This window comes from Molossus molossus, unplaced genomic scaffold (assembly GCF_014108415.1).
Source record: "Molossus molossus isolate mMolMol1 unplaced genomic scaffold, mMolMol1.p scaffold_m16_p_15, whole genome shotgun sequence".
Taxonomy (NCBI): Eukaryota; Metazoa; Chordata; class Mammalia; order Chiroptera; family Molossidae; genus Molossus; species Molossus molossus.
Window position 1 is genome coordinate 39752258 of NW_023425350.1, and position 288358 is coordinate 40040615.

Here is a 288358-nt window from a genome sequence, read left to right on the forward strand (position 1 = left end):
GCTAGGGGGCAGAGGTTTGAGAGTCTAAGTAACCAGCTGTCGGTCACATTTGGTGAAGGGAAGAGCCAGGGAATGAAAGCAGTACTATGATCAGAGCCCTGTTTCTACCTTCTGTTCTGACCCTAAATAAAATTCAGCCTGCCAGATCTTAGGGAAAATGGCAAGAAAAGGGCATTTGCCTCTAGCTTTTACTTCTCCCTCCTTTATCCTTCTAGGCAGTCCCTACCCCCCCCCCCCCCCCCATGCGGGAGTCCCTTTAGAAAGAATGAAAGCTTATAAGTCATTAACACCTTAGCGTGAATTAGCTAGTGACCTTACAGGGAAACCACTGACCTTTGTAAGGTGAAAATATTTTGACCAGTGGCCTTCTCCTCCCCCTCAAATCCCAGAATCAGAGCTGCAACTCTTGGGTCCATGCTGGCTTAATGAGCATGTGTAGGCAGAGGAGCTCAATAAAGATTGACTGGTTTATTGATTGATGGAAGCGAGGCTGAGCTTAATCTTCTCTTGCAGCTGCTCCTTTTCTTCCACATCTCTGGAGAAGGGTGTTTGGCTTCACCCAACATCCCTGCACATTGCTCACCCCAGTCTTTTGCACCAGATTTTAATGGGAGTTTGGTGTGAATTTAATGGTGGCAGAGAAATACATAGTGATCCCAAAGAGGAGGGGCCAAACCTGCAGCCCCGGCGCTGGGATCCTGGCATGGCAGGAATCTCTGTCACACAAGGGAAACTGGCCATGGGCTTGTCCACTGCCCAAGGAGCAGGGGGAGCAACCTTAATCCCCCAGAGGAAGGATCCTTCAAGGCAGCTCTGGGCTCCCTGCCTCTATATGAAACTGTGAAGTTGTGGGAAAGGGCTTGGAGACCCTGCCATGTGGCAGGAGAGGTGGCTCTGGTTGTCCTTGCATAGAGGCTGGAAGGGAGAGAAGCCAGCCTCAGGGCGACACTCCAGCTGGTAGATGGAGAGTGTCTGGCATCCGGCATGGAGCTGGGAATGCCGGGCCTCATTTGGGCTGGGAAGCTGCCTGCCACCAGGTGCTGAGGGTGCAGTAAGGCTGTGGCAAAGATGGCAGTGCAGACAGGGTTGCCCATAATCAGGAACATTTGTCTTTAATGCCCAGACTGCACATTTTATGTTTAGTTCTGGGGGCTGTGCTTTGCAAAGGACACATAACTATATACACATAGCATGGAGAGGGGCTTTCACACGCTGTCATATCAGCAACCATGAAAATAACCGGGCCTGTTCATCCTCAACACAACCGGGGCCTAGAGAGGACCTGAGAGCCAACTTAAAATACTGGTAGAGGTGTCATACAGAGGACGACTTTGACTTTTCTCTCTCCAGTGGTGGTTATTAGCACAATGAGTAAAAGGTATAGAGAAGAGGGAGGAATTTCTAAAAGGGGTTTCTTATTCCCACAGCCATCTGAAGGTGAAAAGGGCATTCCCAGAGGTGTGGTGAGCTGCTCATTGCTGGGGGCATTCAAGAAGAGGCTGAGGGATTACCATGGGCTCTGTATAAGGTGCTATTGCATTAGGCTACACCATGGAGGGCCTCTGCAGACCTGAGGTGTAGGGTTCCAGGAAATCAGGACAGTAGCAACATCTGCCTGTTTGGCAAGATCAGAATAATAGAGCAGAGGATCTGCAAAACTTTCTACCTGCACAGAGGTGGCTGGGTACCATGTCCTTTCCTGTTCTGCAGGAAAAGATCAGCATTGAAATTCAAAGATAGCCTTTCAGCACTGGGCCTAAAGGCAATTTCAGAGTTTATTTCCAAATATCTCTAAACTCTAAGGCATGGAAAGACAGAGTCTAAGTGAAAAGAACCTGCCTTTACTGAATATTACCAAGACCCGTGCTGCCCCATATTATAGCCACGGTCCATAAACACTTGGCATGTGGCTAGTCCGCATTGAGATGCCTAAAATACGTGTAAGATTCCAAAAGATTTAGTACCACAAAAAGAATGTAAAGGTAGTTTCACTTCTATACTTTATATTGATGTTTTCTAATGACAGTATTTTGTAATATACAAGTAAAATTAAGTTCACCTATTTCTTTTCCTTTTTTTAAAAAAAATGAAGCTACTAGAAAATTTAGAAGTGCCTATGTGCTCACATTTTGTATCGTTGGGGTAGTGATGCTCTAGACCCAGGAGAAGTATTTCTGTTCATTAGCTTATTTATCCTCGCAGCTATTCCATGAGGTAGGTACTGGTATCACCCTTGTTTTATTCACGGAGACACCAGAATTTAGGGGGGCTGGATCGTTCGCCCAAGGCCTCACAGCTAATACGGTACTGACGTGGGATTTGAACCCAGGCCCCCGGACTGTGCCGGTGCTCTCCCTGTGCTTCAGGCTGCTGTACTGACATCCTCTTTGGGGAATTGCTGCTAGGTTGTAAGACGCGGAAGGAAGGAGCATGAGAAATGATCGTGGAAATGCTGACAGCAGCTAAACTACTTAATTAAAAATGCAACAAGGGGCAGGAGCCAACAGTGAATCCGGCTCGAGTCACTGGCCAACCGCGCTGTCAGGAAGGGGCGGCTGCGAACCGGAAGCCGGGCAGCGGGGAGCACTGGGGCGTCTTAGCCCAGAGGTGGAGGGCGGCGCAGGGGTAGAGCTGCCCCAGGGCGAGCCAGCTCTGTGGGCTGGATTTAGGCCGAGGCGGGAACATCTTGCCCCTAATGCAGAGCCGTAGTGTGAACACTTTCTGCCATGTTGTTTGGTGGGTTCACTCAGGGAGCCTGAGGGGAAAGGTGGTCAGGGGGCGTCCTGGGGAGAGTATACACAGCCTCCCTGACTCTTGGCTCAACAAAACTAGTTCTCATCAGTGCCCATCCTGTGTCTGGAACTGCTTTACTTGATTCGAGGAGGCATTTTCTTTCTCTCTTTTCCCTGTAGTCCGTGTTCGGAAGGGGTTCTTCACAGTGCTCAGTGCACACAAAACCCTTTCTCCCCTGTCCTGCACCCGGTGCCTCCCTTGAGGAGACGTGTTCTTCCTCTGGCCCTGTGTACTGTGGGTGTCTCCAGCCGGCTGTGGTGGGCTGAGGGCAGCCTGTTGGGGGCCTCTGGGCTGTAGCTCAGGGGGGCTTCTTCCTGGGTGTCGTCCGCCCTGCACTCACACGGGGAACAGAAGGCGCCCTGAGCTGTGGAGAGCAGGCCTCGGCCCCAGACAGGCCTTCTGCTGTTCTCAGTTAAATGAATGAATGCCCCCGCCGCTAACATTCAGTTGAGAAGATTCATGAGACATGCGGTAAATGACCTGTGCAAATGTCTGACTGAGGGAGAAAGGAACTGTGGTAATGACTTTACCTGCCCAAAGGGAAGAGGAACCAGAGTTGGAGGGGAAGTGATTGACTTATAATTACACTGACTGGGACCCTGGGTTGTGATCCCAGAAAATTACTCAAATTTCCCGTAGCTCTAGAGCAGCAACAAAGTGCCCAAAGCCCCAGGCTCCAAAGCAAGTTGACTCCAGTCACCTGTGGGTCTCCCAGGGGGAGGGGGGCAGGGGGAGGGGGCAGTGGATGCTGGCCAGCTTGATTGGTTCTTAGCGAAGTGGCATTTGGGATTGTTTGAGCCACCTAACTGTCCAGGACCATGGAAAGGAGTGTGGGGGTCAGGAGATGTGTCAGAGGGAATATTTTGCAAGCACAAACCATAAAGAAAATTTGAGAATCCCATCCTCCCAGCTTCCAACGACTCTGGGATGGTGTGGTGGGGCCCCGTGGTTAGAACAGACGCACGAATGACCCTTAGCTCAGAACCACAGTTCCTTCAGCTCTGCACTCTGGCCCTTGCAGAGTCATCTAGATTTGACTGGAGGGAACGTAGATGCGTTCTTTGATGACCTCAGAAGGTTAAGCTATACCTGCAGACACACCCTAACAGAAATGCCTGCTGGGAATTTCTCCAACCCTTTTGGAACCCACTTTCCTTTCTAGTGCGTCTCACTGGTAATATTGTTAGCAGTAATGACTGTGACCAATGAGGGGTCAGAGCAGGGTGAGGTGAGTCAGGGAAGGCCTCTTTTGACCAAAGGTTGCTACACGAAGTGTCGGCTGTAATCTGTGCCTCTTTTCCAGGGGAGGGGGGAGAACGAGGCTGGTGTACCTCTGAATCTTCAGATACCCCTGACTCCTGTTAGCCCTAGTAATTCCATCAAAAGTCTTGCCAGAATCCTAAAGAAGGTAAGTTAATAAACGAGTTTTCTGTCTATTTTCTCAGCCCACACAGTAAGTAGTTAATGCAAGTGAAATAAGTATATGAAAGCTGTAACTGATGACTTTGCAGTTAAGTTTCTCCAAGGACCATTCATTGCGTTTCCTCTGAAGCAAGCAGGCCGTGGTGAGAGAGACTTCCTGAGCCCCCTGCCTTACAGATGCTCCTGCTTCATTTGGAGCCGGCCCTCCATGTCCTCACCAGCGAAATGTGCATGAGTTAGGTCACTTCCGCCAGAAAAATATACAAGTCCCCTTTTTCTCATAAAGAGGACATTGTTTCGGGCCACTTAGGTGAGCCTTCCTGAATTCCAGACAAAGGCTGGGCAAAGCTTGTCATTTGACCACAGCTTCAGTAAAAGCACTGAAATAATAGAATGATTTCGGAGCCCAATGTGAGATGCCCTAGTGGCGTCTGGAACGAAAAAGGGCTGAAGTTAAAACTAGCTCAGCCTCTCCCCCTCCCCACCTCTTCCTCAGAACCGTGTGGAAGGGAAAACCCCCACAGATCCCACTTGGCCACACAATGTTAGCCAGCAGAGTGCAGAGCTGGTCGCAGTATTTCTAATTCAGATTAATGACCCCATTCAGCCCTGTCTCCTTAGCATGAAATTAGAAAGTGTAGGAAGGAGCAAATAGTGATTTATAACGCGTGACTCTGGGTATTGGCAGTTGTGCTCGTTAAAAGCTAAGATATTATTTTGATATAAAATAATTGAGTCTGACTTATTTATGGGATAAAGTGTCCTGCATAATGGGAGATCCCTTTTACAAAGCCAGCTGGCTGCACACCTATGCGCTTGAAGAGCAGGAGGACTGACCTTTGCCCATTCCGTATGTGCTGCAGCTCTGTCAGAAACGGGAATCTGGGGAACAGGCTGGTGGGCTGGCGCCCTTTTCTTGTACTCTGCTGTTGACCCTACTCCCCTCTTTCGCCCCTGGTCATCTCTCCCCACAAGGGCCCAGTTTCCCTTCTCCACATCCCACATTTACTTCTCCAGGGAACTTATTTAATTTGGGGCTTCATTTGTCACCTGTTTGTGTACAGCTATGACCTTTTATCCAAGTCTCATTATCTCACCTTCATCCCAACACACACACACACACACACATAATTTTATTTGACTCACATAGACGTGTGTGACCTCAGGCTCATTGCTGTCATGTGAATTCCATTCCTCCTCATCCTCATTCAGTCACGCACAGCCATTCCTCCCTCCTTAGCCCCTCATATCCTGCCACCAAGAGCTGCTCCCTCCTCTCTGCATTCAGCCCGTATCCTCCATTTCCACACTCAGTGTATAGGTTGGCTCAGGCTCTTGTTTAAGAGAGAGGAAAGATTTCTTTGAATGAAAATCATGCCAAATCCAGTCCCTGGGTAGGTCAATAAGCCTTACCCTATGGGCACACAGTCTTTGTTTCATCCTCCAGAGATGTGTCTACTCTCAGCTCACGTTCCAACATAGTGTTGATGAGAAGTGAGGAAAGTCGGATGAGCTTCAGAAATAAGTGCATCTGAGAAGTCACTTCCAGATCTGGATGTGTGTTAGACTGTCCTGGGAGCTTTGAAAAAATGCAGATTCCTATTAAATCGGAACCTCTTCTGTTACTGTTCTCCCTCTTGCACACTCCCCTACTGCCACTCGTCTCCTTTTCTTGAACACACTGAGGATATTTCTGCCTCAGGGCCTTTGTACTTCTTTGGACCTCTCTTCACCAAGATATCCACACTGCCTTGGCCCATCACCTTCGGGTTTCTGCTCTGATGGATATTATCTCCTCAGAGAAGCGAAAACATTGCTAATACAGAATCCCTCCATCTGCCTGCTTTAACTGTTTTGTCTTTCTTTGGGTTTCTTCTTCTATTATGAGTTTATTATTTCCAGTCAGTTTTCCTTGTAGATAGTGAGCTCTGTGAGGGCAGAGCTTTTGTCCGCTTGGGTTGCAGCCTTATCCTGAGCTAGAAAGAAACTACACACGTAGCAGGCGCTCCAGCAGTCTCCCGAATCAGTGAATAAAGATGGGTTGGAACCAAGGTTCTAAAGCAATGGTTCATAAAGTGTGGCCCTTGGACCAGCAGCTTCAGCACTGCGTGAGACACTCTGGGAAGTGCGGATTCCGGGCTCAGCACCTGCCCTGCTGAATCTGAACCTGGGAGGCAGCCACGCGTGTTTGAGCAGGCCCTCCGGGCTACTCTGGTGCTGGGCAGCGCTGGAAACCACTGCTCTAAGACATTGTTTGGGTGCGACATTAACTTTTGCGTTTACTACTGTTTGCCAATACAAAAAAGAAAAATCTTGTGGCACTTGTATTTGACATTCACACACATCTTACACTATTCCCTTACTGATTCCGGTGCTGTGGGTTGGGAAGCTGACTTGTCCTGTGGTCCTCCAGCATCGAGGAAGAAGTCAGTCCACATTTTTTGGCTGGTTGATTTCACAATATTCTTTTATTTTTTATTTTATTTTATTATTATTTTTTATCCTCACCTGAGGACATTTTTCCATTTTTGTTCAGATAGAGTGGGAGAGAGAGAGAGAGAGAGAAACATCAATGTGAAAGGGACACATCAAGTGGCTGCCTCCGAGGTATGTGCCCTTAGCGGGAACCAAACCCGGGTCTCCCTGGACCACGGGCCGACGCTCTAACCGTTGAGCCAAACCGGCCAGGGCATATTCTTTTATTAAAAAAATTTTTTTGTTAATCCTCACTTGAGGATATTTTTTCCATTGTTTTTAGGGAGAGTGGAAAGGAGGGAGGGAGGGAGAGAGAGAGAAAGAGAGAGAGAGATTGAGAGAGAGAGAGACATCGATGTGAGAGAGACACATTGACTGGTTGCCTCCTGCACAACGAGGGTGGGGATTGAACCTGCAACTCAGGTATGTGCCCTTGACTGGACTTGAACCCGAGACCCTTTGGTGCGTGGGCTGATGCTCTAACCGCTGAGCACACTGGCCAGGGCTGCAGTGTTCTTCAGATATTCCTTCTTTTGGCTCTAAGTGACATAAGGAAAAAGAAAGTTCATATTCTTCCATGTAGAGAGTTAGTATAAGTATATCTTCTATTAGAATATAGGAAAGACATTGATTAAAAATACTTATAGGTTGGTTAATTTCTATTTATGTTTTATTACTTAAAGAGTATTAAAGTAGTGAAGGGCATGACTTTAGGAGCGAGACTGGGCTGGATCAGGCCTTAATTGGTGAAATGGGCAATAATGCCTGCCCTGGAAGACCAGCACTGGCACACAGGTGCTACTCAAAGTAGCCAGGAATAATAATAATAATAGTAATAATAATAATTGATATTTTATAACGTAATCTGCAACATTTATTGGGCTGGTGTGTGATTATTAAGGCTGAAAGAAGACTGTGGAAAGTATATTTAGAACAGTGTTTCTCTCACGGTGGTCCTAAGTCCTCCACCAGCAGCACCACCTAGGAATTGTTAGAAATGCAAGTTTCTGGGTTCCACCAGATCTACTGAATCAAGCCCTCCAGGTGACTCTGACACGTGCGGTTTTGGAAACCCGTCCCTGCGCCCACCCTCTCTTCAGTCTACCTCTTCTGGGAAACAATCCATTAATGGATGAAAGGACCACAGTAGCCAATAGCTAGAGAATTCCTGCTAGGGACAAGTCCATAGGGGCCCAGTTCGAATTTGGGAAGCGAACCCCATTCTTGGTTTCTGCATCAAACCCGTCCAGAGGACTAGCTTTCTGACAGGTCTTTGAAAAATGAGGTCCCCAGTAACAGCCCTCCCTCCCTCAAATGTTCCTTGGCTTGCAGCAATGAAACTGCTGAGCAGGAACCTGGACCTGACGTCCTCTTAACCCTTTGTCAGCTAACGCACAGGCGATGTGTCTTGCTGGAGAGATCGTCCTCAACTTCTTTCCCTTCCACTGCCCCCCAAAGGAAAACCGTCTCCGAAAACATCTTGTCGGGCTTCTGAGCTTCCAGCCTCCATGTTCGTGGGATTGGAACAGCCGGTCCGAGATCAACAGGGGTGAAAGGTCACTGCAAACTCAATGCAGGCGGGGAATCTCCTTGAGCTTCTCCTTGGTGTCATGAAGACAAATAGCATTAAAAAAATTCTCCCAATGAGGCAGTTATCATTTTCTCTTTTCTCAACACCCTGCAAGCATTTCTTAATGAACTACAGCTCGATTGTCTGGGATCTGATGGTTTTAAACCCAAGTGTAGCCTAGCTAGACATGATCAGAACCGAGTCGATTAAGCCAGCTTTTTGAGTGCTTTTGTCTTTGTGTTATTAAGTTTGGGCTATTAGCGCAGGCCAGGTCCTCACTGTTATCCTTTATGACAACATCACGCAAACGTGCAGTAGTGACAAGCCAGTCCTTCAGGGCCGGACCGCGATCCTGGGCAAACACTTCCAGGTTATGGGTAATTGTGGGGTCTTTCTTTGTCTTACACATATATTCATTTTGTTGTCCACGTGTGCTTTATAGGTTTTCTTTGTGAATTTTGAATTGGAGACCAGTACTTCCCATACCCTACTCGAGGATTTCTCAGGGAACTCAAGCGAAGTTGAATGTGAGCTTAAGCAAAGGGCAGTGGGGACCATAAATGTATTTAAGCACATCTGCTGGAAGCGGTGACTTTTCATGAAGGCAGGACAATCCTTCCTGTTTCTCAGTTTCTAAACTTGATAAGCGTTTAGAATTTGACAAACAGAATAGGTACCAACCAAAAATACCCAAATGGTTACCTCTTTAATTATAAGAAGCCCCTGATTTCCACCCACACTAATTTTTTACTTTTCTTTTATCCTTACCCGAGGACATTTTTTTCATTTTTGTTCAGATAGAGTGGGAGGGAGAGAGAAGAAGAGAGGGAGAGAGAGAAACATCGATGTGAAAGGGACACACCTCAACCGAGGTACGTGCCCCCAGCGGGAACTGAACCCAGTTCTCTCTGGACCGCAGGCCGATGCTCCAGTCGCTGAGCCAAACCGGCCAGGGCCACCCACACTAATTTTTAATGCAGCCTTTATGGTCTTCAGCCTAGTGTTTTGCTCACAGTAGAGGACCAACACCCTTCTTGGTTTGATATTGTTTACAAAAGTGGGTTTTAGCCACAGGAAGCATAAACACTAGAATGGAGATCTAAGAGGTGGAGATACTTGATTTTATAGTACAATGAGAATTTATTAATCAAATTTGCGTTTTTCCTCTGTTGGTCAGAAGGCGGAAGAAGGAATTGGACTTCTGCTTTTAAATGAAAATATGGATGAAAAGCTGCTAATACGGATCCCTTTCTGTCACATAACTCCTTGATGAATGTGACTTTTCTTCCCCCTCCCACTCAGGTGAGTGATGGCCCATCTACAAGTGACAACAGAGCTAAAGAGTAAGCAGGAATCAGAACTGTAGCTGGTGGTTCCCACCTTGGCCTGTGGACCTCTGTGGGCAGTGGGCGGGCACGATTGTGGGAGGAGTGGATGGAAGGTTTGCAGGGTTATCTGCAAAAGATTTTCAATCTACATGTGCACTGAGCATTGCATATAGATGGATTAAACACAATTTCTTACCCAGAGTTCCTACTCATTTTCAAATATTTGTATGTAATTATTGTGGTAGATAAAACACATTTATCTATAATCATTACAAAATAAATTGCAGGGGCTTCAAGTTGAGAAATATTATCTGAGAAGTAATTTGAGTAGAAACAGTTTCCTCATATTGAAAAACTTGGGGAACTACTGTCCTATAGCATTGCTTGAAGGAGGGCTTCCCAGGTGTGGTCCTTAGACCTGTGGTACCTATTTAAAGTGAAGATTGCCATCTCCATCCTTGACAATCTGGATAAGGCAGGGAACTAGAAATCTGCTTTTTAAATTAACTTCCTAATGTTAACTTTCCCCTACATTGGAGTTTGAGAACCATGGGCTTAAGGAAAGTGGAAATATCTTCACACAATCAAGAGTCACCTTCGGAAAGATAAAGCTTTGTTTTTTTGAGCTTTACCTGAAAATGAAATGTCTCTTTCCTCTTTAAACCCTTGTATACTGTCCAGAAACTTGCTAGAACATCTATCAATCATGTCAGATAGTCTATTGACAATTTTAAAGCATCGTATCCCTGCTGGAACTCTAAAACCAAATAAAAATGGTTTGGGATCATCTACAGATGTGGCTTAGTCACACACCTATTTGCTTTCATTGGTGTGTACTAAAATAGCCTTCACATTAAATTACAGTGAGCAGGGGAGCTGGACTACAGATCTGAAATCATTAGCAACTCCTGGGAACATTCACCTGATTTGTGTGTATTTAAATATAATCTCCAATAAAATTAGGAAACCTTTACCCCCATCTGTGTTGCCATAGCAAAGTGCAGGGACAGCAAATATCTGGTCTATATTTTGACACTCCCCTCTCTACCTTGCGCGGCAGCTAGACATTTCTAATCAATTCCAGCGATCCTTCCCCTTATGTCAGGATATTTATGCCTCAGAATCCTGTGCCCTAGGCAGCTGTTAGCAGATGGGATGACTGGACGATGAAGCCATTTACTATGTCTGGGGTGCTGAAGGGTACAGGCTCTGCAGACAAATGGGCTTAGGCAGTTCAAATACCAATTTTGCCACTTAGGGCTTTGTTAAACTAGAGACTCTCAGGTCCCACTCTCCCCAAATTCTGATTAAATAGGTCTGAGGTGGGGCCCAGGAAAAGCATCCTAACAGGCAGCTGGGCCACCCTGATGCCTCACTTTGAGAATAGAAGTTTAGTGGTGGTATTGTGGTGTTAGACCATGTCACATCCTGCCTTTGGATGGTAGAGAAGTTATGGGGGGCACTAGACTGATGAGCCAGGGGAACAAGATGGCAATTTACATCCCCACAGGCTTCCCAATGTCTTCCACCCTCTTTCTACTGCCACAATCCACCGGCCGTGGTGAAGGGTTTGGAGATGATGCATGATTAAGCTAGGCTACTCAAAGCCCACCTGGGATTTTTATTGAAATTATTGGGACCCTTAGCCATAGGGTGGGTAAATCAAAAGCTTTGATGGTTCCTTCTGCCGTAGGGAGGCGGCATCTTAAAATGAAGCCGGGACCAATAGAGCAGAGCTTAGAAATAGCAACATGTTTCAAAAGACATTGTCTGAACTCCTGAATCCATCTATTCCTGGAGTTGGATTGCCCTCAAAATTCCCATCGATGTAAATTCCCCTCCTGGTTTGGTGGGAGTTGAGTTTCTGTTTCTTGTAGCTGAGAGTCCCCGTGCGATCTTGCAGAGAGAGGTCCGGAGCACAGTTGTTGGGGAAAGGAGAAAGAATGGGGCCTTTACACAGCGAACCCCTAGTGGGGAGAGGGGCTGCGGAGCTGTGGAGGCAGCTGGGAGCAGTGGGCACTGCTGGGGGCCAGGAGGGTCGAACATGAGGGAGGAGGAAGGTGAGGTGAAAGCTGTTTCCCTCTGTTGCCCTGAGATATGAAGACCTGTCTTTTGAATTCCTCACTCCTGGATATCTAAACGCTTGGGGGCACTTTGCTCCCATTTCCGGGCGTATCACCAAAGACCCAGCTAACACGTTATGGGAATCCTCCAGGAGTCAGGGTTTGGGGCTGTGAGCAACGCTGGGGTGCAGAGAGGCCGTCCTGGGGCCAGTCTGAGGAGCGGAGCTGACGGGAGGGAGGGCGCCCTGGCAGTGCTGCTGGGCGGACCGAGGGCAGGGGAACCTGGGCAATAGCCTGGGGGGGCGGGTTTGCAGGTGGGAAAACAGCGACACGGTTCCCGGCTCCCCGAGCCGGCTCCCAGGGCAGCAGAGGGCCCGGCCAAGCAATGGCCCAGAAAGGCAGGCCCTTAGCACCGTGACCCGACCAGGGCTCAGGTCTGTCAGCTGCTGAAATTATCCCCGTGATAAAACAAATATGTAGTCACCAGAATCCAGCGTTTTAATGTTATGGGTATTTCTGAAGCTTATAGGTCGACATGCTTTGGTTCTGACTTGAGCTCCCTGGGCATGTTAAAACAATTAAAAATCAGTTCCTCCGTCCCTTTCCACCACCCTCCCCCTGTCCCCCACGAGGGCAGCATTATAAAACCAGTTTACAGTCCCGAGTGAGAGAATGGCAATCAGATTACGGCAGGAAATGAGTTTCCTCCGTGGGTCACCGGAACATTTCTGAGGGGCCGGCTGGAGCATACATCATCTGCCCGCGGCGGGGTGGGCGGCTGGCTCTTCACTGCGGCGGTCGCTTCTCCACGGTTCCCCGCCGCAGCTCCAGTGAGATCTCAGGGAAGGATAGCCCGGGATGGGATACGTGTCGCCGCGGAAATAAATGCAAATAAAAATCTGCAGGATCACCTACCCAGAAGCAAGGGTGAAAGCAAAGATGGAAACTCGATGCATTCAGTTAATAGACCAGCTAGTTGTAGGAGGGCCCTTCCATTGTTAGACTCTGCCTATTGTCTCCATCCTGACCCAGTAAGGACTTCTTTTATTCCCCCCCAAGCCGGGCATATCTGAGACCAAAAATATCTTTACCATAAATCATTCCTTTTCCAGCATTTGACAGCCACTGTCTCAAACTCAATTAGTCATCGGGCACAAGGAAAGCTGAGATCACAGGTTCGCACGTGTGAAATGGTTAAAGCAACAGTGGGGAGAGATCTCTTCTGTTTAATCTCTGCTGGGCAGCGTTAGGAGACCACGTGGCTGTTAAAGCAAATAGGGTAGTGGAGGTTTCTTTGGGGCAGGGTTAAACAGATGTTTTATTTTAAAAAGATTGAATGAATTGTATCCCAGAGAGATATAAAGGAGGCAGAGCAAATGAAAGAGGCACCAGAGGCTACAAAGGGTGTTTAATCAGAAAACTTGTGTCACCAGTTGGATGAGGACGCTGCCTGGTGTTAGAGAAGCTGGGAATCTGACACGGAGTGCCACGCCGGGCCCCTAGGGTGCCGAAGGGCTGACTCAGACACTTCTGGAGAAAGTGCTGAGCAGAGACAGGGTTTCACTGACACTCAGAATCTGGAAATGCCTGCATCATTTGTATTAATCCTGTTTAGCAATTTTCTGGAGGCAGTGATGTTTCCACTGTGTGTCTTCTCTCTCGGAGTAATAATGATGATCATCATTTTATTATATCAAATGGGGGCTATTTATATCAAATGCTGTACTACCGATTGGTTCTAGGCTGGAGCCATGACTACAAATCAAGTCCAGGAATCAGTTTTCGACAGTACCTTTCTTTTTAACAGTTCAAAGTATTTACTTACATCCTTCTAATTGCTTTGCTTGTCTGGGTTAGCATTGGTTTTTTTTCTTTTTAATTGGAAATCATGGGGCCTATTTTTAAGCACACAGTCAAGGACAATGTTGTGTAGAAAGAGGCTCTTAGGATCATAACACTCTTCCTCATGGGTGTATGAAGTTGTTCTGAGGAGTCCAAATCCTTAGGAGGTGGGCAGGGTATTACCCCTATTTTACTCTGAAAATACTGAGACCCATGGAGTCGAACAGTTAGTAGCAGATTCTAAAACACCTGAGTCTCAGACTTGACCCCTGTAGGAGAGGCCGATGTTACCAGCTGAGTAACTGGGTGGTGGACTAGGATTTGAGGGGTCGAGGCTAAGGCTGTGATTCCTATCAGATCCCATGGAGGACCCCAGGAACCTCAGGGACAAGCCAGACAATGTGTGTAGCCAGACTCTGGATGATTGAAGAAGATGTTTAAACATTATGTGTACAGGGCTAATGGCAGAAACACGCAGAGTTCAGAGCCAAAAGTCCAGAGCTAGGAGAAGATGGATGTAAGCATGAGAAGCTGGAAATGCTCAGGATTCAGGGCGATTGTCCGAAACCATAGCAAGGTGGGGCTTGGGTGCAGGTTTACTAACAACCAGGGACGGCTCTCCCGGAGGCACGCCCTTGGCAGGCCCCTTCTCCCACATGAGTTTGTGGTTTTGTTTGCCTACCCACTCAGGAGAGCTTGTCTTATGAAGTCTAACAGGTTACGGTAGAAGAAGATTAAAAAAAAAATTAGGAAGAATTATCTTTCTTCTCGGTTCTTGTTGAGTATTTTAAATTTAGCAAAATGGATGAAAGAATAAATAAAATCACTTAGCTCTATCAAATTGGTTTTCTTTTTTAAAAATTCTTTTGGTAATACATTTATTTTAGTCGAGGTTATTTGTTCATTGTTTTCTCCCCCCAAATGCCCATAGCCATTGCTGTATATAAGAATTGCTACACTGCCAATCAATGTGTCTCTCTCACATTGATGTTTCTTTTTATGTATCTCCTTCCCTTTCTTCCACTGTATTTAGGAATCCATGGGAAAAATATCCTTGGGTGAGGATGACCAAAAAAAAAAAAAAGAAAGAAAAGAATTGCAACACTGACTCAGACCCATGGTTCCCTGGACTACCATTTTATTGTTTAACAGAGGACTGAGGGACATTCAAAGGGTGATATCACTTCCTTTCCTTATACCCATCTTTTTTTTTTTTTATCCTCACCTGAGCACATTTTTGCACTTATCTTCAGATAGAATGGGAGGGAGGGAGGAAGGAAGAGAGAGAGAGAAACATCGATGTGATAGAGACACATTGACTGCCCGCCACCCACACAACCCCAACCGGGGCCGGGGACAAACTGCAACTGAGATACATGCCCTTAGCGGGAACCGAATCCCAGGACTCTCTGGTCCATGGGCCGATGCTCTAACCGCTGAGCCAAACCGGCCAGGGCTCCTTACACCCATCCTAATGTTCCCAATCTTTTAGAGATCTGAATTTCATTAGTTCACTTATTGAGGAAGTAAAAATTTTCTCCACTCTTCTGGAGCTTGGACTGACATAGATTAACAGGAGAAAGCATATTAACTTTATTTACATGAACATGGGAGCTCTCTCTCTTTCTCCCTCTCTGCCCCCCCCCCCCACACACACACAAAGAAGAAGAAGACCCCAAGAAGTGACTAGGCCTAAATGCATATATGCTGGGTTGAACAAAGACTGGAAATAGTGGAATAGTAACTAAAATATATGGAGAAACTAAAGAACGATAAGAGTTATTTTAACAAGGTCTGTTTCTACAGATTTCTTTGAGCCTTGACTTCACATCTCTGGCAATGAGAATGTTTCTTTCTCCTGGCACAGGAGGAAGTGTGGGCTTCTGCCACGTGGGAATTTTATCTCCTACTTTCAAGGGAAAAAAGGAAGACCAGAGTTTCTTTCTTGCATCTACTGTCTTTCAAGTGCCTTTAACTCAAAATGGTCAATATGCCAAAGTGCCATATTTTGGAACTCCTTCACATCCAAACTTCAAAAAAGTTTTTTTGTTTCTTTTCTGTCAGTTCTATTTTTGGAGATAATAAGTTCCACAAGTTTATCACTGTTTGCATGAAGCAGGGCTTTCCTTTCCCTGTACGAAAAGCAACTGGGGAAGGCCCCAGGCCCATCCCGTCTGAGCGTCGGAGGAGATGGAAACCAGTGAAATAGGAGTCTGTAAACTCAGGTGAGACAGAAGGCCCCTGGAGTCTCTGGTAGTTCAAGGTAGAGCAGAGTCTCTTTGGAAGACAGAGTGACTCCTCCGGTTTTCCTGGAGACCTCCTGGTGTTTTCACTGTAAGTTTCACATGCTGGGAAACCCCTCGAAATGGACAGACTGAGACAGCTGGGCCCCCTGTTGGAAGACCACAATGCTGGCTCCCTCCGAGGCTAATGCATATCTAGATCCGTTCTCTTCTCTGTTCCTAAGTCTGTTTGGAAGCTGGCCCTTACCCGTGTGTTACTGATTAACCTCCTAGAAGTCCTGGTTTGACATTTCCGAGGGAAGCTGGTGATAGTGTCCCCCACAAGCCAAGTGCCTGCCCTTGGGCTCCGTAGCTCCTGCAGTAAGGCCTGCCTGGGCCACTGCCTTAAGGCAGATGCCTCTGTATGGACTCAGCGGCTCACTTAAACCACAACTTGTGTGGATGAATCTGACAGGTGAATATATGTTGTTCTTTCTGGCTTATGGCACATGAGACTATGTATGACAATCTTTTCTTCTAAAAAATGGAGATAATAATATACCAACCTAGAAGGGTTGATTTAAGGATTCAATAAGTTAATATTAAAAAAGTACTTAGAACAGGGATCGGCACATAGTCAATACTCAACAAATATTAGGAACAAGGACTACTTAAATAGTGCTGTAGAAATATTGGCTGTTGATAGAATTGCCGTTGTCATCCTTGTTTGCAAGTTTCCATGGCAGAAGATTTTCAGGCTGTGGAGAAACCAAATTGAAGGTTAAAATGAAAGTCATTCAGAGTCAGTGAGGGCTTGTCCAAGGAACCCTAACCTGGTAGCCAGATGGCATAGTTTCTCCACTGCTTAACTGAAACCTGTATCATCATACTCTTAGGATGCCCCTAAACTGTGACAATAAACCAGCAAAGCTTCAGTTACTAATTTGTGCCATGGCCTGTGGGTAAAACTTTGACCACCAGAGGGAGCGGAAGGAGCAAGTCACAGAAAACCCAACTCAGACTGTGGTTAGTTAACTCCAAGCCTAGAAGATCTTGCAACTGATCTCGAGGGTTAACTCAGCCCAGTGGTTTTAGAGTATAATCCAAAACTCAGGTCGTTCCTTCCAATAAGAGAACAAGAATGCTTCAGGTAGGGTTTGGGGATGGTTCTAGCTCCAAGGGTATCAGGTAGCCTGTCCTGTCCCAGGCCCTGCATCTGGGCTAAGGGCAGCAAGACCAGTCCTGGTAAAATCTATATGGGTGGGACCGAGGTTCCTAATCCATTTCCAGGCTTGAAGCAGGGGCTGGTTCTTCATGACCTGAGGCTGATGAAATCTTTGCTCACCTTAACCCTTCTCAGAAGTTAAATTGAAATTTGTAAAAGCTCATGTTTCCCAGTGCTAGAGGCCTTTCCCATCTCATTTATTCCTGGACCCTTTGCTTTCTGGTCTGCAACAATAAACCTCCCTGCAGTATGGGCCATGCTGTACTCACCACGGCAAAAGCCACCAGCTGGGAGACAGGACACGTGGGCTGAAAATACGGTAACGCGTCTCTGAGTTCTGTTTTTTCCCAAATAATTAAAAGTGGATGGTTAAATTTAGTCTTGTGGAATATTTGAAAATAGCCTTTCCAAGGGGTAAGAAAAACCAAACAACTCTCAAATGTGAGGATTATCTAGGAAGATGCTGCTGCTGCTGGGAGGGATTGTTTTTCTCATGTAGGTAAGACATTGATCCTGGGAGTATTTTCCAGAAAATTATCCTTAAGTGTGTTTTAAAATAGCAGTTTGGGAGCATCATTTGGATCACTCATAATCTCAAAGTTTCATCTGTGTTGAAGGGTAGCATTCAGTTCTATCATACATGTCTGACATGTCTATATCAAAACAGTCTAATTACTTTATGACACTTTGCAAGTAGAACATAATTGTTTAAAATTTAGAAAAATCAATGAATTTTAGGTGTATGATTAATAGGAAGTTTTCTTATTTATCTGTTTGCTAAACAAATGCTCCCCACATTCTTTATGTTTATTTTCTGGTCTGTGCACTTTGTAGGCAGAAGATAGGAGTTGAAAGTTGTAATGCAGTGCCACCTACTGGGGAAATAGAACAGTAGCTAAAAAAACAACAAAAACTTCATGGGAGTCTCACTGTAAAGGAATGAGTACTTAGAAAAAGAGCACTTGATGAATAGATAAAAGAAAAGGAGAACATAAAAAGAGATAAAGAGATAAAAAGTTTACATTTTGCTTAATATTTGAAAATTTTTTTTGAATTCTAATGTACTTCTTTGATATAATACTTTGTTTTGACATTAGGTCCAACCTTAGATATCAGGAGAAACCCTTAATCTACACTTAAAGTCCCAAAGCTTTCATATAGATGAGACCTTTGAGATCATTCAACACCCTCATGTTGCAGATGAGAATGGGCTCAGAGCAGATTCCCCCAGGCCCTCCCGCTGGGGAATGGCAGAGGACTGGTGTCCTCTCATCACCACCATGGCCCTGACTTAGGTAAACTGTGGATAAACATGATTGAAGGGATGCGGAGAAGGTATCCAGGGCCCAAATCGTCGTCTCTCTTGCTGGCTACGACCGTGAGGCAGTCCCATCACTCAAGTTGCTTCTTTCGGAGGAAACTGGCGCTTTCTCTTGCACGGAAGTCTCCCGTGATCACTTTTACACGAATGTTTTTTTTTTCTTTCTTTCTGATTATCTCTTATTTTCCTGCTTATTTAGAAAGTAACCAGCAGAATTGCTGCTTCAGGTCTAATTCTAACCTAGAGGGACCAGAACCCTGCGAGAAGGGCCCATGTCCCCCTGCGTCAGGGAAAGCCAGGGAGGAAAGCCGGCAGCAAGGCAAAGCTGCGTGCTTTAGAGTTCAGAGAAAGGCAGGTACTTGGAGGAGGGTCATGAATGACAGGCGCTGTCAAAACCACGGGGCTCGGACTATGCACATACAGATCCACCCAGCGAGGGTAATTAAAGAGGTGCTTAGGGAAACCAGGGTGGCTACAACAGAGCTCTCTGATGAGTTCTCATTTCAAAAGAACACTTAAGATGGAAATGAGTACTTGAGAGAAAGATAAATATCACATGATGTCACTTCTTTGTGAAATATGATGAACTAAACAAACTGCTGAACAAAATTAACCCAGAGACATGGAGGTGGGGTACGGGCTGACAAGCCTCAGAGGAGGGGGGAAGTTTATGAGATAAACCACAGAACTTACATGCATGTATGCACGACCAATGAACATAGACAACAAAACTGGGGATGGAGCTGGGGGAAAGGGGAGGAGGGTATCAGTGGGAGGAAAATGAGAAACATCTGTAACAAAAACAAATTAATAAAAAAAAAAAAAAAAGAAATGAGTGCTTGGAGTCAGACAGAAGAGGCAAGACCTGTGAGAGCAGTATCCTGCAGGCTCTAATCCCCATGAGTTTGTGAGAAATGCTCAGGACAACCAAACCCATACGATTATATTCAGTGAGAGCCCCTCAAGGAGTAGGGGCGGACTGGCCTGCCCCTTGGAAGGGTTCCTGTGTGCAGACCAATAACACCAAATATCAGAGCTCCTCCACCTCCTTCACCTTCATTTTTGGCAACAATCTTTGGATTGAAAAGCATAGAACAAACATGATGAAAGGGAAATGGAAGTCCAGCCTGGAGAAAACCCATGTCAGATAGTAACAGTAACACATTTGAAGGCTTTCTTGTGTTCAGTGACTTCCCTGCATCATAATTGAATTTGTACAGTGACTCTGTGGTTTTAGACACTACCTTATTGAGATGATAGGAGTCTTAGACTTAGAAAGATGACGATATTTGTTTAAGTTTCATGTAATTAGAGGAAGAGAAGGGGCACAGTTTATGCCTCTGATCTGCAGCCTGAGAGCTGAGCCACTCAAGCACTCACCCTCCAGAGCTCCTAAGGAGTCAGACCTGGCGCAGACAGTAACACCTCCGCTTCAGAGAGAGCGTGCAAATGGGCAATGTGGACCAAGGTGAGCAGCTGGAGATCCAGGCAGGGGAAGATAGGTTTTCTGTTTTGAAACTACTTCTTTTTTTTCCCCCCTCTTAGAAAAAGGGAGACTGTATTAGATTCTGCAAACTGCAAAGCAGTGATCTTGCTGTAATTCTGGGTAAAATCCTAAAACAGACTACTAAAGGATTGTTATAAATACCATGCAAAAGAAGTAACCAATCCAAGCTCTCAGCAAGGGTTAACACAGGCCGTGTCTTTTAGAGAAGCCTGGGGTCCTGCCCTGTGCAGGGCACCCTGATGAACAGAACCCTCCTCTCGAAACTGTCAGGCAGTGAGGGGCAGCCAGGGCCGGGGTGGCAAGGCTGCGGAAACACCAGCTGGGAACAAGTACGTTAGCACAGGTGCAGAGGGCCCCAGGGAGGCACACGGACCGGACTGGAGCGAGGGGAACGAAGTTGCCTAGGGACCGCACTTCTCCTTTCATTAACAGATTCTTAAAATTAAATTTCTGTTAAAAGTTTAGGTTGAACCATAGGAACACAAGGAGTTGCCGAGATTTTTTAGGCCACGAACGGTCAAATATTGACAATTTTATATGATTTAACGGAACCCAAAGTCTTAAAAGTCCAACAGCAGCCCAAACGAGCCTGAAAATGGAAAGGGCAGGAATTCTCTGCTGTGTGTCTCCCACCCGACTCCCCCTTGCCGGCCACTCTCAACTCTCCGAGTGTTCGCAGCCATTTCTTTGGAAACTTATTGCCACATAATATCTTTTACTGCCATTTCTTGACTTTCCATTTTAACACTATGTATTGAATTTCTGTTATGAGGTTGGGGATTCAGCTTTCTTCTGTCACTACTGTCATAAATGCCTGCATTTCTTGACCCTTCCTACATTACTACATAATAATTTCTGGATTGTGAAGTCAGGAGAGAAGCCTGCTCCCCTCCTAATGTTTTCTTCCACGAGGTGGGACTCCCCTTGCACATTTCTGTGTTCTCTCTGCCGCGTTGCTCCTCTATTCACTGGCTTCTCTTGAGGGGAGGAAGCGTGGCTTCAGCTGGGGGGTGAGTTTGGACCAGCCCTGTCTCCTTCTGCCAGGCTGGCTCTTTGTTACCAAGGCGCAAGCTGTCCCTGGCCGCTGCCCGGCTGGGTGGGCAAGTCTGTGTGATTCTGGGGTTCGAGGCCCATTTGGCTCTCACAACTAAACTACGTTAGCCAAACAAGCCTCTGATACAAAGAAAGAAAAGGTGATATTTTGTCATCTACATTTCTTAGTTTTATTTATCAAGTTGCTCAAACCTTGGGTGGGAAAGGGGAAGATGATAATTTTACATTTCTTTTCCTGCAGAAACTTCTATTTTTTTCTAAAGCTGTTAACTGGCTCTGTTTACCTGTATATTTGCATCGTGCATCCCTAAAGTCCTACAGGCTGAAAACTCTCCCTATGATAACTAATCGCTTGCACACCGCCCCCCCCCCCCCCGTCCTGCCCCACCTTGGAGGCACATGCTTCCTACCTTTCTGAACCTTCCCACCCCTGTTCCCTTCTGTTCCGGCTGCTCTCCAGGCCTGCAGCCCACCATCACCCAGAGGCCCCCTCACCACCATCTGTGAATTCCGCCTGCTTCTCTTTGGTGTTGAACCCCAATTTTTAGACTACACGACTGTCTCATTTTGGTCTATATCCTACCCCTCACACTTGACTAATGATTTTGCTAAGTACAGAATTATGTGTTGGACAGAATTTCCCTTAGAACTTTGAAGGAACTGGTTGTGTAAAACAGTATTAGGAAGTATCCTAAGTGCATTAAGAAGCTTTTTTACAAGTTTTAAACAGTGTGTGTGCGTGTGTGTAAGATCCACTGGTAATTTAGTATAGGGTTTTGATTACGGTATAGTTTAAAAAGTATGGAGAACTGAAAAAAAATTAAGGGATGGGTAGACTTGTTGCAATATTATAGGGCAGGAGTTGGCAAACATTTTCTGTAAAGAGCCTGATTGTAAATATTTTAGGCTTTGTGCTAGGAAGGAGACCCACTTACTTCTCTTGGTTCTGCTTCAAGTAGCCCCAGCCCACTGGTCCATCTTTATTGTCCACTACAGAGACAATATGACTGATAAACCTTCTCTGAACATGGCTTCTGCTTTCTTGGCTCTCTCAGAACTGAGTGCCCTTCCTCCCCATGCTTTTCCACCTACCAAAATCCTACATATACTTCAAGACTTATTGAAGATGCCACCTCCTCCATGAAGCTCACTGTATTGCACTCAGCTAAAATTAGTCTCTGCCTCTTTAGTTTACAAGGTCAATTTCCCTTAACATTTATATATTACTTCTCCCAGGATTCACAAGTACACTCCTCTGATTTTCATGCTAGCTTGTAAAACATTAGGTCAAGAGGTTTGCCTATATAATTTCTAAACTCTCTTACAGTTATTCTGTAATTCTATAACTTTGGTGATTTTATAACTAATACAAACTGTTTGCAAGCTTACGGTACAGATAAGGACACGTTTTTATTTTTTGAATATATTTTTAAATTGATATTTTAGAGAGAGGAAGGGAGAGGGGAGAGAGAGAGATAGAAACATCAATGAGAGAGAAACAACATCGATCAGCTGCCTCCTACCCACCCCTGCTGGGGATTTGGCCTACAACCTGGGCATGTGCCCTGACCAGGAATCAAACCCGTGACCTCTTGGTGCATGGGTCGATGTTCAACCACTGAGCCACACTGGCTGGGCCACATATTTTTTTTTTAAATAACTATCTTAATGTCTTTTATCCTTTATTTTTTCCAGCTTTTTGAGATATAATTGATGTACAATAATATCATGTAAGTTTAAGCTGTACAACATGTTGATATGATACACTTACGTATTGCAAAATGACAATCGCCCTTCTGTTATCTAACACCTTCACCACCTCACACAATAACTGCCTTTTTGTGGTGAGAACACTAAAGATTTACTTTCTTAGCAGCCTTCAAGCACATAACACCACAGGGTTAAGGATAATCACTATGCTCTGCATCAGGTCCTTTACTGTCGAGAGTTGTCAAGAGTTTAGTATGTCTTTCTTCCCTGAGACTCCCTCCTCCTGAACTATCCAATAACTTTAAGGAGGCATTGTCCAATAGAACTTTCTGACATGATCTATTCTGTGGTTACAGAGCACTTGACAGGAGCCTGGTACAAATGAGAAACTGAACTTTTAATTTTACTCACTTCTCATGAATTTAGATTAAAATTTAATAGCCATGTGTAGTTAGTGGCTACCATACGGATAGCATAGCACTAGCACCTCCCCTTCTTGGATTAGTGTCCCCAGAAGTTTCTCATAAGACAAGGACAATCTGCTACAACAGTAAAAGCTGTGACAGGGAGCATCGTCTCTGGTAAGCTACCTCATTGCAAGCTGGTTTGTCTGTTAGGTAGTACACTGACCATCCAATGAACTAAGAACATCAAACAAAACTTTTATGCAGTCTGAAAAGCACACCAATGAAACTGAAACCACCTTCACAAGTCCTAACAGCACCAACTTTGTATAAAAGAAAGGGGTTTATATTATAATGGGAAGATATCTCAAAACCGCAGATTTTAAATGTACACATTTTCATAGATTCTTGCCTTTCTCAGTTTCAGGAGGAATGAGCAGTATTACACTGGCAGAATGTGAATAGGATACAGGAGGTCCCATGTGCACAAAGGGAAAAAAACAGTGTTTGAAAGGTAACAATTGAACAATGGAACCCGTTCTTAAACACTGTCTAGCAAGGTGGAATTCCGTGCTGTGGGAGTTACTCTAGAGGTGAACTTGGTGTTCCTTCATGATAAAAGCACTGGGCTTGGTTTAAAATGCATTGTTTTAGAAAGCTCACTGGTAACAATATCTCTTCTCACTACCTCCTGAGGCCTGAAATACAAGGATTTTTTTTTTTTTTTTTTTTTTACTTTACGTTTAATTACAAACTTAATTTGGTCTAAATGCAAAGATTTACAATCTTTCCAGATATGCAGGATATCAATAATAGAGGAGCTACCGGGTAGTGTGCTGCTGCTCATTGAATATTCAGTGTATGATATGAAGATTTATCTTGTAAATATCACTGGCTATAGCCTCATAAATTCAGAGATACATCATCTACAGTTTGGCTTTGAATATAGAGCAAATGAAGGGAGAACGAAAATTTTTAAATGAAAAGATCAAAAAGCATAATTAATATTTCATAATCTTAATTAACTTTTTCACTGCACATTGATTTTTAATGTTATTTGGGGTGTAAGATGTCATTATTGCTTTCCTGGTCAAATCAGATAACCTGATCACAAACTTAAATGTTAAAAGGTTGTGTGAACACATCTTATTTGGCTTGAGAAATTAGTCATTAAGTTCCTCAATTAGTTCTGTGCTCATTCTGGAGAAATTACATTATATAAGTGAGTCAGACTGTAAACTTTTAGAATACGAAGCAAGTTATGAAGCATGTTGGGTTGGAGCCCACTGGTTAGAGATATACGAACTGCTGGATTTGTGGGGAAAGAGGAACCCTGCTCCCAGGGACATGGAATAAACAGTGGCCCAGTGCATTAACAAGCATTATAGGACCTAACAGATCACCTAGCACAGTAGGTTAGACGCTTGATCCTTGAAGCCAGCCAGAATGACCTCTTCAGACTCACATGCTGATCCAGTGGAAGTGACGTATGTACACCAAACAGGGTTAGAGGGAATAATTGCCCAGGACCATTCAACCTTTGATTTGACTCACTTTCCCTCTGGCCTCATCTTTCCATCCTGAACCACTTTACTCCAAGACTCTGAACAGTGGTTTAGCTAATCTCTAGCTGGCTCAGTCTTTGACCTCCTCAGGGTTGATTTGGGGGAGAAAAGAGAAGAAGGGATTCAGATAATTAACTCCGGGAAGAGACTAGAACTTCAGGTTCTACACATGTTGCAGAGTGTGCTAGCATCAAAAAGGCAAAATGAGGGCCAGTCTGGGCTTGGAGAGGTAGCCAAGAGCAAGAGACCCAGTATCAATTTACTGGTAGGGATTTTGTATAAATTAGGATATGCTAGATTGTGCTGTAATAACACACAGCTCGAAATCAGTGTTTCAACAAAATGAAAGTTTACTTCTTATACAAAGTATCCAGTGAGGTATAGTGTAATGATCTGCTCCACACAGTCACTCAGGGATTCAAACTATCCAAGGCACTGCTATTTTAGTATCTGCACCATCTGAGTCATGTAGATGTTATACTGCACAGCAGGAGAAATGAAACTGGAGAATCTGACATGGGCTTTTCACTGCCTCAGTACAAAGGTGATATATGTAATTTCTGGTCACATTTTATTGACTAGAACTAGTTGGTTCTGTAAGTTTAAGGGGGCCAAGAAATGTAGAAGAGCTAGTGCAATATTTGGTGAGAATTCTGTCTCTATCACAAGAACCATGGGCAAGAATTCCATCAGGAATGGGACAGGGGTGCTGCTGCTAATTTCAGGCCAGAAGTTTGGAGAAGTAAGTACAAGGGAACCCATTAAAAAGAGAGGTACTGTAGAAGAAGGTAAGAGGAGAACCTGATCTGGCAGGGAGGAGTTCCCTGGAGCCTTTGGCTAGCTGAATACTCATTCTGATCACTAGGATGGTCTGGGGCAGGGCTGATAAGCAGCATCTGAAAGTCACTTTCAAAGATAATTGTTCCACATTATTATGAAGGGAGTTTAATAAGTAACTCCTGAAGGCATAGAGAATGCATGTGTCTTTAAAAATCATATGCATTCTTTTTTTTTTTATCCTTACCCGAGAACACCCTTCCATTTTTTGTTCAGATAGAGGGGGAGGGAGAGAGAGGAAGAGACAGAGAGAGAAACATCAACGTGAAAGGGACACATCGAGTGGTTGCCATCCACAGGACCCAACCAGGGCCGGGGACAAACTGCAACCGAGGCACGCACCCTTAGCGGGAACCGAACCCAGGTCTCTCTGGACTGCAGGTCGATGCTCTAACCGCTGAGCCAAACTGGCCAGGGCCCATATACATTTTTATGTAATATTTTCAACTAGTCCAGTATCATCTCAGGAGGAGATGTGCCATCTTCTGGGTTTCATTTGGTTGGGAGAGTTACCTACCCATTGGAGTCACATACTTCAAGTATAAAATCTCTACACATTGTTGCTACCATTGATTACATTAAGTACTTTACAAGCATGACCTCACATAATCTTATTTATAACACTAAAGATTATTACTATTAGCTACCCCTCTTTACAGATGAAACTTTGAACTTTCAGAGATGTTAAAGTCATATAGCTAGTAAGTGACAGAGCTGGATTTGAAATGTAGGTCTAAATCCAGTGTCTTATGTCTGATTGCTAGAATTAAATAGAATATAACATGTCTGGCATTTCCTAGGAGCTCAATAATGTTGATTTTCTTGCTCTTCTTTTCTTTTTCTTCCTCCCTCTCATCCCCGGGACTCCAGCCAAATAATTCTTCATCTGTTGGGGATTCCTGTAGGGATTTCTCTTTTGAGAAGAGCCAGAAAACCACACAAAGATTTTTCAAACTGAGCAGGTGGTGGGAGAGAGAGCTGGTGGTATGGAGAACTGCACACACACTCTTTTTTTAAAAAATTCGGTAAGAACTTTATTATTTCATTTTATTTCTATTGAATTTATTGGGGTGACATTGGTTAGTAAAATTATATAGGTTCCAGGTGTACAATTCTATAAGACATCGTGCACACATACTCTTGCCAGTCCTGGTGCTGCCCCTCTGCCACTGTGGGGCGGGCGAGGCCTGTTACAGAGGAGACCGGAGCCCTGGCCGGTTGGAGCGTCGGCCTGTGGACCAGAGAGTCCTGGGTTCAGTTCCTGTGAGGGGCACATACCAATAAAAAAAAAAAAGGAGACCAGAAAGAGGCCTGTGCTTATTTATCTCCTCAGAAATAAGAATAAGAGGAGTAACCTTCACCCCTTTCTTCTTCCCTTTTGTAATATTTCTGGCTCCAGTACTGTTGCGGTGGTTTGTTCACACTTGGAGAAAGCGATTACCTTGGCAATATAAACATTTCTTCTATTCAAGCTGGGAAAGCTCTACCAATTCCCAGCCCTTCTAAAAAACAAAGTCATTTTAACCCCCATTCTTAAAAATATGTGGCTTCACCAACCGGATTCTGGTTTCCTCCTCTCCTGAGGGCCAGGTATCCTCGGGCAAGGGGTGGAAGGTGGGAGGATGTGGTTCTGTATTTTGAAAACAAGACTCTGTTATTATTATTATGTTTTCATTTAGAGGAAAATGGGCAATGCCTCTTTATGGCACCCGGCATGAAGCCTGGGCTATATTTCTTTTCGTTCATTCTATAAAAACTGGATGACTGCCAGGGAAAAGTACTGTGGGGCACATTCTTAGTATCTACTATATTGAATTACTCTGAAAACTCCAGGCTGCCACTTGGTGTGAGTTTTAGGTTCTTAAAGGGTATTTGGAGTCTTCATGCATGGGAAGCTTGATACATTGTCTTCTTCATCTAGTTTCCACTCTAAAAATTTCTGGCAGACTCCCAGAATGATTTAGAAACTCTGTAATTAAATGCTAATACATGTCTGCATCAGCTAAATGGGCTGCTAATATGCTTATTGCTCATCATGTGATGGGTGATAGGCTATTTTCTTAGTAATTTTAAGAATTGAGATTATTCATTGCTATTAGTCCAGGAAGGCTGAAGTCCTTTTAGTTAAAAGTTTAATTTCTGCTCCCCTGATGTTGCTCAGGTGATGGAGGCATAACCCTAAGCAGTGCCTGTCTGAGGGTAGGAGACCAACCAACTGGTTAGTTTTTATTTTTATTTTTTAAAAAATATCTGATGATTTTATTATTACTTTTAATTAATTAATTAATTTATTTTTGTTACAGATGTTTCTCCTTTATCCCCATTGACACCCTCCTCCCCCTCCCTCCCCACCCTGTCCCCAGCTTTGTTGTCCATGTCCATTGGTCATGCATTCATGCATATAAGTTCTGTGGTTTATCTCTCCCCAATACCCCTTCTGGGGATTGTCAGTCTTTACCCTACTGCCACGTCTCTGGGACTACCCTGTTCTTCAGATTGTTATGTTCATTATATTCCACAAATAAGTGAGATCATATGATACTTGTCTTTCTCTGTTTGGTTTGTTTCACTAAGGATAGTACTTTCCAGGTCCCTCCATGACCTCTCAAAGAATAAGAGATCTTTCTTTCTTATAGCTGCATAGTACTTCATTGTGTATATATGTACCACAGCATTTTGATCAATTCGTCTACTGATGGACACTTGGGCTGTTTCCAGATCTTAGCTATTGTAAATAGTGCTGCTATGAACATGGGAGTACATATATTTTTTCTGATTGGTGTTTCAGGCTTCTTAGGGTATATTCCTAGAAGTGGGATTACTGGGTCAAATGGAAGTTCAATTTTTAATTTTTTGAGGTAACACCATATTGTTTTCCATAGTGGCTGCACTAGTCTGTATTCCCACCAGCAGTGTAGAGTCCCCTTTTCTCCACACCCTCGCCAACACTTCTTGTTTGATGATGGCGACCATTCTGACAGGTGTGAGGTGATACCTCGTTGTTTTAATTTGCATCTCTCTGATGATTAGTGATGTTGAGCATTTCTTCATATGTTTCTTAGCCATTTGTATGTCCTGTTTGGAGAGGTGTCTGTTTAGTTCCTCTGCTCATTTTTCAATTGGGTTCTTTGTCTTTCTTTTGTTGAGCTGTATGAGCACTCTATATATTTTGGAAATTAACCCCTTATCTGATGTATCATTGGCAATGATGCTCTCCCATGCAGTGGGTTGCCTTTCCATTTTAGTGGTTGTTTCTTTCGCTGTGCAGAAGCTTTTGAGTTTAATGTAGTCCCATGTGTACATTTTTCTCCTTTTTTTTCTGCTGTCTTTGTTTTTGTTCCTCTATTTCTTTTTTCAATATCCTGTAGTTTTCTGTGAATAGGTCCTTTATTTCTATGGTTAAGTTTATTCCTAGGTATCTTAATTTTTTTTTGCTGTGATGGTAAATGGGATTTTTTTTTTTTTTTTTTTAGGTTCTCTTTCTGTGAGTTCATCATTGGTGTTTAAAAATGCCATTGAGCCCTGGCCAGTTTGGCTCAGCGGTTAGAGCGTCGGCCTGCGGTCCGGAGAGACCTGGGTTCGGTTCCCGCTAAGGGCACGTACTTCGGTTGCAGTTTGTCCCCGGCCCTGGTTGGTCGTGCGGGTGGCAGCCACTCGATGTGTCCCTTCACGTCGATGTTTCTCTCTCTCTCTCCCTTCCTCTCTCTCCCTCCCAGTCTATCTGTACAAAAAATGGAAAAATACCCTCGGGTGAGGATAAAAAAAAAAAAAAAAATGCCATTGATTTCTTGACATTAATTTTGTATCCCACTACTTTGCCAAATTCATTTATTAAGTCTAGTAGATTTTTGATGGAGTCTTTAGGGTTTTCTACGTATAATATCATGTCATCTGCAAATAATGACAGTTTCACTTCCTCCTTTCCAATTTGGATCTCTTTTATTTTTTCTTCCTGTCTGATTGCTGTGGCTAAGACTTCCAGTACTATGTTAAATAAGAGTGGCGAAAGTGGGCATCCTTGTCTTGTTCCTGTTCTTAAGGGAACTGCTTTTAGTTTTTGCCCATTGAGTATGATGTTGGCTGTAGATCTTTCATATATGGCCTTTATTATGTCGAGATATGATCCCTCTATTCCCAAATTGCTGAGCGTTTTTATCAGAAATGGGTGCTGGATTTTGTCGAATGCTTTTTCAGTGTCTGGTGATACAATCACATAATTTTTATCTTTCATTTTGTTTATGTGGTGTATCATATTTATTGATTTGTAAATATTGTACCAGCCTTGCATCCCTGGGATGAATCCCACTTGGTCACGGTGAATAATTTTTTTTGATGTATTGCTGGATTTGATTTGCTAGTATTTTGTTCAGGATTTTGGCATCTATGTTCATCAGGGATATTGGCATATAGTTTTCTTTCTTTGTAGTGTCTTTTTCTGGTTTTGGAATTAGAATTATGCTGGCCTCATAAAATGAGTTTGGAAGGCTTCCTTCTTCTTGAGGTTTTTGAAATAGTTTGAGGAGAATTGGTGTTAGTTCTTTGAATGTTTGGTAAAATTCCTCCCTGAAGCCGTCCGAGCCTGGGCTTTTGTTTGCTGGAAGAGTCTTGATTACATCTTCGATTACTTGGTCTGTTCAAGTTTTCTATCTCTTTCCAGTTCAGTTTTGGGAGACTATGTGTTTCTAGAAATGTGTCCATTTCACTTAGATTGTTGAATTGTTGCCGTATAATTGTTCATAATATTTGTTAACAATCCTTTGTATTTCTATGGTGTCAGTTATTATTTCTCCTCTTTCATTTCTGATTTTGTGTATTTGGGTTCTCTCTGTTTCTTGGTGAGTTGAGCTAAGGGTCCATCCATATTGCTTATCTTTTCAAAGAACCAGCTCTTTGTTTCATTGAGCCTTTGAATTGTTTTTTGGTCTCCATGTCATTTATTTCTGCTCTGATCTTTACCATTTCCTTCCTTCTATGTGCTCTGGGGTTTTCTTTTGTTTGCTTTCTAGTTCTTTAAGTTGTGAGGTTAGATAGTCTATTAGACCATTTTCTTGTTTCTTTTTTAATCCTCACCCGAGGACATTTTTCCATTTTTTGTTCAGACAGAGTGGGAGGGAGGGAGAGGAAGAGAGAGAGAGAGAGAAACATCGATGTGAAAGGGACACATCGAGTGGCTGCCACCACGACCAACCAGGGCTGGGGACAAACTGCAACCAAGGTACATGCCCTTAGCAGGAACCGAACCCAGGTCTCTCTGGACTGCAGGCCAATACTCTAATTGGTGAGCCAACCGGCCAGGGCCATTTTTTTGTTTCTTGAGGTAGGCCTGTAGTGCTATGAACTTCCCTCTCAGAACGGCTTTTGCTGCATCCCATAGATTTTGTGTTGTTGTGTGTTCATTTTTAATTTTTTCCTTGATCTCCGTGGTTACCATTCATTGTTAAATAACATGCTATTTAGCTTCCATATTTTCAAATGTCTTTGCATGTTCTTGTTGCAATTGATTACTAGTTGCATGCCTTTGTGATCTGAGAAGATGCTTGATATGATTTCAATCTTCTTGAACTTGTAGAGACTTAGTTTGTGCCCTAACATGTGGTCTATCTTTGAGAATGTCCCATGTGCACTTGAGAAGAATGTGAATTCTGCAGTTTTGGGGTATAATTTTCTGTAGATATCTATTAAATCCACTTGATCTAGTGCTTCAATTAGAGTCTGTGTTTCCTTGTTAATTTTATGTCTAGATGATCTATCCAGTGATGTCAGTGGGGTGTTGAAGTCCCCTGCTATGATTGTATTGCTGTTGATTTCTCCTTTGAAGTCCTCCAGAAGATTTTTAGGTGCTCCTATATTGGGTGCATAGATGTTTACCAAGGTTATATCTTCCTGTTGATAGATCCTTTCCATATTATGTAGTGGCCTTCTTTGTCTCTAGTTATGGTCTTCATTTTGAAATCTATTTTATCAGATGAGTATTGCTACCCCAGCTGTTTTTTCCTTTCTGTTTGCTTGAAAGATTTTTTTCCATCCCTTCACTTTCAACCTATGTGAGTCTTTTATTGTGAGATGGGTCTCTTGTAAATAACATATATGTGAATCATGCTTTTTTATCCAGTCAGCTATTCTGTGTCATTTTATTGGAGCACTCAAACCATTTATATTTAAGGTAATTATTGCTATGTACTTATTTGTTGCCATTTTTGTTTAGTGTGGTTATATTTTTCTTCCTATTTCTTGTACTAATTACAGCAGTCCTTTTAGCATATCTTACAGTGCTGGTTTGGTGCTAATATATTTCCTTAGCCCCCTTTTTTTTTTGTCTGGGAAGCTCTTTATTTGACCTTCTATTATGAATGATAGCCTTGCTGGGTAGAGTAGTCTTGGATTCAGATCCTTGTTTTTCATGACCTTGATTACTTCATGCCATTCCCTTCTGGCCTGTAGTGTTTCTGTTGAGAAGTCAGCTGACAGCCATATGGGGGTTCCTTTGTAGGTAACCTGTTGCTTATCTCGTGCTGCCTTTAAGATTCTCTGTCTTTAATATTTGGCATTTTAATTATTATTTGTCTTGGTGTGGGCCTGTTTGGGGTCTTCTTACTTGGGGCTCTCTTTGTTTTTTGAACTTGAATGCCTTCTTCCTTCACCAAGTTAGGAAAGTTTTCTTTCACTATTTCTTCAAATATATTCTCTAACCCTTGCCCATATTCTTCCTCTTTGGGGACTCCTATGATGCAAATGTTATTACATTTCCAGTTGTCCCACAGTTCTCTTAAGCTGTCTTCCTGCTTTTTAATTGTTTTTTCCTTTTGGTTTTCTGATTTGTTGATTTTATCTACCCTGTCTTCTAATTCACTGATCTGGTCCTCAGCTTTCTCTACTCTGCTGGTTAGTCCTTCCAATGTGTTGTTTATTTCTGCTATGTCATTCTTCATTTCCATTTGGTTGGTTTTCAATGTTTCTATATCTTTACTCATGGTGCTGATGTCCTTACATATGCTGTTGAACTTCCTCAAAATCATGGCTCTGAACTCTACCTCTGATAATGTGCTTAACTGCATTTCACTTATTTCATCTTTGATAGACTTCTCTTGTTCTTTAATTTGGGATTTTTTTCCCCCCCACCATTTTGGCTATCTCAGTGGGTTTTGGAGCCTGCCAAATTTCCTTGTGGGTGTTGGTGTTCTGCTGTTTCTGGCTCCCTCTACTGGGTTTGGATGAGCCTGGGTGCACTCACATTAAACACCACTGTCAAGTCTTACTTTCCTTGGTAAATTTGCAAGCCCAAGAAAGGTTCAGTTATCCTCTAGCTTTTTGCCTGGTGGTTAGTAGTCTCAGTTACCCAGGGCCTGGAATGTAGCCTTGGTGTTCTGAGTAAGAGGATTTCCAGAGGGTAGGATAGATGCTGGTTGTTAATGACCCTCAATTTGCATTTCTTTGCCTCACCTGGAAAAAGTTGAATCTCTGAGGGAGGGGCTGCTGCTTTTCCCCACAGCTCTGGGAAGGAGCACACTGGCCACTGTCCTCTGTGGCTGCAACTCAGCAAAAACTCTGAATGCCCTCCAAATCCCGGGTGTCCCCACACAGTTCCAGTCCAATCTGCCCTCCCTCTGCCGGAGCCCCAGGTGACTGGCTGTGGCTGTTTTAGCCTCTGTCCCCGCTCTGTGCTGTGGAGCTGCTTGGGAGTGTAACCCTGAGGGCACTGCTCACAGCTCAGACTGCTGCTGTTGTTGGGCTCCCAGCCCGCCACCCTCTTGCACTTCCGCAGATCCTACTGGTGTCCCTGGTTACATGGTCCTGTTCTGCTGCTTTTCTGTTGCTTTTTTCTGAGGATTTGTCTTTATTTTAGTTGTAATTCCCGTTTGGTCTTGGGAGATCGTCTGTGTAGCTTCCATTCACTCCGCAGCCATTTTACCATCCTCAACTGGTTAGTTTTTAGAGTTTTGGCCTCAAAGGCAGTTTTGGAGCCTCAAAGGCAGTTTCTGTTGCTGGGAATTTCTATTGGTGGTGAGAGCATCTTGAATCAGGACAGTAGGACTTGGACTATGGGATGCCGAGTCACTGAAGCTAGGACATGTTGCATCATCCAGGCTGTTCAAGGGCTTAGAAAATCATTCGCCTCCATTTGCTTTACATATGATGAAGCAGGGCAGTCTAGAGAGTATGCAACTCTTTGGGGCATATGCAACTATCCTGAATAACTAATCTGATAAATCAACCCCAAGACCACAAGGAAGCTTGTCATGAGAAAATAGAGGAAGAATAATTGAACTCTGTAGGAATTGGTTAGCCTATCACATCTCCTTTTCACTTTAAAGAAAAAAAAAATCTTCCCCCCCTTTCTCTGAACACTTCTGCTCCTATTGTCAAAACCATTTGCCTGGCAGGAACACTTGTCACATCATGTTTCTATCATGAGTGAAATTATCATGTGTAAAAGTCCAATACCTCCAATATATGGGGAGTTCCTCAAGGCAAAGGCATGAGCTTCTCCACTCCTTTGTGTCCTTGAGTCTTCCAGATGTGAACTTCCTGATGATGCATAATGAACCATTGATTGTGGTGAATTATGCATTATTGAATTGAATTGTTATTCTGATCATTATTCTGATTCATTATTCATACTTGATAAAAATTCAGTTGTTAAAAGTACACATGATGCTGTCTTCCCCGTGTATTTGTATAGAGTCAATACAAGGTTATCTTGACTCAAGACCCAAAGCCTTTGTGCATGGAACTTTCTTTATAGAAGGTTAATACTCAGAATAAAGTGTATTCAATTGTGAGTATTTACAGAGCTTCTGTCATGTGAAAAGTTATAGGCTTTTAAAAAGAAATAAAATAGTATCTAAGCACTCAATGAGTTTCTAGTGTCATATATGAACGGTGAATAGATTTCAACTTAAATGTCTACCTTTCTTTATTGATGGTGGCATCCTGGATTGCTGATGAACGTTATGAGGTTTGGCCTAGACGCAGTAGGAAAGAATGTTGTAATCAGTTGGAATGTCTACCATTCATTTAGGAATGGAGATGGTAGCAGGGATGCCATAGATTCACAACCCCCAATTTGCAGAAAAAAATTCCAAGTCTAGATAGTAAAAGAAGCTTCTAGTTAGTGAATCCAGTTAGCCAATGCCTTAATCCAATGTATAAATTGTATGAAATAACTGCGTGTCACTCTGTGTGTGCTGCTGCAACAAATACAGCAGTCTGGGCGGCTTACCCAGCAGAAATTCATCTCTTACACGGGAGGCTGGGAGCCCAGGATCAAGGTTCTGGTCAGCTCAGATCTTGTGAAATCTCTCTCTCTGGCTTGCAGACAACTGCTTTTTGTATGCATCTGACCTCTTTTTTTTTTTTTTTTTTTCCGTGTCCTTGAGGAGAGAGGAGAGTGATAAGGCCCAATGGAATTAGGGACCCAACCTTAAACCTCTTTTAACCCTAATTACTTTCTTGGAGGCCTCATCTCCATATTGGGTGTTGGGGCTTCAGAGTATAAATTTTGGGAGGATGCATTCAGTCTCTACATAGCAATATGTGGTGTAAAATATAGGTTTATGTCTTCTACTTGGAGAAGGGCATATCATAGGAGTTATAGATCTAGACAGGTTTATCATTTTAAAAAAAGCAAAATATCAAAATCAATTTTTTTTATTGTTGTTGTTAATCCTTACCTGAGGATATTTTTCCATTGATTTTTTTTTTTTTTTTTTTTTAGAGAGAGTAGAAGGGAGGGAGGGATGAAGAGAGAGGGAGAGGGAGAGAGAGAGGTCAATGTGAGAGAGGCACATCAATTGGTTGCTTCCTGTACAACCCCAACAGTAGTCAGGAATTGAGCCTGCAACCCAGGTACACGCCCTTGACCAGGAATTGAACCCACGACCCTTTGGTTGGAGGGCCGATGCTCTAACTGCTAGGCCAAACTGGCCAGGATTCAAAATCAATTTCTTAATTAATGGTTTTTACATTAGCTGCACTTACTAGTTTTAAATACATTTGATCTTATAGGTTGTTCATTGTAACTCAAGTAATCTACATAATTCAGTTTTAAAAACTATATCAAAGAAGTGAATATAGTTCAAAGTAATAGGTGGTAGATTGGTTTGCAAATGCACATTTAACAAAAAAAAATGTACTTTTCTATATCCTAGTGACACCTTAAAATAATAACTAATCATCAAAAAATACTATTTTCCAAATATGTTAACTGCAAACATTTTGCCTTGGAATATGCCTCTATTCCTCTACTGACCAACAGGCATTATTTTTGTATTAGTGCGTGCTTAATAGACTGAAAATATCACATTTGATTTTATGGCTATATCCATTACACTGAAATTTTTAAAAATGTAATTTCTTAAGGTAACAGAGCCTATCAATGAAATTTAAATCTGATCCAGGCTTGTTTTTGTTATGTGTGAGGTTTTTTATTTTCCCCTAAGAAGATTCAGTTACTGAGGTCATAAGATACCAAAACTAGCTATTACCCCTAGAAAAATAGAAAGTATATCAGGGTTTTGATTTAGACCCCATACAGCTCTTGCTCATCTCTCTACCCTTCCAGGGATTTATATTTCAAAATAAAAAAATTAAATAATATTTGTTCTTTATTATTAAAATAAAAGCTAACCTGGGTTTTACTCTAACTCTTAGCTTCAAATGGATCACTATGCCTTGTCATTTTCCATTTATCCTGACATGACTGAACTGTATAACACCCATGTTGATGATATAATGGATTCCCTTCATTTTCATCGCAAATAGAACCCTCATAAAATGTTCAATGAACTCTTGGTTAAGGTCTAGAAAATGATAGGGGAAATTTTGTTTATCCACATTCTTATCTTAAAATAACTTTCTCTTTAATTATGATTATGGGAATGATACAGTCACTCAAGGTGATACCGTGAAGTATAACTCAGTAATGGTTGAAATGTACATGTGAAAATATCAGAGTTTGGCAAATAGGGAAGCATATCACTTTAAGAATTTAGCATGGAAATAATCTTTTCATGCCTTTGAGACATAATATAGTATAAGAGCTGAAATTATAATCTAATATATTTACTGATGTTTGTTACTATAGTATTTTTCCAGTTAAAATACATATTCATTATAGAGCAGGAAAAAATATGAAAAATACATAATTCTACTACTCAATAAATATTAACTGAACTTATATATTAATACAGAGATAACTACTATTAACATTTTAATGTACACCCTTCCTGTTTTCAAAATTGAAATTACGAACATATTTTAGAATTCTATACTTGCTTGATAATGTATCATAAACATTTTCTTATATCATTACACATTAATTAAATATAATTCTATCATATAGATATATCATAATTGCTAAATTATTTGCAATATTTTGTTATTTCAAGTATTATTGCCTCAAAAATTGTATTATATAAATATGGTTATACATAAGTTATTTTTTGTTATGATAAATTTCTAAAAGTGAACGTCTTAGGTTAAAGGCTATGAATATTTTTATGGATCTCAATAAATATTGCTTTTCAGAAAGATACACCATTTTACATTCCTATCAGTAATTTCAAAGGGCCCCTTTCTCCATACCTGTGGCAATACTTAGTGCTACCATTTTTTTTATGCTTGTCATATTGTTATCCACTTATAGACTTAACTCTGGGCTTAGATCGCAACACAGAAGTATAGAAGGAAGCCTGTCAGTCTATCTTATTGTTCTAAAGACTAATTTCAGATAGAAACCTTTTTATTAACAAACGTTTTCTGAGTGCCTCTTTAAAAAAGGAAAAAATTTAAAATGTAAAATTCAATATTTGGCAAGTTAGTAATATTCCTCAGTTGATGGCACATTAACCCAGTTCACACCAGGATGCTCTATCGCTTTATGTATTTATTCCCTCTCCCTTCAGCCTGACTCTCACTCCCCTCTTCTCCATCAGCAGCCATTCCAGCATGTGTTTAACATATACTGGGTATGCGTGCTTCCTTGAAGAATATATAGTGTTTTGTGGTTTTGAGTTTGTGTTTTTAATTTACACAAATTTTATTCACAAATCTTGCATTATCTTATATTTTCTACTCCTCAACACTATTTACTCCATTAATTTTTAAAATTTATCTTTATTATTAAAAGATTACAGATTTCCTCCCTCCCCCCACTGAGACTCTCCTCCCCCCTCCTGCCCCCCTGCCTTCACCACACTTTGGTTTATGTATTTCCGACCCCTATTCCCCCTTCCTCTGAGGTTTGTTGGTCTGTTCTCTACTTCCATTTCTGCAGATCTATTTTGTTATGCAGTTTAATTTGTTCGTGAGATTCTACATATAAGTGAAATCATGTGGTACTTGTCTTTCTCTGGCTTATTTCACTCAGCATAATACTCTACAGGTTCCTCCATGTCGTTTCAAGGGTAAGAGATCTTTCTTTCTTACAGCTGCATAGTACTCCATTGAGTATATGTACCACTGCTTTTTTATCCATTCGTCTACTGATGGACACTTGGGCTGTTTCCAGATCTTAGTTATTGTAAGTAGCACTGCTATGAACATAGGAGTGCATATATTTTTTCTGATCGATATTTCAGGCTTCTTAGGGTATATTCCCAGCAGTGGGATCACTGGGTCAAATGGCAGTTCAATTTTTAACTTTTTGAGGTAACACCATAGTGTTTTCCATAGTGGCTGCACCAGTCTGCATTCTCACCAGCAGTGTACTAGAGTCCCCTTTCCTCCACACCCTCACCAGCGCTTGTTTGACGATGTGTTGATGGCAGCCATTCTGGCAGGTGTGAGGTGATACCTCAGAGTCCTTTAAATTTGCATCTCTCTGACGGTTAGTGATGATGAGCATTTTATTTAAAAATTAAATTCCATACTTGTTGTTGTGAGCATGTTTAAATTTTTGCTTCTAATTGCTGCAAAAAATTCCATGATGTACACCTGAGGTCCAAACAAGGAGGAAAATGTGCTCAATTCATGAGATGGTCAAATGAACATTCATGTATTGTTACTTTTTTTATTAAAGGAGATCTGATTAATTATGTGGTTACATATGTCTACAATGTATCTATAACGTTTTGAGAGGGTTGCAAGGACTTTTAGGAAAGCTTAAATTAGTAGCAACAGTTTAGAGCATCAGTAATCTGAGAGAAGTAAGACTGTCTTTCCACCTGCACATACGTCCAGGGGCATGTGGCCACGCCACTGACTCTGGGTTGGGTCACACTGTGGTGTGCCTCTCCCATCCTGCCATGGGGTCCTGCAGCCAGGAATACAACACTACCTCAGGACTTGGATCTTGAGTTTCATTTACAATATCTGACATCTAGGAGCCACTCAAAACATATATGTTGAATGGATAAATAAAAAGGGATCAAAGATTAATCTTAGAGCAATAAGATAGGGAGACAAGATCCCTGTTGCCCGAGCAGTGAGGGATGCCCAAGGAAACCCCTTGCAGTTCTGTGTACAGCATTCACACGTCTTGTCTTTTCCTTCCTGAGTATGTAGAATATACACTTGCAAGGCGGAGCATCCGAGGTCATGCCGCAGCCTCCGACCCTTTTCCGAGGCGCACCAGGAGGACGCGGTCCTCTTTCCGCCCGGGGACCACATTGCCCCTGCCTCTGGTCCCAGGAAGCATCGGATGCTTGTAGCAGTTCCAGACCTTTGGGTGCTGGATCAGGTGACCAGTGTGTTTGCTCCTCATCCATCTACCGATCCCCAAAGCTGAAAGAATGTCTCCCTCTTGTCATTTTCTGAAGGAACAGAGGTAAGTAGCTCTAACAGGAGATGAAGTAAAGACAGTCAGCATGCAGCGGTTTATTGAGATTGATGGCGCCTTGGCCAGGGTGGCTCAGTTGTTTAGAGCGTCCTCCCCATAGCAAAGGCTGTGGGTTCCATCCCCCTGCAGGGCACATGTAAGAAGCAACCAATGAATGCATAAATGAGTGGAACAACACATTGATTTGTCTTTTTCTCTCTTTCCTACTTCATCTCTATCCCTCCCTCTTCCCCTCTCTCTCTCTAAAATCAATAAATTGATGGCAAAGTCCCAGTGGATATAAACTACCCTGCTGGTTTTATGGATGCCATCAATATTGACAAGATGGGAGAGAATTTTGTTCTGATCTACAACACCAACAGTCACTTTGCTGTTCATCATGTCCCACCTGAGGAGGCCAAGTGCAAGTTGTGCACAGTGAGGAAGATCTTTGTGGGCACAAAAGGAATCCCTCATCTGGTAACATGATACTGGCACCATCCACTACCATGTCCCAACCCCCCCTTCCCCACGAAATCAAGGTGAACAACACCATTCAGGTTGGTCTGGAGACAGGCAAAATGACTGATTTCATAAAGTTTGACACTGGTAACCTGTGTGTGGTGACTGGAGGTGCTAACCTGGGAAGAATTGGTGTGATCACCAACAGAGACACCCTGACTCTTTTTTTTTTTTCCCCATTTTTTGTTCAGATAGAGCGGAAGGGAGAGAGAGGAAGAGAGAGAGAGAAACATCGACGTGAAAGGCATACATTGAGTGGTTGCCACCCATACACCAAACCAAGGCCGGGGACAAACGGCAACTGAGGTACGTGCCCTTAGCGGGAACCGAACCCGGGTCTCTCTGGACCACAGGCCGACACTCTAACCGCTGAGCCAAACTGGCCAGGGCCACCCTGACTCTTTTGATGCAGTCCATGTGAAAGATGCCAATGGCTACAGCTTTGCCACCTGACACGGGGGGCATTGGAGAGTTTTGCATATCGGAGTGACATGATATGAGTTAGATTTAACCTACACTGAGAACAGACCAAGAGTATCAAAGGCAAGAGGCAGGGTGTGCAGTCAGGAGGCCACAGGCGAGTCCAGGCAGGCATGGTGGTGGCTAGAATTAGGGTGATAGCAGAAGCGTAGGAGGTAGTTAAATTCTGGGTACATTTTGAAGGCAGAGCCAATAGAATTACAGATCATTAGATGAGAGGTCTGAGGAAAAGTCAAGGATGACTTGTGGTTTTTGACCTGTGTAACTCAGAGGATGGAGTTGCTCTTAGTTGAGATGGGAAGACTGCAAGCAGAGCAGGTTTGGGGGCCTAGCAGGAGATCAGGTTTGGACGGGTTAGGTTTGAGATGCCTACTGGACATGCAGATGTTGATAAAGGAAGATTTCACCAGCGTGTGCTGGCAAGGGTACTGGACTGGTGAGACTGACAGAGGACGACACTCTTTACCTGGGGGACAGAGGTCCAGGTTCTCTAAGTGGAGACGCAGATACTAAGGGCATTTGGGAGCCTGTTCTACGATTTCTGTTGGGCAGGCCGGCCTGGAATTCGGTTTCCCAATTACTACGATTAAGCTGAGTTTCTACAAGACTAGCTGTTGATCTAGCAGCAAATACATTTCCACATGGCAGCTATCCATCTATCCATTGGCAGTCAAAATGTCAGAATGTCAGGCCCTTTGTGTGAAAAATCATCACCTAAACTCACCATTCTCAAAACTGCTGCCTCCTTGAATTCGGGATTCACTTCTTGGTTTTCAGATCTCAGGGGTGAACCCTGAAAATATATTTTAAGGCAACGCAATTTATGCTATTCTTCCAGCATAAAAAAAAAAAAAATGCATTTCCAATCAGAGTCATTGGTTTCTAAATCTGGTACTAGAGCAAGAACTATATTCCCCAGCTTTCGCTGGTTGCATTGTTTATATTTCTTAGCCAACAGCATCTAAACTATTTATTTTATTTTTTTTACTCACTTGGAACCACTGTTTATTCCAACCCTTTGCTTCATGAAACATTTATATATTGTATGCATAAACCTTATATGGGGGAATTTTAGATACCACCCCTTTCCTTTTGGAAGTGACTGATGTCAACTCTACACCAGGTGCCACACATTCCGCTCCCGGTTGTCGCACGTGTTGAACTTGACAGGGCCCTGTCCATGGCTGGTCCACAGTGATCCGTTCCTGATGCGCCAGTTCTGCACATGTAGCGTTTCTGAGCCTCAGAACTCACCGAATGCCCTCTCGGTTGTTATTCCTGTTTATCTCCCTGTTTGTTTACACGATTCCTTCCTTCGTGGACTTTGTGACTTCTTCCTCCTTTTCTCCTTTTAAAAATATTCTCTGTTCTCTTATTCTGCACTGTGCTGCACAGACCTGTCAGCCCAGAGGAGAGCTGTGCTTGCCCCCCCGAAAGGAAGGGTTTAGCATTGTACCCTTGACCTGTGCAAGTCACGCAACTCAGATGTTTTCTGGGTGGTCCCAAGTAAGAGATTAAAAAGAGGTTTCATTTGAACAGACTGTGCAATCGTTTTTGCTGGGGTAGTGCATGGAGCCCATTATCAGTCCAGAAACTAGGGTGGGATTGAGGGAACCAAACGCAAGACTCCAAGGTCCCTGATTCTGGAGAAGAGAAGAAGCCACTTCTTAGACCAGCAGTTAACATGGTGGGCAGGACTACTGTGTGCTTGCATCAAGAGTTCTACACTGGGGTGCCCAGGTGAGGGGCAGACGGGGGCTGGGGTGCAGCCCGCTCCCACTTGTGTTGGTGAATTTTAAGTGTCAACTTGACTGAGCCCTGGGGCGCCCAGATATTTGGCCATGCATTATTCTAGGTGTGTCTGTGAGGGCATTTCTGGATGAGATTAACATCTGAATCAGCGGACTAATAAAGCAAATGACCCTCCTGAATGCGAATGTGGGTGAGCTTCATTCAATCCACTGAAGACCCGAACAAACAAAAACGTCAAGTAAGGGAGAATTCGCTCTCCCCTGACTGGCTTCCAGCTGCGACAGTGGTCTTCTCCTGCCTTTGGAGTTGGACTGGAATTTATACCCTCAGCTTTCCTGTGTCTCAGTGCTGGGACTCAGCCTGGAACCACTGGTTCTTCCGGGCCTCCAGCTTGTGGACTGCAGATCTTGGGGCTCCGCCTCTCTACCTGTGTGAGCGAGTCCCCTGTGAAGAGGTGCACTGGTACACTGCTGGAGACCCCCGTGGAAGAGGTGCCTCTGCTGCTTCACACAGAGCCTCTGGCCTAACCAGGGCGCTGGCAGTGGGTGTAGAATCGGGTGTGAATTGGTAGGAGTGGGGCTGATACATATAATTTGAAAAATGTCCCTTCCACTCCCGTGTAGCTTAGAGTTTGGTTGTGGCTTAAAACTCCTCGTCGAAGCTTGAGTCTCAACATATGGGTGATTTTACAACTCCAGAGGGATGGAAACAATTAAGGGCTTTAGTTCCTCTGCTAAATTCCTGGGGAACCCTGAGAACACCTTTGCTGGTTGGACAGAGATATAGTAAAATAGCGAAGAGTGACATCCGGAAAGAAATACTCAAACTTTGTGTTTTGGTGGGGCCACGTGTACTTCTAAAAACACGTTCCCTTCACTGTTTGAACTCCCAGAGGTATGACTGGTAGTCGTCACTACCAGTCTTATTTTAAGGCACGGAAACAGAGCTGCACGGGGACACCCGGGCATCCCTGTGGCTGGGTGGCGGCCAGAGGCCAGGTGTGTCCTCTAGTGAGCTTCTGTCTGGGCTCCGGGGCTCTTTGCAGCCTTCCTCACAGGCCTGACAGGACACGGAGAACATGAGTACATTCTTCCTAAGCATTCCATTTCTTAGAAAAAGTAGAATAGTATAATCAGGAGCAAAATTTCCTTAAAGTACAGACACTGGAGAACCTGGCTGGTGCAGGTTCTTTTTTTCCCCACTGAGAAAGTGACCATGTGTATTTGGGTGGTAATGATATAGTTAAATTCTATTCTCTACTCTTGCTGTCCAAAGTCTCTTCTCTTCTCAGCACTGTCGAGGCAAGAATCCACACAGGCACACGTGTGCTGTGCGCGCACACACATTTCAGGACCGTTTTGTTCATAAGTTTTCTGAAAAAGCGCTCAGACTGCACATACTCGGGACACTGGCATCACACAGATCCTGCGATGGAGGTTAAATGGGAGACAGTGTTTGCAGTACCTGACATACTGTCCTCAGAATGAGAACTGCTGTTGCTGCTCACACACAGTGGGGTGGTGCCGAGTAGCAGTGACTTTATGATGATGCCCTTGAGAGTTCTTTGTGCCCCGGGAGAAGATGAAAGGCAATGAACCAGAGACCGACGTTTTGTTTCTGTTTTGTTTTCAGCTGCCACCCAAATTGGTTTCATGAATTCTTGTACTTTTACATAACCTTTCCTCTGGGGCACTTAATGCCGATGAAAGCAACACGATCACCCACGGCTCCAGCTCTGGGAAGACCGCCTCTGAGGAATGTCACGGTATATTTATGATTATTAATAACAGCTTCCCAAACCACTTTCTCAAGGTCTGTGACCGTTATGTTCACACGTCCCCCCAGGAAGGTTAGCTGAAGTTCTAGGCCAAGAACGTTTAGGAGAAAATGGTAGAAGCACATCGCAGTCAGCCCTGCAGAATCATCTTTACCTGACGTCGTGGCTTCCCCCAAATCCAGTTCCAGGCCACAGGCCACACCCTGAGGAAGGAAGGAGGTCAGGGAAGGTGCGTGGGCACCACTTGGAATGAGGTTCCCAAAAAGTGGAATTCCACAGCTCCCTAGGGTATTTCCCCAAAGACGGTGGTAGACTTTGCTCCTGGCTGGGGAATGGGAACTCATGGTGTATAGGAGGGAACATTAGCCATAGAATCTAATTTATGGCTCCTCATGGATGGGCAAATAGGGTTCCTAGGATACTCCCAGGCTTCCTAAAGACCCAGAAATTAATGCATAAGTTAGGTTGGTGGCATGACGCTCACTGCAAAGAGAACAGATGAACATTGTGTGAGGGAGGCAGGCACAGGGGTCCTGCATGCTGTTCTACTGACCGACCACATCAGAATCAGCCAAGCAGCAGTCTTCAAATACACATTTCCGGGGGCTGCCCCCCAAACCAATCAGCATTCCTGGGGGGTAATGTGTTGTTATAAAGCACAGAGTGGTGAGGGGCTTGCTGAGCTGGTGAGCAAATATGAAACACCTCAATTTATCCAGTCACAGGACAGGGTGTTACTGAGTGCCTACTGCGGGTCAGGCATGGCACACACCCCTCCTTCCCAGCCTTCCCAGCCGAGAGTAGAAAGTAAACAAACTGGAAACAACTGCAAACGGTAAGTGTTATGAAGGAAGCCAGGTGAACTCCCACTGAAGGGGTGGGTCCTTTGGATGCAACCTGACTAGTGAAGGTGGGCCTGGGGCAGAGGCACTGAGGCTGTGGCCTGAAGGGGTAGGAATTCCCGCAGCATCGTGGTGCTTAGGCGGAGGCCATCCCCGGTGACACCCCTGTGGGAAGAACATGCCTTGGCAACTTCTGTAGGTGCCACCAGACACACCAAAGAAACAACGTACAGCTCCCTTCCTCGCAAAGTACTCTGAAGTCAGAGACTCTTCCCCAGGTGGCAAAGGCAAAAGATTCCCTTTCTGTCATTTTCAGAGCCTGCTTGCTCTCCGGCTAATGCCCAAAGCCTGGGTCTCCTTGAAAACGCCACTGAAGACCCCTAGGCTTCTCCTTGAAGGCTGCCTGCAAGGTTGGGGGCCTGAGAGCCACCCACAGAGTCCTCAGACCCCGCCTGTCGTCCTGGTGAAGGGCAGGGGCCTCAGGACGACACTCCATGTTCACTGTGTGGGTCTGGCCGCGGCTGGGGGAGCAGAGTGCCTGTCCCCTAGCTGCGTCAGTAAGATCGCCTGCCTCGCCCAGGACAGCTCCTGTCCGGTCCCAGTGACTGTGCTACTTTGGAAGGTTCCATTCGGAAAGACAACGAGGATGCCTCCATTTCTGGCCTGCCATTTATCGTTTTTAATTATATGGGGGCACATTGTGAACCCCAATCCCAGGTGATGTTGCTGCTGCTGGGAGATTGTCCAGAGCAATCTTCCTAATCAAACGTGCCCACCCTCAGGGCAGCCGATTTCTGTGCCAGGTGAGAAGCCATCATGACAAGCAAGTGTGCGAGGAAGCACTTTTACTTGTGAGGCTCAGAGCTATGTCTGTCGGGCAGCTTAGCACCAGGACTGAAAGCTTCCCCATCCCGTGGGGGTGGGTCTGCACAGGGCGGGGTGGGCCCCTACCCTTCACCAGGACAACAGGCGAGGTCTGAGGACTCTGTGGGTGGCTCTCAGGCCCCCAACCTTGCTCCACGGGAGTTTGCCCACGGCTCAGACCTGGTAGGCAGTTCCTGCTTTTAGCATTTCCTTAGCCCCTGGGGTTACGCTTCTCAAAGACACTCCAAGTGACCAAGGCAGGCAGGGGCTCAAGTGGCCTTCTGGGGGGTTTGTGATCTGCTACTTTCCCATAGAGCCATCTCCCCAGGGGGTGGCCTCTTCCTCAGGCTTTTCCTGTGTTCACACCAGACTCTGGGTACCCCAGAGGCTGACCTCAGATGCACCTCGACGGCTTCTGCTGTGCTCCTACAACAAACCCTTGTCAAGTGTGGAGAAGGGTCACTGATGAATAAGGCAGGTCCCTGCCCTCCGGAAAGAAAAAAAATCAATGGGTATCCAACCAGCTATAAAAGAAGAAAGACTGTGACAACGACAACAACACAGGTAAAAAGGAAGTGCTGTGTTATAAATGGTGCCATCTTAGCTTCCTATCGTGGCCACGAATTTAGTGACTTAAAACAACAGAAATTTATTTTCTCACAGGTGGCCAGAAATCTGAAACCAGTGACACGGGACTAAAGCCAAGGTGTTGGAAGGGCTGAGTTTCCTCCACAGGCTCTAAGGAGAATGGTTCCCTGGTGCTTCCCGTTCCCGGGTGGCTGCCAGCGTTCCTGGACTGTGGCCTCGTCCTTCCCTTCCTGCCCCCGTGGGCACATCCCTTCTCCTCTGTCTGGAAAGCTCCCCCTGCCTCCCCCTGTGAGAACAGACGTGACTGCACCTCAGGCCCACTGGGCTAAGGTAGGACGATGGTTCTATCCCATGATCCGTGGCCTCTGCAAAGTCCTTCACTGCCGTATAAGGTAACGTCCACCAGTTCCAGGGGTTCGCATGTGGATCACTTCTTCCTCGGTCTCCCACTCCCCTCCCCCAATCGCATACAGCTGCGATGTCCAGTATGGTCGCCACCGGTCACGTGTGGCCACTGAGCACTTAAAAGGTGACTTGTGTGAATTGAGATGTACTGTAAGTGTAACATGGTAGATTTTGAAAACTTACTACCAAAAATGCAAAGCACCTCATTAGCTATTGTTTATGCTGATTAGTGGTTGAAATAACATTTTTGATATATTAGGTAAAATAACATATACTATTAAAATTAGTACCACCTGTTTCTTTGTACTTTTTAAAATTCAACGCCTAGAAGAATTAAAATTGCTCCTGTGGCTTGCATTTGTGGTTTATATTATATTTCTATTGGACAGTGTTCCACACCATCTATAAGAGTAATTGTCAAACTACTGTACATCAGAATCACGTGGTGGATTTTTAAAAGCCTCAAAGTGCATAATGCACCCAAGAATTTAAAAATCAGAAATCTCTAGGGAGAGGCCCAGGCATCAACATGTTTTAATCCCCCTGGTGGTTCCAACATGCAGCTAAGGCTGAGAGTCCGTGGAGTAGAGGCTTGGAGGAGGGCTGATAGTGGAAACAGCATCACCCACAGAGTCATGGGTAATACTGTTTCCACAGCAGCTGTTTCCACGAGCCAGAAGACACCTGGATCTCAACACCGCGGGGCAGGCTGACTGGACCTCTCTCTCACCCTTGGGTGCTACTGGCAGTTAGATCAACTATCCCCGGGCAGTTTCTGCCACAGTACTTGGCAGAATGAAATACAACAAAGGCCAGCAAGCTTGGGGGCTGGATCAAGGCAACACACTTCCACAGTGGCTCAGAGTGGAAGTGTGTTTCAGGGGCATCCATCAGTAAGATCTGCCACCAGCAGAGGTGCCTGTTCCTGCTGGGGTCCCTGCTGTTCCCAGCTCCACACAACAGCCGTGTTCCTGGGTCTGGACTCAGAATTAGGTAACAAAGCTAATGTCCAGTGCACTTCTGTTGAGTTTTGAAGTATTGTGCAGAAAATTGGTTCTTGGTAGAGCAAGACAGGGTGTTTCCGTAGCTGCTTGTGTTACTTGCCACAGCACAGATACAATGAGATGAATCTCAGCCTTTTTCACGCAGTAGAATTACTGGCATCGTCAGTGAATAAACCCATCACTTGAGTGCATTTTGCAGCGATTCGAGGCAAACTCACTAAAATACCATATTATCTTTTTAAACAATTCTGAAAAAATTCTAAATTGCACAGCACTCCTCTGACTTCTAAAATAGCATATACTAAATGTTAATTAATATTTTCAAAGGAAAGAGGTATTGAACAGGGGTTGTGGGTGGCAAGGCATTCCAAACACGGAAGATATAAACATCTCAACAAGAGCCTCCAGCAAGCTTGTTCCCTCCCCTCCCTCCTTTCTTCTTCTTTCCTAAAAATATTTTTTCTTTTATTAAGTTTAGAGAGGAAGGAAGGGAGAGGGAGAGATAGAAACATCAATGAGAGAGAACATCGATTGAATGCCTCCTGCATGTCCCCCACTGGGGACTGGGCCCACAACCTGGGCATGTGCCCTGACTGGGAATCGAATCGGCGACCTCTTGGTGCATGGGTTGATGCTCAACCACTGAGCCACACCAGCCGGGCGCCTCCTCCTTTCTTTATTGAGCTCAAACTGTAGGTTAGGAAGTGGCCATTGTCTCCATGGAGTTTAGGGGCTAGTAGAGGGAGAAAACCTCAAAGTAAATGAGAGAGAACATTATAGCTATGATTGGAGGCAAGTCTCCCTTCCCCTTTTGCTGGTTCCTTTCTTCTCTTTTCTGCTGTGTGTGTGTGTGTGTGTGTGTGTTACGTATACACACAGTTGACCCCTGAACACCATAGGTTTGACTGCAAAGGCCCACTTAACATGGTTTTTTTCCCCCCCAAATAAGTATGCATAGTACCATAAATGTTATTTTATCTTCCTTATGATTTTCCTAATATTTTCTTTTTTCTAGCTTACTTTATGGTAAGAATATAGTATATAATACAGTGAGGCTTATGTTATCAGTGAGGCTTCTGGTCAACAGTAGGCTGTGAAGTTTTTGAGGAGTTGAACGTTGTATGTGGCCTGGCCAGTGTGGCTTAGTGGATTGAGAGTCGTCCCATGGAGTCAGAGGTCCCGGTTCAATTCCCGGTCAGGGCATGCGCCTGGGTTGCAGGCTCGATCCCCGGTAAGGGGCGTGCAGGAGGCAGCCGATCAATGTTTCTCTCTCACGTTGATGTTTCTATCTCTCTCCTTTCCTCTTTCTCTAAAAAAATCAATAAAAACATATTTTTAAAAAAGTTATATGTAGATTTTTGACTGTGTGGGATGGAGGAGGGTTTGTGCCCTTTACCCCCATGATGTTCAAGGGTCAGCTGTGTATATATGCACATCCATTCATACATGTATATATGTATATATATGTATGTATGAGGTAACTTACAAAGATGCATACAGAACAAGGTAAAGAAGAAATTGGGAGGGGGAAATTGAAAGTAAGAAAATTATGGAAGCTAGATCAGTCAATAAATTATATTTCTTAACTTGTCTAAGTAGTGGACTGTGAGCCACACATTTAGATCTGACTCCCCAGTAGCTAGTGCAAAGAGGAGCAATGGTATAATTCACAGTGTTCATAAGATTAAAACGAGTTGCTAAGAAACCACATGGATGAGGGCGCAGCGTCATAATAAGGCATTGTAGGGCGTACTCACAACATCCTCAATAGCACTTTTATAGCACCAAGATATTCTGTAGGGCATGACAGAAATCGATAGAGTTGGAGGAAATGAAAAAGAGAGAATATGAATTTCTAGCTGGAGCTAAACTTTCTGCTGGGATTGGGCTGAGTTAGTCTGAGCCTCCACCTATAACTTCCTTTAGTTCCATATTCTGGTTTTAGGGCCAAGCTAGAGGTGTGCACTGGAGGTTATGGGAGTGGAGAGGGACCCTCGCGAAGTGTAGATGGATGCCAGGAACCTGGAGATGATGCCCATGGAGAGACCCAGGGAAACGGCAGGGAAGGCATCCCAGGCGTGAGGTGGTAGAGCCAAGCACCGATGGGACACAGAGGTGTGGAGAGTGCCGATAGGGAGCCACCGGCAGTTCGGCGGTGGAAAACTATGAAATATGAAGCAAGGTCTGGTGGCCAGTGGAGCTGGAATCGTAGGCAGGGGCCAGACTGTGCTCGCCTTATGCGCTCTGCTAAGGAATGTGGGGAATGTGGCCTTTTTTTTTTTCTCTTTGGAAAGATACTGACATGTCACTTAAGGGATTTAGACAGGGGGGCTGCATTTGCTAACTACTGTGTTAATGCACAATAAATCTCCCAAAAATCAGTGGCTTTAACAAAAATCACATATTCTTGCACTCAGATCTGTGAGTCTGTGAGGGGAGAGTGGTTATATTTCAGGGTGCAGGTCTTCAGGTTGCCTGGGGTGACCTTGCGTGAGGCCAAGCTGAAGGAGCAGCAGCTACCCAGGGTTAGCCCTTCTCCCAGTGAGGTGTGGAAGCCCAGGAGGGTGAGTAGACAGACAGATGTCTCTGGAAACCTCATCAGAGAAAGGATACGCCCTCAGATACACCCACATTCCATTAGCAAGCAAGTCCTGCGGCCAAGCACAGTGTCATCAGGGAAGGGAGTTACACTCTGCCCCTCATGGGAGCTACCGCAAAGTCCAGTGCCAGAGTGGTATGAGTTATACAGGGAAGTTTGTGAAGAATTATGAGCCATGATTCTACCTTGGGGGTGAAGCGGCTGGACTTGACTAAGCAGTTCACCTGTGCAGTTGTGTGGAAAGCAGATCTGAGAGAGGTGATGCCGGAGTCAGAAGGACCAGTTGGGCGGGTCAGGGAGACGCAGTGAGAATTCAGGCTTGGCAATAGTGAGCTGGAGTGGAACAGTTAGCTCAAAGCAACATATGTGATAAAACCACCAGGACTAAATGACTGTTATTTATGGCTGGTTTTTAGATACCTCCATTTACTGTATACAGAGTCCACTGCTAAGGTTTGCATAAAAATTGTCAGTTGCCTATCCAACATCTATTTTCTTATTTTTATCAAAAACAACTCTAATTTTACTGGTGGCATTAATGTGCTAATTAAAAAAATTTTTTTTTTCTTAGCTTCCCTTGCAGCGGGGAGGTGGTCATATGGCAAGCCCTGGATATAAATAAGATTCACTAGGCTGCATTACCAGAAAAACTTTTATAGGGGCATGTGTTTTGTTTCTTTTTTACCATTTGCTCCTATCTTTTTTCTGTTTCAAGTGTAGATGGATGGCTGGAGCTCCAGCAACTATTTTGTGGCCAGGAGGCAACTATGCTAAAGATGGCTGAGCAGGGAAAAGGAGCCTAAATCTTTGACAAGATCATGAAGACACCATACCAGCCCTCATCAGCCTTCTTTAGAAGATCGGTTATATGAGAGAAAATAAATGCCTTCTTTTAAGTGACTATTTTTGTCTGTTTTTGATAGCCAAGTAAAGTTCCTGTCACCACACAGGACCTTAACAACATAAAGAAACATTATTTATTTAATAATTACCCTGATCAATGACCAAATTTAGAAACTGTGGGGACAAAAATAAGCTAGTATTTTTCTTCCTACCTTCTAATTTCTTGTAGCTGGGCTAATAATAATAACAACAGACAGTTTAACAGGAGAAAATAAAATTGTAATGCATGTGCATGGCAAATTCACATATGCATGAGCATTCCAAAGGCAGCAAGGCAACATTTAGTATACGTGACACTTTGGACAAAGGAGAAAAGTGGGAGTGAGGGGTGGGTAGGGGTCCTACATTTCCGAAGTGAGAATGGGCGGAATTACAGGTAGAAAAGGCAGAAAGGATCACACAGAGCAGACAAATTCTCGCTGGGCAGCTCAGAAACTATGGACAAAGGATATTGAGCTAACAAGCCCCTGCCTAAAGCCCTCTTATAATTCAAATTAGGCTAAGGGAACTTCCTAGTTTTTCTATCTGAATCACTTGGGCAGGAAAGGTTGGAAGGGTCAAAGGTCCTTGGTCTGTTTTTTATTTTTCAATGAGTCTTTTGTTTCTTAACAAACAGCTTACAATTAATATCCCCAAAGGCAAAACTTTTGGTCCCTTTCAAAACATTAAAATCTCATCAAGGTAATCTAGTCCAACAGTAAGCATCTGCTAGTGTGCATACATTTGTGGAGAAATTTGTCTTCCGTTTCTTTCTTCCTTGTCCTTCCAACACAAGTCCAATTCCTCCTCTCAGCTATCTATCTGCCTTATAATATCTACTTAAGTGTTAACTCATCTGAGAGGGTTAGCAGCGAAAGGGCCTATTGTTTTGTTTTAGAATAGGGCTGGAAGAACAAAACTGTGATGGTGAGAAAAAAAAAAAGATGTAGAGATCACTATTTTCAGATAAAGAGCCCAAATGTATTACCAGTAATGATAAAGTTGCATTTCTGCAGGTAACGACGTGATAAAGCACTTCATATATATTATCTCATTAGCTGCCTGAGGTTAGAGGATTTGTTCAAAGAGAAGAACAAGTGACAGAGACAGGACTCACATTTTTCTGACTTATATTTGCCCTTCCTGTGGCCAAAAGCGGTCTTAAGAACTGTGTTGAGGAGAGTCTTCTGTGTATATGAGAGGAAGATGTCAAAGAAATACTGCACTGGACATAGTTAAACATAGTTTATTCAAGACTATTGCAGTGGGAGAGAGACTGAATTTAACTCTACTGACATAAAAGGGCAAGAGGGTTCTTGAACCCTGAGATGAGCTACTGGGAAAGTACTGGAGGGCTGTGGGAGCTGGAAGAGGAGTTGGTCATTGTGTTCAGACCATCTGTGCTTGCTAACAGCACTCCTGGAAGTCAGGCTTCTACCTCCTGACAGACAGGGATATATACCCGGATGGTTCCATCTCAAAGGGGTGGCTTCCCTGCCCTGGAGAAACATTCCTGGGTGGTAAAACTGTCAGGAAGCTGGAGATTTACATCTCAAGAGCCGTAAATCATTTATAGTGGAAAGTTTTCTAAAGTAAATGCTGTAAAAGAAAAGAAAAAAAAAAAAGGGTGATCAGGGACCTACAGCCAGGAAGAAACCTGTCTAAAGTTTAGTCAAACTGAGGGGACCTAATTTAAGGCTATCTGGGTCAGAGGGCAGCATCACCTTTCCTTGCTCTCCAGGAAGCTAGGTCTAAGAAGTTCCCAATTGAGCCCTGGCCAGTTTGGCTCAGCGTCTGGAGCGTCAGCCCGCGGACCAGAGAGTCCCAGGTTCAGTTCCCACTAAGGGCACGTACTTTGGTTGCAGTTTATCCCTGGCCTCGGTTGGGGTCATGTGGGTGGCAACCAGATGTGTTTCTCTCACATCTGTTCCTCTCTCTCTCTTCCTCCGTGGGTCGTCTCCCCCTCCCGCTCTATCTGAAGATAAATGCAAAAATGTCCTCGGGTGAGGATAACAAAAAAAAAAAAAAGAAGTTCCCAACTGATTATTTCTTAACAGGTGGCAGCTTTATCAGGGGACACATATTGACTAGCTGGTGGAGGGACTCTAATTTAAATGTGCATTCGGGTGGGGGTGATTTTCTCTGCACCCTGGTTTCATGAAGATCTGCAGGGGGTACATCCTTGCACTTTTCTGGCTCTGTCTCCGTCCTGGAGAGGAGAGCATTCACCCAGATACATGCCTGGGACCAAGTGCAGAAAACGTTTACAGCTCAGAGAAGATTCCATGCACCTTCACAAGAGGGTAGAAGGAACTCTTGTAGCTCAAAGACAGAAACCCAGGGTCACAGGGCACCCCCTTTCATAAAGAGCTGAACCAGTTAAGTACAGGTAGCTAGCAGCACGGAGGAAAATGAAAATCTCCCTGTAGGCTAGGGCCATGCTTTGCTCGGAGGGGACTTGACCTGACCTTAAAATCCAGGCCTCAGGATGTAGTAGATGAAGGTATTTTATTTTTCCTTTAAGGCTTTTTCATATAAAAATTTAAAATATCCAGTTTCTTCCCCCGAAGCTTCTTAGCAAAGTAGTGGATTTTTAGAAAAGACAAAGGCCTAAAGAGCAGAGCCCCCAAGCCTCTCTTTCCCCTTTTCAGAGTGTTAGGATTTTTTTAAAACGTTACCTTTCCAACATCACCCCTAACTGCTCTCCCCTCCCCCCAAGGATCTCTTCTTTCATTCTCCAAAGTACAAACAGATTGTTACCCCTCAGGTCCTGCTACCCATCTTTCCCGAATCACAATCCCTTTAAATACTAAGCTTCCCTCATTTTGGTCAGCGGTTGTTTCCCCTGCTCGGTGACCAACCTGGTGTGCGGAGGGAGCTTCTTTGGCCACACAGTGGCGCTCGCGAGCCTCCCAAAGTCCGGCACACCTCTCCCCGTTCCTGCCCCATCAGCGTCCCGGCGCTGGAGGAGCCGCGCCCCCGACCTTCCCCGGCGGGATAGCGGGGAGCGCGCTCCCGGAGCCCGGGATGCTGTAGAGCGGCCGCAGCGCTGGGCCGGCGCGGGAGGTGCGGCTGGCTGCGGACAGCCTGGGTTCCAGGCTCCTCCTCCTGCCGGTCCGGCCTCCCCCGCCCCCCAACCTCCCCTCCCCTTTCCCCCACGGCTCCGCGCTGCGAATCCAATGCCTCCCTAAGCAGCCCGGGAGCCGGCAGCGGGCGCAGCCTGGGCGACCCGAGGAGCAAGCCGGCCGCTGGCCGCGCCGAGCCTTTGGGCAGCAGCGGCGGCGCAGCAGGAGCAGCTGGGGGGCCGCGGAGTCCGGCGCGCCCTTGAACGACTCTGAGGGGAGAAGCCGCGTGCTGCGCTGGGCAAGGGGGAAACGCACGCGTGTGTGCCAGAGTGTGGGGGACGGCAGTCTCGCACTAGGACTGAGAGGTCAGGGGAACCGGGGTGCGGCCCCCTCGACGCCTCCCCCCGCGCCCCGCTCCTCCGGGTTCTCCCGCGGCGGCGCCAGCGCCCCAGCGCCCCTCACCATGGACTTGCGCGGAGTTGGGACGCGCCTCAGCAGCCGCGCGCGGGTAACTGCCCGGCCCTGGGGGTGCGCGGGCGCGCGCGCAAGGATGGCGAGGTAGGATGGCCGCCCAGCGCGACCCTTGTCGCCCCAGCCCAGCGGCCCCCGGACGGTGCCGCTGACTCGCCGAAGCGCACAGGGCTGTGGGCGGAGGCGGCCCCTCCGCGCCCGCGCCTTTGGGTGTCGCTTTGCTTCTTCCACCCACTCGCACCTGCCACCGCGCGGATATCATGTCGAAGGCGGCCGGAAGCGGAGCGGCGGCGGCGGAAAGTTGTCCCCCAGCCTCTGCTGGCCCATCCGCGGCCGTGGAGGACCTGTCCAAAGTGTCGGACGAGGAGCTGCTGCAGTGGAGCAAGGAGGAGCTGATCCGCAGCCTGCGGCGCGCCGAGGCCGAGAAGGTGAGCGCGATGCTGGACCACAGCAACCTCATCCGCGAGGTGAACCGCCGCCTGCAGCTGCACCTCGGCGAGATCCGCGGGCTCAAGGTGAGCGCGGGGCGGAGAGCAGCTCAGCTCCGTGGGGCGGGGAGCGGGGCGCCCTGGGAGGTGGGGCCAGGCTAACTTTCCCTCCCTCCATCAACAGGTGATCTTCCCCATTCTCCAGGTCGGCACCCCCTGTTCCCCATCCCCGATCTTTGGAAACTTTTACAAACTTTGGAGGCGTTTCGTTCCCTGCTGTTTCCCATATGGGACACCCTCTTGGGGTCCTCTGAGGCGGGAGGAACGGGCGCCTAGGATGCTGAAAGGCTGGGATGAGGTGATGGACACGCAGAAGCTTTAATTTCCCAGAGAGCAGGAAAATCAGTGCTTTGGGTTACAGTACTGGGCTACCTACCGTCAGGGAAAAAGGCCAGCGAGGGAGCTAGTCCAGGGCATCTTCGCCCCGGGGATCGGGATACGGAACGGCTGCTCTGGCGCCACGACTTCTCCGGCTGGCGGAGGGTGAGAACTGGGTGCCGGTGCTGGGGAGAGGGGTTGGCCAGGGCCGGGGAGAAGCTGCGGGCCCCACCCTCGGAGCTGGCATATATCTCTGCCTTCACATTTTCTACCTGCTCCTGTGCTTTCCTTCTCCCTCAATTCCGATGATGTTATCTGGGGTTGCCTGCCCCCGATGTAACCCCCCCCCCCCCGTTTGATTTTAATTCCATTTCCCATGTGAGAGCAGCAAAAGGACTCAGTATGGGAGGCGCAGGGCTTTGAAAAGGTACCCTAAGAGTCAGTCAGCGATGCTTGCCTTTTGAGCCAGCACTCCTGCTTTGCTACTAGGAAAGAGAAATGAAAAAGAAAACCAACATCCCTTCTCCCAACTTTCTTTCTCCTTGGAGAGCTCTGCGTGTGCCAGCAGCGTGCTGCCCGACAGGCTGCAGCACACCGGTGGCGGGGAACCGCCCTGCGGGCGTGCACCGCGAACTTCCTCTCCTCATGGCTTGCTCTGGTGCCTCCTGGTATTCCTTCCTCTCATTGTTCTGCTTCTGTTTATAGGAAGCCAGACACAAACGCAATCACTGCAGGGACCTTAGGGAGCAAATTCCCGCAGGCACATGCTGTTCTTGTCCCCTTTCCACTCCCACCCACTTCTCAGGCTGTAGACACTTCTTCATTGCCTCAGCACTCCAGCTCTGGGATTCTGGGGCTAGGCAGTGGGAGGAGCGGAATGCTAGATGCTCACCTGAGTGCTGGGCCCCATCCAGGTGGAGATGGTCCTCTTCTGAGTCCTCAACTGACTGTCATATGCTTCCTAGAGTTGGTGCAATTAGGAAGATCCCACAGTCAGAAAAATCCTAAGGCTTACTCTTTTCCTTGGCTTCATTCATTACTAATGGAGTATTTATTAAGTACCAGACTCTTGTGGGATTAGGCAGGCTAATGTAGTGGGAAGATCATCTCAGAGGTGGATTTGTGTCTAAAATCCTCATTTTCCAGGAGGGTGAGCTTGGGTAATTAATTTCTCAGAGCCTTGTTTTACTTATCAATAAAATGCAATGATAATGACCATCTCCAGACATCAAAAGTAGAACTAAACTACAGAACAACCATCACTCAGAACTGCCTGAAATTTAGCTGAATAGAAGTCCTACAAATAAGGATTTAAATAAGAAACCACATTGAGACTGGTAGAAGGGGCGGAGACTCAAACAGGCTGGTCCCACATCCAGGTGTGATGGAGAAAAATTGGGATGGATATCTCAGCTGTGGAGGTACTGGGAGAAGCGAGGGTTCCCAGCCCCACACCTGGCCTCCCAGCCCAGGGTTCCAGTGCTAGGAAGAGAGGTGCACGGAACTTCTGGCCGTCAAAACCAGAAGGGGTTGTGGCTGACTGAGGAGGGCTGCTGGAATCCCAGGCAGTTCCTCTTAAAGGACCAGTTCACAGATTTACTTGGATTCACTCCCTCTGAGCTCCAGCACTGGGGCAGCAACTCGAAAGGCACCAGGGACATAGGGGAGGAACTGAATTGTCTGGCATCAGGGCAAGAGCTAGAGGAACAGCTTTCTCCCAGACAGAAGTGCTAGCTGAGGCCATTGATCCTCTTCTGAGCCCTTCCCCCACAGAGCCAGCAGGTAGGTGCCATATCTAAGTCTCCATTGATCTGGCTATCATTGTTTGCCCTGCCCTGGTGATTTCCTGAAACCTTGCCCCACCAACTTTTGGGCCTACCCAAGCTGTTCCCAGTGTTTTTGTTTTTGTTTTTCATGCGAATGACCTGTCTTGGCTCATGCTTTCCTAAAATTTCTCAAGCAACATCTCAGCATGCCCTGTGCCACTTTCTGAGTGGCCCCAGGCCCAATACAAGTGGCAGCAGCCTTAGTTCACAGCTTGGCCTCTTCTGGGCACCTCCAAACCCAGCAAAAGTAGTAGCCATCTGTGGTCACTTCGTAGCTCATGCTGGGTGGCCCCGGGCAGGACATAGGCAGTGGCTGACCTTGACCTGCCCCTCCTGGGTGGCCCCAGAGTCAGTGAACCTGGTGGACAGCTTTAGACCATGTCCAAGTACCACCCAACTACCTCCACAAGTGACACAGTAAAGGGGTGGACTTAGTGGGCACCAGAGCCCCACTGAAGTAAGTCCTGCTCCTTGCGGTGGGCCCCTATACAGATCCTCCAAGGTGGCTGCAGCCTATCTTTGAAGTCGACTGGCCTGGGAGTAAGTGCCTCCCATTAACATGAAAACAATAATCAAGGCTCAACTACAACAGGAGGATGTACACAGCCCACATGGGGGATCACACCTAGAGTGGCCAGCTTGGGTGAAAGGGGAGGCTGTGCCACTGGATCCTACAGGACACCTACTACATCAGGCTACTCTACCAAGCCCGGAAGATGTAGCAGCTCTACCTAATGCATAGAAACAAACAGGGAGGCTGCCAAAATGAGGCAACAAAGAAACATGTCCCAAAAGAAAGAACAGAAAAAAACAGAAAAAGAACTAAACAAAATGGAGACAAGTGATCTACTAGATGCAAATTCAAAACACTGATTATAAGGATGCTCAAGGAACTTAGTGAGGACCTCAACAGTCTAAAAAAGGATTGGTTGGAAATGAAGGATACATTATCTAAAATAAAGAATAATTTACAGGGAATCAACAGTAGAATAGATGAAGCCAAGAATCAAAACAGCCATTTGGAATATAGGGAAGCAAAAAACACCCAATGAGAACAGCAAAAAGAAAAAAAAAATGAAGATAGTGTAAGCAGACTCTGGGAAAACATCAGGTGTGCCAACACTGGCATCATGGAGGTGCCAGAAGGAAAAGAACAAAAATTTGAAAACCTATTTAAAAAAATAGTGATGGCCCTGGCCGGTTTGGCTCAGCGGTTAGAGCGTCGGCCTGCGGTCAGGAGAGACCCGGGTTCGGTTCCCGCTAAGGGCACGTACTTCGGTTGCAGTTTGTCCCCGGCCCTGGTTGGTCGTGCGGGTGGCAGCCACTCGATGTGTCCCTTCACATGGATGTTTCTTTCTCTCTCTTCCTTCCTCTCTCTCCCTCCCACTCTCTCCCTCCCACTCTATCTGTACAAAGAATGGAAAAATGTCCTCGGGTGAGGATAAAAAAAAAAAAAAAAAATAGTGATGGTAAATTTCCTTAATCTGGTGAAGGAAATAGACATACAAGTCTAGGAAGTACAGAGAGTCCCAAACAAGATGAACCCAAAGAGGCCCACACCAAGACACATAATTAAAATGAAAATGGTTAAGGACAGAAAGATAATTTTAGAAGCAGCAAGAGAAAAGCAGTTAGTTATCTACAAGGGAGCTCCCATAAGACTGTCAGATGATTTCTCAATAGAAACTTTGCAGGCCAGAAGGGATTGGCAAGAAATATTCAAAGTGATCAAAAGCAAGGACCTACAACCATGATTATTCTACCCAGCAAAGCTATCATCGAGAATCAAAGGGCATATAAAAAGCTTTCCAGACAGGAAAAAGCTAAAGGAGTTCATTACTACCAAACTAATATTACATGAAATATTAAAGGCTCTTTTTTAAGAAGTAGAAAATAAAAAAAAAAAAGATAGAAAATATGAACAACAAAATGGCAATAAATACATATTTATCAACAATTGAATCTAAAAATCAAAATAAATGAACAAGCACAACAGAAACAGACTCATAGATACAGAGAACATTTTGATGGTTTCCAGATTGGAGCAGGGTTGGGAGGATGAGTGAAAAAGGTGAAGGGATTTAGAAGTACAAATTGGTAGTAGCAAAATAGTTATGGGGCTGTAAAATACAGCATAGGGAATATAGTCAATAATATTCTAATAACTGTGTATGGTGTCAGATGGCTATGAGATTTATCAGGATGATCACTTAGTAAGTTATATAATGTCTAATCACTGGGGTGTGCACCTGAAACTAATGTCATCTGTAGTTGAAAATTAAAAAACATTAAAAAAAATAACCATCTCCAAGGGGGTGGTGACAATAAGTTATAATAATGTAGAAGGCTTAATGCTGGGCTTGACTCAAAAAGGGTAGTTATTTTCACTGGGAAAGGACACATCCCCAGGATCTAGGTTTCTTAGGTAAGGTTGAAATAAAATGTATAGTTTCTAACACCCCAAATTGATATTATTCCAGGGTTTGGACTATAATGTGACTTGAAAGAATTTTAAATTAATTAGTCAATTAATAGTATGGAGCACTGACATAATAGCTCAGAAATACTTGAAAGTTCTTTCAGCTTATGTGGATTGACTATGTCTGTGTGGGTCAGTGTGTTCTCACAGGTGGGGGGCCTGGTCTCATTCCGCTAGCCTCATTCAGAGAAATACTTAGTAAGTCAGTTAAGTGTAGTCATACTCCAAGTAGGGGAGTCTCCTAGTGGTCTCGCTTTGTGACCTGGTATCAAACGATATCCCATCCCACATCCTTATCAAGTTCAGAAGTGATAGGGTCTGGTTACTTTCTGACACAGCTTCTACTCTTCCTTCCCATCATCCCTGGACAGCTGTAAGGTGATATTTCCAAGACCTCCAGCCCACCTCTCAGGAGGCTCTTTTAGACCTTGCTGAGAGACAAATCTTCTCCCTTCTTTTCATCATCTCAACTCAGAGTTTCTCTGGACACCATAGTGATCTGTAAATGCAGTTGGCTGAATAATTCTGCAAGGAAAGGTGTTTTTTTCCTTTGCTTCTAATGGTTTGGGATTCTCAATTGAGGACTGTGAATTTAGGGCAATCAAGGCCATAACACTTCTTTTTCTAAATGCCCTTTGTGAGCTGTCTTTGAAATTGGATGTAAACATTTTCAAGGCCACTTGGTAGTACTGCAGCTGAAGACATGGGGAGATGGGAGCATCAGTTCTTTTTCTTCAAGGGACCTGTGACTGTCCAGCCACTGGCTGACTTGTTTGTGTTTAAACATTTGGGGGGCAGTGCAGTGTGGGGCAGTGGAGAGACAAAGGATTTGGATTCTGACAATTTGGGTAGGTTGGGCCTCAGTATTCTCATCTGCTAACTGGGTGTATTGATGCATAGGTGAATAAATGCCAGTGAGGTTAAAGAGCTTTCTTAAGGTCATACAGGTGTAAATGTTCAAAATAGGCTGACTTTCTGTTCTTTTGGCTAGTTGATATTCTCTGGTTAGAATGTATGGTCCTGAAAGGGGGGGAGAAAGGAGATTACGGTTCTGATGTTGTAAGGAAGGGATTCCAGAGAACCATGTTGTGCACTGATGACCATGTACCAACACTCATGCTGCTCTGACCTGCAATTTTAGGAGTGGGGGTGGGCTTGGGGGAACTGGATCTTTGCAGCACATTAATTTTCCTCTTTGCTTCCCAGAAAAACACCAATTTGCCATCCTGCAGTGATGAAAAATAATAAGACAGTTCTTCTTTAACAACAGATACAGTACTTGAGAGTTTTAGGAATAAAATTTTGGGTTGGATGCTATGAGATGGTTTAATCTTTTAATAGTTCACTTTCAACAGAAGGATAACATCTGGTGGCTAGTGGCAATGTTAAAAGGACACTTAGTGTTTTGAAGAAGAAAGCCCAATTCTTAACGTGGCAGATTTAAAGAAGCTGGCTCACAAGGTCATTATCAAGCTGGTTGCTTAGCTGTTCATCAGAAGGCAAAGGAAAAAGGTCACAATTGGAGAGTAAATACTATTCCCAAGAAAATGAATAACAGGAAAAAGAAGATGTGGTAAAGGAGAGTGAGTGGGCCCATTCCCATCTCTTTCTCCCCCAAGTGGAATTCGAGAAGTATTTGTTTCACTCCATTTAGGAAGGGCATTTACTCCTTGAAACCCCAGAAGTACAAGCTCTGTTTACTTTCCAGTTCGGTAGTGATCAGGAATCGTTGTAGGATAGTCAGAGGGAAGTATTTTCGGATGGAAATTTAGTTAGATGAAGAAGAACATGACTTGAACTCTCTATGAAATACCTGAAATGGAACTAAATGTGGAATCATTTTTGAGGCTTAAAAAGTTTAAGTTTGTTTAGTATTATTTTCCCAGAATATCCACAGCTTTTGATTTCCCCTTAAGCATCAGTGTCAAGGGATAATTTATTCTCTGATAACTGTAGACTCCAACATAGTAGGGCTTGCTGCAAATAATCACAAGAAATCCTTTCTCAGTAGCTGGAGCTGTATCCTGTTTTGACAACAGGCCCCGAGCTTTGAAGGGTTGGTCAGTACATAAATCCACATTAGGTGTTCACTCTAAGCAAAGCACCATGCCAGGGGTGTCAAATATGCAAAGAAGGACATTGGTGTGGTGGACTCAGCCTTCCAAGCTAAGATATCTACATTAGAAAAGAAAAAAAAAAATTATGCCTAGTGAGTGCTCTAGCTAGTGTGCCTTACAGGCAGTGAGCAGAGTGGGAAAATTCTTTCTTTCATTCATTCACTCATTCATGCCTGGTGCTGCTGTACTCCAGGTGTCATTCTAGGGCTGGGGGAGTCTTCTCAGTGGAATCTCTCCTCTTATAAGTCCATATAAGGGAGAAGATAGTATTTTCTAGCTGGAAAACTAGACAAAATCAAGGTTCAGAATTAGCTCACATAGAAGAAGCTAAAGGTGGAAAAGCAGGAGAAAGCCTTTCTGGCCTGGCCAAGGGTTTATTCATTTCCCTGGCAAAGGGGAGGTGATGTGCAGGGATATAAAAGGGTTGATATGCAGGAGTTAACCTGCAGGGAGTGCTTCTGGAGATCAGTTTGACCAAAGAGAGCTTGGATTGGAGTGGGCGAGGGAATGGGGCAGACCAAGGGGCAGGGGCAGACCGAGACAGAGAGGTCAGGTGAGAGGCTTTTTCAAATGCCAGGCCTGAGGCCAGAAAGTGGCAATGAGAAGCAAAGGAATAGATGAGCATAGAGACAAGGAAACAGGTGTTGGTAATGCCAAGACTTAGCACTGGAGCTGAACACGAAGCTGCACGGATCCTCTTCTTCCTGAGGCCTTAAATGTCCCTCCCATCTTTGGCCTCATGACGTTAGAAGGTGCAGGGTATGGTTGGCAAATGTAGTCCAGTTTATTTTCCTGGTCAGTATCAGGGGAAGTATTGGAATCAATCAAAATTTAAGAGAATTAAGTCCGTTCTCTGACTACCCCTAGTTCTGGATTGGTTGATGGAGTCAGAAGAGCAGAGGTTTTCAGGCTTTGTAAAGCAGGGGAGATCTTAGGTAGCCACCCCTGTTTCACCCCCACTACACCCCGGTGCTTCAAGAAACAGTTACCCCTTTTTACTATATGTGTGAATTGAGCAGAAACAGGCACTTCTCAATTTTTAAAATTCCTTGGTTTCAGGTATCTGTGGTGGGGTGCGGTGTTCTGGATACACAAAAGTGAACAGAATAAATGGTGGGGGGCGGCCGTCTCCACTCTCATGACTCTGATGAGGCTGGATACATGACTAGTAGCCATACTCAACCATGTGTCCCTCAACCACATGTGATTACAAATTGTAATAAGTGCAACAGAGGCAAAGTCTAAGGGGTCTTGGTAGAGCATAGTAGAGCATAGAAGGGGACTTCCTTTAGCCTGGGGTCGTTGTCAGCGACAGTTTCTATGGGAAGTAACAAAGTAAGACCTGAAGGTTGTGTAGAAAGCTGGGGGAAAGTATTCCAAGTGAAGAGGGCAAGGGCTTGTCCCTTGAGCCCCTGAAACAAGGCTAGTGTTGGTGGAGCTCAGTGCATCATGGGAAGGGGATGTTCTACCTTCTCCACTGTTACCATGTGTGCAAGCCACCATCATCTCCCTCTACCTGGACTAGTCTAGTAGCCTCCTAGCTGGTCTCTGGGCTTCCACTGTAGCCTGTCTCCCTCTCTTCTATCCCCACCCCAACCAATCTATTTTCATACAAAACTATGGTGATTCTTTACAAAATGAAGCATATCATTTCAGTCCTTTGTCCTCTGCTCACCAGCAATACAGAGTCCTTCCCGCGCTGATGAGGCCCTGCAGCACCTGGCCTCTGCCACCTCTCAGGCCTCTTTCCCAGCCCTGTCCTCCTGGCTCGCTCCACTGTCCGCACGCTGGCCTTGCTGCGCCTTGAGCCACATGTCTCAGGGCTTTTCTGCTTGACCTTCTCTCTGCCTGGGACCATCTCCCAAATGTTTGCTCCTTCATTTCACTCAGGTCTTTGCTGAAATGTTTTCCCTCTCTGCAGAGGTGCCTTCTCTTAAAAAAAAAAAGATATTCTTTAATCTGCTTTAGTTTTCTTCCCAGCACTTCTCACTGCATGGCATTATGTTCTGCATTGGCTTTTTGCCAGTCTTTCCCACCAGAATGAAAGCTGTAGGATGTCGGGGTCCTTGCTGCATCCACTGGCGTATCCCCTAGCATCTGGACTGGTATCTGGCACATGATAGCTGCTTTCTAAATATTTGTGAATGAACCAATGACTCACCATTCATGTTGGAGAAATCGGCTGGGCCGGAAGATTGGGGGCCTGGTGAGACTTGAAGGGTTTGCACTTTACCCAAGGGCCGTGAGAAGCTATGAAGGATTTTACGCATGGGAGTGATGAGATGAGATACATTTTGGAGTTAGATTTCGGAAGACTCTTTTGGCCCAGAAGTGGAAGGCAAGGGAGCAGGAGATACCAGGCGCAACTACGGTTCTTATAAAGAACAACAGGATGGGAGGAGGTGGCATTTGCTGAGAGGTGCAGTTTGGGGAGGGGAGTTTGAATATCACCCGAGAGCTCAGTGTTGCTGTTTCCTGTGAGAGGCCTGGGGGTGTGCAGGGATTGTGGCCAGTGGGGGCTTGATGTGCAGGACTGAAGTGCCACTAGAGGGCAACTGTGCTGTTCCCTCTGGTGGGGAATTGGGGCTGGTATCCAGGTAGCCATCTTTCTGCCTTAAAGGTGGGACAGGGGAGTTTTTCTTTTTTCTTTTTCTTTTTTATTGATTTTCTGTTAATTAACAGGCTGCTCCCTAAATACTGAATAGATGACCTTAGCCCAGACAAACTTTGCCAGGTCTAGTTTTCTCTCCCATAAAAGTAAAAGAACCATAATAATCATTACCCTTCCCTACCCCAATTACCTCCTAAGCGTTTTGGAGAAAACTAGGTGGGATCATATACATAAAGCATTAGGCAGGGAGCATAACCAATATCTATCATTTTTACTTTTCTGGATAACTACACACTTGCAGTACCTCTCACCTTCTCGTGTCCTGGGGTACCTGCAGAGAGCTCACCAGTTCTAGGCTCGCGCACCCCGAGTCCTCGCCGGATGCAGCCTCGCGTGCACCCTCCTGAATGGTTGTGTCTCTTTTTCCAGGACATCAACCAGAAACTCCAGGAGGACAACCAGGAACTGAGGGACCTCTGCTGTTTCCTGGATGACGACCGGCAGAAAGGCAAGAGGGTGTCCCGGGAGTGGCAGAGACTGGGCCACTTCACAGCTGGCGTGATGCACAAGGAAGTGGCCTTATACCTGCAGAAGCTGAAGGAGCTGGAGGTGAAGCAGGAGGAGGTGGTGAAGGAGAACATGGAGCTCAAGGAGCTCTGCGTGCTGCTGGACGAGGAGAAGGGCGCCGGCTGCGCGGGCAGCCGCTGCTCCATCGACAGCCAGGCCAGCCTGTGCCAGCTCACCGCCTCCGCGGCACCCTACGTGCGGGACGTGGGCGACGGCAGCAGCACCTCCAGTACGGGCAGCACCGACAGCCCGGACCACCACAAGCACCATGCGAGCAGTGGCAGCCCGGAGCACCTGCAGAAGCCTCGGGCAGAGGGCAGCCCGGAGCACGCCAAGCATAGGAGCACCAGCCCAGAGCATCTACAGAAACCCAGGGCCTCTGGGACCCCAGATCACCCCAAAGCACTCAAAGGACCCAGCCCTGAGCACCACAAACCCTTGTGCAAGGGCAGCCCCGAACAGCAAAGGCACCCGCACGCAGGGAGCAGCCCCGAGACGCTGCCCAAGCACGTGCTGAGCGGGACCCCGGAGCACTTCCAGAAGCACAGGCCTGGGGGCAGCCCCGAGCACACCAGGCACAGCGGAGGGAGCCCTGAGCACCTTCAAAAACATGCCCTCGGTGGGAGCCTGGAGCATCTACCCAGACCCAGGGGCACCAGCCCCGAGCACCTCAAACAGCATTATGGGGGGAGCCCTGATCACAAACTCGCCGGCGGAGGCGGCGGCGGCGGCGGCGGCGGCGGCAGCAGGGAGGGCACGCTGCGCAGGCAGGCGCAAGAGGACGTGTCACCCCATCACCGCAATGTCTACAGTGGCATGAACGGTGGGTCAGTACGTGCTGGGACACTGCTTTGGCTGGGGCGCCTCAGTAGAGAGTTCTGACCCATACAGGGCGTTCTGTGCACATTAGAAAGTGCAGGCACTGGCGAGGAGGGGGTGGGTTGGAGAAGGAGCGGACATCAGCCCCCAAATCTTGATGTGTGCCTCTTCCCCTAGACTGGTTTTCATTTATACAGTTGTGAGTCAAGCAAACTTGGAGATTAGGGGAGGCCAGGAGAGGGCGAGGAGAAATAATTCCATGGGACCCTGATTAGTCGGGGCGAGGGCTGAGTACCGAAGATAAAACCAGACCCCCTCTGAGATTCTTCCACCTTGAACTTGAGCGTTTTCCTAGTTGTGTGCAGTTTCCTACTGGGGCTCGCTTGTGGAACAGGCGACCAAAGGTTTTTGAATCTAGTTAATAGTTTATGTGCAGGAAGAAAATAATATTTATTATGAAAAGCAACGTCATTTAAAAGGAATTATGGTGTCCATAAACAGGCTCGATGCTGGGTTGCCTGAATGCCTATAAATGTCTTACTTGACCTTGAAGATTATTTTTCATAGTGTTGGGGGCCTTAGCATGAACCTGTATCTTTACTTTGCACCTAAATGCATCAGATGTTTCCCTTCCCTCCTCAACCCTTCCACCCTCACGCCCAACTCCCCAAAACAGATTCTGAACAGCACACCCTTTACCTTACAAGATAAATCTTCTTTTTTTTGGTTGTTTAAATGTTCCTTTTTAGAAGTGTACAGATGTGTTTGGACACTCATTTGGTTTCTAAAGCATAATGTCTACTGCGTCTGCTGAGGTGGCTCTAAACCCCAATCTTTAAACCTTTGGAAGAGGTTTAATTTTCTGCATCTTGGTTTTGAAACCACTTTGAACTCAAGAAGAAGAAAAAATCATTCCTTAAAAAAAACCCTCATAGTCCTTTTATGTTACCTGTGGTTGAGTCGGAACTAAAATGATTGGTTTTATGAACTGTGGGCTTTTTTCATTCAAAATATGTGGGGTTTTCGCTGTATTTGAAAGCCGCTCAGGAGTGAATGTGCAGTCAGCTTAGAGCGGTGGTGGCTTCCAATTTTAGCAGTGACACAATGGCGTACATTTTCAGTACTGTACGTGGGATTTACCTGTCGGATTCCATTTCATCCTAATCCTTTTCCTGTCGGGCTGAAAGTGGACTCCTGAAGCTTGGCTTCTAATGCATCTAATGCTCTTTTAAGTGCAAATGGAAGTAGAAAGGGCAGGACACATAGGATGATCCGTTGTTTGTGCTGGGAAATGGAGGCAGCAAGAGCCGGTTCTGCTGTGCTGAAGCCTCCTGGCTGGACCTAGCAGTTCACTGCTGCCTCCCTCGCTCTTTCCGGGGCAGGCAGAGCTGCTGCCCTGACCATGGCAGCCTTGGCTGTGCCGTCCCACGGGACGAAAGTCATTTAGAAAGATAGTTTGGTTGAGTTACTACCAAAGGTGGGCCATTACCATGAAGCTTGTCTTCAGGGAGTAATGGATTAACAGGGAGGTGACGTTAATGACTTTTCCATTCTTCTTGATTACTTTTTGATGACCATGAGAAGTAAATGGTGTGCACTATTTTAAAGAAACTTACCGTTTTGAACCAAAAAAAGGAAATAACTTAGGGGCAGGAGGTTAACTTACAAAACAATTCTCTCTACAAATCGACTTTTTAAAATAAAGATCTTGTTGAGTTTTCAGTCAATGCACGATTTAACTTACAAGAAAAGTTGTTAGGTGCAGCTTTTAAAGGATGCCTGGCATAAAGTAAGGTATGTCTTTAGATAAGGATGACATTGCATTTTGACTTATTATTGCCTGGATTCAGGTAAACTTAGTGGGCCAGGCAAATGTTTCTTAAAATTTAACAATTTTATGTAGTTAAAAATTGGATGCATCATTTAGAATGTCACTATGTTTAACTTTTGTGTTTACTTCTTTTCTCATTCTAAAGTGACAAATCTTTTGACAGTTGCTATCCTCACCAAGGTATATTTGTAGCACATTTGCATTATGTTTTTATTTCAGTAATTAATTGAAAAACGAAGTGATGCAGTGTTCTTTGATCATCAGCCTATACACTTGGGCATTGATAGCTTGTATTCATCCTGCTATTACAATTAATTTTTGATATGGGTGGTAAGACGTGATCTTTTATACTTACAAGTACCCACACATTTTGGTTGAGTCGTTGACTTGTAAACAAATAGGAACCAATAGCAAGGTTAATCTCAAATTGCAGGTTTACTGAGTCATTCACTTACAGAGTCCTTCTGTTTGGAGTTGGTGTGAAAGGCGAGTGTTTTGGATGTTTTTATATGGACTGAAAGTAGGTGAAAGCAAGTGAAAATGTGCCTGCATTGTGGTAGAGTGAAACAGAGATGGTGGGACATTGTCCTACTTGTAAGGATTTACATTCCCTCTAGGTAGACACAGTATACACATGGAAGGAACATCATTGAAAATAATTGCTGTTTTAGTTGACTGTGCCTTGAGCATCTTCAAATCTTCTTGAGCCGTCAATTGCAAACTCAGCGGATTAAGTAGTATGTGAACTTGACCTCCAAGAATTTTCTTTGGTTAAAACAGCCAGGTTAATTTCCAACTGGATGCAAAGGTGAATTTTAGGCATTTTTTTTCTCTTAAAAATATCTAAGGCTATATAGCCATTTTTCAATTAGTAGCTGATTAAAAGACAACGAAAGCAAAGACAAAACAAACAGAAAAAAAATCCCTTAAATTAAACCAAATGCTCATGAATGCATTTACTTGTTTAGAAGTTATTATTCAACTATTTGTTTTCAATTTACAGAGAGTCCTATTTGCAAAGAGGAAGTAGATTGGACACTTATCACATCTAGACATTAAGGCATTTGTCTTTTCAAGTTAGTCACTGTATCCAGATTTGTAAATTAAGTAATTGAATAGCCACTTCTAGCTCTAAATGTCCACAAACTGATAGCCTCCTTGAGAATGGGGGATTCATTTACCTAATTCCATTGAAAGTTTTTCTTTCCACAATGAGACCAAGAGGTTTTGCTTCCAGATATCAGCTGGCAGATCTTTGCTTTTTAACAGAAAACTTTTAAGCCCAGGTCATAGATGATTCAGGTTCTTTTAGCAATAGTAGCTCTGTTTTATTGTTAACCTTCCGGACAAAGATGATTCTGATCATCAGGTCTTTCTCTGCAAGTAGTCAGTCCATCATGGGGCATTATGAATCCAGTCAAAAAATAAAAAGAATAGTTTTATTTTAATTCTAGAAGCGCATAGTTCTGGTTATCAGCAACTAAGAAAAAGGTCATAGAAGAAGGAACATTACTCCTTATTTTATTACCTTCTTTCTTCAGAAAACATTGCTCAGTTATCCTCAGTTTGACATTTGAGAGTGCGTTCCAGTGAACCCTATCTTCATGCCCCCCTTCAAGGTCACCTGGCCAATGAGAGACACACGAGGACATGATCCATCGTGTTAGACAGGGTCCATTCAGAGCTACCTTCGGCCTTGCAGGACAGAGTGTTGGGGTTGCAAATCTTGCTCCTGAAAGCTGCCTACTGCCTCTTGTTTTCCTTTGTGAGAGTATCTGTGGAGTTAGAGAGAGCGGGCTGTTTCTCCCACGAGCTGCTTCCCTAGGGCGGGAGTTCTCAGCAGCAGCACTGTTCACATTTGGGACCATGCAACTGTTGGTGGTGAGGGGATCGTCTTGTGTGTTTCGGGAGGCTTAGCAGCATCCTGGGCTCTATCCACGAGCCACCCCCAGTTGGGACTAATTAGAAGTGTCCCCAGACCCTGCCAGATGTTCCCAGAGAGTGGGCAGAATTGCCCTGATCAAGAACCACTGCTTTGGAGCAGTGTTTTTCAATTTGGTTAGAGATTAAAATCATTGTGGTAGCTTTGAAAAAATACGAGTGCCTGGGCCCTACACGCAAATGCAAATTGAATTGGTCTGGCACTGGGCCTGGACACACTGCATAGAGAGCTCCTCGGGTGATTGTAATGAGCAGACCCTGTGAAACCTATTGCTCTAGGGGAGCGATTGTTTTATGAGAAGGGCTGGTGGGAGTGAGGCCCTCAAATACTCAAGCTTTCTGGGAAGAAGAAAGTTCAGTTTTTCCTTCCCTTGCTGAAATTAACGCCAGGACTGAGAAGGACTGACCCCAGCAGGTATTGTAAAGCTTCACCCCTCAACCCAGACCCAGGCTATCTGATAGTACACTTTGGGGGCTATGCTTTGAACACTTGAGTTGTTGTGGGGGTGGGTGGAATTGTGAGGTTAATTTGGGGAAACTCTGGCCTCTGAATAGTGCAAGATTACTTTTTAAAGCCTTCACTTTCTGGTGGAAAAAGAAGAATGTGTTTCTAACCCATGTGCAGTAGATGCCAATGGTGCATGTAGATCACGGGACGTCACCGATGCTAGCACATTTTCCCCGCTAGAGAACGCTGCATTTCACGTCTGCCAGTCTATAGGTTTTACCCGAGGTTTTAGGACTGCTCCTTGTTCTTTTCTTATTTTATTTTTATTTATTTATTTTAATTAATTAATTTATTTTTGTTACAGATGTTTCCCCTTTTTCACCCACTGACTTCCTCCCCCATCCCCACTTTTGTTGTTCATGTCCATTGTCCATACATACATGCATATAAGTTCTGTGGTTATTCTTTGTTGAGGTTATTAATGAGTGAACAAAAACGCTGACAACACAGAATGGCCTTGTTTGTGGAGGAGTAGGAACCCGTGTGTATGGAGAAGCTCAGCAGGATTTTCCTGAAGCAAGATTATCTGTAAATTAAGTAATGGTGCAGTATAGTGTGAATAATTGCTCTCGTTAATCTTATATTTTGCTTAGAAAAAGTCATAGCATCACTTATGAATGAAACTGGACAATAGAAATTGAATATCTCTTGGGAGAAAAATTTCAACAGTTACAGTATACCAGAACTGATTTTAATTGAGGACCTCTGAGTATATTTTCTATTGTGTGAACTGAGACAGAGGTGCTTAAAGAACTAGATAATACTTTTGGTCTTCAGACTTCAATATGGTAATTTGGTAGCCTTGTATCCACTTTGATAGGACATCAATTTAAGAAGTTTTGAAAAATAGAATCAATTATTGTACCTTACTTGTGTGTGCACACTGCATTTATAAAAAAAAAATATTAGGTCACATTTTTATTTAATAACAAAAAACTTGCTATTGGGAATATTTTGCAATTTCTTAGACTGTATCTGAGAGGCAAACTATTATTGGAAAACCTAGATGGCTCAGAATGGTATTTTCTAGTAGAATGTAAGGTTTTCAACTCCGCTGGCAACAATAGCACAAAGCTATAAACATTCTTTAAATCTAGGGGATCCTTTCCATCTTTCTCCCAAGGAGTTTTTCTGTATCTATAACCTATATGTTATGTATGTGTGTGTGTACATGTACATTTTAATAACTTTAATATCGCATCTGAACAATGCCACCTGTTCAGCTGACTGTTTAGTCAAACAAACACCCAAACGCATCTGGCCGCACAAGCTGTGAAGTCAGCCAGGGATCCCTTTCAGCTGGTCTTGGGTGTGTCCTTTAGAGCCAGCTGAAGTCAACTGGGTGTTTGTATTTTCAGATTTACTGCAACTTTCCAGAAGTTGTAGCAGAAAAATATGATTATTGAATTAGTGATGCATTTATCTTTTTTTTTAATCCTCACCCGAGGACTTTTTTTTTTTTTTGCATTTATCTTCAGATAGAATGGGAGGGGGAGAGGGAAAGAGAAAAAAAGAGAAACATCCATACGAGAGAGACACATGGAGTGGTTGCCACCCACACGGCCCCAACTGGGGCTGGGGACAAACTGCAACCAATGCGTTTATCTTTTTAACTGAAATAATTTGGAATGAAACATGGGGGAGTGAAAAGCTATGGTGAGTATTCCATTTCATCAGATACATTCACAAGTGTCAAATGAGTGCAAATAGGGCTTTGCTATAAGGCTATAGATTTACGCGTAGTAATAGGTTATTCTGGGTACATTGGTGTAGAGATCTGAGTCCAGCTCCTTTTGTCAGAAATGAGAGTGTGAAGCCAGATTTTGCTAAAGTTAAAAAAAACAAAACAAAACAAAACAGTAAGTTGTGTGTGTGTAGCACCATTGGGCCAGTGTATGCTTGATGACGTTTCTCAGACTGAAATTTATGAACGTAGGCTCTAAAACTTCTCACATTTTAGCCAATTCTGATGCTTAGAGACCCCAGGGGGTCTTATGCTAGCTAGAGCTGTGAGTTCCTACATTAAATGGCTCCAGGTGGCTATTCTTTATTTTTATATTTTCCAATATCTACTTTTAAAATAATTTCCAGCCACTTCCAAGCACCAGCCTACTGTTAGCTGTAGTCTCTACTGCCCGCAGCTGGCCTGACTTCACTCATTTTCTCGTTGTTTCTAAATTCCGTTCGGCTGGTCGTACCCCGGGACAGGGAAGCACCACACTGGTTAGAACGGTTTGAATACGAGTAAGGGGCCATGAAGTGTCCTGACGTGAATAAAGTACACGAGCTTTAGTGCTTGGCCCATGTGCCATGATCTGTAAGTATTTTGGCTTTCTAGGGTTCATTTTGCTTATTTTCTTTGGGTCTTGACTGTGCTTAAGAGAACTGAGATATTTCTAGAAGAACTCAGACATAGTTGCTTCTTGGTTCTAGGGCACAGCCACCATGCCCTTAACAGTACTTGAATACATAATGTTTAGGACAAGCATTTGTGCGCATTTGAGAAAAAACCTCTTTATTTTGAATTTGACTCTGGGAAATACTAAGAATAGTTTCAAGTTCTGAAGTGGGCTGATTTTCAAGAATTCTAGGAAATTTGAGATTTCAATCTCAAGAATAGACCATGGGACACTTGAGAAGACAGATAAGAAATCTCAGCTCTAAGTTGGAAGAGTGTCTATCTAATCCGCAAGAGCGTGAGGCTCAGGTTACTGGTGCTCCCGCCCCACGTAAATAGCCTTCTTTTTAGGGTGCCCTTCGAGAGGCTCCAGCAGAGGAGCACTGCTCTTTCCCAGACACAGGCTCCTTAAGCCCCAGTCAGGCAGAAGAGGGCTGTGGAGAAGGAGAAGTGGCAGAGAAACAGCAGGCTACGTTATCGTCTTTACAAAGGCAGTACCGGTTTGTCCTCCCTAAGATAAAAGGCGAGAACTGGGCTATTCACACCCGGTTGAGTCATTTACAGTTTTCATATAACAAAGTGTAATGTACTATGGAGTGTCTGTACTTGAACCATCCTGAAAGGGTATAGCAAGTCTTGGGCCTGGATTGAAACCAGGCACGCATTCAATCACCAGATAAAAACTTCAGGAATAGTATTTATTCCTTTTTCTTCATATCCTCAGTTATTTAGGCTTTTCTGTGTGACAGAATATGTTGGGCACAAAGGATGGGTTTGGTAATTGCTCAAAGAGGGTATTTTAATTGAGCTTTCTTCTCTCTCTCTATCTCTCTCTCTCTCTTTCTCTTTCACAGTATTTAGTGTTTAATAGAACATTAAATGTATTTAATTTGAAGATCTTGAATGACTTCTAAATACCCTTTTCACTTTAGCTACATAAAGGACTATGCATTCTTACATTTTAAAATCTTGCAAACAAAATATTTATAGCACATTGACGCCTGCTGCTGTGGTTGGGGGACAGAACGTTTTGGTTAACTTTTGATGACCAAGAAATCAAAGGTGGTCTGCTCCCTCAGTGAGTTGGCTTTTCTAGTCAGTTGTATTTATCGTTGCTTTAAACTGAGGATTTTGCCTTCTAGTCTTGACTAAAAAGGAAACCGAAAGGTGTTTTTATCTTTCTTTCAATATTGAGGGGTCTTTTGGATTTCAGGGGAAATCCCTGATCTGGGTTATGTTTAGCTACAGTTTCCTGAGTGTTCATAATTGCTTATGGGTTCAAAAATGATGAGAAGCATGAATTGCATTTAGAACAGGATGTGTATTTTCTTATCAGTAAATGAAAAACAATTAATGGTGAATATTTATATGCATATGTATATAAACACACATGCATCCATGCACAGGTATTTTATTAGTTTGGTTAACTGAGAATGGATTTTAATGCTAAAGAATAGCAAGAGGACACTGTAGTTGTATTTAGTTCAGGAAATCACAGACTCATAGAACTGAAATCTGTAAAGTACTCTGCATTTTATCCAGTTCAACTTTCCCATTTTCTGAATGAGAACACTGACTTCTGGAAAAATTTAGTAAATTTCTCAAGACCAGTTGCCAAGTGAGCAGAGGACTAGAATCAAGCTGACTCCCGGGGCATGGAATCAGTTTTATAAGGAAGACATTTAGTCTTCTAGAAGTCGAGGCCACAGGAAGTGGGGGTAACGTTTAAATAATAAAGACCCTAACTGGAGCACAGAGCCATTCGTTCCCCTTTCCTGTTGGAAATTCCAGAAACCAGAGAGTGGGACAAGAAGAGCGTCAATAGACTGTGGCTTAGGAGACTGGTCCTCTAGGAGGTGAGCTTGGATCTAGGAACCTGCGGTTAGGCCAGATGGGGTGCCCAGTTCACAGCTGACAGGCAGCTGCCCGTGTGAATTGTTAGTGGCAGTATTCTTGCCCCTAGCCTGAGAGGCCAGCAGCCTTACTGCTTGTTTCCTCCCCCACAGACTCCCCCCACTCCAAGGCCATATTTCTTCCAGGTAAACCTTCTTGTGAAGGTGGACTGACCTTAGACCTGTGCTCACACATCCACTCGTATTGACACCCAGAATGCCCCGTGTCTGGAGAAGTGTCAGCTTCTGGACTGCAAGGAACAGAAGGGGAAGAGACCAGGAGCAAAGGGATGGGCCAGATGGCAACACCAACTGCTCTCCAGGAGTTGTTGTTTTTTTTAATAACTCAGCTTGCTGCAAACAAAACTAATTAAGCCAGTTATTCTGATTTATGCTGCTATTGCAGAAGTAAAGTATACTTACATTACACTTTTGATGGCATTTAAAAGGTCAGAATATGAGTTGCAGTTTTCTGTTCGAAGCAGCCTGGTTTGTTGAACCACTCTTGAGAATTCAAATTAACCATGCTCATTAATTCAGCATCTCTTCTATTTCCCTAGACAGCAAGTGCCAATTCACCGTTCACCCAAACAGAATAATAAGACCCTGAAAGGCAAGTCATTAGTCATATCTGTAGATGATGGATTAGTCACAACTAACAGGATAGTGAGCTAAGAGTCAACTTAGAGTGAGAAAGAGAGAATGAAAATAGCAGACAAAGGCGGTGTGAGGGAACAGTGCCATGAAGAATTTCAAAGGATCTGCCTGTTTGGCAGTGCATGTTGTCAGTGGGCACCTGTCTTATGTTGATTGGCAGGACAGGCCCCGTCATTGTTGCAGGAGCCAACCAAAATGGTCCTGGCTATGTAGCGGGGAGGGCGGGGGGATTGGCTGAATTTAGCACTTATTTTACATGTGAGGGTACTTAGATGGAGAACACATTTACAATTATGATCAATAAGAGGTCTAGAAATAAACATTATCCAGGTGGTTTGCCATGAATAGCTCCCCCAGTACAGTGATTTTCATGAGGAACAGTTTGGAATCAAGTTTCTCAAAGTCTGTGGAAGAACAGGCTTGAATATTGCTTATTTTTAGAGTATCCCAGACTTGACTTGGGGTGGTGCACACACAATACATTGTACAGATGATGGATTATAGAATTGTGCACCTGAAACCTATATACTTTTGTTAACTGGGGTCACCCCAGTAAATTTAATAAAAAGGAAAAAAATTTAAATGGAGACCAATACTTTAATCCTTTTCCTAAAACTATGTGCCACATGGTTTTTGCCCTCAATTTCTTTGGCTTTTTCCTGTTGCAATCTCAAAATTGCCCACGTTGGGGTTTGTTGGCCTACCACATAAATCTATGGAAACATTAGAAAAATTGATGGAAACATTATTCTTGCCAGAGTCTACACAACCAAGTCATACAATAGGCATTCATTTGAAAAAGAGATAGGCTGGTACCAGGAGACCTATTCACAAAGCATATCTAGTTATTCTGTAGGTATCTGTGGAATTTCACCCATATGTTAAAGCAATATATAGCTACCCATCCTTAAATTGACATATGGCACCCAAACTTTATTTATGGCTGTGAAGCAATGAAACAATTTGATAAACCTCCGTCAGCCAAATTCTATTTTAATTGTGAATAAAAGTGGTATGTATTTAAAATGTATCTTAAAATAGTTTAAAGTAATTTAAAAACTTCATGGAGTTAAAAAAGTAGTATGACAAACTAACTTTTAATTTATTTATTGGGGTAACTTTGGTTAATAATGTAAATTTCAGGGGTACAGCTTTATAACACAACATCTGTGTAGCACGTTGTGTGCTTACCACCTGGTTTCCTGTCACCATGTGTTGGACCCCCTGTACCCTGTTCATTCTCCCCATAGCCCCTCTCTGGTAACCAGCCTTCTGTTGTCTGTATCTGAGTTTGTTATTTTTGGTTTTATTTGTTCATTTTATGTTTGTTTTGTTTTTTTTTTTTATATCCCACATATGAGTGGACTTATCTGGTTCTTGTCTTTTTTGTCTAACTTATTTACATAGCATCATACTCTTAACATCCATTCATGTTGTTGCAAATGGCAATATTTCATCTTTTTTTTTTCAATAACCAACTGAAGATATTTTTTCATTTATCTTCAGATAGAGGGAGAGGGAGGGGGGAAGGGGCGGGGGAGGGGAAACAGAGAGAGAGAGAGAAACATCAACGTGAGAGACACACATTGATTGGCTGCCTCCCATACAGCCCCGACCAGGACCAAGGACCAAACTGCAATCGGGGCATGTGCCCTTGACCGCACTTGAATCCGTGACTCTGGTCCGCGGGCTGACGCTCTAACTATGGAGCCAAACCGGCCAGGGCAATATCACATCTTTTTTATGGCTGAGTAGTATTTCATGGTATATGTTCCACATAATCTTTAGTCATCCATCAAAGGACACCTGGGTTGTTTCCATGTCTTGGCTATTATAAATCATGCTGTGATGAACATAGGGGTCTGTACAGCTTTATGAGTAAGGGTTTTCAAGTATTTCAGGTAGATATCCAGAAGAGGAAATGCTGGGTCATATAGTCGCTCTATTATTACTGTTTTGAGGAACCTTTATTCTGTTTTCCATAGTGGCTCCACCAGTTTACATTCCCACCAGCAGTGGACAAGAGTTCCCTTTCTTCCACATCCTTTCCACCTCTTACTTCTTGTCTTATTGATAATCTCCATCACCATTCTGACAGTTTAAGGTGGTATCTTATTGTGGTTTTGATTTGCATTTCCCTAATAGCTAGTGATGTTGAGCATTTTTTAATATTTCTGTTGGCCATTTGAATGTCTTCCTTAGAAAAGTGTCTTTTCAAGTTCTCTGCCCATTTTTAAATCAGATTTGTTGTTGTTGTTGAGTTGTTTGAGTTCTTGATATATTTTGCATATTAGCCCTCACTTGGGGGTATTGTTTGCACATAACTTCTCCCATTTGGTTGGTTGCCTCTTTGTTTTGTTGATGATTTCTTGTGCTCTGCAGAAGCTTTACAGTTTGATATAATTCCATTCATTTATTTTTACTTTTATTTCCCTTGCCTTTGGGGTCAAGTTTTCATTGACTTCTTAAAATGCATCATGGCACACTGCCCAGATGGAGATTTGGATATAGAGTTGGCTTTGCCTCTTTCTTGCTCTGTGGTCTTTAGCACACCACCAACTTCTGTGGGCAAAATAATGTATCCCTCAAGTAACAGGCTTATAATAAGTCAGTAGTCCCAGAATTTGGATTTTATAGATAGATATATGAAACTAAACCTGGAATTAGCAACTTTTTACCTTTGTGAGGTAAGGACAGTAAAATAATAAAAATAATCTTTATCTACTAACACCATCATTTCATAAAAGATCATTTGAACATTTAAGAACAGAAAAAATATATTTACTTAATGGCAGCCTTTCTCCCCCAAAGAAACAGCTGGAAACATTATATTAATATATCTCCATTAAACATTTTTTGGAATAATAATGCTAACGTGTAGCCCAGGGTTCAGATTCAACAGTGCTGTACAAAATGCATTTCTATTGTCCAACCTGTTTTGGAACCTTATTTTTGCTTCAGCCAGCATAGAAAATCAGGCTTCACAGAGGTGTATGTTGATAAACAGAATCTGCAGTGTAAACTCAGTTTCACTTTGGCAGAGTCTGGACAAACTCATGGAAGCCAGGAATCACAACCCATGAAGTGCTAACAGCTTCTTGCTCCTCCTCTTACCAGGACAGGAGGAAAGGTGATGTATCAGTTTTGTGTGTGTGTGCGCATTTGTGTGTGTGTTGGGGGGTTTGACAGCTTAGACTGGGGACTCTTCTTTGCTTGTCACCCCACCCAGCTTCCTCCAGAGGTTGTGCAACTGGGCTTGGGCTTCTTACAGGAACAGTGAAGACCTCCAAGAGGGATTATGTGCTTAGGTGGAAAGTTCATTGTGCATGTCTCCACCTGAGAACCATTGGACTAAATCCTCTTTCTGGAGCACTGTGCCTTGTAGGGAACTTGTCAGGGTTGCAAAAGTTCTTCTAGCAATGTAGATGGGCTCAGTCTCCTTGGAAGAGGCCACAGTGATGAGTCTGAATACCTCATGGGAGAACAAGAAGCAAATGAGGCTACAGTGGAGGTGATTTGGGATTTGTAGAGTTCTAAAATTGGTCTGATGTTAGGATGGTTCTGTTTGGGCAAGCCTCTGAGGGAAGACTGCAAATGGCTAGCTTTGCGTGAAATGTGCATTGTGTCAAGACTCTTACATATTTTCCCACATTGCTTAGTGGGAAGAGTGCTCTGGAAAACAGGGCGAAGGATTTCACTTTCTACTCTACTGCAGACTGGATGGTCTCGTCTCCTTGCCATCTGTATACTAAATGGGAGAGTATGGCTGTCAACTAAAGTTTGTAAGGGAGAAAGCCAGTTGCTGGGCAGTGGCACCGGGTTCTTCATGTGCTTTAATTATCTCCCATCTAACCAGATGTTGGTGGTCTTTTCCTGGAACCTTTGGGCAGAAGATAAGACATTCTCTTCTCTCTTTGGTACTTTTATCCTATTACTTTACAGCTGGTGTTAGAACTAATTTGGGATAGTGCTGTTTAGTGAAATTGGGAGGGTAACATTAAGTGAAGGGAAGGGCAAAATCTATTGCAATTTCATTGTAAATCATGTCTTTGGCTCGTGGGGCAGCCATGCATTCTAAGCAATGTCAGGGATAATAGAGATTTATTACAACAAATTAAAGGCTAATCAGAGTGTGTTCTGAGATTAACAACATAGTAAAACAAATATAAATGTTTAAGAGGAAGCATGGTAAAAGACTCATGGATGTGGGTGGTAGTAGAAAACCAAATTCTGCTCATATTTGACTTACTTTGTATACATTTTTGCACTGTTCCATGTGTAGAGGAGAGATGATTGAGAATAATACATGTATTGACACTCATTTACATTCATTTATTCAACAAATATTTATTGTGCATTCCATGTGGGTGCAGCATGGTGATACACATTGTATGAGACAGAGAAGTGGGAGTCACAGGCCCTTCATACTAGGAGTTATTCATGGTCTGCTATGTCCATGGGAGAGGATAAATAACAGTGAAGGTGTGCAATTAAGAACCAAATGGACAGAATGAGCTATTGGTACCATGGGCCTCTATGGGCCTGGGAGATGGGTCACAGGATGCCATGTCCAGGATGGCTGCTCAAAGAGGGTGTGTTGTGAGGTTGAGTCCGGGCATGGTTGGAGTTGGACAGTCCAGCAGGAAGGGTGAGGATGTCTAGGAGAGAGGGCCTGCAGGTAGAAATGAGCCAGTGGTGTTAAAGGAACAATGACATGAGAAGGTCTGAGGTCTTTGTTAGGTTGGGGTTGTGGCAGATAATTTTGGAAAGTGGATAGAGGCTAGATTACACAGGGTGTGAAATGTTATCCATGGATGTTTTCCTAATAGCAGCATTAGTTTCTCATATGGGGAGGAATGTAAAATGTTCTCAAGTCTTTAAACTTTGTGATTAATCTAAGTGAGATTTTATAACTCAATTTAATTCAAATAGTTTTTTTTTTTTCTCTGTTAATCCTCACCCAAGGATATTTTTTCTATTGATTTTTAGAGAGAGTGGAAGGGAAGGAGGTAGAGGGGAGAGAAGGAAGGATGGAGGAGGAGGGAGAGGGAAGGAGGGAGGGAGAGAAACATTGATGTGAGATAGACATTGATTGGTTGACTCCTGTAGGTGCCCGGCTAGGGCTGAGGATCGAATCTGCAACCCAGGTACATGTCCTTTGACTGGGAATTGAACCCATGACCCTTTGGTGCCTGGCGCTGAGCCATGCAGGCCAGGGCTCTAGTATTTTTTTTGTATTCCTTTCCTTAAGGCTTCCTGAACTAAGAGGTTTTACAATGATCAATGCTTGAGGTCTTTATGTACCTAGATTTATGCCATCATTTAATCATCTCCCATTATTTTATTTTATTTTTCTACCAAAGGTTATGCTGAATTACTTTTCTTCTTTAGTGGGTGAGTTTTACAATGAGGGTTGTCAGTTAAGAAAATTCATCTTCTGACTAAGATATTTTGAGTCAGTAACAAAAATGTTATAAGGTTTTAGGGAAAATATAGCCTAGTTGCCCAGAAGGCAGAAATGTGCTGCTAAGTGAAAATCAATGAACTAATTCTGTAAAAAACAATAAAGGGAGAAAAATAATCGTGGAACATGTTGACTGTTTGGTTGGTTTAGTGTAGTAAAATTAACCTAATTTAGCCTTTGCCTTTCATTCATTTTGATGTTTTTCCACTTGAGTATTTTTGACGTCATTTTAGCCTGTGGTGTTGCATAGTAAGTCTCAGATAGTTTTCAAACTGTGTTCAAAGAGTCAACATGTTCCAGGATTATTTTTCTCCCTTTATTGTTTTTACAGCTCGTAACTGACTCCGCAGTCTTAGGTGAGGGCTGTGTGCTGTTACCACTGACAGCTTTCCCATGAATCACCTTGGTCACAATTGCTTATAAAAGAAGAAATAAGCACTTAATGTGCTTTGAGTATGTCCAGAATGTCACAGTATTAAGCTCACTTCTTAGTCCTGGCCCCTGTTGCCTGTTATTAGGGTATTAAGTCAATAAATCACATTTACCCATATTTCATTCCCACCTTGTAGATACAAGCTCGGATGGCTTGGGTGCCAAGACAGTAAGGTGGTGGCCGGGATCCACCATCTTTCTAGATTTTGCTGTAATTGGCAGCAGATTCTTTGTGTTGCCAAGAGCTGTAGCTAAAAGTTTACCTATGTGTCAAAACAAAAGGAGTTCTTCTAGGAACTGCCTTTTTCTAGGAGGTTGGAGGAAGAGGGGAGAGAGCTGGCTTCTTTGAATACCCGCACTCTAGGATCTAGGCCAAACAGGGATTGAGCTGCCTCTTAAAATTTTTATTATTATGCACTCTAGGAACCTCTTAAAAAGAGACTAATGCACTTTTAATGACTAGATATTAAAAAGTATTTATTTCCAGTATAAAAAAATTGCTGTTGAAGTGATTTTTGTTTCTTCCTAAACGGAACAAAGTAATATCTGAAAATAGAACAACCAAAAATAGTCTCTTCTTGTAAATGCGACCTGGTCACGGCTGGCTGGTTTGGGTAGGGCGGTTGGAATTGATAGTGAATTGGAATTTTGGGGAGAGGGCACCCAGCCAGCAGCAGGATATGGCAGGTGGATGGAAGCTGACATGCCCGGTGAGGCTTGATTGGCACTGGGACTGGGCTTGATTGATAGTAGGTGGCAAACTTGAATACTCAACTGAGATAATCTTTTCCTAGGGAAAAGATTGACATTAATATATGTAACATGCAAAGAATATGTGTTCTGGCTTCTCCACTTGGTACATGAATGACCTAAGACATGTTATGTAACCTCCTTGGTCCTCAGCTTCTTATTTATAGGATGAGGATGGTAAACATTTCTGCCTCATGGGGGTTTACATTAAGAAAGTCAATGTATATAAAGCACATAGATTGATATCTGCCTGTTGTGTTTTGTCTAAGACAAATTATTAGGGTTTTCTGCCAGTTGCCATACTCCTTGGAAATTGTAAGTGAGGACCAATGGTTATATAGGTGAAAACCTTTACCTGGATATTAATTACCCAATGGGTGAATTTTCTTTCATCTTGCTGGCCAAATTACTGTATTTATTTCCTAGATAGATGCTAATATCCAAGATAAGCTGAAGATGGTACAATTAAAGAAAGAAAATGGGAAAGGAAATAATGTAAATAAGTCACAGTTAACTGTTGTATTGAATTCAAACTCAGGTGGTTTGAGCCTAGAGTCTGAACATTCAACCACATCAAAGTGAAAGGTGATATGTCTCTCCCTCTCCCTCTCCCTACTCCCGAAGAATAATGACTTTATTTTTGTAAAACTGGCACATGATCATAATAATAAATTTAAGCAATCCCAAGTTAGAACAAATAAAGCCAAAAAGAGTCCAAATCTTATCACCCCAAAATAAACACCATTCAGATTTATTAACTTTCTACACAACTCTCCATGCATAATAGAGGTGAAGATGGATTGAAATTGTTTTACAAACTGAGTTAATTATACCCCCCCTTTTTTGAGGGTTGATGTGGAACAATATGAGGCCAATCTGATTTCTTCCTCCCCATGAATGTGACTTACTTTTTCTGCCTAGAAAATTTCCCAGCTAAGTTTTCCCGTGTCTGTCTTGATGTTGATGCTTCAGAATTATTTTTCCTGGGGAGGAGTGGGCCCTATTGATGTGGTCACTTCTTAATTTCAGGAAATTATATTCTGTTATGCTTAAAATATTTAACAGTCTTATTGTAACATAACAGAGAGAATGGAAGTAAACTGAATTGTGCAGTTTTAAGAATTGTTTATAAAGCACACAAATTGTAAATAACGTCTCCCCCCAAACTTTGTTATTCCTTCCCAGTCAGAACCTCTCCTTTCCTTGGTGGTACCCATATTCTGGCTTCCAGAGTCACCATTTCCTCGCTTTGAGAAGAATAGTCTTGCCAGCAGCATTCATTTCCTGAAATGATATACAGGAGTTAAATTTACTTAAGCTCATACTGTATATTCTCTAATTACAAATGATATTGAACATCTTTTATGTGTTTATTTGCCACCTGTGTATCTTGTTTGGTCAGATGTCTGTTCAGATCATCAACCCATTTTGAAATTGGGTAATTCTGAATTTTTAAGAGTTCTTGTATATTTCGGTTACAAGTCCTTTATCAACTTACATGTTTTGTAAATATTCTCTCCCACTCTGTGGCTTGTCTTTTCATTCTCTTTATAGTGTCTTTTGCAGAGCAGAATGTTTTAGTTTTAATGGATTCTAACTTATCAGTATTTTTCTTTCATAGATTGTTCTTGCTAGTGTATCTAAAAAATTCATGGTCAAATTCAATATTACTTAGATTTTCTCAGAATTTTTTACTCTCATGTCTGACATTTAGGTCTGTGAAACATTTTAAGTTAATTTTTGTGAAAGGTGTAAAGTCAGTGTCTATGTTAATTTTTTTCTTTTGCATATGGGCAACACCATTTGTCGGACACACCATTCTTCTCTATTTACTTTTGCTTCTTTGTCAAAGATAGTTGGCTGTATTTATGTGGGTCTATTTCTGAGCTCTCTATTCTGTTTTACTGATGTATGTGTCTGTTCTTTTGCTAATTCTGCACTGTCTTGATTGCTGTTGATTTATAATTACAGAATTTGGGTTTTATGAGTCCTTAAAATTTGTTCTTCAGTATTGTGTTGGCTATTCTGGGTCTTTATCTTTTTACATAAACTTTAGAATCAGTTTGTTCATATTCACAAAATAGTTTTCTGGGACTTTGATTGGGATTCCATTAAATTTATAGATCAGGTTGGGGAGAATTGATGTCTTAAACAGGTGGTCTTTCTCCATTGCTATTGGGAGTGGGGTTCTTGAGGTACTGCTGGAAGAAGCATTTCTGGAGGCTCCCTCCGGAGGATGATATATGGTAGAAAGCGTTATTTTCATGAAATTGCATTCCTGGGTTTCCAAAGTCCCATTTCCTTTAGTCCAGTTATAGAAGTGTAGCTGGGGTTTCAGTAGAGCTAACAGCAAAGCCCGTGTCCAGAGTTTGCTTTCCATGTTGGAGACAGGTCCAGCTCAGCATCAGGCTAGCTGTGGTCCATTAGTCCCGTGTGTCCTATGAACCTGTGCACAAATGCAGGAGAGCGCTTCCCGAGCAATAAGAGTCCCAAGATCGTAAGACGAACCCAGAGAAACCAAGAGAGTGAGCTCCTTTGTTTAGGGGATTAAATATCCCAAATTTTATGCCCTTGCAGTGGCCACACCCATTCTGGCCAGTGACCTGTTACCAGGTGTGACTGACAGCAAATACCTTCCTGACATCATGCCCATTACTGGGCATGCGTCTGTTCTCCTCCCTGTCCAGTCCCTTCCCCCACAGATGGGTGGTGGTGGCAGCGGCAGGGGGGAGGGGATAGATGGGTGGCTCCCTGGGGAGTCTAAAGCTTTAGCTTCCAAATGACATGCCTGTAATATTTGACCTCCCCTTTGCTCCTTTCCTGTTAATAACTAGGTTAATTACAACTATCTCTAATTTGTTAAGTTTTATCAAGAATAGGTGGATTTAGTTAAGTGCTTTTTCAATATCGATATCATATGATTTTTCTTCTTTAATATATGTTCTTTTTGAACTTGCTCACTTGTAAAAAAATTTAATCTTACGTTTGAAGATTCATGCATCTGGTACAGGTGGTTGTGCTTTGTACATTTTCATGGCTGTTTAGCAGGGATTGGTAAACTGGCCTGCAGGCTGTGTCTAGCTTGCTGCTTATTTTTATGACTTGTAAGCTGAAAATTATTTTTATATTTTTAAAGGATTGAAAAGATCTAAGGAAAATTATTTTGTGACCTGAAAATTACGACATTCAGACTTCATTGTCCATAAATAGTTTATTTTATTTTTATTTACTGATTTTAGAAAGAGGGGAGAGAGAGAGAGAGAGAGGGAGAGAGAGAGAGAAACTGATTTGTTGTTCCACTTATTTATACATTCATTGGTTGATTCTTGTTTGTGCCCTGACCAGGGATTGAACCCACAACCTTGGCGTATTGGGACAATGCTCTAATCAACTGAGCTACCGGCCAGGGACTGTAAATAAAGATAAATTGGAACACAGCCACACTCATTTGTTTGTGTAGGGTCTGTGGCTACTTTTGTGCTTCCATGGCCGAGTCGAGGAGTTGCAACAGAGACCCTAGGCTCTCAAAGTGGAAAAGGTTTACTGTCTGGCACTTTATAGGAAAAGTTTGCTGACCCCTGCTGCATAGTCATCCACTGCATGAAGATCCCACCAGGTGTGTGTCCATTCTACTGCTGATGGGCTTAGCATGTTACTGGTTTTTGGCAACTGTAAAAAAAGCTATGAACATTTTTGTGTATGTGTATGGGTACACGTTGGCATGTGTACCATTGCTGGGTATACACTTTGGAGTGGCATTCCTGAGTCATGGAGTGTGTCTGTGATCTAGGGTGGATATTTCTGGTTACATTTTCATCAGCAGATAAAACTCCTCACTGCTCCATATGCTCCATAATAATTGCTATTTGTATGACTTACAACTTCTGTCAGTTTGGTAGGTGTAACCTTGTTTTTAATGTAGGTGTTAATTTGTTCATTCTTGACCGCCAGTGAGGCTTATTATATTTTTAACATTTTTCTGCTTTAATTATTTTCTTCCAAAACAGCAATTATGTCTGTTCTCTTTTCTCCCCTGCACCCTTTTGTAGTTACTTAATTCTGTCCACCTGTCCACAGTCGTGGTTTTTAGATGTCATTTTATCTGTTCTTCCTCCTAATGTTTTTCATCTCAGTAATATTTTCATTTTTCTCTCCCATTTTTATTTTTTAAAAATCTGGACTCTATCGTCTTATTTTCTTGAACGAATTGCCTCAACATCTCCCCTGTTGCATTGCTCTTCATCTTTTGTTCATGGGGTGAAAGGAATGTGAACTGGGACAGTCTGAAGCTCAGTTCTGGTTTTGTTTCAAGAGGCTTCTCACCAAATAGGTTATTTTCTTTGCCCCATAGTTTGTCTTCCCTAGATTTTAGCCTTTAACCGGTGATAGGACTCGTAGCAAAGTCACTGACTGTTTTCTTGGCCTGACTGCTCTTGCTCCGGCGGTCTCCCTCCTCCAAGGTGAGGTCAGAGGCTTCTGTGTGGCCCTGGCCGGGTAGCTAGTCGATTGGAGAGTCATCCTGATACACCAAGGTTGTGGGTTCGATCCCCGGTCAAGGCACATACAAGAATCAACCAATGAATGCATAAATAGGTAGAACAACAAATCAATGTCTCTCTTTCTGTTTCTACTCTATCTCCCATGACATTCTGCGCCTTGTTCTGTATCTGTACTGCTCCCAGATATATTCCCTATCCCATCCCCCTCACCTGCCCAGGCACACGCCTCTCCCTAAGATTGCTGTGGTCATTGGACAGGCCTTCCTAGTCTGACTTGAGTTTTTAGGGAAACCTTTTCCCACCAGTGAGGAGGTATGAGTAGTAAATTACCCTTCGTTGCTTAGGTGTGCTTCATTGTTTGCATTTTGGAAATGTCACTGTGTCCCTGTTCCAAAGAATTTTCTACTATGTTTAATTGTCGGGTTGTTTTTAAAGAAGAATTTCTTTGCTTGGCCATTTTTAACTGGAAGTCATAACCTGTCTTTTGGAGCTGTCAAATACATGACTGTTTGGTGTTAGAAAGAACAAATAAGTGGATAATTATTTCACTTTTTTTGTGCACATGTGTTCATGTATGGGGAGCCAGCATTTGTAAGGTGTAATTTTGTAATTTCTTCTCAAGGACATACACATCTAGAATGGAAGGAAACACTTTTTTTCTGTATGGAATAAATGCTAAATACTCAAAATGATGATGTTCCTTCTAAAAGCTTAATGTAGTATATCTTAATTATCCAAGGATTAAAGTGCACGGTGTACTGTTATTATATTAATTGTACAAGAAAATCACAGCAGATATCCGAGTATACATCTGAACGTGATTTGCCAGCCTTTTTGTTAGTTGTAATTCTCTCTCTCCTAATTAGGTTTGCCCGATTATTGGTTTCTTAAAATATGTGCATATTTTAAGGATCATCAGGAAGTCAGTTTATGAAAAAGCATCATTAAATTTGTTTTACAGACTCTGAGTTGTTCCTGCGGAGGTTTGGGGACATATGGCTTCTTGTCTGATACAACATCTTGTGTGAAAAAATCTTGCTCAGAACCCAAAACAAAAGCAACAAAAAATAAGAATAAACTTCAGCAACGTAAAATTTTCCTCAGTCAAAATGCTCTCAAGTAACTTCAGCAAATACATGGTACACGTGACTGTGGCTACCGTGCTAAGTGTCGGAGAGTTGAAAACAAACTTGAAAATGGGAACTACATTCTCAATACAGTCACCTAAACTATTTTAACACAAAACTATACTTGTTAAAGAGGCAGCTAAGCAATTCCCTATTTTGATAAATTAAAAATAACTGTATTACTACAATAGCAATAGGTATACATTGTAGAAAATGAGAAAATAATAAGAAAATGGAAACACCATCTTTCTACCACCAGAGATACCATTAACGCTGTACATTTTTCATATCCATTTCTGTATATATATATCTGTTTTTTAACCAAAAAACCCCATACTCTACATGCTATAACCTCCCCACCCCTAGTTAATTATCACCAGCTTTTCATGTCAATAAACCTATGTCTTATATATTAACCTGGTTCATAGTCAACATTTAACAGTTGTCTTCAAAATACCATTCCGATCTTTAGTCCAGTCAGGACTCTGCCCAATCCACTCTTTGCCTGTAGTTATGATGTCCCTTAAGTTTCTAGCATAGTCCTCACTTTTTTTCTCTTTATGATACTGACTTGTTGAAGAGGCTGGGCAAGAAGAAATGGGCGAATATCTTCTGGTCATAGATATTTGAATATTAAAGTTTTTGGAGATAGTGTTTAACTTCTTAGATCATTAAAAATTCACTTCTGATAATGTTTAGGGAGGACCAAAAGCAAGAGTGGAGGTAAGGTAGACCTAATATATTACTGAACGGAGAATATCCTTTTATCTGCAAGGGTATGCTATTCATTCATTCATTCATTCATTCATTCATTCATTGTTACGTGCCCCTACTGGGAACCGAACCCAGGACTCTCTGGTCCGCAGGCTGATGCTCAACCACTGTGCCAAACTGGCCAGGACTAGTTATTTATTATTTACATGTTTAAGTCTAGGACATGTCTCCCAAACTGGGAAGCTCTGAATTCACGAAGCCTTTCCTCCATTGCTTACTACATTAACTACTCTAGTCATGGACATTAGTATACTAAAGAGGTTGCTAGTAATGCAGGGATGTCTTTGGTGAATTTTATCTGAGCTGTTATTTGCCTTCATATTGACTTTGTGTGTACCTTGTCAGATGTTATGGGAGCTAAAGATGAAGAACACAGTCTCTTCCCTCAGAGGTCTCTATAGAATACTTGCGGAGAAAAGATCCATCAGTAATATGAAAACATAAATCAGTACAATGTTAGAGGACACCCCTGGGATAGTAAACAAGATGACATTAAAGAATACCCCACGGTCTTGCATTTTAAAATCATGTGTATTGAGGTATCATTTATATACAATAAAACGTATCCATTTTACACATCTAGCCTCTTTTTTTTTTCCTTATTGAAATGAGAGAGAGAGAGGAAGAGAGAAACATCGATGAGAGAGAACATTGATTGGCTGCCTTCTGCATGCCCCCCGAGTGGGGATCAAGCCCACAACCTGGGCATGTGTCTTGACCAGGAATTGAACTGGCGACCTCTTGATGCATGGGTTGACACTCAACCGCTGAGCCACACCGGCCAGGCATCTAGCCTCATTTTTTGACCACCTCCTGTTTTGTTCTGCTCCAATAACAAACTGTTCATAAAGTCTTTCCCAAGTTCCACTTTCTTGCTTTTCTAAATATTCAGTATTAGGGGGAGCGGGGAGAGGGCTTTGCTGCTTTCCTCTATCTGGAATGCCCTTTACCCCACCTTTTTTTTTTTAAGCATGATTTGCTCCCCAACCTTTAGCTTTACACCTGGCTACTAACTACTGCTCCCCCGTGGTCTCGGAGATCCTCGTGTATAACACTGTTTACCAAAGGAAGTGTCTACATAATATCTTCCTCTCCATTCAAACAGTGTCTTACCTTTACGTTTGCCCCTATTAGCAACACCTTTCCTTTTCCTTTGTCCTAGTTCATCCATTTTGTAGATATATTTTAAATATTCATAATATATCAGGTTTAATGCTAGATCCTGGGCTAGATAAAAATTAGAATAAGCCCTGGCTACAGTGGTTCAGTGGTTAGAGCGTCAGCCCACACACCAAAGGGTTGCAGGTTCAATTCCTGGTCAAGGGCACATATCTGGGTTGTGGGTTTGATCCCCAGATAGGGTATGAGAGGCAACCAATCTCTCTCTCTCTCTCTCTTTCTCTCTCTCTCTACTCCCCTTCCCTCCCTCCCTTCCACTCTCTCTAAAAATCAATGGTAAAAATATCCTTGGGTGAGGATTAACAACAACAGAAAAAATTAGAATAAGACTTTGGTCCTTTCTTCATGGGGTGAAATACAGTTGGGGTAACACTCGGAAACCATATGCAGTGTGATAAATGTCCCAGAGACAGGCGCCGTGATCTATGGGAACAAGGAGTCTAGGGCCATAAACCATGTGGGCGAGAGGGAGTGCTTCGTGGAGATTAATTATAAAGATTTCAAGTTTCTAGAATTTGCTAGATAGAAAAGAGGAAGACCATAAGAGCATATGAAGAGTTGCCCTGACTGGCTGGCTTGGTTGGTTGGAGTGTCACTGGGTACACCAAAAGGTTGTGGGTTCCATCCCTAGTCAGGGTGTGTATGGGAAGCAAACAATCTATGTTCCTCTCTCACATCAATGCTTGTTTGTTTTTCTCTCTCTCTCTCCTTTCCTCTCTCTCTAAAAATAAATAGAAAACATATCCTTGAGTGAGGATTAAAAACAAAACAAACCATAGGAAGACCATTATAAAAGCATGGTGTTCTGAAGTCAAGACATATTGAGGAAATTCTGAGATGTCATTGTTCTTGGAAGATCCTTTCTTGCCTATGAATCTATTTGTCAGTATAAACACAAGTAGTCCCTTCTATAATCCCTTTTTATTCCACTTATATTTAATCTTAAACTCAATTGCCCACCATTATTTCCTTAAAAGGCTGGTAAATCAGGTACTCTGATCATGCTGAATAAATATTTTAGGGATTAAAAAAAAATAAAGCCAAGCTTATATAATATGAAGACAAAATACTAAACTATTGACATATCAGAGCATAAGATATTACTTATAGCCAATCAGTAAGCTGCCACCAAGCTTTTGAAAACAGCTTACCTTGATAATAATGATTCTGAAGAAAGACAAATTAATTTCAAAGAATAAACTAGGACATTAATCGCACACGAGCGTGCGCGCGCACACCCACACTCGGAGTGGTGCTTTGTTTTCCAGAAACTCGTATCGCTTAATATTCTTTTCATTGCAGACAGTTGGGAAGGCCAGACATTTCTGAGAAGGCAGCTCATATTTCATCATTTTTTCTTAGTAGCTAAGTGGCATCCTGGAAGATCACTCTTCAGAATGTCAGTGTGCTTAATGACAGGCCAGACCACAAATGGATTGTCTAAAAGCTAAGTAAGACTGGCTTTACCTAACAAAATAGCAATAAAAGTTGATCTCCATTGATAACCTCTTTTTTATTTCCTGGCTACCAAAAATAGCATGTAATAACTTTTTCCATGAAGCTAGAAAGAAAGAAATATGCAGGTGGCCAAGGAGGTAGGTTCTATTGAGTGGCTCTTTATATAATGTCTCCATTCCCACCACGGCCTTCACCACCCCCATCATCTCTGACACGGGGCCTGCTGATTGGACTACATCTTCCTCTCCTTTCAAAACAAATTTCCATTTTGTGAAAACATCTACATTTAATGTCCTAATTCTGCTGATGTTTTCTGTGGTTCTTTGCTTCTCTGACTCCATTTCCTGGTACACCAGTAACAATCACTAGCTTATGAATAAGAGATGAGCCTCACTGTTTCATAGAGACATCTTAGGTGGGTTTGGGCCCATAGAAGGCCACTCAAGGATAGAATCAGCCTGTGTGCAAGGTTTCTCTTGGCATTTTAAGCTATCAGCTGCCAAGGCATTTATGTCCCACCCAGAAGTTGGGCATCATACATACACTGTGTAGTCGATGTACACTTGAGCAACTTTCATTTAAGCTGCTTGACAGACTAACTGATGCTTCCCATTTCGCCGTGAAACATCCTGATGGTGCCCTAGCCTTTGCAGCTGGAAGGCTCCTCTTGGGCGAGCTTGTGCATGCCTCTCCCTGGTTGAATTGTTGACTTACCAGGAGTTATCTGTGTGTATTCCCAAACCTGTTTGTTAGTTGCACTTGTATTGTCATCTTGAAATTTAATGAAATAGTGCATAGATGGATGAACAATGACTGTAAAATGAGTTATTTTTCAATGAAAAAATTAAAAAAAATGCTATGGAAAGATTCAGTATAGGTAAGTGGTTTGATGAAAATTGCTGTCAAATTAGAGATGGGCAAGAAAATGGTAAAATATTTGAAAACAGAATCACAAAAATTTAGAAAAATTTTACTAGATGACAGATTTCTCACTCTTAAATGTTTTAGGTGTTAATTTCTCATTATACTTGGAAGAAGAAAACTAGAAAATTTAGGTAATACATTTTGTGTTGGTTTATGTGAGAGCATAGACTCTGAGAAAAGGTCTTTCTCTATATTTATCATTTAAAAATGATTCCCAACATTTGAAATGAGTGGAATAACCCCAGTTATGCTGTCTCCTAGGCAAAAAGACTTGAGAAGCATCTGAAATATAGACGCTCACCCCAGCTTTATGTGCAGTCACGCAAAGTGATGTTTCCTGTTGGAACCACTGGGCTGGAACACTTGTCTTTTATAGAAGAACGAATTTCTGGACCTAGTTGGGAAAGGAGAGTGCAGGCCTTTCAGCTATGAGGGAGCCCATCAAGGATGATTGAACCATGGAGAGTTAATGTCTTTGTGAATCTGTTTTCCTGGCACATAATATTCAGGGGCATATCAGACACATTTTCCCACCTGTTGATAATAGATGTATCCTAAGTCCTCGGTATGAGATGTGACTGGGAAGTAAACAGACAGATTTAACCAACATACTAGAATGTATACATCCAAATAAGCTGCCTTTTTCAAAATACTGACAATAGGGGGTTTGACAATTATTCCAAAGATGCTGTTTCTACTCAAAAATCATTTTTGGAACTCATTTGAAATTGCTTTTGAAGGCGATTTACAAACTTCATGCTAACTCCAGTAAATTGTTTCAGAGTCATACCTGATTTTAAATAAATGGTAGTTTTATCCATCTTGAGTTGCCATCCTGGGTCCAAATAGCTACCTACCTACTTGTAAGTGTCAAGGATTTTCATTGCTAAGATATTAAAAAGCTTGCCTTTCAGGCCTTATAGACAGCCCCAAAGGGGAGTTCAAAAAAGCTTTGATCAATGGTGGCATCACTAAAATAGATATAAACCATCTAATGAGGTAAATGCTTTGAAGAGGACAGTGTTAATTTGAATGTATAAATCATTTGTTTAAAAAGTCAAATTATCATACTGCTCTAGAGCATGAATCAACAAACTTTTTTCATATCTAGTCCATAGTGGACTAGATAGTAAGCATTTTAGTCTTCGCAGGCCATAGATCTCTGTCATAACTATTGAACTATGCACAAAAGCAGTCCTAGACTTTATGAGAATGAATGGGCATGTCTCTGTTCCAATACAACTTTATTTACAAATACGGGCAGCAGGTTGAATTTGGCTCATGGGCCATAATTTGTCAGCCATTGCTCTATGGAGTCCTGAAAAGCAAATGACCCTCAATAGTTCTGTCTTGATGTAATCCACTGAAAAGATAGATTGGAATCGTTGTTTTCATCTTTGATGCAATAATCACCATTTTAAAGGACAGTTACTTATATCAAAGAATAAAAAAAATTCTGACCATGCTAATATATAATTGCAATCTGATATTCTTAGGCAGTAGCCTAAGGAAGAAGGCTAAAAGGGACTTGACTTCTGTATATACTCAGCTATAAGTGCTTCCCACTGTATTTCTGACCACCACTGTTGCTGCCCCAAAGTCTGGCCATACAATGTCTGGAATGGCTATGTGAGGAATTTAAGGAAAATGTGATGAGATGGGACTCTCCTTCCTTGCCTCCTTTTCTCTCTGCCTCCCACCCTCCCTTGCTCTCTTCCTCTCCTCCCTTCCATTTTCCTCTAATATCTTTCTTCTCTCTTCCTTTCATATCTTTAAGATATAATCCATATATCATAAAATTCACCCATTTAAAGTATACAGCTCAGTGGTTTTTAGTATATTCATAGTTGTACAACCATCAGTACAAACAATTTTAGAACATTATCATCACCCCTGAAAGAATTTACATTTAACCATTAATAGTTAATCCTCATCCTAGTGGGTATGAAGTAATGTTTCACTGTGGTTTTGATTCTTTTTCCTTGATGTCTAATGATATTGAATATTTTTATTTTTTCTTTATTAATTTTTAGAGGGGGAAGGAGAGAGACAGGGAGAGAGAGCTAGAAACATCGATGAGAGAGAACATCGATTGGCCGCCTCCTGGGCCCACAACATGTGCCCTGACCAGGAATCGAACTGGCGACCTCTTGATGCATGGGTCAGTGCTCAACCACTGAGCCACACCGACTGGGTGATGTTGAACATTTTTAAATGTGCTTATTGATTATTTGAATATCCTCTTTGCAGATATGTTTGTTCAAAGCTTTTTCCCATTTTAAAATTTGGTTTGTCTTCATTATTGAGTTGTAAATGGTCTGTATATGTTCTGCATTTTTTCCCAATTCTGTAGGCTGTTTCTACTTTCTTGATATTGTCCTTTGAAGCATGAAAGTTGTTCATTTCAATGAAGTCCAATTTATATTTTCTTTTGTTCCTTATACTTTAATGTCATATCTAAGAAGCCATTGCTTAACCCAAGGTCATGAAGGTTTACGTTTGTGTCCCTCCCACCATGAGTTTTATAGTTTTAGCTTTTAAATTTAAATCTATGACCCATTTTATGTTTATTGTTTTTTTCTCATAGCCCATCATTTTGTATTTATTTTTGTATATGGTGTGAGATAGGGAGTCCAGAATCCTTGTTTTGCATGAGGCTATCCAGTTGCCCAGCACCTTTTGTTAAAAAGACTATTCCCCATTTAATGAGTTTGGGAACCATGTCAAAAGCATTAACCATAAAGCTAAGGTTTTGTTTCTGACTCTCATTTTTCTTCCATTGATCTGTGTGTCTGTCCTTATGCTAGAACCATACTGTCTTGATTACTGTAGCTGCATAGTAAGTTTGAAATCAGAGAAATGTGAATCCTTCAGATTTGTACTTTAGTATCAGCTCGTCAATTTTATCAGTAAAGGCAATAGAGGTTATGATGGGGATTACATTGAATCTGTACATCAATTTGGGGCATATTACCAGCTTAACAATATCAAGTCTCTGATTCATTAACATGGTTAATGAATATGACTTTCCACTTTAGATCTTCTTTAAGATCTTCTTTTTCTTGTGTTTTTAAATTAAATTTATTGGGGTGATGTTGGTTAATAAAATTGTATCGGTTTCAAGTATACAGTTCTATAATGCATCATCTGTATATTGCATTGGGTGCTCACCACCCAAAGTCAATCTACTTTCATCACTACATAATTGACCCTCTCTACCCTTCACTAACCGCACCCCACCCCTTATCCTCTGGTAACCACCATACTTTTTCAATAATGTTTTATAGTGTTCAGTACACAAGTCTTATATTTCTGTTGTTAAATTTCTTTGTATGTATTTTGTTCTTTTTGATGCCTTTATAAATGGAATTGTTTTTCTGATTTCATTTATGGATTGTTCATTGCTAATGTATAGAAATATAATTGATTTCTGTTGTATTGATTTTATATTTGGTAATTTTACCAAATTCGTTTATAAATTCTCATATTTTAATAAATTCCTTAGAACTTTCTACATATGAGGTCATATCATCTACAGATTAGGAGTGTTTGTAAGAATCTATTTTATTGGACTCAGTTCCCTTCTGTGACTGTTTCAGACTCCATCACCATAGCTGTCTCCTTCCTAGCTGAACCCTCTGCTCTCAGCAGACAATCTTTTCCTAGGATGACGAAAGGAAACCTTAAGTAATTTTGTATTACAAGACCTTAACCTCCACTCCAAGGGGTGGCTGAGCAAATAAAAATTTCATCTTAGCTAGTCTGTAAAAATTCCCAAGGTCAGAATAGTAGTGGGGGCTTTAGAAAAACTTTTTATTATTGGTGAGCTTTTTCTTATTTTTGTGGGTGGGTTTTTTGTTTGTTTTGGTCATAACCAGACACGGTGTTTGCTACTTGGAATAGGGCCAGTGAGATCAGGATCATTAATTTGATCACTGTGTTAGCTAGCCTTACAAAGAAGAACCCTGATCTGTCATGAGATGGTGATGAAAGGGCAAATGGAACTTATGATGCTTGGGCACCAGTGGGAACATGTCCATTCTAACTGAAAGGGGGCAGTCATGTTTTCTTGCTTTATGAAGGAGAGGCAGGGTTGGGGCATATGGACTGACACATTGTGCGTTGAACAGCTCTAGGGAGTGCAGTTCACACAGACTAAAATGCACAGTTGTGCTCTGTTGGTCCTGAGACAGGATTAACTATATTGTCAGACTTGGAAGCCTTTCAGATTTGCTGGTAGAGAATTCAGGGTTTTGAATATTCATTTATATTCATCAGCTCATCTTAGATTCCTAGTGCTTGGGTTGGCGTCAGCCCACTCCTGCCAATTCTTGGCGATTTTGTTGTTTTGGGTTTTTCAGCAAGTGTTAAAGGGAGTTGTTAAAAATAGATGGGCACCTAATTGAGTGAGCTTTTCTCATTTATGGAGTTAACATAGTTTAAAAAGAAAATTAAAAATAAAAACGTGTTTGTTTTTTTTTCTATATACAGAAATATGTCCAGTGACATGATTTTGTATGTTTGTATGTGTCAGAAAGTAAAATATATGAATTTCTTATGGAATTATGGGATATTAAAGTGGGTGGATTTTAAGAAAGGATTTGATCCAACAACCTCCACGTTGGTAAACTTATCCATGTTGCAGTCAGTGGTTTATTGGCCATTCTTCTCTTGAGGAATCTTAATTCCTGGTACCTTAGTATGTTTTAAAGACACCTATAATGAATTTGGGGCAGATTTTGTGTGAAAAAGCTCTTTTTGTTAAACTGAAATGAGCTCCCTTACTGCCCTTCTCCCATTATACTCTGTCTTTGGTTCTACTCTTGTTTTAAGGCTTTACAGAGTAAATCTCATACTTTTCTACATAAAAATCCTTCTGTTATATAAAGATGCTTATCACACATACACTTAAATCTCCTCTCCTGATTGAACAATTGGGAGACTATTCCTGATATATTTTCCAGATAATTCATTATCCTGATTGACACACTAGAATGTATCTGGAAGAACTCAGTGCCTCTCTTAAAATGAGTCACGTAGAACCAAATACAGGTTGACAGGTGTAATATCACAGCAAAATGCAGTGTCATTATCACCTCCCAAGTCAGGGCATGTGCAATGAACTGTGGTTAAGACTCTAGTATTTGAAGTCAAACAGACTTGAGTTAAAATTCCAGGCCTGCCACTTATTAACTCTGGGGAAGTTACTTAAATGTGCCTTAATTTCCTTATCTATATAAAAATGATGAACATGGGAGCTCCTCTAGACTGTGGATTCATGAAGGCAGGCACTGCATCTGTTTTGCTTTGCTCATCATAAGTTTCCAAGTTCTTAGAATAGTGACTGTAGACCGTAGTATATCATTAAGCATCAGTTGAATGGATCAGTGAACGGATGCCTCTCACATAGACTGAAAGCACTTAGCACAGTGCCCAGAATTTAGCAAACATTTAGTCATTTTAAAATGATCTTTAAGCAACTATGGCACATTTCATCTGATATTATACCTCCATTCAACCCAAAGTCCATAATCTTTCATTCATGAACTCTTTTAATCATATTTTCCCAATTTGATCTTTTTAATCTCAATACACTTCATTACATTTGGTGTTTATTAACTTTGGTATTATGAAGTTTATCTCTTTTGTTTTGTTGAACTCTTGTATCTTTATTGTATCTCCCAAATCTGTTAGTGGAAATCATGCCCCGGTCCTCCCACTCTCCCCATTGGCTTTATAGGATTAAACAACCATATAGAATTCAACCACCATGGTAGTCACACCTTTACAATCTCTCTCAAATTTCTGCCCATAGTTTTGATATCTGACTTCCTAGCTCAAGTAGAAGGCTATTGAGATGGATTGGGTGTACAGTTTTGTACTTAAGTATTGATGACTTTTCTTTGTTATATGAATCCTTAACTCATGGAAATGTATCCTGAGTAATTTCAACAGGCAGACTCTAGCACTTCAAAGTGCACAAGCAAACCAAAACCATTCAGTAACTGAAAATGCATAATTATAGTCAATGTGGAATGAGTGGCATTCCTATGATTTTACATGGTCGCAGCAACTTGAGGCACTGCATAGAATGTTCCTTTATTATGTGCTCTGTACACTGAGTTTTCTGAAGCTGAGAGAACCATAGTTTGCTGTTTCCAGTGTAGAAATCAAATGATTTCATGTGAGTTCTATTTCTTTTTTTCCTCTTTTATTTATTTTTAAAAACTTTATTCTGTAATCAAGATAATCTGTTTCTATATCCTTTCTATACAACTGCGAATGTTGATCAAGGTCTCAGATTGTGTCATAGCAAAAGTGTGTTGCTTGGCAACAGAAGGAGAGATACAATGTTTTCAGATTTTTAAAAAAATCCAGAATTTATTATTCATTTTTTTATTAAAATGATTTCATTTTTGTGGAAAAATAGCCTGGAGGGAGAGGAAAACGAACCATGGCATCAATATCTTTCTTGTATTTGTCTTCTGAGAACTGCTATAAGTGGGAATTGATATTGTCTCTGAGCTGTAGAGATACTCTGGCTGGAGCTCAGGCTCATAGTTTGAAGATTTGCCCTGTCTCCCCTTTCATATCTATGGAGGAGTTTTTTTTTTTCTCTCTCTTTTCATTGTTTCCTTCTAAAAAAATTATGGCTCACAGGTCCTCTTTCCCCAGGGAGCCTTCCTGGAATTTACCATACATCAGGACATGTATTTTAATAGTTGTATGTTTATGGTGACTATGTATTAGTCTACCTTCTCTCTCCTGTCAGAGTTCAGGGGCCTCGAAAGCCTTCCTCAGTCCCCCACCTCTCCCTGTAGAGTTGGTGCGAGGTTGGTTGATGGTCTGATTGTCCTTTTTCAGGTATGCTCACTTCAATTTCAGGAACTGTGGGACTCAGTCCTGTGGACATCAGTGCTTATCTCTCTGCTGTGAGCTTTCCCTGTGACTTAGAAGGCAGGTCTGTTCTATTTCAGCATCCTAGAAATGACTGGCTGGGAGATTGAGATGATTTGTTTCAAAGGCATTGCACAGAACGGAGTTGAGGACTAAAGTTCCCATCGAGTATCAAGGAATAACTATGTAAGAACTTTCTTTGGGAAGCTAGCCAGTCCAACGTTACTTTTTGGCTCTGCTACTTAACAAGCTTTGTGATATAAACAAAATTTTTAACTTTTCTATGCCCTAGTTTCCTTATCTGTAAACTGAGGATAATAATATTACCCACATTATAAGGCTGTTCTCAGAATTAAAGAAGGCAACTCACTGCCTGGCACACGGCAGGTGTATGCTTGCTTTTATTATTGATGTTCGTGGTCAAAGGCCATAACATAAAGGCTTTCACATTATCTTTTCCTTCCTTTTATTTCTTTAATTCCACTCTATTTAACCATATTAAGATTCAAAATCAAGTGGAGAGAAGCTTTTATCTACCTTCTGCTATACTTTCTTTGGACAAATATGTTTAAATAATGAGTTTTTACATTAAGGCTTTCTCATTGCACATCTGGATACCTGTGATGATTGCAAAGGCTTCTGAAAACTCTAAACTTCTTCCTGTTTAGGGGTCTCTCTTTTTTTTTTTATCCTCACCCGAGGATATTTTTCCATTTTTTGTACAGATAGAGTGGGAGGGAGAGAGAGGAAGGGAGAGAGAGAGAGAAACATCGACGTGAAGGGACACATCGAGTGGCTGCCACCCGCATGACCAACCAGGGCCGGGGACAAACTGCAACCGAAGTACGTGCCCTTAGCGGGAACCGAACCCGGGTCTCTCCGGACCGCAGGCCGATGCTCTAACCGCTGAGCCAAACTGGCCAGGGCTAGGGGTCTCTTTTTTATGCAGAACAAAGCCACAGATGGTTTTTCTACCATAGTCTAGTATTGCTGTAACTGGTAGAATTAGGACCTGTCCTGTGTGTTTGGAAATTTTGTTTTTTTGGGGGCTTGGATGTATCTAGTTTCATTTCATGTCCAGTGTTGTTGTTGTTGTTTTTCTTTTTAATCTTTTTTTATCCAGTGTTATTTTATAAGGAGCTTAATCCTACATGATCAAGACAAAGATTTATGTCTGTGAATATGTATATATTTTACATCCATTTTATTTCCTTCTTTTGATTGGCTGAATTTTTTCGACATGTGTAATGTTTTCACTGATTTTTAAGAGAGGACCTTAAAGAAGCATTTTTTTTTTGGCAAGTTATTAACATTGTATCAATAATAGTGGCAAAAGCTATGGGTTCGTGATTGCTATTTAAGACTTTAATTCTGCAAAATTTTATAAGACTTGGGTATTCGTGGCAAGCCTGAAGTATAGAGAACAGGAGAGAAAAAGTAAAAGAAAGGGAAAGAGGAGGCGGGTAGGAGAAAGAGAAAAAGGAATAGAACCTTTGCTGGTATCATAGACCTGATTTTTGTACTGTGTGATCATCAACGTTTGTTATTTGATTGTTTTTAAAGATAGAAGAACCATGTTGAAGCACAGTTATAGCCAAGTCTAATACGTCTAGATTTTTTTCCCAGATGAAATATGAAAAGTGATCAATTTTTTTTTATCCTTACCCGAGGACATTTTTCCATTTTTTGTTCAGATAGAGTGGGGAGAGGGAGAGAGAGAGAGAAACATCGACGTGAAAAAGACACATTGAGTGGTTGCCACCCACACGACCAACCAGGGCCGGGGACAAACTGCAACCGAGGTACATGCCCTTAGCAGGAACCGAACCCGGCTCTCTCTGGACTGCAGGCTGATGCTCTAACCACTGAACCAAACTGGCCAGGGCGAAAAGTGATTAATTTTTAAAACAACACGTGGTGCATATTAGGCTGAAAGACCCTACCTACACTGTTTTTGTCTTTTGTCTGATGCAAAGATGTATCAGTCTTGACAAAGGGGTTTTCACCTAGAAATCAACATGACTCACCTTGAGCTCAATTTGCTGTAGCAGAGAGATGTATCTAAATATTGACTCTGAGATTACACTAGAAGAATTTGTTTCTTTGTTGTCAGAGAAGTTTGGTGAGGTTGAAATAGATATTAATGTTGTCAGTAAAATTGTTGCAGTAAGTATTGCTGGGACAAATTTTTTTTTTTAACCAAAATACTGTACTGTATCATTCTCAGAATCAGCCAGTGAAATTTAACAGGGTATTTGGCAACATTGAGCTCAGCATATCCAACATTCTACTTTCTGTATCTCATTTTCTGTGTTTCAAACATTTTATTGAGGCTGGGTGAAATTTCTGAATTATGTAGACTAATTGAACTGAACCCTTCTCTGCTTGCTTACGATATAAGTAGCTCATGATAGATAATTTAGGAACATAGATTAAGAATAGATACCTAGGGCAGATGATGTAATTTCTGGACATAGGCAGTAAAAATATAGCAGTTATTTTCTTGTGCTCTCTATTCATAATTAGTCATTGAAAATGTCATAGAAGAAGTAATGATTTCATTCCTTTTTATAGGCAACCCCAGGAGTTCATATTTCCTTTCCGGCTACTAGAAATAAACCTAGATTATTTTCCAGTGGTTTTAAATTTGTTGTTGGCCATGAGATTTTAAAAGCATGAATGAAGACTCTTCCTCAGCTGCCCCATGGCTGGCACCTCCCTGTCATTCAGGTCTCAGCTTATGTAGTACCTCTTCTGCAGGGATACTCCTCTGACCACTTACCCAGTGTAGACAAACGTCTCTGCTTTCGACCCCTGTTAATTTCTTCAAAGCAATCATGTCCATTTGAAAATGTCTTACAGATTTGTTTATTTTTACTTGTTTATTGTCTTCTCCAATCTGCCAACATGTGAGCCCCATGAATAGAAGGACCTCAGCTGTCACTCAGCACTTGGTTCTTGGCCCTGGCCGTGGTACTGGCCTTCTGTAAGTTCTTGGTGGAAGAATGCTGAAGGAAATAAGAAGAAGAATGAACTATTTCTGATTCAGACACTCTGTGTGTGTGTGTGTGTGTGTGTGTGTGTGTGTGTATCTCACTCACTCACACAACTCCTTGCTACTGAAAGTCTGCTTAGGTGTTTAAGTGAGTTGCAAAGCAGGACCTGAACAAGCCCTGCTTATCTATTTCTTGCATCTCAGGATTTCTGTAAGAAATTCAGTAACCTTGTCATACACAATCTGGTCTCTTTTTCTTACATGAAAGGGCAACATGCCAACCAAAGTGGAGGTTTGGGAGCAAATGAAAAGATATAAAAAATTAGGTCTTGAACACTGCTTCATCTTTTTCAACCATCTTTTTCAATCTGTGGGATCTGATGGTGTGATATCCTAGCTGTTCACTTAATTGGCATGACACTAGAGTCTCTTCTGGCAGAATGTGGAAAAATAACATCTCAACTTGGTAAAGCTCCAAATGCTAGACATAGTCTTCCCAGCCTGAGTTGGGAGGAGAAACCCTTAGGTGACAGGATGAGGTATCTGAGCCCTGAGATGGACAGTCTCTGAGGGACATGGGCCCTGCACCGCCCCTCTTGGAGCAGTCGGTGGAACAGCTGAGCCAGTCTGACTCTACTGCCCATAACTGAGCCTATGGTTCTTCCTGAATCTGGGTGGCTGTGCTGTGAAAAAGAGACACAGTCTAAAGGAAGAGAGCTTCATGGGAAAGACAGCAGACCCCATGGATACCTGGCATTGTTGATGGATGCATGATTCTTGCTTTCAGTCGGGTGAAAGAAGTTAGCCTTAGCAGTACATTTTCATTGTAGACCAAGGTTTCCTCATGGGTGCCTAGAACCTTAGGGAGCTCATGGCTTTAGAGAAGTCTGTCATGTAATCCCCCCAATATTTGATACTTCATGTGCTGGTGTGCATTTATTTGGTCTGGGATGGAGGTTCATAGCTTCATCAGATATATTTAATCATGGTCTTCACTTCCTCACTTCATGCTCTTTGCTTATCCCTTCCAGTTTCCACAACCTCACTGAAATGGCTCCATTAGAGTCACCAGTCACCTCTGTGTTGGTGATTCCAGAGGGCACTGTTCTATGACCACTTAGCAGCATTGAACATGAATGGCTGGTCTCTCCTTTTAATATTTTATCTCTTGGCTTTCCTGACATCACATTTCCCGTGTCTACTTCTTTGGCTGTTCTTTCTCTTCGACTTGGTCTTACTCCTCTGCTTGACCTCTCAGTGTTGGAGGTCCCCAGGGCATTCTGCTGTGTACCTCCTCTTTCTACATGTATGTTTAGGTAATTTCTTCTGGTCCCATGGCTTTAAATGCTAAGTTGATACAGATGATTCCCAAATCTGTACCTATAGCCTTGACTTTTCTACAAGATTTCATACTCTGATATCTAAACACCTATTCAGCATTATCACTAGGATATCTAACTAGTATCTGATACTTGCCCAAAACAAGACACTGGATTTCTCCCCATAGTAGCCTCTCCCATGGAATTGCTGATCTTGATCCAGTTGCTCAAGCCAAAAATCTACTACTTGCATTTTCTTACCTTCCACATCCATCCATTGACTCTGACTCCATATATACATATATATTTGATATACATATGTAATTGAGATATGTATATGAATGTATATAAGGATGCACATTTGTGTTTATTGTCTGTCTCCCCCACAGAATGTCAGTTGTTTAGTGCTCTGTCCCTGTTGTGCCTGTAATGTCCCTGGTACATCACGAGAGCTCGGTTGTATAATGAATGAATGAATAGATGATCATATGCAAAGGGATCTGTGATTAGAAAAGGTGTTAAGAAGAACTGATGTCCGCAAAACTTTGATTTGTGGTTCAGGATTTGTGCCACTGTATGACCAATGCTTTCTGTGTTGTATGACTTTGACATGTCAGAAATGTACATGTGGAAAGAGAAAGACTTGTATCTGAACTAGAAGGCAAGGCCAAGAGCTCACCAGCCTGTGTGGTTCTGGTAAACCTAGGCTGATGGGTTGGTGTGGATTGTAGCACTTTCCTGGACAGGTGGGGGAGGCTGAGGTCTCACAAGTTAAATCACTTGGCCAAGGACGTAGCTGGTGACTGAGGGGCTGAGACTGGAACCCTGTCCTTCTTACTATAGAGTCTGTTCTGTAACAGGGAGACTACACAGCTTTCTTGTCTCATCCTCTGAAAAACAGCAGAGGGAATTCATGCTGAACATTTGTGTTGAGGAATGCTGGCACTCTAAAGCAGGAGTCAGCCAACTCCTTCTGTAAAAAGCTAGATAGTAAATATTTAGGCTGGGTTTCTGGGCCAAAAGGTCTCTGTCACAACTTACTCAGCTCTGCTGTTACAGTGTGAAAGAAACCATGGACAATGTGTACAAAAATGGATGTGTCTGTGTTCCAATAAAACTTTATGGACACTAAAATTAGAATTTTATATAATGTTCACATCACAAAATATGTTTTAAAAACTTTTTTACTTTTAAAAACATGAAGCTCATTTTTAGCTTGTGGGCTGGATTTAGCTGAGGGGCCATAGTTGGCTGACCCCTGTTCTTGGGGAAGTTATCAGGATTCTCATAAGTTATATGTGTGAATCTGAGAATGGCCTTCCTAATTGCAGCTCCTGGAACCTCCTTGAGGGAAGGCCCTTTTGATGTGTTTCTCATCACATTCCTTTATTGATACTTGCTTCAGTTGACCCCATTTTGTTGAGTCTTGGTTTGCAGTCTGCCTACATATTAGGTAAAAAAAAAAAAAAAAAATTGGGGAAATTGGCTGATGCATGATTGAATTGGAAATGCACCAAGGGCTGAGTTGTTTTTCAGGTATTATTTTCAAACTTCTGAGCTAAGATCTCGAGGGATAAAATTTACACTAAAGGTTCAGTGGCATCGTACCTGAAACATGCTTTCCCCACTAGGAGGCATCTAGACTGACCGTCTTTCATTTCACGATGCTCTTCATCAGCATTTAAAATGGAGACATCTATTACACAGACAGGTAGTGCTAGTTCTGGTCCTCTTTATTTCCTAAATTCTTTCTTCCTAGTCTAACCCTATGAAGGTGAGAAATTGTAGTTCTTGTTTATTCTTTCAAGGTTTTTTATTTTGTTTTCTTTCTTTCTTTTTTTGACATGATTACTGAACTCTTTTTTTCCATGAATGGGAAAGAACAGCATACAAATCACGAGCCACTTCTTTTTACTGGGGAACTTTGTTCTTCTCCTCATTCTCTCCTGACAGTGGTCTCAGTCTGACATCTACCTTGGTGTTAGGTATAGAGTTAGCTTTGCTTTTGTCGTTTCATAGGGCTTAAGGGGGGGCAGGGTCTTTCATCTTTGTCTCAGCAACTCTTAGGATAGCATCTTGAATCTGGCCCCTCTCAGCTTGTTAGCCTTCTATTTCTGGCTACTGGTCTTAGCACTTAAAAATGTCTTGGTTACAGGTATTTTTCTGATATTAATTAAAATATAAAAAATTAAACCTCTATGGATTTTCATTTTCTCTCATATTTCATAGTTACCTATATCTTGGTTCATCTTGTAATTCCTTTTTTCTCAAATTTCCTTGTTCATTTTAGTCATTCATTATTTATCATTTACCTTTTTCTCCTGTCTGGGTTTCATTTCCCTTTCAAATATGCATGTTCTCCAGAGCCAGCTTAGACCTTTCTTATTAAAGGTATTCAGGATTGATTTACTCTTTCTAACCCCTTGATTATGTATTCATTTTCCTTCACTGGAGTGTTCACACATTCTTCCCTTGTCCTGCCTATTTGCTGACTTGGGGAAGACACCATGTTTTAATTATTTGAATAATAATTACCACATTATGAAAGGTTGAACAATTTTTATCATCTCTACTGATAAAAATAACTTAGTAGATGTTCCCCATATACCTATAAACCCGAGCATAAATGAGTTGATTTAAGGTTGTGAAAAAAACAGTTTATTAAAATCTGAAACAAATCAAAACAGATGTAAAGTTTTGGGATCATTAATTTCCATTAAAATTCCATGGAGACCTATGAACAAGCTAAAAATATCTTCAGTGAATTATATGAAATGCCATCTTCCAGGGTGTGCTATATGATAGGAGAAATGTATGAAGCTAAATACTAATTTATTACTCCCATTCTGCAGGCTTATCTAAATGAAAATGTGGATAATCTCATTACTTGGAATAGTTAATAGAGTAGATGCAGGAAGTCTTATACATCCCCCCCTTAATTTCTTTTCAAGTTCCACTTACTCGAACCAACCAGAGTCTTGATTTAAAAACCATCGTTAGGTGTACTTTGAAAAATAATATAGTACAGAAGGCTTATTTTAACATTGGTTTTTACATATGATTGAAAAAGGTAGATTAAGGAAAAGACAAAACTACTTAATCAACAACAGAAGTAGAATGCATGAGGTACAAAAAGATTAGGGTTTGTCTCAAAGTTAGTGTTTATCAATAAACTACTCCTTGAGCAAATGTGTGTTGTGCTTTTAATGCCAAGCACAGGCGCTGATGCACTGATGTTCAGTTCCTTGAAAAATGGGCAGTCTAGCCGAAGACAGAGAGATGACAAAAAACACATGGAAATCCCATTAAGGTGGTTCAAAACATATCTGTGATATGTAAGAGAAAATACTATTTTTGACTAAGAGGCATGGGAAGGCATTGTGGAGGAGGTGTGTTTAAGAAGGGCTTTAAAAAGGGGGTGCATAGTAAATAGAATATTCCTGGAAAGCCCCAAGGAAGAACCAAAGGGGAAGAACTAAAAGGCATGAATAGGAAACAGTGAGAAGTTCAGTTTGTTTTGAGTTCAAGGAAGGATGCTGAAAATACAGATATGGTCAATAATGGAGTTTGAGTAATACTGGGGACAATAACAATAATAGCAGAATAGTAACTTCCTTCCAGGTCATTATAAGCATTGGAGATAATGAAGAGAACATCCTGGTATAGTACCTGGCACCGAGAAGGCACTCTGAGTTTGTCTAGCTGGTATTAAGGCCTGTAGGACACTGTTCTCTGTGATTAAGCAGAGAAGTGATGTAATCATGTCTCCAATGGAATGGAGTGTGGAGAGAGTTGGGGAAGTTGGGAGACCAGGGCAGATAATAAGGTGTGATCTGAATGAGACTTCTGTAATCATTTTTGGACTTGGCTTCTTTCTTGAGTTGGAAGTCAGGTTCAGATGATCATGAGAGAGGAAGTGAGAAGAGTTACTGTAGAAGAAAGAGGAAGAGCAGGTAATGAAGGATAGAAGAGATGTGAGATCTCACATTTCTTGACCTTTTTTATTTTTACTTTTTTATTAATTTATTTTTGTTACAGATGTTCCCCCTCCATTGACTCCCTCCTCCCTATCCCCTCTGACCCCATCCCCAGCTTTTTGTCTATGTCCATTGGTTATGCATACATGCATATAAGTTCTGTGGTTTATCCCTTCCTTCCCCCTTCTGAGGAATGTCAGTCTGTACCCTACTTCTATGTCTTTGGGTTTATTTTGTTCATCAGTTTGTTTAGTTCATTATATCCAGAAATAAGTGAGATCATGTGATATCTGTCTTTCTCTGCTTGGCTTGTTATACTTAGGATAATACTTTCCAGGTCCTTCCATGTCATCTCAAAGGATAAGAGATCTTTCTTTCTTACAACTGCATAGTACTCCATTGTGTATATGTACCACAGCTTTTTTTATTCACTCATCTACTGATGGACACTTGGGCTGTTTTTAGATCTCAGCTATTATAAATAGTGCTGCTATGAACATAGGGGTACATATATTCTTTCTGATTGGTGTTTCAAGCTTCTTAGGGTATATTCCTAGAAGTGAGATCACTGGGTCAAATGGCAGTTCAATTTTTAATTTTTTGAGGTAACACCATATTGTTTTCCATAGTGGCTGCACCAGTCTGTATTCCCACCAGCAGTGTACTAGAGTCCCCTTTTCTCCACACCCTCGCCAGCACTTGTTGTTTGATGATTTGTTGATGGTGCCCATTCTGACAGATGTGAGGTGATACCTCATTGTTGTTTTAATCTGCATCTCTCTGATGATTAGTGACGTTGAGCATTTTTCATATGTTTCTTGGCCATTTGTATGTCCCGTTTGGTGAGGTGTCTCTTTAGGTCCTCTGCCCATTTTTTTTTATTGGATTCTTTGTCTTCCTTTTGTTGAGTTGTGTGGGTACTCTATATATTTTGGAAATTATCCCCTTATTTGATGTATCATTGGCAATTATGGTCTCCCCTATAGTGGGATCCCTTTCCATTTTGATGGTTGTTTCTTTTGCTGTGCAGAAGCTTTTTAGTTTGATGTAGTTCCATGTGTTCATCTTTTCTTTGTTTCAGTTATGTATCATCAGTGATGTATCAGTTATGATATATCAGTTAGGTGATGTATCAGAGAAAATTCTGCAACAGCATGATGTCTGAAATTTTGTTGCCTGCATTTTCTTCTAGGATTTTTATGGAATCACAAGTTATATTTAAATTTTTTTTTATCCATTTTGAGTTTATTCTTGTATATGGTGTAAGTTGGTGGCCTACCTTTATTATTTTGCATGTGGCTGCCCAATTTTCCCAACACCATTTATTAAAGAGGCTGTCTTGACTCCATTGTATGCTCTTGCCACCTTAGTCAAAAATTAATTGAGCATATTGTCTTGGGTCAATTTCTGGGTTCTCTATTCTGTTCCATTGATCTATGTGTCTGTTCTTGTGTCAGTACCAGTCTGTTTTGATTACAGTGGCTTTGTAGTATAACCTGATGCCTGGTACAGTGATACCTCGGTTCTCGAACATAATTCGTTCCAGGAGGACGGTCGAGAACCGAATTGTTCGAGAACCGAAGCAATGAAACCCAATAGGAAAGCGTGACTCCACAAAGCGTGACTCTCTCTCTGCACTCACACTGATGACGCAAGCAAGGCACGCTGGGCCAAATGAACGCCATTCGGCTCAACTCGGCTCATCTCGGAAGTTCGAGTTCCAAATATTTGTTCGGATTCCGAGACAAAAGTTTCTCGAATCCCGATTTGGTCGAAAACCGAGGCGTTCGAGAACCGAGGTATCACTGTAATGTGATCCTTGCTACTTTATTCTTCTTTTTCAAGATTGCTGTGGCTATTCGGGACCTTTTTTGGTTCCATATAAACTTTTGGAGTATTTGTGCTAGTTCTGCGAAGTATATCATTGGTATTTTGATGGGGATTACATTGAATCTATATATAGCTTTGGGTTGTATGGACATTTAAATGATGTTAATTCTTCCAATCCATGAACAAGGTATATGCTTTCACTTTTTTATATCTTCCTTTATTTCTTTTTTCAGTGACCTACAGTTTTCTGTGAAGAGATCCTTTACTCCTTTGGTTAAGTTTATTTCCAGGTATCTTAATATTTTTGCTGTAATGGTAAATGGGATTGTTTTTTAGTTTCTCTTTCTGTAAGTTCATTGTTGGTGTATAAGAATACCGTCAATTTCTTGATATTAATTTTGTATCCTGCTATTTTGCCAAATTCATTTATTAAGTCTGGTAGATTTTTGATGGAGTCTTTAGGGTTTTCTATGTACAATATCATGTCATCTGCAAATAATGACAGTTTCACTTCCTCTTTTCCAATTTGGGTCCTTTTATTTTTTCTTCATGTTTAATTGCTGTGGCTAAGACTTCTAATACTGTGTTAAATAAGAGTGGCGAAAATAGACATCCCTGTCTTGTACCTTTATTATGTTGAGATATGATCCCTCTATTCCCACATTGCTGAGCATTTTTATCAGAAATGGGTGCTGGATTTTGTTGAATGCTTTTCCAGCATCTATTGATATGATCATATAGTTTTTATGTTTCATTTTGTTTATGTGGTGTATCACATTTATTCATTTGTGAATATTGTACCATCCTTGCATCCCTGGGATGAATCTCAGTTGGTCATGGTGGATAATTTTTTTGATGTGTTGCTGGATTTGCTAATATTTTGTTAAGGATTTTGGCACCTGTATTCATCAGAGATATTGGTTTGTAGTTTTCTTTCTTTGTAGTGTCTTTATTCTGTTTTGGAATTAGGATTATGCTGGCCTCATAAAATGAGATTGAAAGTCTCCTATTTTCTTGGATTTTCTGGAATAGTTTGAGAAGAATGGGTATTAGATCTTCTTTGAATGTTTGGTAAAACTCCCCCATGAAGTTATCTGGGCCTGAGCTTTTGTTGCTGGGAGTTTCTTGATTACATCTTCAATTTCCTTTGTTGTTATTTGTCTGTTTAAGTTTTCTATCTCTTCTCAGTTCAATTTTGGGAGATTGTGTGTTTTTAGAAAGTTGCCCATTTTGCCTAGATTGTCCAATTCGTTGGCGTATGATTGTTCATGGTATGTTTAGATGATCCTTTGTATTTCTGCGGTGTCAGTTGTTAATTCTCCTCTTTTGTTTCTGATGTTGTTTATTTGGGTCCTCTCTTTTTGTTTCTTGGTGAGTCTGGCTAAAGGCCCATCGATCTTGTTTATCTTTTCAAAGAACCAGCTTTTTGTTTCATTGATCTTTTGAACTGTTTTTTTAGTCTCTATGTTGTTTATTCCTCCACTGCTCTTGATCGGCTTCTGATGTTGCTGGGGTTGGGTCTTAGCTGCCAATATGTGCTGCTGCCGCCAGGGTGTGTGTGGGTTCATCTAGTGCCCTGTTGGGGTGTATGGGACCTGCTGGTATGTTGCTGGGGTGTGTGGGGTTCCACTAGTGCATTGTTGGGGAGCATGGGTTTTACTGGCATGCTTCTGGGGTTCGTGGGTCTCTCTGGTATGCTGCTGGGGCATGTGGGTCCAGCTGGTGTCCTTCTGGGGTTCGTGGGTTTCATTGGTACGCTGCTGGGTTTCGTAGGTTCCATTGGTGCACTTCTAGAGTTCATGGGTCCCTCTGCTATGTTACTGAGGTGCGTGGGTCTTGCTGGTGTACTGTTGGGGGACCCTGCTACCTGGTGGGGCTCAGCTCCTGATCAGTTGCTGCTGGGGTCGAGTGTCAGCTCCTGGTTTGTGCTGCTGCTGCTGCTGCTGCCGCCGCCACCGCCACCGCTGCTGCCAGGGGTTGCTTTCAGATCCCAATCCTTTACTGCTGTTGGGGCCTGAGGATGCGCCACACCTGTGATTTTGCTGCTGCTGGGGGGAGGGGCTTCACTCCAGCTCTGCTGCTGTACTTGTCAGGGGCAGGTCTCAGCTGCCCTAGCCCTGCTGCATGGTCTGGGGCACCACTCTTGGTCAGTCTTTGCTGATGCTGCTGGGGATGGTTTCTGCTGCTAGACTGAGCCACAAATGCCTGTTGTGGGTGGGGCTCTACTTGGGCCCAGTCATTGTTGCTGTGGGGGGAGGTACCGGGTTCCCAAGCTGGTGCTAGTGCCCCCGCAAGCCTGGGCAAGCTGCCTTGAGCCTGGGTGGGCTGCTATACTGCTGCAAGCCTGGAGTCTGGGTCCTAGGCTGGGTGCCCACCACGGGCCTGGAGTCTGGAGCCTGCTGTGCTGCCGCCCTGCTGTTGGGGGTGGGGCTCCGGCTCCTGGCTGGTTTCGGCTACTGCTGCAGGCACCTACTGTGCGCTGACTGTGCCAACACAGCTGAGTCCACTGGAGAGGTGGTGCAGGGCGCTCTAGTGGACTCAGGTCACTGGGCCCCAGCTGCTCCCCGTTTCCTCCTCCCAGGGAAGACCTGGGATCCTCCAAAATGGTGGGGCCTGCTGGTTGCACTGGAGAAAGTTCGCTGGTTTGCCGCTTACCACTAGCCTTCTGCTTCCCATCCAGAGCACACAGCACGGGAACCTTTCCTGTGTCTCTGCACTGCTCAGAGTTGGTCTTCCACACTCACACTCACTCACACTCTCTCACATTCACCCACGCTCCAGTCCTGCTCCTCGCCATCTTCCCATCCCTTGACCTCTTATGAGAAGGTCATTTTAATTTTTTTTTTTTTTTACTCTCCCCCCACATTTACACATTCCATTTCAGAATCTAAAATGTCCTGTTCAGTGTCAGGACATGGGATGGTCGCTTAGGGCAGAGGAGATAAAACAGGTATCCCACTTTCCTAGTGGTGGAATGACGAGAACCCAGGCCTCCCTGATGAGTCCCTCTGTCTCTGTAAATTGCTGCTTCAGAATTTTGGCCTCACACTTTGTGCAAATTCATCAGTCCTCTGGTGTCCCCATCATTCTCATTTTGTTTTCATGCCTGAAAGAGAGAAATTACCCAAAAGGTACTAGATTGTCTTTTAGAGACCTAAAACATAGAGCATCTCCCCTGCAAGAATGTTGATTCTTCCATATTCTTTCTGTCCTGTCCATATTTCCTATGAAATTATTTACATGGCTCATTAAAATATTTTATAGTTGGTTGCTAAGCCATGCAAAATGCTGCTTTGATGCAAAGGGACCTTTCCAAGGGGTGCTTATTTTAGCATTTCTGTTATATTGGGATTTTCACTGAGGATAGACCTGGAATCTGATCGCCTCACTAAGAGGGCTAACCTCAGACCTTGCCTGGTGTGGAGAACTCCTTGGCATGCTCACTTCGCCAAAGCTGAATGTCATCTCCAGAGTCTTGGCTTGACTAACAGAGGACATGCAATCTACAATTAGTTCTTCAAGCTTCTTCTTATTACAGTTATAATTCAAATAATAGGCAGGTCTAGCTCATTTGGCTGGGAAGGTGAGGTGCAGGGGGTAGGAAGCAGGTGGTCTGCAGGTGTTCTTGTCATGATGTTCCTTTTGTGTAACATGATGGAGAGTCAGCAGATTTACACATAAAAGGATTCAGTAGAATAAAAATCCATAGGAATCTTTATAAGTGATAGTAAGAATCCCTAAATGTGTATGAAGTACTTTGTTAAGCAATTGACACAAAAGTCTCATCTCTGTTTTAAAGGCAGGGAAGCTGAGTAAGAGAGGTTAAGAAACTCAGTCCAAATCTACTCACCGGTATGCAGTGGAGCTAAGATTCAAACTCAAGTCTCATGGGTTTGCTAGAACTCTTACTTGTGATGCTTGACTCCCTCTAACCACTGAATAATAATAAAGAAAAACAAATTTTGCGACGGTAGAATGCTTAACAATGTGTCATTTCTTTTGTAAATGAAAAAAAGCGTGTTGGTTAAGCCTCTACCATGGGTGATCCATAGAGACGGTGGCTTGCTCTCTGGTGCCCTGTGCTGTGCTATGCGTCACACGGATCTTCTTGTTGCAGCCCCATGGAAACTTAGTAAGTAGGTAGATATCTCCATTTTAGAGTTGAAAGCTGAGGTTTGAAGAGGAAAAGTGGCTTTTTCAAGTTCATGCACAGCTACTGCCTGGCAGAGCGGGACTTTGAACTCAGGTCTGCCTGACTGTCCAGCTCATCCTGCTCTTCCACTGTGCCATGCTGCCATGAGGGGCAGCTTCCTATCAAAGCAGCACTATGCATCCAACTCTTTCATTCTAGAGGCACAAACATAAATAGATGGTCTATTCTTTTGTTAAAAATAGAGCTCATTAATGGAGACTCATTTTTGGCATCGTCCAGGTAGCTCATATTTTGGTTCGTTGAACATTGTACAAACAAATACATTCAGAATATAAAAAAAAATCTTTGAAAATTATTAGGAGGATTTGTCTTCATGGGACTACTTGGTTAATTGCAGTGACCAAATTGTGCAATTTGTTCACATAATGAGAGATTTGTCTTACCTTCAAAGACTTGATTGTTTTCTTTGTACTTAGACCACTTAATTAGGAACTATGCAAGAGTGATCAACTTGTACTATTTTGAATCATGGGCTCAATCTACACAAAACCAGCTCTTTTCTTGGAGGATTGACTCATTTGATTGGCATCGTGTACACATGTAACCTTGGTTGTATGGCTCTGAAATGGGTGCTTGCTAAAGGTTATTTAACTACTTTAATCTTGCTTTTTATTATGTGTAACCCATGAGATGGAACATATCATACTTAAATGTTTGGTACTCATCCAAGTGCAAAATGGACCCTTACACTTAATAATTTTCTTGGAAGCTGAAAAATAAATGCAAAGAAGCTCGAAAAGAGAGACAAGTGTCCTTTGCACTGAAATTTAAAATGTTGAAGCAAGAACAGTGTGCCTTCAGAGGTTCCCCGACTAGATGCTTCTCTGTCTTTTTATTGAGCCAGGTGTCAAGGTCATTCTGTGACTATGGACTCTGCACAGACAACCAAACAGTCTTGTTTGAGCCAGAAAAAGAGGTAAATGCCCTCCTACTCAAGGTACATGTCATACTGTTTTCTTTGTTTAAAAGTAAGGCAGGAGAGAAAAACCTCTGGATGATGAAGCTGAAGCCCAAAAGAGAAATGGCATAGCGTGATCTGCGTATGAAGCCAGGCTGACTAATGCCCTGTATTGGCTGACAAATTACTCTCTGTAGGTTTTATCTAGCTTGTTTCTCTTTCCTCTTCAAGATAACTTTGTAGGAAACTACATGCTGCTGGAAGGTAGCCAAGAGCATTTCATTTGAAATTGCTTGGTAGGTTAGGGTCTGGAGCTTTGAAAACCAGCTCTGAAGTACACTGAGGCCCATAACTCACTAGAGAAATAAATGGAAAGCATTCCTTTTTATGCAGAAGATTTATGAAACAATAATTTTGGTGTGATTTTTGTTTTTTGTTTTTTTTGCTTTACTAAGGGGGTTCATCAACAGTTACTGAGTTTGAGTCTTTAGACAAGCTAAAGATTATTTCCAGGTTTTGGATTTTGGGAAGGGCAGCGTCAGGCCTCGTTTAGAAAGCATGGTGTCCTGACCATTCAGTGACAGCTGCTAGCAGTATGATGTAATAATTTGTCAGAGAATTCCCTTGGGAGGCTTCTGGAATCATACTTTTAAAGATCATCATAACTTGATCTTCTTATCAACTTATTATTTAGTATATTTATTTCTGTTCTGTGGTAAGTTTTTAATGGAATTGCTTGATTTTCTTTTTACCAAAATGTGCATATTCTTAAAATTTGCACACCAATAAAATTCAAAATATTAAAAAAATTAGAGCCCTGGCCAGTTTGGCTCAGCGGTTAGAGCGTCGGCCTGCGGTCCGGAGAGACCCGGGTTCGGTTCCCGCTAAGGGCACGTACTTCGGTTGCAGTTTGTCCCCCGCCCTGGTTGGTCGTGCGGGTGGCAGCCACTCGATGTGTCCCTTCACATCGATGTTTCTCTCCTCTCTCCACTCCATCTGTACAAAAAATGGAAAAATATCCTTGGGTGAGGATAAAAAAAAAAAAAATTAGAAATATAATTTATATACCATAAAATTAACTCTTGTAAAGCATACAATTAGATGATTTTAAGTACATTTACAATATTGTTCATTATGAACACTATCTAATCCCAGAACATCTTCATCACTCCCAAAAGAAACACCATACCCATTAGCAGTTCCTCCCCATTTCCTCCTGTTACAGCCCTTGCAACCACCTACACACTATGTCTCTATGAATTGGCCTATTCTGGACATTTTATGCAAATGGAACTGTATGTGTTTTGTGTCTGCAATTTTTTTTTTTTTTTTTTTTTGATATGTGCCCCTCACGAGAACCAAATCCAGGACTCTCTGGTCCACAGGCCGACGCTCCAACCACTGAGCCAAACCAGCCAGGGCTGCATTTTTTACTTAGTACAACCTTTTCAAGGTTTACTCATGTTTTAGTGTGTATCACTCCTTGAATCTTTTTTTAAAGCTGATAGTTCGTTGTATGAATGTACCACATTTCTTTATTCATTCATCAACTGATGGACATTTCTGTTGTTTCTATTTTTTGGCTTATGAATAATTCTACCGAATATTTGTGTACAAGTGTTTGTGTGGACATATATTTGGTATCTCTTAGGAGTGGAATTACTGCACTATATGGTAACTCTATGTTTAACTTTTTGAAGAATTGCCAAACTGTTCTCCAAAGGGGCTGCGCCATTTTACGTTCCCACTAGCAGTATATGAGGCGTCCAGTGTCTCCACATCCTTGCTAACACTGGTTATTGCTTGTCTTTTGGATCATTGCCATCCTTGTAGCTTTTATTTGCATTTCTATAATGATAAATAAACATCTTTTCATGTCTATTGACCATTTGCATACATTACTTGGATAAGTTTCTACTCAAATCATTTACCCATTTTTTATTGTTTTTTTTTTTTTTTATTGTTTGAGTCATAAGTTCTTTATATAATATAGATACCAGTTGCTTGTCAGATATATATGATTTGCAAATACTTTTTTTCATTCTGTGGGTTGTCTTTTCACTTTCTTGATAGTGTCCTTTGAAGCACAACAGCAATTTTAATTTTGATGTAATCAAGTTTACTTTTTACTTTGATTGTTTATGCTTTTGGTATCTTGGCAAGAAATTACTGTGTACTACATAGTCATGAAGGTTTATGCCTCAGTTTTCCTCTTAGAGATTAGTAGCTCCGTCTCTTACTTTCAGGTCTTTGATCCATTTTGAGTTAATATTTGTACGTGGTGTGAGGTGGTTTCAACTTCAGTCTTTTGCATGGGGCTGTCCAGTTGTCCCAGCAACATTTGTTGAAAAGACTGTTCTTTCTCCATTGAATTGTCTTGGACCCTGTTCCTTATTGAAAATAAGTTAACCATCAGTGTGAGAGTTTATTTCTGGACTCTTAGTTTTATTCCATTGTTACTCATGTTTGTTTGTATGCCAGCACCACGCGATCTTGATTATTGCAGCTTTGTAATAAGTCTTGAAGCTGGGAAGTGTGAGTCTTTCCATTTTTTTTTAAAAGATTATTTTGGTCATTCTGAGTTGGTTGAATTTTGATATATATATTTTAATATTCATTTATCAATTTCTGCAAAGAAGCCACCTGGGATTTTGAAAGAAATTGTGTTGAATCTGTAAGTTAGTTTGGGGAGTATTGCAATCTTAACAATATGAAGTCTTATGATTGAGGAATGTGTGATGTCTTTCCACTTGTTAGAAGAAATAAAATAAGACCTAAATAATGTTTTGTAGCTTTCACTGTACTAGTTTTGTGCTTATTTTGTTAAAGTTATTCTTACATATTTTATTTTTTTAATACTTTATAAATGAAATTGTTTTCTTAATTTTATTTTTGGATTGTTTATTGCTAGTGTATAGAAATACAATTTTTTTTTTTTATCCTGCAAAGTTGCCGAACTTATTAACCCTAAAAGTTCATTTCTGGATTCCATGGGATTTTCTATACACAAAATCATGTTATCTGCCAAGAGAAATACTTTTACTTCTTTTCCAATCTGTATGTTTTTTATTTTTTTGCCCAGTTTTCCTCACTAAAACCTTCAGTACAATGTTGAATGGCAGTAGTGAGAGGGGACATCTTTATTTTAGAGGGAAAATGTCAGACTTCAACAACTGAGGATAATGTTAGCTGTGGGTTTTTCATAGATGCCCTCCATCGCTTAGAGGAAATTTTCTTTCATTTTTATTAAGAAAAGGTATTGGATTGTATAAGATGTGGTTTTTTTTCTTTATGCTATTAATATGGTTTATTACACTGATTTTTAAAAAATGTTGAACCAACCTGGTAGTCCTGAAATAAATCCCACTTGATCATGGCACATAATCCTTTTTATACTTAAATGCAACTTTATGTTTAGGCTGTCTTGAGAGGAAAAGATTTTACATCAGAATGTTTCCTATAATTTTTTAACTTATTCCGTGAACATTGGGCCGTGAGGAGAGATGATGGAGGTGTGTGATATGAATTGGCATTTGAAAGCAAATCATAGCATCCGCAATGGATAGCCATCATGGGATCATTGCTTCAGACGAGTGTCTGGAGAGTCAGGCTGTCCTGAGGGTAGGAAGAAACTGTTGTTGCCCAGAAACTCTTCCCTAGTGTATGTGTTTTCCTCTTTCAAATGGCACCTACCTTTGAAATCTTAAGTGGTGATGCTTGGGGAAAGAGGGACAGAGATCTTTTGTTGTGTTGTCATTTTAAAAGCAACTTGTTGGAAAGATCAGTGTAAGTTGTAAAGAAAAGAGAACACATAAGAGGATGAGGACATAGAACATGATAGGAGAGTTAACTTAGATTTGAACATTGTACTTTTCAATGCACACATAGACTTCTTTCACTGAGATCACACACACACACACACACACACACACACACACACACACACATCTTGTTGGATTTGTTTCTGTCCTGTTCCCTTTTTTTGAAGGTTGATGGCTTTAAGACCTCTTACTTCTAACCTCAGGGTTTTAAAATATGTTTATTTGTAGAAAGAACAATTCATTCCAGTCACCTTGCAACCCAAGTATGTATGAAGGACTTGGAGTTGTGTTTATTACAATGTTCAACAACATTTTTCTGTGAAATTCCACCCTATATTTTTATTATTATGAGGAGTCAAATATGCTACATGCTAAATGATGCCTTTTCCAAAGATGATTGTGCCATAGAGTATAGGTTCTTCCCAGAAACCAAGACTGCCCTGGGTGGGTGAAGAGGGCGACTTTCTAATGTGGGACAATTTGGACATGACTAGAATACAGTGGGTTTCCAGATCTTTTTCTGTCTGTGTTACAATCCCTTATTTGGGTTGGACTGGGGTTCTCTGACTTTGCAATGAAAATATGTTGCTTGGGAAAAGTAACTAACTAGTATCCAGTGATAATGAGTATTGAAAAATTTTAAATTTATTTTAATACTTATCTGGGGATTACAGACATAGAATATGACAGGTACATTTTTGTTGTTGTTGTTGTTCCTGGAAGGAAATGGAAGGGAATTTGGAAGATACACTTTACCTCTGCAGTTCTGCCTCGCATAGGTCACACCTGATACTATTAGAAGGGTGTTTCTCTACAGTCTTAAAGTGGTTGGAGTTTTGTCCTGCTTTTCCCCCCACTGAGAATAGTTGGGCTTTTGGTGCAGTAGGAGCTCACAGAGAGAAGCAGTGTCCTTGAATCCACCTTGTTTAAATTTGAAATGTTTTGTGTGGATACCTCCAAACTGTGTCTTGTTTTGATAGCAACTGACAAGTGTCTCCTTTTGTGCTTTGATAAAAATATAAAATAGAAAAGACTAGGCCATTAAAAATGTAAATAAAAAATATAGAGGATCTGAAAGACACTGCAGAGAGAAGATATATTTTCCTTTCTGATACAGTTTTGTGAAATACTGTTTCATTCTGTCCTCTGGAATAAAGGAGAAAGGAGGAGCGCATGGGTTTAGTAAATAAGGGGAACATCTAGGGATACGAGAATTGGAACGGCTGTTCTGCTATGTCAAAGCTATTTAGAGAGGTACAAGCCAGCCACTTAGAGGGGAACAGGAGTTGTTCAGAGACTCTCTATCCGTTCGCTGGGGAGCAGGGAGACCTGTCAGGTGTACTCATGGTGTCACCTCCTCAGCAGAAATTTACAGCAACTTTATCTTTTTCTCTCCCTGGATCATTTGAGAAAACGACAGGGGACGTAAGTGATATTACTCAGATGGCTGTTTCTAGATATCTCAATTTCTGGAAGTCAGGATACATCACTGTGATAAATGCTTCTGTTCTCCAAGTATTCCACCGAAACATCGGCTCTAAAGGAAGAAGGCCCCGCCACCTGTGGGAAGGATGATGGATTTAGGGTGAAGGGCCTGTTCTGCGCATGAGTGGCCCTGGCAGGGGCTCCCTTGCTCAGGTCTGCAGCCTTAGTGACTTCTGTTTGGGGGACAGCCCTGGCCTCCTGATCAGGTGCTGGGATGGGGCAGTATACTCAGGTGATACCCGTGCTCATCGGACCGGTATGACTTGCCCCAGGAAAATGGGGAAGAGGTGACATAGGCCCTTGGTGCTTTGGGGAGGGAAATTGGTCTCTAACCCTTCTAGGTTCCCTTCGACTGATCTAATAATGAAATTGACATAAGACAGATCGACAGGAAAAAAATAGTAAAACATTCTGTATGTATGGGGATCCCAAATGTATGAGGCTCAAAAAGTGACCAAAGCAGGCAAAGAAACAATTCCTTGTGAAGGTTTGACAAAGCAGAGGGGTTTTACTTGGGAAGAGCAAATTAATGAAGAAGTAACAGTTTGTTTATACGGCTGTTTTGGCCTTGGACTCCCCATCTGTGGTGGTAGGATACTTTCTTTCCTCTGGTGTAGAGGGGACACCTTCACGTGGGAGACTCGTTTCCTGCTTCATGGGAACAAAGGAGGACCCGAGTGTTCTTTCTGCACCAGCTGTTTTTCAAGTGACTTTTATTCAAAGTAATAACATGGCACGTTTGGGGGCAGCGTGCCCCGAGCCCCATTGGTGCCTGCCGCCTCCCTTCCAGTGCCTGTTCCTGCCTCATGACCGGCCTGTCTCTCGAGGCTTCAGTTTCCACGTAAAGGCTCTGGCATCTGAAGGCTCCCATTGTGGCAGCCCAGTCGGTCCTGCCTGTCCAGGTCCACGTGCTGGTCGTTCTGGGTGGATTCCTGCTCAGGGTGATCGGTGATCATAGATTCTAAATGTGCATGTCTACTGGAGATATTTCTATTTTATTAAACAGATATTACTTTTTAGGGCAGTTTTAGATTCACAGCGAAACTGAACAGAAGGTAGAGAATTTGCATATATCCCCAGGTGTTGCTATTTTAACAAGTGGCGTCTGGCAGTGCTGAGCCTCATCACCAAGGGGGGATTCCGGGCGACAGGACCAGTCCGCGAGGGAGAGCTAGGGAGTGATCATTGTAAATAATAGTGATGATAATAATAATGACATTTATCGAGTGCTTTTACACGGCAGGGTCTGAGCTAAATGTCACGTATGCGAATTAATTGTCATGACAACACTCTGAGCCGGGTTCCATTAACATCCCCTTGGTGAGGAAGCTGGCAAAGGGCAGAGCAATAATCCAGGGTCATATAGATAATGACTGGCAAGATCAAAATTCTTATCTGGGAGTTGGATGCCAAAACCCACGCTCTCAGCTAGTAGTTGTCCTAAAGATCGTATCCGGTGGGTGGTGGTATCAGTCAGGGCCCCGTAAGAACAGGTGGGACCCTTTGCAAAGCTAAGGGCAGGAGCTGTAACCTTTGGTCAGGAGAGTGACTCACCAGCCCCAAGTGACAGTGGGAGGGAGGGGTCAGGGGAGTAAATACCAGGACCTGTTTCTCTTGCCTCTGTCCCTGTGGATGCTTTTCAGTGACCGAGCGCAGGGGGAAGCCAGAGGTGGAGAATCCACTGCTGCAGTCATGTAGATCAGGCCTGCAAGGACAGGGGAGGAGGTGGCTGTCACCACGGGTGGGGGCCAGCAGATATGAGCTCTGCCGTAGGTAGAGGGATGGACACACTGCCAAACTGCAGCCAGGCAAAAAGAGAACCCTTCTTTTTCTTTATTCCCATTTCTTGCCAGGGCCTCTTATTGGCTGAGCCCAGTGAGAAGCTGGAAGTCAGGGGATCTGAGGTCCTGCAGCCTTCTGGGGCACAGAGCAGGTGGACTTGGGTAGAGTGAATTTAGAGGGCACAGAAAAGATCTTGCCCATCTGTGATTCTTCCCCTGAAGAACAGCCTCTGAAGGTACACTGTGGTGGCTTCAAGGTCGCTGGGGCATCAGTCAGCAACTGTATTTAGGTCACTTACCTTTGTATATTCAGCATCTTTCACAGGACATGGTTACTGGTCAGCTTTCTCCAAGCCTCTAGAAGAAGCCTGCGTCAGTGTGCTTTGCCTTCCGAGTCGAAGCCAGCATGTTTGTAGAGGGCTGGTCTCCCCCTCATCTGGATGTCTGTGCAGTTTGCAAGTTTGTGACCTTGAGTGGCCCTGGCATGTAGTTATTCCTCTGAGTCTACACCTGGGCCCTGGGACATCTGTGTCCTTCAGACACTCCTTCCTCTGATAAACTTTCCAAAGGTTCAGCATTTTCCATGTCTCATTAAAATATAATTTTCCATGGCATTGCCAAGCCAGCCATAGCTATGTTTAAGTGGCGTTGCGTTGTCTCTGCCTTTGAGGATCTGGAGGGGTAAGTGCCAGCGGCCGTGCGGGCAGCGGGGTTTGTAGACGGGATCCGCGTCCACAGGCTTTGCTTCTGTGCGGTGTGCAGGCGGGGGCTCGGCGGCCTTGTGAGAGTCCAGGGGCTGGGAGGGGCTCGTGGGGAGCAGGACGCCTCTGGAAGCAAGTGCTCATCCACTTAGGGGACTGGTACGTACCTGCTTGATTTTGGGGAGGCCCACTTAAATTATAGTAAGATTTTAAGTTTGAGTGTTCTTCTGAGCATCGGCATAGAAATGTTCCCCGGACCCTGTTTTGTAATAGGCATAGAGACTACAATGGATTTTTATAACTATTTCCATGCCCCCAGGCCAGTGTATGTACAAAGTTTGGAAAATATTCTTAGTTTGAAGTTAGAAAACAAGGGCCACTTTCTGATGGGAACGTAGTTGGGAAGGACACCGCAGTGTACCTCAAGAAGAAGAGGACACAGGGCTGACCAGGGAAAAGTAAAGACAAGTCCTCTTGGGTATCTGGCCTGGCAGTTACCTGGCACCTGCCGAACCAGAGGAGACCCAGGAGGGTGGGGAGTAAGCCGGACCAGGATGCCCAGGCTGAGGACAGACTCCAGGTCTCCTGAGACACAGCAAGTAGAGGTGTAGACACGTTTTTTCCTCGGTGTTCGGAAGTGAATGTATTCGAGGAAAGATTACAGTGTGATTCAAGTGTTTAACGTATGTTTCTTTTGAAAAGCCCAGAGAAAGAAACAATTATGTCTCTGATCATTGAATGCCTGTTTGTCATAGCCAGAGCCAGTCCACTGAACCAGTAGGGGGACATTGAGTTTCAGTGGCCAAATCATCTAATATTTCTTGAGTACTTACCTAAGCTGGCGTTGTAGGGTTACTGGTGAGCAAACCTAGCCCGCCTCCATGGAGCTTGCCATCTAATGGGAGAATGTCAGACATTAATCGAATGACACAAAACCACAGCTGTGAAAACAGTGTATGTAAAAGGAGAAACACAGTGTGATCGGGCTGCTCTGGGTATTTGTAAGCCCTTTCTATTGAAGTATAATATACATAATAGACGTACAGAGAAGTGTACATTGTAAGTGTTCAGCTTGGTGAAGTTTCTCCAACTCCACACTGCTGCGTAGCTAGCTCAGCTCAAGAAACCGACTTTTCCAGCACCCAGAGGCACCGCCTCGTGCCTGCTTCAAGTCCCTACTCCCTGCTGAAGGATAAACTATGATTGTAATTTCTGCCTCTGCCAGTGGGCAGGAGATTAGATCTAATACAAAGGCAGGGGAGGCTCCTGGAGGGCGTGTTTGAGTTGAGAGCTAGAGGATGAGTAGGATAAAAGTTGGGTGAAGATTGAGGGAAGTGTCCAGATTAGGGGCCCTGTGTCAGGAGGAAGCAGGAAGCATTCGAGAAACTAAAAGAACATGGGAAGAGAGGGCTCCTGGTATAGGATGAGGCTGGAGAGGAAGGAAAGGCTGGGTCTTGTGGACCATTGTATGGGGTTTGGAGGAAGGGGGATTGGGTGTGTTTCACAAAGAGATCACCCTGGATGCTGCAGGGTAAAGAGTGGGTTGAAGAGGGGTCAGAGTGAATGAAGGGAGACCAGTTGGGAGGTTATATTCTAAGCGGGGGAGGAGATGGTTTGGTCAAGGATGGTGGCAATGCAGAGAAGTAGGTATGTTTGAGCGAGATTTCGGAGCACAGACTGACAGGGTTTGTTGCTGGGTTGTCCACGGAGGCTGGAAGAGGGAGCTGTCAAGGATGACTTTTAGGTTTCTGGCTTGGAAAGTATGGTGATGCCAGTTGCTGAGATCATTTGCCATGTCCCTTAAAATGGCTCTGCAGATTGTATTTTTGGGACAAAGTTGGCAGAACAAAGGACACATGTGATAGTTGTGTGCCCATCCAAGCAAACATTGGCTGTGCAAGCTAAGTCACAGATTGGTACGTTTGGGTATTAAAGGAATGTGCCACGTTTACTCCTAACTTACCCCTCCCCAACTCTGCTCGAGGAGGAGGTACACATATGCATGTGCACATCTATACATATGTACCCAAGCACGTGTTCATGTATGTGTAAGTATATGTAAGTGTGGTTGCAGTGTGCTTTTCCTCTGAGCTGGAGTAGTTGTTCAGGTATCTGAATGAATGATGAGGGCTATTGAATTTGATGACTATGAGAGGACTAATATCTAACTTCTGTTCACAGCTCATAAAGCACCCTCAGTGAACTCCCAGAGGGGCCCAGAAGTCCCTTTGGTGATGCTGTGCAGCTTCTATTTTATGTTTAGTCTGGGGTGTTCGCTAGGAGATGTCCAGTGGGCAGTTGGGATACAGGACTAGAGCTGGCAGGAGAAACGAGGGTTGGAGATGGTATTTTGAGAAAAGCACAAATCAGGAGTGATAAAGCAGAGAGAAAGATGGTAAGAACTGTACCTTGGGGCACACTTCCATGCAGTTAGCACCAGGAGGAAAAAGAGTCATCCTGAGAGACAGAAGATCAGTCGAAGGATAGCACATGGAGTTACGGGGGCCGGGTCAGGGGTGCTTCAGAAGGAAGTCGTGGCCAGCACTGTCAAATACTGTGGACATTAAAGAAGATGGAGAATGAGAACAGGTCTTTGGTCAGGGATCTGAGGAGGTCATTGATGATCTTCTAGGAAGGGGAAAGAAAAAATGGAATCATGGGAAGTTATTAAATCTTGGGTCAGGATTTTTGGGGAAGAGGGAGGAAGGGAATATATTCTGAACATGATGATAGGCATAGAATAGGGAATGTGGAGAAAGAGAAAATGAAAACACAGGAAGAACAGGATTTAGAGGAGACAAGAGCAGGCTGAGACTGAGATAGCCTTGGTAGCATTTCATTCTTTAAAGATAAGAACCATAGATGGCAGGAGAATTTGCAAATATAGAAGAAGAGTTGAGGTGATGAAGGGGTTGAAAAGATGTACCGATATTAATTACACAGTAGGACTAAATATTCAGTTTACCTCATAAAGGTCAGAATTCAAATATATCTTGATTGGGGGCCACGTACTGAGGACCCTATGAAAGGGCTACTTTTGGGAAATTAAATACAGTAGTAAATGTTGCACTTTGAATAATTGTGTGTTTATTATTGTGCTGTTTTGTGGGCACATGGAAGCAGGCTGCTGGGAAGCATTGTCTACAGATCTTTCTAAGTGGAGTCAAGGTACCTGTAGGACTGTGTATGAGAATTAAGTAATGAAAATATCTTTCAGGTGTCAGGCACCTCCTATTATTAGTATTTATTAAGTGGGCACAATGTGTCCTTGGTGGCCTATTGATCAGTGTTATCAGTTTAAAACCTGTCAGTCACCCTAGCTGTGAATTGCCTAAAGAAAAATTCAATTATAAAGTGGTTAACTAAAATAACTCATGCATCAGGAGGGAATGAATTACACCCATCAGAACTCATTCGCAGTATTAAGTCAGATTTCTGTTTTAGAGGATTAGATCTTCACTGTTCACCTGGAAAATTCAAAATAGGGCAGGGCATTTTTATCCTGACTTAAGAGCTGCACATGGGACTTAGGTATTGTTTGGCTGGATTTGACTCTTGCCCAGACCAATGAATATGGACCTTCTGGCCCAGTGTCTAAGCCATGTGATGACTGCCATATACATTTGCTAAGCTCCCTGTAACTTCAGGAGTTGTTAAAAGAGTGAAAAGCTCTGTAGACTCCTCTGAAAAGACTGAAAAAAATCTGACACCAGTTGTTTAAAAAGAAATCAGTCACTTGTAAAGTGTAGCTGGGTGATTGCCATTTATTTTTCATTTTGTGCTTGAGTGTTTTAAAAATAACTGGTAGTAATCTCAAACAGATTCACTGTGTCAAAAATGTTTGAGAAGGAAAACGAGAGAGTTCACTTACAGGGGACCATGAACTAAAGTCCAGATAGTATCACCTTCCCAATACCATAAATGCTGAATACCTCAAATGACCCATGACCTTAGAAGTTACATGATAGGTTGGTTTGCCTTTATTCAGTTTGCACAACATGTAATGAATACCTTCCATGTGCAAGGTGTTATGCTATGAATACTCTCGAAGCATAAACTTAAATAAGACAATTCTTAAGAGAGCTCATAGTATCATATTACCATATATGTGTGTATAGGGGAGATGGTGACTAGGCATAAACAATAATAATGCAACCCAGAATGGAATGGATGACACGTAGGAGACCCGAAGTACTATGGGAGCCCAAGATAGGAAGGTCATATTTTTAATGAGGACATTAGAAAAGTTTTTATGAAGGAGGCAGTATTAAAGTAAACCCTAAATCATAAGGTGAATCCAAGTGATGGTGGGATGGTGAGAGGGAGTGGGGTGGGCATGCATGAGGGGCAGACACAGTGGGAGGAAACATGAGGTAGGCGAGGGCTGAGTGGTGTCTTGTGCATTCTGGCAGAAGCAAGGGGTGGGGGTGGAGAGTCACAGTCAAAACAACTGGGACTATGGGAGGTTTGGGTATAATCTGGAGGCTCTTAGATACCTGAGTGAGGAGTTGGTACTTTTTTGAGTGGAGTAAGATAGATATATTTAGGAAGTTGAATCGGGTATGTATAAGATGGATTAGAGAGATACTGGAGGCAGGCAGATGGGTTAGGAAGGGATTTTGATGATCTAAATGAGAAACTAAATATCTAAACAAGGAGAGTTGCTTTGTGAGTTGACATGAAGGAGATGATACAAAAGATGCTGTAGATGTCACATTTTTGTTTATTAGCTACTGATGGAGGGGAAGGAAAGGGGATTGAAGATGCCGATAAGATGCTGACATCCTTTTCCTCAACAGAAACAGGTCAATCAGGACCCTGACCATCCTGAGTGGGAGGGGATGTGCACACTGGGAGCTCCCAGACCGCTGGTGGGTAGAGGTAGAGTTAGTTACGCTCTGTACTCTTGTGTCTTATATGGGTATTGTGAATCCTGGCTTTTGGATGTACGTGGAGTTGAAGCCTTCACTCAGCATTTGCAGATTTGTCTGGGAATCTGCTTCGTTTTCTGCGTAGTGCTCCTCCCTGAGCTTGGGATCGCGTGAAATTTGCCTGTATGGCTGGCCCTCTGTTGCCTTCCCAGGTCTTCCTAGAGCATATTCTCCAGGGGCTAGAAACCTAGCCATTGGTTGAAGTCCTGCCCTTAACGGACTAAAAACCATGGAGATACTTTGTCCTTTTTGCCGAACTGGGCTCCTTAGATGCAGGTGATGGCACAGGTCAGATCTGGTGTCCGCCTGTCTCTTGGGACACTGAACGCTGCACTTCCATTGCTCAAGGTGGGGGCAGTCTGATAGCTGCATCATCCCCTCCAAAACCGAGTGGGTCCGCTTCCTTACAAACCTGTTGCTGAGATCTTAATATTCCCTTGGCAAACCTACTCAAAGGTTCATATTGAGTTGGGGAATTTAAGGTGGTGGATTAGCTAGTTTGCATTTGAGACAAGAGAAGAGAAGTATGATGTGAAGGAAACCAGAGGGCCGGAGAACAGGAAGACTGATGGGAAGCAGGGAATTGTCATCAGCGTGCATCATGAAATATGGAAAGAGTACGGGACCAAAGAAACAATAGGGGAAATGGACCAGACAATAGACAAAGATGATCAGTAACTCCTGCTCTCCCAAGACACCATGCGGCTTCCTGTGCAGAAGAGGCTCTCCAAGGGACTTCGGCTAGAATCTAGAATCTGGGTGGGGGCAGGGTTAAAAAGTAAAGGTAAATTCTGAAAGAGCATTACGAGAATCTTTCCTTGGATCAACGGTCTTTTAAAGAAGATGTTTGCCACTGCCCAAGATGTGAGAAGTCATGCTTGAAATAAAACTTTAGTGGAACCAATTGATTCAGTCCTCGGCTGACATGGACATGATAAATTCGTCCCCTTTCTCTTGAGCTGCTCTGGCTCTGCAGCTCAGCCTGATGAGCAGGACGGGGTTGCTCAGTAATCCTGTTCCTTTTGCAACCTGAGTAACCTCTTCACTAGGTGCTGCTGCCTTTGGGGGTGAGGTGGCCAGGGGTCGGCCCAAACGCCACCAACTCTCGAAGTATGTGTACCATACCTGTCCTGGTTATTATTTTAGTAAAACGGAAAGGTCATTGGGACATATAAAAGAGTGTCATTTAAAAACATTTCTAGTGATTCAATTTGTTGGCTAAAGATCTTATTTAGCCTGAATAGTCTCTGTATTGTTGTCCTCAGGCATTTAACCTTTTATTATTAGACCTATTTCTCATATGTCTTGCCTTCACAAAAACTGACATCATTTTTGAAATGCACATTGCTGTTACAAAACCATCTTGTACAAATTTAGTTCAGTTTTGTTATTTATTTATTTATTTTTTTAGGAGATGAGCAAAATCTGATTTAGTGATGAAGTGGACACAGACCTGAATAGGCTCAGGACTCTGGGTTAGTCTTGTCCTGAGTGATCGGGGGAAATTTGCAGAGCCTCTTGGAAGTGGAGTTTTCTCATCTCTTAAATGAGGATAATGAAACCTCTTTCCTGGGGGAGATTGTGAAGAAAGCTGTTGTAGCCCTTTGAAAACTGTAGGGTTGTGTACATGTTTGGTGCTGTTCTTGGGCTGGAACTAAAACCCTGTCTTGCACAGAGAAATAAGGCAGCAAGATTGGTGGTTTATAAGCTTGGGAGTTCCACCTTCTTTCCTTCCTTTAAGGATGTTGAATGCACATCCTGCGACTCCAGCACAGCCCTTCTGCCGTTTTGAACATTTATACATCAGTTAACCACGTTCACGTGCTAAGACTTAGCTCACCTAAGTCAGTCTGAAATTGTGCATGCATTGCACCCCAGTGAGGTCACGCTAGTTATATTTATGCCATTTATGCCTCATTTTACTCAAATTCACCCAACATTTACTGAGCGAGCGTCAAATATATGTAACGTATAGTGTATGGTATGGCCCCGGTTCTCAAACTTTTCCCATCTGGTTAAAAGAGAATCAGCTAGCTATACATTTGCTATTTGAAAAGTAAAAGTAGAACTAGTGACTTGAGGCAAATTGTGTTGTAGGCGAAGTGCATTTGTGGAGCTCTCTTCGCAGGCTCCAGCCACATGCTGGCCCTTCACCGTAGCCCCTTTGTATCCACTGTCCTAGCTCCTTTGGCAACTAGGAAAGAGCTAATGGACTCCATTCACCATATATTTATTCAATATGTACTTAATGAACATCAGCTGTGTGATGTGTTACAGGGTTTTGACACTAAGAGGAAACAACTTATGAGCCCAGTTTGACTCTAATGGTGAGATTTTGCGTCAGGAATGGGATCATGGAGGACGTTGGAGAGGTTGCAGGAGGGCTGGGCAATCTCCTGTAGCTGTGCAGTGGCCCCTCTTGTATGTTAAATGGATTCCTAAGTCTTTTGTTGTTATTGAGCTTTGCTGATTTATTCTCAATTTAGTGAGCTCTGCCCTATCCTTAAAGTCGGTGTAATTTTAGTTTTAATAATTTTGTCACCTTTTGAAAAATCCTTCTTTCCATTTTTAAAAACGTATTACTAAGGTATAATTAACATACAACCATATGTTATTTTCAGGTGTACAACATAATGATTTGGTATTTTTATATGTTGCTAAGTGATCACCACAGTAAGTCTAGTTAATATCCGTCACCATGTATAGTTATAGCATTTTTTTTCTTGTGATGAGAAATTTAAGATCTACTCTCTTAGTAACGTTCAAATATGTAATATTAGTATTGTTAAGTCTAGTCACAGTGCTGGACATTACATTCCCATAACTTGTTTTCTAATGGAAAGTTTGTACCATTTGCCACCCCCCCACCCCGGCCCCAGCCTCTAGCAAACACCAATCTGTTCTATGTTTCTATGAGCTTGTTTGTGTGTGTTTGTGATTGCATATATAAGTGAGGTTATACAGTATTTGTTTTTCTCTGTCTGACTTATTTTTCTCAGCATAATGTCCTCAAGGTCCATCCATGTCCTCACAAATCAGACAAGATTTCTTTCTTTTTTATTTAAGTCTTGATTGAGGATTAAGGTTCAGATAACTGAAGGGTGGGTTATGCACAACTAACTTAATGTTGGTTTTGGATTTTTAAATTTGTTTTTATTAAAAAAATTTTTTTTGCCTTTATTGATTTCAGAGATAGAGGAAGTGAGAGGGAGAGAGAGCTAGAAACATCAATGAGAGAGAACCTGGCCACCTCCTGCACGCCCCCCACTGGGGATGTGTCCTGACTGGGAATTGAACCAGTGACTTCCTGGTGCAAGGGTCAACGCTCAACGGCTGTGCCACACTGGCTGGACGGTTTTGGATTTTTTTTTATGTATGAACAGGAGTGCATGAGATATTCTGGGAATTTATTTAAAACTGAATAATAAGCTTTGCTCATAAAGACTCGTTTCACTCTTTTCTATAACTGATTGCTAGAAATCTCTCTCTAATACAAAATTGGCTTTCACCCAGCTTCCTTGGTTTCTAAGGGGTTTTTTTGCCAGAGAAGGCTAGAAGGGGCGATTCGATACCACTGCATAAACTGGTGTAACGCAAGTGCCCCCAGGTAATCAAGAGCGTTCTTCACCTCGCTGGGTGATGCTCATCCCCAGTGGTGGCCATCAATAAACAATCCACACATTGCTAAGGGGTCATTAAGTTCTCTGTGGTATCTGGGAACTAGAGCCCATGTGTCCTGAGAGGCAGCAGCAGGGTCAGACCTCACGTTCGGATAAGTTAAGGCAGGGAGGGCACTGCTGACTCCCGCTTTTCAGTGTTATGCTTTTCCAAAGCGTCCTCACAGGCAAGCTCAGGCCCAAGCATGTCCCACACGATGCCAGCACAGCAGCTCACGAAGAAAACTTAAGTACTCGGCTGTGTGTCTCCAAACAGGGCATTTGGTGTGCCCACTGCTCCCCTGACTGGGCCATTCCATTACTTTGGCAGAGTGTAACTACAGCTTCAATTACATTGCCTGGAAAATAAGAGGCACCTCAGAGAACATTTTTTTCAAGACCACTTAAAGTGTTGATTAACAAAGAGACCAGCGGGGACCAAATGAATACTTAGTTCGGAATAGCACTAGAAATACTGCATGCAGCACAAAGCAAGTGAAAGACTTAATTAGAGAGTGTAAAACTTGACCTTTCCCAGGCACACGGCGTCTTGTAGAAATGCAGTACAGGAGCATGGGGGACAGGAGTTCTCCAGGGAGCCCAGCACCCCGACCTCAAGTCCTGATCCACAGGGGAAGGTCATGCCCGGGAGCCCTGGCTCCCCCTCCCACACACTGAAATGAGAGCTTCTGCATAGTGTTAGTTTCTCTAAGTGCTGGCATTTGATAAAGAAAATTCTTTAAAACTTGAAGGTTTGGAGACAAATAGAATAATTTACTTTTTGGGTTTTGTCCCCTTTGGGGACACATTCTACATAATTGAATCAGGACAGGACCTTGAAATTCATAGGGAGTTTCCCATTCCCTCCCTCCCTCCCTTCTTCCCCCACTCTGCCTGCCTGCTCCGTTGGAGGTTGGAGTGAGCTCTGAGGCAGCCCCTTGGCTCCATGGGGCCCTGTCATCCCAAGTGTGTTGTCCTAAGTTTACGCTCTAGATGTGTACTGGGCTGGTCCTTGGATGTGCAGCGTGGTTGGGAGGGAGGGTGTGTGTGTGCTTGAGAATGTGAGAGTGTATGTCTGTGTGTACAGGAGGAACGTGTGTCTAAATGAGAGGTAAGTGGGCCATGTAGACACTTAGCAGCCTTCTTCCTACAGTAGAAAGCATGGCACTTGGGAACTGAGGGCTGATTCATTCTCCTTCACAACTGGGCAAGTAGGATATGTTCTGAGGGACTCCTGCTCAGCCCCTCTTCCTGATTTCTTTTCCTCTGATTTCTTTTCCTCTTCCCCAACTTACACACTCAAACACCGGACTGCCCAGGGTTGCAATACTCAACCCTCTTCTCTTTTCTGTTTCCACTCATCCCGAGGCAGTCTGGTCCAGTCTCACGGTGTTCATGCCTCCTTATGCTGTGCTTTCAACTTTCAACAGACTCCAATGCTTTTTATAACTGCCCACTGGGTTTCAAACTTACCATGTCCCAAACCAAACGTTTGATATCCCTTTCCCCCCAAACCCGCTCCTCTGGCTGCCTGACCAGTCTTTGTAGACAACAAAGTCTATCTTTTCTGTTTCCCAGACCAGAAACTTAGGAGTCACCGTTGACTCTCACATCCCATCTTTCTTTGAAATTTCATATCCAAACCACCAGTGAGTCCTGTTGGCTCTGCTTTCAAACATCCAGAATTCATCCACCTTTCCCACCTACCCTGTGAGCACTCTGGCCTAAGTCACCATCTCTCTCCCCTGGGTTATTGCAGTGGCTTCCAAACTGGTCTCCCCAGGTGCGTTCTTGCGCCTCAGTATCTAGTTTTCACACAGCATCCAGAGTGGTCCTGGAACTGCAGCATCCAGATGGGTGTTCATCTGCTCACAACCCTCCGAATTGCTTTTTACAGTCTGACAGCAGCAGTTCTTATAGGGCAGGCCCTTTGGATCCGCCCCCTGCTTTTTCTCTGATCTCACCTCCCAACACACTTTACTTCTCTTACACCCCTCTAGGCCATCCTTGCATTCTGTCTTTCCAGTCACATCCAGTATGCTGTTGCCTCAGGACCTTTGCATGTGCTGTTCCCTCTGTCTTTCATCTTCAGATACTTTGCATGGTTTGGGCCCTAATTCGGATCTTTGGTAAAATGTCACTTCTTTAAGGAGGCCTTCCTGGACTTATGTAAAATAATACAACAATAACTTCCTGATCCTAGTATTACCTCTTCCTCTTACCTTTCCATATTTCCCCCATGGTACAAACCACTGTGACTTAATGAACCAGAGTGGGGAGGGGAGGGCCGGCATTGCTCGGGCTACTGCTAGCACTCCCAAGCCTTCAGGAGTAGTAAGAGGGGAAAAACGGAAAAGAAGCATTGAGAGAAGGAAAGGACAAGCTGTAGAAAGAAAAGTTGTCTTTCTGATGCCTCGCTGCCAGAAGTGTCAACGTTGTCTGTATTTGCACCAATTTACTAGAGTGGTCTCTTCTGTGGAGAACAATTCTGCTAATATAGCCACCTGTAACGATGAACCATAATTTATATGAAATGAAGAAAGCCTTGAATTTTGCAATTTAGCAGTCATGGCTTTGCATTTTTACCGAGAGTCTTAAATGGGCTAAGCATCTTCCTGGTTCCTGTTGATATTCCAGCTTTTCTGTCCCTTTGCCCCTCTGGCTGCCATTGTCACCTACTGCCTGACCCTTTGTTATGTCCTCCTCATTAAGAAAGGCTATTAGCCAGTTGTACAAGTGAGGATGTTTAAGACACATTAGCAGTTAAGGCAGAATTCTCCGCTGTTGTTATATGAAGAATAGGACAAAGACCATTATCATGAAAGGGGCCTAGAGTATTGTTTGCTTTAAATAAAAAGTGAGTAGCGGAGAACAAGAGCTTTGAAGATTTTCCTGTCTGTGAATCTCCATGTGCTTGCATACATGAGGACAGCCTTATTATTTTTAAAATATGCAATGTAGAGATAGTGTAGTATGCAATTACGGACAATGAAATATGCTCATAGGCTTGGTTTGTGGCATTTCCAACTGAGAACTTGAAGCTGTTCTAAAATGGAACAATTTTCGCCAGCCCTAAAATAGAAATTAACTTCTCCTCCCCCACCCCCCAGACCCCATTTTCCTGCCAGTTCCATCCACTCTAGCCAAGGCTACAGAACGGGAACCAAGCCAGCTCTCTGGGCAGATCTCTTTAACCACCAGTACTGCTATTTATGATCCTTTTATTTAAAAAAATATGTTTTTATTGATTTTTGTAGAGAGAGGGGAAGGGGGAGAGAGAGAGAGAAACATTGATTGGCTGCCTCCGAAAAGATTAATTCAACCTTTTGGGAACGATAGTGTTTCAAGTGCTCGTTGCCTTTTTACATATGGTGCATACCTAAATTCCGTTTTCTTCTATGCAGTTTTTAATTCTTCTTCCAAAAGGTAATTGTGTATTCATTACAGGGCACAGACTCTCCTGTTCATTCTGAGCAGGACCAGATGGGGCAAATGTTAGATGCCAACATGGCTCGGGTATGTTGGCACTCAGGGTGAGCTCGGAGCTTTTGAGCAGGTTTATTGAGTGTTTGCAGCCCCTGTGGAGCATAAAACTGGTTATGTTTTACATAATTAACCTTGGAAGACAACCAAATAGACCCATATTTCACTAGGAACCCTAGAGGGTGGGATCCAGTGTAATTTAGGACTATCTGAACCACCTCCTCCCTCCCCCACCAGATTTTCAGTGACAGTATAAACTTCATTAGCCAAAATCTAACTAGCAGGATTTAGAAATATTAGGAATTTCTCCTTGAACATAATTCAGAGAAACAGGCTAAATGGGTAGTGGTGTTAGAGCTAGTGATGTTTGGTGGACTCAGAAAGCCTATATCAACAATTTTCCTAAAAATACATTTCAGGATAAATCTCATTCTATTTTGACTTTTCCATATGATGGTTAAATGATGCCTTTGAAACATTATATACAAATTAAAGAAATCTTACATCAAATTATGCTTTTATTACATATCAAGTTAATGTAGTCAGTGTTCTGGAAAGATTTATGTGAGCTGTTCAGGTCAACACTGAATGAAGTTCTAAGATTCTGGGGTTCACATATACAGGAATGATAGTTAATTATCCTATGGAATATTGATGACAAAGGCCTAATATGGAGAGGCAGATCCAGGTTTTGTGGGGCCTGAAACATACAATTTTGGAGAATCTCTTCAAGGAACACAAAAGATTAGTTACAAATGGAATATTTAGAATGAGAAAAGAAACCACAACAAATTATAGATTTAAAAAAAACCTGACAAATACCATCATTATCTTATACATACAGTAAAATCATGTAACATCTTAATGAATTGCCTCCCTCGTCCGTTTTTTGAAGAACATTTTTGGCTCTAGGTCTCTTATTACTTCACACAACAGCAATTTTTGTAATATTCTCTACAGAGAGGTTAGAGAGATAATTGTCTTCTCTTTATCAAGGTCGATTTGACTTTGTTTTTATTGTGGGTTCTCACACATTTTAGAGTTTATTAGTAATATCATATACATTTTTTTTCTTTTTTTTTTTTTAGCACTGCTGTCAGATTAAGGAAATCAGTCAAGTTTCTTTCACTGTAAATACCATTCCATAAGATTTGGAAGATTTTTCCAATGACTGATTTCTGGTTCTGAACATTCATTTCAAGCCTTGTTTTCTCCTCCCCCACCTCATTCCTTTTATGGTGCTGGGCAATATAGGCCACATTTATTTTGCAATTTCTGGGTCATGATGCAGGGGAATTGGGACAGTGTGTGTGTGGCCGGAGTGTTCCTGAAAGACATTTCTCTACTAGGACCCCTAACAGTCACTAACCTCACGTGGACGTGCAAAAAGTGTCCTGCTGAATCCCAACTACATGTACTCCCAGCTCCGCTGTTCTTCGCTGGGGTCCAAGATGCTAGTGTCTAAAGACACCTGGCAGGGCTCTGTGTTGGACAGGGTATAAAAAGGAGAAAAAATTGGAGTAGAAGGAAGCAATCTTAATGATAGTGATAATAGATCTCACTTTTACAGTAGTTACGAAAACGTAAGTCTGTATGAACTTACATTGCTAGGGCTCCTCCCAAGTCCTAGGAAGAGGCCCATGCAAGTGAGAACCCTAAAGCTTAAGCTTCATTATCACCACAGTAAATCTGCCTTTTACTAATATGTATTAAAGATTCATCAAATCCATCACAGAGAGTGCTCTCCAGAGTACGAGTCTGGCACTTCCCTCACTAGGAGCTCCAACCCCCAGGGTTACATTCCGTTTCATAATTTAAGCATGTGATTTAAAGTCTCCTTGTGTTTAATGCTGCTGTCTCACTCCTCCCATTAGCACCACCTTTCCCCTCAGTAAAAATGTACCCGGAAAGAAAGTCATTTTTATTTTAAGTGAGGCTATGCAAACGTGAGGCTGACTGTGGGTATGGGATGGAGTGAACACCCATTCATTCTCTTGGGTTAGTTCAGATGATCTGTTACCATAAACAGCGCTGTTATGTTTTCCTTCCACACTAGCTTTGCTGGTGATTTTTATTTTATACTCAACATGGGATATGCATATCTGTCGATGGACAGCTGTTAGGAGCCTTATCGGCTAAAGGCGCTCGCACAGTAGTGGCATTGTCAGGCTGAGTGAGTGTCAGATTTCATTTTGTGCAGAAATAACCTGTCAAGTTTGCCTCACCTGTTTTCATTCCACTGAAGGAATTTTTCAAATCTTGGCAGGTAAATGTATACATGAGTTTATATCAGTCTGGACTGGTGGATTCTACCTGTTTGTTATACTAATTAGTGGTAGGATCCAGAAAGGTTGGATGATTTATCTCAGTGATTGGAAATTGACAACATTCCAGGAATTGTGTACAATCAGCATTATTTTCTTAAGTATTCATATAATTTCCTAATTTGATAGCAAAGAAAAATACCTAAAATAATTAGTTCACTCTCTTATTAATGCACTAGATATCTTTGAAGTCTATTTTTAAGAGTCCTGGAAAGCTGGTAGAACGTTGCTACTATTCAGATTTCCAAAGAAAATGTGATCATAAAACACCAATGAGCAAGAAAAGATTTGAATGGAATAGATTCCTACCATTTCCATTTAAACACCTGGGATTAAAAGTAATAGATAGTTTGTAGATAATTGCAAAATATGTCAATTATTGTGTAAACCTGAACAGTTGATTTTTCACTGAAATCAAGAACTGTTAAAACTTTGCAGTTATTTTTACATGTTCAAATTAATAACACTTGGATGAAAAGATTATCAGATCCTTGAGAGTCTCCAAGGCAACATACCCAGCCCATACATTCCAACCTTTCATAGAACCTCAGCTTTTTAAATGCAGATATGCAGGTGAAGATCATAGGCATTAGAGAAAAGCTCTCAACATGCAAGAAACACTGAAATGAACAAATTGAAGAAAAGAAAAATGGAGACAAGAAAATGTCCAAAATAGCCATATTTAATATTCTTAAAGAGATTTAGGATGGTATTGCATTGATGAATTATGAACAGGATGCTATAATAAAGGAAAAATTAAGGAATAGACAAGAAGTCCTGCAAATGGAAACACACTTAGTCAAAATTTTAAAAATCAAAGGAAGATTTGGAAGATAACTCCTAGATGGTAAATAAAAAGCAGATGTAGAAAATAGGAGATGAAAGATAAGAAAATTAGAAGATCAGTTTGTGAAGTTCAAATCTAGTATGAATACTGGAAAGAGAGACCACCACCAAAAAAAGGACAGGAAATTAACATGAAAACAGTATCAAAAAAGTCAAAGTACATGTGTTTTTGAACACATCAAAATTCAGAAGGATGTGTTTCTGAAGTGTACACTGAGTGCCTTAATATATGGGGAGTAAAACCTAGACCACCAGGAAACCACTGTAGAATTCCAGGGGTGGGGGGAGGGGGGAGAAAGAGACAGAACAATAGTGGATTCTAGAAGACCAAGGAACAATGTCTTTAAAACAAAGTTGGAGTTACCCTTAACTTAATATTTCATACCCAAGTAAATGATCAATCAAGTATGAAATAAAAGAATATTTTCAGAAATAAAAGTATTTATAAAGATTAGATAGAAGGTACATTTCTTGTGAAGTTATTCGATAATGTGCTTCAACAAAAGGAATGAGTGAACCCAGAAAGAGGATACGGTCCCTTGAAAGATCATGCAGAGCTAGAGCTGGAGAAAGAAGAGGGGGGTTCGAGGGTGACGGCTGTGGGGCAGAGCTGGGCCTGCGAGTCGAGTGTGACCTGGAGTTAACTGAGGGAGGGCGCTAGGAAAAAAATGGGATCTATAGAAGAATGTTCGTTGTGGCAGAAAAAAAGGATCTTTTGTCAGGCATATGGAAGGCATTAAGGATGAATAAGTTAAAAACTATGTAAGTGAGAAAATTGGGTCATTGTTATCTTTAAGGAAAATGCAAAGTTGGTTAAAGTAAACATGATCAGTGTAGACAGCGCTACAAGTTTTAACTGTATTTGGTTAGACTTATCCATCACATAAATTCTGATAAGTTTATTTTGATGGGTCTGAAATAGCTATCCTGTACTCTTCGAAGCTCTGTAAATGACTCCAACCCTTACAACTTGGGAAAGATCTGTGTGTTTTTCCTTTTCTCCCCACCCCTACTGGTTCTTTATCCCATGTTTGTGTTATACTGTTCCTCTTAACTTGCGAATTAGGCAGGGTTCTACAGAGAGACAGAGCCAAACTGTGTGTGTGTGCACATGTGTACACAGCGCGAAAGGGAGAGAAAGAGAGAGATTTATTTCAAGGAACAACAGGGGAGGGGTGGCAAATCTAACGTTTGTAGGGCTGACCAGGAAGTTGGAAATTTAGGTAAGAGTTGATGTTGCAGTTTTGGGTTCCAAATCTATAGTGCTGGAAATTCAGGAAGTTTCTGCCTTGTGATCTTACGGCAGAATTACTTGTTTCTCAGGAAACCGTACTCTTTGTTGTTAGGGCCTTCCATAGGATCTGCACTAGGGAGGGTAATCTGCTTTTCTTAAAGTCTACTGATTGTAAAGATTAATCCCATCCCCAAATATCTTCACAGAAACGTCTAGACTACTGTTTGACCAAACATCTGGGTGCTATAACCTAGCCAAGTTGACATGAAATGAGCTGTTGCAACGTAGTGGGCTTAACCTGTGTATTAGTCAGCAGGGGCTGCCATAACAAAACACCATAGACTGGGTGGCTTAAGCGACAGGAATTTATTGTTCACATTTCCGGAGACGGGGAGTCCAAGATGAGGGTGTCAGCAGGGCCAGGTGTCCGGTGAGAGTGCTGTCTGGGTTATAGACAGCTGTCTTTCCTCTGTCCTCCTGTGGCCTCTCTTGGTGTATGTGTGCGTGTCTGTGAGGTGGACAGAGATGAAGCAAACTCTCTAGTGTCCGTGAGGACCCACCTCTGTGGCCTCCTCTAAACTTACCTCCCTCTCGAAGGCCCATCTCCAGATACCATCACATCAGGGGTTGTGGCTTCAACATAGGACTTTTTGGAGGACACAGTTTAGTTGGTAGCAAACAAATGTAAGTCAGTTTTCATTTCTGGGAAACAGGAAGCAAAAGTTCACTGTGCACCTTCTGAGTAGATGTGTCTATTTGTTTCGGTGTCTTTTGTAGCTCTAGTTTTACTAATTAGAAAAAAGGGGTTCTTAGACGAGTTGGAAAAATTAGTATCTTACGGGCTAGCCTCATGATATTTTCCTATCCTCCATAAGTGTCTTGGTTTAAGTTTAGTTCAGATTGATAGCTTTGAGAGAACTTCACACTACATGAAACAGATATATGGAGGACATTTCTCCTCCTTATATTCCTATTAGGTAAGTTTAGATTATTTAACCAATCTCTCCATTTGACATAGGAGACAGAAGCATAAAAACATTTACATGACCTATTTAAAGTCATAGGGTAGTCCTCAAAATTTGACTTGCTGTATGATGATTGCTCTGTGCATTATATTTTAGAATTTTCTGGAAGAAGTCCTTGACAGAATTCATGTCGTCATTGGTTCGGTAGTTTATTTATTCTTTCAGCTAGCATTTTTAAACGCACCTTCCATCCGAGGTGGTCTGCCAAGCAGAGGAAACCGAACATGATGAGACGGGCTCGAGCCTGCAGGGTCTGCCAGGGAGCTGCCTGAGGCACGTCCTCCTTAGGAAACACCGTGAGTGAGGGGAGCACTTAGCTCTGCTGGTTTCTAGGAGGCGGTGACTCCTGCTCCAAGTTTAGGAAGATGAGTTGGAGTGACTCAGACACATGTATGAGGGAAGGACATACTGGAGAGATAGGAGCGAGCAGGGAAAGTACCTCGGGAGAGGTCACGGGGTACCGAACAGCGTGGCCCAGCTGGGAGCAAGTCAACATGTGGGAGGCAGGCGGGCCCTGTCTTCAAGGCCCCGAATGCCGAAGAAGCCACCAGGATGTGTTTGAAGGATTGTAGGTGAGGAATCGTATGTGGTCATATTTGTTTTTCAGAAGGATCAATGTGATGGGCCCATGGAGAATGACTAGAAGAGATCAGAAATTGGGGAGCAGGGGGTGTAGGGGAAATAGCAGTGCAGGCGAGCGCTGATGAAGGTTAGCCAGGGCACCCGAGTTGCCTGGTTGGTTTCTTCATACGGAGCCACATTTCGCACATGGCAGCTCGACTCTGATTAATAGCATGCAGATAGCCTTCCACTCTTTGCGATGCAGAAACTCAGCCTACACATGGTGAGTGGAAAGGAGATTGTTGGCATCCACCTGAGGGGCCCCGAGAGGGCTGGCATTAGGTGTGGGTGGCACACGCCTGGCTCCAGTAAAGAGAAACGACCCCTCTCTCTCTGGGAGTGTGAGATTCCGCGGGCACTCACTCCTGTTCCACGTCACTTCTGCCCAAATGAAGAAGGTGGCGTCCGTGTAGCGACTTCTTCCCGTGAGCTTTAGCCTTATTACCTAACATCGGGAAAGCCTTTGAGCGGCAGAGCAAGTCAGAGTGAGAAGATGTGCCTGGAGGAAGCCCTCTCCCTCACACGCCTTACCAGCTGGTGGGGGGGGGGGGCGCAAAGCCACCGTGCGCTGCCCAGGTGCTGCGAGGAAGCCCTCTCCCTCACACGCCTTACCAGCTGGTGAGGGGGGGGGGCGCAAAGCCACCGTGCGCTGCCCAGGTGCTGCGTGCCCGGGATTTCTGGGTCAGGACTCTGCACATCTCCTTGACAGGGTTTTCTACTCCTTTCCACACAAGTCTGTAAAGTATTGACATCTTTCTTAGATACACAGTAAACAGAGGGGAGGCAGGCAGCCTGGAGGGAAAAAAAAGGTGAGTGTTTGAAATGTGGAATCGACAGACAGCCTTTTCCTTCCTGGGTGGACACCACCAGCGGGATCCCAGGGGGCAGCTTCATCTCTGTCGCCTCTTTATTCCCCTCCTCACCACTTCCCACTTAAGTGGGCTTCCAGATGGGGGTCCAAGGGCCCTGGGAGCCTCTTTGGCGACCATTATAGCACCTTCGTGAAAGGTTTCTTCCAGAGAGTCATTAGTTGTTTAGAAAAGGATTCCTTGTTGTTGAACTGTGTCAGGGTGTTTTGAAATAACTTACAGATGGTTTATAACATGTCTACTGAGAAGTCCTGGAATGCGGCAGTTTTCTCTTCTCCATAAACAGCAAATGAAAGCGAGAAAAGGAGACAGCGGAAGCACCCCTACGCCTGTCACAGCCGAAGGCAGCACTGCTGTCACCAGGTACCCGTCATTACAGCTCGGAGGTATTCAGGTGACCCCCATCAGTGATTTTTCCCTAGAGGAGGACAGGGAGTTTGGATGGATTTTCACAGAGAGCGAGCATTATTAAGCAAGCAGTATACTGAATGCTTTTCATCAAGGTGCTATGGCCTGTTTTGTAAGTGAATCATAGGACAGAGCACCTGAATTGTATATCCTTTTTTAAAAAAAATTGTTAATTTTATTTATTGAGTCTAGAGAGAGAGGAAGGGAGAGGAGGAGAGAGAGAAAAACATCGATGAGAGAAATTATCGATTGGCTGCCTCCTGCATGCCCCTCACTGGGGCTCAGGCCCACAACCTGGGCATGTGTCCTGACCGGGAATGGAACTAGCGACCTCTTGGTGCATGGGTCGATGCTCAACCACTGAGACACACACGTGCATGCAGTAGGCGGCCAGTCAATGTTTTCTTTCATTGATGTTTCTCTCTCTCTCTCTCCCTCTCCCTTCCTCTCTCTTTAGACTCAATAAATAAAATAAAAATTTTTTATTAATTCTTTTGATTTTGGGGCATGGGGAGAGGGAAAGAGTGAAGGAGAGAGAAACACTGATGGGCTGTGTCCTGCATGTCCTCCAATGGGGATCAAGCCCGCAACCCGAGCAGGTGCCCTGATGGGGAATTGAATCTGTAACCTTTTGGTGTACAGGACGACAGACAGTTCAGCTAACTGAGCCACACCAGCCAGGGCTGGATTGTGTATCTTGGATGTGAAGGAGGAAGCAGTTTACTTTGGGGGGAAATTTTCCATTTTCCTTGGGAAGGAATGAACCATCTCTAATTATGGAAAGAGCAAAGAGTTAGCAATGTAACAGTTTACATAGCAAATTAATAGCACAATAATTATTCATTTGCTTATTCAAAACGGGCCAGAAATGCCTCCTTTTTTCACGGAAGATTACTTCATTGCCTGTACCGAAGTGAAATAATGCCATACAGAAAAGCAGTAAAGTGAAATAAGACCTTCGAAAACATATTAGTGTATAAAATATTTATTACCGAGGCTCGGTAGTGTTTGCATCTAATCATTTTTATTGTATATCAGGGGTTAGTCACTTCATTCTGAATTCTGAAGAATGAGCACGAGGTGCTTTGCAAGCACTGCTGTTTCTGGAGCGCACGCTCGGTGGGATTCACTGAGGGAGAGACTTGCTCGTTGAGAGGCAGGGCCTTTCTCCGGAAGCACCCAACCACCGACGTGATGGGGAATCGAGAGGCGAGCCTGGCGAGGCGGCTTCACTGAACCGGCTTCTTACTGGTGTGTTAAGTGGAGTTCGTGTGAGTTGGGGAAACTTGGGACAACAGACAGATGGTGCCTTTCCTCTGGCTCTGCGTCTAGAAAACCATGTGCCTCTCTTAGGCTTTTTGTACAGCAGCCTCTGGACTAGCCTCTGTTTCCCACGGTGTGACTTCTGTGTGACGTGTGTGTATTTTTCTGTCCCCAAGGCATGTATATATGATCGTTCAAGTTTCAGAGCCAACCGTTGGAGCATTTGTGATGTAGCTACTTGGTCAGCAAGTGTTCATGGACTAGTGGTGATGATACATTTCTAGTGGAATTGCAGTGCAGGGCCCTGGCCAGTGGCTCCTCATGGGTAGGTTTCCTGTGTTAAACATGAGCCCTCAAGGACAAGAGGAGGCCCTAGTCTCAGTTAATCCCAAAAGCACAGGACAGTGGGGAAAAGATTTGCTCATTAAATCCAGGTGAGCGTCAGAACTTGCTGTTTGAGATGACTTGGGGATCTTGGATGCTGGTACATGGAATTGGGTCCAGGGCTCCATTCTCCTTCAGCCATTTGGCGAAACTGGATGACAGTTGGCAGATGGTTAGCTGGAGCTGAGCACCAACAACTGGCAGTGTTTAGGGCTGTAAAAAGGGCTGTGAAATGGTGATACCTTCCAACCTGTTCCCATGTCTGAGACACCCTGATCTGCTGTCAGCAATGTATTCGTGTCTGGCAAAGGTTTTCGCTGTGTTGTCCCACACAGACAGCAGAAGAGCCTGACCAGGTCACGCCTTGGGTACCGGAGCCATCCTGCATAGCCACAGAGCCTCTCTGGGGTGGATGGTGTGTCCAGAAATGATGAGGCCTTGTTTGTGAATGCACCAGCTGAATGACAGCGTGTGCAAGGAGGTATTTTGGGTGATGTGAAGCTGATTGACGAGGACTGGGTGAGGAACGGCAGCGGGAGAGAGAATAGGCAAGACTGAGATAATACCTGCTGCTTCTATCCTGCGTTTGCTACAGAGGCCATTGCGGAAGTGAGGGCCCTGTGTGCGAATAGTTCCAGACAGACAGACACCTGCACTGCCTAGGGAGTGTGGGGGCTAAAAAATATTAATACTTTTCCTCCCTTGTAAGTTCTTCTAGGCTGGGATAATAATGAAATTAATAGGGGAAAATCAAGTTTTAATGCATGTGCATGGGGAATTCACAAAAGCATGACAATTCCAAAGGCAACGAGGCAACATTTTATATTTAAGGCATTTGGGGCAAATGAGAAAAGGAGGGGAGACGGTGCCTTAGGTTTCAGAAGTGGGAATGGTGATTTACAGGTAGTTGAGGAAGAGCAGAATGCACAGGGCAGGCACATTCTTGCTGGGTGACTCAGACACAGTGGCACAGGGTGTCTAGGTCACAGAGCACTGTGTGAAGCCTCGTGTTTATTATGCTTAATTCACATTAGGCTGAGATGAACATGCTAAGGCCTTCTTCCTAAAGCAGGTTTCTTTGTCCGACTCTCTTGGGCAGGAAAGGGGGAAGGGTCGGAGGCTCCTTCTGAGTCTTAAAATCAAAGTCTTATAAAGCAGCTTCAGGGAAGCAACACCTCGATTCCCTTCAGAAGCACCCTGGAATTTTGGCTCTGAAAGGGACCGAAATGCAGGGGAGTTCTCATTTCAGCCATGTGACAGACTGCATCATGGAGAAGAGGTGGTCTTGTTCCCTATTTGGTTCAAGGAACATATTAATACTTTCATTGAGTGTTTAGATCCTGAATTCTGTTTCAGGGCTCAGCTGAACTTTTCATTCAGAAATTCTTATGGAAAATCTTCTTAATACAGGGTGGGGCAAAAGTAGATTTACAGTTTGTGAGTACATGAAGCATGGAATTTATTCTTGTATTATCATTTATTAATTCTTCCATTATTTTCTATACAAAGAACTGCCAACCTCCTTTTGCTCCACCCTGTGTAGGTGGTATGACGTGTTTCCTGAGGATGTGATGAGTTTAGGGAATCTTTTATAAGCCCGATATCCCTTTTCTAGTCTCAACCCTTCCTCAACTCTTTCTAGGACAGCTGGAGTCCAGGAGGTCACCTGAATGATTTATGGTGACATCATGGATCTAAAGAGTAGAGAACAGTTGGAAATTAGGAGAGGCATCTAATTTAATTGCAAATACGCTTGGCAAAGTTGGACATTTGGGGGTCTTACTAACAGAGCAAGTATTTAACCACGCACATCAGTTCTGTTTGTCTTTCGTGGCCTTTAAAATGCTGTGATTTTATTAGTTAGCCAAATTTTAAAGGTCTGGAGGACAGAGACCTGGGACAGGGTTGCAATGCAGAGTGGACAGAACAGCCGGAGAGAGGCTAAGGATCGATGGAAGGCAGAGATCCTTCCCAGCTCTGCCGTTCTCATTACCCTTTCGTACCCACAGAGTAGCAAGTCCAGTCACATCGTAGCCAGTGCCAGGCTGAGGCATGCATTAGCGTGACAGGGCTGACTCCAGCTCTCCGCACCTGTAGTTCTCATCCATTATTTATTGCTCATACCTCCGCTCTTGCCCCTCTTATGACTGCACTCAGTCTGGGAAAGGGTGCACAGGAAATCCTCAGCTCTTGGCCTAGTGCACTTAGAGAATATTGCCTGCCAATTTGCTAACTGTGATAACTGCAGCAACATCCTTGGGTAGCTTGTTTCCAGGGCATCTTTAATGGGAAGAGGATATAAGGAGGCTATTAGCCTCGGCTGTGCTAAGTTTAGAGCGCTGTCACTGAGCTACTGCACCGATGCCCCCTGCTGATTTCCTCCTTGATTAGTCTTTTCTAACGTTCTTGCCAGGGTGCATCTGTGCTGCAACTGAGAATTAAAATTCATAATCCCTCTCTCTTTGGGATCTCGAGGCTGTACTCTGTTCTGGAGCCCAGACGTCTTTTGTTTGCCACTGGAAACAAATGTCCTGGCAAGCTGGCCGATCGTCAGAGGAGCAGCATGAACATGAGAAAGAAAATGCTGGGCATGGAGGGTGGTCAGTGAGTCTGTCTGGCTCAGAGGAGGAGATTCCAGTGGTTGTGCAGATTAGAAAGGACAATAGCCATGAACACTTGTCCAGAATCAAGAAGCTGGGTGAGGTGAGGAACAGATCATTATAAGCAAAAAGGCAGCCTGAATTAGATCCCTGATGTTAGCTGTGATTCCCTGCCACTGTCGTCATGAAATCAGCTGGTGCTTCTTCCTCCACCCCCACTGCTTTCTGTAGCCGTGGGAGTCCATTTGACACCGGCCTGGGAGTGAGCTTTTACTAAGATCTGCAGGGGTTCGTTTCCAAGGTGAGTACAAGCAGGACGCACTTCGTAGAGGTCTCCGGTGTGATGATCCAAATGACATAATGAGGACTGGAAGAGTTAACCAGACTGGGAAAAACTGAACGAGGTGAGCAGCTGGACCAGAGACTCAACTTTTGTCACATTCAGTAGGCTCTGTTCTAGGGAAGAAGGAGTAGAGTGTCTGCAGAGAATGGTGGCAGGTGAGCGGCACCGGTTACATAAAGGTGTATCCTAGCAGCGACCTGAGGAGTGATGAGCATTTGAAAACAGAGAGGACACATAGATCCAGGCAGGCCACGCCCCAGGTGACCAGGTCCCAGACCTAGGAGAACTGGCTGGCTGGACCAGTTATCAAGACATAGCATCAGATACTAGGGGAATCAGACAGGATACGGTTCTCCTATGGGGAAGGGATGGGTGGAGTTGGACTTTAGTATCTAGATCATAAGACCCTGGAGGGGTAAATGTCATACATTATACAAGGCAGTTTCTAAATAAACATTTGTTGAATAGGTAAATGAACATGGGAAAAACGACCCCTTGATGCTGAAATTACACTCGTAGTCTATTTATAGAGATTATAACTTAGTGCTGATTAATTAGTGAGTCCACTTAGCTATTCCCAGTAGTCCCTCTACTCCCTTCCCCTACCTATGATAGCTTTAGTCACTTGGGGGCAGGGCTGAGCCTGGTTGGGGGAAGGGAACTTTTAGAATCTAATCAAGCAGTCCTCGTGGGTGGAAGGGCAGAAAACACAGGTTACTCTAGCTCACCACTGCCTGGTTTTCAAGGATGGGCTGCCCTTCCGTTTGTAAACTCAGTAGATTCTACTCTTTTCTCAGAGGATGTAAGGAAGTGTTCAAAGCACACACACACAGCCTGCTGTAACAAAGCAGGTTGCAGTAGCGGGCACCCGTCGGAGTGGATGGGCCGCCCACTCTCGTCAGCGTCCTTTGGACCGTGCGTCCTGGAGTGTGGCTGCATTTGTGATGTTTGCCTGGACGCTGGCGAGTCTTCCGTCACAACTGTAACTTTCGAATCCACGGAATCACACTCATTTTCCTGCAAACACGCACTGCCAACCTCAGTCCAGACTACCATCGAAGGAATCTGGATTTTGAAACCCTGGATTTTATAAGCAGCACTGAATGGAAAAAGTAATATTTACCCCCCCTTTGAAAAAACCTATCCAAGCTGCAAAATGAAATAATATTTTGCACAAAAAATGTTGTGAAAGAAGTTAATCTTTAGACTTTAGACTTTCCTGAAATAATAAAAAGTCCTACCGTAGAATTTTTTCCCCACTCAACAGAGTATTTGTGTTGTACAAAGTATGAGGCAAATCAAATTACTCAGTGGTCACTAACTGTGTGCTGTGTTTTTTGGTGTGTGTGTTATGTAGTGAGTGTGTGTTGTGTGTGGTGTATGAGTGTGTTGTGTGTAGTGTGTTGTATCTATCGTGAGTGTGTGGTATGTGTGTTGAGGGTGCGTGGTATGTGTGTTGAGGGTGCGTGTTTTGTGTGCGTGTTGTGGGTGTACTGTGTACTGTGTACTGTGTGTGTTTTGTGTGGATGTGTGGTATGTGTATGTGTTGTATGTGTGGTATGTGTGGTGTGTGTGTGTGAGTGTTGTGGCTGTGTGTAGTGTGTTTGTGTTGTGGGTGAGTGTTGTGGGTGTGTTTTGTGTGGGTGTATGGTATGTGTTGTGTGTGTGGTATGTGTGGTGTGTTTGTGTATGTTGTGGGTGAGTGTTGTGGCTGTGTGTATGTTGTGTGAGTGTGTGGTATGTGTGTGTGTGTTGTGGGTGAGTGTTGTGGGTATATTGTGTGTGTTGTGTGTGTGCTTCTGTTGTGGGTGTGTATAGTGTGTGAGTGCATTGTATGTGTGAGTGTACATGTGATTGTGCAGAGTTCTGTCGTAGGATGAATTAATGGCAGGAAACTTGACTGAATATGACCTTCCTACCACCTAAGGCAGAAGCACCTAGGGTGCTGCTTCAAATGTCGTTTCTTTGGCCACATCTTTCCAGTTTGAATTTCTTGAGGCTAGAGTATAGGAATCTTTGTTTTAAACAAACCCACCCCTGCCATCTTTGGTTTTGATACACACGGGATATCAGTCTGAATAATTTTTTTGACAATATGTGATTCACACCAAAAGAACAGGAAATGAAAAGGGGGAAGGACACTGGAGATGGTGTTTGGGGAGTTGAGCAAAACTCTATAGACAATGTGGAATCTGAATTTTCCTGGTGCTGAGGCAGGAGACAGACAATATATGCATAAAGAATGGCTTAAAAGGTGGAGGTTAAAAGAAAGTAAATAGATCTCGTCAGATCGAAGCTCTGTTTCATCCAGGGCAGAGAAGAAGATACTGGATTGGAAGATGAAGCCAGATATAATGAGAGGCTTTGGAGAGCAACGGACCAGTGTTGAGCCTGGGGGCGTGAGACTGGGTCATAAGACCACTGAGAAGAACATGCGATGCTTTGGCCCACATAGGTTTCCTTCCTATATCCCACCTGCCAGAAGAGAAAGTAAACATGGCCTCCAGATTCTTGGGCCAGAAAAAATAACTACATGATAATAAGGGAACAACTGCTTTGGAGAAATATATTTGGTTTTGTACTATTTGTTTAGTAAGAGATCTGAGCAGAGATTAGTGTGTCCAGACACCATCTTTCCCATGTGATGACATCTTTGTTTCTAATGTTTTCTGGCATGAACCTAATCTTAGACTAGTGCAGCAATGTCAACATAAAGCTCATTTTACAAACAATGTAAGTCAGATTCACTGAGTGCAGGTGCATTATTATGCTTATTTGTGCACGTTAGGTTGGCTGTCCTGAGCCTGCCTTTTATCCCTTCTCTCCTGCCAGCCTAGAGCGAGCTGAGGACAAGGTCTAGGAAATTGCATTTCTTTTTCTCATTTGCTGCTCGTAGGAACCTTGTGAGACAGATGAAATTGGCAGGCTTTCCCCACCCCCCTTTTTTCTTTGTACAGACTTTTACTTGGATTAACTGGGGTGACATTGGTCAATGCACTTACATAGGTTTCAGGCATACAGTTGTATAATACATCATCTGTATTTTGTGTTCGGAGAAAGACCAGTGCCACATGATTTCACTCTTACGTGGAATCTAATGAACAAAATAAACCAGCAACCAAAAGAGAAACAGACTCATAGATAAGAGCAGACTGACAGCTGTCCGAGGGGAGGGGGTGACAAGGGGACAGGCTTTGTTTAGAGCATTTGAGCTGAGAACCTGCGTGGGGGAGAAGTCAGGCCATGTGCTTGCAGGAGGCAGGCCAGGCTTGCGGATTCCCAGGCCACTGCTCGCCCCCTCCACACACCAGGCCCCCTCTGAACGGGCCTGCTGATTTCTCTTCTGGAGCTCCAGGGGACTCGGTGCTTGACGCAACCGTGAAGCTCGTAGGCTGCTGGCAGTGATGGTGATTTTGTTTCTAGTTGAAGATTTCTCACAAAATACAGAGACTTGGAACATCCTCTGGACTTTGTCATAGGATTAGGTTAATCCTTAAAAGTAATAAGAGATATTGAACATGTGCAGTGGTTTTTTTTCATCACATGAAAGCAGTTGTGTAAGTTATTTCAATTCGGTAGCGATTGTGATGGTCCCTTGCATTGCTATGAACTGGGCTGTCTCAAGTGCATGCTCATTAGGAAATAGGACGTGTTATCTGGAACACCACCCCATTCCGTGAATAATGCCATAGACAGTATAGTCCACCATTGATTCTGTGGTTCTAATTGAATATAGCCCCTATTATCTGGGCCTTCTGAACTTACGGAAAATTCACAGAACTGACATTTCAAATAAGTAATTGTTTTTGAAACAATCTCGGGCTCACGCTTGGCCATGGCACTGGGGATGGGTTCCGGGTAGACTCTTAGATCTGAGGAATGTGATATGTGTGCGCATTTGACTCTGGTGTGGTGGTACCAATAATTTCCTCTAGGACTCGCACATTATAGGAGAGTTAACCAGGCCAAATAGACTTAATTATGGGGTGAAATAATGCTCTGTTATTTTATTTGCATCAGTGCTGGTGGCAGAATAGGAAATTAAAATGATGAGGAGCACTGTTGGGCTATCAACTTAATATTGTGGTGAAAGTGAAACTCAGAAATGTTGAAATAGCACACATTTCTCAAATATTTTGAAGAAGTTGTCTAACTTCAGTAAACCTCCTTAACATGCACTTATTTTTAAATGTTTAAATCTTTTTAAATGTTTGTTTTAATAATCCATGGAAGACAGTCCTCAAGATTAGGAGTATAAAAAAAAAAAGTCATAATGGTTGTCATGAATATACAGGACATAAAGCAACTGACACATCGTCACTTGAAGGAATGGAGGTGAGTACATATGTTTATTAGCAATGGCTAACATTGAACAGTTACAATTTAGCAGACACCTTTTTAAGTGTTTCATAGGTATTACTTTGAGCTTCCAACCAGTAGCTGAGATAGGCATCATTGTTATTCTCATTTTAATAAAGCCCAGAGAAGTTAAGTAACCTATCCTAGGTCACACAGCTGGTAAATAGTGGAGTTGGGATTTGAACTTGGACAGTCTCTAGTTCCTGTGTTTTTAAACACTAAAATATACTGCTCTGTGTTTGCAGCTGGGGGAATACTCTTTGTGGTACATAACCTGTACTGCCAGATTTATTCAGAAGGCAAAGACATAGCCAGTAGATAATGACTCCAACAGATTCTGCGATTTGTGTATCTGCCTCAAAGGCAGGAAGCTCAGGCTTGTTAAAGTGTTTAAACACGGAGGCCATTAGACTCGGGTGGCTCTGATGTCTTGGTTGCCCGTGTAAGCAGACCAAAACCTAAGCCAGGGTCCATATGCTCCAATCCAAGAAAGTGAAACGTCAGAACAGCCAATCACAAATAGCCTTCTAGACTTTCCCAAATACAGCAATTGCTTAAGCTGTGAGCAATGAAATAATTGCTGTGCTTTGCAATTCTACACTATAAAAACCTTGTTCTATTAGTGGAGTACTCCTGACCACTTTTGGTTTGGCCCAATTCCAGTCAATGCTTGCTGAACTCACTTTTTCAAAAATTGTATTGTGCCTCAGTTTACCTTTTATCAGACTCAAGTTTCATTACTTGCAGCATTTAGCAAATTTTATCTCAACATTCATTGATTAAAGTCATGGTCTCGGTTTTGTTTGACTAGTTTATATGTTTAAAATTCAATGTTGATATTTACAAGTGGGCACACTGGCTTTGATTAATTGCTGAATTTAATTCAACTTAGAGTACTTCTGATTCTGTAATCAGCATTGCCGATTTAATAATCAAGTACTCCTGTTTCCAAGATAATGACATTAGGTACCAAAAATGACAACTTGAAGATTGACACTTTTTTTTTCAATTGCACTATAAACTTGTTCCAAGAAGAGATTGCTTCCTGTCTCATGCTATCTCCCTGCTTTCTAGTCCTTCATAAAAGATTGCCTTTAAATACTTGCCGGAGCTGTGCTAAAGGAAATGGCTACAATGATGAATGTAAACAGGAAGACGGTGGCCGCTCCCTCCGTGTTATAAAACTTATGTGAGACCTAACAGAAGAAGAACGTCTATCTTACTAAACAACCATTTTTGAGTTTGATTGAAAGGGTGTTATGGAAAGAGTCAAATTTTAACTCATTACATAACCACGCACACAAGCATATGTCTAGTTTAATTAATTCAGAGAAATTATGGATACATAAATTTAGGTTTGTGAAAAGTACGAATTAGAATATTTTGTTTACTGTATGTTTATTGCATATAGTAACCCCAAGATCATGGTCTGTCTTAGTCAGCTTGGGCTGCTCTAACAAAAATATCATAGATTGGGCGGCTTAACAACAGAACTTCATTTCTTACTGTTCTAGAGACCAGAAGTCTAAGATCAGGGTGCCAGCTGATCAGGTTCTAGTGAGGGCCTTCTTCCTGTTGCTGGAACCTAACGAGAGAGAGAGAGAGAGAGAGAGAGAGAGAGAGAGAGAGAGATATCATGTATGTATCTTGTGTTTTCTTCTTGTAAGGACACTAATCATATTCATGAGGGCCCCATCCTCAGGGCCTAATTACCTCCCTAAGACCCCACTTCCAAATGCCATCACACTGGGGGTTAAGCTTCACTTGAGGGATTTGAGAAACACAAGCATTCAGACCATAGTGTGGCCCATACTATCCCTCGCTCTAGCTGGGCACCTGCCAGGTATGCTAACCTTTCAAGCAAGCACACCTGCCACTTGGTTAGCACTAGGTATTATTAAACACACACTGTGGGCCAGGCCCAGGCTGGGCGCTGAGTTACAGCAGTGAGCACGCTGCAGCACCCATCCTCTGGACGAGATGACCTAGTAGGGTACTGCCAGACTCAGTGAGGTTATCATCCGATACGGCCCACATTTTTCCTTTTCCTGCTGTTATTTTGTTAGAAAGACATTTTGCCCAGTTCAAGTTCATGTACCGAAAATTCAGAATGAGTGCTTTTGCTAGACTCAAAAATTATGTGACCTTCTTAATAATTTATATATTTTTGAGCTGGAGATAAGGTTAAGCATTTAAAAGTTTCTAGATTTGCAGGCCAAACTCCAGTCATTTTGGGTAGCCCTCCTCTCTGACTGCCTCCTGTTGCCCCTGCCCTCATTCACACTGTGTGATTCACACATTCCTCGGGTCTCAATGCCTTTCTCTATTGGACAGTTTCCATCAAGGCTTAAACATAGGCCTTTGGCTTTTGCTGGCTTTTAGCAATTCTGGTGAGAGTCTTTCTGAGACTGGGTCTAAAAGCTCAAGCTACAGATCTGTTAGTCATGGTTGTGCTTGTTTTTAGTGACTTTGTGATAAAGTGAAGGTAGAATCTAATGGTGTGCCAGGCACCATGCTGAAGAGTTTTTATGTGAGTTCAGTTTACCTTTACAATAATTCCCAAAATGTTAGCAGTGAAATTTCCCTTTCGCAGAAGTTAAAACCAGCTCAGCAGAGGGCTGTGTAACCTGCTCAAGGCCTCATGGCTGGTACTGGGCAGAGCAGGGAATCAAGCATCCATAGTTGTCTAATACCTCACTCTGAAAGGGTCAGCCCAGCTCAGACCTGCTGAACCAAAATCCACTGTTGCAGGGAATCCATAGGCGGTGTGAATGCATGTTCGTGTTTGAGAAGCTTTACTCAGAAGTTCAGGTACATTGGAGACTGCAGTAGGTAAGGAGGGTCAGGGACACTTGTTTCCTGGTGGCACCATTTAGGTGTGATGTTGGACATCTCTTTTTCTATCTTTGAAGCAGGAGGTAGGAGAAAATAAGGAAATTATTGTGGTGACAGACTAATTTTTGAGGTGTAGAAACACCACATCACTAGAGTGACGCGCAGTAAACATCTACCAAGCACTTCCCCTGGAGCCGGCAGCCGGCAGCTGGTGACGTGATTTAGAATACCTCTGTGGTGAGACATTTATCAGGAGAAAACGGGAGTCTAGATCAGAACTTCTTGGGCTATGTTTGAACACCTGGAGACAGTACTAAGAAAGCAAGAAAATCATTGTTAATTAAATATTTACTATTATAGTTACCACAGACGTCTGGGTTTGCAATTTATAATGGATGGGGTTGTGTTTTGTGATATAGGTACAATATATGATGCATTCGGGTCCTTTGTATGATCGACGTGTACTATGCATAATGCCTATATTTTGGATTTGAAGAACAACTTTAGTACTTTACAAGATTAGAAGGATTTATGATTATTTTATTTTTGCTTTTATGACATTATAGATCATATTTGTGGTAGCTATAATACTGAATCCTTGGTCAGAAACAAACACCCAATTACAGTATAGTCTCTGGAAAAACACAATTTGCTTTATGATTATCTAATTTATGAATTCACTTTAAGGCTTTTTACTTGACAAAAAAGGAAAATACTATTCGCACAGAATTTTCTTTTTAACATTCATTTATTGAGTGCCTACTATGTGCTAATTGCATCTAGTTTTGGAAATCTGACAGTATTCACAAGTCTTACCACTGATTTGATGTCATATTTCTGGGGTTTCTATAGAAGGATAGTGTTGTTAGTGTAGGTTTGGATCCTGAAATACAAAGGCAGGGTAGCTCACTTTGTAGGGCTCTTTACGCTTCCAACGCGCTTGATATACACCATCTTCTTTAATCCTCACACAGGTCAGGTCTTCACATGCCCATTTTATGGGAGGATGGATGAGTGAGATGATCTTATTGCCCTTTGCATCCTGAGAGTCTTCTATTATGTTCGTAGGTGAGGAACTGTCATATTATTGCTCTGAGCATTCCCGGCTGTTAGTGTTTGTACAGTCCAGTTGGCAATTATCATGTTGCTGTTGGTGATAACTCTTTGTCTACGATTTTTATCTTAATAGTCATTTAAATCATATTTATTTTTCTACATTTCACTTTTATTTTCCCAACCAGCCTGTACAAATCTCATGTGTGTTATATTTCTGTATGTTCCTTGTATTACCTGGCACATCGTAGGCCCTCGATAAATTTTGTTGAGCCTGCAGCGGGAATAAGGAGGACTGATCTGATTTGCATCCTGCCCTCGTTTGCTCCGCTTCCCGGGCAGGGTTCTGCCCCAGTCCTGGCCAGGCCGGGGCTGCCGCTGCCCCTTCCTGGGCCCCGCTTTACGCCGTGTCCTCGCCCAGCAGACCGTAGTGCAACAAAGAGGGTTTGGAGCCCAATATACTCCGTTTTGCCAAATGTTCACTGCTCTGATAAATCATCTACTGGCTAAGCTAACTTTGGGGAATTATCTGTGGACTTTAATTCTATTTGCTGGCTCCATCTGGTTGCCATGGATACTTGCTGTGGCAGAAGGTTGCCCTACCCACACTGGTACAAGATGTTGCCTGTGGCAACAAACAGCTTGGTGGGCGGCAGAGGGACAGGGATGGGACATGAGAACCAGGTATTCACAAGGAGGGCAGGGATTTTGATTGGGGCCCGCAGAGGTTATAGGGGGCCTTCCAGTCAGGTCGTCAGGGCCGGGCCTGTGGAGGGAGTGTGTGGTGTCAGGAGATGGTGTTGCTGTAAGCAGTAATTAGCACTGAAGAGGCTCTGGTGAGGAGCATCGAGAGAGGCAGGTGTGTTTTGGCTGGTGATCAGCCCTGTGTGATGGGGATTCTGGTGGCAGGTAATCTGCAGAGATCCCAGTGAGCTGGCAGTTGAAATTGAATTTTGTATTAAGTAGAGTAGATTTGGGACAGGAATCAAGGGTAGTCTTGAATGAGCCTGGGCGCTTAGCCATGGAGGGAGAGGGAGGGGAGAACCTCGGGGTCCTGGGGCTCAGGCACAGCTGTCTGCAGCACTGAACCTGTGGTCGGAGCTGGAGCCATAAGCTCTGTGGTTCCGGAGAAAGGATACTGACCTGGCGTGGGAACACTGCACTCTAGTCCCTTCTCCTCCACGTCTCAACCCTGCTGTCTCAGGGAATTCTTTTACTTCTTTAGACCTCCCTCCATTTCCTCATCTGTACGTTTCAAAGGATGGATGATGTACATTTTCCAGCCTATGACCTGCACAGTGTTATCCTTTGCAAACAAGCATTCTGCTTTAAAATAGTTTGGCAATTGCTGCATAGCATCTCTTTTCCCCAACATCGCCAAGATTTACAATGTTCATTATTATCTTAAAGGCCGATGACCTGTGATTGACTTTCTTTAGCCTAGTGATTTGAAAGCTGCCTGACCATGGAATGTCTTTTTCCCCAGAGCAGCTTTTGACTTGGTGAGGGAACCCAGAGGTTGGGGTCCCGCACAATGGGGAAGACTGGGCTCAGTGTTTCTCACGTGCCTGCCGTTTACGCATTCCCTCAAGTATGTCTGCCATTCATTTATGAGGCCGTTGATACACACATGGCCTGTCCATTCGGGTAGCCACAGGCGGTTCCTTCCCTTCCAGTTGAACTTGGTATTTCCGCCTCTCTTTCCTCTTGAACATTATGGTGGAGACTCCACTGCTGTTTGGGATTTCCTGTCCCCGGCACTGGAGCCTTGGGCCCTGATTCTCAGATCACAGCACAGAAGAAGGGGTGTGCAGAGCACCCTTACCTGTTCTCCGTCCTCCCAGAGCCTTGGTGCTGGGGGCGAAGCCAGCCTTCCCAGATCTGCTCTGTCCCCTGGCTTGGCCTTCTTTTCCTTTCAGCCTCATGTAATGCCCTGTTGCAGGCTTCAGGAAAACTACCCCTCCCCCCGGCATTATTTCTGTTGCTGGGAAAGTGTTTCCTCTTTCCAAACAACTGATTTACAAATAAACTATTGGAATCCTGCCCATCTACCCCACCTCCCATGGGGTTGGCTGAGGTAATTCCTTAAACAATCTGTTTAAACATTTTGTAATCAAGAGTAGGAAAAAATACTAATTGTGTTTCTGTTTTTTTAAAAATCAGACTGCATTTTGCTTAAATAACTTAAGAACAGCTTGGCTTTTTTTCCCAGCAGCCTTTTGGGAATGGTGAAATTTCATAAAATAAACTTGGTGGAAGTATGTGACTGTGTTTTAGTGATTGAATCTAGTTATGGTAATGACTTTAAGACTAAAAATATTTACTCAAATAGCAAGTTCTTACGTAGTTTATACCAAATGTCTAACATTGTACCAGACCAGGGGATGTTCTGTTAAATATATTCTGTTAGGATTTCTTTCTCAACCAATCTCCTGCCCTGAAGAAAGGTATGCAACCGGGGAGGTAAGACCAGTATGTGGATACATTAGGATGGAATCCAGTGTTAATCTACACAGTATTTCATTAAGTTACAGGAAAGTATGGTCTGAATTCAGAGGTGGTAGTGACCAGTACAAGCTAACGTAATCAAAGGGGCTCTGCTGAAATGAAAGGACTCAAGGGCAGCTATTGAAGATAGTTGAGCCCTGGCCGGTTTGGCTCAGCGGTTAGAGTGTCAGCCTGTGGTCCAGAGAGACCCGGGTTCGGTTCCCGCTAAGGGCGCGTACCTCGGTTGCGGGTTGTCCCCGGCCCTGGCCCTGGTTGGTCGTGCGGGTGGCAGCACGATGTGTCCCTTTCACGTCGATGTTTCGCTCCCTCTCTCTTCCTCTCTCTCCCTCTCACTCTATCTGAACAAAAAATGGAAAAATGTCCTCGGTGAGGATAAAAAAAAAAAAAGAAAGATAGTTGAGATCTGCAGATTTTGCAAAGAAAAGGGACAATGTTTAGATAGGCAAATGCAAAAGAAATCAAGCCTCCTCAAATAAAATACTTTTGGAACCCTGGTGTGTGGTATACAGCTATGCATTTGGAACCCAGGATGATAAGAACTCCCTCTTTGAGGTGGCAAGTGCATCTGTAGGACCTGAAGGATGACTGGGTGTAAATGCAGTGACCACAGACTGAAAAAAGGAATCCCAGAGTCCCAGCTTCCCTGCTGAGTTTTAAGCTGGAATTTGCCCAGCATAGTGGGAATGCAGAGACCAGCTAGAAGGAGTTAGCTGTGTGGTGGACCTGCTGTTGGGACGCCTGGGACCAGATAGAGCGGTAACAAGGGAATGTAATGTTAATAGCAAATATAATAACGATGCAATACATTCCTGAGACATATTTGTTAAAAGAATTTAGAGATTTGAATTAGTTGACAGCTATGAGATTATACATTTCAAATAAAATGTCATTAGTGTTCATTTGGAATCCTCCTAAGAATGCCTCATACCCAGTTTGGTTTGGATAGCTTTTAGCAATCAATCTTTTCCAGGACACTTATATCGTTATATGGACACTTATATGGTCCTCTTATAACCTGTTCTTGAATATCAGGGGAAAAATTGGTACATTCCCAGCTTGGATCGTTTTTCTCATCTATTTAAACAAAACTTCAGAATTTTATTTCTGCTTTTGACTTTGGTCCGCAAGATCACAGAGGACCTTTGACCCATTGAATGAATAGAAAGATCAGTCCAGCAACTCACCTGCATTTTGGTCTTGGCTTTGTTATGTACAAAAATTGACAGGCTGTTGGTGAAGCTAACTGGTCAATTCTTTTGAAACCTTGAACTAGTTTTCAGGTGTAGACCCAATATTAGTACTTGACTTGGACAAAGTCACTAATCTTTTGCTAGATCCCATCCACTCTGTCTGTTGAATAGTGATACTACTACTGTGAGGATAAAAGTGTCCTGAAAATGTATAGTAAGGGGATGTTCTGTTAAATATACTCTATTAGGATTTTTTTTTCAGTACAGACACATGGTTGATTGCCCATTTATTTTGTTGAATAAATGTGTGATTAAAGATTCCCACTTCTGTTTCACAAAATGGCAAACTGTCACTTTTCTGTGGTAAACATGTCATTGACATTCAGTAAATTGGAAGTATTAATGATAGTTATCAAAGGTTTTTAAAATGTGTGTGTGTGTGTGTGTGTGTGTGTGTGTGTGTGTCTTAGTTGGGAAAAACATTCCTAAACCATCATAGTTTTTCTTCTATTTTGTGTTCAAGTGGGCTTTCTATTCACAGAATGAATTTTAGCTTCATATATTGGAGAATTAACTCAGGCTGTCTCATGTTATAAGAGATGTATATAATAAATGAAGATGGTAAAGTGGAAGATTTCTCTATTCCTGTTATGAAAAGCATGTGTTTCCCATAGCTAAGCCAATTCAGCTAAGACTTGTAGGCACCAATTAGTTAAGATTTTCCTTCCAAGAAGCAAACTTTAATTAAAATATATAGTTGCTATGGTTTCCAAGCTATCCATTTGAGCCAATTTATCTGTAAAGATATATTCACAAAATAAATTCCATGTTAATCGGAGGCTGCATTGAAGGGCACACACCAGCCAGCCAGCATGTAGCTGTCCGAAATACCTAGGATGGTGTTGCTAGATGTAGCATTTCCCCCCAATCTTCTTTCCAAAGGAAACATAGGACTGTTTGAACTAAGGCTGTCTAGCCTGACTTACAAAGCTAAGTGGGAAATTAAATACTTGGCCAGGCAACCCAGTTTCAATGTCCTCCAACTGTCTCTTTCCTCAGGAAGAGGAAATTTTGCCTAAAACACTGGAATTGTGTTCATAATTGGAAATGAGTTTTTCAGAAGGAACTTGAAAAGGGTGTCTGTTTCAAAGTCCTCTGCAGAGTTTAAACAATAAAATGTTCATCTCAGTTTTTTAAAAGGAATTCAACTAATATGTTACACTCTAAGCCATTCATGGATTTGCTTGCCTGTTGCTTTGTCATGTCCAGTTCCCAATCATCCACCCCATCTCTGTCCTCACATCCTTTAGCTCTGAAGATGGGACATTATCTATGACTACTTTACTCTTTCTTTGACCAACCAGATTACCACAAAGTTTCTAAAATTCAGTCTATCTTCTTTATCCTCATAATGAAGGCTGATGACAGCTGTGTGTGTCATCTACTGGAATGCCTTCCTGTGGCATCTTTGTATAGTTAGTCCGAAGTGCTAGAGCCAGTGTCATCTGCCTTATCTGTGCCTACCAATATATCACTTCCTATAGAGATTTATAGAATTTTAGAGCTAGAAGTGATCACATGACCCTAATCACCAAGCTGGGTAGAGGCAGATATAGACTTGATGCTTAACACTCTTCTTTCTAATTGTGCTCTCTATTAAGAAATATATATACTGTGCTTTCCACCACAGGGCCTTTGCATATGCTGTCTCTTCTGTCTAGAAGGCTCATCTTCTAACTAGGCTGGCTCTCACTCATTGATATTTATTGATTTAAATGTCAGTTCCCCAGAGAAGCCTTTCATGACCATCCAATCATTTCTTCATCTTCCTTAGGACATTTGAAATGATTTTATTTGTTTATGTCCTTGTTTCTTATCTATTGTTTGTTCTCCATATACCCTAGTATCTGGGACATTCAAATATTTGTTGAATAAACAAATATACTTTCTTTGTGTGACCTTTGGTTTGGCCTAAACTCAGTGTTTATTAATGGCCAGAATGTAACTCGTCAGTCTATTAACACTAGTCAAATACATTTTGAGCACATTTAACCATTTAGTCAGTGCAGCTCCAAAACACAGGCACTGACTTTCCTCTGAATCTTATCCATTTGTATTCACCTGGTTTTCACTCCCATGTCACAGCTTCCCTCTGCTGAGGTTCCGTGCTCAATGCAGTGGTCAGGGCCCAGTTACGTGCCCGAGTTAGTGTGGAGGCCGAGCTGGACAGCCCCGAAACTCTGCAACAGGAAGCCAAGCTGAAAACCCTGTGGCCTGCAGCAGGGCAGAGATGACACGAATGTGGAGCATAGCCCTCTCTGGCGTGGCACTGGAGCAGGAGGGCAGAGCAAAGCAAGCGATTCACTGCGCCGCAGAGGGCCCGAGATGTGGCATGGTGGTGACAGCGGCATCAAAGCCACATTTAGCGCTAGAAGGGAGGCAGGCAATAATAATAGGGCTTCCGTGTGCAGGTACTGTCCATGGTGCCTTCTGCACGGTAACTCAACCCTCCACTTGTGAGGCAGGCACTGTTAGTAATCATTTTACAAATGAGGAAGCTGAGACCCAGGAGTTTGCTGACTTGCTCAGGGCCACAGAGTAGTGCTTAGAGCCAGGAGCCAAACTCAGGCAGTGTGGCTCCAGCATCCATGCTCATCACCACTGCTCTGTTCCAGATCCCAGATGCGTGTCTTCAGAAGGTGACTTCACAGGTAGGGCAGGGTCAGATAAAAGTTGAAACTGTTTGGAGGATTTCTAGTTAAAGTTCATAGCAGCAAATGAACAGGAAAAATGCCTGGTCCTAGATTATTAGCACGTTAAAAGCATTCACAGTGGGCGGGTTCTCAAGAGCATAGCAGGTCAGGATGAGTTAGGCAGTCTTCTGGCCCTAGACCGTAATCCTTTGTCCAAGAAAGAAGATCCCAAGACTGGATTAGACATGCTCCATTTTACTGTAAAAACAATACATAAAACATAGAATGCAATAGCATAAATTTGTAGATTTTTAAAAGTTGGAAAGATTTTACCGAAGAATAACTTTTAAGAGACCAACTTTTTAAGAGAATACACTGACCCTTGGTAAATGTTGTTTTGAAAATAAATACTGCACGTACTTTTCAGGTGATAAAATGAAATAAAATATATGGAAAAGGTGATAGGATAAACTAAGAAACAGTGGGCACAGCTGATATCATGATGCTGAGTCATGACGAAGACCCAGCACCCTGTGAAATGTCCTGGGAGTTGGCTGGGGAATTCACTGGACCCCACATGCAGTGACTGGGCAGTGAGCATTGGTCTCAGGTGCTGTAACACTGAGCGGCAGGAAGGAACTTCTGAATGTGTCAGACAAGGAGGCCAAAGCCAGCCTCTGTAAGGAGACAGGCCTAGAGCTTCAGGTTTGTGTTGAAGTTGGCCTGTGAGCTACTGTACCATCAGCTGGCAGAAGATTGTATCAGGCGGTTCCTCACACTGTGCCTCACACTGTGGGGTTGAGAATGTTCTGATTCTCCTTCCTGGGATAGAGCCGTTTTTGAGCTGGTGTAGAGGTTTTGACTGAGCTACTTTTTCTCCCTTTCTCCAAATGTATCAAATATGCAATGATGGTGGCAATCACCCTGCAAGCTCTTTGCTAGGCCTCTATAAAAAAAGGATGACTGCCCTGGCCGGTTTGGTCAGTGGTTAGAGCGTTGGCCTGAGGACCAGAGAGACCCGGGTTTGGTTCCCGCTGAGGGCACGCACCTCGGTTGCAGTTTGTCTCCAACCCCAGTTGGGGTCGTGTGGGTGGCAACCAGTCGATGTGTCTCTCTCACATGGATGTTTCTTTCCGTCTTTTCCTTCCTCTCTCCCTCCAGCTGTATCTGAAAATAAATGCAAAAATGTCCTCAGGTGAGGATTTAAAAAAAAAAAAAAAAAGGCTGACTTAATCTTATTTACCCTTAATTGAGGATCACTGTCTTTATAATTATTATGTGCCTTCCCTCCAAGTAATTCTTTTTTTCCCATGTACATTAGGAGCTGAATTCTTAGCTTGATAGAAGCGAGAGGATAAGAGAAGTTGGTGTCCCTTGAAGGTCGGTAACCCACACACAGACAATAGGAAAATAAATTTCAAGTGAGTTGTTATTTAGACTCAGAAGATTTATCTACAAATCAGTTGATTAAACTGGTCATTATTGAAAGACATACACATTTGTAAATGTAAGAGGTGTCCATCATTTTCCATGAATTTGAATTCACGTGGGCCACGAGCCTATTGTTTTTATTCCAGCTTAACGTTCCTGGGCACTTCTTAAGGACAAACTGCAAATGAAAAGCAGTTTATCGTGTCCCATTCCTGGGTCTAATATGATTTGAGAAGCCCTTTCTCAGAAAGTCTGCTCAGCCAGGAGCCTCAAACAGAGGCCCTGGCTGAGTCCCTGGAGCAAACACAGAAAGCTGGGCTGTCCAGAGGGCAGAAGGGTGTAGGTAGATGCACTGCTGTTAGCAGATCCTCCTCTTTCTTTCATTGCCAGAAGTTCTTAAATAACTATATTCCTAGGGAGAAAATCGACTCATAACTCTCTTTAAGCAATGACAGTGCCCCAGAGACCTGGACTCCCAGAGGAGCCAGGGTAGAATAATGTTAATAATTAATTGAAGGAATACACAGGCAGGAGCTACCTCTTCGACCAGCCTCCCTCCACCCATCATGCCCGGAGATGTCTTATGAGATGGGATTTTTTTTCAAATGCATAAAAACATCATTTAATTATTATTTAATTAGAATGCCTCACTCAAGCCATTTGCAACCAGGTATGCTTTTTTTTTTTTTTTTTTAAATCATAATTTGTCCTAACGAGGCATGCTTTTATTGTGATTTTATTTGTACTGCTACTTACTTTATTCACAGTTGTATTTCTTAAAGTCAACTGTTTGCATTTTCTTTCAGCTCTCATAGACTTGAACTTTATAGAGACATTTTTAACTCTTAAAATACTTAAAGGTTGTTATTTTCGTGCTGAAGAGATATGCACCTTAATTTAACAACTATCTGGGCTTTAATATTGGTGCCAGACCTGGGGTTGTAAAGATGGATGACATCCAGTCCCTTTTTTAAGGAACAAAGAGTCCACAGTCTTTTGATTCCTTCTTTTACTTGTTGATTTATACATTTCCTGTTTACATTTTAAGGTTTTCCCTAAACAGTTAGAATGACTATGCACTGACCAGAGGTAACACAAGTGAAAACGTAAAAGATTTTCAATCCCATCTGCTTTGAAAGTTAAAAAACAACAACAACAACACTCCTGTATTTTGCAAGGGTGAATAAAAATCATTGATTTAAGAAGGCTATTTTCTAGCATAGTACATAATCAATCTGCAAATTAGTGTAAGCAGGACAGAATTTAATAGGTTCATTGTATGGCCAAAATGAATTTAAAATATCCTTTCAATTGTTGTGTGTATAATTTCAGACTGTATGGGGCTTGAGAAACCATTATTTGAAGATTACCGTTCTTTTAACTGTAGAAGTTAATTGTATCCACTCCTGTTTCTCATGTATTAGAAGTATTGATAGATACTTTCAGAATCCATAGGAGTTTGTGTTTACTTTAAACACAGTATGTTGAGATATTTAATATTTATAACCAAGTTCTCTCCAAATGCCTGTGATCACTTCTGTTGGATTATATGCATCCAGTTCTCTTTTGTTATCACCAGCAAGAATGTTGACAGCATTGCTAGCCATGGAATTAAACTAAGCAGAGTGAACATTTAACTTGGTTCCCCAGGTGTCCAGGAGAAAATCAGGAGAGATTCAGGAAAGCAGCTGCCTTGAAAACTAAAATTAGACATTTATAAGTCAGAAGAAACTCTCCTTTGTCTTTGTCCATCATTTTCTTCTAAGCCTGTAGATTTCTGAGACTTGGGTTGTAACAAGTTTGTGAAACTTTCCAGCGGTTGCACTGTGAACAGCCGTCTGCATTTACTAAGCCCACTACTGACTTAGCTCATCCATGCACCTCTCTCGGGATGGTTTGGTTGTTGATGCCTGTGAAGCTTGCTCTTTCCACTTTCGCTGATTCTATTTACTTGAAGTCATCGGCATACAAACTGGAGAAGTTACATGGTTATTTGCATCTTAGGAAAAATACAGTTTTCATTCTTTTGACAAATGCATCAATTAAGTGACAGCATAGTGTTCAGCTATAATAAGGAAGAGAATTTAAGTCAATCAGACTATTGGTACTGATCAAATTATTTGATAATTGCTTAATATAACCTTCACTCTGTCTCTTCACAGAGTCTGTGTTCTCTAGCGTTAAGAAGTATTCATAATGCTGCAAATTGTGGACTTTTCTGGGGCAGAACTAAGGTTGAGTTCTAGAATTCAACTCTACTAGCTTTGTGACTTTGAGGAGTCATTCAATATTTCTAAACTTTCAGTCTTTCATTTTCAAGATGATGATAATACTATCTGCTTCTTAGTTTTACAGTGAGGATCAAATGCATTAATGCATGTTAAATGCCTATGCCTTTATTTAGGAAAGTGCTTGATACATGATAAATGGAGTTAAAATTATTGTCATTATTTGTGTCACCTGATTTACTTGCTTGACCAAATCGATTAGTCTGTTGTTGCCTAGTAACTGTTTTGTGAAGACAAAATGATCGACTACCTGAGAATCTTAAAGAACCCAATGAACTTCAAAGTCAGCAGGGATTTTCCTGGCCAGGTCCTCTCCCTGCTGCACTATTGCAAACTATCTCTAAAATCAAAGGACACGAGAAACAGGGTGAACACAGCCATGTTGCTCTGTGTTGGCTGTATTTAATGGGACTTTTGAGATTTATTTCCTATATCAGTTTTACTAATGGCAGGAAAAAAAACAACCCTGATATCTTAAGTTTGGATAGACTACCATCATCAAATAAAATGCTTAGATTAAGTAGTAGTGCTTTTATAGTTTTTTTTGGTTCCTTATTTTTTGTAAATTTGTTCTCAACAATATCATCAACTAATATTCCTTTATACTGAGATAAAGATTTTTTTCTTAACCTGATAACTTTCTTCACTGGAAGGAGTTTTTAAGTATACAGTTTAAGAGAGAAATTTGTAGAGGTATTCTTAAAGAGTAGTATTTAACATGTAAGCAAGCCTCAGATACACACGTTAGCTGCCATAGCCAAAATGGGTGTGCATTTGTCACCTGGGTGTGCTTTACTAGTTTTTCTATGAATGTTTCAACATTGTCTTCAGCATTCTCCACTTCCCCAAAGCCTTGTGCATGGTAGACAGTCTATAAATGTTTGTTTAGTGAAAAATGAAAGAATAAGAACATAATATGCATATACTGTTAGATATTCTATCTTAGCCACCTTTAGTAGTTAGACCATTAATAAAGATTATTGTCAAATGCATGATCATTTGAGGATTTGTTGATCTTAAGAGAGTCTTAAAGATTATCGTCTTCAATATTATGTCCAAGTGCAAACGAAGCCCTGCAGAGCCAGTGGAGAGAGGCGTGCTACAGGGGAGCAGCAAGCAATAAGCAAGAACATGGGAGAATGGATATAAGAATGAAAGAGGTGAGAGTCAAGTCGGAGGGGGAGAGAGCTCATTAAAATGTACCCAACAGAAAATACCAGGATCTGAGCCAATGTCCACAAAGGAGGCTGGATGTTTGCTCAGCTTTCAGGCCCAGGGCTGGGGAGAAGAGGACTGTGGGAGGGGGTCTGCCAGGTGGCTCCTCTCCTCCAGGTTCCTGTGCTCAGACCCCTCACTGCCCCCATGTTTCCTTTTGACAACAGCTCTCTGCTGTTGACTTTCACATTTACACCAACCCCCCAGATCTCTTCTCTGAGCTTCAGACTTATACATTTAACCGCTAGTTCTGCATCTTACCTTAGATATCTAGCAGAAATATCAAGCCTAACGTGAATAAAGGTGGATTCTTGATTTCAAATCCCAGTCCTGCTCTGTCTTCAAGCCATCTTCCAATTGCCACTCCCCTCCCCATTTGTTCATGCTGAAATGTAGCCATTCTCTTTTATTCTTTTTTTTTTTTTTTTCACAACACTCCACATCTCCTTTGTGGTCCCTCCCTCTGATGTACTGAATGGGGCACTTCTCTGCACCACCGTGTGGCTCAGTCATCTCAGCCCCTCTCTCAGGTGCTCCCTCCACGATCACCCAGACTTCACCCTCCTTTCCCTCTGTTCTCCACAGCAGCCAGGAGGATCACTGTAAGGGATAAAGCAGGTAATACCAATCCCCCTTTCCAAACATCTCCCACTCCAAATCGTACAAAATCCTGGCTCCTTCCACTGGCCCACTGACACCGTGGGTCATGTCACTCAGCTGCTCCAACTTGATCGCCTTCCCCCTCACTCTGTTCACCTCTCTTTGGCCCTTGCAGGCTTCTCTGGTTCTGGTAGTGCCTCGGGCTCATTCTCATCTCGGGGACTTTGCAAATTCTATGCTTATTCTTTGGAAAGCTCATTCCAGGTCTTTATGTTCAGGTTTCCATTTGATGCCCCAGATCTTCTCTGATCATCTACATCCAAGCTAAAGTGGTAGGGGCGTTCAGGGAAACTGTGTACTCATTTATGTGTCTGTGTATGCACGTCTGTCTGTATGTCTTCCTTACTAGCATTTTCCTTGAGTGGAGGAGCCCCTTTCGTTTGTTTTCAATGGAGTGTCTTGCACATAGTAAGTGCTCAATATAAATATATGTTAAGTGACTGTGATTACAAAGTACGTATTGAAAAACATACCAACGTTGCGAATGTACAAAAAAGTTTGAAAGTGTACAGTCTTTCCATTTTGTTTATCTTAACTAACTAGATTCCTACATTATCTATCCATGTTACTTTATGTGCAGATATGTAATGCTAAGACACTGTGAAAACATTGCCTTTCTTATGTAAGGGAACTCTTTCTTAACTGTTACACTGCGAGTTTGTTTTGCCAACTCTTGTCTCGTAGTAGTGTGGACAGTATCGATAGGCTAAATTCAATGGCATTTCTATGAATTCCCAATTGATGGAGTCTACACCAATGATGACTTGTATAATTGGATAAAACTTTTATTTTGCGGAAATGTATGACAATAAAAAACAACTATATATAGAATTTAAAAAAACATCTCAATATACATAAAAATGCAAAATATTCTAAAAGAAAAGACATTTTTATAGGTTTAGTATCCCTTGAAAACTTGTTTTTACAGATTTACTTCCTTGTGCATTCGTTGACAATACAGACAGATGCACTTACAAGGGGCCACATACATTTAAGAAAATTGTTACACGTATTAAAATGACATCAATTTTTATCCTCTGGCATTGGAAAAGGCAGTTATTTTCTCTGGGAAAAGACAGCAGCAGCAATGTCACGGTGGACAGACACATTTTAACTCTAAATAGCTGTTAAAATGGTACGCATGCGAAACAGCTCTGTAGGGTTTGAAATATTTTCCACACAGTTCCCAGTTCTTCAGTCCAATTTATTGCTATTTACCTAGTACCTCCTTTGCAGGGCTGATGCTTTCAAAGGAAATAGTTAAAGTGAAGGCAATTTTAGGGCACAAAGAGTTCCTCTAGGCCCGACCTCATCTCAGATGCCTTGTTGTGTGTTTTCCAGGTGGAAGTCTGACTGCACTTGGAGTTAACTGCTTCCGACTGTCCTGGGAGCACAGAACTCCCAAGTAGCAGCCAAAGAATTTGGGGCCAGAGTGATGGACACATTCGTTCATTCATTCCTTCGACAATAAGTTATTGAACACCTTGTAGCTCCTGGCACTGTGCTGGTCATGGGACAGCTCAGGGAAGAGTTCAAGGCAAGGCCTTGCCACATGGAGTCTCTCTCTTAGAAATGGCGCCAGTTCCCAAGACTGGTTACAGGTGGATGATAGCAAACGTACAACAGAATGCATTTTTCTTCCATGTTAAAAACACTTTCATTTGAAAAGAGGTGAGACTCAAACATACTTATGGTGAAGAAAAAGTTAGGACACAGATCCTGTGTTTTTTTTTTCCTGATTTCTTAATTTATTTATATGAAAATCATTGGATTTTGATATCCATTTAACTGTTTACTCTTCTAGAAAATAATAAATGAAACAATCTGGAGTGCTTTAAAAAATATAGCACTTGTATGGCTAGGAGAATAGCACTCACGGTTTTTTCTGTCCAGGCCTTCTTGAAAAATGATCCAGTATTTCCAGCCTTTATTCTAATTTTAATTAGATTAACTAGATTTAGTTAATTAGGTTTAATTTTAATAAACAGGATAGCACATTGCTCTGTTTTTCTTTTCCCTTTGAGATGTCAGGTTCTTTTTTCTCTTCACAAAGAAGAGAGGTGGACCAGGGCCCACTGCCCTTCTCGGGTGCGTCTCTGACGGCCACGGCCTCACTCGGGCCGGGCGACACCCGCTCAGTGCTGCGCAGCTGCGCTTTCTCCTGGCGCGTACACCCCTTGCAGGGAGTGGCTGGGAAGAAAGTGTCCGGGCGAAATTTGTATTCCTTCCAATAGCTATTATAGTTAAAAGGAAACCTTATTAAGCAGATATCCAGCTGAACAGCTGTTATATTAGAGTCCGATATTAGTGGTAGAAACAGTCCATATTTTGCACATCTCCTAAAACTGTTTTTGTCTTTCTATACTCCCTTCTACACCCTTCTTCTCCCTCTCTTTCCCTCCCAACCACACACACACACACACACACACACACACACACATTTTTTTTTGCAGCCTGGTGAAAGCACTTTTCAGAGTTCTTATTGAAATGACCTACCAATGGTTAGATCTGACGTAATTTGAGGACCTCCCTAACGTTTTCATTCCAAGTTTAATGTTCCAAAGAATGTTTTTCAAATGGGACAACAGAATTGAGGTTAGGCTCCATTTAAAAACAAATCTGTCTTACCTGGAGTGATTGAAAAGACCTGTACTCTGAAATAATTTTCAGGGTGCTGTCTACATAACTGTTTTATTGGTTGACTCATTCATTAAATTTTCTCCTGTGCCAGACACTGTTTCAGGCATGTGGGGTACAACACTCAACACAACTCCTTGTGGAGTTTATACCTGATGGGGTGAGACATCTTCTACAATAAACATAACTTATGAACAAGTTAATTTATACGATGTAAAGTAATTGAGTATTTTGAAGAAAAGATGTACAACAGGCCAACGGAGAACCATGAGTATGAGTTGGAGATGGGGGCAGGTTGCAGGATTCAATGAGGTAGACTTGTGAGTCTCATTGAGAAGCTGAGATTTGAACAGACTTGTAGGAGGTGAGGAAGTTAGCTAAGCAGCTATTTGGGGGAAGAACATTCCAGGAAGCTGGACCATATCTGGGTGTTCAGGAACTGAAAGTAGGCTGCGTGGCTGGAGCAGAGGGTGTGATGTCATGAAATGGGAGAAGTACCAGGTGGCCAGCTCATGCGGGCTCTGCTGTACTTTTTAAGGACTTTGGCTCTTATGTGGTACAAAATGGTGAGTTACTGCAGAGTTCTGCATGGAGAATGATGTTCACACTTAGTGTTTAGGAAGAACACCCTGGCTGATGTGGATCGGAAATAGACTTTGAATGAAAATAGACTTGGGTGTGGAGGCAAGAATGGAAGCAGGGACACCTGTTAGGAGACTACTGTGAGGTTGGATTCTCGGGATATTTTGGAGCTAGGGTGAACAGAATTTCCAATGGGTGGGAAGTGGAGTGTGTGTGGGAGAGCCGCCAAACACAGGCCACGGTTTTTGTCATGAGGAAAAACAAATAGTCCAGGAGTCTAAGTCTAGGTCTAAGTGTAAACCACCAAAAAGAGCACAAGGTTTTAAAATTTTAAGCAGTAGAGTAAGATGGGCAGACATCCCTGCCTCCAGCTGCTGTCACTTGCCCCTCCTTGACTGGATTTCTGAGCACTCACCTGTCCTTCTGCCTGGACCTCTCCTCTCCAACACCTTGGCATAGTTGGCCTATTTTCAGATCTAAGTCCTCAGAGAGCTCTTCCCAGCCCATGCTCCCTAATGTAGCTGTACGTCCTCACATCTCTCTGTATGGTTGTCTTTATTGCATATATCGCCTTCACAGAATATCCTGTTGGCTTTTTGTTGTCTGTCTTCCTCACTGAGGGGACCTCCATCAATGCGCAGAGCTTGCTGGCTGCTGTATCCCCAGTATCTAGAACAGCATCTAGCACACAGCAGGTAATCACTACTGAGTGAAGAAGTCTTGATGTCAAAGTAAATCAAGTATGTGTTAAAGTGAAGATATGAAAAGAAGTAAAGATAAATCAAAGTGAATCAATATATGATGTATCAGCAAATGAGAAGAAGGAAAACCAAAAGAAATCCATGGAGTGGGAATAATTGAAAATTGTAGAATTATTGAATTTCGGAGTTAAAGGGACCAGCCCGATAGCATACACAGGTAGAAATCTTGGCAGGATCGCATTGATCTTTCTCTGAACAACTCCATTAACATGATGTACATTATCGTATTTTTCACTCTTTGGATATTCTGATGATTAGAAAGCTATTTTTTATAAAAATGCATAGAAGAATAAGAAGTATTGGATTGGGCAGAGTGGATCGAGTATTTGGCTGGGAAGGTGTGGGCAGACACCCAGAGCTAAGAGAAGTTGAAGCCAATGAATAGCCATGAATAGGTTTTTATGTGGGAGGAACAGCATAGAAAATAACCACCTCATATTTCTTTCAGGATAAGCATGGAAAGAATGGTTTAAGGTAAGTAGTGTTAACTTCACAGACAATAGACAGGAGCAGTACCTGACTCACTTCTGTCAATAAAGCAGCCTTGAGTTAATGTCCAGGCAAATCGGAAAGTGCTGATCCCAGCAAGAATTTTAAAAAATGAGTATCAAATTATAGAGAGAAATGTAATCACTTATACTTCTGGAGTTAATATAAATTTGAAGTAGGAGGCTAATCTTTGCTTGCCTGAGGAAGGAAGAGAAACACTTTTAGTTGGAACAGTAATAATTTTTGAAATATAATTCTGAAGTAATTTCCTTAGGAATGTGGAAAAGCCTGTGGATGGTGGGATGAATTTGGGACTAAAACCATTGGTGTCTCTAGAGTTTGGGGTTTATTGAAGAGATTACCTCTAGATTTGAAGTCAGTGCCATTGAACTCTTTCTGGCCAAGGGGGACAGACACTTAGCCCCAGAGAAGCTTATATCTATAAGCCCCTGACTGCTGTAGTCTCCAGATGATTGTTCTGTACACCCTTTCACATGCTGTAATTTATCTTGGAATGGACCATTACCGGATTTTATTTTCTGCCCTGAAATTTTGGCAACAACACTTCATCTAATCAAGACCACTCAGAAGTTTGACAAACCATAGACAGTTGCAACTACCAACAGTAAACCTTTTATGTACAACAATCAGAGTCCTTCACGGGTGATTTTAAGGGTGGGTGTTAGCCTATGGAGAGAAACATTGCATTAAAACCAAGAGCAAATAAGAAGGTTTAATATTTTCATCAGAGTATTTTCTTTCTTTTTGTTAATTCTTACCTGAGGATATTTTTCCATCAATTTTTAGGTAGAGTGGAAGAAGGGGAGGGAGAGAGCGAGACATCAATGTGAGAGACACACATTGACTGATTGCTCCAAGGACGACCCTGATCAGGGTCGGGGATCAAACCTGCAACCCAGGCATGTGCCCTTGACCGGGAATTGAACCTGTGACCTTTTGGTCTGCAGGCCAATGCTCTAACTACTGAGCAAAACTGGCCAGGGCTCATCAGCGTATTTTCTAACTAGCTGAGGGAGCTACTTTGTATGATCGAATGCATTTTGAGTAATTGAAGGGAAATCGAATCCAGGATATTTATCTAAGGAAAATATCAAGCTCTTGTAAAGGTGAATATCCATCCAGAATATCTAAAATCAGGAAGAAAAAGGGAGAACTTAGAATTTAACTATCTCTGTAAGAAGCTTGATATATTAATGGTTAGAAGATCCAAGATGGAAATCACTGTGATGCTCCAGCAATGAAATAAAATCTTTTGAATATATTTGACTGATCCCAAATGTTGGGCCAAGTTCACTGCCTTCTGGGCGTTATTCTCTCATTTACCAAAGGAGTCAGGGGATGGAGGACCGGTTAGATTAGGAAATCTCTAAGGTGCATTTCAGTTTTAAAATTGAAATCATTTAGAATAAGTGAATTTAGTGTAATTCTTATGACTTTTTCTTACATTTGTTTTATTGCAAGAAGTGGTGTGGACTTTTACATGTAGGTTCAAAGAAAGATATATGGAGAGAAATTATTTCTGCTCTGAAAATATGCACAAGATTTACCCAAAGAACATCTTGAGAATGTGGTTGGATTTTTACATTGGTATTATTTGCTTAAGCTTGCTTTTCTAATGTGTAGATGCCCGTAGGTTTCCCCGAGTGGAAAGAAAAATAAAGTAACTTTTGGGGAGATTTCCCCAGTGGCTTTTCATAAAGGGTCTTTGAGATCAGTGATCACCTAACAGTGTATTTTAGAAAAATGTTTGCCTACTCCACTCCCGTTAAAGGATTATATAATCAGTTTCTTGATGAAGTCAACAACTGACAGCGTGAGTTCTCTTATTTATGTATGCAGATCAGCTACTGTCTTTCTGTTCTTCTCCTGCCCGCAAAAGTTTTCTCATTTGTTCTGTCTCTTCATTGTTGAGTAATAATTGCAACAGAGCCTGAGCCTGGAACAACAGAGCCTTCTGAAACACAGCATATGGACATATAGTCCTTAAATGGAATTTGTGCTCTGCGAAACCTAAAACTTGCAATGACTGGTCATCTTTCCATCCCAACTCTAGAGCAGTGCCTGACAAAAATCTGTGCCACCATAAATATGTGTTGGATAATGAACTCAGAACTCTCCTTAGCTTGTCTTCACCATGAAGCTATTTTCCCCCATTATTTTTCCCATCTAAAATATGCCCTAGCTTTTCCTCTACTTGCCTGTATTTGTAGTGAATGCTTTGAAACAAACGTTTGCACTTCATCTACTGTAATTTGACATCAAAAGTTGGAGAAGAGAATGTTTTCCAAATTCAGGAATTTATCCCCCACCCCCTTTTTTCGGTACTGACATAACTAGAAATATAAGTAGAAACTTACTTAGTGAAAGCATCACATCAAATACGTAAACTGCAAAGGTTAAAAAAAGGAGAAATAAAGTGACTGAGATCAAGTTACTGAATTAAAATCCATTTAGAGGCATTTTACAAATGTCACCTGAATGTATATGGAGTCATTTCAGCTGCTGAGTCCAGACCCAGGGATAGTGTAGTATAGGGACAATAAAGATAAAGTGTAAATTGTGAACAAAGGAGAAAATAAATATGTTAGTTCACGGTTTAAATAGAATGTTTCTGGAAAAGTTTTCACTTGGATGGTGCTTTTCAAGTGGCTGTTTTTCTAAACTAGAAAGTGGGACATGCAAAACTGTAAATCAGGCAATCTACATTCATGTTTTGATGCGCAAATTACTTATTCATTTGCTAGAGTAAAGAAGATTCATGAAATCAATAAGTTTGTTATTCATTTATGCCCTATACTTTCTGTTTCCATTTGGAAGAATCCATAAAGCTCAACATTTCATTGATCTAAAAAATGAGAGTATATTTCTAGCAAATGTCTTCAGTTTCCTGCACCTTGTGTTTCTATCTTGTATGAGGAACACTCAAGGCTGCCTTCTCCATTGGTGTGAGATCAGTGGGTGGTTATATTCATGTTAGCAATAAGGTCTTTCTGCAAACATTTGTGCAAACAGGCTGTTGTAAATTGGTCAGGGATGAGATTAGGTGCTACATTTATGAATTAAGGACTGGAGGTCCTTATATATTTTAAGAAAATAAAATGTTGATTTGAAGGTCACAAATACAGAATTGTGGTCATATCATCAATTTCCGTATAAAAATTATTGTTTCCATGATGAATTTCAGATCAAGGTATTAATTTGCATCAGTAGTCATCCCAAGTTGAGATGGTTAAGGGGCTCCAAACACTTCTTTTAAATGCATAGAGGCGGATCTGCTGCTTCAATACTAACTCTGGAAATATCCTCTGGATTCTCTTGTTATGTACATTTCACTGTACCCGAAATGTTGGTTCTTGGCTAACGAATGGCAGCTATGTGGTCATGTGATGTGCTTGAATATTTTCACTTTAATGAAAAATAACTACTGTCAGATGGTCCCTCAGAATGAAACCCCTTTCCTGATGTAAAGCCGTGGACTTCAGGCATTTCATCAGGGAACAGAAACTAAGCACGACGCCGACCCTGCACTTTCAGTGCACACCTGAGCTTGTGAAGAAATTCAAACGAGAATCATTTTCACGTCTGCCCTGGTTAACCTGGAGATTTGGGGGAGACTGGGGTCTCTGTCACACACAGCCAAAATGAAAGTCAAAATGCAGCCCAACTAACTATTTAGCCCTTTCCTAGCCATTCTCTGGGTCACAGTCTTACTACCTGTAGATTTGTGACAAGAAGAAAATGTTGGTCCTAACGCTTAAAATGGAGGGAGCTAGATATTACATTGTTTTTCTATTTTTAATATGACCTGGTAATTTATTTTGGTTACAATGAACATTACAAAAAAAAAAAAAGTCTAACGTGTGGGATAGCTCACTGAAAGCTCAAAATGCACAGAGTAAGTAGGAAAGAGGAAATAGCTGTCTTCAGGATGTCTCCTGTTCTGAGAGCTACCTGTGCGCAAAAGCCTGCAATCTCAACACCTACCAATTTCTCTATTTCTCTTCACCACTGTACCGTTGTTCAAACTGCTTGTAGTTTCAATAGCTTTTGTTATTGTTTTTCTGGGGAGAAATCTTGTTTTTTCTTTTTTCTTTTTTTTAAGATAACAGACTTAGTCGTCACTACCTGATTTGAATCAATCAAGCCAGAAATATCCTGACAGTGCACCAAACAAGACCTGTGTGTATAATGTGAGTTCTTTCTTTTCAATTTTAGAATCAACCTTGTCCTATGTTAGGCAGCTGGAGGCAAGAGTAAGACAGCTGGAGGAAGAGAATCGCATGCTGCCCCAGGTGGGTGACTTCCAGAAGCTCATAGCTAGTCAGTGTCATTTGAGTTGTAGCATTTTATTTGGAATTTAAAATCTCAATTACATTTTCTCTAAATGATACAAACCATTTTGTAAATAGCCATTCATCAGTGTGGAGTGTGATTACTTTCCATAATGGCCATCATATTATCCAGACTCTTAAGTGTGATAATAAAGGATGCAGATGTCTGAAATAAGCACGTAAAATAATTCTGGAAGGAAGAAGTAAAGAGAAAAATGAAGAGAAGTAGAAAGTACTTTGATAATACCGCTCATATACATTATGCATGTAGTTGGTGAATATAGAGAAGGGACTTGTATTTAAATAAAAATGTTGCTAATTTATGAGGTAGGGAAAGCTTATTTTGAAGATTTCATACTTTAATTAAATTAGTACATCCTGAAGTTCTTTGTGATATAATTGGATCTTTAATTGCAACAAAGTGATGACAGTAATTGACAGTTTTTACTTGGGGCTTCGTTTTTTTCCCCTGGTGAATGTAAAGTGCACTTTGTCTGGGATTTAATGCCTTGTCATATATTTTCCTTATAAAATTATTTCCGTGGGCTGATATCTTGGTGAAATGATGTTGGTCCTTTGAGGTGGTGGTTCTTAGGAAATGTCCTGTTGAGGAGTTGAACTAGTCTACGGATTCTAGGTTGCTTTCCTTTACAGACATGTAGATAGTCATGTATTTTAATATTTTATAAAAATGAGGTTATTAAGCATTTAATTGCTAATGTTCTTTCCACATTTTGGTGATTGTTTCTATTTCATACGTGATGAAGGAAAAATTAAAACTGAAATAGCTAGTAAACAGTAGTTTAAATGAAAATACAAAGACTAGTTATAACACAGGAGGAGATATAGAAACATTAGTGCTAATATGCTTTGGAAAGACGTTTTAGGTCTTTTAAAATTCGGTTTTATTTTTAAATGACTTTTGCTCATTAATGCTGATGTGGGCTGTCGAGTACTGCATGTAAGAATGCCTTTCTCTTTCTTCCACTGGCCACCCATCTGGCTAGAAATCATGAGACGAAATGAAATGAATCTACTCATTTCCCTTCTCAAACTACACATATGTTAAAACTCATGATGCTAGGAGGGCTTATTTGTATCATGAAATAAAGTACTATGTAGATTTTTTTTCTTTGCTCTTCTATACTTTTTATTTCCAAAATTTTTTTTTGCCATTTTCCTTTTATATTGGATTCACAGTATGACTATGCTAGGACCCTTGATGAAAACTTCTCTGTTCCCCAAACTAAAAAATATAGTTGATTGTGAACATCATATATGGTTCTACCATCTCAGAGGCAGCTGGGAATGCAAATGAAAAGAAAGAGAAAAAAAGATGCCGCTTAGTTTTCCTTTGAGTGGGAACTGGGGCTCACATCAGCAATGAAATGCGAGCATGTGTGCTATCTTGTTGAGGAAAAGGAACTACAAATGTGAGACTGATTATAAAATTGAGTTTCAAAAATCTGCAAAAGTGAGCGTTAGAGGTCTTGAAGGGAAATCAGAAGAGTCTTCAACTATACTTGATATGTGTTTGTATTTAAATACATAGTACTTAGATAGTTAAGAGTAGAAGAGATTAAAAAACTTTTCAAGTTATAAAGTGTTCAGGCATATGTTTTTAAATACATTGCTGTTTTCTATTAAAGAAGATTGTTTTATTTTTTTCTCCACAAAAAATGGTTAGGAAAGATTATATTTTATAGAATCTAAAGTGTTACTCTTGTGAGATGCCCATTATAGGTACCATTAAGAAAGAAAAAAGATGTCAATCATTTCGTCAGAATGTTGTTGATTTCAGAGATGATAAAATGGGAAAATGTTTTAGAATTAAACAGCAATTTATGGGGTCCAAAGTTCTTTAATGCAAAGAAAATCCATTTTTTGAAATATGCTATAAATATGTAAAGCATATAATCGCTCTATTTCTGTTAAATTTCTGTATTTGTTAGTAATGTCTTCATTTACAGCTAAGGTTTCATTAGAGAGAATACTGCCCTTTGAAGACATCAGTCACTATTCAGACATAACAGTGAAGTAAAAACTATTTTTTAGAACTATTCTTACCTATTCTATGTTAAGTTTGGATTTTGCATCATTAATAAGCAGTTTGCTGAGATGCCAAAGTCAATTTAGTACATTTGTTAAAAGTCCTACTGGGAAATCTGCTCTCTTCATCCAGTGCTCTGGCACCAGCCTCTGTTTGAAAAGCACTGGGAGCCTCCTTTGTGCCCCAAACAGCCTCTCCAAAGCAAACCACCCTCCTCTTGGGAGCGAGTTTAGAGGTTTCCAGAATCAGGAAGGTGCCCTGCCTGCCTGCCCCGGGTCCTGGGCGCGCCCAGCTGCGTGGGTTAGAGAGCGGGTTTGAGAGCACGGCAAGTCGGAGCAGCACTGGTGGCCCCGTCGCGAGTGTTTCTATTTCCGTTGTGCTAGCACACAAATAAGAGTCTAATTTTAGGATGGGAATGAAAACCCTCCCACTCATGTCATTTGGTGACATTGTGGCCTCACTGCCGTCTTTCAGTGCCCTGGGAAAGGGGCAGGGCCTTTCCAAAGCCCTTTCTGAACAAAGGGAAAGAACCTGTCAGGTTGCCGGAGTGCGGAGGGGCCCAGCCACTAAAGAAATCGAGCTGCTCACCTCCGTGGCAACAGCCGGTCCGGAGTCGCCTCTGCAAGGCTCCCTCTCCCACCCTGGGCAGAGGGGCCGGATTCCCTCTGACACGTGGGTTTCCCTTGTGTGCTTTTTCTTTTTGCTGTGGAGATACTTATGATTATTTCTCTTTCTCCTCACATTTTTCTGACTATTTTTTTGCAAGTCATTTTTGTCTCATGGGCTCATAAATATGTGACTTTTATAGGGCTTGAATTGCCCTAAAAAGTATCAGTAACTATAGCACAAACAGCCTGGCTGGTGTGGCTCAATGGTTGAGCATCGTCCCATGCACCAAGAGGTCACCGGTTTGATTCCCTGTCAGGGCACGTGCTCGGGTTGTGGGCTCGATCCCCACTGGGGTGGGTGCAGGAGGCAGCCAATCCAATATTTCTCTCGCTCCCTAAAAATCAATAAAAACATATTTTTTTTAAAAAAGTAGGCACAGGGTAATACTTTCCAGGATGCTTAAAGCAAGTGGTGGTGTTCTTATTTTCATGGACATTACTGTTCTGGTATTCCTGAGGAGTAACATATGCCAAAAAAAGTTATTTTTCATGGATAGGAACTCTATGTTGCACAGCCTGAGTACGTTAGGGATGCCACCAACAGGAGGAAAAAAGTTAATCCCATTAAGGGTTGGTTGCTGCTTGAGTCATGTTTGGGGAAAAATGGACTCCACCAGAGGAATAGTGTTTGTGAATTACTATTTTCTCTAAATCACCATGATTAATATAGTTAAAGAAAAGAAAACACACAGCTTTTAGGTATAGTTTAATACAGTGTTCAGAGGACAGATGGGAGCCACATGGGTGGTGTGGGTGTAGTGGAATAAAAGAGACAAATAGATAGGGAAAACAAATTTATGGAGGAAAAGTCATGCGGAAGGACTTAAATCAATGGAGACTGGATTGAGGGCAAAAGCTAAAGTCTATCAAAGAGTAAAATGCATAGGAAAAATATCTAAGGTAACGTGGAAGGCTCCCATAGTGAGGAGATTTACGACATCGTCTGGGATTCCCTTCTTGCTGGAGGGTTCTTGTGGGAGAATCTCTGATACATGACAAGACATCTTCATTCCAATGAGAGAAAATAGGTGAAATATAAATGCATAGAAAAATTTAAAACTACTCACTTATTAGGGACTATGGTACCGATAGGTCATACTTAACACAGTTGCCTTTTTATATCTACACTGGTATGTTAGTAATTCTATCACTAGGGCACATCAAAAAACATATTTTTTGGTAGTAGTGGCCATAAAAATAGCATTTCTGTTACCTGTCCTTGGCAGAATTTGTCTCACACACAAGAAAATGATGGGACTCTCTCAACGTTGAGTTTTATCAACTAGAATCACAGATGTATGAATGAGAAGCAATATATGGAGGAATGTTTGGGAAACATTTGAGATGAAACTATAAGAAAAATGGGTGTTACCTTGTTGAAATGGTTTTCTACGCTCCTTTTGCTTTTTAAAAACACCCGAAGTAAAGTCAAAAGTTAGAAAAGTAGTTAAAGATGAAACAGTCTTTCCTTTTCTAATAGAGTAAGGAAACGTGGAAAATCTTGGGGAGTGTTTGATTTTGGAGTTAAATTAATTAAATTTAAATTCTCCTGAAATATAGCTATCATAAAAGCAGGACATGATGAAGCCTGGGCCTGGCTGAAGCTCCTTAAGATGCTGGGCTTCCTGAGCACACATCTCCACTCCGTGCGGGAGGTCACTGCCCTTGTGGCCCAGGTAGCTAAAGAGGCGTATGAACCGTGCTGTCTCGTCTTCATTCTCGTTCAGACCTTTCCTTCCAGGGCGTTCAGGCATTTTTCATTTGAAAGGACTTCTGGTTTCTTTCTTTGCTGTAGCCTGAGTAAAGTGACGATGCTTATAACACATAAAGATCTGCCTCTTGATAATGGGTAGTTACCTATATCCTCTCAATAGTAAGTAGACAAATATAAATGTAATATAAGCAGTATTTATATCGCCTAAATATAAATATATGCTAGATAATCAATGTAATATAGACAAAGAATTATATTCTTTGACAAAAAAGACAGTTTAAATAAATTTCTAAGTGATTTGAGACTTAACTAAATTATATTTAAGATGCTGTCATTGTGTGCAAAATATAACTGTCATTTGAGAAAGCTGAGACGTAGCAGTGACTTTGGACTCTGTTGGTAATTAAGTGGTTAAAGGAGGCACTGTGGAAATGCTAGTATAGACACTGCATGGAGATCGGAGAACTAGGTGTTGGTCTAATTAGCTGCCAGGCCAGGAAGACACCTCTGACCTCTGCGGCTGGTGTGTCTTGACTGGAGGAGAGAGCTGTCCCAGGTGAAGGGAAGTTCTCAGTTCTGTAAGGCACTTTGTCCAGAGATAGTCTGTTTATATGTGATGTCCATACAAATAGGGGTGCCCCTTTTTATTTTGATATAAAATTCCTTAAAATGACAACTTTATACATACTTAGTCTTGTATTGACAGGTGCTGATTTATGTCATTGTGGGTTTCTCTACCTCATTGGGTTCTAAGGTTAATGAAATTTCATCAGATAGCTATTAAATTTATTTAAATCTCATAGTCGTGGGCATATATCCTTGAGACTCATATCACATCAAATATACAGTGGAGCTCACATCCTAGTCTCAGCAGCGTTAGCTTTTGTATATTTTGAGAGATAATATGCATCTTCCAAAGGTTTATTTGTATTCATTATATATAATTACGTGTAATGAACATAAAGGCACTAGTTTTCCTTATCAATATACCTTTTAAAAATAAAATGAGTGTGATACCTCCTTACGGCTTTCCCTTTGCTCAGGTGCAAAGTCCTCTGTTGCTTTATTGGTAAGTGTGGGTCTTTCTAGCCTTGAACATTCTGAGCCCAAGGATGAATGGAAGCTTGGGTTCCTGTCTTGTACCCACGCAAAGTTACCAGGTCCTAGAATGAGGTGTCTTTACTGAGGGACAGACAGAGAATGTAGCGAAGGCTGAGGGGGGTGGAATAGCGACATTGCTCAGGGAACAGGGTACCCCTCGCTCCACCACGGTCTCTGTGGTCTCCTCCACGCATCCTGGCGCTGAACTTTCTACCTAGTTCGTAAACACAGTGTTTCAGAGACAGCCTCCAATTATGAAGTCTCATTACTTAAAAAAAAAAAAAAATACAGTGTTATTTACTCGGTGTTATTATTTGAGAAAGAAGTGCCTTTTAAAAGTTGGTACAAATCATAAAGGTCAACTGAGCTTAGGATATTTTCTCCTGAATACACAAACTAATGTAAACATTTTTTTAAAATCACGTCAAAATATTTCAAAGGATTTCATATAATAAATGGAGACACGACATTTCAGAGAGAAAAGTTTTTAAATTATGAGAGAATAACAGTATAGGACATGGTAGAAAACTAACTTACCGCTATTCATTTTACTTTAAAATGTAATATATTTTTTAGTAATTCCATTCGGAGATAAGCCAAAATAAATTACTGCGAGAGAAGAGGCAGGAGATAGCTTACATTAGTGTCGGCAGTGTGACTAGACAGAGAATAACAGAACAGTGCCTGCGTATCCAGCGGAGTCTGCTTTACTTGTGATACACAGAAGGAACAATGTCCAGAAAAGAAGACTTTTTTCAAAGGGTATCTGATCTACTGGATTCATGCTGTAGACAAAAGCATCTGAAATAACAGCCGGCAAGAAGTGGACTGGCCTGTCTTTCCTTAGATGCTGTGTTGACGTGGGTTCTAGTGTTAAGGCCAGAAATAGAGGTGGGAAGGAAAGGTTACTATTAGTAAAGACAGTCACTTTCAAAGATTGTTCTTCCATTTTGAAAGTTCTCCATTATCCTTGATAAAGGTGTATTTACCTGGTCTAAGTCTTTCCTCTGGGAGAACTTCTTGTCCTCAAACTTCTCAGTATCTCAGATATTTGTGATTTCAGGAGTTCTCAGTCGAAGCATGCAAATGATAACAAGCCCTCTTTCAGAGTTTTTATCTTCTTTGAGATTTCTGAAACTTCCATAGCAGAGATTAATAGAGTAGAAGACACTTTTGAGCTATCATTTATTTATTTATTTTTATATATTTTCTTTATTGGTTTTAGAGAGAGAGAGGGAGGGAGAGGGAGAGATAAATAGAAACATTGATGAGAGAGAACGTGGATTGGCCACCTCCTGCACCCCCCCCCCCCCCCGCGGGGATTGGGCCCACACCTGGGCATATGCCCTGACCAGGAATTGAACCGGCAACCTCTTGGAGCATGGGTCGAGCCATACTGGCTGGCCAGGACTATCATTTTTTTAAAAGAGAAAAATAATGAGGCAGCTAATTTACTTAAAACACTTCAATTATTATTTCAGTAGTTTTATTCATTTAGCTCAGTGATTTTCACCCGGTGTGCTGCATGAATTTTTAAAACATGCAATAGCTGTTTAGTCAGGGGTACTGACCTCTTTTCCTTAAGACTGTCAAATAAAAAAATGACAACAGCCAACACAATAATAACTATCCAGTGTGAATGCCCTGTCTTGAACCATAAATATATAGGTCATACAATAGAGTTGCATCTTACTGGTTGCGTCACATAATAATCTTGTGTCTGATTGGTTAATTGTTGGTACCAGAAAACCTTATATACATGTATAGGCACCTGATTTTTTTAAAAGTTACTTTGGAGCAAAAAGGGTAGTTAATTACTGTTACTATTATTTTTGTAAATCAATCAAAGTTAAACCTATTTTTTGTCAGATCGGCAAATATATATATTTTTTTGGTGTGCTATAGAATTTTAGTAACTAGTTTGTGTGCCATGACACGAAAAGTTGAAAATTGCTGATCTAGTTCTTGCTCTTAGCATTTATATTAGAAAAAAGATTGAATATAGAAATGTAAGGATCACAGAAGAAATGTCAGTCTGACTGAAATGTAGGATAGCAAATAAAGGGATTTGGTACTATCTTTTCTTCACCTAAAATGCTTCTCACTTGCGACAGAACAACATGTGAGGCAGAAGTTCTAATGTTTGACAGATAACAAATAATAAACCCAGGACCAGATGGGAGCCATCCTGGACTTATATAAAAGCTGGCTCCGAGAAACGAGGCTTTTTGATAGCCAAGATATATCAGCTGTTTTGACACCCAAGGCGGGTGTGTCATGATAGCGAAAAGGGAGATTTTTTATTTACATTTTTATATGCTAGGAAATTTAATATCCACAAATACAGAAATCACAGAAAAGCAAAGCATAAAATGCACACTCAGAAACAAATTTCAGTTCCAGTAAATTTGATCACAAATAATTGGGTATAAATGATGGGTCTTTATCCTCCCGGGTGCCAAGCTTCTGTTGAGTGCCAAAAGTTACCAGAAGCTACAGTTAGAATTTGGATGACATCTTTCTGACAGAGAGTTTTAGACAAAGGGGGCTTGAGCAACTTTGCATTTTGAATTTGGATATTTTGTTTGGGACCAGCCTCATTCACCTTCCATTCCGTTCCTACCTTACTCCTATTTCCTACGTGGTTCCCTCACCTACAAATCTCACATTCTTTTGTCAGTAAGTTCTGCAAATGGTAAGATAGTTGGTGATGGCAGCTCAGGTTCTTTGCCAACTTAAAAGGACCTTGGAGAGGTCTGTTTCAGACTGGACCTTCCAAATAGTCACTTGCGAGGAAGATGGCGCGTGTGGCTGTTGGTCATTTCTTTTTTCTTTTTAAAGAGGATTTTCTTGGTTAAGGAAACCAGTTATACTGAGCCTTTGGCATTTGAGAACGAGGTGGAAATGGGCCTGAGATCAGGTAAGGGCAGCTGCTCCTCCAGTGGTTTTCATTTAAAATGAAATGAAGTACCCTGCTCATGGTCTTGATATCGACAAAGGTCTTCCCACTCAGTCATGAGAATGTGAAAAGACATCTCTGTTCTGGATGGTTTCTCAGGGCTATACATTGATGCCATAGTAATTTTAATAAGGAATAAATAGGCCTTTAGGAATAAATAAGACTTTAATTGGTCTTTTTAAACTAGTAGAAAATGTTTGATGTTATCACACTGATTTTTAATACTTTGTGCCTTCTGAAATTATGCTTTTTATTTTAGATGTATTTTTATGTTAATTTTGTTCGAAGGCATCAGTTGTACTTGTTTTAAGTGTTCAGAGTCTAAGTCTTTAGGGTGCAAGGAGAGACACTGTAGGTCATGAAAACGATAGTGTCCAATTCTTTTATTTTTACATGCTCTTCTTTCTTTTAAATGATGGAGTGGACGCTTGTTTTTGTCACAAGCACTGACTGCAACCTCAGTACCAGCTGAGGTCCTGCCCATTGGGCCCCTGTGATTATCTCTGTTTTGTAGGTGAGAGAATGTTCACTAATGGGCAGAAGCAAGGTTTATATCTAGCTTCTGTTATCGCTGGTTTAGCAAATTTTTTCCCCTGAAACCTGTCATGTGGCAAGTGTGTTTCTCTAGAAGCAAGACAGCTCTGAAGACACCACCACCATCCAAAACAAACCTCTGGCATGGTACCTTTTGGTTCTGAATTTGGAATTCACCAAGAAAGTCAGTTTAATTTCTAGTCCATCTGTTTTTCTATTCACTGAGAGATTTCATCATTCTAAGGATTTTCTCAGCATGGGAGGAACTCACCCTTTTATCAGTCTTAAGGACGTTTCAAGCCCCTAGATAAATGATTACATAGGAAAGAATATTTGTCTACTTATCGCTTATTTTTAAGCTGCTTGCCTCCTTCTCCAGAATCTTCCCAGACTATAGCAGTCTGCAGTGACCTTCTCATTCTCTCTACCAGGGTCTGGCACATTTTTAGTAAAAGGCCAGATAGTAAATATTTTCCAACTTGTGAACCATATGATGTGTTGCAGATTTTCATGTCAGCAACTGTAGCAGCAGAACAGCTGAAAACAGCCACATAGGATATCTAAGTGTGTGGCTGTGTTCTAATACAACTTTATTTACACAGCAGGTGAAAGGGGCTGGATTTAACTCTGCAAGTAGTTTGCTGGCCCCTACTCCACACTAGGATAATTTGTCAATTATGTGGGTGATCTCTTAATATTGCTTTTTTTTTTTTTTTTAAACTGGGGTCTCTCATAGTTACATACATTTTCATTTTTATACAAAGAATTTATTATTCACAAATACTTTTTCAATAAGTATTCTTTACTTTTTTATTGGTTTAAGTTCCTTTTTCTATCATCCCCAAGCCTGCCCTAAGTTTTCAGTATCTAGGTTTTGAGCTGTGATTGAACCAGAGGAGTCACTGAGCAAAAGGCAAAGGTATTTTTTCCTAAGAAACTACTTAGCTTTGGGGTGAACATTTGTTTGAGGTGCAGATGCTTGCTTGTGACTTGAGAAGGCAAGTCCTCTCATACAGGAAGGACAGTTGTGGTACTGTCAGGTAGGAACTTTGCACTTTTCTGAAATGCATAGGTATGTTACTGAAGCTGTACTCTAGTGAGTGATTGATTCTATTGCTTTTGTGTCCTGGCTGTCTTGCGTGTCTCAGAGGGATGGCTGGTTAGATAACATGGGCAGGCTTGTCTCTAAAATAGACACCACATGGCTGGCGGCTTGGGAAGAAGGTACATTTCTATATAGTCCTTCAAAGACAAGTGAAATTCTAAATCCATGTTTATCAGGGAATGAGGAAAACCATTTCTGGCGTAGGCAGAGGTCAGAAATCAATCACTCTTTTCTCTCAAACGAGGGCATTTCGTGAAAGAATGAGAAATCGGGAGATTACTGGTAAGAATGAAGTGAATTCTGTTTTTCAGGACTTACGTGTAACCATTCTTCTGATATTTGTCAAATATGTGGTTTCTAATCATGGTGTATGAGTGGAAAGGAAGGACAGGAAACGCCTCATCTGCAAGGTGCTCTGAGAACAAAGGCTAGATCCTGTGCCGGGCACGTTTCCTGGGGTCAGATGAGACTGTAGAGAGGTGAGAAGGATCCTCACTTGTCTTTTTGTCTTTGTCATTAGGACTGACTGATATCAGGAGCCAAGGGGTGGAAGAGAGCTTAAGAAGGGCCAAGTGGGCAACCACTCGATGTGTCCCTTCACATCGATGTTTCTCTCTCTCTCTCTCTCTTCCTCTCTCTCCCTCCCGCTCTGTCTGAACAAAAAATGCAAAAATGTCCTCGGGTGAGGATAAAAAAAAAAAAGAAGGGCCAAGTGTATGCACAGTGCTTAGATGGTGACTGATAGCAACCTGGCAGCTATCAAGCCTCTAGATAGCAATTGATGCTTTCAGAGGGCCTTCCAATCAAGTTTATTAGTCACCCTTCACTGCTGCCACATGAAGCTAATTGATAAACCTCTCCATTTTAGCACTGAGGACAAGTGGTTTGCTGGGGGTCAGGCAATGAGTAGCTTAGGGAGCTCATTATTCTCTGGGTCATTTTCCTCTTCAGTAGGCAAAATACTTGTTACTTAAAAAAATTTTTTAAATGCAATTTTTAACCAGTCTTTCTTTCTTTCTTTCTTTTTTATTTATTTATATATTTTCACTGGTTAACCTAGTTGTTTTCCAGGATGATACTATTGCAAAAACTCTAATTTTTAAAAAGTCCCTTTAAAAAATTTGTCTTTCCTAAAACTTTACGATGTCACTTTTCAAAATGTCTTAGTCAACTTTTCAGAAAAATTTAGCTGTGCATTTTTAAGTTTAGCCAGGTCCTTTGCTTGGGTAACGCACTCAGAATGTTGGCCCTTTTATTACTCTTAAGTTCTTCACCCAGAAAGTTCAGGAAAATAAAAATTTTTAACCAGGCCGACATGGTTTGTGGCATTAGCTGTGATCAAAGTTTGCATAGAGTGATTAGGTAAAACTATTTTAAATTTCAGTTATTAAGCTATCTTTTATCCCCGGAGTCTAGGCTAGACAAAAGTAGTGATCTTGCTATTTGAAATGAAAAAGTTTTATCATTAGATGCTTTTTTTTTAAGTATAACCAAAACAACCCTAAACAAATACAGAATGGGATTTCTTTAGGTCATAGGAGGATGACCAAGTACATGTATTCGGATTTGGGTCTGAATTGATGGAAAGCCATGGGAGGAATTGGGCAAGGTTGCGATATCATCTATTAACATTGTCAAAGGTCACTGTCAGTGTTGGGTGGAGTAGACAGAGGCAGTGTGAGGGATGGACATGGGGACATTCGGAGCCAGTCTGGGAGTCTAAGGGCTGCTGGCTGCTGGACCTAGTGGTAGGGTGGAGAAGATGAGCAGAGGGACTGGACCCCCAGTATGTTTTGAAGTAGAGCTGAGAGTGCTCTGTGACAGACTGGACATAGAACATAAGGGGAAGAGACCCCATATGGCTTCGGAAATTGGGCACCGACAAACCCTGGAGGAACTGTTCACGTAGACTGCAATGAATGGCAGCCCGGGGTGGTTCAGTGTGGTGACTCTAGAAAGAATCAAGGGTCACTCCTTGGCTTTTGATGTAAGCAACTTTATGATTGGTGGTGCACTTTATGGAGATGAGGAAGCTGGGAGGCACAGGTTAGTTAGAAGGTGCAGCGGAATAAAGCTTTGTTTTGGGCTTTATTGGAGATGTTGTACTGGAGATGTTGGACGTCTCCCAGGAGATGTCACATACAGAGTTAGATACATCTGGAACTCGGGGCAGAGTTCAGGGTTGGAGATAAAACTTTGGAAGAATAAATGGCTAAGGGGCTGAATTAGGACTTCCTGTGAGAGTGTTGATAAAGAAGAGGTTTGTGGGAAGGCGTGCAAACGGAAAGGAGAAGCCCTCTTAACATTTTTACTCTCCCAGATTTTATGGATGATTTTCGAATTTATTTTCTGTATTAATTCTGCAACATTGTTTTATATTATACTTTGTTTTAACTCTCTAGTGGGCCCTAGACTTACCTTTGTGAACATTATTTACTTAAATGAGCATATATACGTTTGAATCCCAAAATCTTGTTTTCCATCATAAATTACTTATGTTAGGAAGTAGGGTGCAAAGAGACCTATTTTTAAACCACTTCTTCCTTCCTAGTTAGGGTTGTTTGTGAAAACAGCTCAGGCTTCCACGATGCTTCCTGTGTGCTCTGAGTGATTTTCTTGCTACCACACATGCAGAAGCTACACTGCCCAGATCATTTTGGCCAGGGGTGTTTTTGTGAACCTTTCAGCACAGGATCCTTGTGAACGCTCCAAGGTAGAGCTCCCAACAAACGGCCTGGGCGGAAGTGCAGTCTGACAAGCTGCTGTACTTATCTGCATTATCAACACCTCTCCTAGAGAGGTGGCTGCCTTGTGTGAAGCTGCCTCTGCCTCTCTGTCCATCTCTCTCTTATCTCCACCTTCCTCTTTCATGCCGGAGCTTTGTGTTCTAGAAGACTCCTTGATGAAACTGAAGACCCTTCTTTTTGCTAAAGCCAGGGCAGCAAACACCACCTCACCAGGTAGCATTTCATAGTCAACTTGACAAGTATTCATCTTAAATAGGTGTTTAGTTTCCAGGGCGCTCGCTCTATGCATGTCTTCCACGGGCTCTGAGGGAGTGCTGTGACCTGTAACACAAGCATTAACCAGCTCTGCTCTGCAGTCCGAATGCAGTGTTTATTAGCATGATTTCTGTGTGTCTGCACTGGCAAGTTCTGCGTCTTCTCTGTCCTACTTCGATCCCCCTCAACCCCCTTTTTTTCATAAGCCCAAGACCTAAAAGTATTCAGATATGTGGTAAACTTTTATTACTGAAAGTCAACCTGATTCTTTAGCTGTTTAGCTATATCATCCTTCAAATTTCAGTGTTCCTCACTGGGAGTTGTATAGTTAATAAAAGACAAGAATTAAGCACATAAACTCATTACTAGAGGCAGCATGTGAGTAAATCTAATTGTCCACATTTCCTACCTATTGTTTAACAGCTGTTTTTTTTTTTTTAAACCAGGACTTCATTGTTGTTCTTTGCTGTCTTAGCCCTTTCAGGATATTAATTCTTTTCTTCTTGGGGTTGGCCCTCTGTAATTCTTGTGAAAAGGCTAATCTATGTATATATATATTTTTTCTTGGAGATATATAGCTTCACGTTTTACCTGTAGTCACAGATATTTTGAAATTACTTTCCTTCCAAGAATATTATATTGTTTGATCAGATGATATTTTCATCATGGCATGACGTTACAATCATTACAATTTAAATATTTTGCAAACTCTTATTTTACATGTCAGAAGAAACCCTTTGTATGGGTATCTGTGAGAAAGATGATTTGGGACTTCATAAATTGTCAATTACCTCTTTGATCTTGATTTTTAAATCTGATGAAAGAGTTAGATATATTACTTTTCCAGCACTTCCTGTCCTGGTTAATAGCATGACCATTTAGCTGGTACCCAGCCAGAAAGCTGGGAGTCATTCTGGATTCCTCTTTCAACCTCCCTGCCTACAGTCAGATAAACATTAGGGCTCCTAGGGTCCTGTCTTTTAATCCATCAATATTCTTTTCATTTCTTCTGCTATTGTCTAGTGTAGGCAATGAGTAATCATTTTTCACTTGAACTTCTTTGTTAATATCCTAATTGGACTTCATCCCAGCTAGTCTTGTCCCATCCAAATTACTCTCCCCATTACTAAAGTGATCTATAAAACACAAATCAAGTCTTGTCACAGCCTCAGTATAGAAATAATTTCAAAGCCTTCATAGGGTGCAGAAGGGTCTCTGTAATCTGACTCCTGCCTCTCATGTCAACTTGTTCTGCTCCTCTTGTTCCTCAGGTTCTAGGCTTATGTCCCTCAGAACTTTTCCCCTAAACAAGACAACTGTCTAAAATCCAGGTTCTCTGAATTGAAGCTCTGTACCACCTCTACTGTGACTTCACAGACCTCCATCATAGCCATTATTTGGCATAATAAATGAGTAAATATTGCCTTCTGGTTTCCTTAGCTGATAACACCTGGATACTTATAGATTGGCCTACACTTAATGAAGTTGAGGTTTAATATCCCTTTTGTTGATAAATTTTTATTTCAGCCACTTGATGTTTGCCATCACATAATGAGTTTGATGGGAATCAGCATATACTTTGGATACCCCAGTGAACAAGTCTGTTTCTGCTTTTGGTTTGCTGCCATCCCTAGTGATCATTTCACTTACCGTTTTAACATATTTAAGCTTCACTGTAGCTTTATAAAGAAATGGAAGTAATTCAGGATTTTCAGGATAGATTTATTTTGCTAGAATAATAGTAACTGACTAATAAAAGAGAAAAAAAAAACATGGTGGGAATTTAGTCTGTGTTTAAATTGTATAGACTTGCCAAATATGGATCATCACCAAAATGTCAGTTTCACTTATTTCAGGCCATTTTAGCACTCAAGAAGTGTGCTTTAGTTACCTGATAGATAGTTGAGAACCTACTAATTACCAAGTACATAGGCACACAAGTAAAGCATTTACACAACTGTTTTTGAGATAGAGGAAAACTCCCAGACTCACACACTGATTTTGATAATCTGTTAAGTTTACTGAGCAACAGCTATGCTGCTGTGTGCAGAAGGGGTGCTAGTCATCATGATTACAGAAATAATAGGTTAAGTGCCATAACCTTGAGGAGCTCCATGACATGTAATATTACTGCAGAATGTGATAGGGCTTAAAACTGAGCTATGAAAAAAGTCTTGTCAGCTGTTCACATAAGGTGAGTGGTCAAGGTAATTATCTATTAAATAATGAAAAGTAAAGTTCACATGATCCTGGCTTCTTCATCAGCAGGACCATGAGTGAAGCAAGTTTTCTAGACACCTATTTAAGAATGAGAGAGAGAATATGAATATGAAGGAACAGGAACCAGAGTTAAGAGAGAGACATCATGGATCTCACTAGTATGGGACAAGAAAAGAATGGGATCCAGAAAAGTCTCGCTGAAACTCCAACCCAAAGAGAAAAAAGAACAGGAAATATACTACTCTCTTGATAAAAGAATTGTATTTAGGGAATTCCAAAATGGCGGCAGAGTGAATGGAAGCTACATAGACTATCTCCCAGGACTAAACTGGAATTAGAGTTAAAATAAAGATAAATCGTTGGGAAAAAGCAACAGAAAAGCAGCTTGCAAGGACCATATAACCAGGGACACTGACTCAGTTCTGGCAGGATTGCAGAGGTGTGAGAGGGGGCTCGGGAGCCCATGGACAGCAGCAGCCTTAGCTGTGAGCAACGCCCACAGGGTTAAACTCCCAAGTGGCTTCACAGTGCAAAACCGGGACAGAGGCTAAAATAGCCACAGCCTCTCACCTTGGGCTCCAGCAGAGGGAGGGCAGACTGGACTGGAACTGTGTGGGGCCACTCGGGATTGAGAGGGCGCTGAGAGCTTTTGCTGAGTTGTGGCCACACAGGACTGTGGCCATCTTACTCCTTCCCAGGGCTCTGGGGAGAGGCGGCAGCCCCTCCCTCGGAGATTCAACCCCAACCTGTGGGCCATTGAAATGCAAATTGAGGCTCATTAACAACCCCACCCTCGGGAAACTCCCTTACTCTGAACACCTGAGGGAGTTTTTCATTCAGCTGAAAAACCAAGCCTCTTCAAGTAATCATGACTAATAGCCTCCAGGCAAAAAGCTAGAGGATAACTGAACCTTTCGTGGGCTTGCAACTCTACCCAGAAAAATAAGACTTGACAGTGGTGTTTAACGTGGGTCCTCCCTCACTCATCCAAACCCAATAGAGGGAGCCAAAACAGCGGAATACCAACACCCACAGGAAAAATTTGGCAGGCTCCAATACCCACTGAGATAACCAAAATGGTGAAACAAAGAAACAAATCCCAAATGAAAGAACAAGAGACCTCTACCGAAGATGAGATAAATGAAACACAGTTAAACAAGTTAACAGAGCTAGAATTCAGAGCCATGGTCTTGAGGAAGCTCAACAGCATGTGTAAGGACATGAGCACCATGAGTAAAGACATAGAAATATTGAAAATCAACCAACTGGAAATTAAAAACCACCAAGAAGAAATGAAGAATGATATAGCAGAAATAAAGAACACATTGGAAGGATTAAACAGCAGACTAGAGGAAGCCGAGGACCAGATCAGTGAATTAGAAGACAGGGTAGGAAAAATCAACCAATCAGAAAACCAAAAGGAAAAAAAAATTAAAAACAGGAAGATAGCTTAAGAGAACTGTGGGACAACTGAAAACATAATAATATTCACATCATAGGAATCCCCGAAGAAGAAGAAAATGAGCAAGGGTTAGAGAATATATTTGAAGAAATAGTGACAGAAAACTTTTCTAACTTGGTGAAGGAAGAAGGCATTCAAGTTCAAGAAGCACAGAGAGCCCCAAGTAAGAAGAACCCAAATAGGCCGACACTAAGACACATAGTAATTAAAATGCCAAAAATTAAAGACAAAGAGAGAATCCTAAAGGCAGCATGAGGTAAGAAACAGGTTACCTACAGAGGAACCCCCATAAGGCTCTCAGCTGACTTCTCAACAGAAACACTATAGGCCAGAAGGGAATGGCATGAGGTAATCAAAGTCATGAAAAACAAGGACGTGAATCCAAGACTACTCTACCAAGCAAGGCTATCATTCAAAATAGAAGGTCAAATAAAGAGCTTCCCAGACAAAAAAAAAAAAAGCTAAGGGAATACATTAGCACCAAACCAGCACTGCAAGAAATGTTAAAAGGACTGCTGTGATTAGTAGAAGAAATAGGAAGAAAAATAGAACCACACTAAAGAAAAATGGCAATAAATAAGTACATATCAATAATCACCTTAAATATAAATGGATTGAATGCTCTGATAAAAAGATACAGAGTAGCTGATTGGATAAGAAAGCATGACTCATCTATATGTTGTTTACAAGAGACCCACCTCAAAACAAAACTCACATAGGTTGAAAGTAAAGGGATGGGAAAAAATCTTCCAATCAAATGAAAAGCAAAAAAAAGCTGGGGTAGCAATACTCATATCTGATAAAATAGATTTCAAAATGAAGGCCATAACTAGAGACAAAGAAGACCACTACATAATATTAAAAGGATATATCCCACAGGAAGATATAACCTGGGTAAACATATATGCACCCAATATAGGAGCACCAAAATATATTAAAAATCTTCTGGAGGACTTCAAAGGAGAAATCAACAGCAATACAATCATAGCAGGGGACTTCAATACCCTGCTGACATTACTGGATAGATCCTCTAGACAAAAAATTAGCAAGGAAACAGAGATTCTAAATGAAGCACTAGACCAAATGGATTTAATAGATATCTACAGAGAATTACACCCCAAAACTACAGAATTCACATTCTCCTCAAATGCAAATGGGATATTCTCAAAGATAGACTACATGTTAGGACACAAAGCAAGTCTCTACACGTTCAAGAAGATTGAAATCATATCAAGCATCTTCTCAGATCACAATGGCATGAAACTAGAAATCAATTGCAACAAGAACATGCAAAGACATTGGAACACATGGAGGCTAAATAGTGTGTTATTAAACAATAAATGGGTTACTGAGGAGATCAAAGAAGAAATTAAAAAGTTCCTGGAAACCAATGAAAATGAACACACAACAACACAAAATCTATGGGATGCAGCAAAAGCAGTTCTGAGAGGGAAATTTATAGCACTACAGGCCTACCTCAAGAAACAAGAAAAATCTCTAATAGACTATCTAACCTTACAACTTAAAGAACTAGAAAGCAAACAAAAAGAAAACCCTTCAGCAAGTAGAAGAAAGGAAATGGTAAAGATCAGAGCAGAAGTAAATGACATAAAGACCAAAAAAAAAAAAAAAAAAAAAAACCAATTCAAAGGATCAATAAAACAAAGAGCTGGTTTTTCAAAAAGATAAATAAGATTGATGGACTCTTAGCTAGACTCACTAAGAAACAAAGAGAGATAACCAAAATACACAAAATCAGAAATGAAAGAGGAGAGGTAACAACTGACACCACAGAAATAAAAGGATTGTTTACAAATACTATGAATAATTATATGGCAACAAATTTGACAATCTAAGCAAAATTGATAAATTTTCAGAAACACATAGTCTCCCAAAACTTGACTGAGAAGAGATAAAAAATTTGAAAAGACCAATAACAACTCAGGAAATTGAAGAGGTAATCAAGACTCTCCCAGCAAACAAAAGCCCAGGCTCGGAGTTTTACTGAACATTCAAAGAAGAACTAACACCCATTCTTCTCAGACTATTTCAAAAAAAGTCAAGAAGGAAGACTTCCAAACTTATTTGGAGGCCAGCAGAATTCTAATTCCAAAACCAGAAAAAGATACTACAAAGAAAGAAAACTACAGGCCAATATTCCTGATGAACATAGATGCCAAAATCCTGAACAAAATACTAGCAAATCGGATCCAGCAATACATCAAAAAAATTATTCACCATGACCAAGTGGGATTTATCCCAGGGATGCAAGGCTGGTACAATATTCGCAAATCAATAAATGTGATACACCACATAAAGAAAATAAAGAATAAAAACCACATAATCATTTAAATAGATGCTAAAAAAGCACTCGACAAAATACAGCACTCGTTTCTGATAAAAACACTCAGTGATGTGGGAATAGAGGGATCATATCTCGACATAATAAAGGCCATATATGAAAGACCTACAACCAACATCATACTCAATGGGCAAAACTAAAAGCATTTCCCTTAAGAACAGGAACAAGACAAGGATGCCCACTTTCGCCACTCTTATTTAACATAGTACTGAAAGTCTTAGCCACAGCAATCAGACATGAAGAAAAAATAAAAGGGATCCAAATTGAAAAGGAGGAAGTCAAACTGTCATTATTTGCAGATGACATGCTATTATACATAGAAAACCTTAAAGACTTCATCAAAAACCTACTACTTAATAAATGATTTTGGCAAAGTAGCAGGATACAAAATTAATGTCAAGAAATCGATGGCATTCTTATACACCCATGATGAAATCACAGAAAGAGAAACGAAAAAAACAATCCCATTTACCATCGCAGCAAAAAAATTAAGATACTTGGAATAAACTTAACCAAGGAAGTAAGGACCTATTTGCAGAAAACTACAGGACATTGAAAAAAGAAATAGAGGAAGATATAAAAAAAGTGGAGGCACATACCTTGTTCATGAATTGGAAGAATTAACATCATTAAAATGTCCATATTACCCAAAGCAATCTATAGATTTAATGCAATCTCCATCAAAATACCAATGACATATTTCACAGAAGTAGAACAAATACTTCAAAAGTTTATATGGAACCAAAAAAGACCCCAAATAGCCACAGCAATCTTGAAAAAGAAGGACAAACTAGGTGGAACCACAGTACTAGATATCAGATTATACTACAAAGCTAATGTAATCAAAACAGCCTGGTACTGGCACAAGAACAGGCATATAGACCAGTGGAACAAAACAGAGAACCCAGAAATGGACCCAAGACACTATGATCAATTAATATTTGACAAAGGTGGCAAGAGCATACAGTGGAGTAAAGACAGCCTCTTTAATAAATGGTGCTGGGAAAATTGGACAGCTACATGCAAAAAAAATGAAACTAAACCATCAACTTACACCATACACAAGAATAAACTCAAAATGGATAAAAGACTTAATGTGACCCATGAATCCATAAAAATCCTAGTAGAAAATGTAAGCAACAAAATTTCAGACATCATACGCAGCAGAATTTTCACTGATACATCACCTAAAGCAACAGAAACAACGGAGAAAATGAACACATGGGACTACATCAAACTCAAAAGCTTCTGCACAGCAAAAGAAACAACCATAATTGCCAATGATACATCAGATAAGGAATTAATTTCCAAAATATATAGAGTACTCATACAACTCCACAAAAGGAAGACAAAGAACCCAATTAAAAAATGGGCAGAGGACCTAAAGAGACACCTCTCCAGACAGGACATACAAATGGCCAAGAGACATATGAAGAAATGCTCAACATCACTAATCATCAGAGAGATGCAAATTAAAACAACGAGGTATCACCTCACACCTGTCAGAATGGCCGCCATCAACAAATCATCAAACAACAAGTGTTGGCGAGGGTGTGGAGAAAAGGGGACTCTAGTACACTGCTGGTGGGAATGCAGACTGGTGCAGCCACTATGGAAAACAATATGGTGTTACCTCAAAAAATTAAAGATTGACCTTCCATTTGACCCAGTGATCCCACTTCTAGGAATATACCCTAAGAAGCCTGAAACACCAATGAGAAAGAATATATGTACCCCCATGTTTGTAGCAGCACTATTTACAATAGCTAAGATCTGGAAACAGCCCAAGTGTCCATCAGTAGATGAATGGATAAAAAAGCTGTGGTACCTGTACACAATAGAGTACTATATAGCTGTAAGAAAGAAACATCTCTTATCCTTTGAGACTACATGGAGGGACCTGGAAAGTATTATCCTAAGTGAAACAAGCCAGGCAGTGAAAGACAAATATCACGTGATCTCACTTATTTGTGGAATATAGTGAACATAACAGTCTGAGGAATAGGGTGGACCCAGAGATGTGGAAGTAGGGTACAGACTGACAACCCTCAGAAGAGAGGGTGGTGTGGGGAGGGAAGAGATAAACCACAGAACGTATATGCATGTGCTCATAACCAATGGACACGGACAACAGAGCCGGTATGGGGTGGGGGTGATGGGGAGGAGGGTGTCAATGGCGAAAAAAAGGAGAAACATCTGTAACAAAAATAAATTAATAAAAAATTATAAATAAATAAATAAAATAAAAATCAGTGAAACTTTTAAAGCCCATTTAAAAGAAAAAGAATTGTGTTTAGCTACAGCCCTACTGTATTTCATTTATAGTGTGACTCATATGGTATTTCCAAGGGAGCCATCAGTTATTTTCAACAAATTCCTTAGGGTACTTTGTAAAATCCCAAGTTTCAAAATCCTTGGGATACTGTTATAGATGCAGACTATGTAACTGTCACTGCCTGGCGTGGAGAAAATCAAATGAGCAGAGCTGATGTGCAGCTGGAGTGTACCAGTTCTTCTGGCTGTTATCAATGCACTTCTCTTCTCATCCTCTTGAGACCCCTGGGCCATTCCAACCATCCTGATCTTCCTCAGGGGCTGCATGATGTGTATATAGAACACAGGAGAACTTTAGGGCCCAAACAAAAAGAAAACTATTATTATGTAGCATCAATTATTGAGAATAGCGCCAGGCCAACAGTGTCTTGATAGGTTTGAACATGTAGGGGGAGCTCATATTAGCTAACTTTAATAATCTTTTAATTGACCTCACTTAGGAAAGTCCTAACAGGTAACAGAAGCTTAGTAATTGAGAGCTGGTGTGACTGAGACATGTTCTCAGGAGTCTTCCTACTGAGGAGACAAACATGTAAACAGATTGCAATCCTTAGCCATGTGTGAAAGAGAAAATGGTCACTGTTCTGACCCCGATTTCCGTTTTTCTGGTTTGCCTCTGCATTTCACACAATGCTCTGCATGAGGGTGCTGTTTCATGTGTTGGGACCCTCATTTCTATTTCCTGGCAATTTTATTCTTTCGTATGTGTCTCCCTAAAGTTAAGTGCAGAATTTTGACCTATTGTGTTGCTAAGAAAGCTTTATTTTTTTCTGTAATTTCCACCAACCACCTTCTGCCAATTTTATTCTCTGTGGGACCGGTGTCGGGTTTTCGAGGTGCTGCAGCATGCTGTCTCTCTCCACTCTGACAGCAATTTGTTCTTTGGACCACTGCACTGTACCTGCCCATTTTGTATTCTGGTTCTGCTAGCAATGTTGCAGCAGGATGTTTGGGATATTTTAAATTCTATTCTTTTTGTTAGAAAGAGTAATTTCCTATTTGGAGGTGGAAATATGGATGTCTTTATACTTAGACCACTTGAGGGCTGAAGCTGGGAGAGTTTTCTTTAAAATCATTATGAGCTCCAAATCATGTGGGTGATTTGTCCTCATATGCAAATCTGCTATGGAGCTGTCAACAGAAATTTTGCTTTGCAGTTTTCCGAAATGGTTTGTTCTTTACATCAGGCTTTCTCACCTTCAGCACTATTGACATTTGGGCTGGATACGCCTTTGTTGTGTGGACTGTCCCGTGCGCTGTCAGACAGGCAGCAGCATCCTCGGCCCCTCTACCGGCTGAATGCCCACCGAAACCGCGCAGTGCTGACAGCTAAAAATGTACCCCCTGGAGGGCCGAATCACTCCCAGTTGAGAACTACTGCTCTAAATAATAAACATCTGAAAATAAATAGACAAACAAGTCATAAAATATGTTGACAAACAAAAATATCATGACAGCAAATATTAACAGAGCAGCAATTTTCAACCAGTATGCCGCAGAATTTTTAAAACATGCAGTACTTGACCTCTTTTCCCTTAGATCGTCCGAAAAAATATAACAGCCAACACAACAATTACTGTCACTGTGAATGAGTCAAAATTATACCTATTTGGAGGGGGGGGATCAGATCAGCAAAAAGTACCTTTTTCAGTGTGCCAGAGAAATTTAGTAATTAGTGTGTGTGCACCATGAGATGAAAAAGGTTGAAAATCACTGGTGTAGAGCATTTAATGTGGGCCAGTCACTGTTTTAAGAGCTCTTTTCATATAAGTAATGTAGCTCATAGAGTGAGGTATTATGGTACCGTTATTACCCACATTTTACAGATGAGGAAACTGAGGCACAGAGGGGTCATGCAGTTGTTAAGTGTCAGATCAAGAATCTAAACCTAGGCATTATGACCCTGGAGTCCATGAGCTGAACTTACTGTGCTTCTCTCTCAACAAACCTTGGAATAGGTACCTACCTCACATATATGGGGTGTTACCTCTCGTAGGTGCTTAGCAAATATTTCTTAAGTGAATAATAAACGAATATCTATAAATCCAGGAAATTATTTAATGTTTTAAATCAGTATTGAATAGATTGATTCTTTACTTTAAATAAAAAAAACTAAACTTTTCTTTGAACACAGTCAACTGAATAGTCTCTGTTAGAGCAAAGCAGAGTGTCTCTCGGCGTTTCTAAGCCCATTTACAGGAATCTTTTGGAAGAAATTTGTCGAGGTGACATTTAATTCTCTTCTAGTCTTTGATTTGTGTAGTATTGCAGTTCTGCAAAATGTCAGAATGCAGACTGGTAAAATTGAACAAAATATTATTTTCCTGATAAGATTAAACAAACCATCTGCTCTTGCTTTATGATAAGGAAAGACTGAATTCACCCTCTCTCTCAAACTAGTATGCATCCTGATGAGGTATGATAGTTTGACCTACCTTCAGGACTTATAAAAAATTAAACGTCTTTAACTAACAGGAAACCACTTTAGCAGATCAATTTTCAGACCTCCATAGTTGGCCTCCTATAATAGATGGAGGGCTGGGCTCTAAAGTTTCTTACAAGTGCACTGTGTCTGATCTATATTGAAACAGGAAGTCTGCTTTTTATGTAATAAAATATAAAAACAGTATTCTGTTATTCTTGTTAAAGACTTTTGTAATGTGTACTTAAGTAAGGCAAAAGAATGAAGACTTCCAAAGTGTTCATTAAAATAATGTTACTAAAGTAGCAATTAATAAAATAGCCAGAAGACAATGTATTCACAGTAGCTTCATATTGAGAATTGTAATTCTTTTACTCTGTGAGACTATAAGTAATATATTTTCTTTTTAAAAATTGAATGGCTTTGTTTCTTAATTCTTAAGAAGTCAATGATTTTAAGGGCAATGCTAGAAAATATCCTCAATCTCACTTTTCATGGAAGATTTTCCAGATAGGATGTGATACGAGGGATAGCAGAACCAATACCTTTATCTTCTTCAGTGTATGAAGGGATACTTGTGTTTGCTTACAGCATTAGAAGTCAGGATTTCCATGATAAGTACTTACCTCACGGTAAGTAATCTGTAATTTACCTCCCATGCAGCCTTGATGAGGAGCATTCTTTTGCTACTGGCCTTTAGGACGAACTGTCCCGATATCTACACTAATTTGTGGATTACTTTATGTACCTGTATAGAATGTGGCTAATGTGTACTCAGACTCCTATCGGAATGGTAGAGCTATTCAGGTATTCTTTTTCATAAATGTAGAATTTTGAAAAATTTCATAAAACAAAGCTAAGCAAAATAAAATTACCCAGAAAATAGAAAGTGACTTTTTTAAGGTTGTTTGAAATTGTTCTCTCAACCAATGGGCAGAATCTGGGTTTCTACCACTTTGCGCTACCAAGTGCCAGCAGTAACTCCAAGCACTGAGGTACTGGAGGCTTTGTATGTTTTATGAAGCTGTCTTCAGGAAACAGTGTGATTGACTATTGCAGAGCTTGCAAAGACATAAGCCTTCATTAGTATGTAAAGACCATTCAGATATAGTTTGCTGGAAGGTCAAAAATGATGGCTGGTCCAGAACACACTTTTCCAAGACCAGGATTGAAAAACAAACAAAAAGTATATTGCTGACATGAGTAGAAAGTCAATAATCCTGTCTCTAAAAGAGTACCTTTTCCTTTAAGATGATTATATATATATCATCAAGAACTTGATTCTTTCACAAAAATCTGGCTCGTGTATATTGCCCCCTCTTATGAGATTAATACCTTCCAGTCTACATATAATGTTTAAAAAGAAACTTTTACAAGATCCTGAAAAAACATATCTATTCTTTCACATTTTACCTGCTTTCTGAAAGTGGAAAAATATTGTGCATCGTCTACATAGTAACTGAATGGCTGCTCTTTCCAGCTGCTTCTAAATGGTTATAGATGTTACCTTAGATTTCATGGTTATGACAAATTTTGTTACAATAGAGAAGCATTTGGATTTAATCTTACTATACCTTAAGAATGACAGTAGGAATTCTTATTGTTTACCCAGATTTGAATCTGAGAAACAAGATTTGAGAGACAGGGAGATGTGGAAATCATTGAAAGAACCAAATCCTAAAGCTAGAACTCATTTGTAAAAATAAATTGCATTACTCATAAGAGTCATCTCAGAAATCAAACTATACCAATTAGGGTGGGAGGCAAATTTTAAGCCATCAATTATATTCTAAATTACTGGATCTAATTCCTTTTTTTTTTTAAATCCTCACCCAAGGACATTTTTTTTTTTTTTTTTTGCATTTATCTTCAGATACAGTATGAGGGAGAGAGGGAGGAAGAGAGAGAGAAACATCGACGTGAGAGAGACACATTTACTGGTTGCCACCCACACGACTCCAAACTGGGCCGGGGACAAACTACAACCAAGGTACGTGCCCTTAGTGGGAACCGAACCCGGGACTCTCTGGTCCACGGGCCGACGCTCTAACCGCTGAGCCAAACTGGCCAGGGCTGGATCTAATTCTTTTGATGGTAAAAATAAATTAGACACTGACATATGAAATTATTACAAAAGAACAATGCTGAAATGGTGTTGCTGTGTTGAAATGATTATTATGGTCCAAGTGCAAATATATAATTTTCTCTGTTATATCTGAGGAATGTGTGTGACTTATTTAATAAATAATTTGTATTGATTTCATAGATTCAGGAAAGAGTTTTGTGAATAACTACTGATCATCATTGCTCCTCGTTTTTACTTCACTTAAGACATTTTATTAATTCCCCTTCCAAAAATGAGAGTGAACATCAGACCAGTACTATTCACAGTAGAGCACCTACTTCTAGGAAAACAGATTGATGAGAACTCATAAATTATGTTCTCTCTCTTTTTTTTTTTTGTCTTCTAAAGTTAAATATGTAGACACTGGAATCTGGGGACTATTTTGTGAGTTTTTCATATTTTAAAATTTTTGTTATTCCTCAGGATATAGCATTCTTAGTTAAAGGTCTTAGTGAAAGTTGGCAGGGAGGGGACATTATATTCAAGTAAGTTCATTTTGGTTCGATCATTTTATAGAATTACTCTTTGACCATGGAAAAAACTGAAATTTAGGGGAAATTTTTCTTTTTATTATAGGTATGTGATATCTCTAGTTCCAACTAAAGTACAGAAATTTGAGATTAACTTGATAAATCGACATTTTGATACCTATGCATATGTCCCATGTAAAACCCTTACCGTGATACAGCAGTGACCTCTTAGCTCACACAGTCAGAGTCGGGCAAAAGTAGGTTTACAGCTGTGAGTCCACGAAACAGTTTATTCTTATATTTTTCCATATGAGCTGTAAACCTACTTTTGCCTCACCCTGTATTTTTTAAATGTGCAGAAATATTATTGAGAATTTGGTGCAGCGTCAGTTTCTGAGTATTGTTGAATAATCTACCCAACTTGTGTTTCTTAACAAAAGGGCATCATGGTCCCAGATGCATTTCAAATAATTTGTTACGTTCTGAAGTTATACTGCTTTAAATACTTGGAAGACTCGTGGTACTTCTCTATTTTTAACGAGTAAAACCCACAAAATAAAGTTGTCTACGCAGCTTCAGTTTTTTTAATTTTAATTTTAGCATTATCCTCTACTACTTTTTGATAGTTCGAAAACCAGTTAAACCTTTGCCAAAAACTTTAAAAGAACAATCCATCCTAGCTCTACTACCTAGACTTCAGTTTGTTTTCATTTTAATTTCTTCCCCAGTTACAGGTGCATGTTATAGTTTGCATTGTGGTCATTGTGGTGCATTTCATTAAGCTTCTTGTTCTATCTGCTTTCTTGAGACTTGGGAAACAGTATTTTTCTGAGTGATTGTACTATATTGTTCCAAATATAAGGCCACCCAGAATAGAAGGCAACCTCCAACTAGAAACAGCTCAAATATGGAGAAAGGCTGGGGGCCCAGAGCCCGGCGGGTCTTGCAGTGGTGGCAAGGGTGCCGAGGACTAGGACGCTGCCTGCCCGCCCTTCCGGTGAGTGAAGATGAGCCAGAGGCTGCACCTGCTTGTGCACAACCAGCTGGCTTCTGCTGCTGGAGCAAACGTTATCCGGGGGGTAGGGAACGAGTCTGTGTACATGAAAGTAAGTTGCTTTGTGTCTAACTGTGGGGAGGGATGTTGGGAGTAGTCTTTCATGTCCTGAACAGTCATCTCTAGTGGGTTTTTTTTTTCCCTCCCTGAACTTGAGGGTGAAAGTTGAGTAACCCCAAACCCTGGAGAAGAACAAAGGTAGCCTGAACCTTTCATGAAAGGGAGTTTAAAAGGTCAGCGGCCATGAAAATGAATTGTTAGACACTGTGAGATGTCTCTTGCCCGGAAAATTATTCCTTGCCCTTTCAAATTGACCGCTGACCCAAGAGAGCGGTGCATTGTCATGTAGCTTGAAAACCAGCCTCCCTGAAGGTGGGAGTCACATTTCCAATTTCATTAAGATTTTCCTCTTTTTAAATTTCTTGTCTCCTGAGCCAGCCACGTTACAATTTCAATGGGCTTAATCTTATTGAAATACTTTCAAGAGATTGTTGAAAATCATTTGTTTCACTCAGTACCACAGTTCCAAAATACTTCAGTGAAAACGTATTAGTCAACTGAGAGCACGTAGCGACTGACCCTAGGTAATTCTCCAACTATTGGTCTGATTCTCCTAAGCACATAGAAATCGAACCTTTTATTTTATAGTAACTAAAAGAGATGTGTTAGAATGAGGTGCTTGGTTCTGACGCAGTCTAGAAAACTCACCTGTTGGTGTACAGCTCTACCAGGCATTTGGCTACCTTTGTGGCTTCAAAAAAACCCTAAATCTTGATCTTTCCTGTGATTATTAGTCCATGGCTCACAAAGTGAATTTGAAGTTAAACTTGAATCCCTTGGTGATAAAATTTCCCCCACTGTGCAACTCCCAGTATAGTCTTTAATATTATTATTCTATCATTATTTTAAGGAAACTTCTTTAATAAAAGAATATTTGTTATTTTCGGAATAAAGGTACAACAGTGCTAAATTGTCCAGAGGACTTGGTGTAGGGAAGCTATTTATCGTTTTTAGAAAATTTCAAACCAAAATGCCCTGAAAGATAGAGGTCTCATTCCTGAGCAAAAGCATGCTAGGATCGCTATGCCTTCCACTTGGCCAGTTCTGGGAAGGGAACCTGTGAAACAGCAGGACTAGTCAGGAAAGGGTTTGAGAGGAGGGACAGAGAGGGAAGGAGTAGTCTGCCAAGTCAGATTACAGACACAAGATTACAGTCAGAAGACAAAACTGCAGTGGTAGGTCCTAAATGAGAGGTTTGAAGTGAACTCTGCATAACCTCAGAAGCCTTTTCACAAGAGTTCATGAAGGCGAGACTAGTAGAGGACTAGAGCTTCCTGTATAACTCCTCTGTTTGGGAAATACTTGTTCTCTACGGAGGAAGAGAAGGCCCAAACTTTGGCGGTGGCGTTGGAGGGAGGGTGTACCCAATTAAACAACTTCAGATGGTTTCCTTTTTATCATTTATATTGGGTAAAATTATGTCTGATTTGCTCTGAATTACAAATACAGGAAAACAAATATTATATATTTTTTCCCCAAAGGAGGTAGGGGCTATTATAATCAGTTGTCCTGTGTCATCACCTGCTATTAATTTAATCATGAGTAGCGATGAAGGACAGAAATTGGAAAGGTCATCTACATGTCATATTCTATGGCTGCTTCTCCCTGTTGGTTAGTGAGGGTGGGGGCAGGACCTGATTTGTTTCCATAACTCTCTGAGCAAATGAAAGAATGGCCTCCGTTGGCTCGTGAGGTGGCAAGGGTAGCCTTCAAGGATGTAAGAAGTGACAGGGACAGGGATGAGGGACGATATTCCAAATTGCATGCATAATAATTTTTGTAAGAATCGGTGGGAATACCAGTTTCTTTAAAAATGGCATGGTTTGCATAAAACCTAAAACTGTTGCTGCGCTCAGCTTCTCCTTCTATCCCTAAAATGCACAACATAGAAGCTCCCCAATAGATGGTGGAAAAGAAATGTCCAAAACCACATGTGATGCTCTTCCTCAGGGGATGAGAGTCACAGGACCAAGATAAATGGAGCAGCTATTAATCTATTAGGTATGAGAAAAATCTGTAGGTTTGTTGATGGACAGAAATTAAAATCTCTCAGACCCTCTGAATGTCACAATGACCATAAACAGGTTTGGAAATTCCCATTAGATTGCTTTTTGTGGGAGGTTAGATAACTGCTGCCCTTTTTCTGTTCTGATCTGTTACTCTTTCTCCAAGCAATCCCTAGAAAAAGTAGTTTTTATTTTTCTCCGTTTCCTGTATGGGTGACTCTCATAGGTCAAATCAATCATGACGGGTTCTGATTTCTGAGTAACTAACGTGCAGAGTCACTAAACTACAATTATGCAATCTTATCTATTTTGTTTTGCATTTCTAAAAAGACGAGAAAATACTGAATTTGGTTAAAGCTCTTTGGAATCTGTTCCACTATAAGTCTTCCCTCAAAGAAACATTTTATAAGAGAGAGTTTCTCCAGTGCAACAATGTGATGTGTCTGCATTTTCTGCGACATGTGGAATGTGGCATTTGTCTTGCTGAATGAGCATGTTTAACTCAGCTGCGGAGTGACTCACAGATTCCCTATTCTTGAAATGTTTAATGGCCATTCCTTAGAGGGCATTGCTCTCTTCTATAAATCAGAAATGAGATCTGGACATGCATAAAGATGGTTCTTGGTTTATTTTCCTTGCTGGTCAAGCAGCAAATGTATTCCAGTTAACAGGTTGATAGCATAGGAAAGGCTTAGAAAAAAAAATAATAATGAAACCACTAATTCTCATTTGGCAGTGAAATTGAATGACATCTGTGCAGTTATGAACGACTTTTGTTTTAATAACAAAGTTGTTGATTTTCTACTAAGGGTTCTTTTAGGTTGTCATCAGGGGCTGATGGGAATAACAGTTCACCCAGCTCTCCAGCTAGCTTCAGTGGACATAACACACCTTCTCAGCAGCCTGAGCCCGTGGTACATTCTCTTAAGGTAACCAACTCATGTGCAACCATTTCTCAAGAAATCCAGTTGTGTTGTGGTTTGTTTGCTGTAGTCTAGTAGTCCTCACAGTCTTGTTTTAACCCTATATGCTTTATTTTTTACCCCTAATGGTGTAACTTTATCTTAATTTTTGAAGTATGGTTTTAATTTTTTCCACTAACAGTGGATTGGAGTACTTGTGGTTGAACTTCTAGTGTCATCATTTTGTGCTGAGTAATGTGCTTCATTATCTGCATCGAGTTGAACTTGGAGTCTGGTATGCATGCATGTTCACATGTGTAGAATACTGTGATGGGTATTTTATGTGCAATGTTTGTAGCATGGATGTCTTCAACTACAGGGAGTTAATCGTGGGCCAAAGGAAGGGAGAAGACCATATTTTTCTTACTAAAAGAAAGTATTAAAACAAACAAAACCTACTCTTTATCCTCCACTAAATAGAAATGAGGTCTTCAAACTCTAGTTAATGATCCTTTATAGAATATTAGAAAAATAGATATATAGTCTTGCTTATAAAGCTATTTTATTTTTAACTTTTACTTCAAATTCTGTAATGATTTCAAAAAAAAGGCTTGTCTAAAATTTATCATTTAATTTTCTTTACCAACAATGAGCTTTCTAACTTGTAATATTAATAATAAATAAGCAATATAAATATTTACGAGTAGAAACAGATGCAGGCAGTAAAAATCATCTTAAAACCGAGACAGTTCCTTGAAGTTTTATCAATTTCCAAGTAGGAAACACTGTCCTTTCAATGATCTATAATCCCTAACATGTAGCCTTGATGAAACTTTCAGAGCCATAAAGTAGGTTGAGTGCTTCAGTCCTGCACCTGCCACATGAGTTTCACGGTTTTCCTGAAACTGTTTTGGATTCAGCATGATTTATCAACAGACCAAGGATGCGTTCCTTTGGAGTGGGCCACACTTTCCTTGGCATGTGTAAAGCAAATACGTAGAACTTAAAAATATTTGTTTGATTTGGGAATGATTTAGCATTAGCAGATTTTGCTTCCTCATTATACGCTGCTGTCCCTTAGAGGAAATGAGTTTGCTTCTCCCAAGCATAAACTGACTGCTGATGAGGGAAGGTAGCAGAGCCATGCGGTGGCCAGTGGCAATGTGATTGGCGTTTCCTGGCTTGGTTGGGATAACTCACAAGCGAGCAGCTGGGAGGAATGCATGGGAAGGCACGGCAGCGTGAGGGTGCTGCCCTCTGTCTGGTGGGTGTGGTACGTCCACTGAAGAACACGCTGTTTGCCACAGCATCTGAATGCTGCTGAGCAGGAACAGCCTGGTAAATGTGCTGCGACTTGAGCATAGACCAGGCTCTAGCCACCTGTAAAGCATTTTAGAAATGAGAGAGTGGCTTCCGTCCTGTAGTATCAGTGTCTGCACATGCTCCCAAAGTAACACACTGTCCTACTTTTCAGATTGAAAGCTGACTCAGCCCGCTGCCTTATTAATGGCCAGCGCAGTTTGAGTCAGATCAGCAGAGTGGGTCGCACTCTCCGTTTCGCAGTGCAGCTGGGTCAGTATGGCCCGCAAGGAAGGGGCAGGCAAGGAGGAGCTCTGCAACTTTCCCTGAGTTCATTCTCTAATTTTCATATAAAATTTTATCTCTAGAGAGGAAGTTATGATGTTATAATGAGAACACGTAAGTGTCCTCACTTGGCAGATGCGTAACACTGAGCAACTAAAGTATCTTTATTGGATAACTGGAGGCTCTTGAATATAGACCGTGTTCGCTTCCATGAGTTGACTGTGTCTGAAACAGAAATATGTGCAAACCAGCCTGTGGGAAATGCCTCTTAACACTATCTCAATGTAAAAAAACAGTAATCACTCAACATCTTTTGTTTTTAAAAGCCCCCAAACCAGAGCAGATTTATATCATAAGATTCTTCTGTTCTGAAAGGAACAATGAGAACAATGGCTCAGTTTCTTATCTTCTAATAGATTTCCAAAAATTCTCCAGGATTTACTAACTCCGTGGCTATAGTTGGGAGAAGTGTCTGAAGCCAGTGTGAGAAATGAGCTTATTTAAAATAGCACCACATTGTCTTGTTTTTAAATTCATGATAACTATTAATTGGAGCTTCACTTTATTGAGTAGAAATTAACGGGTTGAAGTACACTTGTCTGAGGTGCATTGCAAATCAGATTTGTAAGTAAATGAGCTTGTTCCGACAGTTCTTTAAGTTTCCTATGAATATTCACTGAGCGTGGTCAATGATTTCCTCTAAGTCTATCAAGAATGTGAACTGACTCTAATCTGAGTTGAGTGAAAGGGTCAGGCTTTCATTCACTACAATCATATCCTATGTTAAAGAAGTAGCATCTGTAGAGTAACAGTGGCTAGACGTTTAAAATGAACTAGAGAGTAGTTTGTGGATTAGATTATTTATTGCTGGATTAAACTCTGGTAAATATCAATGTAGTCCAGTACATATGAATTTGAAATGAAGGTCTCCCTTCATGCTTAAGTCATTTATTTTGGCTCAGCTGTTCATCGGTGCCAATTCTCGGCTAACACCTTAGGTGTCGCCATCAGCATTGACCACGAGGACAACAGAACAAGGAGTTTAGCAATGACAGGGTGGATTCTACAGGAACTTCTGGGAAAAGCATTATTATTTTTTATGCTACACTAAAGCACTGGCTTATTAGCTGCAGAAGAAAATAAATAGCACTGAAAGCCTAAGTTTTATACCATAGAAAGTATTGGCATGAAAACTTTACAGACATTTTAAAAGGAATAGTATTTTCAATCTATTTAGTGGTAATTTGGAGAAATGGAATCTAAGATTGTTTAAAAGCATCTCATCCCCAGATACTTTGCTCTAATGAAAAATATTTAAAGTGTTGCTCGAATATTTTCACTACAAGGAGTCAGTGTTTCTCATTGCTAAAATCAAAGAACTGTCTCCATAGTCCTTTCCGACCACTGAGAATGCTCAAGAACACTGAGGTCAGTTGTGTTAATGTCAACAAAGTTCTTATGTACATATTCCTGGATTCTGACCAGTTTCACCATCACTGTCATCTTTTTCAGTCATCTTTTCTATAGGCCATGTCTACATATTATTTGGACTGTTTGGTGTATAATTAATTATATTGCTCCTTTTTACAATGGAGCAAGAATTGTTGACTCTCTAAATCATTGACACAATCAGGTTATCTTAATGATTCAATTAACCCAATGATCCAATAAATGCATCTACTTACTTTAGACATTAATAAATTCAATTGGTTCTTGGTGATGCAATAGATTGTTTTTAATGGCCATTTGAAATCAAGTAGAATTGACTCCAGACAAGTTTCACAACAAGGAACTAGTTTAAAAGATTTTGCCATATACATATCCTCTGATATGCAGACATGGAGAAAAGGAGAGGTTTCACAGAGTGGAGCTCCTTGATGGTCTTATTCTATAACTAACAAGTATTTTTTTCCCCCCATGTGAAATTTGCTTTTCTTTTTCAACAAATCCAGGTCTTGGATGTTCAGGAAACTATAGATCGTCAACAGGGTAAAGAGTATGAACATGACCTTAGTGAGACAGAAAAAGCTATAGTCAGAGAAATGTGCAATGTAAGTTTACTGTGCTCTGTTGTGTATTCTGTGTTAAAGCCTCATCATAGCTTAGTTATTGCTTTATGAATATCTACTTTTTAAAATGCTGGTCAAGTATCTTAATTCATTATGTGAAAATAAATTCAGCTCCCCTTGTTTTTATCTTTAGTATGTTTTATTGCAGTGTCATTAACACAATGTTATAAAATATTCAGGTAAGCAATAATCAGCCAACATATTCTAGAATTATGAAAGTTTCTATCTAATAATAAAGGTACCATCTAAAATATTACTAATTTTGATAAAATAAATGGCTGTTTCATGATTTTAAGAAGTTCCTTAGAAATCAGTGTTTATAACCTGTGACAAAGAAAGCATAGCCTTCGGATTTATTTGTAACTATACTTGAGGAAAAATTCACCTGCATAATAGGTAATATTTGCTAGGTTCTTCATGCATGTGCTATGTGTGCTTCATGACATGCAAAATATTATCTTTACCTTTCAGTGGTTGAGACAGCTCAGAATATAGTAATAGGAGATAGAGACACACAGAAATCTGTGAAGTCATAGAGAGACAGTAAAAAAACAGTCATGGTATTTTTATGATACATACCTTATGTGATCATTATATAGTTTGGATTTTATTATTAATCCCTGACTAAATTTTAATTATTTCAGCAATATGCATGGATGTATCATTTAATCAAGAATATAGTTGTAAAGCTTATTAAAAAAGCTAACTAGAATATTATAGAGGAACATTTGTTAAAAGCAAAAACAAAAAAAACCTTGGCAGATTATATTAATCACTCATTTTAATTGGCTTCATATATATTATGCTTTTATCCTTTGTCCATTAGGATATCAAAATTGCTTAGAAATACTCTTAAGCTTTAGGCTATTAGGACCAGATATGCTCAGATACCTCAACCTCTTTGAAGTCTTCTTGGAATCCAGTAAAATTCCGTGGGCATTTTATATGTGCTGAGGAAAGAGTGGGTCTCCTGCTTGCTTATGTTGTGGCTGTTTTTCTTTTGCAACCTTTTCAAGTAATTTTTCTTTCTTTCCTGCATATCTGTTTTTGTCTATTTTCAAAAGTCATTAGTTTTAGATGGCATGATTTCCTAAATGCATCACTGTTTACCCTCCATAGCTTTTTAGCCTGTTCTTAGGGTTTTCTATTTGAATATTTCCCTGAGAGAAACTTAAGAATTTCAGCCACACACCTAGGAATGCCTGGTGCTTCTCATCTGTAAACTATGGAATGAGTTCAGACAGACATCATAGGAACTGTAGAACTAGAGGGGGCCATAGAGGGAAGCCCCCAGAGGGTCTCCAAAGAATAGTACTTGGAATTCCTTCATAATTCAGAGACCTGAGTTTTACCCCAGACCATGGGCAATTACCTAGCAACTACTAGGTAAGAACCCTACACTCCCATTTTATGTTTGAGGAAACAAAGACCCTGAAATTTGTTAACCACTCAAATTAAATGGCTTGCTCAGATTGCTCTCCACTGAACAGTTAATAAGCAGGAGTATACCCAGATCTCCCTACTTTCCCATGTATGGTAAATCTGGGGACTTCCATTTTCTTTCCTCAAGAATAAAAAGCAATGCATCTTACATCTCCTTGTGCTTAAGGCCAGAATTTTTATTTTTCTTGCCTCTTTTCTAAATTGTAGATGAAAGATTTCTAGACATTAGAAAATCTGTTTCACAGAAGAGACTGACTGACTTACTCATGGGTTGTATCTTGATTCGTTTATATGGATCTTTTTATTTGCCTGTATTTCCAAAAGTGCTTCAAAAGGCCACATGCACTGGTACTGATGATTTTCCCTATAGAAGATATTTTCCTGAAGCCAAAAGCTTGCCCTCCTTGTTTGCCTTTAAACATTCTCTAGGGAATCTTGTCTAACTGTCCATATTTGTCTTTGATGCTCATAATTTGGGGGGGGAGGGGAAGCTAGCCCAAATATGACAATTAGTACTCATATATTTGGAAACTACTTAAAGGTCAAGAGAAAAAAAGTGTTGATTTAAAATATTTGCATCACCATTATAAAGCACATGAACATAAAAAACATAAAGCGAATATTGGAAAATAAAAATATTTTTCTTTATTTTCGAGACATTTTCATAGCTAAGTCATTTCTTAGGTTTCACAATCTTCACTAGTATCTATTACAGGAACTATGTGTTTTTATATTAATGCCCAGAAATATAAAGCTTTCTCACGATGTGAGATCAGTTAGAAGTTGTTGACATGTATACAATGAAAGACTGTTATTCATAGCACATCGTGTTGATTAGTACGCATGAAGGACTTTATTCTCTTCCCAAACTGTGCCACAGCAATCAATATACTGCCCTCTAAGAAACAGTAAATCTATTTTTTGTATTAATGGTTTTATCTTAGGTTTCTAGGACTCTTACAAATCCCCCGAGAACAGTTGAATTACTTCATCGGTGTCTGAGATTGTGACCTAGATAACCAACCTATTTTGTTCTTAGTTAACAGGTCACTATTCTGTGTCCACCTTAGAACCACTGGCTTATTTCAGAGTTCTTCCCGCTCTGTGTTTTCCTTTCACAACACAGCCCATTGCCGTCTATGTCTGAGTACTTGAAGAAGGGTTGCATTTTGAATTGTAACTATCTCATGCTTTGTGTCTATGATTCTTTGAGGTCTTGAGTTTATCCTCTGCTTCTAAACCGGAAATTTAAAGCAGGCTGGGAAGGTGTAATTATATTTACAATGTAAGGGCTAGAAAGAGATGCTACCTTGGCTTCCTGAGTAGAGGTTTGTACCTCTTCAGTGAATTTATTAAGAAATGAGATTTTCCTAACTCCCTTGTATAGAGTTTGAGCCATCCATTGCTATGACGTTCCTTTCCAGTAGTCAAGGACCATAGCAACAACTCTTCAAATATGACAGAACTTTTCTGCCACATAGTAGTGTCTGCTAAAACACAGAGACACAGTTGCATTGGCTTACAAATGGAAGTAGACAGAACCCTATATTGTGCTTACTGGGTTTCTCTGGAGTATCTACTCTATTCACAGACTATTTGTTTTTCTTTTAAATAATGAATGAACCGAGTTTTGTGTTCATGTTATAGCCATGTAAACTTTTGTGGAATTAATCAATCTGAACATAATCTTTACAGTGAAACACTCTAGGAATGTTATGATTGTTACTATGTGTGCATTTTCCAATTACTGTACCATTGGTGAATTCAGTAGTTTTACCTTATGTTGTTATTAATCTTACCTTTACTAGTGTCCCTTTAAAATGGCTCAATTTTAAACTTATTGTAATTGCATCTAGTTCAATGATTCTTTAATTTATTCTTTTCCCTGCATTTGATGCTTTCTGTTTTGGTCATCTGAGAGATCGTACTATTTGGTAGCGAGATTTATGACTGAAGCCCCAACTCTGCAGGGAAAATCAGAGAAATTTACTACTGGCCCTAAGGCTATCATCACAGGACTTAAATAGCTCAAGATTAAAGCTTCTTCATTTTCCTTTGATATCCCTTGTTATAGGAGTATAATATAGGAACCAGAATGATTTTGCTTAGGGGTTCTTAATTCTAGCTATGCATTAGAATCACATTGGGAGCTTTTAAAAAATACCATGCCTCACCTCTCCAGGTGCACAGTGTGCAGCTAGGGAAGCGTCACTCAGATAACCAGACTAAGTTGGCACAGCATTCCTTAATTTTGACCCTGATTTCTAACAAAGCCTAGTGGTCCCATCAACTGAGTAGTCCTTGTGATTTAGATGCTTGCACCACATTTTATTTTGTTTGTGTTTGAGCTCATTTGTGTGGATCTTTTGTCTCTTGTGTTCAGATTCCTCTTTGCCCCTCTCATAGATCCCTCTTAAAAAACACATCTTTGGGGAAGAGAACAATTAAGATGCCTTTTTGTTGTTTTTTTTTAAAGGTTGTGTGGAGGAAACTTGGAGATGCTGCAGGTTCGTGTCCTGGGATTAGACAGCATTTGTCTGGAAACCAGTACAAAGGACCCATGTGAGAAACACACTTTCAAGCAGGAGATCACCACTGCCAGAAACAGGAAAGAAGAAAGGAGTGGATTTCCACAGACCTGAGCTCATGGAGTGATTGTACATTGCAGCACATATTTTCCCTCTGCAAACCTTTAGTATAACTAAAGCTGTATTTTATGTCTCTCGCTTTGATGTCTACAGTAGTCAATTTCAAACAAGGTAGCTTTGAAAATCACCATTTTGGTACCAGTATTTTCATTAGAACTAAAACATTTTTGACTCCTTAGATCTAAGATTATAATTGGGAAACACGCATGATTGGAAGAGTGCAGTAGAGCCCTGGTGGTTTTGATAGTTGACTCATTGCATTTAATGGTGGGAGTTTATTACCACGTTGTATTGAAGATGATAAGAGGTGGGTGGGTGTCTTCCAAATTCCCAACTTTGAGAGTTGAGTACCTATTTCTTATATTTTAGTCAGCAAAATACTAGTTCCTGATGCATAATTTAGATGCAAGATAAGATTAGGTTTCTGGGATTTTGTTTTGACTTTTGAGGTGCTAACATACCACATAAATTCTCCTTACCAACTGGTAGCAAGACTTTTAGAGTGCTTATCAGAAAGTACCATTTATTTCAAATGATCAAAATAGATATATCTTTTCTTTTAATCTTGAGATATTTTTCATGAAGACACATCTTGGGGACATGTCAACCTCCATAATCTTTCAGTGTATCCATTGATGTTAATATTAACAATTTCAATTAAAGAACAAGCAAACAGTTTTTCTAAGTGTTTTCAGCTGTGAGATGTCAATTTCTACAATTTAGTTTCTAGACATGCTGTTATATTTAATAAACTTCATGTAAACTTTAAAATATTGCACTGCATTTACGAAAAGCTTTCTTTGTCTACAGCAGCTATCTAATATTTTATGAAAACTGACGCATGTCCTTCATTATCGAGGCTAAAAGCTTTGTTCAGATTGCTTGAGGTTTGAAAAGAGGCGTGCTAGCTTTGCTCACTTTATTTCTTATTTTTGGTATATATATATATAATATTAGACTGTGTGTATTGGAAATGCTATGATAGGTATTTTGTGTTTATTCCAATGCAATGATAGTTCTCGTATGAATGTGCAAGAGGCCCGTGACAGAATGCTAAGTTTTTACTGTAGTTTAAGATTATTAAAGTAGGAATGCAACAATTCCCAGTTTTCATATTTCTTCTAAATTACTCATTTATAGCAGAGTTCTGTTGTTTTAAAATGGGCTCATTACACAGTTTATTAATGGTCATTGGTGAAGGGGTTTTGTTAAAATGTTGTGATGAAAAAAGTCCTCTGCTCTCAGAAAATATTTATGACTTAATTTACTATAGAATAATCTCTTTAATTATTGTAATTGGGTTACACTTAAACCTATCTGTCTTTTATATTTTTAAATTATTACTACTCAGTAAAAGAAAATTGCTTGCTATATTTACACCTTCTCGTTAGAAAAGCTTTCATCCTTAAATTGTTGTATTCCTTCTCTCCGAAGACATTTAAAATAAGTTTTTGTGCCTGCAGAAGCTAATACAAGGAACACTGGTCTTTTGACAAAATACTTGTGTAAATTTTGATACTGTATTAAAACTATTTTTTTAAAGTTCCGCATAAAATTGAGTATCCAGTATGTGTTCATCTTAGCACTGGTAATAAATTATTTAATCTCACAGTGTTATTTTTTTTCTTCAAAATGTTTTTTTCTAAATGAGATTTCTAATCATGACTAAATATCATAATGCTCTTGTATGATGATAGTAATACAGATGACTTATTGAATATAAAAGAAAGGCATGTTTTTAAACATGTTTACATGAGAGATTTAGTATTCAGATTTTCTTCAACTCATACTATTCTCTATTATAATGTAGTAAAAATTTTAGAATAGTTTGTGATATAAAACCTTTATTCTTTTAATTCGTATAGACCTAACTCACTTATTATTTAAAAATCACCAGAAGGAAATTTACTGAGGGTGGCAATACTAACGAAATTAAAAACTTAACCTCTGTATTTAGGAAGCTTATATATTACTAGGGGAGGAAGTAATATACACATATAACCAAGATATAAATCAGAAAACACATGCATGTATGATCAAGGAACATGTTTCTTAGAGCTCACTAAGATTGTGGAATAGGGCTTCTTACATTTAGCATTAACTCCAACTTTGACTGACATAGCAGATGGACAGCCCAGGGCCTGAGTCTCACTGTTGCCTACTGTGTTTATCAATACAAGTCAGTGGCACTGTTCTCCTATGTGACCAGTGTATTGGTTTATTATTTGATTTTATTTTCCCTAGAACAAAGGTTAATTTACAGATCTTGGCAGAATACTTTTTTCCAGCTTTGAAGCTGATAGATATCAGAATCTAAGCTTTTTAAATGAATGAATGTTAAGTTTCTAGCACATGCTCAAACGTTCATGGAAATTAACAAGGAAGAAAGCTAGAAAAACCACGAATGCCTGGAGGTTAAACATGCTCATGAACAACTACTGGGTAAAAAAGAAAAAAGCAGGAGATCAAGAAATGATGTAGGATGGCAACAGAACAGGTAGACACTACACTCACCTCCTTCCTGGACCAAACTGGAAATGCAGCTAAATTATAGAACAGTCTTAGTAACCAACTGAAGACTAGCTGAACAGAAGTCATATAAGCAAGAATTTACAGAAGCAGCTACATTGAAATTGGTAGGAAGGGCAGAGATGTGGATGGAAACATGGAAAGGGCGGGCCCTGCTCTCACAGGCTCCCCAGCCCAGAGCACCGGGGCTGGGAAGAGGTGCCCATATAACATCTGGCTGTGAAAATCAGTGGGGATACTGTCTGGCCAGGGAGACTGGAGTCTGCTAGAGAAACAGGCGCCCTCTTACAGAACCAGCACACAAACTCTCATTTGTGTTGCTCGCCCTGGGTTCTGGCAGTGCGAGGGTAGAGCAGACTGGGGTTTGTGGCTCTGGGGAGGGAGCTGAAGGGACAGCCACCAGGATCCTTTTGCTGAGTCCCTTTTCCATACCGCAGATGCCATCTTTCTTGGGTGGAGCACTCGCCTCCTTGGAGCATCAGCCTGGAGGAATGAAATACCCCCACACTCTGGACTCCCTACTATTCTACCCTGAGGAACTCCTGCCCTGATGAGGTGTCAGCTAGCTGCTACCCTGAGGAACTCCTGCCCTGATGAGGTGTCAGCTAGCTGCCTGGACTGGGTGTAGAGGTCCGGCCAAACTCTGGGGGTGTGAGTGACTGAGCCGTGTGGCTTTGGGGTGGCGGCCGTTTCCTCCACTATCCTATGAACCTGCCCAGCAGTCCCTCTCCTACACAGGAAATCCAGTGGCCCCACCTGGCTGAGCCTGGGCTCCCAGCAGAATCTGAGACAGACTGAATTGTGTGGCTCCAAGATGGAGGCCATTTTCCCTCACCACCCAGCCAGTGCAGAGTCTTGCCTTCACATGGCCAAATCTGGTCTGTTTGAGCCTGATAATCCCTGCTGGCCTCCCCGTGAGGACTCCCTGAGAATCTGCCCCACCACAAACGTCTGTGGGCACCCAGCAGGGTGGCAGCTGGACTTGGTATACCCTGGGACTTTTGCAGAGTGGCCTCAGACCCAGTACTGGCACCGAGTTTGAACCTGTATCAAGCTGGTGAACACTGAGAATCTATCTGGTGACTCACTGAGAATCTATCTCATGTAACTTGAAGACTGCCAGAGGCTCATTCAATGATCACAAAAGATCCTGAATAGCCATAGCAATCTTGAGAAAGAACAACAAAGTTGGAGGAATCATGCTACCTGATACTAGACTCTACTACAAGACCATAGTAATCAAAACAGCATGGTACTGGTATAAAGACAGATATATAAATCAATGGAACAGATTAGAGCCCAGAAATAAACCCACACATTTATGGTCAATTAATATTTGACAAAGTAGGCAAAAACATACATGGGGTAATTGACAGTCTAGTCAACAAATGTGGTTGGGAAGATTGGACAGATACATGCAAAAAAATGAAATTAGACCACCTTCTTATACCATAAACAGAATAAACTAAAAATGGATAAAGACTTGAATGTAAGACTTGAAACCATAAAAATCCTTGAAGAAAACATAGGTAGTAAAATCTCGGACATTTCTTATAACGATATTTTTTTTCTGATACATTTCCTTGGGCAAAAGAAATAAAAGAAAAAATAAACAAATGGGACTACATGAAACTTAAAAGTTTTTGCATACCAAAGGAAACCATCAGCAAAATGAAAAGACAACCCATTGAGTGGGAGAACATATTTGCCAAAGACATATCTGATAAATGGTTAAAATCCAAAATTTTTAAAGAACTGATAAAACTAAACACCAAGTCCTGGCTGTTTTGGCTCAGCAGTTAGAGTGTTGGCCCGCAGACCAATGAGTCTTGGGTTTGATTCCAGTCAAGGGCATGTACCTCGGTGTGGTTCATCCCTGGCCCGGGTTGGGTGGTTCAGGAGGCAACCAATTGATGTGTTTCTCTCACATCAATGTTTCTCTCTCTCTCCCTCCCTCCCTCCCACTCCATCTGATGATAAACAGAAAAATATCCTCGGGTGAGGATTAAAAAATAAAAACACAAAAAAAACCTCAACACTAAAACATCACTAATCATCAGAGAAATGCAAATTAAAACCACAAAGAACTATCACCTCACATCTGTCAGAATGGCTGTCATCAATAAATCAATAAACAAATGCTGGTGAGGATGTGGAGATAACTCTTGTGCACTATTGGTGGGAATGCAGAATGGTGCAGCCACTGTGGACAATAGTATAGCGTTTCCTCAAAAATTAAAAATGGAACTGCTTTAAGATTCAGTGATTTCATTTCTGGAAATATATCTGAAAACACCCACAACACCAACCAGAAAGAATTTATGCACCCCTCTGTTTATTGCAGTGTTATTTACAATAGCCAAGATTTGGAAGGAACCCAAGTGCCCATCAGTAAATGAGTGGATAAAAAAGTTGTGGTATATTTACACAATAGACTACTACTTGGCCATAAAAAAGGAAATATTACCTTTGTAAAAGCATGGATGGACCTGGAGTGCATTATGATAGTGAAATAAGCCAGTCAGAAAAAGATAAATACCATGTGATTTCACTTATGTGTAGAATTTAGTGAACAAATAGAAATAGACTCAGAGACAGAGCAGAGTGACAACTTGCAGGGGCTGGGGGGCTGGGTGAGAAAGGTGAAAGGATTAAGCAAAAAACAAACAAAACCTCATAGACACAGACAGCAGTATGGTGATTACCAGAGGGAAAGGTGGGTGGAGGGATATAGAAGAAGGTAAAGTGAGGATAAATGGTGATGGAAGATTTGATTTGGGGTGATGAACACACAATACAATGTACAGATAATGTATTATAGAATTGTACACTTGAAACCTATATAATTTTATTAAGCAATACCACCCAATAAAATCAATAAAAATTAAAAAATAGAACAATTAAAACAATAAGATCAAATGGTAGAGACAAATAAAAATGTAAACACGACATACCAACATTTCTGAGATGCAGCAAAAGCAGTACTAAGAGGTAAGCTTATACCTTTACAAGCCTACCTCAAGAAACAAGAAAAATCCTAAATAATCTAACATTCACCTTAAAGAACTAGAAAAAGAAGAACAAAATCCAAAGTCAGTAGAAGGAAAGGAACAATTAAAAATCAGACTGGAAATAAATAATACCAAGAACAAAGAGACATAGAAGAAAATGAAACAAAGAGCTTTTGTTTGAAAAGATAATATCAAATCAATCAATGTGATACAGCACATTAACAAAATAAAACATAAAAATCATATGATTATATCAATAGATGCAGAAAAAAGCATTTGAAAGGATATAACATCCATTTATGATACAAAAAAATTCTCAGTAAAATGGGTATAGAAGGAAAGAACCTCAACATAATAAAAGCCACATATGACCCTCAGTGAACATCATATTCAATGGTGAAAAGCCTAAAGCTTTAACTAAGATTAGGAAAAAGACAAGAATGTCTATTCTTGCCACTGCTATACTGGAAACCCTAGCTAGAACAATTAGTCAAGAAAAAGAAATAAAAGGCATCCAAGTTGGGAATGCAGATGACATGATTCTATATATAGAAAACTCTAAAGACTTCACAAAAAATAAAAACCTGTTAGAAACGATAAACAAATACAGTAAAGTTGCAGGATATAAAATCAATATACAAAGATCTGTTGCATTCCTATATACTAACAATAAAATATATTTACAATTGCAGAAAGCAGAATAAAATCCCTAGGAATAAATTTAAGAAAACAGGTGAAGGACCTGTTCACTGAAAACTTCAAGACATTGTTAAAAGAAATTGAAGAAATGATGAAATAGAAAGATATTCTGTGTTCATGGACTGGAAGAGAACATTTTTTAAATGACCATATAAAGCAATATATAGATTTCATGCAATCTCTATCAAAATATCAATGGCATTTCTCACAAAAATAGAACAAAAAATCCTCATATTTGTATGAAACCGCAAAACACTCCAAATAGCCAAAGCAATCCTGAGGAATAAGAACAAAGCCAAAGGTATCATACACCCTGAATTCAAACTGTACTACATTAATCAAAACAGTATAGTATCAGCAGACAAATAGACCAATGAAACAGAATTAAGAGCCCAGAAATAAACACACACATACATCAGCAACTAATTTTTGACTAAGAGGCCAAGAATATATAATAGAGAAAGATCATTTTTCCTCAATAAATGATGGTGGTAAAACTGGAAAGTACATGCAAAATAATGAAACTAGACTGCTATCTGACACCATATACAAATATTATCTCAAAGTGGATTAAAGACTTGCATATAAGACCAGAAACAGTAAGATATATAGAAGAAAACGTAGGCTTTAAATTTATGGACTTTGGTCTCAGTGGGGTCTTTGTGAAATTGACCACAAGGCAAGAGAAATAAAAGCAAAAATAAATGAATAGGACTACATCAAGCTAAAATGCATTTGCACAGCAACAAACCCCATCAACAAAACAAAAAGGCAACCAACTAAATGGGAGAAAGTATTTGCAAACTATAGCTCTGATAAGGGGCTAATATCCGAAATATATAAAGAACTCATACAACTCGACAACAAAAACAATCTGATTAAAAAATGAGCAGTGGACCTGAAGAGACACTTTGTCAAGGAAGACATACAGACATTCAGATGGCCAAAAGATTTATGAGAAAATGCTCAACATCACTAGTTGTAAAAGAAATGTAATCAAAGCCACAATGAGATACTACCTCATACCTGTTAGTATGGCTATTATCAATAAGACAAGAAATGAATTTTGGATAAGATGTGGAGCAAAGGGAACCCTCATACACTGCTGTTGTCAGTGTAAACTGGTACAGCCACTATGGAAAACAGAATGGAGGTTCCTCAAAATATTAAGAATAGAGCCACCAGCCATCCCTCTTCTGGGTATCTACCCAGAAAGCTTGAAAACACTTATTCATAAAGATATACATATCTCTGTGTTCACTGCAGCATTATTTACAAAAGCCAAGACATGAGAACAACTCAAGTGTTCTCTGACAGATAATTGGATAAAGAAGGTGTGATACACACACACATATATGCAATGGAATACTACTTAGCCATAAAAAGATGAACTATTGCCATTTGTAAGAACATGGGTGGAACTTGAGAGTATCATCCTAAGTGAAATAAGTCAGATGGAAAAGGACAGGAACCATATGATTTCACTCATATGTGTGATAGAAAACAAAAAAGTAACAAAGGAAAAAACAAAACAAAACAAAAACCCCAAGTTACAGATAAGACAACAGAATGGTGGCTGCCAGAAAGGAAAGAAGGTAGGGAGGGTAAAGAGAGTACAGGGGCCCCAATATAACACAACAGAAGGAGACTGACTGGGTAGTGAGCACAAAATAGAGCATACAGATATACTGTGCACCTGAATTTTATATCATGCTATTGACTAAGTTTACCCCAATAAATTTAGTAAATAAATTAAAAAGTTTCTTTATAGAGTATGCAATTAGACAATATGTTAGATTGCGTTATATGAAATTACCAACATTTGGCCATTTTTAGACTATAAAAGAGCAATTTCATATGGTACAACTTCATATGATGAACAGATTTTTTTTTTTTTTTGTAATTAGTAAATGCAGCAGAAGTTAGAGAAGAGAAGATCATCATGTTGGGCTGAAGCCAATGAAAAACATACTCTACTAAGTGCAGCATTAAATAAGGGCTGTTTGACTTGGGAGGAAGACTTTGGACCAGTAGGGTCAATATTTAACTATGATTAGTTCCATGAGTTTGAATAACTTAATCTCACTGAGCCTCAGGTTCCTGACATGCCAAGTGGAGATAATATCTATCTTGCTGAGTTTTTGTAAGGTTTCTTTTAAAAATATATATGTTTTTAGCCCTGGCCAGTTTGGCTCAGCGGTTAGAGCATCGGCCTGTGGTCCAGAGAGACCCGGGTTCAGTTCTCGCTAAGGGCACGTACCTTGGTTGCAGTTTGTCCCCGGTCCTGGTTGGTTCGTGCGGGAGGCAGCCACTCGATGTGTACCTTTCACGTCGATGTTTCTTTCTCTCTTTCCCTCCCACTCTATCTGGAAAAAAAAAAATGAAAAAATGTCCTCGGGTGAGGATTAAAAAATATATATATATATATATATATAGATAGATAGATAGATAGATATCTATCTATAGAGATATATATATATATGTTTTTATTGACTTTTTAGAGAGAGGAAGGGAGAGAGAGAGAGAGAGAGAAACATCAATGAGAGAAACATCAATCAGCTGCCTTCTGCACGCCCCCTACTGGGGATCAGGCTCACAAGAATCAAACCCATCACCTCTAGGTGCATGGGACAACGCTGAACCAACTAAGCCACACAGGCCAGAGCTATAAAGTTGTTTATAGCCTCCCAGTTCCAAAGTTCCATGGTCTTGATGGTCCACAAGGAATAAGAATAAGTCTTACAAAACACAGGAATCTAGACCCATGGGTGGTGGCAATTTACACCATTTGTCTAGGGAGGGAACCACATGAACACTGAAGGGCCTATCTACCAAGGAAAGAGATTCTAGCTACATTGCGTACCTTCAAGTTCTTTTCTTTATACATCGCCTAGCCTACCACAAGCTTTGTTATGGCCAATCACAGGTGGTGATTGTCGAAATGGAGAGAAAAGGAGACATTTGTCTGATTCGCACATAGGAGTAGTATGTTTGAAAAACAAAATTCTGTATTTGTTTTTATGTCACAGTGAAAACATTTGGGAATAAAGACTTTTCTTTCAAAATGTCAGAATGAGTACCTGCTGCAGCTCCCTCCTCTTGCCTCAAACCCTGAAAATGACTGAAAAGATATTTTAGTAAATCTATAATCCCACTAGAACATAAAAAATAATATGCCCTATGGACCAGCAATTGTGATAATTCTTGAAAGAAGAGAGACCGTGTTTGGTTGAAAAATGGATCCACATTCAAGTGCATGATGAAGAATATGGTTGAAAAGTAGGCATGGCTGCAAGGGTGCTCCAAACAAGCCAAGTTTGACATCTGCATTGCATGGGATTCTAAGGGAACTGACAATAACCAGGCATTCTGACTCCTGCACAAAACCTCTCTCTTCTCAGGTCAGGTGGAGAACAAAACAGATACTTTTCCCAGAGCACAGAGTAAGGATATCTGAATTGGAGATACGGGGCAAAGTCTTCGGGTTAGTAACACCTAGATGAAAAGGGACTCTGACCAGATCATCAGGTACTGACACAGCCTACCCAAAAGTTCTCCCACTATCTCCTTTATACTTAATGTAGAAAGGCTGGACTGTCCCCCAAATCCAGCACCTGGTTCTGCTTCTCCTACAAGCAACTTGAAAAATAAACACAGCAGGGTAATGAGGAAATTTCAATCCTAAAATGAGTGTACAACCAAATATCACCCAACATTGGAGGGAAGCCACAACTGCAAATCAAAATCGCAAATCTCAACAAAGACCATATACCAAGTAAAAGAATTAAGACTTCAGAAGTACAGCCAATATTCTCAGAAAGACAGTAAATATTGCACTTATTAAAAAGAATTTTACATCTCGGAAATAAAATGTTAGTGTTAAAAAAAAACCCTCAATACATTGGTTATATAGCAGAAAGGACACGGCTGAGAGCAGTTTAGTGAGATTGAGGCCAAGAAGCTGCCAGAATTTAGCAGGTTTATTTAAGGTCTGGAAGTTAAAAACTTAGGCTCTGTCCTAAAGTTCCCACTGTGCTTTCTCTCTCACTTCCTCTCTACCATTTCCCTCAATCCTTCCCTCTTTCCCAGTTGTTTTTCAACTTCTCTATTTTATATGAATTTCAATGTCAAAGGCTACCTAGAACCCTTTGGAAGTAAGGATAAATTGTAAGTGAAGTAGTCTCATTTCGTAGAAGTTTAATGATGTCCCTTTAAAACACAGATTCTCTCGCCTTGCAATAGTGTTTCTCATAGTTGTGATGCCCAAGTTATAATTCCACTTGGTCTTATTACCAAGAAGCCTTTTGTTTCCTATCCTAGGACCTTCGTTTTTCTAGATCCTGTTCTCAAGTGATCGCATACAATATACATCATAATTGCCATGGCAACAGATTCATATGCTAATCAGCAATGAAGTTTTATAGAAGCACAAAAGGTCTGAATTTGGCCTTTGATGCTAAGAACCATTGTTAGGTATGGGCCAAGCTGCATGTGCTTAATATAGCATTTCAGAAAGCCCTTATCAAAATCTGTTTTCCCTCTGTGAGAATACTTTGGTAACAATGGGCTTCTGACAGGCCAGAAGAAATGTCTCTCGGGCATTTTTCCCTCTCATCTAGCCCTTCCAATCACTAGTAAATACACTGATTGGCTACCCAGGATTCCTTTTTCCCTTCCTCCTTTCTAAGAGAGCCCTTTTTGCTGTAGAAACACACCCCTTTTCCACACTATCCACGAGATTCAGAAGAGGCTATTTCCAATTCCAGAGCTGAATCTTGATTGGTCTAAAGCCTAGCCTACACCTGCTGTGCTCTCTGCTTGCCAATACCTGGTCCAGGAAGCGAATCTGAAGCCAGTCAGCACATGGCATCCTATGGTCCAACAGTGGCAACGTGACCTAGTGAGGCTCATGGAAACTCTTAAAGAAGCAATTTCATGTTATAGGTAGGGCAAGATTTACTTTCCTCTCTTGTTCGACGTGCTGAGAAGGGTTTGTTTCTTACTTGCAGCTTGTTGGCTGTCTTTAGGGAAGTCTTCTGGAAGAGAAAGCATTCCCCCAGGGAAGGGTGGAGAGAGCCAGCCAAACATTGGTCACCCTTTGTCCAGAATCCCCTCTACTTCTGGATTCTCCAATAGGTAGATTCATGTTTTTCCTATTGTTTTAAACTAATTTGATTTGGGATTTTGTCACTGCCCCAAATCCTACTCAATAAAGTTGGATACTCTAAATGTGAAAAATTGGATATATGTTCTCCTAATGTTGTAAATTACAGGATAAAGATTCTACGTGATGATGGCCTCGTTTTAAGTGTTTCAGAGTGTGTTTACACAGCTGATTCCTGTAACTACTGTAAAAAAAGAGTCTACATTATCTTTATGTAATGGAATAAAAGAAAATAGCAAATGTGGCCTCATGGTTTTCCTCATTCTTTCTGCTGGTTTATTTGCACTTATTTCCCAACTCCTATCCTGGCCCCTGCATTCTCCAGTCCACCTGGGAGAAAAGGTAAGAAACATGCTGAGAAAGGCTGCTTCGGGCAACGCAGAGGCGAGGGGCGAGGGGGCGAGGCGGCGAGGGGGCGAGGCGGCGAGGGGACCGGACGGTGGGCTCAGGCTGCTGTGGTGAGAGGCTGCCTGGGAAGAAAGGAAAGGCATCCTAGGAATTTGAGTTTCCAAGATTAAAACTGCACCAGAGATGTTAGAGGGACTGTGGATTTGAAGTTTATCAATTGTTCCAAATCATGAAATGTTTCAAAGATATAGTAAAAACAGAGACTGTTTTAACAATGTTGACATTTTGCTAGGTTTGATTCAATATTAATAAAAAACAGAAGTTGTTTTTGAACCTCCTTCCTTATCTTCTTCTTCCCAACCTGGAGGCAAATCTTTTCTAAAGTTGGCATGTATCCTTTCCAGTCACAGTTTTATAACATAAATAAGTGCATAAAAACACAAAAGTGTTCATGGGTAGGGGTCCAAGACAGTGGCAGCCCAGGAGGACGGTGCACTTACCCCCTCCCAGGAGCAGACTCAAATATACGTGTCTACACTGAACAATGACTTCTGCAGGATAACAGAACTGAGTGCACAGCACAACAAACGACAAAGAGACAGAACCGAGAAGGCCGGAGCCCCCTGAGAGCTGCAGGAACTCTCCCCGCTGAAGGAGGGGTGGGCACCGTTGTTTACATCCCCTACCGCTTCAGTAGGGTGGGCACAGGCTCTCTTCGGTGCTTGGCAGCCTGGGAGACCACCACAGCACTTTCCCCGCCACACTGCCCACAGCCTTTGCCTTGGAACAAAGGGAGCAAGCAGTGACAACAGGGCATCACCACATGCACCTGGCCCAGCAAGACAGTGCCCCAGGCACCCCAAGTGCCCGCCTGGCTCCAACCAGCTTCCTAAAGTACCTGGCACATAAAGTCACTTCTATACAAAACCACTGTCCGTACAACAGACAAGAGAGACCGTGGAGAGGAGGCTGGGGAGCCGTGGGCGCTCTGCAGGGACTGCAGTGATTTGCTGGGTCAGAGGTGCCAGTGGGCGCCACTGTTTCTGTCCCCTCCACCTTCATAGCGCGGGCAGGGGCTCTATGCAGAGGCGCTGGCCTACCTGCAAGGTCTCTGCAACACGTTCCTGGACACATCGGCCCTGAGCAAAGGGAGGAAGCAGGACTAATGGGGCGTTGATCTGGGCCTCCGCACCCAGAGCCCCTCCGGCTTGGTGGGCCAGTGCCCCAGCCTCGGTTACCCGCTTGGCTTTATTGAGATATAATTCGCACACCATAAAATCATCCTACTAAAATGTGCAAGTCAATGGTTTGTAGCACATTCAGAGAGGTGTGCAACCATTACTGCTATCCAATTTTAGAACCTTTTCTTTATTCCCAAAGAAACCATATACCCACTAACAGTCAGTCCCCACCCCCACCCCACCCCAGCTCTGGGCAAGCACTAATCTACTATTTGTCTCTATTAGATTAGCCTATTCTAGCCATTTCATATACATGGCATTTTATGATATTTGGTCTTTTGTGATTGACTTTTCTTAGTGTGAAGTATATTCACTTAGTATTTTCACAGTTCATCCATGTTATCACATGCATCAGGACTTCATTCACTTTATTGCCAAAGCGTTTTTGATTGTATAAACGTACCACGGTTTATCTGTTCCTCAGTTGATGGTCATATGGACTGTTTCCACTTTTAGCTGTTATAGATAATGTAGATATGAACGTTCACGGACCAAATTTTGTGTGTACATATGTTTTTTCTCTTGGGTATATACCTCGGAGTGGAATAACCTAATTTAAAAATGGGCAAAAGTTTTGACTAGAAGATATACAAATGGCCAAAAAAAGCACCTGAAAAGATGCTCAATATCATTAGGTATCAGAGAAATGCAAATCACAACCACAATGAGGCACTTCTCACACACTATATATGTGTGTGTGTTGTGTGTGTATACACACACACATATTTATATATAATATACATACACAAACATTATAATTTATAGATACATAGATCTCTACATTGTCACTAATGTTACTAACTTATAACAGAATTAGTTATTTTCTATATGAATGCTAACTACAGCAAGTTTCTATCACTTGAAATCCCACTGAACATATTTAATAACAAAACAACACTCAATTCTGCAACACTGGCTTTATTATAGCAAGAACATTTTTTCCTACCTGCAAAAAACTTCTATTTAACACATACAACATATCATTTTACTTTTTCACATTTTATGTTTGTGCAAATGAATAACACTTAAGGTATCTTTTAAATATGAATCTCAAAGGTGCACCTCTAAAGATGAAAAGGAATCTGGTTCGAGAACACTTGGATAATACAGTTCATGTGTCCCCTTGCACTTACGAGGTGCACAGTGAGGCTCCAAAGGTCAGAGGCCATAAAATACCAAGGATTACTAAAACAACCCTTGAAACTTGTATTAAAAATATAGGGCTATGGATAAAAGTTTATTTTAGTCTCTTTTATCCTCAGCTTCTAAATAATATGACCAGAAAATATAATTCTGAAGTTCATATAGAAAGATATGTTGGAAAAACAATACCAGTGGACCAGAAATTAGTAATTCTGTACTTTGCCCCTTCCTTCCTATCTGAGAGATCTTGGGCAAGTCATTTAATCTGTCTGAATTTCAGTGTCCTTACATGAAAAATAAAGGCATTGTGCTGAATTAACCATAAAACATGATCTGTTCTAAATCATATTATTCCATCTATATTCTTATTTTTGAGTATTCAGTGTTATAAATATTCATGCATCAAAATACAGAGAAGCTCTTCTCCTTTTAAGGAGTATTTTCCTTAAGATTCAGAGATGACTCTTTCTTTCTAAAACATGTAGCAGGAGAAATGCCCAGCGGAACAAGTAAGAACAATGAACATTTTTATCCTGCATAAGTACACTTGATTTTTATTACAATTCTATTATTCATTATTATTATTTTATTTCAAAAAAACCCTGAAAACTTAGCTAGTGATAGAAGCTTTCCAATTTACTTGATTGGACACTAAATGGTTTTATGTCTGATAATTTTTAAGATCAGCACAGATGTGATAGGCTGCAGCCAGCTTGCTCCTGGTAAGCAGAGCAGAATCTTCCTAATTTGTGCAAGCTGCTGGGAAGCTGAAAGATGCCAATTAAGAAATCATCTCAAGCTCTTAGCTGCACAGTGTATTAAAATATATGGCACTTGGCATCAAATGAGAGCATCACTGAATAAATAAAGCCTTGAACGGTCCTAAGATGGGGAAAAATGTTTACTAAAACAAGGACTGTTCTTCACGAATTCAAGCAATGAACAACATGGGAAAATATAAAACAATGTGACAGAAGAATGAAGTGGTTTGAGCCAAACATTAACAATTAACCGTGTGTCTCATAAAACGGAGCATTTTGTAAATGCAAGTCAGCAGTAACGTGTCATGTCAAGTCACAGAAAAGCATTCAACTAATTCAAACCCCTAGCATTTGGCCCCCTTAATTGCACATTTTATTTATTCACATGCCAATTAAGTGGCTTTAACTACCTCTCTGGGTATTATTCATCCTTTAATAATGATACAAGAATAGCAGAGTAAGGCAGACTCTTATAAATAGGAATGAATATAAACACGTGTGGTCTTTCGCTAGTGAAAGCCAGCAGTAATGTTTGTTCTGATGTAGGGTCCACCGTTAATGCTGATATATGCTAAGTTTCATTCCAGTCAAGGATTTACCACAAGTCTCTGGGTGCCTGTCCTCTAGAGTAGACATTGTTTTTCACTGACACTAGTATTTTCAGCACCTAGCACAGAGATAGTCTTGTGACAGAATGGTGCTTCTATAAAAAGAGGTTCCTGTCTCATGAATGTTTTAGCCATTGTCTATAATTTCCTAAAAAATATGTTTCTCTGCATGAAAACATCCAAATATCAATGAGGTTTCAGAATTCCAGTCTTTCACCGCTGTTTACCCTTGGAGACCCATGTAAACATTATCTCTACAATAGTAGTTTTCAACTGGGAGCAATTTTGCCCCCAGGGGGCATTTGGTAAGATTGGGACATTTTTGGTTGTCACTGTAAGGGTGAGGACTACTGGCATCTACTGGATTAAAGCCAGGGATGGTGCTCAACATCTTACGATGCACAGGACAGACCTCAACAACTAAGAATTCCTCTCCAGCCCAGATCAATAGTGCTAAGGTTGAGAAACTGCTCTAGGAAAACCAAGTGTATGTAACAGGTAAAGGCAAGGATAGGAGCCTGGCCGGTGTGAGACTGTGATTTTAGAAAGGGGAGGGGGAGGGGGCCAATACATTATTTTTTGTGAAGTTGTACTTTTTCTGGGAGTACAGGCAAACTTCAGAGTGCTTGAATGTACCTGAAAATATGTAAGGTTCAGAGAAGAAAAACACAGGAGTCTTCAATAATAAACAGAGCAGAAACAAACAATCTATAAGGCTCTCTCACAGTCCTGATATCCTCGGAGCAAAGATCTGGAATACTAATATAAATTTTTCTTGACGCTTCTCTAACAAACTGGATACTGTTGTGATTTCTGGGAATGCAAGTCAGAAAGACCACCTTTCCCCTGAAATGTCCGATTAAATTTTTCAAACGTTCTTTATAGCAAGTTTATGAAAGGTATACTTTCTTACAAGAAAAGGACAGACAAGCCTCTGCATCTTCCTCCCTTCTCTCAAGATCTCCTTTTTGTCTCGTTTTGTTCTGCTTCCAGCTTGCCACGGATGGATTTTTGGAACCTAACTAACAAAGATGTAAATGTAATCTGTGTTTGGTCTCAGTGAATAAAAACAGATTAGTAATATTTTTATTCTTAACTAAAATGAACCCTCAAGTTATCAGAATGGTCTGTGTTCTCCACAGATGTTACAAAACTGCTCAAAATAAATATATTTACTTTAGTTTTAAACAAATTCTCACCTTTTATGATTCAGAATAAGGGACCTGGTCATAAAAATCAACACTGGAAAAGTGGCGCATCTCTAAGAAGGGTGGTATATATGAATCTAGGGTGTCTCCCAGCTGAGCCTTGTTCTTAAGCAGTATCATCGCTCACTTGGTTAATACTTAGTGGTTTCCACCAGCTCTTTTCATACCCTGTCATAGCAATGGCCTCAGCACTATAAGAATAGAACCATCAGTTTCTGCTACTTGCCAAGAATTTGATCAGGCACCAACAAAAAAAACCCCACCATCACCACCACCACAAAAACCAGCCCAATGGCAAGAGGAACTGCTGGTGTGTCTTCCCGCTGTGGCTGAAGTATAAAAAAATCCTACATCCAGAACTAGTGAAGAAAAAATGACATAAAGAAACATGCAGCAAGTTCCGATCCATTAGCAGCATCCGCAGGAGTCATGCTGGGGTAGAAAGTGCCTGTTACACACATTTTTCACCTGGAAGCGTTGCGCGCTGCCCGCTTCGGCCTCCCCAGCGCACAGATCAGCACATTCCGCAGCCGCCAGGGAGCATCTTGAGACAAGCTCACGACCCTAACAGATGACTCTCAGCTGCAAGCCCTGTTCCGACCCCGTCAGCATTTCTCCAGTCCCAAGCCTATGCTGTCCATGAGCAGGACCCAGTCATGGGTCTCTCCGAGACCACCTCGTGCCAGCCAGTTCAGCATAAACTGTAAATATGCCACTTGAAGGAGCATACATCTTCTTTAAACAAACAAACAAAAAATTAACCTGGACTTTTCAGAAAAGTTCTATCGGATTCTAGCAACGGCTCCAGGATGCACTTATTCGGATATACAATACACCAAGAAATGCTGCAATAAACATAAATTGTGACTATTAAAATTTAGATAGACAGGGGGTCATCTTGCCCAACTATCAACATCACCCTTTCAACATGTATTTTGTAGTAACAGAAGAGCCATTCTATTGTCCACCGGGAGGCTCAGTAGTAAGTATAATCCTTTAGAAAATTATATTTAAAAAAAATATTCAGCAAAGTAAGGAGAATAACTTAAAACTTACAGATTATCCGTTGTACCATGCATGCTTCAGATAGGTAAAAGAAAGATCGATGGTAATAGATAGACAGATATAGATGACAGACAGATGGACAGGAAGGATAGGATAGACAGATCATGGTGGAAGCACTTCAGAGGTATAAAATAAAGAAATAACCATGTAACAAACTCTTAACTTAGAAAATAAAATATTTCAGGTAACTGAAGTCCCTGTGCATTTCTCTCTCTCTCTCCTTCCCTTCTTCCCCCCCAGGTAACAGTGTCTTGAATATGGTATTCATCATTCCCATGCATGTTTTTCTTAAAAAAGCTATGACTACTTGTGTATATATCAATGAAATTGTGTATGTATGAATATATAAAAGGGTTATTTCTGTTTTCAAACTTTACTTAAATGGCGCAACTTTCACAACATTGGGAACTTGATCTTTCTGTTCAGTGTTATGCTTTTGAAGTGTAGCTATGGAGCTCTAGTTCATTCCTTTGAACTTTGTGTAGCCTTCTACTGTGAGGTCATATCATCTACCTGTTTCCTTATTAATGATTGTTTAGGTCATTTTCGGTCTTCACTATGTCAAGCAATATTGCCATACATCTTATTTGTAACCCCGTGTTGTCACAATCTTCTCTAGGATGCATGAGTAGTGTGAAGGGTGTAACCATCAGGAGCACTACCCGATCATGCTCAGCTCCACACCAAAGCCTCAGTAAACACGCCTGCCAGCGTATGAGAACTCCCACTGCTCCATATCTTCATCGACTGAATGGTCAAATTGGATGTTAATTTTGCAAATTTGATGGATGCGTAAGAGAATTTCAGTTTTTATTTGTAGTCCCCAAATAGTCAGTGAGCTTGGGAATATATTTGTATAGGTCAGCCTTCTCTCTCTGTTCCCTCTTCCTCTCCTTTGCTCATTCACCTGTTGCATAATTACCTATTTTCTTACTCATATGTAGAAATCCTTTATTAATTCTAGATTCTGAATAACTCTTTGTTATATATATTTCAAATATTTTCAGATACTTCAGAGATTTTCTCTCAAATTGTGGCTTATAGTTTTTTCTACAGTGCCTCTTATTAACCAGAAACTTTTAATACAATTTATCAATCTTTTCCTCTAAGATTTATGTTCTTTTGCAACTCATTCTTTAAACCCAAGATCATAAAAATATCTTTTCATAATTTGTTTTTTTTTATCTTCACACAAGGACATTTTTTCATTTTTTGTTCAGATAGAGTGGGAGGGAGAGAGAGAGAGAGAAACATCGACATGAAAGGGACACATTGAGTGGCGGCCTCCTGCACGACCAACCAGGGCCAGGGACAAACTGCAACTGCAGTAAGTGCCCTTAGTGGGAACCGAACCCAGGTCTCTCTGGACCGCAGGCTGACACTCTAACCACTGAGCCAAACTGGCCAGGGCAATTTCTGTTTTTTTTTTTTTAAATCCTCACCCGAGGATGTTTTTTTATTTATCTTCAGATAGAGAGGGAGGGAGAGGGAGAGGGACAGAGAAACATCGACGTGAAAGGGACACATCGACTGGTTGCCTCCTGTACAACCCCGACCAGGGCCTGGGACAAACTGCAACTGAGGTACGTGCCCTTGACCAGAATCAAACCCCGACTCTGGTTCTGCAGGTCAACGCTCTAACTGCTGAGCCGAACCAGCCAGGGCTAATTTCTGCTTTTTTGGTCAAAGATCTGCCTTTCCAGTTCAAGCCTTTCATCCACCTAACTGTTCATGTAAGTAGGATGAAATAGGAATCCACGTGGTTTTTATGTGGATAAGGCATTTCCCCAGAACCATTTACATACTTGGTCACTCTTTCCCTGTAGTTCTAATGAGACCTCTGGAATATATTAAGTTTCCACATAGGTATTTCCAGGTCTCCCAAATTTCCCATCTTTATATTTGCCTGACCTTAAGCAATTTTTATACTATATAAGCATAATTATTATACTGTTAAATAAGTTCGGTAAAGTCTACCTATCTTGAAATTCTTTTAAAAAATTGTCTCAGCTATTCTAGGCCATTTGTAACTCCACATTAATTTTATGAGGAGCTGTTAAGACCCCTAAAAAAATACTTTATGTTTTGAGTAGACAATGCATAGAAAATATAGATTAGTTTCAGGTAAATTGATGTCTCTTGAATATGAGGGTTTTGATTCCAAAACTCTGTCTACTTTTATTCAAGTCTTATGTACTTAAGTAACATTTTGAAATCATTCTCTTTTTAAAAGTATTACAAAATTGACATCACACAAAGCAAAATTTTCACCAATACATCTCCTAGGGCAAAAACAACAACAACAACAACAACAAACCACCCACACACAAAAAAAGAAAAAAATTAATAAATAGGACTGCATTAAACTAAAAAGCTGCACAGCAAAAGAAACCAGTATCAAAATGAAAAGGGAACCCACTGTATGGGAGAACATATTCACCAATAATACATCGAATAAGGAGTTAATTTCCAAAACATATGAAGTATTTATACAACTCAACAAAAGGAAGACAATCAAATATAATTTTTAAATGTGCAGAGGGCCTGAATAGACACTTCTCAAAACAGGACATACAAATGGCCAAGAGACATAAGAAAAAATACTCAGTGTCACTAATCATCAGAGAGATGTAAATTAAAACAACTATAAGGTATCACCTCACACCTGCCAGGTTCACAGCTGAAGAGGAATTTGATTCAAGGATACCCTGAGTCTCAACAACCTCTTACTTCAATGACGTTTTGACTACACCTTGGAATTTAGACTCTAGAGTTGATGCTGGAATGAGTTCAGACTTTTGAAGTTGTTGGAATGAAATGAATGTATTCTGCATGTGAGAAGAACATGAATTTGGGGGTCAGGGATGGAATGTTATGGACTGCTGGTTTGTGTCCTCCCAAAAGTCATTATGTTGAAACCCTATCCCCAGTGGGATGGTATCAAGAGGTAGCGTCTTTGAGAGGTAATTATGATTAAATGGGGCAGAGGAGACTATTATATAGTGAGAATCAGAGTCCAATGTCAAGGAAATCCTAATGGTGTCTAACTCTGGATTCCAGCTGTCCCAGAGCCACTGTCAACACTGTCTGTGAGATTTGGCTATGGGACTCAAACACCTTTGGAGGGAGGAGGTTAGACTACTTTGTGTCAGTTGAACTTATTATGTCGTTTGAATTAGAAGGAGAGCTAAGAATGATGACTTCCACTCCCTTGTCTAGGGACAGGGCTGGACACGTTGCTGTGATGGTGGACAACTTAAAAAGGGCAACTAGGGAGTCTCCTCCCAACATCTATACCTCATGTGGCACATTGCTACATTTTATTAAGAATTATTATTAAAAAGATTAATGTGTGGCAATAAAAGTACTTTTTGTCTATGGTTCAGTTTATAGTTTTTAAAACAACTCTCACACTTATTCGTCCAAGATACTAAAAATAATGCTACAAACAGCTGAAACAGATTAGCAAACCAAGACCAAAGGGCCTGGCTTGAAACTCACTTTTCCCCACCATCCATCCATCCAGACATGGTTTCCCAAAAACAATGCTTCTCACAAAGAGTCAGAACACTGACTGCTTAGTAAATGTTTTTCAGGATCATAAACAGAGGTATTTCATTTCTTGTAAGACTCAAATAGCAATAGATTACTTTTAAATCAAGCACATGTCTATTCTCTTTGGTTGTCCAGACTTCTTATTTATTTGGGTAACCCTAAACTATGACATATTAAAGATAATATTTTTGTATATGACCTTTGTTTCCCCCCAAGGTTGGAAAGAAAGGTTTAAACAAATTTAGCCCAAGAGACAGTTGAAATTTAGATAGTGAATTGTCTTTTAAACTTCTCACAGAAACTAATCCCTTGGTTGCATTTATATCACAGGCAATTAATGTGGCTGAAACAAATATTCTTTGATGACCATCAAGCATAAAGCAGAGCAATTTTAATATGATAGAATTATTATTGACTGGGGAATATTATGCAAAATTGGTATAACTAAGCAAGATCAAAAAGTCTCTGATTATAAAACATCAAAGCTTTCAGGCAAGTCCTTCCTCAGAGACAAGCCTAAACTATTGGAAAACCCATTTCTACCATTACATTAAGAAACGATTTTAATGATGATAGAGGTAGAATTTCATAATTTCCCTGAATCAATTCCATGAGCTGCTCAGTTAAAGAAATGGTTCACCCCAAGCATCTGTCACTCAAGCACGTACACATTATTTTAAAATGTATAGTATTGGGAAAGGTATATGACTTGTAGTTAATCCCAGTTTGGCCAATTACTAGACATTTGACTCCAGGTTATTTTCAACATTTCTGAACATTCTTCTCATTTGTGAATACATTTTTTTGTGAAAATTGAAGGGACCGTATATTAACTATAAATTTATAAATCATAAATTTCTATATTAATCTTAGTTATTGTTAACTAGGCTATATTTTTTTCTGAAGTCATAAATAGAAACAACTTTCTAAAACCTCTTACTGGAATTAAACAAGTTGAAACAGTATTCTGGAACTTCATTTTTAATAGAAGTCAATAATTGCTTTAAACACACACACATACATGGAATATGCAAACTAAATTTAATGTTCAAATAAAGTAGTGAAATCCCTGTTTACCAATTTAGTATCTCCCTGAATAGCTACAGAAATATTTTTGCCAAAAAATTTTAAGTCAGTGCACGTCTTACACACAATTCCCCTAGTCTTACATAATGCCCCCATATTTAAGAGTCAATACTATGGGAATTACCTAGGGAGAAGCGAGAAGCATATCTGGTACTTATTAATGTATGATTCTCTAGGTAAATATAGCTAAATGTGGTTAAATAGTAACTCTCTAGGTAAAGGTAACTGCTAACTGACTCTATCATCACTGAGTCTTGCCAAGGAGGGAGGGCAATAATGAAGAGGGTAAAGTAGGATTTAATTCTTCCTTTCCTTATATCACGTGACAAGTATTTAAGTTCTATTTTTAATTATTGAGAGAAAAATGAACATGGATTAAAATGTGTCAAGATGTGGAATATTATGTAGGTTATATGTCTCTGTTTCATTTTGTGATAAAATATACATGCTAAGATATTAATACTTTATATAGTTTGGGGTCTCATTAGCAGTCAATATTATTATTTAATAAAATCCTCAAGAGAGTACTGTTAATAAAATGGCGCAGTAAGAAAATCTAAAAGTCTATCTTGCCATAAAATTAGTAAAAACACTGGCACAATCTGTCAGAACCAACTCCTGTGGAATTCTGGAAATTAACCAGAAGCTTGCAGCAACTAAGGAAAATGCTGAATCAAGAAAAACTCGTAGAATCTTGGTGAAACGAGAGAGCTGCGTGGTGTTTGAATTTACCCTGGTGTCATTGGCCTTGACCACAGCAGCTCACATTCCCCGCACAGTTAGCAACCAGAGGGGACAGAAGAGACTTCACTCATAAAGAGAGCTGGTGTTCAGCTGACCTGTCTGGTGACTTCTTGGATCAAAGGGCTTGCCTTTATTTTGCCTAACTTGGACTTTCTCAGTGCTGAGATGGCTATCCAAAGAGGAATGTTGATCAAATTTACAAGCAAATATTTTCGTCATGGCTGAGGGCAATGGATGACAGTTAAAGCAGATAACAGACTAACTTCAAGGCTTGGGAAGAAAGGCTCCAGAATGAGATGCTTTGAGAACTAAGCTACAAAATATTGGGAATCCAGAGGGCGATGTGATCACATTCAGAAAAGACACAAGAAGGGCCTAAATTCTCACCTCTGGCCAATCTCTGGGCTCTGCATGAGCAGGATGTGAAGGCTAAGGCAGAGTTGTAAACTTCCTGGCTAAGTATTAAAGAAATGTCCAAACTCACAAACAGAGCTCACCCCCAAAGTGGGAGACTTTATTTTCAGCCATCTAAGGAAATCTTTGTCCAGTCACCAGTTGATCACCAAGTTAACAGAACAGAGAACTCAGTGGCCAAACATGATAAAGAATAGAGATTATACAAAATAGTTCAGAAAAACCACTAAACGAACAACAGTAACTACAATAAGAAGCAACAAAAAGTGACGAGCAAAGAGGAAAATATGATTTTCACATTTGCACAATCATAATATTCAAAATGTCCAATTTTTAACAAAAATTACAAGGCATGAACTAAAACAAGAAATTACGCCCATACAAAGTTTTTTTTAAAAAAGGAAAAAAAATTAAGAAAACAATTCCATTTATAATAACATCAAAAAGAATAAAATATTTAGGAATAATCTAACCAAGATGGTGAAAGACTTATACACTGAAAACCATAAAACATTGCTGACACAAATTAAAGAAGACACAAATAAATGGAAAGGCAGGCTATGTTCATGGATTGGGAACTGACTATTGTTAAGATATCCATATTACCCAAAGTGATCTACAGATTCAATGCAATCCCTATCAAAATTTCAAATGCATTTTTGTAGAAATAAAAAAAGTTTTCCTATATTCACAGATTACGTGATCTTCTATATAGAAAACCCTAAAAAAATCCACAAAATATTATAGCTAGTAAACAAGTCAGCAAGATTCTAGGATACAAGATCAACATAAAAATCAGTTGTATTTCTGCATACTAACAGTGAGCAATCCTAAAATGTAAACAAGAAAGCAATTTTTATTAAGACACCAAAAGGAATAGTTATTTAAAAATAAATTTAACTAAGAAGAGTAAGACTTGGGCACAGTAAACTACAAAACATTGTTGAAAAAATTTAAATAAACGAAAAGACATCCTTTGTTCATTAATTAAAAGACTTAATATTTCAAGATACTTCCCAAATCCACAAATTCAATGCAATCCCTATTAAATGTTGAACTTCCTTTTTTAAAGAAATGGATAAGCTGATCCTAAAAATTCATATGTGAGCCTGGCTGGTGTCGCTCAATGGTTGAGCATCGACACATGCACCAAGAGGTCGCTGGCTCGATTCCCAATCAGGGCACATGCCCAGGTCGTGGGCTAAATCCCCAGTTGGGGGCATGCAGGAGGCAGCCAACTGATGTTCTCTCTCATCGATGTTTCTATCTCTCTCTCCCTCTCCCTTCCTTTCTCTCTAAAATCAATAAAGAAAAAATATTTAAAAACATTCATATGGGATTGCAAGAGACTCAAAATAGCCAAAACAACCTTGAAAAAGAAAAAGTTAGAGGACTTAGATTTTCCAGTTTCAACTCACCCTACAGTACAGAATCAAAACAGTGTAGTATTAGCCTAAGAAGAGACATATATATCAATAGACTATAATTGAAAATCCAGAATGAAGTCCATAGAATTAATATTCAACAAGGGTGTTAAGATCATTTAATGAGGAAAGAATAGTTTTTAAAATATGATTCTGGGGTAACTGGATATCCACCAGCGTAGGGATGAATTTAGAGCCCTACATCACACAGCATACAAAAATTTACTCAAAATAAATGTAAGATCTAAATGTAAAGGCTAAAAATATAAAATTCTTAAAAAGAAATCTTTGTGACCTTGGGTTAGGTAATAGTTTCTTGAACATAACACTAAAATCATAATCAACCAAAGAAAAAAATAAAATACGCCTGGCTGGTGTGGCTCAGTGGTTGAGCATCAACCCATGCACCAAGAGGTTGCTGGTTCAATTCCTGATCAGGGCACATCCTCAGGTTGTGGGCCAAATTCCTAGTGGGGGCATGCAGGAGCAGCCAATCGATGTTCTTTCTCATCAATGTTTCTATCTCTCTCCCTCTCCCTTCCTCTCTCTCTAAAATCAATAAACAAAAAAAATATTTTAAAAAATCTTAATAAAATAAAATAAAATAAATTGAACATCATCAAACTTAAAAAAGTTTGTGCATTGAAGGATGCTTATCAAGTTAAGGAAAAGACAACTCACAAAATAGAATAAAATATTTGAAAATAATGTATTTGATAAGGGTCTAGTGTCTACAATATATAAAGAACTCTTACAACTTAACCTGATTTAAAAACAGGCAGAGTTATTGAATAGACAATTCTCCAAAGATTTTGGAGTCTATATTCTCTCTCATTGATGTTTCTATCTCTTTCTCTCTCCTTTCTTCTTTCTCTAAAAATCAATAAAAAAAAAAATTTCTCAAAAAGTTGAACATAGAGTTAACATTATTATCCAGCAATTTCATTTCTAGATAGACAATTCTCCAAATATATGCAAATGGTCAATAAGTACATGAAAACATGCTCAATATCTTTAATCATTAGGGAAATAAAAATCATACCACAATAAACTAACTACTTCACACCCACCAGGATGGCTAAAATTAAAAAAACAACAACAGCTCTGGCCGGTTTGGCTCAGCGGTTAGAGCGTCGGCCTGCGGTCCGTAGAGACCCGGGTTCGGTTCCCGCTAAGGGCACGTACTTTGGTTGCAGTTTGTCCCCGGCCCTGGTTGGTCGTGCGGGTGGCAGCCACTCGATGTGTCCCTTCACATCAATGTTTCTCTCTCTCTCTCCCTTCCTCTCTCTCTCTCCCACTCTATCTGTACAAAAAAATGGAAAAATACCCCCAGGTGAGGATAAAACAAGAACAACAACAAAAAAACACACAAAAAAAACCCAACAACATAGGAGATAAAAATTGTTGGTAATGATGTGAATAAACTGACACTCATACATTGTTGGTGGGAATATGAAATGATGCAACTGCTATCAAAAACGAATTCCTGCCCAGCCGCTGTGGCTCAGTGGTTGAGCGTCGACCCATGCACCAAGAGGTTGCAGGTTCTATTCTGATCAGGGCAAATCCCAAGTTGTGGGCCCCAATCTCAAAGGGGGGCATGCAGGAGGCGGCCATTCTATATTCTCTCTCATTGATGTTTCTATCTCCTTCTCTCTCCTTTCTTCTCTCTCTAAAAATAAAAAAAAAAAATTTCTCAAAAAGTTGAACATAGAGTTAACATTATTATCCAGCAATTTCATTTCTAGATAGACACCTGAAAAAAATAAAGGAATATATCAATGCAAAAATCTGTACATGAGTGATCATAGCAGCATTATTCATAATAACCATCATGTAAAACAACCTCAGTGTCCATCAACCAGTGAATTAATAAATAAGGTGTGGCATATCCGTACAATGAAATATTTTCAGCCCTAAGAGTACTGAAGTACTAATACCTGCTATAACATGAATAAATCTTGAAAATATTATGCTAAATGAAAGAAGCCAGACATAAAATACCACATATTGTATGATTTAATTGAATCGAAATATTCAGAATAAGCGAATCCATTGACAGAGAGAGTAGATTAATGCTTGCTAGTAGCTGGCGAGGAGGGAAGAACGGGAGTGACTGCTAATGAATATAAGATTTCTTATGGGGGTGATGAAAATATTCTAGAATTTGATAGTAGTGATGGTTGCACAACTTTGTAAATATACAAAAATCACTGAGTTGTATGCTTTAAATTATTAAAATGATAAATTTTGTTATGTATTATCTCAATTTAAAAATCCTAATATTCATTATGTTTAAAAATTAAACATTAAAAAATATACACAGCTGTAAAAAAAAAAAAGGAGCAACTCTTACCCTTTGCAACCATATAAATGGATCTACAGATTTTTATGTTAAATGAAATAGGCCAGTCACAGAAAGAGAAATACCACATGATCTCACTTATACGTAGAATCTAATGAACAAAACAGAGCCAGAGGCATGGATACATGGAACAGACTGACGGAGGTCGAGGGGAGGAGAGGGGAGACTGGATGAAAGAAGAAGAGAGTAGTTAAAGAACATAAAGAACATATATGCATAGCCCATGGACATAGAACAGAGTGGTGGAGGCCAAGGGAGGGCTGATGGAGGCTGGGTGAAGGTGGGCAAAGGGGGGTGGGAATGGGGGACATCTGCAATAGTGTCAGCAATAAAAAAATAAAATAGTTAAGTCTAACATTAATGAGAGGGAAATGCATATGTTCTGAAATTCTTTTATAGTATGGTTATAAAGGTAGCACATTATGGACTAAAGGTTTTACTAAATACTTCTTTATATGCCTTTTCATGACAGTTGTTATAGAAACTATATATCCATATCAATCAATTTTTATATTAGTTGTTTTATTTTTACCCAGTCTTATTCCCAAGCTTTAAGAAAGCCATAAGAAGTAATAGACTTTATTGTATTTGACTCAGTTATCCATCAGACACTCATTGGTAGAGACAAGTTTGAATTGTAGTTTATGCTAATGTTACAGAAATTAGTCTAAGAATATTAGCATTACCCTATTCAAACACAGTAACAGTATAATAGGCAGCATCTTGTTAGATGGCTTCTGTATTTTTGTCACAAAACTTTACTATATCAAGAAGTCACATTTCTGGAAAAAGACTCTTTTTGATGAGAATTAATCTAAGGACAAACATTTGCTTAATTAAGTGTAATCACCCAGCTGGTGTGGCTCAGTGGATTGAGTGTCCTCCCATGGACTGAGAGGTCCTGGTTCTATTCCAGGTCAGGGCACATGCCCAGGTTGCAGGCTCAATCCCTAGTGGGGGGTGTGCAGGAGGCAGCTAATCGATGTTTCTCACATTGATGTTTCCATCTCTCTCTCTCCCTTCCTCTTTCTCTAAAAATTCAATAAAAACATATTTAAAAAAAATTGTGATCGTCCATATGAATTAAAAGTTTCTACTTGTAATAGTGCCAAAGAACATTGGTTTCAAAATGTTATTTCACAAGGTCACTACAATTCATGTTATAGACATTGAACATCTTGGATTCTTAGAAGTCTCCTGAGAATTTGTTCCCACCACTAAAAAAAAAGTCATATGAGCAATGCAGTACAACTATTGCAAGATCCCTTTTTCTCCATAACGAAACTTACCCAAAGGCACTGGCTTAGTTTCAATTACTTTATACACTCAAGCAGAAGCTAAAACAGATGCTACTGTACATATAATTAGCCTTTCTAAAAGATCTTGTGGCTTCTCTCTTTTATCAGAATTCTTGCTCACTGCCTAATTCCCCAAACACATCAGGTGACTGATTGCTAGGCAACCAAGCAAGTCCAACCAGACAGAGAATTCTCCTACCCATTTCAACAGATGCCATCACATGTAGATACAAGGGGTTCAAAGCTTCAGAATGTGTTTATGTGACCCACTAAGTCAATGTTATTTGATAGCGCATTTGTGATGAGTAAAACATAAAGGTGATCATGTAGAAAATGCTCATATTGAGACACTTGAATACCAACACTTCATGATTGTATAGTCTAACCTAAAAATAAAAAAAATTAGGAAACGTAAATGAAACATAGCATTGTTAAAATAACAATAACAATGCTTCATTGCTGATACAAAAGTTAAAAAATGTAGGTTTTTGCTTTACTTATTCACAAAGGTCTTACTTTAGGATCAATTAATTGATAAATATTGTGTTCTGTTAACACATCCTGCAGTAAATAAAAGCACTTTTAAAGCATGGTATCAGCTTTAGAGACCTCAAAGTGTTTTCATAAAATTGTGATTCCCCCCGCCCCCCAACTGCTCCTAAATTTATTAAATTCAGCTGTTACCTCTGATTTGATATTATTCTTTATTTAATCTAGGATCACCTTCTGTGCACAGTTAATCAACTGTTCTACAATTGTTTTTGACGTATCAGGTCTCTTTCTAGCCATCAACTGATGTTCAGATCAAAGAAAATTCAATGAAAAATGTCTTTGGGTAGTATTCTTTTAGGATGTTATTATAGCAGTCCTTTATAAAAGATTGTTAGGATCAGTTAACGTATGGAAGAATCTTTTGCTACATCAAATAAGCAACCATAAAATATATTAAATGATAACATCCGAGTGAAAGATGACAAGTTCGAATATTTAATTTTTCTCCCCTTGGGATTCCTTTCCATATCTGTAAAGAACTTGTGTTTGTAAAGCACTTGGTTGTCTAAAATACAGGTGTCAACTCAACTAGAAGTTACCCAAGTTAGATGAGTAAGGTTTGAAATTTTTCAAAAGAGGGGGTTAAGTCAGTACTGCCCCACTGTGAAGAGCTACCTTTTCACCAAAAAAGAAGGAATCAACCAGATCTGCAAACCTTGCGCAGGTGCCAAACAAGAAACAAACTTCACATTAAAAGGAAAAGTAGAAATGACTTTCTGATTGAACAAAGACTAAGTTAATAATTACATATTTATTATGAAAAATGGGATGACTGACACATGCATAATAAGGGTAATGTGCAATGCTATTTGATGTATATTGCAAAAGTGTACTTGAAACAGTCACATTAAATGGCTGTTCTTCTCTTAGGTATGTATATTGGGATGTATCCTATTCTAGGAAAGAAGGAGCGGAAGTTCAGAGAGGCAAACCCCTCAGGGTTGGTACCATGGCCATGTGACTTACAAATCACTAGTTTTGCATCATTACTTATAACCTAACGGGCAAGAAATGCACTTTAGAAAGTCTTATGGATGAGCTTCTCCTTTTTATGAAAAACTAAAATAGCCTTGGCCAGTGTGCTAGGTGGTTAGAGCGTCGGCCCACACACTAAAGGGTCATGGGTTTGGTTGGGGTGCGTGCAGGAGACAACCAATCGATGTGTCTGTCTCTCAGATCTGTGTTTCCCCCCCTACCCCCACCTTCCACTCTAAAAGTCAATGGGAAAAATATCTTGGGTGAGGATTAACAACAACAATAACAACAAACCCTAAAAGCCAAAAACAAAAATAATTTGGCATTTTTTCAACATTTAATATAACCTGGGTGCGAGAGAAACTAAATTGCATATTACAGCAGACACTGGAATCAATCACATCAAAACTATACTAAGACATTATGAAAACTAACAAATGGCTCATATCAAGGGCCTCTTGCTTCATTATAAATAGATTCACAAAGAGAAAATCAAATCAGAGATGATCAAAATAAACTCCAACAGTCAAGCAGTTTTATACAATCACAAACCTGACTGTGTACATACTGCTTGTGGATTTGTGCCACCATATTTAAATCTTGTTTGTATTGCAAGCAAAAGTTACTACTTTATGAGACTGAGACTTTCTTTTTTCTGGCTATATGCCCACAAATGTTACAGATTTTATGAAGCCTGTATAGAAAACAATATGAATTCAGTTTCTTTGAGATAGATCCACCTTGAATTAAAAGCATTGGCACTAGCATAAGTATTCATGGAATTAATGTTTGCATTTGAAGGTTACCTAGATTTAAAAATCACTGATTCTTTGGGAGAGCTAGGGTTAAAATGATTCCTTCTGAGGTTGCTCTTTCAGAAATCAACCACTGAAAGCACTTCCAAACAGAGCTTTTTTTTTTCTCTTTCTATACAAAACCTGATGTAGGCTATAACTAGAGTAGTGACGATCTACATTGAAATGGGGAAGAAAAAAAATGCCCAACTGATTTTCTAAAAAGCATTTTCTTACAATCAAAGAAAATCATTATCATATGACTTCACTTTTATACAATCATATGGGCTCATCATAAATCTCCAGAATTCTATTCATTCAGACAATGCAGTTACTTCTGAATTCTGAGAACCTCTAAGGTACCGTGGAAAGAAGCTTTGTAATAAGGGAGACACTGAAGATGTAATGTAAGAACAGATGAAAAAGCTGTCCTGTACAGGTCACAGCCTGGACATTTGTTATTGCTATATAGCTATTTGATTGACACACATTTGATAGATATTGAGAAAATTTTAGTCCAATTAATTTGGCAAAAATTCAACAGTAGCTATCATTTTAAGCCTGATTTATAATTGGGCAGACTAATTGGACTATATGTGCAAGAAGGGAATCAGATTGTGCATGTATTTCAAAAGAGCACACATTTAATCAATACATTTAAAAAATTTGTATAGGAAAAATACACCTAGTAAATGTGTATAATTCTGGATTTTGTTATCAAATAGCAGTTATAAGGGGAGTGTTAAAGGAGGAAACACAAGAGATAAGCTAGAAAGTGATCTGTACTCTAGAGGATCTAGATAAACCCAAAGACTTTGTCTTTACCATTCTTTTAACAGTTAATCATATACTGCCCTCAATATTTCTAGGTTGTTTCACTGAACTATGATTTAAGAGTTCATGTGCTTTTTAACTGTTCATATGCCATGACCTGCACGGCTAGTCGAACCAGACCTGAAGAGGGGCGACAGAGACTGAGAAAAATGGAGACTAAGGAAGACACGGAGACATTACAGAGAGAAAAGCTAGGGCCAGGTGGGACACTGCTCTCCGATGGAGAAAGAGTGACTCGGAACTAGCTCAGTAAGTTTATTATATAGCCGATTGAAGGGGGGGAGGGTTCAAAAGCTCCATTGTTTTCAAACACCAAATGTTTCCATTGGCTTCTGAGCTCAAGGTCCAGACTGTCGATACACTCTTGCCCACGGCTCAGGACGCTCCTGTGCGGGCCTTGCCAGCACCCAGGATCAACAAGTGGCCTTGGGACTAAAGGCTCCTGGGTGAGACCATGAACACCACAGGAACAAGAGACCTTGGCTCAGCTGCCCTCCACATCCATATATATAATTTTTGCTTGTAAAACTTGAGGCAATAGGTTGTTAAAAAGAACAAACTCTATTGTAAGATTGGGTAGAAATTCCAGCTCTATGACTTAATAACTGCGTGGTATTAAAGAATTGCATTAAACTCTTACATCTTAGTTTTCTTTGAGGTTGAATAGGGATAATAACTACATCTACTACATAGGGTTTTTGTGATGACTAAATATGATATATAATACATATATTCCTTGGCACAGTGTTAGATACATAACAACATATATTGCTGTGTTGATGGTCTCAAAATTAGGAGCATTAATAATATTATTGTCTTGATGTCTAGCTATAAGCATATTAGAAGTATGGATTCTTTCTAATCAATCTACCCTCAAATTTATTGCACATAGTAGGAACTAAAAAGTTTGGTTGATTCATTATGTCCAGTAATACTGCTACTGTAACTCTTCAGAAGCAAGAATTACAGACTAAACCATAAAATACGAGGACAAAAAGATACCTGCTTAAGTAATATAATTTGGATACACCCAGTAGCAATTCATTCTGGATCCAACTTTGGAACTTGATATGATTCAATCAAGAGATCAGATAGCCCCTGTGAGCAACAAACAATTTGAGGGTATTTTATTTTATCTCATTTAGTTCAAGATTTCTTGCTTAAGGATTTCATCACTGACCATGTTTTCAGCACATCTTTAAATAAATTTATAATAGATAACATTTCAACACTCTCAAGTATAGAATTACATTTTATGCACAGAAGGCATTTTATGTAGTTAAAGATTGATAGCCAGTTACTTCTACCATTATTTTTTAAGTAAAAAGCATAAATCAGGTGTATATAAAATTCAGAATAGTTAAATCCAAATATAGCTGCAGACCATGTGTAATACAATGTTAGAAAACACATAGAATTATTGATGAGTTTAAGTGTGGGAAATTAAGAAAATAGCATTCGATATATTTTCTTCAACAGATTTATTTGAGAAAAACAGTTAAAGTTGATTTTTGTCTTCATTCTCAATGCATTTAAGAATTATGGGAAATTACCGAAGCTAATTTTTGGTTCATTCCATTTATTCACTCTTGCTCTGAACCTTCCAGGTGTCCAGGGTTTGGCAAGGGGTTCAAAAACAAACAAACAAAACAGACTAATAAGATGCCAGCCATGCCTGAATTCAAAAGTTAGTGGAGAAAATAGACATATAATTTTAAAACAATAACTCACTTGTTCAGTACCCAAAGCAGTGCCATACAGGATAGGGTAGGGGGTAGGTGGGGTGTTGTCACTATAGAGAAAGGAATGGCAGTGAGCTATCAGTGAGAGCTTTAAACATGAGGCGGAATTTAAATTGTGCACCAGCCAACTGGGGGTATGCGCATTTTCATACGGAAAAATATATGTGCAAAAGCAAGATGATGTAAACAATCCGGAAGAACTGAAGCAGTGTGACACCGATGAGTGTGTCTGCCGCAGTAATCAGAAATGAGACGGTCGCTCAGCGGGAGGGGGGACACCATGAAGGGATTCGCCTGCTTCCCGGCGGGAATGAGTAATGTGTTTTAAACATGGGCTTAGATCTGCATCTCGGAAATATACCTCTGGAATCATGGTAAGGGGTGACTTTGAGAAAAATATCTAGTTAGGAAACTACTGTACCAGCTCAGGCGAGGTATAATGAGATCAAAGCGATAGGAGTAAAGAGGGTGAGAAAAATGATACATGTCCGAGGTGAGTTCTATAGTAGTTAATGATGGGAGGAAACAGCATAGAATTTGAAGACAACTCTAGTTTTATAATGAATTACTTAGGGGGTGGTCACATTATCAACAGGAAATACAAACACCTTACAAATGTTTCCCCAATTTTGACCCTCCAACATTTTTACTAATGTGATCCATATTTCCTTTATATGCTCGAAGGACTCAATACACTGCTATAATTTTTACTTTAAATATTCAGTAATTATTTAGAGCAACTGAAAATTAAAATACAAGTTTTATTTTTACTTCCACTCATTTATTTTGAGCAATCTTCATTTCTACGTGAAAATCCAAGCTTCTAATATCATAGTCCTTCTGCCTGAAACACTTCTTAACATTTCTTTATACCAGAGCTTCAAGCTTGAGTTCTCCTAGCCTTTTCAGTACTTTTTTGGTCTGGGGAAATCTTTATTAATTGTTCTCTTATGAAAGTTATTTTAACTGAGTAGAGAACTGTGAGGTGACAGGTTTTTTCCCTTTCAGTATTTTAACAATATTATTTCCATGTCTTCTGGTTGCATAGCTTCTCACACAGTCTGTTTTAATTATCTTTATTTTTCTGTATGTAATATGTCTTTTTTCTCTTAATGCCTTCAAGGTGTTCTCTTTGTCTTTGGTATTCATTCGTTTTAATATGATATGCCAAGATGTGTGTTTCAGTATTTTGGTATGTATCTTGCGGTGTCTTCTGGGCTTCTTGGTCTATGTGTCAGTAATTCAGGAAAATTCTTCAAAAATAGTTGTTGAATTAATTCATACTTATAAATCCAAAAAAGGAACCAGTGAAGAGAGACAGATTAATAAAGAAGAGAGCAAGTGACAATGAATGTCATAAGAAACTGCAGGTAGTAGGAAGGGGTGGGGTATAGAGCACCAGAAATGATCAGCCCCGAGCCTCCCCCGTAACTGGAGTATACAGGAGTGAGCACATCTGTGGATGTGGGGCAGAAAGTTGGCAGCATGTACAAGTGGGTAGCTCCTATTTCCCCCTGAATAGGGTCATTTGCTGAGATGTGGGTAGGATGTGAGTAGGGAAGGGCAGGGTTTCAAAAGGACAACATCCAAAGGGCCAAGGTCACCCTTGTGTTCTCCCGAGTTACATACATTTTGCTTAATGAGCGGTAAGCACAAGTGTAAAAAAATATATTCCTATACATGGTCCATGAAACATTAAAAGTAAAACTCGGGAATGATCGGCAATCTTATTTTCATGCTATCTGTAACCTGAAAATTAAAATCAGTTTATTTTTGTGTTACATATCTGGTCTTTAAGTAAAGTTAAAGCTTCTTAAAGTTTTCAAGTTAAATATTTTTTTGTTTTGTTTTAATCCTCAGCCAAAGATTTATTTAAAAATTGATTTTAGAGACAGGAAGGGAGAGAGAGAAACACTAATGTGAGAGAGAAGTATCAGTTGCTTCCTGTACACTCCATGACTGAGGATCAAACCCACAACCTTTTTGGTGTATGGGATGATGCTCCAACCAACTGAGCCACTCAGACAGGACAAACACTGTTTTAGACACTAAATTTATTTGCATTCTGTATACAGAGGTCTGTCCAAGTTTATGAAATGTTTGCTTTACATTACCTATAAACCATCTTCAAATAGAAAATATAAATTTAGCCATGAATGGGAGAGAGAATGACAAATGAACTTACTCCGTGTCTGAATTTCTTCCTTTTTCATTAAAGATAGGATTTAGTCAAGGCTGGAACTGACATATCAGAATATCTCAAAATCAATAATTGTGTTTTTTTTCCGCTTTCAGATCATTTTGGAACTGTCATATTGGTGCAGCTGCAGAATTTCTGCTTTTCTGTGCCCTCTCTGCAAGCCTTTTGGCAGGTGGACACAGAGATAACAGCACTTCCACTCTTGGGAGTCATACTGTTAATATTCCCTGGCAACTACGAATGAATGACTTCATCTTTCAGCCATGCCTGATTCTGCTACAGATATGCAGACCTTGCCTTTGTATAGAGTAAATCCATATGTGATTTAATGAGAAAAATATTAGTAAATCTGTTATATTTGATGTCATTTCAAGAGCATATCAAGAAATCTGTAATTCTTGGTCTTTTGCTTATTAAATGCATATAAAATGTATTTCCTTTTGAAGTTAAAAAATAATGCTGCAAAATAACCTGTGTAAATCTCATCCCTTTTTACTACACCTGCTAACCAGAAAATCAATAGCATTGATTTCCTGAAATTTAAAATGGATATATATATATATTTTCCAACCCTAAATCAAGCAGGCAGGGAGGTTAATATAAAGTACACAGGCTCAGTGTGTAGGAATAAACTAATCAATAGGAAACAAAGGTATTTTGGTGGTTGCAAAAAACACAGATCCAAGAACACAATACATTACATAAGAATAGAGTTTGTGACAAATGGATAAATCTTGAGAGTATCACGCTAAGTGAAATAAGTCAGATGGAAAAGGACATGAGTTATATGATTTCACTCATATGTGGGATGTAAAACTAAAAGCAATAAATGGACAAACAAAACAAACTCAAAGATCCAGATAACAGAGTGGTGGTTACCAGAGGAGAAAAGTGGGGGGGGGGGAGGATAAAGAGGGAAAAGGGGGTCAAGTGCGTGGTGATGGAAAGTCTAGGCTTCAGGTGGTGGGCACACAACAGAGTACTCAGATGCTGTATCATGAAGTTATATACCTGGAATTTGTATAATGTTATTAACTAATGTTACCCCAATAAGTTAATTTTTAAAAAAGTTAATCAGGCAGTATAATCTATAAGGTAAATCTGAGTATGTCCCAAGATGCTTAGACCAGCACTTCAGGACAGTTAAATCACAATTTCCCTATCAACTACCATCACTATATTCCTGAGTATATGACCAAAATTTAGAAGGAATGACCATGATCTTACTACTAGTACATTTAAAAGAATATTTCCATTAAAATACCTAACAAAAATGAGATATACTATGCAAATCCTTATGTCTCTCACCCTCAAGGATTCTGCTTTTTTAAACTAAGAGTGAAGGATATCTAGCTAATTGAGTAGAGAAGATCACAAAACAAAGACTTCACCCCAATAAAACATTCTGCCTGGCAATAACCAAAAATGCTCAACACAAATACTGAATGAAAAACTGACCATTCCAGAAAGACATCTTAGTTGTTTATTAGCGAATGCAATAACTATCATTTATTGTGGATCTATTATATGCCAAACACTGAAAAAAGCTTGCCTGAGTGCACACAATCACTAAGAGGAAGAACTGGAAATAGAAAGTGATACTGTATGGCTCCAAAGCTGATACTCTAACCAGGAGGTAAGCTCACCTGTGCTATTTAGTCATCTAACAAACTGATCGAAAACCCTTCTCATTCACTCTTGATAATGCCACAACTGACATCTGCATACATGGTTGTTTTCATTTATAGGTAATTATATGATGATACTGCTATGATAGATTATCTCATTTCATCTGAAGGTATCCCAATTCTTCTTTGATGAAGCATCAAGATATTTCTCTCTGGATTCTACTTCATGAGACTGAAAGCACAGCGCCATGAATTCATTAACTTCCAGAAATTAAACATAAAAAGCCCCAATATTCTTCTACTCTTGTACATGTATCACTTCCCACATAACCAAATTACAACCATGTCTGTGATGAAGCATAGCCAATATTTGCCAATTACCCACCCCTAGAAGAAATAAGAAAATCAAACAAATGCATTTTAACTTAGGGAAGAAATTTACTAGAGCATAAAGCAAATATCTAATTTGGCATTTGACTAGAATCCTTAGGTTAACTAGACTTCAATAAGGAATTTTAACCTTGAAAAATGACCTTGACTTTGTAATCATCTTGGTTATCTTTAAAGTCTCAATGAAAATGTGCTTGATTTAAACAAACAAACAAACAAACAAACAAACAAACAAACAAAAACACACTCTGAAGTTCCTTCCTTCCTTCCTTCCTTCCTTCCTTCCTTCCTTCCTTCCTTCCTTCCTTCCTTCCTTCCTTCCTTCCTTCCTTCCTTCCTTCCTCCCTCCCTCCCTCCCTCCCTCCTTTCCTTCCTTTCTTTTTTTTTGCATTTATCTTCAGATAGAGCAGGAGGGAGAGAGGGCGAAACATCGATGTGAGAAAGACACATCGAGTGGCTGCCACCCACACGACCCCAACTGGGGCCGAGGACAAACTGCAACCCAGGTACGTGCCCTTAGTGGGAACCGAACCCGCGACTCTCTGGTCCACAGGCCAATGCTCTAACCGCGGAGCCAAACCAGCCAAGGCTCACCATGAGGTTTCTAATGTTCTGCCTCTGCATTAGAAATAACCCAAACTAAATACCATTGGCATTTTTCAATCAAGGAATTGTCATCTAGAATCTTTAATGAGGTGGGAAATATTTTTTGAGCTCAGGGAATTCTTCAAAAATGAAATAACAGAAAAGAAATAAACTAGCAAAAAGAATGTAAAGCTTCATAATTAAGAAGTTGTTGAAATATTAAATCAAATGAATAGAAAGCCTTATAAATAATTGCCACTGAAATGATGTAAGTTAGTTCACCATTTGTGTTGCAAATCTGATGCAAGTCAATTTATCTGACCATGATCTACCACTACTGTTTATTAAATCAAATTAAATTATTGAATTGACTGTGCTGTGTTCTAGATATTTTGGAGACATATATTCAGTCAGTCAGTAAGCACTTATAGAGTCCCAATGGGGTTAAATACTTTTCTGAGGACACAGAGTGAACTATTATAGAGCCTGCTCTCAAAGAACTCACAGCCCAGTGAGACACCTACATGTGAATATAGCCCAGTCTCTTTTAACCTAACTAGCTGCATCTTATAAACACAAATAATAATGTGAAGTACATGAATTCTAAAACTTACATTTATTACCACCCACAGGACAATACTCTTTAGTCTGGGGATAACACATGTAGAAAGGAAACCACTCACATACTTTCATACGCATTTGCTTTGGTGCAAGGGAATATAAGCATGTTTTAGAGATAATACTCTAATTTCTACACCAAAGAGTACCCATTACATTTATATGCAGCCTATCCTGTTGACAACATGATGCATGCCCTTTTTCTGGGGACAAAAGGCCATTCACAAATACAGATGACCTATGCCTAGCATATTTAATTATAGTGTTCAGTTGTAGTTAATGGTAAAGAAGCAAAAGATAGTTGATGGCAAAGATATAAAGCACATTGAAATGTTGTTTAAATAAATGAAGGTATAATTTTATACTATATGTGTGGATTCACATGAAATATGCAAAATGAAAGGATGACATTATTTTACATGTTGCATTATATGTATGTATATGTTTAGGCAGTTAGATAAGTTGTCATAAGCAGTTAGAATTATGAGTTTATTTGTGTGTTTTATGTTTGATGGAAAGTACATATGAAAATATGTTTAATGTAGAATGTGTTTAAAATTTTTTATTATTTCATTATATTTTTTCACTACTTCTGAATTTTCCCCATTTTATCCTTATTCATCATATCTATCAGTCACTTAACCAAGAATTCCTAGGTTGCTTCAAAACTGAGATTCTGGACCATGTTATTTCTGGAAAAAAATAAAGGGGAAGCCAACATAAGAGACATAGGTCTTCTTGAATGAACCTTGGTACTTTCAGTGAGACAGACAGATGACTATAGATCATGGTTTGCCAACACTGGCTGCATGAAAATCTAGAAGAATCAACTAAAATACTCAACATGAAAACTCAGGTAATAGCCTGGCTGGTGTGGCTCAGTGGTTGAGCATTGAGCTATGTAACAAGAGGTCTCTGGTTCGATTCCCAGTCAGGGCACATGCCCAGGTTGTGGGCCAAATCCCCAGTCGGGGGCATGCAGGAGGTATCCAATCGAAGTTCTCTCTCATCGATGTTTCTAACTCTCTCTCCCTCTCCCTTCCTCTCTAAAATCAATAAAGAGAAAAAAAATTAAAGAAAAGAAAACTCAGGTAATGTTGTTGCTATAGACTGAATTGTGTTCCCCTCAATTCATATGTTGAAGCCCTACTCATAAGTGAGGGTATTTGGAGATGAAATCTTTGGAAAGTTATTATGTTTAAGTGAAGTCAAGAGGGTGGTTCCCCCATAATGGAATTAGTGCCCTTATAAGACCAGACATCAGGGAGCTTGTTCTGTCTGCCATGTGAAGACAGATGGAGAAGACGATCATAAGTCAGGAAAAAAAGTTCTCACCAGAATCTGACTTCAGACTACCAGACTAAAAAACTGTTTATTTAGTTTAAGCCACCCAGTCTAAGGTATTTTATTATGGCAGCCTAAGTAGACAAAGACGGTTATTTAATTATTTAATTTAAAGGAAAATAATAATTATGTCATAAATTGCTGAGTCATAAATCTTTATGTTTTTGATTTGGGAGATTAAAGAGAATATAAGTATGTCTATAATTTATTCACCTACTTTCTGAATATCAGTTTCCTGCAGATAGCAATTAAAACAAAACTTTCTCTATGTGCAAATAAAAATGTACCAAAGAAAAGAGAGAAATGAATCTGAGACCACATCACAGGTATAATCATCATAAAGAATTTCAGTTACAGGGATATTATCATGATTATTTCAGAAGTAAATAACCCTTCTATACTCCTGAATGTCTAAGGAAGAACTAAATTTCTTATAGAAATTCTATAGACTCTTAACCTTCCTTATAGTAATGATGCTGGAAAGAGCCTAATGGGTGTTCTGACATCCATTTGTCTGATTCCTCAAGATCCATTCTTGTATTAAACCATCAGGCAGTAAAGCACATTTACCACATTATCTCAGCTCTTCAATGAACTGCTTTCACTGAGGCACAATTTAACATAATGTTCTTTGCCTCTATTGAAAGTCGATACAAGAACCATTAGTTTGGGCAATGTTTCTTCATGTTTGAAGATTTTATTCATAGATGTTCTCTCTGTAAAGACTCAAGAAATAAATTCCCTTTCATTTTTAAAGAAAATAATCATCCTCATGTCTTTCTATTGTCCAAACAAAACAAAACAAATAAAAACTGTTAAATTCTCTGCATTTGTTTTTTTCTTCTTCTTAACATCTAAAATCTTAAAGCTAAATCTCATTGCTGTTATCTTGTTTTTGCCTAACCCAAAATATATAATTTATATAAATAGGGTGCAAAAAATCCTCTATTTTTGAGACATATAACTTAATGTATCTCTTAATAATATGTACCATAATTTCTTCAAGACAAACAATACAATAGCTAAAATAGAGTAGTTTCCTCTTCTTATGATTTAAACCTTATTATGTTTTAGAGTTAAACATTATTATATTTTATCATAGCTTTTCACTGATGAAGTTGGAAGTAACAAAAGTCAAATGCAGCTATTTATTTCCATAACGACATTTCAAACACTGTGTCATCTGAGAAGTGATTTGGACTTAATGGTCAGATATTGAGCTAAGCTGAGGCAAAGTGCACTACAGATTCAGTAGAATCCAAGTAAGTTCATTTTACTAAATTTATGACTGAAGTCATGTTGTATAGTGCCTTATAAGTCAGGCAAAGTAATTCCTAAAAATAACTGGGATGGGGGTCTTCCATATTAGTCACGTGTAAGAAAATTAAAAATATATTCTGGCCCAGGCCAGTATGGCTCAGCGGTAGAGCATCGACCCACGGACCAATGAGTTGCTGGTTCGATTCCAGCCAAGGACACGTACCTCGGTTGCAATTTGCCCTCGGCCCTGGTCGGGGTCGTGTGGGAGGCAACCAGTCAATGTGTTCCTCTACATCGATGTTTCTCTCTCTCTCCCTTTCTCCCTCTATCTCCCTCCCACTCTATCTGCAGATAAGTAGAAAAATATCCTCGGTGAGGATTAAAATATCTCTATCTCTATCTCTATCTCTATCTCTCTCTCTCTATATATATTTTTTTTTCTGACCAGTGCAGATCTATTCCTTCCTACTTTTCCTGTTTTTACATCTTCCTATCAATGCCTCTCTGTGCTAGTGAGGGGTAACCTGTCCATTTAGAACATCTCTACTTAAAGGAGCTATTTGGAAGATCCCCATTGGTTTTCATCAAATTTCAATTCTCAAGATTAGGATTGAGATAACTCAAATATTATTTATTTATGATAGTTAATGTGAACATTGGTTTGAAAGCAAAGGGTGGAAGTGATACAAAAGTACATTAGCTCCAAATCACATTTTATCAGATAACCACATAAAGCATCTTTCAAATCTTGGTACATTAGACTTATTCATTCTGATAAAGGTAGTAGGCATAGTTATCATGATAGGGAACACCTAAAGTAGGAATATATACAATTGCATTATTGTGAAAGAATTTATGGCACCAATAGTCAAAGCCCCATCACCTAATTCAGCCCCTAGAGTCAACTAGTTCTCGGGCTAACTAGTTCTTTCTGTTGTCTTAACCTAGTTATATTAACATGCCCTTTTTCTTTATATACTGGAGACTTTTTAAATATTACCCATGGAAGTTATAAAAAAATTAATGAAAACTCTGATTAACATGGCAGATTAAACATTTATTTTTAGCCGCTAGTACCACCAAAATGAAAAAAAAAATTAAAAATGGATAAAACACAAGGGCAAAGTAAATGAAAAGAGAACCAGAGCACGGAAGATACAGCAATAAAGATGTAGAAGCGGAAAGTATATTCACAAGGTGGTAACTGTCCTACAGGGAGATACTTGAAACCAATTGCAGCCAGAGAACCACCAGAGACTCAGTAATTGGAGGGTTAGGTATTTGTGTAGGAAGATATATAGGTAAAGAATAGAGGATGGGTCTGAAAAAGGGAGGAGTTGTCGGAAGTCTTTATAATGGGAATTTTTACCCTTATATCTGTTTCCTTACCATATAATACTTTGGAGTTAAGTTTCTGAAAAATTTGAAATCAAGGATCTGTGGGTTTGAGGCTGCATGGATGGGGGCAAGGCTACTGTGCAATTTTGCAAACAGGAAAATTAATTAAATTACTCATCCAAAAGGAGGCTTGCACTCCAATTCTCATGCTTCACTCCCGAATGCTAACAGTCAAGTTTACACACATCTTTTGGGCAGTGGGTTAGAGGAGTCTCCACAGGAGTCTGATCAGAACTAGAAAACACATATATCTAACCACACCTTAAAATTACACAATGTTATATGCCAATTACATCTCAATAAAACTGGGAACCGCCATATCTACAGATACTGACTTTAGGCTTTTCCCAATGAAATGGCCAAGTCCTTACCAAACAGTGCTATAGAGAGATTACAAACCTATACACAGAGAGTGCTTCCAGTTACCTCACTCTTAAAGAGGTGCATTGTAAGATATTTGAGAAATGTCCTTTAGTGAAAAATAGAAAAGAAAATAAGCAGAAAAAAAATAGAGGAGCAGAGAAAAAACTACAATTTTATCACTCATGGTCTCAGAGACATAAGAAGTTATTGAAATCATGATGTAAAAACAAATTGCTATAAAACAGAAACAGAGAAGAAAATATAATTGGACAGCAGAAATAAAAAAATTCAAAAGATGGACTTGAAGTTAAAATAGAAAAAAATGATCTGAAACACAGAACCAAAAAGAAAATAATTGAAAACCAGAAGGGGGGAAATTATATGATCATTTCAGGTGTTCCAACATTCAACTAATTAGAGCTCTAACATCCAGAATCAAAGCATAAGAAAAGTAGAGAGAATAAATTATGAAAGAAATAGTATGAGAAAATTGTCCAGAAATTGTTTCCAAAAAGAAAAGTTTCTCTAAGTGTCTAGCCCAATGAACGAAAAAGATCCAAACCAAGGTGACTGTCCCAACATATAGAAACAGTAAACATGATGCTAAAAGCATTAGAGGAAAAGAAAATGAATCACAAAGAATCAGAAATCAGAAGGATATAAAACTTTATAGTAGCAACACTGAAAACCAAAAGACAATGAAGGAATAGTTTCAACATTTTAGTCTAAGGGAACAGGATTCCCAACACAGAATTTCATACAAACCAAACCAAATTGTATATAAGAATCTTTTCTGTCTTCGCCCCACCCCCTTCTCCTGTGTTGCCTGCTTTGAGTGCATGTGTGATGGTAGAGATCCAGCAGACATTTTTTGACCATCAGAAGGCAAGTCCTGCATGAGCATGGTGTGACACACAGAGGAAGTGCCACGATCTCTGATGACTTCTGTAGCTACCATAACTACACAGAACCAGCTCTCCATTACATGTACGTTAGCAAAAAGTCCATTTGTTGCTGTTTAAGCCATTGTTGTTTAGGTGTCTCTTATAAGCAGCCAAGTGAAATTTATACCAATACACATGAATCCAGGAAATGGGCTTTCTCAGATTAGTGAGGCAAAGGAATTTTTTAGTGTGAGAAGTTGTAACATGGTAGTCATTTATCACTGACTCCCTGAGAGAGAGCAACCAATCTACACTGGAGTGGAAGGACAGAGGCACCTCCCAGAGAAAATCAAACTGATAAACTAACTGGTTATCTTTGTCATATTAAGAAGTGCTTTGCAACTGTCAGTGAATTTACTTATAAAATAAACTAAAATACACTAAAATAAAAAAATTTGTTTGGAAAAAGTAAAATAATTATTTGACGTGATTTCAGCAGTGAACAATATTTAATGAGTCATCATTTGTAAAATAAAATGAGTAGTTCTCAACTGGAAGCAATTTTGTCCTCCTCCAGAAGATATTTGACAATTGCTGGAGAGATTTTTGATTGTGTCAACTAGAATGTGTTACTGGCATCTGGTGGATAGAAGACAGGGATGCTGCTAAACATTGTACAGTGCCCCGGTCAGCCCCTCACAATAAAGAATTATCCAAGCCAAAATATGGATGGTGCCAAAACTGAGAAACTTTGGGCAATGGGTATATATTGGAAACTCAGAACAACGGTTTAGGCAAAAGCCTGCACCGCAAGAAAGCCCCCTCCAGCTGTCCTGCCCACTCCCACAGGTCTCTGACTTCCTCTCTGTTTCTTCAGGGCCTAAGGAATAGCTGTGCAGAATTTTGGAACATTATAATAACTTACACATTAAAAAAAAATTAAGAGGGATGTTTTAATACAAAGATAGTATATGGTACTCAGTAAAAAAAAATTTTTAATTTGTCAAAGGTGTATTTGCTAGGAAAGTATTATAGATCTAAATACTCACAAAAAAATGCTTTATCTTTTAATCTAAAAAAATGATGTAAATGCTCAGATGTTAAAGGTTGTATTCACATTAGACCTACTCCTAAAATCTGTAAGACCAAAAGCAAGAAAGAAGACAGATGAAGCCCACATACCATGTCTAAATATTTAAATGTTATAAACAAGCTAACACACTATTAAATAAAAACATTTTTCTTTACTTTGACAAATCTACCTTCATAATTTTAAAAATTAAAAAATATGTATAAAACTATGTTTTAATATTATGGAAATCAGGCAAAATAGCAAAGATTATATTTAATCAATATTGTATATTTCTGGGCATTCTCTTGTTGAGTTGGCAATGTTTGGAGATGCAATAGACAAAGGATACTTAATTCACAAGTTGTATTCCAAAATATTTTTTGCCTTTATTTCAACAAAATTGCAAATTGTTTTTATAAGTAATGTTATAATGTTACTTTTGCTCTACTGACTGGAATGATCTATGAATTAAAATATAAAATGTTAGTGTATTCAAAACATCCAAATTTGGAATATATTTATCAAAAATGTAAATTAAGTAAACATAAATACTTTAATCATCATCATAGTGATGTAGTTTAACATTATATACCTTCTCAACTGCCAATGCTACACATTTTTACTATTATTAAGTGTCTCTAGAAGCAGGAATTAAAACACAGAGGAACAGAGAATGGACACTCAGAACTGCAGGGAATGATACTTTGTCATATAAGAAGCTGTGACATTTTTCCATGTGGAAGGAAGAATTTGAAAAGCTAATTGTTTTTCCTATACTGAAGAACTTTTGATCCTCAGATCATTCCTTCACTTTGAAGGTGTATTCGTCTATGAGTTTGACAGTTACCTGACACACACATCTTCATGGCATTCAGACACTGTCACTTTTTGTTTCAAACACATGGTGCAAGAGATGGAGAGAAGCATTTCCTTGGAAACTGAATGGTATGTTGCAAAGGAGGATGTCAGGTTCCCTACCTAGGCTGTGAGACCACTAAGTGCTAGATCCCTGACATCAGCACTGCCCACCTGTCCTTGAATAAACTTGTGAGTTAGTGTTCTTGCATGTGTGTGTCCTTTCACAATGCAGGTCTTAAGGCAGGGGCCACTCTCCAGTTATGAGTGGTACTGATAAGGATGCCACATCTTCATTTCCTTACTTCTTCCTCACCCCACTTACCTTCAGTCCAAGGAATTAGGCTTGTAGCTGATAAACCTACTGAAATTGCTTTCTTGAAATTCACCAGTAGCATACTAATCAGTGAATCCAATAGAAAACTACCAAGACATAATCTCTCTGCATCATCTCCATTAACTTCTCCCAACTCCTTGAATCTCTTCCTTTCCTCAATGTCCATGGCAATACTCTTCTACTTTCCCTACTGTCTCTGTGATAACTTTGTGTCTTGCTCTGCTGAAACAGGTTGACAATACCAGTTTATATGTATAAAGGTCAATAAACTGTATAATATGTACATATATGAGGATGAATCGATCAATGGATTAGTAGATTGATGGACAGCTAGGTAGGAGTGTGACACAAGATGATGAGCTGAGCTGGGACACTAGGTTTGGTTCTCTGGTTGGTTGACTGCTGTGTGTGTTTATGTGTATATGCATGCATGTGTGCACACATGTTGTATTTAACTGTTCTTGACAATTCAGTATTTTGGCCTTATATACCCGGAAAATAGAGTACATAGCTAGGGATTAAAACTCAGGACCAAAATAAATAAATACAAAAGAATAAATCTGTGACCCAAAAGTATCTGATTAAATGCTAGAATGACACATTTCTATTGTTTTTCCATTATGTAAGATACTGGATGCAATTTTGAGGATATTCATTTTTATAGTAAACAAACATATACGCACTTGTTTTTACTTAGATATAGATGTACACACACACACATAGACACACACATATGTATACTCTATACACTCACTAAAGATCAACGTTGCAATATTTTACACCATCAAAGCATATTCTACATAATCAATAACATGATTCATTAGCTATTCAACAAATATTCATGGCCTACCATGAGTCTAGCATTTTTCAAAGCATTAGGAATACAAAAAAGAAAAAACAGTCCTTCAGTTATTTCTGCCATGAGATTTTTAACTTGTCCATATGGTCTTTTATATTTTTATTCAGATTATTCCTAGAAATTTCATATTTTACAACTTTGGTGTAATTGTTTTTCAAATGTTTATTATTGATAAGGCTATTGATTTATATATAGTATTTATTTTGAAAATGGCCACTTGACCAAATGTTCTTAGTTTTAATAGTTTTCCCATTGTTTTGCTTCACTGTGCTTCAGAGACATAAATATCATTTTCATATAGCATTTGTACATATTGAAATCTTACAGTCAAATATATTTGTTTAGGTTCTTGAGAAATCTGTTGTTCTTTCTCTTTTCATTACTCTTTATTAAATAAAACTATTTCTAAATGCAATATATAAAAAACTGGATATATTACTTCTACTCAGACATTTTTGGGTGGGAAATCAATAGAAAACAATATTTGTATCACTTTTTAGCATGCATGCCCATTTTTTTAAACAAAATTTTCTATTTTCTCTTTTCTTTTCTCTCCCTTCCTATGCCCTAGAGTGCTTATGATGTACATTAATATTTTCCTATTCATAACAACTTAAGTGAGAAAGAACTTAAGAATTCCCTTTTTCTTAGGCAAAGAAATTATATAATTACACTGAATTTATGATACACACTGAATTTATAATACTAAGTTCAGATAATTATTTAATTAAGATGCCCAAAAATAACCATACTATTTTAAACTATAGTGTTTCATTATTTGGTTTTACATGTAGGATTTTTCTTGTGCTTATTAAAAGACTTTATTATCTTACTATAATCATCACAAGAATACAATTTATACTATTAAAATGCAATATTTATGATACATTACAGAATTTTCTTATTAAACCCCAATTTTATGGGGTTATAGTAAAACATGCAAATAGGCACATAACCTTTTTGATGACATTGAAATTCTGTATTATCTCCTACCTTCTTCTTATTCTACCTCTAATTAACCAGACATTGTAGTTAAAAGGGAAAGGTATGATTAAAAACACATTTTTTTTTTCCTAGAGAAATCTGTTTTTCCTACCTTATCTCTGAGTTTTGATCAATTCTCTTTCCAGATTGTTGGGTCTCTTATTTTCTTATAGGAATTGGATCCTAACTTCAAAGGCATCAGCAACAACCTAGAAATTTTTTAAGGAATAGTAGCAACTTCAGTAGATCAAATGATTAAAGACACTAGCTTTACCTACCTCCACCCTCTCCCCACCCACAGTAATTGATTGACCTTTACTAAATTAACTGAATATGTGTCTTCAGGACATTGAAATTTCAACTCAAAAAAAAAAAAAAAAATGGAATTGACTTGTAGTCAAAACTTCATGTTGAAACTTAGGACTAAGAAAAATTAAAAGGACCTACTCTGTACTCTTTCTTTTTTTCTTCTTTGAGATATTTTTTCAACAATAATACAGACTAACAATTTGCATTTAGCTATTTGGAGTACAGTTTGAGGAGCCCCGAAAATTTTAAAACAATATTCATCTAAGTCTGTTTGGTCACATTTGAGTCACATTTTCAAAGAAAAGCCAAAATTCATTTAAAAAACGTTTTGAATTTACTCTCCTTATATTTCACAAACCTGTATTTAGCCTTTTTAAATTTAGCTTTAAATCTGTCTCAAGCTCATACACATTCTTCTACATACAATCTAACTATAAATATTTACACCTAATCTGTTTAATTCATTTTTTTTAAAAAGACCCATTCAACAAATAAAATTAGCTTAGTCTATTCTAGATAAAGAGAACAGAAAATCGTGTTCTCAATAATTATATGATTAATTAACATTGGTTGAGCTTATTACACTTAGCACATCAAAGCAACACTAGGAGGTGAGCATATTTGTTATTTTCACTTTACAGTCAGGGAACTAACGCATAGAGAACTAATTTCCCTGCATTAGTCTTCTCAGGATGCTATAACAGTCATTGTAGACTGGGTGGCTTACACAACAGACATTTATTTTCTCAAAATTCTGGAGGCTGGAAGTCCCTCGCAGCTGATTCAGGTAGGGGTCTCCTGGCTTGGAAGCTGCTGCCCTGGTGTCACTTCTTAGGGGGACACCAACCCTCCTGGATCAGGGCCACCACTTATGACCTCATTTAAGCTTACTTCCTTAGAGGTCCTACCTTCAAACAGAGCCATACTGGGACTTAGGGCTTCAACATATGAATTTTAAAAATGAACATGTTTTTACTAATTTTAGAGTGAGAGAAAGGGAAACATCCACTTTAGAGAGTAACATGGATCAGCTGCCTCCTGCACATCCCCTACTGGGGATCGAGCAGGCAACCTGGGTGTGTGCCCTGACCGGGAATTGAACCAGTGACCTCTTGGTGCGTGGGCAATGCTCAATCCACTGAGCCACACTGGCAAGGCCAACGTATGAATTTTGAGGAGACACAAACATTCAGTCCACAACATTCCCTAAAGTTACCCAGTTGGTAAGTTGTAAAACCATGACCGATGCCCCAGCAGTCAGACTCCAGAGCCTGAGCTCTTAACAAAGTTCACTGGACCTATATTGAGCGCCAAGCTTTCACTGCCCATTAAATATATTAAGAATTAATCATAGATCCCCCTCAAGCCCCCCCACAACACAAATATGTTTTTACACTGGGGGAAGAAATTAGGAAAGAAAGCAGCCCCTATAATAGGCCCTACTCAGTGACAGCTCCTTGTTCCATAGAGGTAAGAAAGACTTTGAGAAAATAAAAGCTGTTTGGAAAAATTCATATGCAGTTGTTTTGTATGTTGTGGTGGGTGGAAAGGACAGAGAAAGTGTGAAGGCCCCTCACAACTGCAGTCAGTCTCTTACCACTCTCAGCCTCTGGCTGTGTCCTGGAACCTGGGGAGAGACAAGCGCCACCTTCAGTCCCTCCCCTTGGGAGCACTGAGGGCCCCTCAGTGAGAGAGACGAGGAGCGGCCGGAAGCACAGGAGCCCAGCGTGTCGATGAAGATGGCCAGTGGGCAGCTTTTCTGTGATCGGGCTGACCAGCTGGGCTGGGTCCAACTCCACCAGCAAACCGGCTGCAAATGGAGGACCAAGTCCTGAAGTTTACAGCGCAAGCTCAGTACCAGCTTAACCCATGGGCCTATCTGGCTGCACCATCTGGCCCGCAACCCCGAGCACAGTCCCACGTGAAAACTACCAGCGCAATCAATCACATCCTGTTAACATTCTTCTCTTTCTAGAGTTTCCTGAGGATGAAGACTGTTCTGTTACAACTTTGCCTAACTTCAAAACTATCCCACTATTCCTTCCACAGATTCATACGTGCCCTGCAGGAGTCACATCAAATCTTCCGTGCAGCATATCACTGGATATAGGTAATGCCCCAAATGGATGTTTCCTTTTCAACACGGTGAACACTGCATCATAGTTTCTCAAGTTGACTGCAATTGTGATCATTAGCAACTTCATATTCTTTATTAGAAATACATGATTGCCTTTCTTTCTGTACATCCGTTCAGTCTTACCTATGTCAGTTCTCTAATTTGTGGAAAACATTTAACAATACACAAATAAATTTAGTCCCTGTTCCGGTATTGAAACACAAACGCATTCTGTGACTATTATTGTAAGGTGAAATCAAATCGCCCTTCGTGCTCTCTAAGCGTTATTGCTCTTTTCATTTCCTTTGGTGATTTTGACCAAAATTTTGAGACATCTTTACTATAATTGTCATTGACTAAGCAGCTGAAATCAGAACATAATTTTGAGGTCATTTTATTATATCCTGTAAAAGAAGCATATGGTACTAGAGAAAGCAATAAATTGCATTTCATCAAGAAGAATTTGGGGTAAATATATTTCCTGGTAGACGTTATTTTAAATTATAGAAGTTATAAAGTATCCTTATATGATAATGTTAAAAACTCCCCCCCACCCTTAATCCTAATGGTCTATATAGTGTGAATTGTGTGGTGTCAAAGGTAATAAAAAGAAAGAAATGTATCTCCAAAGCTGGCTGACCTATAGCCAACACTTGGATTTCACATTTATTTGTACTTGTAGTAAATACATATTTGGTCTTTGTTCCAGTTCCTGACAGAGTTTATAAAATCCTTGGAATTTTCTGAGTGATGGGGGTAATGGAAACATTTTTTTTGTTGTTGTTATTCATAACAAGCCCCTTTCAACCATACTTGACTTTATGTTAAAGAGATGACACTTGGTAGTCCCCCAGATAGCTTCAAGATAGTGGATGGTTGCCAGAGAAACTAAGCATGTGATTAGAAGATTGGAACTTTCAGCTCTACCTCCAGACCTGTGTGGAGGGGACAGGGCTGAAGATGGGGTTCAGTCACAACTGATCAGTGATTTAATCTATCATCCCTATGGAATACAAGTCCCGTTAAAAACCCCTAAGTGACAGGGTTCAGAGATCTTCCAGGCTGGTAAACATGTCCAGATGCTGGGGCGGGGGTTGAGGTTGAGGGAGTGGCATGCCCAGAGAAGGCATGGAAGCTTTATGCCCATTCCCTCTATCTTGCCCTATGCATATTTTCTACTTGGCTGTTTCTGAGTTGTATCCTTTATAACAAATTAATAATATTAAGTAAACTATTTTTCTAAGTTCTGTGAACCATTCTAGCAAACTATTGAACCTAAAGGGGGTGTGGGAACCCCCAATTTATAGCCAAATTGGACAGAGTGTAGGTAACCTGGGAACCCAATATTTGTTACTGGTGTCTAAAGTGAGGGCAGGATTGTGAGACAGTACTTAAACCTGTGAAGTCAGATGCTAACTGCGAGTAATTAGTGCCAGAATTTAATTGAATTATAGGACATCTAGTTGGTGTCCAAAAAATCAGAGAATTGGTTGTTTGTGTTAGGAAACACCACAGAACCCTTTAAATATCTCCTGAAGTTCTATATGATGTATAAGTGTTGAAGTATCACTAGAGCCATCCTATAGTTTTTGTCTAATCAGCCTAGGTCACCATTGCCTCTCATCTCTCAACTCTCTGCTTTCTCAACAACCTCTTTTCCTAGAGCAGTCAGAGTGATCATTTAAAGGCATAAATCGCCTGCTCAAAATCCTCTTCCCATAGTACTAACTATACAAACATCTTACCTTGGCATAAAAGATCAGACATTCTTTACCGATTTGAACTGCGTTCCTTAGCTCCTCTCCCCTTCCCTCCTCTTGAGCCATAATGGACTTCTGTTCTTCCTGCACAAATCCCGCCTCGAGACCTTCACACTTTCTGTTTCTTCTGGATGGAATGTTCTTCCTCAATTTGACTCCCTCTCCATGTCCTTCAGGACTCTGCTCAAATATCACGTCATCAGAGAGCCCCTTCCAGGTCACTGCTATGAAAAACAACAACCTTTTGCCAACATGTCTCCTATTCTTGTTATTATTTTCTTTTTTATGAAGACATAAGGTGCAAGATAGTCTCTACCCTGCCTCAATGTAGGACACAAACTCTGTGCTTGCAAGTACTTTGTTTTGTCCCCTATTATATCTCCAGCTCCTGGACAGAACCTGTTACACAAGCAATGAGTTTCTAGTTTTAGGCAACAATGGAGGTAGGCTGTTTTATTGTCTCCTTTCATACATTTGGACTTAGTAGAAGTTAAAACAAATACAGTGATAATGTATTATAAGACCTGATCAGTATATCTCCAAAAGTCATATGGAAATGAGCTACATGACCAGAATTTGTTATCGTTTAGAGCAGGATTCTAGGCTTTATCTCAAACAGAAAAATCAGAATCTCTAAAAACAACGACTGGAAAACAAACTTCCTTGACGAGGCCTTAAAATTGCTGCCTAAGAGAATACATTTCTAAAGGAAGCCCCTTTCAAGTCTCTTTATAATCTTAGTCCCAAGCCCCATCTCACTTTTCTTCACTCAGGACATACCCTTTGCTAAATTCCTACACAACCAACACCAGGATTTCCCCTGAAGTCATCCCACAACACATGCTTTACTTCGCTTCTTAGTTTATTTCAGAAGTTATACTTTGACAATTTTCCAAACCCTATAAGTACCTATTGAAATCCTATTCATTCATGGAAAGGCAGCTCAAATGACCCCTTTTCCAATAGGTCTATCTGGAAAAAATTAATCAGTGCTCTCATAATCCTTATATTGTCTGTATTGTATACAGAGTGGGACAGAAGTAGTTTTACAGTTGTTCGTGTGGAAAATAATACAATAATTAATGAATAACAATATAAGAACCAACTGCGTTTTGTGAACTCACAACTATAAATCTACTTTTGCTTCACCCTCTGTATCTATAAATTTATGCATCATCCATACTATAGAGCCAGAAATTCAACTTTGAGTATTTTTGTAAGAGAATGCAAGTGGTTTAGATGGGTTTTCATGGATCTGGAGGGAATTTTAAACGTCTTTTATTTAATATAGGCATGACCTAAATTTTTTTTTCAGAGTCTATGAAAATGGAAAAGAACAAATTTCTCACGTGTTCACTGCAGCGCTGAGGCGCAATTCAGTATTTGTGAATACAGGTGTAGAAAAGATGCCACATCACCCAACATTGAGCTACTAAGCTTAGACACACAAACGCTAAAGAATTCGCATCTTCTCCAAAATCATTTCTCTCTTTTAATCCTGTGAAAAGTAGAACTTTTCTTCCCGTTCAGACAATTCAGTTTTGCTTGCTTTCAACTGAGCAAAAAGTGAAAATACTCAGTCTTAGAAAAAAAATATTCTGCCAACGCAAACCGTTGGAAAGTTTAATAAGTTTTATTGCTCCCACTTTTTCCCTGAAGAGATTCAACACAATTATTGCTAGAATTTGTCCTAGATTTTAGTCATCTGCTGCAAGAGAAAAATAATACTGTCAACGGAGTTAATTAAAACTTGTGTTAAATGACAGCAGAGTGAAATGAAAAATGGTCAATAGTTTTTAGTATTTCTCATTGGCAGCAATTACATTTATTTTTAACAATATGTGGCCCCACGTGACCCTGTTCATAATGGTCATGTTGGGTTCTCTGTCCAGAAAGACCCATTCACGTGCTTCCTGAAAGATCTAGACAGCCTGTGAAGATGAGCTTTCCATCTCAGGACCAAATGCCTCCTTCGATGGTAAAATATCTCTAGGTATACTGTATTTCCCCTCGGTTTCCCTTTAGCAACTTCAGAGGTAGGATTCTGTTTTCTCTCTTCTTTTATTTCTTTACAAATAAATACTCACGGTCGTAGTCTGCTAGGGCTATAATAACAAAATACCACAGACTAAGTGGCTAATACAATAAATACACATTTTCGCACAGTTCTGGAGTCCACCAGTCCGAGATCAAGGCACTGTCAGGGTTGGTTTCCGGTGAGAGTTCTCCTCCTGGCTGGCAGACAGCCACCTTTTCACTGTGTCCTCACATCGCTTTTCTCTTTTTATCTGTGATGAGAGAGTGAGCTCTGGTGTTCCTTCTTCTCACAGTCTTATCAGTAGGGCTCCTCCCTTGTGACCTAATGTAGCCTTAATTCCCTCCTTACAGACCCTGTTTCCTCCCCACACCCCTCTCTGTCTGAAAATAAATGGAGAAATAGCCTTGGGTGAGGAAAAAAATAAAAGACCCTGCTTCCACATACAGTCACCTTGGAGGTCACAGCTTCAACACATGAACTTGGGAGGGAGCAAATCAACCCATAACACTCACTATTAGGTTTATTTAGAATGCTAGACACACGGTTTCCACATAATAAGCACCTCAAACAAGTTGAAAGTATCTCTTTTATGAACCTAGCATCTTCAGCAGAAACCCAATAATAGCATAGAATTGTATGCTACTTACCCTTGACCTTGTCAATTCCCTCCCAACCCACTGTTTACTCTTCCTACGGCACCAGACCATCATTCTTAAAGCACCAGCCGAAGGCACCCCCTAGACTTTGATTACCTCTGTTCTTCTTTAATCAATTTCTAAACATTCGTTAAATACTATAAATTCAACTGTCTGATGTCCTCTTGTCTGCTCACTTATTATGGTTCATACCAGCTTGTGTTTCATGTGTGTATGCATCACCTTGAGACAGGCTCGTAAGCCAGGACAAGTGGAATAGGGAAACTGAGACAGATAGTTAAACAGCAGTTTGCTGCCATCTAGTAAATTCTATCTTCCCTAAACCAGGGGCACTTAAGAGTACTGTAAATGGTTTGCATCTCTCCTCACCAACCAGAGGCTAAATAGCTTAAATCACCCTATTCAGGAAGACAGATAAGAGAAATCCGATTAGTAGCATTGCCAACCACACCCAAGGACAGATGAAGTTGAGAGAATAAACCTCATTTTGATTCAGCAGCATAAAGCTAATGGATATCCTATTAAGATCTTCCCCTAAGACCTCTCATAAACACCACCTTTAAAACCGCTCAAAACCAAGGTCCAGCACACGCTCTCCTTTCCAGGAGCGTGCCTGTGCCACGCGCCTCCTCTGTCCCCACCGGCGTGCATTCCTAGACTCTAAGGGACCCCACGGGGCTTGCAACCAGGGCAGCAATGGGCAGTGGCAGTTCATTCCAGGCAAACCCCCTGAACTGTTCCCAAGGCTCCCTTTTTTCTGACTCCATAGTGAGCCAAAGTAGCCGAACCTAGGCTCGTTTCCCAGCCGTTCCTTGTTTCACTGTCCCCAGCTTTAATAGCCATCCTCTAAAATTCACCGGGACTCCTGTTGTGAAGTTTTTCCTTCACAAAGTCAAGAACCCGCACACTGCCGGCTGGCCCTAGGCAGACCCGCTCAGGCCAGGCCCCCTTCCAGTAACAGTCTCCCGAGTCGCCCACACAGTAGATGCTCAGTAAATATCTGGTTGTTCTGTATCATGTTCAGCTTACATAAACAAATAATTTATGACTATTCTAATTAGCTTCCCCTCCCAGCTCTCGGCTACCAGAAAATAAGAATATTCTATTTTTGGACATCAATTATAATGCCTTGGAAACAGCAAACACTCAAAAAATTGTGGAATGAAGATCTCTTATCATCGGCATCTTAAGCAGCAGGCTAAGGAGACCAGGAAAAATGGGAAATGCTGATCAGCGAGTGGGACCTTGTGCCCTTTAGAATGTATACAAATTCACTGGGAGACACGGCGGCAGTTCCTCTGTTAAGGAAACTGAAGAGGAAAACAAATAAGCAACTGATCAAAGGCTGCAAAGGGAGCTGGTAAGAAATTCCAGCATAAGCTCCAGGTTCTATGATTTCTAGTTCCCTGAAAGGAAAAGTAAGTCAATTGCTTAATTGCAAAAAAAAAAAAAAAAAATCTCTAATGAGAACAGAATTGTAAATAGTTTAAGGTTAACTGTCATATTTAAATGATACTATTGTGTATAAGGACTTTCTCATCAACAGGACCAAGTCTATTGTATTTCACATGACAATTAAAACACTTTTAAAATTCTTATGTTTCTCATACACATTAATGGATTCTTGAAATTTTTATTCTGTCCAAATAGCTCTCAGAGGTTTAAAAGAATCATGATCCCCATCTTTAAGTATGATTAGTCAATTGCCATGTCGGCTACAATATGAATTTCATAAGCATTGTATGTATTACTGTTGTATGAAGGGTAAATTCAAGCAGAAAGAAGTACTTTAAAAAGATGTCCTCAAGTGTGATTATTTTAAAATGTGTCCAGTCCTATGTGTGTGTTGATGGGGGACTACCAAAGTCAGCCCAGTCCATCACTATTTTAGCAACTACTCCAAGCCATCTATGAGGCTAATATTTAAATAATAGGCACACAGTTGACAGCCAGCTTTTAGTGTAAAGAGTGTGGAAGGACTAGGCTACTCGTATATAAAACTGCCATCAAAACTGTCCTGTGAGTGTTGCAGTCTCTCAGCCCATTTCTCTCTATTTTCCCCAATTTTATGATACTTTGTCCTGTTCTCTATACTCTTCTTTCATCCATCAAACTCTGCTCTTGGGAACCGATCCATTATACCTTAGGACAAATCCGAATCAAAATGTTCCCTGCCTCAGAGACATTTATATTTAACTCTCTTTTCTCATATAGAAGAAAAAGTTTTTCTATGTGACTTTAATTTCTGTACCAGGGATGAGTTGGTGGTATTTTCTTCACATTCAGTAAGTAGGTTTTTATGTTAATGCGTCAGAAGAAAAGCAGCATCTTTTCAAACACTGTTTTCAGTGAAAATATAAATCTCAACCCCCTTCCTCTGTGAAACCCTCTGGAGAGCTCTAGTCTGCTGAGATCACTCTGCGCACAAAGCTGCAGGTAGACTCCAAAAGATCAGGGGACTGTCACTAAAAATGGAGAATGTAGTCCTTGGTTCTGGTCTCCTATTTCTCTGGGTCCGTGAGGCTCCTGAGCATCCACGCTTTGCTGAAACACTAATACCAGCAGGAAAAGTTAAGAAAACTTCTAGGGTCACTAAAACTTTTAAAAGGCATGGAAGCATTTTTTTTTTATCTTATCTCTTAGATAACACTAAAGGCTCCTTTTTTTACATACAGTTTTCAAAATGTGAAGAAAATTTTGAGTATATAAAAATTCCTTTGCAGCATCTTACCGGGCCATTATGGATCATAGACTATATGGATGCTTCATTTTTCAGTGTGGTGATCACTGCTGTATAGAAAAATAATTAGGTTCTTTACCTTCTTAGAGAGAAGATGCAAAACAGGTTTTCACAAAAAAGGCAATAGATTTGTTTTCCCTTTGCTTATTTTGGTTTATTTTTTAGCCTCTGTCAAGAAAAAAACATATCGGGGAAGAAAAAAAATAGATATATTGAATGTTTTCCTACTCTTCAAGTGTAAGAAATTTATGACCAAGTCTGGTTTAAAGCCAAAAGAATGAAATGTTGTGAATATCAGGTTAAGCCACTGCAATTTCATCACTATTTCATTTTGCACAAGGATCCATTATGCCCCTCCAGCCCAATGCAACAATTCTCTAGCACAACTTCAAGTCTGAAAATAAGACTACAAGTACAGAGTTGAGGGCTAATAAAGTAAGACAGCACTTAATGTTGTTGTTTTTATTTTTTTTAAATATGTTTTTATTGATTTTAGAGAGGGAGGAAGGGAGAGAGAGAGATAGAAACATCAAGGAGAGAAACATCTACATCAACTGGCTGTCTCCTCTATACCCTTCCCCCCCCTGGGGACCTGGGGACATATTCTGACCTGAACCCAATCAGCCAGCTCTTGGTGCACTGGGTCAATGCCCTACCACTGAGACACACTGATTGTTTCTGTAGTAACATGCAAACATCTGTGCTATTTTGAACATATACATCTACACATTAAAAAAAAATTATAAACAGTCCTTTATAAAGTAATAAATGTAAAACTTTTGTGAACAAGTCATAGAAAAATGCATTCTCTGCCTTCCTAAGTACCTGAAGATCGTAAGAGACATCAAACAAACCAGGCTTTTGTCCCTACACATTTTACAGTTGCAGTTGCTATTGCAGTGCAAATCCTTTACAAACTAGTTTAGAGTAAGAAGCTCTCTATCGTGAAGATAAGAGTATAATCATTTCTTAGAAAACAATACAGTCCACTAAATCCGTGGACTTATAGCACACAGAGCTGTACAATGTGATTACCTTTCGGTTTCCCCTTTGAGAAATGTGTGCAGGTGTACTGGCTTATAATTTAGACTGAAAAATGGTGCCATTCACTTTTAATCTAGGAAAATAGTTTCTATACACAGAAAAGAGATTTTCCACACAGTGTCTAATAGGGTGTTGATTTTTTTCCAGTTGGTTTTACAGTGACTCACATTCAAAAGCATAACTGATGGTTTAAATGAAATGCTATTAACCTATGTTTTTTTTTTAATCCTCACTCGAGGACTTTTTTCCTCCATTTTTTGTTCAGATAGAGTAGAAGGAGGAGAGAGGAAGAGAGAGTATAAACATTGACGTGGCTGCCACCCCACGACCCAACCAGGGCTAGGGACAAACTACAACCAAGGTACGTGCCCTTAGCGGGAACCAAACCAGGTTCTTTGTGGACCGCAGGCCGACGCTCTAACCACTGAGCAAACCGGCCAGGGCTTAACCTATGTTTTTAAAAACTATATATGTTATACAATTTTGTATAATATATTATGGAAATTAAGAGTCTTATTAAATTTACTGGACTTGTAAAATAAAGTTTTTTATTCTTACCATGTGACTTAAGTTCATATTTAAACATACAATTTCCCATATCCATTTCATAACACTGCTATCATCCAAATGAGAAGAATGTAGTTTAGAATTTAGAATTTTTTAAGCTAATGAGTACTTGGCAAAATGTATACCAAGAATAAATTCAGCTTTAAAAGTAAATTTATTTACAACATAGAAGTCATATAAACTACTGAAGAAGAGTCATCCTCACCAAACGAGTAGACTGTTTTACAATGATGTCCAATTGAATGGTAGCAGAAAATATTTTCTGTAGTAAAAATACTACCCTTATGTCTTATGCATTCATTCATTTATGGTCTTTCAACTTAACATTTATTGAGGCTGGTAATTACGCTAGGTATCTACTGAATGAAAAATGGCATAATAATAATAATAGAATTTGATAATAACAATATGTGTGAAATGTCCAGAGGAAAAGAGAGAATGTTTTTACCTACCCAGGTTAGGAATAGGGAGCACAGAGAAAAATAACCAGAGAGTCTTTTTAAGATGGATTATGAAAGATGAGTAAGCATTCTCCAGTTAGAAAAGAAAGTATTATAGGTATCACAACAGCACAGCAAGACGTAAGAGTGAAAACATGATTGGTGCCAGACTGGCAGATCTTTGCACACCATAAAAAGTTCTCTTTTTATTCATTGGGCAATGGGGAACTATTAGTAGCTTGTTTATAGATAAATAATAATATGATCTTTATTTATATAAGTCATTGACTGAACTAGGCTGATACTGCAGGCAGAAGGCCCAGGACACTGCAACCATCTGATTGAGTAGCACCAAAATTATAAACAAAGCTGGAAGAAAATGGAGACTATGAATCTGGAGGTAAGTCATAAGGCTGAAATAACGAGACTGGATCATTTGGTAACTTCTTAGAGAATATTAAGACAGGTTTAAGTGAAAGGTGGTTCTAAAGTCTCTAAAAGGAATAGGAAGAGCCCTGGCTGGTTTGGCTCAGCGGTTAGAGTGTCGGCCTGCGGTCCACAGAGACCTGGGTTCGGTTCCCGCTAAGGGCGCGTACCTCGGTTGCAGTTTGTCCCTGGTCCTGGTTGGGTAGTGTGGGTGGCAACCACTTGATGTGTCCCTTTCACATTGATGTTTCTCTCTCTCTCTCTCTCTCTCTCTCTCTCCCACTCTATCTGAACAAAAAATGGAAAAATGTCCTTGGGTAAAGATAAGAAAAAAAAAGAGAAATAGGAAGATGAATATATTATTATTACTACTATTATTTTTGTTGTTAATCCCCACAGGACCTCAGTTGGGGCCGATATTGAACCTGCAACCCAGGTACATCCCCTTGCCTGGGAATTGAACCCTTTGGTCCAAGGGCCGATGCCCTAATGGCTGAGCCAAACCAGCCAGGACTCAAATATATTATTGATTGAGATGAAAAGTATAAGAGATGATAGAATGGAATAAAATACTGGTTACAATTTGTAACCTGTAATGTTTATGATATGTCTGAAAGGATATCAGACACTGATAAAGCAATCCACAGTAAGGGTCACATATTTAATAGATTTACTTATTTTCTGGCAGGCAAGCTGGGCTGATGGCAGGCCCTGGCTGATGGGCAGTCAGTGGGTGGGGAAAGAGATTGAGCCCTGAGTGAATGTTACCAACAGGAAAGGTGAAAGCCTTAAAGACATACTTCACCATCATCATGTTTACACAAAACACTTTACACCAATTTTTATAGTGTCTGTATTCATAATAAGAAAAACTCAAAACTCCCCAAATGATCTTCAACTGATGAATGAATAAACAAATGGCGACATATCCATGCAATTAATCCTATTCGGCAATAAAAGAGAATGAAATCCTGATATACAACAACATGAATTCTTAAATGCTCTTTTCTTTCAAGACCTTGATATATTTAAAGAGTACTGACCAATTATTTTATAAAATGTCCTTCAATTTGGATCTACTATTTCCTCATTATTGAACTGAATTTATATATTTTTTGTGTGTAAAACTATCACAGATGTGATGTGTGTTGTTCTCAGTGTATCTTATTAGGAGATACATGATGTCAATTTGTTCATCACAGTTCTCCACTGTAGGTACAGTTTCCCCATTTGATTTGATGTGGAGATATTTTGAGTCTATATAGATAGTCTCTGTTTCTCATGGCTAATTTTAGCATCCATTGATGATTCTTTCCTGAAATAATTGCTTTTATAGTATTTCTATTTCTAGCTTTCTTTCTATATTAATTATTTTGGATTAAACTGTATGAAGAGCTTTCTCTTCTCTCTACTTTTAGTTATCCTTCCATCTATTCAATTATTTATTTGTATCAGTATTCATAGAGTCTTACCTCACTGTATGAATTATAACCCATTACTAACATTATTTATTTTGTTGCTCATATTGTCACAGATTTGGCCATTAATAATTCCTTCAAAGGTGGCTTCTGTGTCTTTTTTTCTTACTTTATCTAATTAAAGTACAATTGGCATACTATATTAGTTTAAGGCATACAACATAGTGATTTGACACTTACGTATCTTATAATGTGAACACTACACTAAGTCTAATAGCCATCTGTCACTGTGCAAAGTTACCCCACTACTACAGACTATATTCCCCTTTACCTTTTCACCCAACTATCCACCTGCCCCTCCCCTCTGGCAACCATCAGTTTGCTCTTTGTTTCTATGAGTTTGTTTTTGTTTTGATTTTTAAAAATTCCACATATAAGTGAAATCATGTCACATTTGTCCTTTTCTGTTTGACTTATTTTACTTTAGCATAATAACCTCTAGGTCCAAGTTGATGGGACCTAGTCCAAGTTGGTATAGCCACTGTGGAAAACAGTATGGAGATTCCTAAAAAACAAACAACAACAACAACAAACCCTAAAATAAAAATGGAAACTCTCATAAGACCCAGCAGTTCCACATCTGGTCATTCACTTTGTGTCTTTTTGATTCATCCCAATCATCTTCTGAACACTTCCTCATTTTCTACCACCACGACATACTCCTTTCATCACACAATTTCTCTGCTCCAGCCACAGAACTGGCCATTTTTCCAAGGAGCTCTTGTTTCTTTTGTTGGAGAACAATATTTAGAAACCCAAGATTTGGTTCAGAGGTGTGCTTATTCATACTGGAGTGTCACTGCTTCAAGATCCTTTGAGTGACAGAACTAAGAAATATGTTTTGTGCATAAATCATGAATTCATACTGATTTCTCCAATTCTAATCTACTGAAGATGACTCAGGACTCACCTCTGGGCCATGGTATTCTCATGTTGAACATAAATATAGAATACCAACATCAGAAAATGTTACTCTGAGACCATGATAAAGTAAGACAAGACCACTTTATAATTTTTTCTTAACACAGACAAAAACAAGGTCATGTGATACCCATCAAGTACCAACTTTCCTTGTTGAAATAAATGGTTGCTACTTCTTTTCCAGTTGTAGATTTATTCTCACTCTAGTATGCGTTCTCTATAAATGTAATTATTGAGATACCCAAAGACTGAATTTCCCCACTTTGTGACAGCATCCAATCTGGAGTGAACCCCCACTTCTTCAGACTTATGCTCAATTCACCACCACCCCCAAAGCCAAATCCTATGACAGCTTTTGTTCTATATTCTCTGAGACATCCCATGTCTCCCTATGGTGTGTGTTCTTCTTCACTGCAACAAATAATAAGCCCACATGTTAATTACTAGCATGTTCCTAGTGGTCTTTGGCTGAGGGCTCTGATAGCAAAAAGGTTTATTCTATTTTTCCACCTCTCCTTAACTGTAACTTCTTTTTTGGATAGTGAGAACTCTGTCTCTCATTATGCACAATATATCATTTACTTAATTCTAAAATACACACAAAATTGTTTCAGAATTGTTAATCTATACATTCATAAAAAACAAATCCACTAACTGAATTTCAATATTTGTCTACAGTTTTTATTTAAATCATCACCCAAGGATATATTTTTATTGATTTTAGAGAGAGAGGAAGGGGGGAAGGAGAGAGAGAAACATTGATTTGAAAGAGAAACAGGGATTGGTTGCCTCCTATATGCACCCTGACTAGGGATCAAATCCACAACCTGGGTATGTGCTCTGACTGGAAACTGAACCCATAGCCTTTTGGTGTACAGGACGACACTCCAATCAACCGAGCCACACTGGCCAGGGTACCCTCTTAACAAACTTTTAAAGTGTACATTACAATTTTGCTAACTATAGGAACTATGCTGGGCAGTAGATATCTAGAACTAATTTATTTTGCATATCCTAAACTTTATATCAATTGAACAACTGCCAATTCCTTCCTGCCTCTTACCCCTGGTAACCACTGTTTTACTCTGTTTCTATATATTTCATTATTTCAAGTACCTCATCTAAGTAGAATTATGTAATATTTGTCGTACCGTGACCAGTTTATTTCATTCAGCAAAATCTTCTCCAGGTTCCTTGCTACAACTGAATAACAAAACAAACATCCAAATAAACAAATGCCTTGACTTCATATTTCTCCAACAAAACAAAACAAAACAAAAATACATACAAATGGCCAACAGGTATTATGAAAAGATGCTCGGCATTACTAATCTATAGGGAAACACAAATCAAAGTCACAATGAGATACTGCCTCATACCAGTTAGGATGGATACTATTAAAACGACAAAATATAACAAGTGTTGAGAGGGAGCTGGAGAAAATGGAACCCTTTTTATGTTTAATGGTTATGTTAATAGTGAATTACCTTTTACAACTTCTTCCTAACTTCTACCAGTTTTTATTCTTTCCCCTCTAATTTTAAGAGTTGATTATGTGTTAGGGATAGTAACCCTTTATATGTGATATATCTTGAAAATATTTTCTCCAAATTTATCAAATACCTTTGATTTTGATTATGGTTTTTACTGTATTAAATAGTTTATATAGTCAAATTTACCAAGTATTTTTTTCTCATTGCCTCTTGATCTTATAACCATTGGACCACTAGACTCCCCCCTGTTGGGCAGAAGTAAGATACGTTGGTTGACAGCTTGACCAAAACTATGAGACAGAGAAAAGCAGTAGCCAAGTAAAAAGGCGCTGGGCAGACAACAGCAGCAAATACCTGTTCCAGAATACTCTCTGACTGGGGTGCGTCAGCCCCTCTCTTCCTTGCTAACCCACACCTATTCTAGTTCCTGGGCATGTTCCATTCTTTACAAGTAAAGATTTCTAGACCAACCTTCCATTTGTGCCAAATGGCAGCATAGTATTTACACAGCTGTGCAAAGAGATTCATCAGTCCCTAGAGCAGAACTTCAGTGGGGAGCAAAACCTACCCAGAATTTATGTTGATACTTTTACTACCTGAAGTGTTACGAAACCAAACAGCCTATATATAAAACCAGCGTCTTTGGTCTTTCACACTACCCACGAGTGAAGGTGCTCTCAATTCTGAACCATCCGGGCTCCATTTTCATGTCCCTTGCACTTTTATGACCTCAAAAATTGCCTTCAGAAGAGAAAATGGCACAACACAATATGATATCTGAAAGTTGAAAGAGATACTGGACTTGTAATAGCTAATTCATTCTGAAAAGTAAAATGTGTGTGTGTGTAAATACTCTGACCTTTAGAGCTGCTGGCATTTCCTCTCTCCCTTCATCTCAAGATAAATGTCATAAACAAACAAACAACAATGAGAAATGAATGCAATAAAGCAAGGCAGATAAGAAGATATTTAACAGAAAATTAAGAAATTATAATCAATATAATCAGCATAATCAACAATATGCCCATTGCAGTAAGTGGAAGTAGAAAAGAAGGGCGTTGGGCTTTTAACTTGCATCTTTTCAAATCTCATAAAAAGGAAAATTAGACTACAGGATATGAATTTTTAGTAAGAGATTTGAATAAGATGTTATATTTTTGTTCATATATATTTTTATTTTGTCATAATTTAAATGTCAAAATTCTTCACAAAAGTCCAATATACTTTCTCTAATAAAATTTTACATTGATTTTATTTTATCTTTTTCACTGCTGATACCAACCAGCATATACATCTCTATTTTGCATTCAAAAAGGAAAAACAAGTTAAGGAATAAAAATAAATTAATAGACTTTATTTTCAAAAGAAAGAAATATTAATAAGTAAGTATGTAATCCATGCCTGACATGTGTATGTGTATGTTTGTGTGTGTGTTCTATAATTCTTGCAACAATCCCATAAAATAAATATGTTTATCTCCATTATACAGATTATACTACTGATAGAAATAAACAGCAATTAGCTTCCCCGAAGTTAAGCAACAAATAAGCAACAAAGTTTGTAGCCCAATCTATCTGATTCCAAAGTGATTTGTCTAATTTGAAAGAGCAGACGTTCTTTCTTTCTTTTTTTCTTTTAAATCCTCACCTGAGGGTATTTTTCCATTTATCTTCAGATAGAGTGGGAGGGAAAGAAAGAAAGAGAAAAAGAGAAAGAAAAAGAGAAAAACATCGAGGTGAGAGAGACACATTGATTGGTTCCCTCCCTCATGACCCCAGACCAGGGCCAGGTAGATGCCCTTGACCAGAATTGAACCCACAACTCTTTGGTCCACAGGCCAATGCTCTAATCGCTGAGCCAAACCGGCCAGGGAGAATAGACTTTCTTTTTAAGTTTTATTTGTAATTATTTTGTCTTCAGAGATGAATGAATGATAGTGTCATCTAGTACATTTACATAAAGTAAGTGTCATTTTAAAGCAAGATAATGTAATCCCATACTCAGTAACTACCAACAGCCAAATTATGCTAGTCCCAGTTGTACCACACACTTACGGGTGCTCCATGACACCCCACACCTCTATTTTTAGCACAGCTTTAGAGGACAGTTTCATGCACAATGCCACCTCAAACATAAGCTGCAATCTCTGATTTTTCTGGTTCAGGGAGAAGCTGGGAACACAGTTTAAGTTGTACACAATCATAGCTCAGAAGTATGGGAAGTTGATTTCCCCAGTGACACCTCCCAACCAAAGGTGGTGGGACTCAGGGGAATTAGATTGATCACAGATAGATTAAGCCCCATTTGCCCATAGAAGTAACAAATCTCTTTTAACTTTTCTTTCCTCCCTGCCTTACTGTCTCACTTCCTCATTTCTGCTTGCCAGGATTTCCTCCCAAATAAGCCACCTGCACCCAAATCCTCATTTCAGGCTATGCTTTCAAAGGAACACAAACTAAGACATAAATGATGTTATTGTTTTTGAAATAAGAATAATAAAATCAGACAAATCAGTAAACTCCTTATACATCAATCTTAGAACTTTGTGAGTGAATAAGGTGTAATCCACCTTCTTATATGACACACCTGGGGAAGATGGATCATTCAAATGCATACACTGACACTTTACATTGATCTTGGTAATAATTTGTTGTTGTTGATTTGTTTGTTTGTTTGTTTTGATATGACATCAAAGCAAAGGCAACAAAAGCAAACCAAACAAACAATTTGGACTACTTGAATAATGCCTTCATTTTTTTCTAGTTTTTGCTTAAATGTCTTACTTTTAATTTAATTTTAACTAATCACCCAATTTAATACTGCAAACTATTATTTCACTTCTGACAATCCTAGTCCCCCTTATTTTGCTCTATTTTTTTCTTTTCTTTTTTAACCTTGAATTTATCATTTGACACCAGTCAAGATCAGTAGAAAACAGCCCTGGTTGGTTTTGCTCAGTGGTTAGAGCATCAGCTTGTGGACCAGAGAGTCCGGGTTCTGTTCCTGCTAAGGCACTTACCTCGGTTGCAGTTTGACCCCAGCCCTGGATGGAGTTGTGTGGGTGACAACCACTTGATCTCTCACATTGATGTTTTATCTCTCACATTGATGTTTCTCTCTCTCTTTCCCTTCCTCCCTTGCACTGTATCTGAAGATAAATGCAAAAATGTCCTTTGGTGAGGATAAAAAAAAAAGATTAATAGAAAAGTCGTGTGCTCAAATGGGAGGATTGAGCTGCTATTGTCAAATGAAAGGGAAATTAACTATGAATGGTAGAAACATCAAGTGCCAATCCTGGCTAAAAGGGCAAAGTAGGGGGAGACAGTTTGTTGGAATCTTGAGACACCTGTAGCAGAGAGCATTTTACAAACTTGAGATTGCTAGATAAGCCCCACCGTTATCAACACTTAGACCAGTAGGAGAAGAGAACAACTCTCTCTCCTCCCAGACTCTGACCTCCTATTGTAGCCTCTCATTGGTTGGACTTAACTGAAGACCAAAAGGCAACAGAGCCCATTAACTCATATGTAAAAGTCAGACTTCCAAAGCTCTGGGCAGGAAAAGGAAAGGATGAAATAAAGCTAAAGAAGCAAACAGAGGATATCAATTACATGGACTTCTAACGTACTACTACATACTTTACTTATGTACTATTTTATTTTATTTTGCTGGTTTGTCATCTGTATTCACCCCTAAAATGCAAACTATACAAGGACAGGAATCTTTGCTCTGTCCACTAAACAACACAAGCACATAGAACAATGCTGGGCTCACAGCAGGTGTTCAATAAATTATTTTTGAATGACTAAACAGAGAAAACTATCTAGAAATTTCCTGAAATATGGTAAAAGCTTAAAATTCTGTTTTTTTTTTCCCCTTTCTCCACTGCCTAAAACCTCAGCCTCCAATGATCATTTCCTAATATTTACAGTTGGTTGTGAAGACATAAATTCTATAATAACTTGCATCCATCTCCTCTTTTCTATTCTTACTGCTCCTTTCATTATTTCAGGCTCTCAGGACATCTTCTTTTGTCATAATGGTCTCCTACACAGACTCTCTGCCCCTCGCCCTCATCTCTTCAATTCATCTTTATGAGTCTGCCTAGACTTCAATGCAAAAGAATAAAATCACAAAGAAAAAGCATCACAATTCAACTGTTTTAAAGCTGTTGAACTCCTGATAGATATAATTGAAAACTTAAAAATACAAAAATGCACGAGCAAGAACGAATGTCAAATTTGACTTCTACAAAGAGCTAATATCTACATGATGTAGAAAACTCACATGGATTGATAAGCATTTTAAGCCAGAGAGAACTCAGTGGACAAAATTCAAGAAGACAATTTTTTAAAAATCTAAGTACACCGAACCAATAAATACTTTTAACTCCTCCACCTTCTACCTTGCTGAATGCTCTTTGCTTTTGCTTTCTTCGCCCTCTGCCTTTTTCTCTTCCTCTTGGCTTATTTCCTAACCCTCTAGTTTTGGTCCTGTCTCATTCTACACATTCTCCCTTGGTGATGTCATTCAATCAATATTTTCAACTGTTATGTATATAATTGACTTTAAAAATCGTATTTCTTTCCTGAGTCTGCAAGTACATAAAACTCCATGTACGCAAAGCTCCTTTTACCTCCTACTTCAACTATCATCATAAGTGTAGGTTTCTCTACTTCAAGCAATTTGTCATTCTGCAGTCCCTCCTCCATACGGCTGACAAAAAGATCTTTTAAAGCAGAAATCGTATTGTATCTCTCACCTGCTTAAAACCCTTCAACAATACTAGGGTTGCCTACAGGACAACATTTGGTTCTAAACTGGGCATACAAGGCCCTTCATCATCTGAATTCTATCTTAGCTCTGTAACTGACCTTCCTTCCTGCTGACCTCCAGTCATTTCTGATGACTGGCCATTCCCAGAGTTTACCAGACCTCCATGCCCTTGCATAAACTCATCCCTGTGTCTGTAGTTCCTTCTACTTTCACATACCTGGTTAAACTCGACACATTCTCAAGACTTGTAACAACATAACCCATCAGGGGGTCACCACTGTCATTCTCTCATGGTACCCAGCTGCTATAGCAACTGTTACCCTCTTGTTTTATTTCATATCTGCCTATTTCCACTAACATGCAAGTTTCTTTAGGCAAGGAATCATATTTAAGCTGTGTTGCTTTAAAAAGAGAGAAAACAATTACATATGTTAAATTACTCGTTTCGGTTGTTCTAATAGTAGAAAAATCTGGACACTATAATTTAGTATCAAACAATAAAGTCTTAAGATTTAATACATCCACCAAAAAATATAGACAATGACATGATGCCTTATGAAAATGATTAAACATGGACTATATCTAACATCAATTCTGGCATAAAATGGAAGACATAATTCTACCTACATCTTGTGTAGCACTTTATAGTATTTGTATAAACAGTGTATATATGGAAATACTGAAAAATTAAAACATTTTTTATAATTGAGTGGTGATATTTCAGACAAATTCCTTTTTTAAAATTTATGTCTGGGTTATTTTATACTATTTGCATGATAAAATAAAGAATGAAAAAATGCTGAAGAAAGCACCATAAAAAACATATTTCCTGGTGGTGGAGCAGGGAGTGGGAGGATTATAAAATGTAAAGACATCATCTTCCTTATATGGCAGTTTTCAAAATATTTGTCTGGTCCCTTAAAGTCAGTAAACCCAGGAAAATTACTTATGGCTCTCCAAAACCACACATTCAATAGTAGATTTACTTGCCAATAATAATAAAAAAAAAAATCTATAATGTCTTGGAGTCACCCATACCACTAAGGCCAGGAAAAAAAAAAAAAAGAAATCACTTTAGAAAGTTCTGGTATTGTCAATCCAGAGAACACTTGGGCATCTGTTTCATATTGATGTTACTCTTCTAACATGTCCTTCCTTCATTACTGTCCAAAGAGATTAACTCAGGAAATATTTCTGAGATGCTGAGCAGGAAGATATTGACTGACTCAGTTGGCCCCAGGTCTGTGTCTCATGTTTCTGCCTCCACAGCTAACCCAGCTTCTGCCCAGGCTACCAGCACAAGCAGAGCTGGGAAAATTATATATTTGGAAGCCATCCCATGGGGTGAAATCCAATACACTGTCCAGAGAGGTTAGGAAGCCAAAATTAACTCTGCTTTGTCATTGCTTTTCACCAACTCATTTAGAGAATTAAAGCACTCTATTGTACCAAAGAACAGCATTTATTCAACAAATATTTGTCAAGAACCCACTGTGTGCAAGGCCTTACACTGGGCATTGATTATTCAATTTAATTGAAATGAAAGGGCATGAGTCAATGACCACTGAATATCATGTACATTGCCAAACTACTTCTTTATATGCAGGCAGAGAGCTCTTCCTGGAATGTTAGGACTGAAACACTCTCGTAAAGCTACTCTCTGCCCTAAGGTAAACCCATCCTGGCCAAATGATGTACTGGCTCAGTGCTTTTCACTTAGCCTGTGCTCTGAGGAACTCAGGGATCCCATGAGCAGGTGAGACTCTCTCTAAGTCCAACTCTACTTTCACCTGATACACACACACACACACACACACACACACACACACACACACACTATATATATATAAATATATATAATGGACATCCTTCTATTTGGACAAAAAATTTGAAACTTCACACACACACACACACACACAGGCACACACAGGCACACACACATACCTGGATCTAGGCTATTTCCTACAAATATCTTTCAAAAACATAGGTCAGTTGCAGCATTTTTTACAGTGACCAAGACATGGAAACAAAGAAAGTGTCCTTTGATAGATGACTGGATAAAGGAGATGGGCTACATATGTACAATGGAATACCACTCAGCCATAAGAAAAGATGAAATACTGCCATTTCCGACAACATGGATGGATCTTGAAGATATTATGCTAAGTGAAATAAGTCAGACAGAAAAAAGTCAAGAGCCATATGATTTCATTCATATGAGGGATACCAAACAGAAAGCAACAAATGAACAAGCAAGAAAAACAAACAAAAACTCATAGACACAAACAACAGTGTGGTAGTATGGATGGATCTTGAAGATATTATGCTAAGTGAAATAAGTCAGACAGGAAAAAGTCAAGAGCCATATGATTTCATTCACATGAGGGATACCAAACAGAAAGCAACAAATGAACAAGCAAGAAAAACAAACAAAAACTCATAGACACAAACAACAGTGTGGTAGTTACCAGAGGGAAAAGGAGTAGGGGGACTGTAGAGGGTAAAGGGGGTCAAATATATGGTAACAGAAGGAGATATAACTTGGGGTGGTGGGTACACAATGCAGTATACAGATGAGGCATCATTAGAATCATGCAGTTAAAACCGTTATAATTTTATTAACCGATGTCACCTGAATACATTTAATTTAAAAAATATAGGTCTAATGTTTTCTCCTCACATATATCTTTTACATTTAACATTAGGGTTTTTTTTTTTTTTATACCTTATCCAAATCTTCTCAGTAAAACTTGAATATATTTGTTCCTTTCTGTGCCTTCAGTCAATAGTATATGTTGGCCATCACAATTCTTGTTGTAAAAACTGTTAAACCCTTCGGTGCAGTTAGCTATGAAGTGTTCCAGTGGTTTCTTTTTGTCTAGACCAAATACTTACAAATTCCAGAATGGGTTTAATTTTCAGCTTTTTAGTCTTCTCTGGACTCATTTTGCTTTAGGCTCTCTCTATACTCAACATGGTTGAGTAAAACTCATAAGATGGAGTCAGAAAAGTAATGTAAGTTTTGCTACAACTATAATGTGAGAAATTTGGCAATTCAAAACCTCTGTGGCCTCAGTTTTCCAACCTACCAAGTAAAAGTGGAACAGAGCAAGACTCTTGAGATTCCTTTAACTCAAGATTCTGTTTAGCTGTGAATATCAGAGAGGCTATGTACCTACCCATAGATAGTAGGTTCTAAGACCAATAATTTAGCCATCTCCTAATTAATGCCACATTCTTTTAGTAAAATCCAGTACCTCTATGCTCAAATAGGGCTTCAAAGTTATTGCCTACAGAAGAGAAGGAGATGAAGTTGGCTTTAATACATTTGGGAATATATGACTTATAGCACCTTCTCTAAAAGCTGTTTGAGAAAGACCACTGGAGAACTGGGCTAGCTCTTGGCACATTAAAGATACTCAAATCAATATTTGTTATGTAGGTGATGAACCCAAAACAGTGACAGAGACAAGGGAGTAATGGCCAAACGTGAAAAAAGCTTATGACATAACAAATATCTCTGTTTACTGATGTTTCCCAATGACTTAAAAGGGGCCCTATTGAATGAATAGGAAAATAAATATAAAACTAAAGATTTTAAATGTAAAGTCCTAGAACTTTCCCATTTTGTTAAGGGTAGGTCCTGTTCCTACTAGTCCTTTTCATCCCCTAGAATTAGAGACACAAACTTCTAAATAAATAAACTTCTACAAAAATAATCTAATTATCCAGTCTGTACACTTTATAATGACAAATGCATACTGCCTAAACTAGGGCCCCATTTTAGATGACCAGATACCCAAAAGAAAATAGATATTTGGAGGTTTGAAAGATAAGACAACAAATTGTCTCCTCAAAATAATGCAATACGAAACACCACCACCAGTACAAACAGAAACAGGAAATCATCGCAGAGCAATGTTTTGCTATATAAAAGAGGCAATTTTAATTGAGCACAAGGTAAAACAAACTTTTCAGTTGCCGTAAAAAAAAAATCTATTTCTAGCTTTTAAACAGGAGGCAAGGTTTACAAATCCTTTGAAATACGTTTAACCACTGGCTGAGGTTGTCAAAGATAATGTATATGAAACTCTCCAGGGATGAAGGTCTACTGCTATAAGAACTTTTATGTCTTGGCTTCACCGGAATGGCAAGAATTCTAGTGTGGTTTGAAGGAATAAAAGTGTGTGTTTCCTTGGAGCAGTCATATCATGATATTTGTCTTTGTAAATATCAAATGGATCATTTTGAGGATGCTTTATATTTTCCTGGCCTCTTCATATTTTTTTGGCCTCGTACAAACCTGTGGTCAGGTAAATACTAGTGCATAGCAGGGCAGGCATTTGCTCACTGGTAATTACAGATTTGCTACCGGGTTAGGACAGAATCCCATGATGAAGTCAAAGAGCTTAATTTTTATGTGAGAGGTCTGCTACACATTGAACAATGTCACTGCAAGGACAGTAAAAAGAACTATATATGCCTGGAAACTGGAAACAGGACTTTTCATTAGAATCCTGGTTTGGCCAGGAGGCATCTTGGCCTGGGCAGAAGCTGGGTTAGCTGTGGAGGCAGAAACATGAGACACAGACCTGGGGCCAACTGAGTCAGTCAATATCTTCCTGCTCAGCATCTCAGAAATATTTCCTGGGTTAATCTCTTTGGACAGTAATGAAGGAAGGATATGATAGAAGAGTAACATCAATATGAAACAGATGCCCAAGTGTTCTCTGGATTGACAATACCAGAACTTTCTGAAGTGATTTCTTTTTTTTTTTCCTGGCCTTTTTTAAATAATGGCATCTCTTTTTCACAGTCTAAAATATTTTTTGTTTACTTTTTTCATTGGCCTTAAAGGAGGTCAGTCTAAATAAATTTGGAGGCATGAAGTACTTGTGCTCTGTCCTCCATGTATGGGATCATTAAGCTGTCATTATTGGGCCCTGCCTTGATAGGCATGAATAGTCTTATGTCAACATCTGCTCTATGGCTGCATCGTGTCCAGCACCCTTAGCTTGATGGCTTGCTTGAGTTATCCTGGTAGCTACACAGGCCCTGTGTATTCTTTTTGTTCCCTTGCTACTGTTTATCATGATGTCTGCATGTGATGACAATATAATAAGAAAATATAAGAATAGAAGAGGAATAAAATGAAAAGGCAAAATAAATAAATAAAAAGTTATATGTCTATATAGAATGCAACTACCACCAAGACTTATCAATGCAGAAGGCAAACTTCAGGTACTTACCGGCAGTGCTAAGGGGCCATTATCTATTGGTCACATTTCAGTAGAGTTGGGAAAGGAGAACTTGAAAGACCAGCATCAACCCCTCAAAAGCACAATATTCTGTACTTAGCATTATAAAAATAAGACATTCAAAGGCTACAGAGCTGCTTTTTGTTGTCTCTTTTGATTTCTCCAGGATGACCATGAGGTGTAAAAGAGCTTTGTAGAAACTCTCTGACACTTCCTTCCTTCTGCACACATTGGCTGCTAAGCATCATGGAACCTCATATATTCCCCACCTGCCCCTACACCACATCTGCCATGTCTAGCTCTACTTAGCCAAACAGAAATTCACATTCAACTAAATGCACAAAATGGAGCCAAGCTATAGGAAGTGATGTTAATGTCTAGGCTCTAGGGGCAGGCAGACTGGGTTTGAATGCAGCTTTGCCACCTACTGGCCATGTAGTTTTGAATACATGATTCAAATGTAAACTTCACTTAGTCCTCATCTATACAACCTTCATGATAGGGTTCAGTAGAGTGTGTAGCAAGCAGTAAATTTCTAATTGTTAACCATTGCTGTCATCGATGAAAGGTTCTCACTGTGTACAGAAATTGTTTTCCAAAGACTTTTCAAAGTAATGAAACCAAAGCTGAGAAGGGTCTAGGTAAAATCTGTACCACTCACATTGTGAAAGTAGCCTACATATAATCTTAAAAACAATTGTAGCTCTTTAGAGCTAGGATTAAAAAAAAAAAGAAAAGAAAATTGAGGACGTTAGGGGTAGGTTAAAAGCGATTTTCCCTGCACTGAGGAAAAGGAAAGTAAAATCAGAAGTCGCACTTATGTCACTCAGCAACATCGATGCTTTCAGGCAGTTTTAGGTAAATCATTTGAATGATCTAGAACACTGAAGCCATTTGAAAGCAAAAATAGCTTCACATTCGGCTTAAAGAGATGTTAGGAGAAGAAAATGAAGGATGTGACATTTATCAAAATGAACAATGCTTTACAAGCTTACGGTAGAAATAGTATGAAAGCCATTCATTCATGGATGATTAGGCAAATGAAAGAAAAAGTGAAGCCAGTGATTTCAGAAGGGAAGATACTTAAATTGACCAGAACACTGAAGAGGCCCTGATGGCCCTCTGTCCCATATTGTTTGCAAGTCGTTTTGGATTAGAAGACCTGTTCTTCTGAGCCACATGGAGCATCACTTCGGCATTAACACTATTCAAATCTGAGCTCAGCTAGGTGTGCCACACTAATTACCACAGTTTCAGGCTTTCCGTGTTTTATACAATATGATTATTGCTTTGCTTGCTTTCATAATGACATGTTTTCCAAATTGTAATTTCAGAGTTTATTGAG

At 40.5% G+C, this 288358-nt stretch overlaps 1 protein-coding gene and 1 pseudogene across 5 annotated transcripts; both read left to right on the forward strand.

The window, feature by feature from the left end:
• The first annotated feature begins 8091 nt into the window (after window positions 1–8091).
• Window positions 8092–40068, forward strand: LOC118631162 (annotated as a pseudogene).
• A 14443-nt stretch (window positions 40069–54511) lies between these two features.
• On the forward strand, window positions 54512–214214 carry CCDC85A (coiled-coil domain containing 85A). 5 transcript variants are annotated; one of them, XM_036262982.1, is made up of 6 exons: window positions 54512–54859; window positions 64613–65573; window positions 174245–174321; window positions 204818–204937; window positions 208447–208545; window positions 212483–214214. In XM_036262982.1, exons 1-6 carry the CDS (start codon window positions 54605–54607, stop codon window positions 212570–212572), a joined length of 1602 nt encoding a protein of 533 aa, XP_036118875.1. In that variant the 5' UTR covers window positions 54512–54604; the 3' UTR covers window positions 212573–214214. The 5 variants fall into 5 exon arrangements, with proteins under 5 accessions (XP_036118875.1, XP_036118870.1, XP_036118871.1 ...); XM_036262977.1 differs by lacking the exon at window positions 208447–208545; XM_036262978.1 differs by lacking the exons at window positions 204818–204937; window positions 208447–208545.
• Window positions 214215–288358: the final 74144 nt, after the last annotated feature.

What these genes read in the sequence shown, in the direction of transcription:
- CCDC85A (XM_036262982.1), top strand. Translation starts at nt 54,605, where the DNA reads ATGTCGAAGGCGGCCGGAAGCGGAGCGGCGGCGGCGGAAAGTTGTCCC. An exon ending in TGTCTACAGTGGCATGAACG is followed by an intron (nt 65,574 to 174,244) that starts GTGGGTCAGTAC and finishes TTTCAATTTTAG; the next exon opens with AATCAACCTTGTCCTATGTT. An exon ending in TAGTCAGAGAAATGTGCAAT is followed by an intron (nt 208,546 to 212,482) that starts GTAAGTTTACTG and finishes TTTTTTTTAAAG; the next exon opens with GTTGTGTGGAGGAAACTTGG.